The sequence below is a fragment of the Schistocerca nitens genome, chromosome 1, assembly GCF_023898315.1.
Source record: "Schistocerca nitens isolate TAMUIC-IGC-003100 chromosome 1, iqSchNite1.1, whole genome shotgun sequence".
Classification (NCBI taxonomy): domain Eukaryota; kingdom Metazoa; phylum Arthropoda; class Insecta; order Orthoptera; family Acrididae; genus Schistocerca; species Schistocerca nitens.
Genome location: NC_064614.1, coordinates 902,150,207 through 902,438,564, shown reverse-complemented (window position 1 = coordinate 902,438,564; position 288,358 = coordinate 902,150,207). Strand labels below are relative to the sequence as shown.

Below are 288,358 nucleotides of genomic sequence, written 5' to 3'. Positions count from 1 at the left end.
TTTAATACCTACTCCGAATTTTTCTTTTGTTTCCTTTACTGCTTGCTCAATATACAGATTGAATAACATCGGGGAGAGGCTACAACCCTGTCTTACTCCCTTCCCAACCACTGCTTCCCTTTCATGTCCCTCGACTCTTACTAGTTTTTCCATTTGTCTGTAAAGAATTCGTGTTAGTATTTTGCAGCTGTGGCTTATTAAACTGATTGTTCGGTAATTCTCACATCTGTCAACACCTGCATTCTTTTGGATTGGAATTATTATATTCTTCTTGAAGTCTGAGGGTATTTCGCCTGTTTCATACATCTTGCTCACCAGATGGTAGAGTTTTGTCAGGACTGGCTCTCCCAAGGCCGTCAGTAGTTCCAATGGAATGTTGTCTACTCCGGGGGCCTTGTTTCGACTAAGGTCTTTCAGTGCTCTGTCAAACTCTTCACGCAGTATCGTATCTCCCATTTCATCTTCATCTACATTCTCTTCCATTTCCATAATATTGTCCTCAAGTACATCGCCCTTGTATAGACCCTCTATATACTCCTTCCACCTTTCTGCTTTCCCTTCTTTGCTTAGAACTGGGTTTCCATCTGAGCTCTTGATGTTCATACAAGTGGTTCTCTTATCTCCAAAGGTCTCTTTAATTTTCCTGTAGGCAGTATCTATCTTACCCCTAGTGAGATAAGCCTCTACATCCTTACATTTGTCCTCTAGCCATCCCTGCATAGCCATTTTGCACTTCCTGTTGATCTCATTTTTGAGACGTTTGTATTTCTTTTTGCCTGCTTCATTTACTGCATTTTTATATTTTCTCCTTTCATCAATTAAATTCAATATTTCTTCTGTTACCCAAGGATTTCTACTAGCCCTCGTCTTTTTACCTACTTGATCCTCTGCTGCCTTCACTATTTCATCCCTCAAAGCTACCCATTCTTCTTCTACTGTATTTCTTTCCCCCATTCCTGTCAATTGTTCCCTTATGCTCTCCTTGAAACTCTGTACAACCTCTGGTTCTTTCAGTTTATCCAGGTACCTTCTCCTTAAATTCCCACCTTTTTGCAGTTTCTTCAGTTTTAATCTACAGGTCATAACCAACAGATTGTGGTCAGAGTACACATCTGCCCCTGGAAATGTGTTACAATTTAAAACCTGGTTCCTAAATCTCTGTCTTACCATTATATAATCTATCTGATACCTTTTAGTATCTCCAGGGTTCTTCCATGTATACAAACTTCTTTTATGATTCTTGAACCAAGTGTTAGCTGTGATTAAGTTATGCTCTGTGGAAAATTCTACCAGGCTGCTTCCTCTTTCATTTCTTACCCCCAATCCATATTCACCTACTACATTTCTTTCTCTCCCTTTTCCTACTATCGAATTCCAGTCACCCATGACTATTAAATTTCCGTCTCCCTTCACTATCTGAATAATTTCTTTTATCTCATCATACATTTCATAAATTTCTTCGTCATCTGCAGAACTAGTTGGCATATAAACTTGTACTACTGTAGTAGGTGTGGGCTTTGTATCTATCTTGGCCACAATAATGCGTTCACTAAGCTGTTTGTAGTAGCTTACCCGCGTTTCTATTTTCCTATTCATTATTAAACCTACTCCTGCATTACCCCTATTTGACTTTGTGTTTATAGCCCTGTAGTCACCTGACCAGAAGTCTTGTTCCTCCTGCCACTGAACTTCACTAATTCCCACTATATCTAACTTTAAGCTATCCATTTCCCGTTTCAAATTTTCTAACCTACCTGCCCGATTAAGGGACCTGACATTCCACGCTCCGATCCGTAGAACGCCAGTTTTCTTTCTCCTGATAACGACATCCTCTTGAGTAGTCCCCGCCCGGAGATCCGAATGGGGGACTATTTTACCTCCGGAATATTTTACCCAAGAGGACGCCATCATCATTTAATCATACAGTAAAGCTGCATGCCCTCGGGAAAAATTACGGCCGTAGTTTCCCCTTGCTTTCAGCCGTTCGCAGTACCAGCACAGCAAGGCCGTTTTGGTTATTGTTACAAGGCCAGATCAGTCAAGACCTGAGTCAAAACAAGCTCCTGGGAGTAGACAACATTGCATTAGAACTGCTGACAGCCTTGGGAGAGCCATCCCTGACAAAACTCTACCGTCTGGTGATCAAGATGTATGAGACAGGCGAAATACCCTCAGACTTCAAGAAGAATATAATAATTCCAATCCCAAAGAAAGCAGGTGTTGACAGATGTGAAAATTACTGAACTATCAGTTTAATAAGTCACAGCTGCGAAATACTATCACAAATTCTTTACAGATGAATGGAAAAACAGCTAGAAGCCGACCTTGGGGAAGATCAGTTTGGATTCTGCAGAAATATTGGAATATGTGAGGCAATACTGACCCTACGACTTATCTTAGAAGATAGATTAAGGAAAGGAAAACCTATGTTTCTAGCATTTGTAGACTTAGAGCAAGCTTTTGACAATGTTGACTGGAATACTCTCTTTCAAATTCTGAAGGTGGTAGGGGGTAAAATACAGGGATTGAAAGGCTATTTACAATTTATACAGAAACCAGATGGCAGTTATTAGAGTCGAGGGGTATGAAAGGGAAGCAGTGGTTGGGAAGGGAGTGAGACAGGGTTGTAGCCTCTCCCCGATGTTATTCAATCTGTATATTGAGCAAGCAGTAAAGGAAACAAAAGAAATATTCAGAGTAGGTATTAAAATCCATGGAGAAGAAATAAAAACTTTGAGGTTCGCCTATGACATTGTAATTCTGTCAGAGACAGCAAAGGACTTGGAAGAGTAGTTGAATGGAATGGACAGTGTCTTGAAAGGAGAATATAAGATGAACATCAACAAAAGCAAAATGAGGATAATGGAATGTAGTCAAATTAAGTTAGGTGATGCTGAGGGAATTAGATAAGGAAATGAGACACTTAAAGTAGTAAAGGAGTTTTGCTATTTGGGGAGCAAAATAACTGATGATGGTCGAAGGAGAGAGGATATAAAATGTAGACTGGCAATGGCAAGGAAAGCGTTTCTGAAGAAGAGAAATTTGTTAACATCGAGTATAGATTTAAGTGTCAGGAAGTCTTTTCTGAAAGTATTTGTATGGAGTGTAGCCATGTATGGAAGTGAAACATGGACGATAAATAGTTTGGACAAGAAGAGAATAGTAGCTTTCGAAATGTGGTGCTACAGAAGAATGCTGAAGATTAGATGGGTAGAACACATAACTAATGAGGAGGTATTGAATAGAATTGGGGAGAAGAGGAGTTTGTGGCACAACTTGGCTAGAAGAAGGGATCGGTTGGTAGGACATGTTCTGAGGCATCATGGGATCACCAATTTAGTATTGGAGGGCAGTGTGTAGGGTAAAAATCATAGAGGGAGACCAAGAAATGAATACACTAAGCAGATTCTGAAGGACGTAGGTTGCAGTAGGTACTGGGAGATGAAGAAGCTTGCACAGGATAGAGTAGCATGGAGAGCTGCATCAAACCAATCTCAGGACTGAAGACCACAACAACAACAAACAGAGAGAACCAAAATATTGCTTATTGATGTAACTGTGAACATACATTCTGGAAACAGATCCAGCACAAAATGAGGTTTTATTAGAAGGTATTGAAGTGTGAATGATGGTCACATTTATAAAGGGAGTAAGCACACAAATAGGGTGAGAAATCTTTGTATGAAATTATGTGCTTAACATTTGTCTGGGAGAGAGAATTAAAATAGAGACAGATACAATGTCACTGAGCAGAGAGACTGTAAGACAGGGTTAGACTAATACAGGAGACAGACAGCAATATAACAGACAACTTAAGACAGTGCATTACTAAGTACCTGATCCTAGTAGTGACAAACAGAGTTCAAACAGATCCTGATTGTTGCAATTACTGATATGTCAATAGTGTGGTTGGTACACTGGTGCAGTGTAGGTTTACCAGTGTGGCAACAAGTGGTAGTAAGTCTGTTTATAGAACCCATTTTACATCTTATTTATCCAGGGACTTCATATACGTCATTCTACTTCTGCTTGTTGTTTATGAACTGGTACTGAAAATCCTAGGTCTTATAAAATTAGAACATTGTAGATGGTCCTAAGAAAGTATTGATAAAATGTTTACAAGAAATGCTGCAAGAAAAATTTTAGCATCAAAATATGTGAAAGACAAAATTCTCCAAACAGTGTATACAGAAAGTGTATGAAATACCTCTTGCCAACAAGGCAATAGTGTCAATCAGTGGACACATGAGGCATTGGTGGTTGTAGGAGGGGGGGGGGGATGTGGAAAACCAAAACAAGATTGTCTATGTACTAGTAAATAAAATGACATGCCTGTGCAAAATATATGAGGGTGAGTGCACATAAGCAATAACACCGTTATAAACAGGGAACTGAAAAGACCAATTTGAGAATGACTGCTACACCATACATTACTGTGGGTAGTTGTAAGCAACAAAAGGTCTCTGGAGCACATGAGTTCATCCTCCCTGATTGGCATGCTGAGGCTGTGGTGGCATGCTGTATACATCCAGCATATATAAGAGTATAAGGCCAGATATAAAATTGTATATCATGATGCAACTGCATTAGGTGTAATTGTATCATTGTGCATTAAACAACGCCACAAACATTCCCAGTCGGAGCTCCCCTGAGTTTACTCTTCTGCATATAAGCAGACTGTGCACAATCAGGCACATTTTATCTGTAAACTGAAAATGGAAGGGGGAGAAAGGAAAGGGAAGGGATTACTGATGCCAGCTGCATTGGGACATTACGTGGAATCAGTGCTGATGAGTGAAAATGCGTCCCAGACTGGGATGCGAACCCAGGATCTCCTGCTTACTAGGTAGGTGCATTAACGACTGCACCATCCAGGACACGGTGTTATCACAACTGCACGGACTATCTCAGCATGCTTCATGGCTGACTCACATTCCCACCAAGTACCACTTATCTGCAGTCCCTTCCATTTCCCCCATGCTCACTACTCTGAGATTCCTGCAGGAGGTTGGACATACCCATGCATCTGCACTGAAGAATGTGGATCCATTCTCCATCAAGGCGAATCAAATATTTGAATGTGTGGTGTCTCTTCTTTCAGACTTTCAGACATGTGTGAAAGAACAGACACCACACATTCATAAAGGCACATTTTAAGCAGCTAGCACAATTAATATGAATTTGTTGCCAATATAGTCCCAATGTAGATACATCCAAGTTGTTGTTAGAATCCGACTGTGGAAGCCTGATCTGAACTTTTGATTTGTGGCCACATGTGAAGAATATGGGACTAACCCAGCGGCAATGCTACTGTCAAGACAGCAGCCAGCTGTGTGCGATATCAGCACAGCAAGGTGTCGTTAATCACTAATGGGTATTAGAGGCAACAACAATATGGGAAGTTCCACATTGTGGTCAGGTGTGGTGGGAAGGTGAGAGGAGAGCAAACTCCAACTCTTTCTTTGTGGTGACTTTTATTTTGATGACACCTAAGGGTGAAGATGGCATGCAGATCAGTGTGGGACAACATGCCTAATAAGAAGATATTGGTTTCTAGAGAAGAAAGCACATTGAAAAAAACTATACAGAACAAACTGATTGAATACATAAATAAGTCAATTTGTAAAAGGTGCATGCTGGAACTGGTAAGCCTCTCCCATTTATTCCCAATTGGGACCTCATTTTATACCTTCATTGTGGACAAACAAACAAACATTTTGGACAAGTCACAAAGTGCTATTGTTGTGAGGGTGGTGGACTGCAAAGGTGACATTTTTAAGAACATTTTCTTGGTTTTCATGGTATTAGCTAAGATGCTTTGTTCACTGTGCTGAGTGACATGTTTCAGAAATTAAATGGCCTGCAAGCTAAAGTCTGTGAAATTGGCCCCCTCTCCCCAAACTCTTTTTACTCACTGTTTTGCACCTTGTTTAAATTTAGTTTAGCAGCACAGCCCCTCTGGTGTAAAACCCGTAAGAATTTTTTTCTCCATGCTTCAAGGTATTCTTGCTTTCTTCCATTGGTCTTACAAATACACAGCAATTCTTGATAGTACTGTTGGTAAACACATTCGTTCAGACAGTGAAACGCCATGGTTAACTGAGGTTTTAAATGAAATATTTGACATTTCAGACTCTAGTGCAATGACTACAGGAAAAGCTCATGGTTTCAATTATAGCCCCCTGGACTTTGTTTCTTTTTTTCTCTCTGTTTGTCAAAGCCTCTTTTCAACATTCTCAAGAAAAAGCCAATGATGCATAGTTTTGAAACAATACTATCTCATAATAGCTTACAGAAAAAACTTAGGAGTTGTAGATAACATGATTCACTTTTTAAATTCTATGAAATGCTCAATTAATTTTTGTGCCTTCCATGAAATGTTGGTTGAATACATTGATAGAAGAATAAATTTTCAATCCATTGCTGTCAAAAAACAAACAGGTATACTTTGAGGTATTGGATAATATCTCGACACAACTGGAAACAAGATTTCTGTATTGTGATGAAATGCTCTTCCTCAACCTCTTAATGCCTGAATAAATTTCTAGATCACAGATTTTATCAAAAACCGTGCTGCATTAGAGTTGCTCAAAACACATAGGAGAATGCAACACTTATCAGAAGCATTGGAGCTTCTACTGACTCAGCACTTACTGGCATTGGGGCTCAAAAACAGTTAACCTTCCGAATATTACCACAGAATTGGCACAAAGCAAATTTGCAACATTCACCATTAAGTGGTTAAATTAGGTGATACTAATCAGTTTGCCACTTATGTCCAGCATTTCCCTGTAGATGGTGTGTATTCATTATTAACAACTTATGATATTTTCTTCAGCCACTCAGAGTTGCATGTAAAACTGCAGAAGCATTTCACTCTGTCAGTTTAGGAGACATAACAGAAAGTATGACTGGGAATGAAATGGATCAAATTCTTCCAGGAGCTTTCAAACTATTTTGTCTAGTTGCTAACATTACTGCAACAAGTGCTTAAGGTGAAAAGAGTTTTTCTTGTCTTTAATGCATAAAAACATATTTGAGGAACAATATTGTCCACCACTAGTTATCAGCTCTTGCCTACATGTTAACTGAAGAACTAACACTGCAAATACTTGAAAACTAAGACACATGGTATGATGATAACATTGAAAGATTTGGAAAGAAGGATTGTACAATTAACTAGTTTCGCAAATAATGATGCTCAAACACCCAACCTTCTAGTTTGTTTGTAAGTAAAAGTGTCATCATTATTATTATTTGCAATAGTAATAGTAGTGGTGTTCGTCAATGTAGTAGTAGCAGTTGTAGGAGGCGGAGGAGGAGGAGGTGGAGGTGAAGCAATGGTAGCAGTGGTTATGGTGGTGATGGTGCTGGTGGTCATTAGGAACACTAGGTATACATACATTAAAAGCAAAGAAAAGGCAGTTTTCCAATATGTTTCCTGGTCTCCTCAGAATTCAGGCTCATGATACACCATTGTTCAGCATGCTGCTTAATGGTTTGTGAGAACACTATAATAATGCCATCCAAATAGATCAGGCAGCTGGTAGGTTTAATTCCTCACAGTAACAAATCAGCGAACCTCTGGAATGTGATGGGCATGTTCCTTAGCCCAAAAGCATCCATGAAAACTCATATAAACCTGAAGATATGACAAAAGCAGTCTTTGGCTGGTCCTACTGGAATCTGATAGTATCTGGATTTCATATCTAGCATGGTAAAAACTTACAGTTCCCTAGTAAGCCTAGCATTTCATTGATCCTTGGCAGAGGATAATGTCAGGGGCGGTTACCTTGTTTATGACTGTCAGATTCTCACTTAGGTGATAGCTCTTCTCATCATTAACTGATTTTTTTGGAACAACCATGATTGGGGACTACCAGGGACTAGCAAATGGCTGAATAATTCCTGCATCAAATTGTTGCTGGACTGTTTCTTCCACAACAGCATGTAATTGATGCAGAATTTGGTATGGCTTCTGTGCCATGGGCCTAACATTCCTGGTAGGGATTTCTTGCTAAATGAGGTCAGTAGTGGGCAAGTATTGCCTTTCCTCAAACAACTTTGAATATTCTGTCAAAGCCAGATACAACAGATTGCTCTCAAAGTCAGCTGGATGTGACAGCTTGCAACTGCTGATTTATGGGTGGCATGATAGTGAATACTTCTCAGAGAGGCAATGGCTTTTACTGGCTGCATTCCTCACTTTCCTCTTCAGAAAGGAGTTCCCCAGCCTTGGCCACTTCCTCTTTATTGGATAGTATTGTTCCTCAAGGTATTCCTATGTCTCACACACCAAAATTATCTACAAACACTGGGACACACACTTTCATCCCTCCGAGTTCGGCTTTACACAAACTTCTTCTTACATGCACCTGCATTATGTCGAAAATGTCATTCTGAGTGAGCAGTCAACCATGACAGTTCCTTTAGGCTCTTGGATTTTGACAGTCAACCGGAGAACTTTCCTAGTGCCACCACTGCTTGTTACAGGGGTGTTGGCTTTTAACACCATAGTGCGCAGTATTCAAAACTCAAGAAATAGGCTTCTTTTCTCAGGTTTCTTGTGTCTATGTGGTGCACTTATAATCAAAATGATGAGCTGCCTCACTGAGTCAAACAGTATGTGTCCTGTAGTCAATCACACCCTGGTACTAGTGTGGGATGTCATTCCTCAATATGAAGTCAAGATATGGCCTTCTCTGTCTCAAACTCAAAAGTGCTGCTGTTAATCGTAAATTTAACCAAACACATTCTGGCAGGCTTTTTTATTTTGGTACTCAACCCACTAATATGACAGTGTGGCAGTTTTAGTGGCCTCTTGTCTCTGGGAGAAGGAAAAACTAAACCTATATGAGTGATTGTGTCCACCAGAATTTAGGCCGGTCTTCCTTGTATCTCTCCTTTCACAAACACACTTGTTGCCTCCTCTAAACCTTGATAGTTTACGGGGTGCACTGCTCATACTAGGGGTGGGTTAGGTGGTGTGCCTGTCCCCCTGCCATTTCCTCGATTAAATCGTCCATTTTCACAGTTATGGGAAAGACTGTTGTGGCCATGGGTCAATCTGTATTGTGATTGTGGGTGGTGCATTCCTAGGTGCCCACAGACATGGCAGTTAGGACAACAAAGGGGTAACCACTCGTTGGCTGTATGACCAGTTTGTTTACATTGTCAACAAACTGACTCACTAGTAAACATGTGGTGTGGCTCATTGTACTGAACAGTGGCAGCAAAAACACAACCTGCTTCTTCATCCAACAATTGAGGCTGGGGAAGCTACTTTTACCTCTTCTCCAATGTGTGGGTTAATGCCAAGAATGAAAATATCAGTTGTTCAAACTTTGGCTTTTTCTAGAAGCACATCATTGTCCATCATATTTCGACCAAGGATATAGGTTCTACATGAGACAGTCATTAAGCAGGAATCAAATTGTTCAAAATCTTCCCTTGATCTTTACTTATGGGTGGAAATTTGGTCACAGCAATAATTAACACCCAAATTGTCTGAATACCATTCTGCTAGTGCTTTTGTTAGGAACTCAATTCTGTCTGGCACTCTTCAGTGCATCAACTAACTCAACATAAGTGCATGTACTCCATGACAATTTCAAGGGTGCCACATTTGGCAGAACATTGTCTGACCATGCACAGATGCAACTTACATCACGGACATTTTACAGAAATGTATTCTTTTTCCCTGTGGAGTTTCCTGAGTATGAATGGATAAAATCAACAGCTGGGAAACTGTTTCTATTAGTAGATAGTGGCATTGCTGTGCTACCTTCAACTCCTCTAGCTTCATCAAGACTAGCCTGAACATTAACATCTACTTTCAGTGTAGCTGATTGCCTTCACAATCTACTATTCTGGTCTTCCAAATCTATGTTTGTAGCCACAAGTCTGTGCATTTTTAGGGGACTGATGACCTCAGATGTTAAGTCCCATAGTGCTTAGAGCCATTTTGTGTATTTGTTCTTGCAAACGCCCAGAAAGATCTTTGCCTTCGTTCTCAGCAGCTTTCTCTTTTTGAGTGCATGTCTTCTGAGCCATGGTTACAGTAAAAGGGGACCTAACAATTAACAGTTAAATAGTGCTACAGTGCAGCAACAGTGAAGGACACAGCCTACAGGAAACATTCCCTACTTCTTCATGCTGCTATGCAGATGCATACATTTGTTGACAGTGTGATAACATTTCAAAAAGGAGCTAGCGTCACTCACATTGGTAGTGTAAGGTGGAGACAGTGGTGGCGGTGGTGCATCACAACAGATGGACACCAAGACACTCAGTAATGTGGTGGCAGTGTGGCAGTAAGGAAGAGGCAGTGATGACCCTGGTACTGATGCCTGGAGTCTCACAGCAATGACAGGAATAGTTGGCAGCAATGCTGTACACAGCCCAGCATTAGGCAATGCCATGGCAGTGACAGTCGGTGGCTGAGAAAGGACTGCCCAGCAATGGTGCAGGGCCATGGCCAGCAGGAAGGCAGCACAAGATGGAGACAGTCCATACACAGTGTTTGTGTGTCAAGAATGCAGCACTGGTGGAATGTGATGTGTGACAAGGACAGAGATCATGTGCTGTACAGCATTGTCTAATCCAAAGCCAGGTGTCAGTAAGGGCCACACAGAAAGTTGCATTTTCCAGCTGATCATGCTAACACAGGATTCTAGCAGCATTCAGCAGCAAAGGAACAACTGTTTCCATATAAAAAATGTGGGATCTATCCCATTTAAGTGACACCAGTTGTACAGAATGGCAGGAGTGGACTGGGGCATAAGCATCCTGAACAACAAAATTGAGAGCAAAACTCTAGAGTGCTTTTATTTATGATAATGGGGTACAACTGGGACACCCTGGGAACAACCAGCTGCTTGGAAGGTGGCCACTATGGCCAAAGTCCCAAGGATAGCATGGGAATGCAGAAAGGATCACGTTAGCATACCAGAAGACAGTATCCAAGAGAGAGAAGCACTGGTGCCTTGTACCCAAGCTGCCTGTGCCTAGCATACTATGTAATCCTTTCTTGCACAGTTACTGGTCAAGGGCTGCTAGCATATTACATCCAAGGTGGCCCTCAGTCAGCAGTCCGAACTGTGTGAACAGCAACAGGTCAGCATCACGTGTTGGTAAGGTGGATGGCTGTGAGTGTATTCTACACCTCAACTCAAGTCATAGAAACGAAAATTTTCAGTACTATTTTTTAAAACATCCTGGTCCTGCCTCCTCCAAGCATGTGGTCCCCATATGGATGTTTGAATCCTGTTATGGGCACACTACTATTCAGCGACATAAGAGGTCAATGTCAGCCATTATTAGAAACCACAGTGTGTAAGATGTCTTCAAGGGCAAAATATTTTTTCCAAGGACTCAATAGTAGCAGCAGTAGTGGGCTGAGACATGTAGAACACAAAAGGAGGTGAGAAAAAGAATCAAATCACATCCAAGCACATGGAGCTCAAAAACAGGCCAGCAAAATCTAAGTGGATATGCACCGAACACTGTGTGGCACTAGGCCAGGGAGAGAAACACTAGGTAGGTGCAGCTTCATGAGCCTACCAGGGGGAACGTTGGCAGACCAGTTCTGTGATGACAAAGTCAATATTTGACTTGAATACATGTTTTCACTTCAGTCTTTTTATCTAGGACATGCTCCAATGGGCAGTGTGCATGAGGTATAGCACACATAGATGAAGACGAGGACATGACAGTGGTCCTAGTCTGAGACCCACAACAGAACCCCCTTGTCTGAGGTGTAGTTGATGCTGCTGTAGGTAGTAGGGATGAAATTCAGGGCTGGGATGTGTGCCTGGCCTCCCCACATTGCACCAAGTGAGCAAGGCAGTATAACACCAGGCTCTTAAGGGAGATGGTTGCATTGCTATGTGATTTTAAGAGGAAGTCTGAAATGCCCACAGTTCAGATTTGAATCAAGCTGGAAATACATAACTTCATGTTGGTTGAAGGCTTGGTCAGATCCCATTGGGAATCGGGACAGTCTGCCGCCATTTGTGCATGATGTTGCTGCTCGATAGCAGATAGAATAATGAAAATTAGACAAGTATGGCACTCAGCACTGGAGGCAATGGGCAGTCCAGTCTGGTAAGTGATGCTTAGGCCCACCAATAGTGATGAATGGGTGATGATACACAACAAAGAAATAATTTAAACTTCTGAACTGCATAAATGATAGCAAGGGCTTCTCGCTTTATTTGATAATAACTCTGCTCAAAAGCAGATAAAGTCTTAGAAGTGCATGTGATATGGCACTCAGTACCTTTGGGGTATTTATGGAACAGGACTGCACTACTGACATAGGGAACGTGTCAAATGCTACTAACAGAAGCAGACCAGGGGTGTATATATCAAGCATGGTGCGTGCTTAAGGCTTGTTGACAGCAAGGTGACCATTCAGAATGTAAGCCTTGGTGTAAAGCTGATTCAGTTGGTAAGAGAGTTCTACTAGGTGAGCAGTGAATCAGCCATAATAGTTAATCTTACTCACACAATTTTATGTATTTTATATTGGGAACATGTCAGTTCTTACTACCAGAGGCAGACCAGGGGCATATATTGTCAAATACAGTGCCTGCTTGAGGCTTGTTGGTTGCAGGGTGACCATTCAGAATGTGTGCCTTGGTGTAATAGCTGGTTCAGTGGGTAAGATAGTTGTGCAATCAATTGTTTGTAATAGTTCATCTTACGCAGAATCAATTTTAAGTCTTTTATGTTTGTAGGGAGTTGCATTTTATTGATTGTTGTAACGTAATTCCTTTGTTAAATTCATTTGAAATATGTCAAGGAAGGTTGCATAAAAGAATGCTTGTATAGGCTGTATTTAAGTCATTTTGCTGCCAGCCTCTGTAACAAAGGCTTGAGGTTGTGAAGGTGATCCTCCAAAATGCTGTCAAGGTGTGCAACACAGTTGGGAATATCTTGTAGTAAGTGATCCATGTAATGCTGAAATATATCAGGGGTTGAAGAAATTCCAAAAGGTAATCGATTGTAATGGTAAAGATCATACGATGCATTTACCGTTAGGTAAATCTTTGATGCTGCATCCAAGGGATTTTAAAATCAGCCTGTGCAAGGTTGTTTCACTGAATAAAGTGTCATAGCCTAATTTTGCAAAGTGTTCACTGGGGTTCAATACAGGATAGGTCTTGACTTATGCTAGTGTGTTGATTGTTACTTTGAAATCACCACACAGTCTCATTGTGCCATTGGCTTTATTTACAGTTATCAAGGGAGTGGCCTATTGCCAATGGGGAATAGGTGTTAACCCATCTTCACATTATTCCATGTCAGTTCAAAAAAAAAAAAAGAAAAAAAAAAGAAAAAGAAAAAAAAACATTTTCTCACCCACCATCTCACTCAGACTGAATGAAACTTGGATGGATGAAACTTGGCTTATTTGTTCCCACTATGAAGATATAAACCATACCAGATTTTAGTATTTTATACCTCTCTGGTTCCACTTTATGGTGCTTCAAAGATTGGGAGTTTTGTCTTGTTTAACTCTGTGATGACATAAAGTGTCTCTACTAACATTTTGAAAATAAACTACAATTTTTTATTTATCATTGAAACATGGTGAAATTTGGAGATTGTATACTCTGTAGTTGTACAGATCGTAGAAAAAGATATCTCTTACCTTTAAGTAAAACCATCAAGACACGAAAAAATTTGTATTTACGTATTTGTATTTTATATCTAAAAACAAAGACGATGTGATTTACCAAACGAAAGCGCTGGCAGGTCGATAGACACACAAACAAACACAAACATACACACAAAATTCAAGCTTTCGCAACCAACAGTTGCTTCATCAGGAAAGAGGGAAGGAGAGGGAAAGACGAAAGGATTTGGGTTTTAAGGGAGAGGGTAAGGAGTCATTCCAATCCCGGGAGCGGAAAGACTTACCTTAGGGGGAAAAAAGGACAGGTATACACTCGCATTTGTATTTTATTTTGTGAAAACCATAATTCACTATTACATGGGCTATCACTTGAGAAAATAAAATTAATGGTGTTCTGTCTGCATTGTTACTTTTTATTTTGCAAGAGATCATATCTTTTAATGTTTCCTTGAGAACATAATATGACCTAACTGCAATTTTAAGTGATTAAACTTATAAAAGAAACAGGTTCAAGCAACAGTATTTTTAAAAAGCTGAAGTTAATTAATTTTTTTAAATGTCGGGTCTAATGGGACAATGGCAAAGGTCCTGAAGGATGCGTAAATTGTACAGTAACAACATGTTCTGTTGATTACCCCAAAGTATCATAGATCGGAGTATCTACAAGCTGCATATCTTGATGGATCACATTTTCTTCCCTCACAATTGATGCCAGTTTATTCCATACCTTATATTTCAAGGTGGTCTCTATGTCACTACTGATCCTTTTTGCAAACCAATTTGACAGCTTAAAGTTATGTAAACCTCTGATTCTAGCAAATGTTTGAAGTTCTGGAAAACGTTCTGTAAGGCCAGAGTGAGCTCAATCTATACACTCTTCTGAAATAAAAACAAAATTGTAGTGAAGTTAACATTACAAAACTGAAACAATTCTGATGCAGACAGTATCTGATTTCCTAGGCATCTTCATAAAATTTTCTTTTGTGCTAATCTTCTAATTGTCCCTCATACACAGTTGAACTCATTTTTCCACAGCTAGTCACAAAGAATAACCACTCACTACTGATATTAAAATTATTTTGATGAGGAAATAGGTTTATTGAATGACACAGCGATTACCAAAATAGTGGATTTTCACAGTTTATTGTGTTTTGTGGATTATACAGGCATTTTTCATGTCATCAGATATACTGCAACCACATGTACTATTCCCTGCTGATAAAAGAGTAATTTTCACTGAAGTCTATATTGATACTGTGGCAGCATTTACATCAGATGGTTTTTTTTATCTGCCTTATAAAATTTTAATTGAGACTTGGTAATGTAAGTACTTGGCACAAGTTTTTCCAATTTAGATAAATTTTCTTTTGTCAGTTGAAATATATTGGTGAAAATCAATGGTTTCAGCCCTAGTAAAGTTTCTCCCCCCCCTCCCCCCCCCCCCCCCAATAAAAAAAAAATAGGTAGTGTTTCCTTTGGAGGCAATTCATTAAAGAACCGTTTTTAGATCTTTATTAACAGATTTCTTCAAGTGACACTGTCTGTGTACATTTATAAAATTACGTTTTGATGAATAGTGCACAGACATATTGAGAAGGTATCATTAGCACCTGCTGAAACATACCATTTAGAAGAAAGTGAACACCTTTGGTTTCTAGGTATTCACTTTTAAAATTGAAAGCATTTCATGTAAATTGTCGAAAAACTGTTTTCCTTCACACTGGGTTTTTTTTTTTTTTTTTTTTTTTTTTTTTTTTAATCTTCCAGTATATTTTGTGTGTGTCTGGTCAATCTCTGGACTGTTCATCCATTTGGTAGAATATTTTTAAATCAACTACATGCTATGGTTCAGCCCCGTGCAGGGTACTTTGTTCCTGCTGCTTGTACTAGGAAAATATTACTGTTGATGATATGATAGACGGAGATAGCACCTTATTAAGATGATGTCCGCAGCCCGTGGTCTTGCGGTAGCGTTCTCGCTTCCCTCGCACGGGGTCCCGGGTTCGATTCCCGGGGGGGCCAGGGATTTTCTCTGCCTCGTGATGACTGGGTGTTGTGTGTCTTTCATCATCATTTCATCCCCATCAACACGCAAGTTGCCGAAGTGGCGTCAACTCGAAAGACTTGCACCAGGCAAACGGTCTACCCGACGGGAGGCTCTAGCCACACGGTATTAAGATGATATTTTCTCGTAAACTTTTCAGGCTTACTCCTCCTAAGAACTCCTCTACTTTGAAAAGATTCTGGACTTGCCATAATAAGTATACAGAAACTTTGATATTATTTCACATCTTTTGTCGAGGCCTACCTATGCATAAATTATTTGTTATATTATCAACCAGCAAGTCTATATTTCATCAAGATGAGATAGCAGGTGACATTGCTTGGGTGATTTGACATAGAATGACTGCTTCAGTAGTGAATTTGTCCAGCTCTAGGTTGAGAGAATCCTTTGGAGCCAAGTGCACTGGGTGAACCGAAACAAAACAAAATAGCAATTGCTGGCAGTAAGAGTCCCACTCTTCACATTGTTCATTAAATAGTGGAAAAGTTGTAAACATTGGTGGCACTGCAGATATTCCTATTATATTTGCTAATACCTGCCTGCCTGCAATATAGTTGCTGCTAGCTCTTGATAACTCAGTGGGTGCAGTATGTGTTCATAATTCTGGTAACTAATCCACAGTTGAAAAATCTGAGTCCTCACATAATACAAAAAACATTCACAGATCAATTTGCTCATCTTACAGGTCCCGAGATGTTGCCACTTTTTTAAAGACTAGTTACAGTAATGGGGACTTGTCCCAGTTTATTTACTAGAGATATACACAGAATGCTTCTCAAGTAACAGTGCAAGCTAACTTAAACCTGTATTCCAAAGGGGAGTCCAGTTCATACCATATCAGAGTTCACCCTGTGGCAACCAGAGTCCACAATATTAGCAACTGAGCCACATTAATATTACTCTCATTCTCCACTCCACAGATCACATCACAGCTGTTGACTCAGACTGCCGTGGGCCAGCTTATATGCTGGATTTGGGCCTGGTCCTTTAAGAGGGCATTGCTGATGAAGAGTACACTGTGGGTAGTGGTGCCGCAGGGGTGAGCAATGATGTCGTGCTAGGAATTTGGTTTCCAAAGAGATGCTGGGTGGCACCACTGCACTGTAAAACCACTAAACTGGAATATCTGTTGTGCTTCTTTATTAGCTGACAACCACAATGTTTCCTTGTGTACTGTTCCATTTTATTTAAGTAATTGCAAATTTCCTTTACTGACGTGTTCCAGTATTCTATAATTGTACAGTAATGGATCAGTGGATCATGTGTATAAATAAATTAATAAATTTCCCATGAAACCCTAACCATACCAAATGCTTCAACTTGTTCTTTTTGCACAACATTATTATTTATTTGAAATAAATCTGACTGATAACTGTAAGCTGCTAAGGCAGTTACTGCATGTAATCCTCTTCGGTATGCTGCTGGCTCCTCATGTCTTTTCATTGCACTATTCTAACAACATAACTCGCAGACATCATCATGATATTCTGAGTCACCCTAGAGCTGCTATGTCACACATTAACAAGATAAATAGAACACTGGAGATCTGACACTTGGAGAACAAGTGTCATAATCGTGTGGTGCAGCCAAGTAAGTCAGCTATTGCTAAACAGTGTGTAGAGTTTAGGCACACCATAGATTGCAATGTAGCAAAAATTCTGCCACAATATTATCAGAGAGACAGTTGAGATTAGGTTGACAGAAAATTGTATCAGTTGAGACATTGCCTACTCTCAAAAAGCCCGGTGGTCCTTTGCCTCAAAATTATTGAAAGAATGTAAGCAAGTTCACATAATCCCATAGGCAATGAAACCAGCTGCTGGCAATCAACCTGGATGCCAGCATTACCAATAGAATCAGATAACGAACAGTACTGCTTGGAAAGTCCAGAAGCACCTAGGAATGGATGGTGCACAGAATGCTGACTACAGAAATGTGTTAGGAATGGATAAATAGCATATATAAGGGAGAAGACAAGGAAGTACCTGATGGTGATGATGATAATGATGATCATGATGATGATGATGATGATGATGATGAGTTACATTCTTGAAATATTATGCTAAGAAGATACAAGGAACTGGTGGCATATCCAAGAGTATCAAACACCAAAATACGAGATCTTACAAGACAGTTCTTGCCAGTCATTGCATGTATGTTCACTTCTTTCCTTTGTGATGTTCATTGTGTGGATTATAATTCTCCACCTATGATTTGGGTTGTCTTCTTTGTTTTTAACCTCCTCCAGTCTGTCCCTCACTTTTCCCAAAGAAACTATTAATTCTGAAAGCTAAGATAGTATACATCCTTTTATACACGTCTGTTGGCAGTGCTGACACTTCTCCAGAAGATAAGTTATGACCAGCAATTCTATCTCATAATTTTATAGTTTTTAAAATTTCTGGATGGGAAGGTAGATCTTTGATTGATAATGCCAGTCCTATATAAGGAATTCCTGAATGCTACATGAATGAATCAAATATAGTGGGGACTATGAGGACTATTTATAAATGCCTGTAGTTGCAGTTAAAATTAAAGGAGAAACTGGAAGCTATAGTAAACTAGTTAAGAGTCAGGTGTTTTTGACCTTCAAATTTGATACAATGATTTTTACACAAGGTTGTTTAATAATTACAGATGTGAGTGACAATTTCATTTTGGAGATGGTCTGGATGATGATAGTTGGGCTTAATTTTGATTGGAAATTCAAGGTGTTTGTTTACATATCAAACAAGTAATGAAGTGAAGAAAACTAAAATGGCTGTAGTAAGTTGCTTTAACATTAGTAATCAGGTGAACAGGTTATCATACATTAAGGAAAGGGAATTTTCAGATGATAAGAGTTTCAATCATATTGTCATGTCACAATCAAGTCCAAATCTGAAGATGGGGATGGGCGGGGGTGGGGTGGGGGGGTGGGGTGTCAATAAAATACAACAAAGCAATGGAAGAATGTTTATTACTGACACCAATGGACAGAGGATGCAGTTGTTTGCACAAACATAAAATAGTCCAAAATACTAGTAATTAAACAAACATTGAATATTCCAGAATATAAAAACATAAGCTATTTCAAGAACTTTCTAGAAATTATAAACACTGAATACCAAGTAATTGCTATTTCAGAAGTTCTCATTAAAGCCTACAACAGCATCCTCGATCTAAATCTTGTCAATGGTCCTCTGAATTGTGGCACTGGAAGAGCCTTGTATTCTCATGATGTTGTAACATCATCTTCACTATGAAGAGTGTCAAACACAGCCCCTCCCATTGAAGCTTCATGATCATTTTGTGACTCTTTAGTTTCCTTGAAACTATCATTATTGATCTGCACCTTTGTTTGTGATGTCTGACAAGTGACAAAGATACAATATGACCCAAAATAGCACTTTAATAACTTTTCCAAGAGTCCCATTTTCCATACAAGAGCACATATCCCATTCCTGTTATAGTTCTTGTACTTCCTCCTAGGCACCCAGGGTCCATATGTGAGCCAGTTGCCTTGTTTCTTCAGTCCCAGTGATGAGATGTTATATGTAGACATACTGAGTATTACCTGACTGATATGGAAAAATGAATCCATTTTCATTTCAGTCTCATGACCTTGGAGCAGAAAAGACAGTCTGAAGTCTGTAGTGCCTTGATTTGTTGTGTGTTATGTGAATGTCACAATGGGCAGTATACCAGTCTCTGGGATCACCATTAACATACATGGAGGGCATATCTGCCAACATCTTCTTAAAGCATGCAGTGTGGCCATTCACCTGTGGTTGGTAGGCAGGTGTCATCCTGTGCATGACACCACAACATGAAATTATCTCTGATACTAGTTGGAGCTGGAAAATTTTTCCATGATCAGAGATCATCAGACAGGGGGCTCCATGCTTCAAAATGATGTTTTATACAAGAACTTTACAATTTCTGGAGCTTTGGCAGTCAGCACAGCTTTGGAGATAGCATAGTGGGTGAGATACCCTGTGCAGATTACCCATCAATATCTGTTCATCAGCTTCAGGAACCTCCTGAGAAGTTGATTCCAGTCAGGTCACTGCTGCAGACAGGATATGTATCAGACATCCTGAGATCATGGCAGCATGTAATTCCATTGTTGGCATTTCTTAACCTGGCCAGTGATACCTGCTTTTTATTCTATCTAGAGTCTTCATAAATCCCAGGTGACCAAATTTTGGAGTGTCATGGAAATAGAAACCTCCTTTGGTCAGTTCCTCATTCTTGAAGGCTTTTATTGTTTTCAGCAATGCTGGATTATCACCGTGTTCAGCAGCAACATTGTTTAATGCAGCAATGACCAAGATTTTCTTCGTGCTGCTGGGTTCTGGCAAATGATTCCTTGAAAGGCAGTCAATGTACTTGTATTTACACTCCTGAAGCCTTTGTGTCCATCCTGCCAGTTGACTGAAAGGATTTGGTCAGGCTAGTCCGCCAGCACAGAGAATGGTGATCCATCACAACAGTGAATGCTTTGTCAAATAAATACAGTTGGAACTTATAGATGCCCTGGACAACTGCAAGACACTCTTTCTTGAATGTAGAGTAGTTCATCACAGATGTGAAGAGTGCTCTGGAAACATAAGCGATCAACACCTTGCTGAATTTATACTAGAATTGCCCCTATCCCAAAACTGCTAGCACCAGTGTGAAGTTCTGTCCAAGCATTCTCGTAGTACAATGCTAGAACTGCAGAAGCTGTTAGTACCTCTTTGAGGAAGAGGAAAGATCTTTCTTGTGTTTCATTCCACAAAGTGCACTCAGCCTCATGATGCCAACTGAGGAGCTACTCAACCGAATAGTAGCAGCTTCGGTCAAGAATATCATCATAACGATCGGGAGAGTGGTGTGCTGACCCCATGCCCCTCCTATCCGCATCCTCCTTTGAGGACGACACGGTGGTCGGATGGTTCCGATGGGCCACTTGTGGCCTGTAGATGGAGTGGTTTAGAAAAATTTGGCGTCTCCCTGCAGTAGTTCTTGTAAGGGGGTGTGCCTTGTTATACATAGCCTTTATGAACTGCTGGTAGTATGAGCACATTTCAAGAAAACTTCTCACATCATGAATGTAATAAAAGCCAGTGAATCTGTGACTACTCTGATTTTCTCTGGCTCAAGGTCAACTCCACTGTCTTCCAATAGGTGCCCCAATATATATATATTACTTCAGAGACAAAGAGGTACTTTTTTGGATTCAGATTTAGAACTGCAGTCTGAACACACTTGAGAATAGTTGTTAGGTGGGTTAGATGTTCTCCAAATGTCTATGAAAAAAAAGGAAATGTCATTCAGACAACAAAGACATGTTGTCAATTTAAAATGTCAAAGAATGTTGTCCATGATACATTCAAAGGTGTCTAGAGTGACACACAATCAAAAAGGCATAACTCTGAACCCATAGAAACCATTATGAGTAATAAAGATAGTCTTTTCTTGGACAGCTTCATCAGACTTAATTTGCCAGTAGCCTCTGCACATCCATACTTTGCTCCATTCAAGCAGCCTAGGGTGTCATCAACTGTTGGAATGAAGAGACAACTTTCTTGGTGATTTTGTTCAGTCTTTGGTAATTGATGCAGCAGGAATGTCATGTGGTGTTCTTCTTCTTTATAAGGATTACAGGGGTGGATCAAGGGCTCTAAAGCTTCAATGATGTCATTGCAGCATTATCTTCTCCACTTCCTCCCATATTATTCACATTTCAGCTGGCGACATCCTAAATAAGTACTATCTAATTGGTGGAAGATCTCCAGCATTGATGCAGTGTTTTATCATGGGCCTCTTGGCCTGTCTTTTCTCCATTTTGGATTTGAAAGTATTCGAAAACTGATGCAGACTGGGTATCACTCAGTGACATGGTTACTCCATTAGGCCAAATCTTATTGGCACTTCATTAGTAGCTTCCTCCCTTACGTTGTCTGTAGTGGAGCATGATCTTTCTTCAATGACACTAATCTGCCCTTCCTGGACTGGTTCAGCTGGCCCTACACACGTAGCTTTAGGGATGAGTTGTGGCTGATTGTGACAGTAAATAGTGACTGAAAGTTCTCCTTGACCATCTAGAATGTTTATGATCATCACTGGCATTCAGATTCCTTTTTCAGTCACCAAAAGATTCATAGTTTAACTGAGCATCTCTGTTAATGAGTGGCATTCATCTCACTGATGATGGCAGGATAACCACGTCTTCAATAGCAAACAACCACCACCCAAAGCAATCTATGTTATGTGTGCTTGTTGGTATAGCTTTGTCAATATGGAAATCTGATCATCCACAGTCTATGACACCTCTTGATGCCAGCAAGAAGTCCTATCCAAGAATAAAATTATGACTACGTTCTTTTAAATCAACAAATTCAAAAGGCTGTGTTCTGTCATTGGTAGTTATTCTCGCAACATGTGTACAAGTACACGTCAGTTGGACATATTTTCCAGTTGTGATCTTCAGCACAATCACTTTTGTATAATGCAACATAGTCCTCTTAAGCTGGTGATGATAAGCATTTGACATCACAGAAGAAGAAGTCACTGAGTCTATTAGCACACAGATTGCTTGGCTGTCGATGATGAAGTCAGTGAGATTTCCTGTAATCTTGGTAATTGCTGTCCTTAGAGGATTTTCATCTGTGCTGTTCTTACTTCCACAGATGGTCACCTTGTTTAGTTTTCATGAATTTGATGGCTGTGGGAGCAGATAGTATCTTTGCACTGTGATAGGGAATGGATACAGCATGTTGGGGAGCAACTTTGTCCAGGTTACAGTGACGAACTTTGGCCCACAAGTTGACTATTATCATCTGCAGTTGACTAGTGTCAATACGAGTGCTGTGGTGGTGGTGATTAGTGTTTAACGTCCTGTCGACAACGAGGTCATTAGAGACGGAGCGCAAGCTTGGGTTAGGGAAGGATTGGAAAGGAAATCGGCCGTGCCCTTTCAAAGGAACCATCCCGGCATTTGCCTGAAACGATTTAGGGAAATCACGGAAAACCTAAATGAGGATGGCCGGAGACGGATTGAACCGTCGTCCTCCCAAATGCGAGTCCAGTGTGCTAACCACTGCGCCACCTCGCTCGGTAATACGAGTGCTGTAATTGTTGATGTATTGTAGTATAATGATCACCTTCTTTCTCTACAGTACAGCACAGCACGCCCCTCTGCTGTCCTCCACGTGTCTGTTCTTCTGTGTGGCATTTTGCTTCAAGGACGAGTCGGTTGTACCTGTATTAATTGGACTGGGTTGTCATATGATGGTGGTGGCAGAAGTCCAAGTTTTCTGAGTCCAGCTGGTGGTGGAGATTGATGCCAAAATTTGACACACTTCTTCTTCAATGTTCTTTATTATCTCCTGTCATATGGGGCTGACTTTCAAGGCTGCTATCTCTCGTGTACTTGGCCCAACAGTTCTGGCAATGATAAAATGCTGTATCTCTTCTCTTACAGCATGGAGTATGACACAAGTGAGTTTATGATGTCTTCCACAACTGATAAAGGGACCACATTCAAGAGACAATCACACTTTTTTCATCCAGCTCTTTTCTATTACATTTCCACAATGTGCTGGCACCACTAAATGAATTCTTCTGTTGTTGTGACAGCCTTTACCAGAAGAGCTTGGTGCTTGTTTTCTTTGACTCCTTTCTACAAATATGGGATCTTGCCAGCTTCTGTCATATTCAGATCCATGATTTTACAAAGGTCCAAAACATTCAATATGTTTGATTGTTATTTCACCATGATATTGTGCCCTGTTCTTCAGTTGCTTTATTGCTGAGCAGACTTGCTGTTGATTGTCACCAAATGTTTACTACAGTTTGGCCTGGAATTTGTCCTTACTAACGAACTTCTCATCTGCCTTAATAGGTGAGCTGTCAGCACGGCTGACTGCCATGTGGGGGACCAGGTTCATTTCCTAATACTGCTAGGGAATTTTTCCTTAGTGGAAGGACTGGTTTGGGGTGCACTCAGCCTTGTCAGACCACCTGAGAAACTGCTTGACTAATTATTAGCAGTTCCAAGGCAAGAAAATCTGACAACCACCATGAGAGTGGTGTGCTCACCTATTGCCTCTCCATACCATATATGATGGTGCCATTGGAAGAGGAAGTCACAGCAATTAGTCAGGCTCATTTGACCTGTCTGGGGCCAGGATGCAGAACTTTACTTACTACTACTTACTGATCAACTTTTCATTGTCCTCAAATCATTGCTTGGCTGTGCCATCCAGGTAAAAGTATACATTTGCAAAACACATCATGTCACCCCATGTGTTCTATTTGGTGACTCAGTCAAATTCTTTCAGCCATTTAGTCGGATCCTGACCTGCATCTCTGGAAAACACTGCCTGATGTTCAGCTGACTTACTACTGTTTTGGAATCCATCTATCTTCATAATATACAGATCACAGGAACAATGTACTGCTTGTATTTCAGATCCTGTTCATGTATGCAATGGCTTTTACTTCACCTAATGGAAACCACAGTGATGTAAATGTTCTGAAGCACCCAGCATCTCCATCAAACAATGTCATGTCAAAACCATAATCAAGTCCAAATCCAAAGGCAGGGTCATCAATAAAATACAACACGTAGCACCAGAAGAATGTTTATTATGGACACCAACTTACAGCAGAACAGAATCGACTCTTTGGATGTAAAGTGCAGCTGTTTATACAAACTTCAAATATTACAGAATGTTGGTATTTATACAAACACCAAATATTACAGAATGTTGGTATTTATACAAATATTAAGTATTCCAGAATGTTTAAACTTTACAAACATAAGATATTTCATGAACTCTCCAGAAATCATAAATTCTAAATAACAAATCATTGCTGGAGTTAGGGTTTGAACTGGCAGCCTGCAGCACATCAGACAGTGGTGCTAACCACTACATTACACTACATGCATCACATATTGCTGCAATATGATGCGGATTATAAAAAACTTGTTTATGAAAGATAGTGTTGTTTGGGCAAAAAATAGACGGTATGTGGATGTACCACAATAAACAACTACTGAATATGAGTGAGTAAGTGTTGAGCTCAGTATAAGTAGAAATATTTTTCATTAGAAATGTAAAGCAAATCTAAAGTAAAAATCAAATGTGCTGATGTACCCAGCATCTCCACCAAACAATGTCATGTTAAAACCACAATCAATGTCAAATCCAAAAGTCGGGTCATCAGTGAAGTACAACACATAGCATTAGAAGAACGTTTGTCACTGACACCAGCGTACAGCCAGAACAGAATCAATCTCCCGGATGTAAAATGCACCTTTTTACACAAACATCAAATACTATAGAATGCTGGTCTTTATGCAAACATTAAGTATTCCAGATCATGTATTTAGGACAGAAAATGTAACCTTAACAAAGACTGTTGCATTATCAATTACAGGCTAATATACTGCTGCCTCCTGGCGGCCTACAAGAGCTACTACCTGCGCCCTCCCGACAGCAGCCGACCTCGCCTGAGCAGCAGCCCGAGCGTTCTCAAGCTACGCCGCAGCCAGCTGTGTCCCCCGTTCACCCTGCAATGCCTCACCTCCAAGCTTACCCACTTTGTTGGTACCATGCAACCTATGAGGACACCTTGTGCATACCCAAACGACTTTGGCAGGCATGTTTAGGTGCCACATCCTGGCATGATCATCAGCAGCACCTACCTTCCAATCCCGCATCACTTGCACTAAGTGCTTTCTCATTGACACTGGCGCTGATGTCAGCATTATCCCAGCTAAGCACGAGGGCAACACGCTTTCTCCTGCTAATCTTGAACTGGTTGCTGCAAATCACTCTCATATTGCAGTCTTCAGCTTCATCAAGATGTCACTTCATCTGTCCTCAGGAGCAACATTTCCTTGGATCTTCCATGTTGCCAATGTAGACAAACCTGTGATTGAGTTGGACTTTCTACACCATTATAAGCTTTTGCTGGACCTACAGGCTGCTACACCCCGCCATGCGTCTGGTTCTACAGTTCCGTGCTTGAACGGGTGCAGCACGTCCTCGCTCTCCATGTCCTTGGCCACACTTTCCACATGTGCTTCTCTGCTCAAGGTATTACGGCTTGCCTCTCTGATTTATTGGATGTCTGCAAGCAGATCAACCAACTACAGACTCATAACGCGAAGTTACACTCCCACGTTGCTACCACCCCCACTGAATTGGCTCATGCACGGATTACCTTATCCTGCCTCTCTGCAGAGCTGTTCCTGTGAACACAGCCTCCCTCTCCTACAGTGTCTTCACTCTGCCCCGCTACTGTTTTGAGCTGCACCTTTCTTGCTGCCGATTCCGCGCAGAATGCAGTTGGATCTACAGGATGCACACGCCCCCGCTTCGTGGGATCCTTCGCATCGCGTGGTCGTTACGCCATGCATACCATCGCCATCTGCTGCCGAGGCCCCACCCACATCACTCTGGCCCAGCTCGGACGTCCATGACCCCACTTGGTGGGATTGCTCACTTCCTGTGGCTACCGTGCCACGTGCTCAGCCATCGCCTACTGCCGACGCTTTCTATATGCCATCTCTCCAAGGTCAATCAACTGCCGCCGCTTGTGACCCCCCCCCCCCCTTCTTGCCCCACCACGCATGCCTCCCTTCGCGGGTCTCAGCAATCAGCAACAGCACCTGTCACCGAATCCACTCCACAGACGGCCCGCCCGTATGTCACAAAGCTCAAAGTCTTAACACTATGAAATTGTTGCGAGCGAAAGAGAAAATTCAGTATTTACTGGCTTCGGGTGTGCTCCAACCTTCTGACTGCAACTAGTCCTCCCCCATTCACCTGGCACCTAAGAAAGACATTTAGTTCTGCATGTGCGGCGACTACAGGTCTCTTAATGCTAGAACCATTATAGACAACTATCCAATTCCTCATATACAGGATTTCATGCAGTTACTGCATGACTCGAAGTACTTTTCTGTATTGGACTGTTTGAAGACATATCACCAAATTCCGATGCAAGAACTGGACATTCTGAAAACGGCATCATTACGCCTTTCAGCCTCTTCAAATACTGCTTCATTCCATATGGTTTTAAAAATGCTGCACAGATGTGGCAACATTTCATTGTTTTGATTCTGCTACTACTTTCTTTTGCTTTTGCCTACTTGGATTACATACTTATCCTTTCCTCGTCTGCAGAGGAACACAAATTTCATCTTGATGCAGTTTGTGCGGCTCTTGCGGCCAACAGCCCCTTCGCCATACAGTCCCGGCCAACAGCCTCCGCCCTACTGACTCACAAATCACGAACATCCTCGCTCTGCCTCTCCCAAGGATTACGCACAACTGCGCCATTTCCTAGGGATGGTGAACTTTTATCGGTGACATATACCTCGGGCTGCCTCTGTCCAGTCAGCTCTAACTTACACCCTCTCCAGTAAAAATACACGCTCTCCAGTAAAAATACAACCGAAAGCATAAACTGGACTGGACTAGGCCCATGCTGGACGCATTCGACAATTTGAAATTGGCCATTGCGCAGGCTAGCACTCTCATGTACCCCAACCCCAAGGCACAGATTGGTATCACTACCAATGCTAGCAAGTCAGCAGTAGGTGCTGTCCTCCAACAACACACTGCAGACTCAATTCAGCCACTATGTTTCTTCTCAAAAAAGCTTACAAGGAGTCAGTGTAAATGGTCGACCTTTGACTGCAAGCTCCTTGTGGTTTATGATCCAGTAAAACATTTCAGGAGCGATGTCAAAGGATGCGCTTTCACCATCTACTCTGATCATAAACCTCTTGTTGACATGATCCACAGCCCAGCAAAAGATGTCCCAACACACCACTTCTGGCACATGGACTTTATTTGCCACCATACTTTGGACACTAATTACATCCACGGTGCTGAAAATGTAGTTGCCGACTACCTCTCCCACATTTTGATGATCTCTGCACCGTTGAACTTAGAGGAACAGGCATGGCTTCAGGCCGAAGATGCGGACACTCAACGTCTGCTTTCAGATGATGGTTCTTTGCTCATCATCTATTGCCTTGCATAGGTCATAAGTTCCTATCATCTGTGACATTTCTACTGGTTCACCCCTCCCCTTGGTGCCTTCCCCCCTTCAGCGCGGGATTTTCCATGCTTTACATAATCTTGCTCACCCCGGAACACAGGCGACGACATGCCTCGTAACCAAAGGTTTCGTCTGCCCGGGTGTGCAGCACGATTGCCGCTCGTGGTCACGTGCTTGCATTCCTTGTAAATGAAGCAAAGTGAGCAGACATGCACAACCACCTTTAGTACAGTTCAACATCCCCAGGGGCTGCCTGCGCCACATGCACATTGATGTGGTCGGTCCTCTCCCTCCTTCTGAGGGATACGAATACATCCATTCCATGATCGACTGCATCACCCGTTGGGTTGAGGCAGTACCCATGGTGGACATTACAGCTGATACAATAGGTCGCATGTTCATTTCGGCATGGGTGGCTAGATTCAGTTGCTCCCTCTCACTTACCGTGAACCTGTGCTGCCAGTTCAAGTCATCACATTGTGCAGGGTGGCGAAATTTCACACAACTGCATACCATCTGCAGGATAATGGACTAGTTGAGTGATGGCACAGACTGTTAAAAGCTGCACTCATGTGCCACAGAGGGCTTTGGTCTGAGGCTCTGCCATGGGTATTGCTGGGAATCTGCAATGTGCACAAGGAGGACCTGAATGCTTTGTTGGCGGAGATCCTGTATGGTGAACCGCTCATCCTGCCTGCCGAATTCATCGAGGACACTTCTCCAATGGATGCTACCAACCTGCCAGCCCTTGCTGGACGAGTGCATGCTCACATGGCCTGCCTTTGCCCACCTCTACCTTGCGTGCACACCATGCCACAGGTGTTTGTTCATAAGGACTTGAATTCTTGCCATTTTGTCATGTTATGGGATGATTCTGTTCGTGCGGCTCTGAAACCTCCGTACTCTGGCACCCACCGCATATTATGCCGCAGGGTCAATACATTCATGATTCTGCTCAACGGCTACCCGAGTACAGTTTTGGTACAATGTTTAAAGACTGCGTGGTCCTTCCCAGAGCCACTCCTCACCGCTCCCTGCTGACCTTCCTCTGCCACCGCCTCGCCCGCTGCTGCCGCCTCTGTGGCCCCCATTGACTCGCCACCCCCTGCAAAGCTCTCCTCTGTGTGAGACCATGACAATGATGCCCCATAGCTGCACACTTCACATGGCAGATGCTGCCTCCACCATCCACACTGGCATGAAGATTTTTTTGTGGACATGTGCTAGCTTCACCCAGCCATGCTCCACACTACCCAGGGGGAGGAGGGGACCCTGTGGCTACTCTAATGCAAAGTGATACTTCTTTGATTATTCTCTTTGTCTTTGCATTCTGTCTTTGTTCGCATGCGCCATGTTCGACATCCATTTCTGTATTTGCTCTGTTTAGTGCCGAAATAAGTGTTAATTCTGACTAAAAGTGTGTTATTATGGTTCTACGCCACATATTAACCACAAGTATATCATTGTAGTTAGGGTTTACATGAATATTAAGATGGGGTTGCTTCTGGGCTGTATTTATTCGTCTGCAGGTTTGATTCACAACATGACAGGCTTTGGATCTTACTGAGAATATCTGTACAAGGGTTAATCTTAAAGTTTTAATTACCTCCTAAGAAAATTTTAGTTATGTAATTAATTTTTTGTTTGTTTGCAGATAAATGTCTGCACTCCTGGTACACACTGCAGTTCCACACGCAGCATTGTAGTACACAATTAGAGGACCCAAAAGAAAATGGCACAGCCACTTGATAAAGTGGAGTATTATGTAATAATACATTTTTTTGCATTTCAAGGCGAACAATGTTGCAACAATCCATGTTGGAAGTGTATGGCAAGAATGCACCATCATATGGCATAGTAGTTAGTTGGCGCAGACAAAGATTACTGCTTGCTGGATTCCTTGACTGCTCACAACCTGTCAGGAAGTCTGCTGAACCTAGGCAGCAATGGAAATGTTGCAGGTGTGTCCCAGGCTATTCTAGGTGACTTCTTTAACCACCTAATCATCATGGATGAGTAACACATGTATCACATGACTTTGAAGCAGAGTAAACAGTGGAATCATGTGGATTCACCACTACCAAAAACGTCCAGGACACAACCATCATTGGATAAGATGATGTTGAGTGTTTTTTGTGACTGTCTTGGTGTGGTGCCAACAGACTATGCTCATAAGGGGCAAGTCAGGCAGCAGTAGCCGACCGAGAAAGACACAGCAACAGGGAAGTAAACGCTTTTATGTCATTTACGAGTTCCTAACCAGGAGCGAATTTTATTGCATCATCTGTGTGTTTTAATAGTGTAGTTTCTTGAGTTTCTGCATGTAAATTTAACATCTAATAGCCACAGTTCTTGCATTTTCATTTGCGCCAAAAAAATAAACCGATTTTGTGACATATTAAAAGTTACTAATCAGGGGCAAATTATTTAGTTTCACTTGATTGCTTTGGGAGTTAGGTTTTTGAATATCTATGTATTACTAGACACAATTCGTGCATTTTCATCAGGGTCTACAGTAGAGTTGTGCAGCATGTGCCAATAGTCCGTTTATCTGAATAGTTTATTTTTCCATGGTCTTTAGGAGGGACAGGGACTGTGACTGTTGTGTGCGGATGCGAGCCAAGTTGGTGACACTTCGCTTCAGGCTGTGGTGGCTTCAGTTACACAGCTTGAGGCTGCAGTGGTTGGGCGCCACTGTTGTGGGCCGGCTGTGGGGATCCAACAGACATCCAGCATGTCAGAGTTCTCTGATTGGTCCTCACCAGTGGCAAACCCAGTTACTGCTTGCACTGAGGCTGACCCCTCACCTGTGGTCGAGTGGGAGGTCGCCCCGGGGCGAAGCAGGTGGTGAAAGACTTCCCAGGCACCCGCACGTAAGGCCTCTCCGGTTTGTCTGACAAACAGGTTCCAGGTGCTGTCTGTGGCTGACACTGTTGCTGAGCTGGATGCTGTCACCTGTCCTGTTTCAGAGGAAACCACTCAACCTGCAAGATCTGGGCAGTTGCAGAGGGTAGGATTATTGGTAGTTGAGAGTTCCAACGTTAGGCGCATTATGGGGCCCCTTAGGGACTTGACTGACAAGAAGGGTAAGAAAACCAATATGCACTCTGTGTGCATGCCGGGTGGAGTCATTCCAGATGTGGAAAGGGTCCTCCCGGATACCAAAGATGTGTGTCACTTTGGATCAGAAGAGATTCTCTCTGGTTTCGAGTGGCTAACAGAAGTAGTAAAGGCTGCCAGTCTTGCTTGCAGGATGAAAGCAGAACTGACCATTTGCAGCATAGTCGACAGGACCGATTGTGGACCTCTGGTACAGAGCCAAGTGGAGGGTCTGAATCAGAGGCTCAGACGGTTCTGCGACTGTGTAGGCTGCAGATTCCTCAACTTTCGCCAAAGGGTGGTTGGGTTTCAGGTTCTGCTGAATAGGTCAGGTGTCCACTATATGCAGGAGGAGGCTACACGGGTAGCAGGGGCTGTGTGGCATGGACTGGGCATTTTTTTATGTTAGAGGGTCTCGGGAATACACAAGAAGGGCTTCAGTCACAAATGGTGCAGGCTGAACACAGGAAGAATGTAGATACAGGAACCATTGGTATAACAGTTGTAAATTGTCATAGCTGTGTTGGGAAAGTACCAGAGCTCCAAGTGCTAATAGAATGCACTGATGCTCAAATTGTTATAGGCACTGAAAGCTGGCTACAGCCGGATGTAAGCTCAGCCGAAATTTTTGCGAAGAACCTAATGGTGTTCCGAAAAGATAGGCTAAATACGGTTGGCGGTGGCATGTTTGTTGCTGTCAGAAGTAGTTTAACTTGTCGTGAAATTGAAGTAGATACTTCCTGTGAGTTAGTATGGGCAGAAGTCATTGTTGGCAACCAGAATAAAATAATAATTGGATCCTTTTACTGACCTCCCAATTAAGATGATACAGTTACTGAAAGGTTCAAAGAAAACTTGAGTTTGATTTCAAACGCATACCCAACTCATACAATAATAGTTGGTGGTGACTTTAATTTACCATTGATATGTTGGCAAAAATACATGTTTAATTCCAGAGGTACGCATAAAATATCATCCGAAATTGTGCTAAATGCATTCTCTGAAAATTATTTCAAGCAGTTAGTTCATGAGCCCGCAAATAGTAAACAGTTGTGAAATCACACTTGACCTCTTAGCAACAAATAATCCCGAGTTAATAACGAGCATCAAACCTGATATAGGGATTAGTGAGCACAGGGTAGTTGTAGCGAAATTGAATATTGTAATCCCCAAATCCTCGAAAAATAAGCAAAAAATATACTTATTCAAAAATGCAGATAAAAATTCACTTGACACCTTCCTGAGAGACAATCTCCACTCATTCCAAATTAATAATATAAGTGTAGACCAAATGTGGCTTAAATTCAAAGAAATAGTATTAGCAGCAATTGAGAGATTTATACCAAATAAACTAACAGATGATGGAGCTGATCCTCCTTGGTACACAAAATGGGTTAGAACACTGTTGCAGAAACAACGAAACAAATATGCCAAATATAAACAGACACAAAATCCCCAAGATTGGCGATCCTTTACAGAAGCTCGAAACTTAGTGCAGAGTTCAATGAGAGACGCCTATAACAGTTTCCACAATGAAACTTTGTCTCGAAACCTGGCAGAAAAGCCAAAGAGATTCTGGTCGTATGTGAAGTATGTTAGTGGCATGAAACAATCAGTGCCTTCCTTGCGCGATAACAATGGAGATACTATCAAAGACAGTGCTGCCAAAGCAGAGTTACTTAACACAGCCTTCCGAAATGCCTTCACAAAAGAAGATGGAGTAAATATTAAAGAATTCGAATCGAGAACAGCTGCCAACATGAGTAACGTAGAAGCAAATATCCTTGGAGTAGTCAAGCAACTCAAATCACTTAATAAAAGCAAGTCTTCTGGTCCAGACTGAATACCAGTTAGGTTCCTTTCTGAGTATGCTGATGCATTAGCTCCATACTTAACAATCATATACAACCGTTCGCTCGATGAAAGATCTGTACCCAAAGACTGGAAAGTTGCACAGGTCACACCAATATTCAAGAAAGGTAGTAGGAGTAATCCACTAAATTACAGGCCCATATCATTCATGTTGATATGCATCAGGATTTTAGAACATATATTGTGTTCGAACATTATGAATTACCTCAAAGGAAATGGTCTATTGACACACAGTCAACATGGGTTTAGAAAACATTGTTCCTGTGAAACACAACTAGCTCTTTATTCACATGAAGTACTGAGTGCTACTGACAAGGGATTTCAGATCAATTCCATTTTCCTGGATTTCTGGAAGGCTTTTGACACTGCACCACACAAGCGGCTCATAGTGAAATTGTGTGCTTATGGAATATCGTCTCAGTTATGTGACTGGATTTGCGATTTCCTGTCAGAGAGGTCACAGTTCGTAGTAACTGACGGAAAGTCATTGAGTAAAACAGAAGTGATTTCAGGCATTCCCCAATGTAGTGTTATAGGCCCTTTGCTGTTCCTTATCTATATAAATGATTTGGGAGACAACCTGAGCAGCCGTCTTTGGTTGTTTGCAGATGACGTTGTCATTTATCGACTAATAAAGTCATCAGAAGATCAAAACAAACTGCAAAACAATTTAGAAAAAATATCTGAATGGTGTGAAAAGTGGCAGTTGACCCTAAATAATGAAAAGTGTGAGGTCATCCACATGAGTGCTAAAAGGAACTCTTTAAACGTAGGTTACACGATAAATCAGTCTAATCTAAAAGCCATAAATTCAACTAAATACCTAGGTATTACAATTACAAACAACTTAAATTGGAAAGAACACATAGAAAATGTTGTGGGGAAGGCTAACCAAAGGCTGCATTTTATTGGCAAGACACTTAGAAAATGTAACAGACCTACTAAGGAGATTGCCTACACTATGCTTGTCTGTCCTCTTTTAGAATACTGCTGCGCGGTGTGGGATCCTTACCAGATAGGACTGACAGAGTACATCGAAAAAGTTCAAAGAAAGGCAGCATGTTTTGTATTATCGCGAAATATGGGAGAGAGTGTCACGGAAATGATACAGGATTTGGGCTGGACATCATTAAAAGAAAGGCGTTTTTCGTGCGCTGGAATCTTCTCACGAAATTTCAATCACCAACTTTCTCCTCCGAATGCAAAAATATTTTGTTGACACTGACCTACATAGGGAGGAATGATCACCACTATAAAATAAGGGAAATCAGAGCTCGTATGGAAAGATATAGGTGTTCATTCTTTCTGCGCACTATACGAGGTTGGAATAATAAGGAATTGTGAAGGTGGTTCGATGAACCCTCTGCCAGGCACTTAAATGGGATTTGCAGAGTATCTGTGTAGATGTAGAAACTGTCACAGAAGCATACTAATGAAATCTCCTGACAAAGTTAAGGGTAGATGTCCAGATGAAACCTTGCATGAAGCTGTCCAAGGAAGTGTTTTTGCACTATGACAGTGCCCTGGCTTGTTCTGCATAGAATACTGCTTCTTTGGGCTATCAAATTTTGCCTCACTGCCCTGTATCCCCTAATATGACACGTAGTGACTTCTTCCTCTTTCCTTGGATAAGGAAACTGCTGCATAACTTGTATTTACAGAATGACAGCAAGGTGACTTTTAAGGTGGATCAGTTCCTGAACTGTCAAAATGCAGACTTCTACAACGAAGTTCTCCACCAAGTCTTTCACAATTGGGAAAAAAGGTCAAGGTGAAGGATGAATATGTAGAGGTGGACTAACACTGTAACCAAATTTCATAGTCACAGCTTGACTTTTTTAAAGTGATAATTAAAACTTTATGACTACTCCTCATATAAAATTTTTAAAAAATGTTCAAACAACATGTGTGCATAAAGGCCTCTTGTTATACTAAAAATGTTATACTATAATAGGAGTTATGAGCAAATGCAGCCGAGTTTTGGCTTATTCTGCACACCTACGCATTCTCCAATAACCAATGAGCATTCAGTAGGTCCTGAGCACTCTTCTGTGACTGATGTAGTGAATGCAAGCATTAAAGATGATCAAAATTTTATTCCATTTGTTGTGAGCTGCCATTCCTGATGGTGGTGGTAAGTGACAAATTCCATATAAGCAAGTGAGAAACATAATCTTCAGTATAGACACTTTCTTCAAGAACAAAGCACATTTTGTGCATATCACAACATACTGCAATAGTTGCCTGTGACAGGCAACACTGCAGTCCCTGTCCATGCCTCAACCTGTGCGAAGAGTCATCATTCATGAATCAGGTTCTAGACTAACTCGCTTACAATTATTTGTAGACCTATACCACATAAATGGGAACATCCCTAATAATATCCTTTAGGATGGGGTATAATCTATAGGAAGGGTCAAAGAAGAAATGAGCCTGTGACCAACAATGTGGCAGTCGTGAAAGAACCCGAGGAAAGTATAAGAAATTGTAAGTAATTCATGTGGGTCTCCTAGAAAGAGCAGGCTGTGGGGGGGGGAGGGGAGGGGGGGGGGGTGATGTATCCATAAGTCCCTGTGGTTGTGCTGACTCCAGCAGGACTGTGGGCAATGAGGTAACCCCATCTGTGGCCCCATCTCAGGGCTAATGCATGTTGGGTTCTGAAATTGTTTATGGGTGATGTGTGGTTTCCTGGACTTCCAGTTCTAGGGAATTTGCATGCTATCTTTGCAATCTGGGGTTCCACTTGCATAGACATAAGCAAAGTTAACATAAATGATAGTTGTAGTATTTCCACAACAGAAGCTTCTATAATATCACATATTTCTTAACCTAGAATTTTATTAGTGGTAAAAATCATAAATTGCCAGCAAGCTATCTGCTGTGACTGTAGAGTAGATGACTACAGATTATGGATTGGGTGGTTTTTATATTTTGTTCATTTGTAAATTCTGCTAGTTATACTTAATTTTTCCTAGTTATAATAGAATTAATGTCAAATCATTGCTCAACTTTCTGTAGTTATTTGAAAAAACAACCAGAATTAAATTCTAGATTGTGGGCGTCAAGATTGCAACTAAAAATAAATAAATAATGCTTGTCTCTCCAAGGGTCTATCTTTCTATTAACTTACCAAAGACTTAGCTTCATATTTGCATATATAACTGCCACTGCGTCAGCTATTTCATACTTCTGGATTTCTATGTGCCTGGTGTGCAACTAAAAGATATATGTTGCCCTTCCCTTACCAAGATGGAGAGTATTTTGGACGTTATGGGAAGTTTCTTCAATGAGGTACACATGCTGGATAGGACTGAGGCTAAAAGAGCAGACAAGGAACAACACATCACACAGCCAGCTGTCATGCACTCAGGATTGTAGCTCTGCACCAGAACTAATAATTTATCACAGGAGGTGACTCATATCACTAACTTCTATTACAGCAGCTCTGCATCATAAACAATATGCTCATTTGGAAGGTAATTTATATCATCTGCCTGTTTTACAATCATGGAGGGGTAAGGTCAGGAAGTTATTTCCATTGCATTTCACTCGACCTGCATGAAGCCTAGTTATCAAAATAACAAAACTACTAGTAGTTGGTCAGGCCATCAGAGAGCTCTAACACCTAGCCTATTGAGAGAGTGCAAATGGGAATCCCTCCTGATCAAATCCTTAGTGTCAGCATAATAAAAAGATAGCAGGAGACACTTGAGAAACTGCCTCCACTGTGTTTACTGAAAAAACTAGATGGACACAACTCCACAATCTCTAAAGCATTTGCAGAAGAGATGGCTTCTAGTGGGAGCTGCTACTTCAGGGCATGCAAATGATTTAATCAAAAGCATATGCTCAGGACAATTTCTGATTAAAGAAAAGTTGCAACAGCATAGCAAGGATGTTCTTACATGAAAGATCTTATAGACATATCTGAACCATATTTGCAGAAGTAGTGGATGCTTGATGGAGGCACCAATGTAAAAAAAATGTAGTTGAAAAGGATTCAACAGCAATTTAAAAATGGCTGTGAACTCAAAATGCAGCCATTTACACAAAACTTTATATGATGAAATGTGGGCACATCACACTCACCTCTAAGGGACAAGCTACTCGTAGAAAATGCAGCATGAACACACATGAGTACCGTTCATCATGTTTATCTCTACAAGCACACATTATATGGTTGAGAAAGAACTTAATTTCACACACATTATCTGCTGAGGAAAGCATTTAATTTCTAACAAAGAGTGTGTAGTGTTTTGTGGAAAGAAGTTGACAGAAATGGAGCAAATTTATTACAATTATGCTTAGAAAATGTGTAAATTAGTGCATTTCCTAGCATCTACAACATTATTTATACTTTGCCTCAAAAATACCATTAGAAAAGAGGAAAGAAGACATATTTATAGTACAGCATACTGATGCACTCAACAATATACTTGTTGGGAAACGCCTCTGCAAGAATCCTCCTTCTAACATAGAAAGTTTAATAACAAAAGTGCAAGTAAGTGCAATGCTGAGGAGCATTTAGCCCAGAGTACTGTCTCAGAAATCAATAACAGTAAAAAATAACATACTGCTATTTGCATCTCCATCAGCCACTTCACTGGAGGAGAAAGGTGATGGTGTGGTGGTTGTATCCATTTGGTAGGCTGGTTGTCAGGCAACTTGGCTATATGTTGAAGATCATGGGACACTAAGATGACATGGTATTTATCTCCACTAATTTGAATGTTTTGGCAAGATGTGGAACCACCTTAAGATTTAACTGTATGGTTCCTTAATAGTGGCCAAGTTCTAAAGATGTGCTTTGCAATTCAGGAAGAAATCATCATGTTTCTGGAAATATGAGGCACACTCATCACTGACTGATGGCAAATTAAGAGCAGAAGTAACAAGACAGTTAAATAACAAAGAAATTGTTGTAAATATTTCTGATGAGATTAATGAATTCAAGCAGTCTTGCTATTTGTAAGATAGCTTCATGTTGGAAACAACATTTTTCCATTCTCTTTTATTGCTGTAATACCCTTCAGATATATCTATGTGGTTTCGTAATATTGTGCATTGTCGACAGAGTTTCAAAACATGTTTTCAAGGGCTATTTAACATAGACAATGAAATTAAATGGTTTAGTTTTAGATTTTTAGTTGAATCTGATATGGTGTCCTTGGGAATGTAAGTAGATGTAATTGATTTATGACTTATGTGTTTTTAATGAACAACTTGCCTTGGTAGTATTGTGTTTTACACATAAAAAAAAAATTTCCAAACTGTGTGGAAACGTGATAGTGATCATGTTAACATTTGGCTCAACTTTTTACTATAATCAACTGCACTCATATGTAAAACTTAAACATTATGTGTCACTGCCAGATAACATAACTTGATGAGACTTGGCTTAAACATAGAAAGAACTGCTACAACATAGTACACAAGGTAACTGAAAAAAAAAGTATTGAGGACAGAAACACCTTTATTCAAAGACAATTATTTCACTAATGGCTCCTTGATTCATAATGGTCTCTGGGACATTACAAAAGGTGGCACATGGTTCTTCATAGTGTATGCAATCACCACAGAAGGTTACACATGCTCTGCAATGTGCTCCCATGCTGGCCACAAGGTTAGTACAGAGTTCTTGTGGTAGGACATTCCATTCCTCCACCAGCACAGTTGACAACTGCTGGATAGCCATTGTTGCATATGAACATACTGCAATACATCTCTCTAACACATACCAGTCGTGGTCAATGGAATTTAAGTTGGAGGAATGGGCCAGCCAGTCCATTCACTGAATATCCTCTTGTTCCAAGAGCTCCTCTGACTGCACTGTTCAATGCTGTCGCACATTGTCATAAAAATGAAGCCAGGGCTGAATACACCCGTGAAAAGAGGCACAAGGGTATGGAGTATAGTGTCATAATAATGTTCACCAGTGGGTGTGGCGTGTTCAAAGATGTGGATGCCAATACACCCATGCAACATTTTGCCTGTCCACACTGTAACACCTGAATCAGCAATACAATCATGTTCGATAATGTTCTTGGGTGCATTAAGGTTTATCATATGAGGGCACACCCAGCATTTTTGAATATGATGATTTTGATGGCGCAAGCATTATGGTATGAGGAGGCATAATGTTGCATGAGTGTACTGATCTCCAAGCCTTTCAACACAGAACACTCACCAGCCAGCCTTATTGTGACACTGTATTCACTGAGTCATCACTCAAGACAATTCCTTGCCCATGCACAATGAGAGTTTCTACTGCTTATCTTCATGCTTGCCAAAGCCTACCTTGGCCAGCAGTGTCACTGGATCTCTCTCCAGTTGAGAAGGTTAGGAGCATTACAGGCAGGACTCTCCAACCATCTTGGGGTTTTGAGAAGCTAACATGTCAGTTGGACAGAATTTGGCATGATATCCCCCAAGAAGACATCCAACATCTCTATCAATCAATGCCAAGCTGAATAAGTGCTTGCATAATGGCCAGAGATGGACTAACATGTTATTGATTTGCTCAATTTGTTAAGTCTTTCTCTTGACTAAACCATCCGGTTTTTTTTTAATTATCATTAGTTTATTTGTACCTGTGCATCATACCTATCAATTTCTGTCTGTTCAAAAATTCCTTCATGGTGCATTTTTTGTCTTAGAGTGTATTTTGTTATTAGTGGTTAAACAGAATGTCACATTTCATAAAGATATCAATAATTGCAACCCATTAAATCACTTTTGCTTAATAAAATCCTCTTTGCTAGCCAATGTCTGGCAGTATTTCATAATTGTATGTACTGTCTTTATAAGCAATGCACAGTCTCTGTTTGCCAGAAGTCCCTGCCAGTAATTACATATAGACACTCCACATGGAACAGCTTGCAGTGCAGTCTACAACACAATGTTGTGAAACGTCAGAGGGCATGCCAAGGGAATCTGCCACGTCCTTCATATTATCATACCACTAACACGGTAATTTGTCAGTTCTTGGAAGTACACAGTTTTAATTCCATTTCTCAATGTCTATGCCATGCCATTAATTACTGCAGTATTGTGTATAATAGTTGTAGGGGGAAGATACTGGAGCATCGCCAGGCCTGAATGTCATAATTCAGGAAGTTAGTCAGTCACTCCGCATTTGATAATCTAATTCTATCGTGGGCAGTTATATACCAGTTCTTTTTTACGCATAGACATCTTCTGTTAATGATGAGAAGAACTACAATCTAATCAGACTGAACAGAGAAATGGTAATCTCCAAGGTTATATTTTTAAGCATACATAACCATAAATGATATAACATCCATTGCCAGAAGCACTGTGCAGTGTCATTTGTTTGTTGATAGCTTTCCATTCCATGCTTCCTTTCCAATAGTTAACAAGAACTACTTATTTACAGCTGGCAATTAGAAATCTGTAGAAACAGCCACAATGCTGATTTTAATTTTTCACTGACAAATTTTCAGGAACGTTGGATTTGATTTTGTCAGATATTAATTTTACCAGACTTACATACTTGTGACACCATTCTAAGTTTTAAAAATATGAATTTTTTCAGTGATAAGCTGAGATGACTGCAGCATGAGATAAGAGAGAAAGTGTGTGTGTGTGTGTGTGTGTGTGTGTGTGTGTGTGTATGTGAGAGAGAGAGAGAGTAGTCACTTTATATCTTCAAGAAAGGAAGATTAGGGTTTGTCATGCAATTAACGATAAAATCATTAGAGACTAACAAAGTTGGAAAAGAAAACTGGCTGAGTCCCTGAAATTACTGTAATCAGTTTAGGGCAGTCACAGAAAACCTAACTCTATGTGCCCAGGCAGAGGTTTGGACCCATGTCTTCTCAAATGTAAGTCCATTGAATTATTGACTATGCTGCCCATTTGGTTAATATCCTCAAGTCTCTAAACAAAACAGATAGAGTATGCTTTTTGCGGTTCCAAAATCAAATCTTTGATACTGTCATGACTGTAAATCAGTTGAATATGACACAACAAAACCTAATACTCGACATTTCATGAGAGCTGAATTAACTGCATGACTTTACAGAACATGACATTGGTACAAAACATCATGCCCTAAAATGAGATTTTTCTGGGGGGTCATGTTTCAGGTTCTGTTGATCACAGATGTAAGGGGTCAAGTGTTTTGGATAGCTCTTGACCCAGCAATCAGTTGCATACCTATCGGAAGCATTGGCGTACTGTGGCTATCAAACAGTACAGGCCAAAATTTAAACTTTACGCACTTCCTCCAGCTCAGAAAAATTGAGCAGATCAGTTGCTCTCTTTGCATTAAGTATTGCCTAGTGTGAGCCTCAGGCAGCTTATAAAAGCACCATTTTTTCAGGGCTGACTCCTGAGGACGTCCCCCCCCCCCCACCACCACCACCACCACAAAAAAAAAACAAGTTTTTGGTTACCAAAAGTACTAATTATGGGGATGGTCACTTCTATAAATTCTATTCATGGCTAACCATCAAAATTTTAATCGTGTTCTTGAGATGCCGTTCTTAGTGAACCTTGAAACTTTTTCCAATATCTTTATCTGTTACTGAGATCCAGGTGTTCATAGTTAACATACTTATGCATATAAAATATGCAAGTAATATCCAATCTAATATCCAAATGTAATTTTAACTGATGTAGTGAACATGTGGTAAGGGTTCTAGGGTCATTTCAAGGGTTCTGAGGCCACCAAACTGTTTCTAACAAATCTGTATTTGCAATTCGAGTGTTAGCAGACATAGGTGACATAAAAATGAAAAAGCTTGCATACTTTGCCTACTTTCATTCCATAATGTCATATGGTATAATATTTTGGGGTAACTCTTCAAGTCAAACAAAAGTTTTCAGAGTGCAAAAGCGTGTAATACGTATTATTTGTGGAGTAAATTCACGGACGTCCTGTAGAAACCTCTTCAAAGAACTGGGTATACTAACTACTGCCTCTCAGTATATTTACTCATTAATCAAATTTGTCCTAAATAATATATCTCTTTTTCCAACAAACAGCTCAGTTCATACATACAATACCAGGAACAAAAATGATCTGCACAAGGACTTAAAAGCACTTACTTTAGTTCAAAAAGGGGTCCACTACTCAGGAACACTCATCTTCAATAATTTGCCAGTAAACATAAAAAATTTAGTTACAAATAAAGATCAGTTTGAAAGGAGCCTGAAAGACTTACTAGTAGCCAACTCCTTCTACTCCATTGACGAATTTTTTAGTAGAAACAAATGATGTATTGTATATATTCATACTATTAGTATTGCAATTTCAGCTTTTTTTTTAAAAAAAAAAAAGAAAAAAAAATTGACATGTTCCACATCCACGAGGATCTCCTCAACACGGATCTATGGAACGAAAACTAATCTAATCTAATCTAATCAGCATTGTTCACCAATAAAACTTTATGATGAGCTATGTTTGTATAATGGGTATTTCATGCCTATAAAAAATGCTTAAAATGGCACTTAACTGACAAAAAAAGAGCTAAAAAGGATCTTAACATGCCTGAAAATAACTTGAAATAACTAAAAAAAATGTAGAACTAGAAAGGCATTATATTTAGTAAAATATTTCTAATAACATTTTACTTTTTAAAGATACGAATCATAAGCTGGCTATTTTCAATGAACTGTGATGAGTGAGTAAAGTATCCACAAAAAATGTAAAGCAAACACTTTTGTGTTAAACCTTATATTATGTGCACTTATTTGTTGTTGATATGTATCAAAGAATATAAATGTGTCAAAGTATATAAACAACTTGTGACAACTTTACTGACCTATAGAATTCATTGCATACAAGCGGCATTCTTGCTGAAACAGAGAAAAGAAGGGAACCAGTGGAAAAAAGGTGAATATGTTCCTCTTTAAAAGACTTTGACAGCAAAGTGGGGCATCAGCTGTCTCAATCTTCATTCTGCCTTCCTCAATAAAAATTTTGGAATGCAAACATATTCATGCTTTTTTGTGCTGAAGTAGAGTAGCAGAGAGACAGAGATGTTGCAAGAGAGAGGAGACAGTGGTGGTTGGAGAGAGAAAGTGTCAGTGAAAGATAAAGAGAGATCGATGAAGACAATAGCACTAGGAGCCAGAGAGAGAGAAGATATTGACGGTCAGTGAGAAAAAGTGTCATGTGTCAGCAAAAGAGGGAGAGAGGTGGATGGAGACAGAATCAGTGAGAGAAAGAGAGGAGACAGTGGAAATGTAAAATACATCTGAGTGTGAGGAGGGGAGGGGGAGGGGGGGGGGACCTGGACTCTCCAAGACAGGTGAACCTGGACACCTAGGTGTAGGAGAGGATGCATTTTAGATTGAAATTTTGAACAGGTGTGTATAGGGGAGAAAATAACTTGGTCTCCCCCCTCAAATATTTGAGGTATGGTGGACACAATGGTAGTGGGAAAGAAAGACAAAAGGATACCATGGGAAGGAGACATACATAAGCAGTGGCAGCAAGAGACAGATGCTGAGTATGAGGGCTTAACTACAAAGAGAGAGCCTGGGTAAAAGAAATTTTAAGAGTAAGAAAATATTTGTATACCAAAATTTTTGGTGAGGAGTGCAGAATGATGATTTCGCAGCTGGTTCCCCCCTTTTCTGTCAGAGTCTTTTAAAGGGGTTATATATCAGTCTTTTTTGAGTGCCAGCAGGAGCTTTTTTCCACTGTGCAGAGACTGATTGGCCACCATTTTTCATATGGAAGCAGTTCCTTCTGAAGCAATTGTGGGTGCAATCTATTTGTTTCAAATTTATCATCTTTCAACTGCAGCATATGAGTCTTGATAAAAACTAGAAGTTTACCATCTGCTCCAATTTCACATCTGCCCTTCATGTCATTAGTCAGATGCACCCATCACAAAAGGTGTTGGAGGATAGTCTCACTCTGCTGTATGCCAGGCCATAAAATTATCTGGGAAAATGTAAGATCTCATCATCATCATCATCATCATCATCATTTAAGACTGATTATGCCTTTCAGCGTTCAGTCTGGAGCATAGCCCCCTTATAAAATTCCTCCATGATCCCCTATTCAGTGCTAACATTGGTGCCTCTTCTGATGTTAAACCTGTTACTTCAAAATCATTCTTAACTGAATCCAGGTACCTTCTCCTTGGTCTGCCCTGACTCCTCCTACCCTCTACTGCTGAACCCATGAGTCTCTTGGGTAACCTTGCTTCTCCCATGCGTGTAACATGACCCCACCATCTAAGCCTGTTCGCCATGACTGCTACATCTATAGAGTTCATTCCAAGTTTTTCTTTGATTTCCTCATTGTGGACATCCTCCTGCCATTGTTCCCATCTACTAGTACCTGCAATCATCCTAGCTACTTTCATATCCGTAACCTCAACCTTGTTGAAAAGGTAACCTGAATCCACCCAGCTTTCGCTCCCATACAACAAAGTTGGTCGAAAGATTGAACAGTGCACAGATAGCTTAGTCTTGGTACTGACTTCCTTCTTGCAGAAGAGAGTAGATCGTAGCTGAGCGCTCACTGCATTAGCTTTGCTACACCTCGCTTCCAGTTCTTTCACTACGTTGTCATCCTGTGAGAATATGCATCCTAAGTACTTGAAACCGTCCACCTGTTCTAACTTTGTTCCTCCTATTTGGCACTCAATCCATTTATATTTCTTTCCCACTGGCATTACTTTCGTTTTGGAGATGCTAATCTTCATACCATAGTCCTTACATTTCTGATCTAGCTCTGAAATATTACTTTGCAAACTTTCAATCGAATCTGCCATCACAACTAAGCAAGACTGCTTATTTTGTGTTCACATATCTTAATCTCACCCAGCCAGTCTATTGTTTTCAACATATGATCCATAAATAATATGAACAACAGTGGAGACAGGTTTCAGCCTTGTCTTACCCCTGAAATTACTCTGAACCATGAACTCAATTTACCGTCAACTCTAACTGCTGCCTGACTATCCATGTAAAGACCTTTAACTGCTTGCAAAAGTTTGCCTCCTATTCCATAATCTTGTAGAACAGACAATAACTTCCTCCTAGGAACCTGGTCATATGCCTTTTCTAGATCTATAAAGCATAGATACAATTCCCTGTTCCACTTATAACACTTCTCCATTATTTGCCGCAAGCTAAAGATCTGGTCCTGACAACCTCTAAGAGGCCTAAACCCACACTGATTTTCATCCAATTGGTCCTCAACTAATACTCGCACTTCCCTTTCAACACTAGCTGAGAAGATTTTACCCACAACGCTGATTAAAGAGATACCTCTGTAGTTGTTACAATCTTTTCTGTTTCCATGTTTAAAGATTGGTGTGTTTACTGCTTTTGTCCAGTCTGATGGAACCTGTCTCGACTCCCAGGCCATTTCAATTATCCTGTGTAGCCATTTAAGACCTGACATTCCACTGTATTTTATGAGTTCCGACTTAATTTCATCCACCCCAGCTGCTTTATTGCACTGCAATCTATTGACCATTTTCTCCACTTCCTCAAATGTGATCCTATTTCCATCATAATTCCTATCCCATTCTACCTTGAAATCTGAAACATTACTGATCGTATTTTCACCTACATTGAGCAACTCTTCAAAATATTCCCTCCATCTGCCCAAGGTATCCACAGGATTCACCAGCAGTTTTCCTGACCTGTCCAAAATACTTGTCATTTCCTTCTTACCTCCCTTTCGAAGACTGCTAATTACACTCCAGAATGGTTTTCCAGCAGCTTGGCCCATAGTCTCCAACCTGTTTCCAAAGTCTTCCCAAGATTTCTTCTTGGATGCTGCAATTATCTGTTTGGCTTTGTTTCTTTCTTCAACATAACTTTCTCTGTCTACCTGAGTTCTAGTATGTAGCCATTTTTGATACGCCTTCTTTTTCCTTTTACAGGCTGCCTTGACTGTGTCATTCCGCCAAGCTGTTTGCTTCATCCTACTTTTACACACTACTGTTCCAAGACATTCTTTAGCCACTTCTAGTACTGTGTCCCTGTACCTTGTCCATTCCTTTTCCAATGACTGTAATTGACTACATTCAACTAACTGGTACCTTTCTGAGATCGCTGTTATGTACTTGTGCCTGATTTCCTTATCCTGAAGTTTCTCCACTCTTATCCTCATACATATGGACCTGACCTCCTGCACTTTTGGCCTCACAATCCCAATTAAATAATGATCAGTGTCATCAAAGAATCCCCTGAATACATGCGTGTCCCTCACAGCCTTCCTGAATTCCTGATCTGTTATTATATAGTCAATGACAGATCTGGTTCCCCTGCCTTCCCAAGTATACCGGTGAATGTTCTTATGTTTAAAAAAGGAGTTTGTGATTATTAAGCCCATACTGGCACAGAAATCCAAGAGTTGTTTCCCGTTCCTGTTGGCCTCCATATCCTCTCCAAATTTACCCATAACCTTTTCATACCCTTCTGTTCGATTTCCAATCCTGGCTTTAAAATCACCCATGAGCAGAACACTGTCCTTGTCCTTTACTCTAACAACTAAATCACTGAGTGCCTCTTAAAAACTATCCATCTTATCTTGATCTGTCCCTTCACAATGTGAATATACTGACACAATCCTAATTTTCTTGCTAGACACTGTCAAATCTATCCACATCAGTCGTTCGTTTACATACCTTATTGCAACTACGCTGGGTTCCATTTCTTTCCTGATGTAAAGCCCTACACCCCATTGTGCTATTCCTGCTTTGACTCCTGACAGGTAGACCTTGTATTCTCCCTTCCTCTTCTTTCTCACCCCTTACCCGAATGTCACTAACAGCTAAAACGTCCAGCCCCATCTTACTTGCAGCCTCTGCCAGCTCTACCTTCTTCCCAGAGTAGCCCCCATTGATATTAATAGCTCCCCATCTCATTACCATTTGTTTGCCAAGTCGTATCTTAGGAGTCCCTGGTTTGTCAGTTAGAGGTGGGACTCCATCACCTCCAAAGGTCCGAGGCATTTTGCTCTGATTGTTGCCAGCATCATATTTAAAGTATCAGGGAAGCATGTTGCTAGCCTTACTTTCCCCGAGTCCCATTGAATTTTACCCGTAACGGTTGAGGGACTAACCGGTGGATTTGTTAGTCTTTGCCGTATGAGCACAAAGGTGACCACGACTCAGAATATGTCCGAGATGCCCAGCCTTATTCCAAAGTAACTGGTATCCCGACTGTCGGGACCACTTACTTGGCCACAGCTAAAATGCCTGTGTGGATGAACAACACTAAATTTTGAGTAAGTTCCCTTGTAATCAATATCTAAATTGATAAGGGGGATATTCATATATAAGTGGGAAAATGAGTAGATGGAAGTGTGAATAATAATAGTATTATGAAAGACTTGCCACCAACATCTATGTATCAGGCACTGCCCAATGAGAGGACCCATCAGTTTGTGATGTTTATGGCAGTAATACATAAGCACATCAGATTTTCACTAAATTGTTTTTACACTTCAACAAGAGAGCATTTGTAGGTTTGTTCCGGATATACCCTCTGTTTTACGCCATGATGAGTAATAGTGTTCTTAACAGTTGGAGTGTGCCACTTGGAAAACAAAACAACTTCTTTAAAGAGATAGAACATGGAATATTTCAGCCGCAGTTAAGTGAAAGATCATATGCGAAATTGCTCCAAAAAAATTGCCACCAATAAGCTGTTCGCCTGGGACATTATCAACTTATGTTAGCAAGAAAGACAAAATAAATAGTGCCAATAAGACATCACACACACAAAAGATAGGCAAAAAATCGGTATGCTCTGAACAGCAAGTACAGGGTGGCGCAGGGGAACGGGAAATTTTGAACATTACAGTTGGCAGCATTATAGCGCCGGCAGATGTTCGAAAATTTGCACAATTGATGTGAAGGCATTGCCATTTAGTAATCATGGAGAATTGGACTGGTGCGGAACATGCAGTAGCTGTGAGAGCGTTTTACAAAAAAGGTGGTAGTGCGACTGCCGCGCAGAGAACATTTCGACAGAATTACCAGCTTGGACGTCATGGACGTAACCCATCTGCACATGCGATTACAGTGTGGGTGCATAATTCTGAAGAAACAGGATCTGCCTTGAAAAAGAAACCTCCAGGTGGCATTCCAACGGTACGTACCCCAGAAAACATTGCAGCTGCTAGAGCTGCAATCGAGATAAGTCCTCGCCGCTCTGTTCGACAGCATGCATCTTCGCTAGAGATTAAGCGATGAAGCTTACAAAGAATACTGCACAAATTAGACTTCCATCCCTATAAGTTGCAGATTGTGCAACACTTACATGAACGAGACCCAGCGTCACGTATGGAGTTTAGTAGCCAGATATTGGCTAAAATCAACAAGGACGCAAATTTCCTTGGTAACTTGTGGATATCATACGAAGCCCATTTCCACCTGAACGGATTTGTGAACAAACAGAATTTTCATTATTGGGCACAGGACAATCCTTGCGAGTTTCACCAGCGACCACTACATAGCGCCAAGGTCACAATATGGTGTGCTGTATCATATCATGGTGTTATCGGCCCTTATTTTTTTGAACATGAGGATGATAGTGCAGTGACAGTAACATCTGCTCGATATGTTGAAATGCTTCAAACATTCTTCACACTGAGACTGTACGAGCTTAATCTTAACGTCGAAAACATGTGGTTTCAGCAGGACGGAGCCATGTCACACACTGCTCGACAATCGATGGCAGCAGTTCGTCAATTGTTTGGAAGACGCATTATTTCACGTAACAGTGACATTGCATGGCCTGCGAGATCCCCTGATCTTAGTGTGTGTGACTTCTTCCTGTGGGGATATCTTAAAGGCAAGGTATACCGCACACGTCCTGCAACAATTCATGAACTGAAGGAGAACATTGAAAACGAAATCACTGCCATTCCCCAAGATTTGCTGCACCACGCATTCCAGAGTTTTCATAACAGGCTGTTAGAGTGTGAACGCCGAATGGGAGCACATCTTTCCGATGTCATCTTTAAAAAGTAAAGAGACGCTTTTGGACATTTTGATTGTAAAGACATACTGAATAATGGCATACTGAATACATTCACTTTCGTTAATAAATTACTAGTTTTATGAATTTATTCATGCAAATGACGTTATTTTGAAATTTCCTGTTTCCCTGTACATGTAAAATTGGACTTTATGCAGACAGCCAAGGGCAAAATATAGCCACTGACTTTGGGCAGACAAGCAGTCAGAATTTTAATTGCATAATAATGCTACCTCAAAGAGTAAGGAAAAAAATTCCTCACTGAGCAAAAAGGACTTTTCTGTCTTCTGGGCAGGATCTAATGATGTTGCAAGGAATGAAAAAAAGGATCTCTTAATCTCATCAAAAAAGAAAACTATATGAGCTGAGAGGAACAAACGTAATTGTTTTTTCAGTGCCACATCATTACGACTTGAGAGAGTGGCCCTGTGTAAACAAAGAAATTGAAAGTGCAAATATAGAGATGCAAAATATTTGCAGGTGATTTGAAAATGTAACATTTGTGATCATAAGCAATTTGGGGAAAAGATTCCACACAACACACAGTTTTCATCTAAATAAACATGGGAAAAACATTATAGTAAAAAATAATTTAGATGTATTAAATAAAATCTCAAATGTGCAGTCTGATGATACAGGAGTCATGCCGCTCATGGACAAGAAGTGTGTGTTACCTGGAGACTCAAATGGGAAATCTGCTGTCAGCAAGGCTAGAACCCTCGAAGACAAATGTGAGATTTTGTTAACGCAAGTGAACACCCCAAATGCAAGCAGCTCACAGAACAACACATTAGTTGTTGAAGAGCAAACATCACTAATAAGTGAAACACCAGCAACACCATAATCAGAAGCAGGAGCAGCAACAACAACAGTAGAAGTAGCAGGACAAACAACAACTGGAGCAGCAGTACAGCACAGCTTGAGGAGGAGCTGAAGGCAAAATACATCTGTGTCACTCAATGACAATTTTCTATGGTTTCAAGCCAGGAAAAAAATAAAAATGTGAGAAATCAGCCTGCCAACTCACAGTAACATCTTATTTCTAAACTCACAGGTAAAACAGAAAAATAGGAACTTGGTTCTCTTCCATCAAAATGTGCAGTCACTAAGTAGTAAAGTAAGTGAAATCCAATTCCTCTTAGAAAATGAATTAAAAACTACCTCATTATTGTGTCTCACAGAACATTGGCTTCATGAGGATAAGTTACATATTGTGTCCCTACCTAACTTTGTGCTGGGTGGTTATTTCTGTAGAAAAATTCTTAAACATGGGTGGCAGTTGTATATTCGTAAGAAATAATATAAACTTAGTAAATATAAAATAAGGAAAAAGGTGTAGAGATATCAGGAGTTGTGATAGTGAACACTAAACCAGCCATTATTTGTTTGCACAGAGCTCCAAATGGTGACATAAACACTTTCCTAAAAAGTTTGGAATATTCACTTAACAAGCTAACACAAAGAAACAGAATACTTATTCTATGAGATGATTTTAATATTGACTTTGCAAAGCACACCAAAGAAAAGAATCTATTGCAAACATTTAACATGAACTCTTCTGTAGAAACAGCAACTCATATCACAAAGACTTCATCTACCACCATTGATCAGATATTTGTAAACATAGAAATGAACTATAAAATAGAAACACTAAATATAGGCTTTTGGGATCACACAGCTCAAAAACTATCTCTGAGTACAGAAACTGAGCTGCAATTTAAACACTGCCTAACTACCACCAGTAGAAAATACAGTAATGAAAATATAAATCACTTTCTTTGTTACTTGAACAATGAAAACTGGAAAGAGATTTATAACTGCGAACTCACGAATGGAAAATATACCTTTATCACTAATTTTTCCTGCTATTTTGAATTGTGCTTCACTCCAACACAGAGGACAATATACGCAAGGAAAACAAAAAATAAATGGATTGTTTCTGGGATTCTGGTATCCTAAAAAAAAAAAAAAAAAAAAAAAAAAAAAAAAAAAAAAAAAAATTTCTACACAGATTGTCTGAACAGCTCACTTACCAGAATTTGATACTTATTACTAAACCTATAATGCTGCCTAATGGAGAAGTGAGCTGTGATAACTGAAACTACAAAAATTACAAATAAATTTAATTCCTACTTTACACAGATAGATGAACATCTTATAAATCAAAATTTACAGTGTATTTCCAGAAATCAATCCAGATGTGCTATAAATAAATCTATTTTTCTATGCCCAACCAATGAAAAGGAAACATTTGCTATAATCAAAGAAATTAAGTCCAAATTCTCTGTTGGTACTGACAGTATCCCTGAGTACATCTTGAAGAAATGTGCTCCCCTCATGGCCAAGCCACTTGTCGACATCTGTAAATGTCCTCCACCAGGAAAGGTGTTCCCAGAAAAATTGAAGACAGCAAAAGTAAAACCTCTGTTCAAGAAAGGGATAAGAACAGAAGTATCAAGCTACAGACCTGTTTAGTTACTATCTGTTTTTTCCAGAATAATTGAAAAACTCTATTATAAAAGACTAATTAGTTTTGTAGAAAAAAATAATTACTTCTCAAATACACAACATGGATTCCAAAAATCTAAATTCACTGAGACTGCTATCTTTCCATTCCTCTACGAAGCCTTAAATGCAACAGAGAGCAAAGAGCATATTTCAGCCATATTTCTAAGTCTCTCTAAAGCATTCAGTGTTATCAATCACAACATCTTGCTTAAGAAACTTGAATCTGTAGGTATTAGAGGCCCAGCCTATGAATGGATAAAACCATATCTCCAAAATAGCACGCAAGTAGTTGAGCTTGCTATCCAAGAAAGGAACAAAATAAAATGCTACTGCTGAGAAAAGCAGAGCATTAAGTACGGTGTACCACAAGGCCCCATTCTTGGACTAATTCTGTTTCTAATCTTTGTAAACTATTTGGAACTGATAATTCCACACCACAATTACATAAAAATTGCAGATGACACACATGGGATAATAAAAGGAAGGACCAGAGAAGAATTACTGCATGAGATTAAAAAGTGTACCGCCCACATTACAGACAAGTTTTCTGGAAACAATTTAGTAATAAACACAGAAAAAAACAGTTACAATGCACTTATACATAGTGAAACACCAGACACAGAGTTGTTTACCAGAACCATTGAAAATCTAAGTTCTACAAAATTTCTTGGAATATACATCCGAGAAGACCTAAGACGGATCCATGGATCCAATATGCAAAATACATTACAAATAAACTGAATAGCATTTGTTATAGTATCAAAATTCTTTCTGTTTGCACATCAAAAGAAACACTAAAAATGTATACTTCACCCAGGCAGAATCTTTACTGTGATATGGCATAATCTTTTGGGGAAATGCATCTGCCAGCAAAAGTTGTTTTATATGCCAAAAGCGAATTGTAAGAGCCATAGAAAATGCTGTTGCAAGAAGCTCATGCAAGCCCCTCTTCAAGAAACTTCATATCCTTCCACTACCATGTCTATATATCTTTAAGGAAAATCTTTGAAAATAGCAACAGTCTTGTATCGACTAACCAGAGTATCCATCTGTGTAACACAAGGAGAAAGCAGGATGTACATGTTCAACATGCATAAACAACACTAAAACAGAATGGACCACTGCAAACAGGAAACAGACTGCACAATAAGTTACCTAATAACATTAAAACAATAAAAGACACTTCAAAACTTAAAATTGCTTTCCATAAATATTTATTGCAAAAGTGGTGTTACAGTATAAATGAATATCTTGAAACATAAAAATTTGTTCTGTCCATGTTCTGTACTTTGTATGTAAATCCAGACACCATACTACAGAAGTGTGTCACCTTTAATGTTTTACTTTAGTAATGAATTTTTAAATGTATACATTATTTTTGAATTTCCATGTTATTTCCTTATATGTTTCTTTCCCTTAATAATGTGAACTTATTTAGAAATTGTGTGCAATTCTGAATTTTTCACAAGATATCCGCCTATACACTTTTCTGTTCCTTGGCATTACACTTGTATTATATGAACATTTGTATCATTATAAGATCACTGTCATAATCATTTTAACTGTGTATCATCTCATCTCCATTTTAGACTTGTCCTGTATCATAATGTGATTCTTGGCACACAATGTATGATCTACAGGATAAATAAAATTACAATTAAAATTACAACAGTGATTTATTTGTCTCCCACCTTACATTTATTGATTATCTGATTAGGAAACATTATTTTTTCCCCAGGAAACTCATGGTATGGCTCTCTTCGTAAAAGAAACTGGAGGCAAAACTTCATCTCAATCAGACCTCTGGAAAAGGATTTCATTGACATCAAATACAGAAGTGCTGGAGGAGGATGAAGAAGGAAAGAGGAAATTGAGTTGAAAGTGGGAAGGGAAGTTAAGGATTGGAACATGGAATGTGCTCTCATTATTGCAGGTTGCCAATCTGGAAAATACTGAACAGGAAATGATGAAGGATAGACTGGATATATTAGGTCTGTGTGAAGTGAGATGGGGAAGGGAGTGGCAGACAGTGGAGAGTATAAATTGTTTTACTCAAGTAGGGAGGAAAGCAGCAGCCATGGTTCTGTGTCGTCCGAACAAGACACAGCCAGGGCTAAAGCACCACAGGTGCAGAGATGTGAGCTGGTGCCACTGCCACAGAGACTTGCCACTTGCACAAGTTCCACCAGTACCACAGGCATTGCTGAGAATGAAGATATTGACTTTGCCTCAGCCAATTTCCAGCTGAGTACAATCCACCAATGACCGGACAACAACGGACAGAAGCCTACTTGGACAAGTTGCAAAGATAACTCATTTGTGTGACTCCGTTACTAATTTGTTGGATTGTTGTAGAATCTTCATTCTCCTACCCTCTTACCTGACCCTGGGACATGGCTGTGTGATAGTGCCAGGGAGAAATTGTCTTAGTGGTGTACTGCACCAGAAGCCATTTGACGAACTCACAAACTTGACCTACCATGACAACAGTGACAACTCAGCCTCCAGAATAATAGTGACAAGGCCTTTATGAAACATGACATTGCAATTATGATAGGAAAGTAGCTGATGAAAAATGTGTTGAAAGTGGAGTACATAGATGAAAGATGATGAGATCAAGAGATGAGAAGAAGCAAGTCATTTTAATACAAATATACATGCCAACAAGTCAACACACTTATGAAGAAGCAGAGGAATATTACAAAAAGATTTACGAAATGCCTGCATTATCGTAATGGGGGATTTGAAAACAGTGGTAGGAAAGGGAAAAGAAGTGGGAGTTATTGGAACATTTGGATTGGGAAATAGGAATGACAGGGGTGAAAGGTTGGTTAATTTCTGCAGAGAAAATTCTCTTCTGATCAGAAACATTGTTTGAGCACCAAAAAAGATGAAGATATGGATGTTGTTGTTGTTGTTGTGGTCTTCAGTCCTGAGACTGGTTTGATGCAGCTCTCCATGCAGTAAAGCTGCATGTCCTCGGGAAAAATTACGGCTGTAGTTTCCCCTTGCTTTCAGCCGTTCGCAGTACCAGCACAGCAAGGTCGTTTTGGTTAATGTTACAAGGCCAGATCAGTCAATCATCCAGACTGTTGCCCCTGCAACTACTGAAAAGGCTGCTGCCCCTCTTCAGGAACCACATGTTTGTCTGGCCTCTCAACAGATACCACTCCGTTGTGGTTGCACCTACGGTACGGCCATCTGTATCGCTGAGGCATGCAAGCCTCCCCACCAACGGCAAGGTCCATGGTTCATGGGGGAAGAGATATGGATATCTAGGTTGAATAATGACAGATACAAAATTGATTATATCATATACAATCACATACAAAAACTGCCTAAAGAATTCCAGAGCATACCCTGGAGCAGACATATAGTGGGACCACAATTTGGTGGTGACAGACTTGCAAATAAGATTGAAGAGAGTGAGAGGAAGAAAACCAAGAGAGAAATTTGACCTAGAGAGGCTTAAGGAAGATGGTAAGGATGCTGAGTTGGAAAACAATTTTATTTCAAAATGGGATAGAGGACCCGATGAAGAGAGTGCAAATGAGAAATGAAAGAGGAAGAGCCAAAAAATTAAGGAATCTGCAGAAGTTACAAGGGCAAGGAAGATCAAAAGAATAAGGAAAGAATGGGTACCAAAGACAATGCTCAGCAAGACGAAAGAAAGAAGAAAATGAAAGACAGTAGCAACTGAGGAAGGAAAAAGAATATAAAGAAAGCTGAATAATGAAGTAAGGAGAGAAGCAGAACAGGCAAGGGAGACATGGATGAAAGAGATGTGTAAAGAAATAGAGAAACTATAAAAGGAAGGAAAATATGAAATTTACGGATTAGATGGTGATCTTGTTCTTGAAGCAAAGAAAAGCAGGCAGAATAAACAGAAATAAGTGATGGTACTATGGTTCATAAACAAAAGAAAAATGTTGGGAAGGTGACAATAATATGTAGAGTGCCTATATGAAGCTGATCAAAAACTAAAAGCTATTGAATTAGAAGAGGAGATGAGAATTATAGAAGAGGACAAAGGATGTTGCATCTTGGAAGGAGAAGTACAAAGGGCTTTAAGAGAGATGAAGAATCATAAAACAAATGGAATTGATGGCTTACCAGCACAGTTGTTTAAAAGCCTTGGGAGTAGTGGTGTGAGAGAGTTAACATGTATCTATGTAGTACCATATATGAAAAAGGTGAATGGGCAGATGACTTTCTCTTGCAGTAATGATACTGGTTGAGAAAAAAAAAAGAATGCCAAGGAATGTGAGGATTTTAGAACTGTAAGTTAGGTTTCTCAAGCAACAAAAGTTTTATTGACAATTATACACAGAAGACTCCACAGAAGACTGGAAAAAAATTATTGCAGAGAAACAGAATGGATGTAGAAGAGGGAAAGGTAATAGAGATGCAATTGACCTGCTGGGAATTATAGATGAGAGATACGATGAAAGAGGAAGAGAAGTTTATACTGTTCTCATTGACTTGGAGAAAACCTTTGATGAGCAGAGTGGAATAAATTAATGGACATTCTACAGAAGAATGGTGTCCACTAGAGGGATAGGAGGCTGATTAAAAACCTATATCTACAATAGAAAATATGAGTACAAATTGGAAATGAGATGACAGAGGAAAGCACATTTGGAAGGAGAGTGAGGGAAGAAAGAAGAGGAAAGAAGAATTGAAGCACTTACAATTTGAATTTGGAGGAGGATGGAAGGAATAAAATGGTTTGACAAAAAGAGAAATGAGGAGGTGTTGAGAAGAGTGGGGGAGAAAGAGAAATTTTAAAGGTAGTCAGGAAGAGGGGAGAAAATTGGTTTGGACATTGGATGAGAAGAAATTGTTTACTGATGGATGCTATGGAAGGAACAGTGAATGTAAGAAGAAGATGAGGATGCAGAAGTTACCACATGGTGGATCGTATAAGCACAGGAAACAATTATGAGGAAACAAAGAGGGTAGCAAATGACAGAACCACATGGAGAGCTACATGCAAAGACCTGCCCTAGAGCAGAACACTGATGATTATGATGATGATGATAATGATTAAATGTACCTAGATAAAGTTATAGCAAATGATGTGGAGTGGTATTCTAAAGCTAATAACTTATTTCCTAGGAATGAACAGTTATATTTGTATAAAAAAGCTGATAATCAATGACATCCTGCTGAAACTGTCAGTTTGTCCCTTATGAAATGTTCCAATAAATAGTAATATATCTATATAAGAGTATCGTACAGCTCCTTTTTCACTAGACCTAACTTCATTTTCAAAATGTTCTTTTTTTTAGTTTGCTGAAAATTTCCATTCTCATTTATTGGGGAATCTTAGCATATAATTTTAACTTATGAACAGGGGTCATAAAATTATCTTTATTTCTTGTACTATAGGAATTACGAAAAATTTTTACCTTGAAGTATTCTGAGTTGCTATATAGAAAGATGGTTTGTCATAAATGTATAGGGAGGGGACAGTTAAGCTCCACGCCATTAAACAATGGATGGCATGTTGCCCTTGGGTATGCAGCACATGTCTTTGTTTACTTTCTTCTGGGGCTTCAGTATGTATGATATGTTATTACAGCTTCCCCAACAAATAATGCCATACATTATTACTAACTCAGAATAACTGCAGTATATAATTTTTCTAGCATTCATGACAGTGACACAGGTTAATGCTTGCAATGCACATAGAAATGTACAGAGCAGCTCCTGCAACCCTGGCAGTTATACCAAAGCTGTGCCTTCCACTCCCTCTGGTAAACCATATTTCTGCAATTTTTTCTGTGTGTATTTAACAAAGTAAGTAGGGTTCATAAAAAAGTAGCACAACAAAACTGACTGCACAGCGAGATTTGATACAAGAATTACATGGGTTACAAACCATGTAGTGGAGATGCTGAATTGCAGAAAGGCACAACAAAAAGACTGTCGGAACATTAGCTTTTGACCAACGAGACCTTTGTCAAAAACAGACAAATACACAAACATAGACACAAACACAACTCACAATCATGACCACAGTCTGTGGCAGATGGACCCATCCATCCTGGATTTTCCATTGTTTAATTACATGGATTAAGTGTTTACTAAAGTCATTAGTGAAGAATATTAATATTTTCAATGCTGGAGCATGCATCAGTGTTCATTTGCACTAGAATAACAACAAAATACAAAAAAACACAAGTAAATATTACTTTCAGTGGTCTTATGGCATCAGATGCTTGAGCAAAGCAGCCGTGGCCAGTGGCAGAGCATGTTTATTTACATGATGGTTCAACTTAACATGAACAGAGCATAGCCATCTACAAGCATAACAGCTGTCAACTCCTGTAATATTATTAATCAGCTGCAGAAGGCTCATTCATGAATTTTTATTTATTTACACAGCAGATCATATCAACTAAATCTTGGGAGTAGAGTCTGGTGCCACAAGTAAATTACATATCCCCTCCACCTCTTTTGCTTGCTTCCTCCACGGTATCATCTTGCTCCAGCCCTCAGTTGGCAAAAATTGGAAGCTTTGGTCAAATATCATATTTGCTTCAACATTTGCTCACCAACCTTTGAAATCCTTTAGTACCAACATGAAGTATCACAAACAACATTGTTGAACATGAGTAGCTGTGTAGGCAGCAGCTGTGTGAAACAAGAGCACTGTTGTAACACCAACCATGGTAGTGATAAGACATCTGTTAAGAATGGTTGTTTCATGATACTACTTTGACAAAATGACACTGTGACAACAGCATCCATTTATGGTCATAGGTCATGAGAAAAGCTTCTTCTCATAGGTAGAAGGTAGGAACGTGAGGGGTAGGAAGCCACATACCTCTCCAGGTGTTTCATTGCATCCTATCTCACCACATCCTCCATATACATTGATTTCAAATGCAAAACTACATCATTTACCTGATAATATTAGAAAAGGATAGATTGCTACTCACTGTAATGATGACACATTGAGTTTCAGATAAGCTTTTGGCCAAAGCCTTCTTCAGAAAAAAAAAAGAAAACACACGCACATTCACACAAGCAAGCACACCTCACACACACATGGCCGCTACCTCTGACCATTCTGATCAGACTGCAAAAGAAACTTTATCTCCTGGATTCCAAATGATCACCTTTGACACCACTTTCCTAAAATCAACATCCCTCATGTCCATGATCTTAGCACATTGAACACTACCTCTCCCAATGTCCATCAGACTCCGGACCCACTACCTCATTGCTCATACACCTCACTAGCTATATCCAAACACACAACTACTTCTCCTTGAAAGGAAGGTACACAAACAAAACTCAGCATAGCCATGGGTATCCACATGGCACCCTCCTATGCCAACCTGTTTATGGGTCATACAAAGGAAACCTTCTTAGCCTCCCATCCCTAAAACCCCGGTCTGCTTCAGGTTCATTGATAGCATCTTTGTGGTCTCGACCCAGGGTAAGAACACCTTACTGTCATTCCTTCACAACCTCATCACCTTCTCTCCTATCCATTTCACTTGGTCCTCCTCAATTCAGCATGCCACATTCCTGGACATGGATCTCCTTCTCTCTGATGGCTCCATCCACACCTCTGTCCACATTAAACCCACCAAACAACAACAATACCTGCATTTCAAGAGCTGTCATACCTTCAACACCAAAAAATCCCTCCCATACAGCCTGGCCACCCATGGATCGTGTATCTGCAGTGATGAGAGTTCCCTTGCCCAGTATGCTGAAGGTCTTACAAAGGCCTTCCCAGTCAGATGCTGTCCCCCAGAACCTAGTCCGCAAACAGATTTCCTGTGCCATATCTCAACACATCCCCAATCCTCCCACCATCTCCAAGAACCTGCAAAAAGAGCACCCCGTCATCACCCCATACCATCCTGGACTCGAGCAACTGAACCATATCTTTTGTCTGGGCTTTGATTATCTATCATCATGCCCTGAAATTAGGGGTAACCTACACAAAATCCTTCCCATCCCTCCAAAAGTGGTGTTCTGTTGACCAACCAAACTCCAGAACACCTTAGTCTATCCCTTTGCAACTCCTAAACCCAACCCCATGACACAGGGATCATATCCCAGTGGAAGACCCAGGTGCAAGACCTGCTAAATCCACCCACCCAGCATTTCATATTCCAGTCCTGTCATGGGCTTATCCTACCCTATCACAGGCTGGGCTACCTTTGAAAGCAGCCATGTTTTATACCAACTCTGCTTCAATCATTGTTCATCTTTTTTATAGTGGTGTGACTACCAACCCACTGTCCACCAGGATGAATGGCCACCACCAAAGTGCAGCCAAGAGCAAAGTGGACCAGCCTACGGCACAAAATGCAGTTGCCATAGCATACCTGATTTCAATGGCCACTTCACAACTCAGGCCATCCAGATCCTCCCATTCACCATCAGCTTTTGTGAACTGCACAGATAGGATTACCCTTACAACACTGTCTCAGCTCCTGAAATCATCCTGGTCTCAAGCTATGATAATCTACTGTCCAGACATCCTGCAAACCAAATATTACCGCCCTCTCTGTTTATCCTCTCGCTTCCTTACAATTTCTCTCTCCTCATCCTCATTGTGCACTGCTCACTGCCAGTGCATCCACCAGTCTTTTCCTCTTTTCTATTCCACTCTCCATTTCCCACCCCTGCCTCCTCTCCCTTTTGCACAACTTCCCGACACTGTGCATGTCAACCCTGTCTGCCACCTTTAGTCTCTGCATGCTCCAACAGGCAGTGCTGATTCCTCTGCCCAACCTGTAGTCTGCTATTCCTCCCCATTCCCCACCATGCTCCAACCCATTTTTGTTGCAGTCTGGTCGAAGGTAGTGGTCATATGTAAGGTGTGCTTGCTTGTGTGAATGTGCATGCATTTCTTTTCTGAAGAAGGCTTTGGCTGGAAGCTTATATGTAACAGTCTTTTCACTGTGACCATCTGCAACTCAATGTGTCATCTTTATGGCAAGTAGCAATTTATCCATTTCTAATATTGTTAATATTCCAACCTGGACTTTCCATTGTTTAATTTACCTGACCGATACGCAACATGCATATTCTACGAGGGTCACTCCAAAAGAAATGCACACTATTTTTTTAAAATCCATCTTTTACTCTACATGTTTGAAAGTTTTACAGTGTGTAGATACATCCTTTAGGAACAATATTTTCATCTCTCCACATAACTTCCATCCCTCTCAACTGCCTTACGCCATCTTGGAACCAGCGCCTGTATACCAGCACGGCAAAATTTTAGACCAACCTGTTGGAGCCACTGTTTGGCAGCGTGCACAAGGGAGTCATAATGTTCAAACCTTGTTCCACGAAGAGAGTCATTCAGTTTCCCAAAGAGATGATAGTCACATGGAGCCAGGTCAGGACTGTAAGGCGGGTCTTTCAGTGTGGTCCATCCAAGTTTTGTGATCGCTTCCACGGTCTTTTGACTGACATGTGGCCGTGCATTGTCGTGCAACACCAAAACATCCTGCTTTTGCTGATGTGGTCGAAAATGACTCAGTCGAGCTTGAAGTTTCTTCAGTGTCGTCACATATGCATCAGAATTTATGGTGGTTCCACTTGGCATGATGTCCACAAGCAAGAGTCCTTCAGAATCGAAAAACACCGTAGCCATAACTTTTCCAGCAGAAGGTGTGGTTTTGAATTTTTTTTTCTTCGGTGAATTTGCATGATGCCACTCCACTGATTGCCTCTTCGTCTCTGGTGAAAAATTATGGAGCCATGTTTCATCACCTGTCACAATTCTTCCATGAAATTCATCTCCACCATTCTCGTACTGTTCCAAAAGTTTGCTGCACACCATTTTTCTTGTTTCTTTGTGAGCCACTGTCAACATTCTGGGAACCCACCTGGCACAAACCTTTTTTTAATGCCAACACTTTCAGTATTCTGCAAACACTTCCTTCCCCTATCCCAACGTAGCGTGACAATTCGTTCACTGTGATGTGTCTGTCAGTAGTCACCAATTCATTAACGCTCTGCACATTGTCTGGGGTGTGTGCACTACGAGGCCTGCCACTGCGAGGACAATCCTCAATATTGCCGTTCCCGCTTTCATCTCGTAACCTGCTTGCTCACCGACTAACTGTACTGCGATCGACAGCAGTATCTCCATACACCTTTTTCAACCTCTTGTGGATGTTTTCCATTGTCTCGCTTTCACAGCACAGGAATTCTGTGACAGCACGTTGCTTTTGACGAATGTCAAGTGCAGCAGCCATCTTGAAGACATGCTGTGATGGCGCCACTCACGGGAACAGGTTGAACTAAGTTTGAAAACAAGCGTGAAGGATGTATCTACACACTGTAAAACTTTCACACATGCAGAATGAAAACTGTATTTTTACAAAAATAATGTGCATTTCTTTTGGAGTGACCCTTGTAGTTTACTTTCTTTGTTGGATTTAGTCCTACAATTTTGACAGTTTGAGCTTCAGCTATATTCTTATTTTTACAGCTTATTTAAATTTCCTACGAGTTTAACTGTAAGGTCTTGAATTGTAACATGTGTTTTTGAGGTGTTCTGAGTCAAACAGTTGAGTTGGAACCTTGTTTCTATGCTATTTATTATATTAGTATGCAGGCAGTGACATATTTTTTTCTTTTTTGCTTCATAATTTTCAGTTAAAACAGCTGTCTCATCAGGAAACAGAGTTGGTGGAAAGGTGATACTAATGGTCAGATGAATAACGTGGAACAGAAAGAGAACAGAACCTTGAGATGCATCTTGTGAGACTGTTCTTCATTTTGAAGGATAATTTGGTGCATCTGAGGAAATCGTAACTACTTGCCTTTGGTGACATAAGTTTCATGTAAGCAAGAGTAGTGCTCTATCACTAATCCCATACTTACCAACTTTGTAGATTAGGAAGGTGAGGTCTACAAAGCGGCTTTTGTGAGGTCACAGAAGATTCCTGCCATTTTTATTATTCTTGTCTAGTGAAACACTAACCTCGTCAACAAAGTTATTTATGGCATAATTTTTTTTCCGTGCTAGAAAAAAACTGGTTGCTCACTCTAATGTCACATTTTCAGATTCTGTATCTGAATAGCATTTACTTTCTCAAACACTTTTGACAGGACAGGAAGAGGAGGGATAAGTTTATAATTTCCCATGGCTTTCCTTGACTCTTCATTGAAGCTGGTATATATCTTTGCTCAAAAGACTGATTTATGAATGCAGCTAAGTGGATTACCTGTTATTTTATACTCTGATACATGATGACTACATTTGTGGGTAATCCGCCCTAACCTGTGGAATTTTTGTTTGTTGGTGATAATAAAATATCTTCTATATCCATTGTCAAAACATTTCAGAATTTTGTGCAGTTCTCAAATTTTTTTTATCAAACCATAAGGGGCTTACTTATCTTGGGTAATCTCCTGTACAGTTTTCACTACATTTTCAAAAAATTCAAAGAATCAGAGTGATAATTTTTGCTAGATCTACAATGGTGTCATTTTTGAAGCTGAACTTAAGAGATTTAACACCCAATTCAGTTTTAACTATGGACTACCTTATCTTTGATTCACTTTTATGTCTCAATATCACCCACTGTTTCAATATTAGTTTTACTGCCTTAACAGTACTAATTTCATGTATATATTGTGTGGTCTCAGTGGCTATGTTTTCGGAGTAGCAGGATCATCATTTATTTCTTTTAATGATCAGCCAACTACATTATCTGGAAACAGTTACATTTTAGTTATTTTACACACATGCAATGTGTTAAAAATTATGAGTATAGATAATACTCTATTTTTGGCCCTAATATAAATCTAATACTACTGCCCCCTTTACAATACAACATGCCAAAAATTTGTTCTTGCCTTGTGGAAGAACTTTCACTGTTTCAACATTCAAGTCTCCGAGCTATTTATTTTTGAAATTCCCAAATGATATTATTGCTATTGACTGGTTGTGGCAGACACTTGATGGCCATGTACACTACACTGCTACATGCTGGACCCTGTGAAATGGTGAGCATCTTTTAAGTACATTGCAGTATCAAAGAAACCATCAAATGGCAAGAGGAAGTTCACCATATACAATTACATGGCTTGTAGGCTTAATTCTGTGGGTTACAATGATGAACATAATTATCTCATGGTGCACTGCAACCACTGTCTTACAATAAGAGGGTAGGTTAGAATCACTACTCTCATCTTTTCTTACAGGCCATGACATGTGGATAAAGGGAGTTGGCTCTGAAGCATTTAGGCAATGCTGAGTTTGCTTTGTTGGCCTTTTGTACCACCTTGCTACATCCGTTACTGGATTCCTTGATATGGACTTGTTTCCTGTTGGCATGGTCTTAAGTTGTTTACTTGTAACTCTCAGACTGTAACTTGTGTTACTGACTGGTGTTGCTTGTAATATTCCTATATCAGATTTGTTTTTAACCTGTGGCGCCGATGAGGTCAACACCAGAATCGATCTGAGTATCGTCTTTGAACTAAGCTAAACATTATCTTTGTGCAGTGCCGCCATGTTAGTTCTGTGTAAGCCTTGCTTGTGTAAAGAGGTGAATAAATCAACTACTGTAAAATGGGAGTGTTGTTTGGTGAAACCGACCCGAACTTCGTCCTCACTGGTGACCCCGAGTTGTAACGTCTTCCGTGTTCGCGGTTTTACTGTGTCCGCGGCCTCCGCGTCAGTTATTTTTGCGTGTTTTACATCAACACAACATTCGAACAATGACTTCGGCCCAACGCCTAACGCTGGATTTTGTGATCGACATGCATCATGTTGTGGGTGATGTACACCTGTCAGGACTGCAACACGATGCCTCTCACTCGACGATTACGCCGATTACGCCGGACGTTTTCGAGCCTGCAACAATAATTGAGGTTAGGAGTGTGCATGACTCTGGCTATCAAACGCCTTTGTTCCCTCCGTATGTGCCCTCCCTCATCGACTGTGCAGTTACCTCTTACGGATTTCCATGCAGTGCAGGACCAATGCAGATCTCTGCAAATGCTTCATTGGACAACCTACCACCACCAGGACAACGATTTGCTATGCCACAATTCGTGCTGTACCACGCGGATACCTGCCACGTGGCCGGAACTGCTTCGTTCACAGGTCAACCTCCTCAGCATCCGACCACGCCCGCGCCTGCCTCGGTTCAGCATCAGCACATGCCTTCCTACTTCGACACCTTGGACTGCAACACGAACAATAACTTGTTATCTGTGCCTGACCTCCACCTCCATCCCACTGCTATGCCTCAGTGTTTCGTGCCATGACATTCACCTTATCCGCACACCGTTTTGAGTGGAGTGACTATGAACAGTGAACATTTGCACATTCCGTCCTATGTTTGAAATCATTTCCCACACTGTGCTTCTGGACAGCCTGCACCTCCGCAGCCTCCCTGCAACACAGGTGGCCCTGGCACTGATCAAACATCGAGCTTTCCGTAGACTAAAACTTTGAACTTTTTCTCACCTGTTGCCCACGTGCCGGCTCCGAGCGAGCTTCCGCTACCGTTCTCGGCACATCTCAGTGCCTCATCTGCATGTCTTCCGCGACGTGTCAATTCGAGCATACCCACAATGTGCTGAGCTTCCGAAACTGCAATCGACACATTACGGTGTCTCACCCGTGTCAGCCTTCCGCATCGCGACGGTTCGCACTCAACCACAACATGTCACCTTCACGCTGCTACCTGAACAGCTGTCGTCGCCACATCCCCTGGAGGCACACTCTTCTGGAATACTACAGCAACAACAGCTCAATTCAGGCAGTGCCCTGATGAACTCAACTCAACCTGTTCTTCCGAACATTCTACAACACTTACCAACACTGCTGCCGTTTAATCCCGACAGAGCAACAACCTGGTTCAAAATTGTGGATGAAGTGTTTGACCATTACAAACTCGACGAGTCAACCAGGTTTCTGTGTCTCATCACCCACCTGCATGACGAGGAGGACTTGACTGCTGACCTGGTCGACGCCCAGGACTCATCTACCCAATACACTCTAGCCAAAGAGACAGTTCTACGTCGGCTTGCACGCTCAACTGAGGCAGCAATACAGCAAGTGCTCCATATTGAGCAACTAGGCAACGACAAACCTTCCCAGCTCTGGAGACAGCTACGTGCCCTGGTCAGCGCCGATCTATTCTCTGACACAGCTCTCCTTGCCATCTGGTCAGATAAACCTGTCAAGCAAAGAATGACGATTGCTGACAAGCTACATGATGCATCGCTGCTCCATTTCGCCAGCCACTGCCTACCTGACAAGTCTCAGGTTCAGGCTCATCGTCCTGTGGCCGAACACGGTCGGGGCCGGGGCCATACTGTGCCGACTGTTCCGCTCACCCTGGGAAGCAGTAAACAAGCAACTGGGATGTCAACGGCTCTTCCCGTGGTCACGCCCCCTCCTGTAACTGAACCTGCTGAGGCCACTGAACCTTGGTCACCACCACTGGCAACGAACTTTCTGCAAGAAATGCAACCGCACTACCCGTAGTGTTACTTCCACACACGGTTTGGTGAGGCGGCACAGAACTGCAGACCACCCTGCTACTTCCCAAACGCCAATCGCAAGTAGGTTCGGGCGCCGCTTCCTGTGCACAACATGACAACCACCCCCCAGTGCTCCATTCTGTCCAGGAATGACTGGATAATTGTGGACGACTTTACATTAAAGACATTTTTTCAGGATACCTTTTCCTAGTGGACACAGGCACCAATGTTTCACTGCTGCCCACGTCCTTAGCATCATCGAACATCCGCCCTCATCATACTTCACTGCAAGCCATGAATTCCACTAAACTACAATACTCGGGTTCAACCTCACACGTTGTCTCACTCTCTGCAAACTGCAAACTCGAGTGGACTTTTTTAGTGTGTGAAATTGACGAACCTATACTTGGCATTGACTATTTGCGACACCACAAAGTGTCACCGGACCTAGTGTGAAACACTGTGTTTCACCATCCGTCCAAGACTCACTTCCCCTGTGCTCCGTCGAGCAATCCATCATGTGACACATTGGTCTGGGCTCATCTCATCCGTACATGCTTGTCTCTGTCAACGACGTTACAAGAAACCACACATAAGTGCCTTGTCAAGCTTGAACACACCGCTCACCTACGCAAAGAAAACTTCTAGCTCTCCCTCCGGCTCCACGAAACACAGCTCCAGCTCTCCGATGCAGCAAAGGAATTACGGACACTACAGCAAGGACAAAGCAAGGTCAGTAAGTGCGCCGAATCTGCTTGCAATTCCAGCAATCGAGCTTCCGTGTGTTTACCTCACGCTACCCCTCGCAATTGTGCTATCAAGACTGCCATAACGTGTACTGACAGTTACGCAGGGCCACACTGTCCTAACACAGCAGCGTTTGACACTCGGACGGACACAAGTGTGCATGCGCAATGAGTGTCACGTGTCCCCAAACTGACAGCTACTACCCAGCCCCTCGCAAACAGCACCTCAAACAATGCAACTTCGGCTCCTGTGCGCCGCTGTGCGACTGCCACTGACAACACAAACAGTGCACTAGAGCCAAGCGTTTCGCTCACGACCGTGCTGCCACAGGCCGCGCCCTCGGACAATGGACTCACTAACGCTTCATGAGCTCTACCGAGCTCACTTGACCACGGTGCCACTGCTTTGGTCCAGCGGCCATCTTGTCACGTTGAGTCCTGGGACACTTCGCTGCCTCAGCTCCCATTGGATCCGCCGAGTGGCTCTGAACACCACGACCAAGCCTCGCCCGCCCCGCCCACCACCCATTGTAAACAAACCACCTCCCGTGCCGCCGGCAACATTTCCATCGTCGTTCACAAGCTTTGCCTCATGCCAGGCCCCCAATCTCCAGTAAACCACATCGACTTTGTCCCAAGTGCCTCTCCGATCTTAAAAAGCAGATTTCTGAACTTCTAAGCTCCGGCATCATTGAACCCTCTGCCAGTAGCTGGTCTACGCCCATTCATATGACACCCAAGAAAGACGGGTCCTGGGGCATGTGCAGAGACTACCGTTGACTAAATGCACGAACAATTATGGACACCTACCCCATACCCAACATTGCCGATTTTATCAGTTCCCTTGCCGGTGCGACCACGTTCTCTGTCATTGATTGCAAACAGGCCTACCACCGGATCCCCATGGCTCCTGAAGACATCAAGAAGACAGCAATCACCACCCCAATTGGGTTATTTCAGTTTCAATTCATGACCTTCGGTCTGAAAAACGCAACCCCGACCTGGCAATGATTCATCAACGAAGTGCTATTCGAACTAAAATTCTGCTTTGCATATCTTGATGACATTCTTGTGTTCAGCTCCTCCGTCAAGGACAACATTCGACGTGTGCAAACTGTTATGAACACTCTCGCGGCAGCAGGCATCGAGACCAACCAGGACAAATTGCAGCTACATCAACCTGCTGTCACTTTTCTTGGTTTTTGGGTCTCTGCCGAGGGCATTTCACCGCCCCCTGAGAAAGTACAAACAATACTTAACCTACCCAGACCTTCGTCATTCAAAGAGCTCCGGTGCTTTCTGGGGACGGTTAATTTTTATCGCCGACATCTACCTCGGGCTGTGGAGATTCAGGCTCCACTGATGGACGCCTTGGCAGGCACCAAGATTTCTGGATCTCAGTCCGTTCTATGGACCCCCACTATGACTGACTTTTTCACTGCCCTCAAAAATCTTCTTGCCGAAGCCTGCACCATCACGTATCCTCATCCCAACGTGAGGCTTTTCATCACCACAGACGCGAGTGATACTGCCATCAGCACTATCCTTAGCCAGACAGTCGACGGCCAACTTTGCCTCTGCAACTCTTCTCGCGCAAGCTCACCAATGAACAACGGAAATATTCTGCGTTTGACAGGGAGTTGCTCGCGGTCTATGAAGCGATCAAGCATTTTAAGACTAACATTGAGGGTCGCCCTTTCTATGTTTTGACAGACCACAAACCCTTGGCTGCGGCCATTACAAACCAGACAGCTGACACGCCTCCTCGCCGCTTCAGATACATGGACTTCATATCTCAGATCACCACTGATGTCAGACACATAAAGGGTGCTGACAATATAGTTTCTGATTTCCTTTCACGAGTCGACGCCGTTCATTCGCTGTTAGACCTCTCTGAACTGCCTAACCCCCAACCCGCCGACAAGGACACGCAAAACCTGATTTCAGACTCTACCTCTTTACTACACTTTGTCCACACCACCTTCCCTGGCATTTCTGGTGAGATTTGGTGCAACGACAGTACCGGCACATTATGCCCCCTCATCCCAACCACGCTCTGTCGAGCTGTCTTCAACGCACTGCATAATTTAGCCCACCCCAGTGTTCGTGCATCCGCCCACCTTGTAGTGGAGCGCTTTGTGTGGAGAAATGTCAACAAGGACTGCCAGCAATGGGCACGCTCCTGCATCGCGAGCCAATGCTGCGAAGTACACAAGCACACTTCACCCCCCCCTTGGCACCTATTCGATTCCTCCTGGGCGTTTCCAGCATATTCATATTGACATTGTCGGCCCTCTACCCCCCCCCCCCCCCCCTAACAGCTTTCGTTATGTTCTCTCGTCTATTGACCAAAAAACTCACTGGGTCGAGGCTGTCCCCCTCCCCAATGTCACGGCAGAAACTGTTGCTCGAGCTTTCATCGAGTCATGGGTATCGCGTTTCGGATGTCCAGCTATCATCATCACAGACCAGAGCAGACAATTTGAGTCGGCATCCATACCACAGCATATCATCCGCTAAGTAACAGGCTAGTTGAGCGCTGGCACCGCACTTTCAAGGCAGCTCTTCGATGCCACGACTCTCTATGGATGGAATCCCTTCCCCTTGTGCTACTCGGCATTCGTGCGATCTATAAGGAAGACCTCAAAGGCACAATAGCTGAGTTCGTATACGGCCAGAACATTGTTCTCCCTGGCAAACTTGTGAGCTCTTCCGCTTCTCTCCCTCAGTCTGACTTACCTTCCTTCATGGACCGTGTCAGACGCCACTTCATCAACCTCCACATCCCTCCGCCCGCCAGCCATTCCCGCCCTAAGGTTCACATCCCGAAATCTCTGGACAATTGCGAGTACGTCATGCTCCGAGATGACACTGTCTGTGCTCCCCTCCAACCTCCATATACTGGCCCGTACCAAGTTCCCTGGCACTTAGCCAACACCTATGACATCCAGATAAAAGATTCAGCTGTTTCAGTCTCTCTCAACAGACTCAAGCCTGCTCATGTCAAGCCCGCTTCTACCCCTCTTCAGGCCACGACCACACCACTCACTGTCATGGCTCATGACGCTCTGACCACTCCCTCCACGTTGGACTTACACACTCAGTTGAGTGACTTCCAGCTCCAATCGTCGAGCTGTTCTCCGACCTCGCCCTCTACTCCAGTCTCATGCACTCCATCGAGTGACCACATGCTCCCCACGTCGGGCTTACCTATGATTACTCCCCCGCCGCCGGGCACTTCGACGGTCCCTTCGACCTCTCCCCTGTCGCCGGCCTCACCCTGTCGAGGTTTCTCACACCCCCCCCTATCTTGAACGTGCCCTCGCTCGAGGTGTTTGTGCTTGTTCCCCCGGACATAATCCACGACATCTCTATAATACTACGCGATGATGCACTGTTCATCCTACGTTTCCCTTCATCCGTTGCTCATGACACAACCTCCACCATTCCCTGCCACCTGGTGAAATGTGTTCCCCTCTCGCCCGACGTCGACCTGGACATGCTTCATGTGGTCGCCATGCCCTCCGGAGACATCGTCGCCGTCGCTCCGTTCCACCCGCAAACTGCTGGCCCACCTGTCGCCGCATGGTCAGTAAGCCCAGTACGCCTGGCGGGCTTCAACGACTTCCAGGTTTGGTGGCCGAACCTTCCTTCACGACATCTACCGACACAGCTCCCCGCCGTGGTCCGGCTCTCGCGGACCACCCCTGCCAACGCCATAGTCACCCCCCCCCCCCTCCCCGGCCTCTCAAGAGTACTCTGTACTGCGGGGGAGGGGGGGGGTATGTGGGGGGGCTATGTGGCGCTGATGAGGTCGACACCAGAATCAATCTGAGTATCGTCTTTGAACTAAGCTAAACATTATCTTTGTGCAGTGCCACCATGTTAGTTCTGTTTAAGCCTTGCTTGTGTAAAGAGGTGAATAAATGAACTACTGTAAAATGGGAGTGATATTTGGTGAAACATACCCGAACTTCCTCCTCAAACCCATGCTGACTGTGGTGCTCTAGGCTTATGTCTGTCTCCACAGCTTTGAGGTTACTACTGCGTATTACTAATAAACATGTATTATTACTTTCATAAAATATAGTACAGCCATAACCAAGCCCAGAACAAAGAGCAGTTTTAAAAAACTGTAGCAATGGAACCTATCTGTCAGGGACATTTTGCCATTAAGACAGTTCATTAGAAGAAATGTCGTCAATAAAAGGAAGAGAATTATAATTTTTTCCTCAAAAGTACTAACAGAAAAGGCTGTTACCTTATTTTTTGTCATAGTATTAAAATTTCAAAAACATTTGCTCCACCTTCCTTTCATCTTGTAGATGTCGTCCCTAAAACTGTCTGGTAAAACTAGTAACCATCTGTGAACCATTTTTGTGATATTACCATCTGCACACTTATGAATGAACAAATGTTCTTTCACAATTCCATATAAGCAAATTTGGGGCTAGATGTTACAGCATTTCAAAAGTCATCACATAGCACATCCTCAGAATGCATTGTCATGGGACAGCAGTGCTCTTTGTGAGAGAAGGCCCCATTGTTTTGATTCTGTTGCAGCCTTCAACTGTCTGGCTGATATTTCAATGTAGTTAGCAGTGGTCATAGTTTACCATTTGCCTGGAAGTGCACTAATATAGGGTCCTTAACATCTCAAAAGTTCTTCAGTATGATTCTCCAAGTGGATGCCAGTGTCTTGAATTTTTTATTATCTGTGACAATGTGTTTTTCCACTCCACAGAATATCTCTTACTCCTGGTCAACAACTGTACACCTACAACTCATCTCCTGCCAAGTTCAATAAAGAAAACCATCTATTTCACCCTTGAGGTTTGCCAATGACATTGTAATTCTGTCAGAGACAGCAAAGGGCCTGGAAGAGCAGCTCAACAGATAGGACAGTGTCTTGAAAGGAGGATATAAGATGAACATCAACAAAAGCAAAATGAGGATAATGGAATGTAGTCGAATTAAACCAGTTGATGCTGAGTGTATGAGATCAGGAAATGAGACATTTAAAGTAGTAAATGAGTTTTGTTATTTGGGGAGCAAAATAACTGATGATGGTCGGAGAAGAGAGAATGTAAAATGTAGACTGGCTACGGCAAGGAAAGTGTTTCTGACGAAGAGAAATTTGTTAACGTCAAGTATAGATTTAAGTGTCAGGAAGTCGTTTCTGAAAGTATTTATATGGAGCGTAGCCATGTATGGAAGTGAAACATGGACGATAAATAGTTCAGACAAAAAGAGAATAGAAGCTTTCAAAATGTGGTACTACAGAAGAATGCTGAAAATTAGACGGGTAGATCACATAACTAATGAGGAGATATTGAATAGGATTGGGGAGAAGAGGAGTTTGTGGGACAACTTGACTAGAAGAAGGGACTGGTTGATAGGACACATTCGGAGACATCAAGGGATGACCAATTTAGTACTGGAGGAAGCGTGAAGGGTAAAAATCATAGAGGGAGACCAAGAGATGAATAAGCTAAGCAGATTCAGAAGGATTAAGTTGTAGTAGTTATTCGGAGATGAAGAGGCTTACACAGGATAGAGTAGCATGGAGAGCTGCATCAAACCAGTCTCTGGACTGAAGACCACAACAACAATAATAACCCAAGTGCTCTTGATGCTGCACATGTTTATGACCATTGGTCATCTATATACCAGTGTACTGTATAAAATCCATAATTTATGTTTTACTCTACAGCGATGCTTCTTGGCACAGATTCAATGGCTGATCTGCTGTTTCACATTGCAATTCCTTCCAATAGATTCAGGTTGTAGTGTGTACACTGATACCCACAATGAACATGATTAGTAAGCTTTGTGAATTTGGTAATCTGTAGTATACTGTTATCACTTATTAAAGGGTCTTTCCTCCACAAGCAGTATTATGATAATCACTGGGGAAGTTTTTGTAATAAGATCACGGCTTCCTCTCCCCACCCAAGTCAAAGTACTCTCCACCTGATCAAATATTACCAAAAATATGGGCAGGATTGGCATCAACAATATACTTTCAGGTATGTTTCCACAGAAATCATTACTGTTCTTTTCAGTTTTTTCTAACATAAGATGCTTTATCATCACAGTCAAAACACAGGATCCTGCCAGTCATCTGAGGTGACATGAGTCATCATTTGGGCTTTGTCTTTCAGTGCTTCTGTGAAATCACCATTTAGATGAATGTCAAGAGACATAATAAAAGCTACCCTTACCACTTATCCTCCTTACTGACTCCCAAACTGTTGTTTATTTTATAGAGCAATTAATGGTATTCAGAAATTAGTGCCATGTTTTTCTGATAATCCAACTTGCAGCAAATCTTAGAAAAGAATGTTACATTAAAAAAAATATTTATATAATGATGAATAGTACCATCCGACTGTCCCAATCGCAGCCCACACTGCCCATTACATATGTGGCCATACTCTCTCACAAGATCTGGGTAGTTCTGCACCATCAGTTTCATTGAACATGCTGCTAACGTGGTCCATCATCAACTTAATTAAACTATCTCATTGACAAAAGATAGCTAGATGGCTGTGTAGCATTCAGAAAGTAATTTAAGTAATGCATATCCTCTCAGATGAGCACAGAGAAGTTTACTGTGGCTGACATGTGTGTATTGAACACCACCGACTGAGATGCTGCTAGTGACACTTGGCTCTCACCTCTGGCCCCTGTTGTAAGAAAGAGAGGTACATGATATTGGTTCAAAAAGGGTCAATACAATAAGGTAAATGAGACACTGGGCACAAGACCCACATTGAATAAGGGAATAAATGGATGCATTGATAGAGAAAGACAAGGAATTTGGGACATGGCAGAAATGGCAGGTGAACTTAACAGTTTGTAAAGGGACACCCCCTCCTCTAACAATAACTTTTTTTTTTTTAAATAGAAATAATCATTACCATGTATACTGTCGATTCTGTAATAGTGAACATTATTTCAGCTGTTTAATTGAATGAACTTCATTTGATTTTGTATACAATGCACTATATTTCAGGCTAAAATGCATAAAAAGAAATTAATTTGTTGCACTCTGTATGTACGGTTCAAATTGCTCTTCTTTTAAAAATATTTGAAATTACAAAGTTTCTGGCATACTTAAAACTCATATATTAATTGCACAATCTAATGCTAATAATTAAATTTACTTCTGGAGTCATTTACAAAATAATCATATATTTTAGCAAAGATTCTCCTTTGGTCAAGAAAGTTTGTAAATTCTTTGGAATATTGTGAGTACCGCAGAACGTTGGGAGTAGTGGGCATGCCTCTGATGAAATGAGACTTGTTTTTGATTGTGTCTCCAATAATGTAATTTGTGGTGTGATGGAAGTGAAAATTGTAAAGTCAGTACGATTTAGAAGAATGGGATAAAATAAAAGAAAATTATAGCAACAGATAATTCTTCATCAGTTATTTCGTATTCAGGAAATCCACAACGTTAAATCAAAATTTCAGCTGCAAGAATGTATCCCTAGACACAATAATTGGAGCCAACAGCAACAAGGAGAGAAAATGAAAATAAGTAAAAAGTTTTTCTTTTGTATTTGATACGCCTCTTGAAGCTTTCGAAACTATTATAGACAGAGAGTTTTAATAGTGATGTTACGAGGGTAAGGTTACAAGTGTGGGCGTCGTCCAGGATCTATTGACTGATAACAAAGTTTTATCTGTTGCAGAAGAAGAAAGGACAATTATTTGTATTTGCAGTTTTTATCTAAATGAACTTCAATCACTTGATGAAGGAAGACCCAAGAGCTGTCCAACAAAGTTGGATCAACAGTGATGAGATAATATTAACCATGATGGACCAGATGAATTGAAAGAGGACTTTACAACTACAACGAGGGACTTCAATAAGAAAAAAGATAAGTACAGACTATTTGTGAAATTAATATTATTCCTGGACTCATGTGATTGGTAGGAAAATGAATAGAGACAAGGGCAGTGATGTAGATGTGAAAGCTGTAGTATCCGGCCAAGACATGTTTAAACCAAGTGAAAGTGTAGTCAGCAAAGAAACAGTGAAAACCAATATTTTGCTGTTGATTTAGCAAAATTAGAGGAGATGAAAACAGAACAGTCTGAAAACAATAATAAAATGGACAGGGCACAATACCAAATAGAACAACTTAGTAATCAGGTTTCGGAACTAAAAAAATGAGTTCCCAGATGGATTAAAAAGTGTGAATGAAAAAGTTGATGTCTTACAAAGTAAATTTATTGTTTTGGAAAGTTTTCACAACAGGAGAACAATGTTAATGATTGACCCTGTCAACATAAGGTCATAGAGGAAACAATGGAACAGAACTTTAATAGTTTAGATGAAAAAAATTTAAATCTTTGAAACAGTATGCTAACTAATGTCAATGTTTAAGATCAAAAAATTTTAGTTGCTCAGGAAAATTGTATTCACAAAAATCTGTATTCAAATAATGGTATTGTGTGGTCCAACATTCCAGTCAAAAGTTTTCCGTCTGACAGTTTACATCCAGTGGATTTTCTACACCATTGTAGGGATAGTGTCAGGCATGAGTGACGATCAAAAAATTAAATTTGTTAAAAGATGTCTTGAAGCAAAGCTCTATCATTGGTAAATCTAAATTTATAACATATCAAAGTTTCGAAAAAAAGTATTTAAAATAAATTTTGGTCAGAATCCAAACAAGGGAGAATTAAAAGTAAATTTCTGAATGGTCCAAATTATAGGAATATGGACGGTACACAGGAAGAGTTTTGTAAGAATCAACTTAAGAAATTAACACACCTTGACAAACCATTTGACAAAATGACATTGATTGACATACTGAAAAGGAGATTACCAGAAAGGTTGCAGTGGGATTTAGTACAAGGACCTGATGGTTGCCTTCAACAATATTTACATATTTTGACAGGATGGATAGGGCAGTAGAAAGAAGCATGTACCATAACAATCGAAATGATAAGAGATCACAATGGTATCACAGTGTTTTGGAATACTGTTTAATTATGATGATGTAGATACTAATCACAAACCAGAATGTAAGGGTAATTGGAATTTTGGTGTAGTGTGTACTACTGATTTCTTCTCTTGGTCTGATAACAGTGTTATAGATGTAGGCAAAACGGGTGATGACTGTATTGGATCTGAATTAGGTGGTATTTTTTATGTAGATGTGAATGACAGCTGTGAAATGACTGAGGTTGGTAAGTCTGAGACTAGTAGCTTATTGCAAATGAATGTAGGTGAAGTGTGTGACTTTGATGGTAATGAGACTTGTGTTGTTAATGATGTTGTTGTTGAAGTAATTTTGGAAGAATACGATGATGATGATGATGATGAGTGTTAGGCATTTGTGGAGTTTAAGAATAATTAAGTTTCAGAGTTGTTTGTGAATGCAGGTAGGTAAGTGATGTTTGTGATATTGTAAGTGAGAGTCATGGAATACCAGTTCAGTCAAAACAGTTTTTCATTACTGTCATGCAGAGTAATGATCCAAACAGTAAAGGTGAGGTATCTGTAAGCCTAGAGAATAAAGGTGAAAATTTTTGAAGTTTGTTTGGGACCAGATTGATGATAACATAGATAAATGTGCAGTGTGGAATAATTTAGCTGTGGTTAGTCGAAATTTGTATCCAAATGGGTGCAATGAAGTGAAAGATGATCTACGTGTTGTTGTTGTTGTGGTCTTCAGTCCTGAGACTGGTTTGATGCAGCTCTCCATGCTACTCTATCCTGTGCAAGCTTCTTCACCTTCCAGTACCTACTGCAACCTACATCCTTCTGACACTGTTTAGTGTATTCATCTCTCGGTCTCCCTCTACAATTTTTACCTTCCACGCTGCCCTCCAATACTAAATTGGTGATCCCTTGATGCCTCAGAGCATGTCCTACCAACCGATCTCTTCTTCTCATTAAGTTGTGCCACAAACTTCTCTTCTCCCCAATTCTATTCAATACCTCCTCATTAGTTATATGATCTACCCATCTAATCTTCAGCATTCTTCTGTAGCACCACATTTCAAAAGCTTCTATTTTCTTCTTGTCCAAGCTAGTTATCGTCCATGTTTCACTTCCATACATGGCTACGCTCCATATAAATACTTTCAGAAACGGCTTCCTGACACTTAAATCAATACTCGATGTTAACAAATTTCTCTTCTTCAGAAATTCTTTCCTTGCCATTGCCAGTCTACATTTGATATCCTCTCTACTTCGACCATCATCAGTTATTTTGCAAATAGCAAAATTCCTTTACTACTTTAAGTGTCTCATTTCCTAATCTAATACCCTCAGCATCACCCGACTTAATTCGACTACATTCCATTATCCTCATTTTGCTTTTGTTGATGTTCATCTTATATCCTCCTTTCAAGACGCTATCCATTCCATTCAACTGCTCTTCCAAGTCCTTTGCTGTCTCTGACAGAATTACAATGTCATCGGCGAACCTCAAAGTTTTTATTTCTTCTCCATGGATTTTAATACCTACTCCGAATTTTTCTTTTGTTTCCTTTACTGCTTGCTCAATATACAAGTTGAATAACATCAGGGAGAGGCTACAACCCTGTCTCACTCCCTTCCCAACCACTGCTTCCCTTTCGTGTCCCTCGACTCTTATAACTGCCATCTGGTTTCTGTACAAATTGTAAATAGCCTTTTGCTCCCTGTATTTTACCCCTGCCACCTTCAGAATTTGAAAGAGAGTATTCCAGTCAACATTGTCAAAAGCTTTCTGTAAGTCTACAAATTCTAGAAACGTAGGTTTGCCTTTCCTTAATCTTATTTCTAAGATACGTCGTAGGGTCAGTATTGCCTCACGTGTTCCAACATTTCTACAGAATCCAAACTGCTCTTCCCCAAGGTCAGCTTCTACCAGCTTTTCCATTCATCTGTAGAGAATACGCGTTAGTATTTTTCATCCATGACTTATTAAACTGATTGTTCGGTAATTTTCACATCTGTCAGCACCCGCTTTCTTTGGGATTGGAATTATTATATTCTTCTTGAAGTCTGAGGGTACTTCGCCTGTCTCATACATCTTGCTCACCAGACGGTAGAGTTTTGTCAGGACTGGCTCTCCCAAGGCCGTCAGTAGTTCTAATGGAATGTTGTCTACTCCCGGGGCCTTGTTTCGACTCAGGTCCTTGAGTGCTCTGTCAAACTCTTCACGCAGTATCGTATCTCCCATTTCATCTTCATCTACGTCCTCTTCCATTTCCATAATATTGTCCTCAAGTACATTGCCCTTGTATAGGCCCTCTATATACTCTCTCCACCTTTCTGCTTTCCCTTCTTTGCTTAGAACTGTGTTTCCATCTGAGCTCTTGATATTCATACAAGTGGTTCTCTGTTCTCCAAAGGTTTCTTTAATTTTCCTGTAGGCGGTATCTATCTTACCCCAAGTGAGATAACCCTCTACATCCTTACATTTGTCCTCTAGCCATCCCTGCATAGCCATTTTGCACTTCCTGTCGATCTCATTTTTGAGACGTTTGTATTCCTTTTTGCCTGCTTCATTTACTGCATTTTTATATTTTCTCCTTTCATCAATTATATTCAGTATTTCCTCTGTTACCCAAGGATTTCTACTATCCCTCGTCTTTTTACCTACTAGGTTCTCTGCTGCCTTCACTACTTCATCTCTCAAAGCTACCCATTCTTCTTCTACTGTATTTCATTCCCCCATTTCTGTCAATTGTTCCCTTATGCTCTTTGTAAACTCTGTACAACCTCTGGTTCTTTCAGTTTATCCAGATCCCATCTCCTTAAATTCCCACCTTTTTGCAGTTTCTTCAGTTTTAATCTACAGTTCATAAGCAATAGATTGTGATCAGAGTCCACATCTGCCCCTGGAAGTGTCTTACAATTTAAAACCTGGTTCCTAAATCTCTCTCTTACCATTATGTAATCTATCTGAAACCTGTCAGTATCTCCAGGCTTCTTTCATGTATACAACCTTCTTTTATGATTCTTGAACCAAGTGTTAGCTATGGTTAAGTTGTGCTCTGTGCAAAATTCTATCAGGCGGCTTCCCCTTTCATTTCTTAGACCCAATCTCCCTTTTCCTACTACTGAATTCCAGTCACCCATGACTATTAAATTTTCATCTCCCTTCACTATCTGAATGTAGTAGCTTACCCGCACTCCTATTTTTTTATTCATTATTAAACCGACTCCTGCATTACCCCTATATGATTTTGTATTTATAACCCTGTATTCACCTGACCAGAAGTCTTGTTCCTCCTGCCACCGAACTTCACTAATTCCCACTATATCTAACTTTAACCTATCCATTTCCATTTTTAAATTTCCTAACCTACCTGCCCGATTAATGGATCTGACATTCCACGCTCCGATCCATAGAATGCCAGTTTTCTTTCTCCTGATAACGACGTCCTCTTGAGTAGTCCCCGCCCGGAGATCCTAATGGGGGACTATTTTACCTCCGGAATATCTTACCCAAGAGGACACCATCATCATTTAATCATATAGTAAAGCTGCATGCCCTCGGGAAGAATTACGGGCGTAGTTTCCCCTTGCTTTCAGCCGTATGCAGTACCAGCACAGCAAGGCTGTTTTGGTTAGTGTTACAAGGCCAGATCAGTCAATCATCCAGACTGTTGCCCCTGCAACTACTGAAAAGGCTGCTGCCCCTCTTCAGGAACCACATGTTTGTCTGGCCTCTCAACATATACCCCTCCGTTATGGTTGCACATACAGTACGGCTATCTGTATCTCTGAGGCATGCAAGCCTCCCCACCAACGGGAAGCTCCATGGTTCTTGGGGGGATGATCCACATAGGAAGTGTAATTTTGACAGTAATATATTTTGTTTTCCTTCGTAACCAAAGTAATGCTATGATACCAGTAAAGTTGATAAAACCCTGCAAAAACAGTGCGTATATAGCATTTCATGAAATTGAAAATGATCTTTTACATGAAGTGTCTAATAGAAGAGATGATGATTCAGATTTTGGATTGATCGGTGGGAAGGGAACTGTTTGATTAGTACAGATAGCCCAATCTGTGACACAGCTGAACGTTTTAGAGACAAGATTAAATATAGAAAGAATTTTGTGGAAATGCCCATTACACGTGTAAAGATAAGAGGAGCTACTGGTATGTGAAGCAAATATGTAAAATGTCAAGTACTGTTAATGTTTATTATAGAGGACAAGAGATATGAACGTGGATGCTTAGTGATACCTAGTCCAAAAGAATATACTCACTATGTCTGTAGATTTTTAAGACTATGTAATCGTGTTATATTTACCATGAATGTAGTATGTAAGAGCATGTTGGGTAAGAAAGGAGGAGAAAAGACAGAACTGTATTATAAGGTACACAAGGGTATTTTATTCAGGAGACATATGACTGACTCAGAGGACTGGAAACTATGTTGGCCGGAACAACGTATTCATACTTTAATTACTTATACACATGAGAGTTTTGGTCATTGTGGATCAACCAAATGCACACAAAAGATTCAGGAAAACATCTATTTTTATAACATATGAAGAAAAGTCAAGAATAAGACTGCCAGCTGTGACAGATATCAAAGAGTAAAGGTAAGTAACCAAATAAGAAGAGGCCAAATGCAAAACATACTGCCTAATAGTAACCTTGATCTCATGTCTATGGATGTTTATGGACCTCTACCTAAGTATAAGAATGGATTTTGTTATGTTTTTGTGATGTTTGATGTATTTTTGAAGTTCATAAAGTTGTTTCCTCTTAAGAAAACTACCAGTAAGCAAATCATCTCTAAATTGGAAAACACATATTTTCATCAGGTTGGTATTCCTAAAACAATTTTATCTGACAATGGTTCTCAGTTAACATCAAAAGCTTGGAAAGATTTTATTGATCACACAAAAATAAGGCATATTCTAACCTCAGTGTATGTCCTTCGAGTAACCCTGCAGAAAGAGACATGAGAGAGATTGGAAGACTGTTAAAACATATTGTAGAAAGATCAAACATTGGAAAATCCAGGATGGAATGTAACAATATTAGAGAAGGAAAGTTGCTACTCACCATATAGCAGATATGTTGAGTCACGTTAGGCACAACAGAAAGATTCACACAATTACAGCTTTCGGCTATTAAGGCCTTTGTCAGCAATAGACACACATGCACACACACACTCACACAAATGCAACTTGCACACATGTCTGCAGTCTCAGTCAACTGAGGGTTTCAGTCTGCAGACATATGTGCAAGTTGTGTTTGCATGTGTGTGTGTGTGTGTGTGTGTGTGTGTGTGTGTGTGTGTGTGTGTGTGTGTGTGTGTCTGTTGCTGACAAAGGCCTTAATGGCTGAAAGCTATAATTGTGTGAATTTTTTTGTTGTGCCCATTGCGACTCAGCACCTCCACTTTATGGTGAGTAGCAACTTTCCTTCTCTAATATTGTTCCATTGTAGAAAGAATCATACCAGTTGGATACATTATGTCAGTGATTTTGAGGATATTATGAAAAGCTTACAACATTCTTCAACAGATTTTTCACCTTTTGAAATAATATTTAATCACAGACCACCTAACTTTATTTCTGAAAATGTTGAGTTTCCACCATGTAAAATTCTGTCTCCACAAGAGAGGAGATGATGAAAACACAGGGGGACAGGAGAAAGAAGAGGCATGATGGTAAAGTAAGTTGGAAGTAGGAGATCTTGTGTTGGTGAAAGACAAAGAGAAATCTAAAGTGTTGACATCTGAGATAAAGAAATTTTTCGATATTTATATTGGACCACTTGAAATTCATGAAAATCCACATCCTAATGCATACAGACTTGTGTATCCAAAATCTAAGAAGTTGTTTGGATTACGCAGTATCACTGAATTGAAAGCATACCGACATGATCCACAAATATCTAATTTTTGTTTGTTTGTTTATCCATTATCACGAATTTAGTATGGAAGATGATGTGATTCCTAGAGTTCTATCTTATCCATTGACCGAGTTTAAATCCATTTGTAGATTCATAAAATTATATAATTGTGTTTTGTTTGTCAGATGATGTGATTTCTTAAGTTTTGTCTTATCTATTGACTCAGTTAAAATCTATGATACACTATATAGTTGTGTTAGATTTGTACTTCAGAATTTGATATATATATATATATATATATATATATATATATATATATATATATATATATAAAAACAAAGATGATGTGACTTACCAAATGAAAGTCCTGGCAGGTCGACAGACACACAAACAAACACAAACATACACACAAAATTCAAGCTTTCGCAACAAACTGTTGCCTCATCAGGAAAGAGGGAAGGAGAGGGAAAGACGAAAGGATGTGGGTTTTAAGGGAGAGGGTAAGGAGTCATTCCAATCCCGGGAGCAGAAAGACTTACCTTAGGGGGAAAAAAGGACGGGTATACACTCGCACACACACACATATCCATCCACACATATACAGACACAAGCAGACACATTTAAAGACAAAGAGTTTGGGCAGAGATGTCGGTTGAGGCAGAAGTGCAGAGGCAAAGATGTTGTTGAATGACGGGTGAGGTGTGAGTGGCGGCAACTTGAAATTAGCGGAGATTGAGGCCTGGTGGATAACGGGAAGAGAGGATATATTGAAGAGCAAGTTCCCATCTCCGGAGTTCGGATAGGCTGGTGTTAGTGGGAAGTATCCAGATAACCCGGACGGTGTAACACTGTGCCAAGATGTGCTGGCCGTGCACCAAGGCATGTTTAGCCACAGGGTGATCCTCATTACCAACAAACACTGTCTGCCTGTGTCCATTCATGCGAATGGACAGTTTGTTGCTGGTCATTCCCACATAGAATGCGTCACAGTGTAGGCAGGTCAGTTGGTAGATCACGTGGGTGCTTTCACACGTGGCTCTGCCTTTGATCGTGTACACCTTCCGGGTTACAGGACTGGAGTAGGTGGTGGTGGGAGGGTGCATGGGACAGGTTTTACACCGGGGGCGGTTACAAGGGTGGAGCCAGAGGGTAGGGAAGGTGGTTTGGGGATTTCATAGGGATGAACTAAGAGGTTACGAAGGTTAGGTGGACGGCGGAAAGACACTCTTGGTGGAGTGGGGAGGATTTCATGAAGGATGGATCTCATTTCAGGGCAGGATTTGAGGAAGTCATATCCCTGCTGGAGGGCCACATTCAGAATCTGATCCAGTCCCGGAAAGTATCCTGTCACAAGTGGGGCACTTTTGTGGTTCTTCTGTGGGAGGTTCTGGGTTTGAGAGGATGAGGAAGTGGCTCTGGTTATTTGTTTCTCTACCAGGTCGGGAGGGTAGTTGCGGGATGCGAAAGCTGTTGTCAGGTTGTTGGTGTAATGCTTCAGGGATTCCGGACTGGAGCAGATTCATTTGCCACGAAGACCTAGGCTGTAGGAAAGGGACCGTTTGATGTGGAATGGGTGGCAGCTGTCGTAATGGAGGTACTGTTGCTTGTTGGTGGGTTTGATGTGGACGGACGTGTGAAGCTGGCCATTGGACCCTTGTAACCGCCCCCGGTGTAAAACCTGTCCCATGCACCCTCCCACCACCACCTACTCCAGTCCTGTAACCCGGAAGGTGTACACGATCAAAGGCAGAGCCACGTGTGAAAGCACCCACGTGATCTACCAACTGACCTGCCTACACTGTGACGCATTCTATGTGGGAATGACCAGCAACAAACTGTCCATTCGCATGAATGGACACAGGCAGACAGTGTTTGTTGGTAATGAGGATCACCCTGTGGCTAAACATGCCTTGGTGCACGGCCAGCACATCTTGGCACAGTGTTACACCGTCCGGGTTATCTGGATACTTCCCACTAACACCAACCTATCCGAACTCCGGAGATGGGAACTGCTCTTCAATATATCCTCTCTTCCCGTTATCCACCAGGCCTCAATCTCCGCTAATTTCAAGTTGCCGCCACTCACACCTCACCCGTCATTCAACAACATCTTTGCCTCTGCACTTCTGCCTCAACCGACATCTCTGCCCAAACTCTTTGTCTTTAAATGTGTCTGCTTGTGTCTGTATATGTGTGGATGGATATGTGTGTGTGTGCGAGTGTATACCTGTCCTTTTTTCCCCCTAAGGTAAGTCTTTCCGCTCCCGGGATTGGAATGACTCCTTACCCTCTCCCTTAAAACCCACATCCTTTCGTCTTTCCCTCTCCTTCCCTCTTTCCTGATGAGGCAACAGTTTGTTGTGAAAGCTTGAATTTTGTGTGTATGTTTGTGTTTGTTTGTGTGTCTGTCGACCTGCCAGGACTTTCATTTGGTAAGTCACATCATCTTTGTTTTTAGATTTATTTTTCCTACGTGGAATGTTTCCCTCTACTATAACCATATCATATGCCATATATGCCATGAGACTAAATGAGTCCATCCTTTTATAATTTTGAATTGGGACAATGTTCATAATTTGTACTGCAAAAAGTAGGAATAGTATCTGAGCATATCTGTGTGTGATACTGTAGTGATTCGAGAATTCCTGAATAAATTCTAGAACCACTTGGCCTTCTACCATCTCGTACACACGATATTTTAGATATGAGTGCAAGAAAGTGGAATCCTACCTACTGCATGTCACATGTTTGTGTGTGCAGATTGGAAATGAGTCGCGAGCAGAATGTAGACGCGGCGGTCAAACTGCACCAACAAGTACTTGTTGGTCGATCCATGGAAGTTTAGTGAAAATGGACAGAAGAACCTTGGAGTATTTATGCTACTCTGTTCTAATTGTGTTTTGACCATTGTTACAGTAACATGAACAGTTGAAAAAAAACCATTAAAAACTTTTGTCTTAGCCAACGAGCAGAATGTAGACGCGGTGGTCGAACTGCACCGAGAAGTACTTGTACTTTTAAGCCAACTTTCTCTCATATGTTACTCATTTTGTTTCTGATGCTTGGTGACATGAGAGGCTTACGAAACAGTATTTATTTATGTGAAGTGTGGAATTTGTAAAATGTAAGAAGTTAAAATATACATTGTTAATTGAAGCAAATGAAACTTGGCATGTTTACTTATTTTTATAAGTAGAAAGAGTCTTAAGAAATTCCTGTACTTAGCAGCATACTTCAGAGAAGAAGTGAAAGAGAGTTTGCAGCAGCAGGCCAGCCAGCTGGGAAGTTTGGCCAAACATTTCAAATAAGTCATCTCATAAAAGAAGTGGAAGTTTGCATACATACTTCAACACTTTAAGTCATCCAAACCATTAGAGTACCTTAATAGTCCATTTTTTTATTGCATTTAACTCTGTTTATTAATGTTTCTTATGTGAAGACTTTTTAATTTCACCTGACATAAATCCCATACAATTGTCTTTGAAAAGTTACTAAGGTGAACATATCTCATGTAATTTGAAGAATGTACTGAACAGCACGTTTAGTGTACAAAACAATGTTTCATGATTTGATGTGAATGCTAGATAGTAAGTTACCTATCCATTGGAGCGTGTGATGAGAACTCTAAGGAGGAACCTGAAAGACGTAGGCGGATCCACTCCCCACACTGCTATACCCTGCTGAACCAGTCAACTTGCAAGAGATCATGGGTGCTTGGTGACACACTTAAGCATCTGTCAACTAAATCAGTGTTATGACTGATATTTGTGAATTGTTAGCCAAGACTGCTAAAGACAGTGTTATTCAGCATAAATGCATATTTTTTCAAGTACAATACATTATGTAACTTTACGTCAGTATGTATTTTTTTTATCATTTGTAAGTGAATCTTCCAGGTCTTTATACATGTAGGTTAGTTTGTATGGACAATTAGCAAATAGTGTGGAAGACATTTTCTAATCTGCTTTCATAGTCTGATTTTGGTTCTCAAATTAATGGATTATGTCCTCATTCAAAGTTATTTATGACCATGTTTACTTGAATCTATCCTGAGTAATGCAATAATGTATCTGATTGGATCTTTAGTCATGGACAGACTCATGCTTAGCTCTGTTTTGGGTATCCCTGGTTATCGGAACTGCGTGTGTACTCAAGGAGAGCGTATAAGAATTGACTAAGGCTAGCGGCTTCTAACAGTTACTCTTTGCATATAATTGAACTTACTGATATGATTATGAGCTTTATTCATTTAATTGTATCAAAACTCTTTTTTGCTGGTTTGTACCCGGTGTGGTTTGGATTCATGCGCCGATCCTCACATCGTAAGCTTAAGCCCTAATATTTTTTCCATTATTTTGTTCCTTCATGAGTCAACATATCCTTGAATACTCTGGTTTATGTGGCTGATTGATTCCTGCTCATGGTTGAATATACTCTTCTGGTCTGTACCTGTCGTCGTGAGCTATTCGAGTCGATCCACTCGTCGTACACTTACGCTCTGAAATGTTTCTCTTCCATTTTGAAGGTTTGATTGTATGGATGTTAACTTTAAAATTGTAATACTAGTAATTTACACTGTCACTGTATTTATATGCATAGTTTAGTGGTGTAACATTGTAGTTTTGACCTAGTATTATTTATCTTGTGACAATATGTTTCACAGATCTGAAAATCTGAATGGCATATCCTGAGATATATATATATATATATATATATATATATATATATATATATATATATATATATATATATATATTATGATTTGTATAGTAGTTATTTTTCTTACGTTTTCTGTAATATGTTACGTAGCTGGTGCTTCTATACATCTATATGCAATTGTGGGCATCATTTTGTTCACTGTTTGGCAAACCTTACAGTTTGTCACAAAATATTGTAAACACCCTGTTTCCAAATTTTGTGAGGGGGGGATATTGTAATGGGACACCTAATATTACCTCTTTTTATATATATTAGTGAACATTATGTCAGCTGTTTAACTGAATGAATTTCATTTGATTTTGCGTATGATGCACTATATTTCAGTATAAAATGTATAAAAAAAATTAATTTGTTACACTCTGTACGTATGGTTCAAATTACTCTTCTTTTAAAAATAATTGAAATAAGAAATTTCTGGCATACTTAAAATTCATATTATTAATTGCACAATCTAACACTAATTATTAAATTTATTTCTAGATTCATTTACAAAATAATAATATATTTTAGCAAAGATTCTTCTTTGGTCAAGAAAGTTTGTAAATTCTTTTGCTTTGTAAATTCTTTGGAATATTGTGAGTACCGCAGAATGTTGAGAGCAGTGAGCATCCCTCTGATGGAATCATATGTGTTTTTGATTGTGTCACCAATAATGTAATTTGTGGTGTGATAGAAGTGAAAATTGTAAAATTGGTGTGATTTAGAAGAATGGGATAAAATAAAAGAAAGTCATAGCAATAGATAATTCTTCATCAGTTATTTCATCTTCAGGAACCCAAAACGTTAAATCAAAATTTCAGCTGCAAGAATGTCCCCTTAGACACAATAATTGGAGCCAACAACAAGAAGAGAAAATGAAGATAAGTAAAAAGTTTTTCTTTTGTATATCTTATGCCCCTTGAAGCTTTTGAAACTTTTATAGACAGAGAACTTTACTAGTGATGTGTGGGAGGGTAAGATTACAAGTTCCTTCCTAACATAAAGGAAAGATCCAGAATATCATACTTTCTTTCAACCAGGGGAGATATACAATACATGTAGGGTATGGTCCAGACAAACGTGTGGTTCCTAAAGAGGGGCAGTAGCCTTTTCAGTAGTTGCAGGGGCAACAGTCTGGATGATTGACTGATCTGGCCTTGTAACACTAGCCAAACTGGCCTTGCTGTTCTGGTACTGCATACGGCTGAAACCAAGGGGAAACTACAGCCGTAATTTTTCCCGAGGGCATGCAGCTTAACTGTATGACTAAATGATGATGGCGTCCTCTTGGGTAAAATATTCCGGAGGTAAAATAGTCCCCCATTCAGATCTCCGGGCAGGGACTACTCAAAAGGAGGTCGTTATCAGGAGAAAGAAAACTGGTGTTCTACGGATCGGAGCGTGGAATGTCAGATCCCTTAATCGGGCAGGTAGGTTAGAAAATTTAAAAAGGGAAATGGATAGGTTAAAGTTAGATATAGTGGGAATTAGTGAAGTTCGGTGGCAGGAGGAACATGACATCTGGTCAGGTGAATACAGGGTTATAAATACAAAATCAAATACGGGTAATGCAGGAATAGGTTTAATGATGAATAAAAAAATAGGAGTACGGGCAAGCTACTACAAACAGCATAGTGAATGTATTATTGTGGCCAAGATAGACACGAAGCCCACACCTACTACAGTAGTACAAGTTTATATGCCAACTAGCTCTGCAGATGACGAAGAAATTGATGAAATGTATGATGAGCTAAAAGAATGTATGATGAGATAAAAGAAATTATTCAAGTAGTGAAGAGAGACGGAAATTTAATAGCCATGGGTGACTGGAATGCGAGAGTAGGAAAAGGGAGAGAAGGAAACATAGTAGGTGAATATGGATTGGGGTAAGAAGTGAAACAGGAAGCCGTCTGGTAGAATTCTGCACAGAGCATAAATTAATCATAGCTAACACTTGGTTCAAGAGTCATGAAAGAAGGTTGTATACATGGAAGAACCCTGGAGATACTAAAAGGTATCAGATAGATTATATAATGGTAAGACAGAGATTTAGGAACCAAGTTTTAAATTGTAAGACATTTCCAGGGGCAGATGTGTACTCTGACCACAATCTGTTGGTTATGAACTGTAGATTAAAATTGAAGAAACTGCAAAAAGGTGGGAATATAAGGAGTTGGGAACGGGATAAACTGAAAGAACCAGAGGTTGTACAGAGTATTGGGGAGACCATAAGGGAACAAATGACAGGAATGGGGGAAAGAAATAGAGTAGAAGAAGAATGGGTAGCTTTGAGGGATGAAATAGTGAAAGCAGCAGAGGTTCAATTGGTAAAAAGACGAGGGCTAGAAGAAACCCTTGGGTAACAGAAGAAATATTGAATTTAATTGATGAAAGGAGAAAATATAAAAATGCAGTAAATGAAGCAGGCAAAAAGGAATACAAACGTCTCAAAAATGAGATCGACAGGAAGTGCAGGATGGCTAAACAGGGATGGCTAGAGGACAAATGTAAGGATGTAGAGGCTTATCTCACTAGGGGTAAGATAGATACTGCCTACAGGAAAATTAAAGAGACCTTTGGAGAAAGGAGAACCACTTGCATGAATATCAAGAGCTTTGATGGAAACCCAGTTCTAAGCAAAGAAGGGAAAGCAGAAAGGTGGAAGGAGTATATAGAGGGTCTATACAATGGCGATGTACTTGAGGACAATATTATGGAAATGGAAGAGGATGTAGATAAAGATGAAATGGGAGATATGATACTGCGTGAAGAGTTTGACAGAGCACTCAAGGACCTGAGTCGAAACAAGGCCCCCAGAGTAGACAGCATTCCATTAGAACTACTGACGGCCTTGGGAGAGCCTGTCCTGACAAAACTCTACCATCTGGTGAGCAAGATGTATGAAACAGGTGAAATACCCTCAGAGTTCAAGAAGAATATAATAATTCCAATCCCAAAGAAGGCAGGTGTTGACAGATGTGAAAATTACCGAACTATCAGTTTAATAAGTCACAGCTGCAAAATACTAACGCGAATTCTTTACAGACGAATGGAAAAACTGATAGAAGCCGACCTCAGGGAAGATCAGTTTGGATTCCGTAGAAATGTTGGAACACGTGAGGCAATACTGATCCTACGACTTATCTTAGAAGAAAGATTAAGGAAAGGCAAACCTATGTTTCTAGCATTTGTAGACTTAGAGAAAGATTTTGACAATGTTGATTGGAATACTCTCTTTCAGATTCTGAAGGTGGCAGGGATAAAATACAGGGAGCGAAAGGCTATTTACAATTTGTACAGAAAGCAGATGGCAGTTATTAGAGTCAAGGGGTATTAAAGGGAAGCAGTGGTTGGGAAGGGAGTGAGACAGGGTTGTAGCCTGTCCCCGATGTTATTCAATATGTATACTGAGCAAGCAATACAGGAAACAAAAGAAAAGTTCAGAGTAGGTATTAAAATCCATGGAGAAGAAATAAAAACTTTGAGAATCAAAATATCCACGGGTGTGCTAGTGGTCTATAGTGTCCAATGGGCACAATATTTCGGCGATCATACATGTCGCCATCATCAGGTGAACTGACGGACTGAGCTCCCGTGAACGTGCCGGCATGGAGATCCGTACGCTATGGCTGCTCAGTTCCCTCTGAGCAGCCATAGCGTACGGATCTCCGTGCCGGCACGTTCACAGGAGCTCAGTCCATCAGTTCACCTGATGATGGCGACATGTATGATCGCCGAAATATTGTGCCCGTTGGACACTATAGACCGGCAGCACACCAGTGGATATTTTGATTATCAAATACGCCGGGAGAAACTCAAGAATCACAAAAACTTTGAGGTTTGCCAATGACATTGTAATTCTGTCAGAGACAGCAAAGGACTTGGAAGAGCAGTTGAACGGAATGGACAGTGTCTTGAAAGGAGGGTATAAAATGAACATCAACAAAAGCAAAACGAGGATAATGGTATGTAGTCGAATTAAGTCAGGTGATGCTGAGAGAATTAGATTAGGAAATGAGACACTTAAAGTAGTAAAGGAGTTTTGCTATTTGGGGAGCAAAATAACTGATGATGGTCGAAGCAGAGAGGATATAAAATGTAGACTGCCAATGGCAAGGAAAGTGTTTGTGAAGAAAAGAAATTTGTTAGCATCTAGTATAGATTTAAATGTCAGGAAGTCATTTCTGAAAGTATTTGTATGGAGTGTAGCCATGTGTGGAAGTGAAACATGGACGATAAATAGTTTAGACAAAAAGAGAACAGAAGCTTTTGAAATGTGGTGCTACAGAAGAATGCTGAAGATTAGGTGGGTGGATCACATAACTAATGAGGAGGTACTGAATAGAATTGGGGAGAAGAGGAGCTTGTGGCACAACTTGACTAGAAGAAGGGATCGGTTGGTAGGACATGTTCTGAGGCATCAAGGGATCACCAATTTAGTATTGGAGGGCAGCGTGGAGGGTAAAAATCGTAGAGGGAGACCAAGAGATGAATACACTAAGCAGATTCAGAAGGATGTAGGCTGCAGTAGGTACTGGGAGATGAAGAAGCTTGCACAGGATAGAGTAGCATGGAGAGCTGCATCAAACCAGTCTCAGGACTGAAGACCACAACAACAACATGGTCCATATCCCAGCTACTTACTGAAAATAAAACACACCACAGACACTTGTGAATGTGGAGCAAATAGCACCCTGGACCACTTGTCTGGAAGTGTGGCATTAGACAAGACCAGGACACAGACATCTTTGGTAATACAGCAGTCTATAACACAATAAAGAATGAGGAACTGTGGCATAAGCTGAACTCGCTGGCAGCTAAAATATCAGCTTATGAACAGCAAGCCTACATGGCTGAGAAAGAACCAAGAAAAGGCCATACATCACGACAAAGAGAGGCACGACAGCGGAACATCTACCTATAACAACCTTCTGGAAGCAGTGATGAGATGAGTCCTGGGAGATTTCTGGAGACCCTGACAGCCATCTCCAAGTCTCTACACACTGGGTGGCGCAGAAGCCTGGCCTCTATGAATCCTGAGTTGGGCCTCAGCATTCCAGGGGCTAACTATCCGGACAAATGAGAAATCTAGCTCGGTTATGATTTTAAGTACAGTAGTGTAGTGTCATGTTGTATAGTAGTGTATACCAAAATCATAATTACAAAATTTGTGACCCACCAATGCAGTACAATACAGTAGAACAGTAGGATGTTCCTTCTGGATTCCGGATGAATATATACCTGTGCACAAGACGAGCAAAAGGGTAGTACATAGAATTGTATTTTATTTCTTTTGAAAATTATTTTTTAATTAGATATTTTATGTAGATTGTTTTCCCCTTAAACGGCAAAATGCTTTGTTATACTAACACACTTGAAATTATGCTAAAATATTACATGCTATATTCACGCCAATTCATGTGCAACATTTGGTCTCTTCTTACGTCTAGATAACAGACTAAAAAAATAGGAAATAAATAAATAAAAATTCAGTAAGTCTTTGTGAGTAGCTAGTTTTAAAGTTTCCTATTGTGTACCATTCTGGGAGATGAGCATAGAACAGAATGCTATCTCTAGGGAAAGTAATCAATAGTATTAGTAGAACAGAAACTGATCACTACCTAAAGGTGATCAACAGTATCTGTCCCTTTTCACATATATTAACGTTGACATAGAGGGTTGGCTGTTTGACCTTATATTTCTCCCCTCTAAATTTGTTTTATAATATTTTCTTTTTCTTTGGTAATTGTGGAAGAGATTCCTGTGTCTGGCAGTGCTTCTAATACTATTGTTTTCTTTAAAGTCAGTACTGCCATTAGACTGTTGTTTATTTACAGTGGTACATTTACACTTACACAATCAAGATTTCGGCTTCCAAGTGCCATTTTCAAGTGTTTTGAGTATTATAAATTGCCCAAGATGGAATACTGCCGTATTAAAATACACTACGGCAATATGCCATCTTATGCAATTTATAACACTTAAAACACATGATAATAGTGTATTTTAATACAGCAGTATTCCATCTTCACTTAAAACACTTGATAATCGCACTTTGAAGCCGAAATCATGATTGTGTAAGTGTAAATGCAACACTGTAAATAAACAACAGTCTAATGGCGGTACTGACTTTAAAGAAAGATATTATGACTGTGGCCCCGCATTATGAAAAAATTATTAATACTATTGTGTTTGTTGTGAAACACCTGAAATTCTGAAACACTAATTATTTACAAACTGCAGGTTATCTGAGATATGTTCTGCGGGTGCACTTGCACCAAATGTTTTCTTTGCTTTCATAGATGTCTCTACACATATAGGCCCTTGGCAACAGGTCCTTTTTCTTAGTGGCCAAAAAACGTCATTTACTTTATTGGTTGCAGTGCTTTTTACCCTCTTTTGGATTTTGGGTATAGTATGGTGTATGTCTATTTACCTTCATCTTCCCCTTTTCCTTCCAGTGAACACCACACAGACATCATTCTAAAGAGCATGACTTCCTAAATAATTAATACACAACTGTGAGGACAAGCATTAGGTTTCTGGCTTGGGAGCACATTGCTAACATTTTCCAGAGATTAAATTACCTTTACCATCTGTGATGGTATGACCAAATACTTAGCAACTGAAATCTTGGCATCATATTTTGAATTTAAGGTTACATGCTGAAGTAAATATAACCAGTACTAAAGCAACAACTGGCTTATTAAATATTAAAATTAAAGTGACAGACTGAAGTTCATTATCACACTTTTTATAAGATTATGCAGTTCGGTAACCATCAACCTTAAAGTTAGTTTGAAGTTTGGTACAGAAGGACAGATGATGTGGGATCTCTTATCTTGATAGTGGGCCAGTTCCACATGTTATGTCACTGAAGACCTCTTTAAAAAATTATACTGTTACACTAAAAAATCAGTGGAACAATTTACAGCTATAAATATAAAAAATTACTTGCATTTGTCAAAAGATTCAGCACACTGTCCACCAGCAGCGGCCGCTAAGAGATTCCATTGGCAGTTCAAAAATTGTCAATAATTCATATATTTCATAACATATTATTTCAAACAAAACATATAGGGAAACAGAAACAAACTATTTACTACAATAGCACCCTTCTTACGTACAGTAAGAGTTTGATATATTCCTGGAGAACATGATAACAAGTGTTTAATATTTAGAAAGAAAGAAAGAAAGAGAGAGAGAGAGAGGGAGGGAGAAAGTGGTTGCTTTAGCTACCTTTTTCACAAGTCTGCATGAGATATAAATCGTAACACAAACTCTGAAAATCTCTCTCACACATACAAATGTAAGCACGCAAACACATATTGACAGCAGAATTCTTCACTGCTTACAGGATATGTGCGAACACTTTTATGTGGCAGTCGTAAGTAGGGGGTGTTTCGATGTATGGTTGCGTATGACTGGCAAATAAATCTATCACTTTTGAATTGAAAGCTTCAATTTTATATCCAAATGACATTTCATAGGATAGCATCCTTAAGACACTCAGTCGTTCTTCTTTCATGGTGTTTCATAGAAACATTTTAATTCTCTTGAGATCAAAAACCACCGCTCAGCTTCTCATGTCAAGATAAGCCTCGTGATTAGCAATTTCAAAACTTTAACAGACTCTTTGAACGTGCCACGAAGCTCATCCTCTAGAATCAGTGAAAGAAAGAACTGTGCCAGAAATTGTTCACAACTCTGGCCTAGCAGAGAAGACTTGAAACTCATCCTTCAACTTTCTTATTTACAGAAATGTATGTGTGTCTGTAATTTCAAGGTATTTGTCTGGAAAATTTGGGATGTATTTGGCAAATTGATTTATGCCAAATAAGTTGGCTGCAATGTGTCCAGTGACTCATCAATAATCCGTGGCTTCTTGGTGGGCATTGTTTCATTTTCAAAACTAATCTCATTAACGATGGAATTACCACTTCAAAGTTCTGTAGGTCTTGTTTTACTTTGGTCAGTTCAGTTATCTTCTTCTGAAGCTGAGTCAAAAGTACGTCTGCATGAGGCATTATCTTATAGGAAAATGGTAGCCAGAAAATTAATTCATTATTTTGCAGCCTTTGTTTGTATGAACCAGCTTTCTCAATAGTAGAAGATGGTTTTATGCTCTAACATGTTCCAACGACTTCCATAACAGAAATAGGATTTTCCCTGTTTTCTTGAACATCTTTTACTATTCACAAATGGTAATTCCTTCTTGTGACACACACACACACACACACATGGGGCAAGCTTTTTGAATAATGCTGTACACCACTTTTTTTTAATAATGCTGTACACCAGTTCTGATCTCTGTGGTGATTTAGAAAAGAAAGAAGAAATACCTGATAGCTGTGCAAAAAGGATGCGAGCTTTGCTATTAACAGAGGCTGGCATAGACATAGTATGGTTGAACTGATGCACATAACAATGGATGTAGTTTACATTTGGGTGTTTGTCTTTAATTAATTTCTGAACGCCATGCAACTTGCCACTCATAACATTTGCACTGTCGTAAATCTGAGCTATCAGTTTTGCTGCTTGGACATCGCCAATTAATGGTTCAATTTCTTTCAGAATACTCTCACATTTAGTATAAGCATTCTGAATTTCTGGATTGACAAAGTTCCAAAATCTTTCAACGTGTTTTCCATCAACATAATAATGCAAATACAATAACGAATAGAAATTTGCAGGACACATCTGTCGTTTCATCCATGATTATTGCAACTAATTGGCAAATTTTACTTTTTTATGAACTTCATCATGGTACACTTCCAACATGCATTGCGGTACTTCATACTGAACAGTCTTAGAAATGCCTTTGAACACTGATGTTTGACTGAGATGAACTTGAAGATCTTTATCCAGTTCTGCACTGAACTGAGGTAGCTCACGAAAAACTGCCTTATTTTGAGAGGCATTAGTTTCATCGTAGCCCCTGAGAACCAGTTCCAAAGCGCCACAGAACCGAATACAGTTTACAATTAAATTAATTAAATATCTACTCTTTTCTATATGTTTGTTGTGGCTGTCAATTGTTTGTCTATATTGTGAATCTAATTTCTGCTGAATGTTGGCTTTGCCTAGAAATGAAAGATTCGGTACATTATTCATGTGTTGCTTTGACATTTCATGTACCTTCAGTTTAGTCCATATATGCCTAATATCAGTTATTCTGGTCTGACACCAATGAACATCTCCTCCAAATAACACACAAGGAAAACAAAAAAACTGCATTTTTTTCTTCACAGCCACAAATCCATTTGTTCTTTTGATAAATTTTCGGATTGAACCTACAGTATCGACTTTTTGTGTGCTGCTGCACATTTTGATTCATGAATGGCCTACCTAGGGTTTTTATCTTGAACATTTTCACTGAGAGTACTGTCACTAGATGGCATTTTCAATATCTCTCTTATTTTGTTCATGTCTGCTACTTTCACAGTCAACTGAATTTTCACTTACAGGTAACACTGTGCACGCAGCGATATACAGTCAGTTGTCTGACCATACAATTACTACAATGTGTTTGTACAGAACTGTATTACACGACGGTAACGAGGATAAACAGAAATACTACACTGTTGTTTGGAAAACAGATACTCAAGAGGTGGTGAATACGTTAGTTATTTTTGTTCTGTACCAATAGCCCTTCTTTTGTGAAATATGCAAATATTAATATAATGCCTGTTAGTTTCAAAATATAAGGGCATAATTATATTCAAACTACACGTAGCTGTTTATAACTCTATTTAAGCGTATCATTTCTGTATTCAATTTAATTAAGTATTAGCATTAACTTGCAGAAAGGTGTAACACTGGATTACAAAACATTTGAGCCCCAAAGTATTCTAATATATATGATGGCAGATTGTGCTTCGACAGTTTCTGAACTTTACTGCTTCTGGCGGAAGGAACTTACAACTCTGAGTCAGAGCAGCTGTGGCTCCACCTCCATCTTAAGAAGCATGTAGAAACCAATGGCCGAGCCTTTCGCACAGTGCTTGTGAGAGTAGACGGTGCCAGTAAGCAGTTGGCACCAAGCTTCAGAAAACTACCTTGTGCATGGCAAAACATGCCTCTTCAACTCAGAAAATACATACACCAAAACAATATTTTATATGCAATTCGCATAGATTTCTCTTTCTTTCTTCTTCATACAAGTGGTGCCACGGCACAGCAGCACTACCTCAGAAGCCGCCCCTGCTGTCCACTACAAATTTGTGAAGACTGCATCTTGATAGATATATTTGCAATGGCCTGCCTTTGCTGCCTCATTCTGTATGTTTACTTGATTTCTTTGGCCATAATCCAAAAAGATCACCTGGTGATCGAACAGCACGAGCAACCAACTCTAGAACGCATGCTACAATCTCCTCTAAATGCCACTGTATGGTAAAACATTATTGCTATTTTTACTTTGTGCACATATCCATGATACATTATACAGGGTATCCCAGGAGGAATGGTCAGTATTCACGGATAAGACAGGAATGATAATTTGAAGCAAAAAAATGTAGTAGACATGGTCTTTATAATGTATAGCTTAAGAGCCATGAGCACTTGTTCAGATGTGTTTCACAGTAGCTCTTAAGGTACACATTTTAGAGCCAATGTTCACTGTACTTTTTTATTGATTTTGTCCACACTATCACCTCTCAAAATATGGAAACCAAATTGCTTGCAACAGAAGAGATTTGCTTCACAGTATTGAAAGTGGAGAAATGCTCACAGCTCTTAAGGTTAGCCCACGTTTAGTAGACTGTTACTGCTTTGAATGATCATTCCTGTAAAACCCCTGAATATTGACCATTCCTCCTGGGCCACCCTATTTATAATGTGATGGTATGTTTGTTAAGTTTAATCTCAAGTTCTGATTTATGATAAAAATATTGTTTAGTTTAAGGTCAAAGACCACTTAAAATGGAGCTACGGTCATAAATAATAATTTCACTTAAAAAAACATTTTATACACACTAATGAAATTTTGTGCACTATATTTATTTATTTACATTATAATTTGTTTGCTTTTTATGATGAGAGAGAGTAAGATTATATATATATATATATATATATATATATATATATATATATATATATATATATATATATATATTTTCCGTGTTTAGAATATATGCCGGCTCATTTGCCACAAATATATACACAGATTTGGCACAGGTAGAAGTTAAGATGTGTCGTATCGAAACTTGATAACCAGTTCTACTGCAGTTAGCAATGTAAGAACAGTACAAAATGGGGGTCTTTTAAGGCAATGCCCACCGCTTAGCTCAACTGGTAGTAGCTGAGAATTGTAAATGTGGAGGGTGTGGTCATTGCAGTCAGCATTTTGTGTAAGGTGAGGTACAGGTTGGTGAGAATAGCCAGAGCGTTTAGGCCCTGGAATTTCCCAATTGCATTGTGAAAGATAAGTGACTGGCATTGTTTCCTGTAAACCCCTGTTGACAGTAACAACAATCATACTTTTAAGATTTTTTTGATCGGCTCAGGACTTGGAATAGTTTGCTGTTGTTTCACTGACAGAATTTGGCCATGAGCCAATACATAAACTTTCTACATGTGATAAGACTCTGAACAACTGTTGGGACTTATCCACTCTCATCTCTTCTCACTCACTTGCACTCGCTTATCACAGTGGAGCACACAATACATAACTCTCTGTCTACGGCTATTTTGCAAAATCCATTGTTACATATAGCTACAATAGTGTACTAGGGAACTGTGTCTGTCAGATCACTGAGACAAATGTAGATGTAGACACGTTAAAAAGAAATTAATATCTTTTACCCATTGGCCAATGATGGTGGACAGACAATGCACATGACCTTAAAACATGTACCACATGTCTCCTAAAATAGAAAGCAATTCAGTTGGTATGCCAGCTGCATGTAACCTTCATGTCTTGATATAAAATACTTTCTTTTAATATGACAGCGGTCTCTCTGGAGGCAGATTAAGATTACTTCTTAGCACCTCAGCAGGAGGAAGCAGAAATGCCTGGGCTATATTATTTGTTTTTACCAACAGCAGTTTGGTATTATTCAACCCTAGTCACTCCTCCTCCAACTGACACATGACCCCGTATCTCAACTGGGATGTAACTGCATGTATAGGGACATCATCACATAGAGCAACTGCAATAGCTATGCAGTTACCTGTAGCTGTTTCATTGCCTTGATTTCCTATGTGCCCTGGGACGTAGCAGAATACCACCATTCCCTGCCTGTGCAGAAGGAAAAGGGAGCTGTGGATCATCTGAACTTGTCTGCTGGGTACATGCAATGGATGGCCTGAAGGGCAATCAGGGAGTCAAGAGCATATGAGGAATTTGGTAGCACGATCATATATTACTATTAAAAGTAACACATTTCTCCCAACGTGTATCAAGTTTTTTTTTATTCCATCACCGAAAAATTCTTCCAACTTTTCTCCAATCCAGGATGTGACAGGTGCCTTCATCTCATCATCTAAGGTGTAGTGATTACCCTGAGGTCTCTCTACAGTAGAGGAAAAATGAAAATAGGAAGATGCAAGGCTGGGGGAGTAAGGAGGGTGCAGAATGGCTTCAGACTTCAGGTTTTGCAGAAGCTTTTTAGTTGTGCGCAAGATGTATGGACAAGTATTGTCACATTGCAAGATTATTGTTCAATAATGAATTGGGCGCATTCCTTGAATATTTCAATATGATCTGTGATATGCTTCTGAGTGATTCACCTTTCATTTTGAATCAAATTGTCAATGAATTCATGATGTTTATCATCTGTGGCAGCAATCAAATTTTCGCTGTTACGGCTTTTGCAGGCTCGCAACCACAAAATTTTATTACCCCTTGATTTACAGTTGACCTATAAAAGGCATCATCACCACAAACAGGCTTTAAACGACTATGAATCTCACTAGGAGTCACTTTTTCAGCAGTTAAAAAGTCAATCCCAGTATGCTGTTTAACTCATGTTGACATAGCGATAGAATATGTTTCCATTTTACAAGCATGTGTGCATTACTTTTCAGCCTACCCCCACAGTTCAACACAGAACACTGTGAAACCAATAGGTAAGGAATTAGTGCAATTATATTCAGGAGGTATCACTGTGCAGTCGATGGAGTCTCCCTGCTTAAGCCCTTGGGTGTAAACTACAACATAATTGCAGCCCTCGGATAAAATTCTGTATAACATGGACTTAAAAATGTAGTTCAGCCAACAATTCTCAATGTACCCTGTAAAACATGGATTTCAAAATGTAGATCTCAATGTATCCTGATAAATCTAAAGTAATTCTACATCTTCTTATTAACCGAGTGGTGAATTACTTCATCCTCGATTAAGACTTGTAAAATGGTTTAGTTGAGATGCAGCAAGTCCTGCTTAATGTGACTTCCAAATGACCCAACTGCTCATGGTATATTTATGAATATTCATTTTGTTGAATGATGAGCAATGGTATGGAATGCTGCTGATTGGGAGGCCAACAGTAGATTGTAACACTTTTCAGTGACAGTGACTGAACTGAAGCACTCTGCTATTTCCTGTTCAATGTCTTTAGGTGCAGACTGGAAATCCCCTGAAGCACACTAGGTACTGGTGCCTTGACATCTTTGCCAGATATCCTCCATACAGTTTTTCACGTCTCTGAAGAGCTAGTGGTACAGTTTATTGAATTCAGAAATACTTGCCATGAACTTTTCTTGTTCTCTTTGATTATTATCCATGCATTGAAGTAGCATTTGTCTTCCATCATGGGAAATGTTGCCTCTGAAGTTGGTCAGAGGACTCTGGAACACATTCATCAGCAGCAAGGTGGGTCACACTTGTAATGTAATCCACCCAGTCTTGGTGCTCAAAAACAGTCAGTCAGTTGTACAGAATCCAGTTTAGTCTACTGAGAACCTATCATTGAGCTTTCTTCCAGGGATTGCTCTACCTGAGAGGTGGATCCACCTGAATGCAAGTTGCCAGCCACTTCCCACTGAGTAGCACCTGTGAGAGCAGGGGAGCAGAAAGTGAAGTATATGGTGCAGAATGATCCTGTCACAGTCTAAAACACATGTTAGTATCAGTATCTAAAAGAGGTAGGTCTTCTGACACAATGAATTTTCAAGGACTTGATCCCCATGGCACATCATGTGCACTGTGCACTGAAATCTCCAAGTAGGAATGGTTGTGCAATTAGTTAAGAAAAATTACACAGTCTCTTAAAATATTTTAGGGAACCCTCCAAGCCTTTATGAGTCATTTTTGAATATACAAGAGTGACATCTTCTCAAAAGTACCTTCTTAAGATCACAAAAACTTTTTGACATGCTGGGCATGCCCTGTTATGATACACTCCTATTCATTTTTCTGGATGCCTACTAGGAGAACAAACCTCCAGTACTCTATCTGTTGACTGAGTGTTTTTATTGCTTAATGAACCACCTGGACCAATGGGGGTGACTTTTTGAGAATTAAAAGATGTCATGGTGTTTACCTAAGCACCTAGGGATGTAAAAATATATTCAGAGCCCTGCTTCCCTAAGGTACAGCAAATGACCCAATGATTTCCATGTAATAACTGCTGTTTCACTTAAACAGCCACCCAAACCCATGAGCATGTAGCATATCTTGCTTATTTATTTATTTAAATAGAGGTTTATTCCACGTGAAATATTACATGTGCTTAGATAGCACACAGTACTTATGCACTCTTTGAATCACTGAGGGGCCACCATTCCAAGTAGTATTTGAACGAACAAGAATAAGTAATGGATTTTAATTTATCCATAGATTTTTGTGTTGCCAACCATCACTGAGCCTCCTAATTCACAAGCATTTAACTGTTATTTAATATGCAAATGATCCTGAGTTACGACTGGTATAACTGCACAATCATGAATAAAGCCTGTTATTGCAGCTAGAACAGTTGTAGGGTACATATGTAAGCATATGTGACCTACCCCTAACTTGACATAAATGAGCTACCGTATTTTTGGGTTATGCATCTGTCCAATCTGCCTTGATTGACTGCTGTCATTTGCAAAGAGGCATCCAGATACAATATTAAATGTGAGAGCTTATCTCTCTTTGCCCCCTTCTCTACTGGATAGTCCTCTTTGAATTTGATCTTTGCCCAAAAGCTAAACTAGAAATCAACCTTTTCTTTGTGCATGTATGGTACTTAACACATTGCCGTTCGCACGTCTTGTACAAATCCATTCGCTTGGCGCTGGCAGCGCTAAGTCAGATTACTTGGCTTGTCACCAGGCGATCTTGACAGTATCGGGAGATTATAAATCGTAAAGTTTCACTAATCTCATCGTTAGTTCTCATCAGTTCTGAACCTTGTTCCCCTAGTTTCATGAAATTTCATATATACACATACGTAAATAAATACAAAATTTGTTTGTTTCATGTATGTCTTTGCTTATTTGCATTGTCTTTGGTACTTAGCATTTCTCTTTCATATGATATGCAGCAAAGTATTCTCCAAGATGTAACGCAACTCCACAAGACTTGCACATTTGCCTTTTTTTTTTTTTTTTTTTTGAAATAAGTATTAGTTGGAGTTGCCTCATGTGACTGGCAAGTCTGTGATAAGACGTATGTGATGTAGTATTTATTGTATCATTCCACAAACTTGAATTTTCTTTTCAAGTAACTTTTATGCAAGTTCACACTGTTAAATAAGTATCCATGTAGAGGTGATGCAACTTTCCATAAGAAGATGTCAATAGTTCCATCACTGTTTGCTAAAGGCTGTCCAGGGCCGGAATATATCTTGAGTATTCTTGACATGTACCGAGGCCACGAAGTGGTTTACACCAATGGCTCGATGGCTGATGGTCACGTCGGCTTCGCATATGTCGATGGAGGACATATTGAACTGCATTCCTTGCCCAATGGCTGCAATGTTTTCACTGCAGAGCTGGTGGCTATATCTCGCACTCTTGAGCACATCCATTCACGCCCTGGGGAGTCATTTCTTCTGTCTACTGACTATAAGCTATCAACCAGTGCTACCCTCGTCATCCTTTGGTAGCGACCATCCAGGAGTCCATCTATGCCCTGGAATGGTCCAGTGGTTCAGTGATGTTTGTCTGGACCTCAGGTCACGTTGGAATCCCAGGCAACAAACTTGCTGACAGGCTGGCCAAACAGGCTACACAGAAACCAATAATGGAGATCGGCATTCCAATAACTGACCTGCGTTCTTTTTTATGCCGCAAGGTTTTTTGCCTTTGGGAGACGGAATGGCATAGTCTCAGTATGTACAACAATCTGTGTGCCATTAAGGAGACTACGAAAGTGTGAAAGTCCTCCACGCGGACCTCTCGCAGGGGTTCTGTGTTTCTCTGCCGGCTCCGCATTGGCCACACTTGCGCAACCCATGGCTACCTCGTGTGCCGTTAAGACCTGCCTCAATGTCGGTGTGCTTGGTTGACAGTAGCCCATATTCTGGTGCACTGTCCCAGTTTGATTCCCCTGTGACGAAATCTTGGGTTGCCAGACTCGTTGCTGCTAATTTTATCTGACAATGCCTCATTGGCTGATTTACGTTTTATTCGTGAGAGTGGGTTTTATCATTTGATCTAAGTTTCAGAACATGTCCTTTGTCCCTCTGTGTCCTCCACCCTAGTGCTTTTAGGGTGGAGGTTTTAATGTGTTGCAGAGTGGCTGGCTTCTCCATTTTATTCTCATGTTCAGCCAGCCATGGTAATCTGCTTTGTCATTCAATATCTTCTATCTGTATCTTGCATTTCTTTCTCTTGTCCCCTTTTGTCCATTTAAGTGTTTGATGCCCTTCCGTCGTTCTTGTGGTTTTTCCTTTATTCCATTTTGTTTTTTATGTCTCATATGTTTTATTCTCACCCATGTGGCATTGTTTTATTTGGAACAAGGGCCGATGACCTAGCAGTTTGTTCCCTTCCCCCCTCTTTTAAACCAACCAACCTGAATAAAAAGCCAAACATCATTTGCGGAAGCTATTCACCATACTGGTGCAATGCCTCAAAGAAAAAAAGAAACCGTCACAGGCATCTTCTTCCTTTCCTGCAACCACCATCATTCACAACACCTCTCACTTCACTTTCTAGCCATGTAACTACTAGTTAATCCCCCTCTTCCCCCCATACATTACAAACCACATTATCCTACTTAGAGATTTCCTTTCATGGATCCAGTTTCTAAAATGGAGATCTACCTTCATAATGTACTTTAAACCTACAAATGAAAAGTTCCAGCTCAACCACATGAAGAAACTTCTCCTTTCTCCTAAAGACTTTCTTGTTAGATATTCCAAGAACTCTTGCACCTTACAGCATGATCTCCCAAACCTTCCTCTGAGTCATGTCTGAAACCTCAGTCCTTACTCTTGCTGAGTCAAGTATAGCCATGATATGGATACAAACAGCTCTATCATCATCATCATCATCATCATCAGTGTCCTCTTCCTCCTTAGGAAAGGAGTACATGACAGAGGAACTACATCGATCCTTGACCACTGTGATATATTATACAAAACTGATCCTCATAATCCAATTCTTTAAATTAAGAATGAATTGCAAAATACCCTAAGCCCTCTCACGAGGTTTCATTTCTGCTTCAACAGAACTACTTGATCTACAGAACCCTACGCATATGTTCTAGCGGCTGTCTAAAATACAGAAAAGACAATCATCTTGATGGTCCCATTTTGGTAGTCTTTGAAGCACCAACCACATCCATCTCTGTTGTACTATACAAACACCTCCAACTTATCCCCTGGAGCATCCCATCTTACAGCCAAGACAACTGCTTCCTAGAGCATCATAAATCCTTCCCCCATTGCCAGCCCCCCAACTGAAATCTTCCATGTCATCAACTTGCCTATATCAACAAATCATACTGAATTTATTTTCTACAACCACTGAAATGTGTAAAAACGAAATATGAGTGAGCTAAAACAACAACTACTACTATTACTAGATGTGAGTGCTTCAAGGTGGCAAACAGTGTAACTTTCATATGAAAGCAATTGTTAACAGGAGAAAATAAAAATCATTTAAAAATTTTTATTTACATAAATATATTTACAATTCTGACAGCTTACAATACATTTGATTTGTCTTTCAATGTTTCCTCTTTCATATTCTTTTTTGTTGTTCTTGTCTTTACAACAGAAAGCATTTTTTTCAGTTCTAAGGTAAATAATTTTCTTACAATATTTAGTATGCTTCTTGATGAACAGGATAAAACAAATTTGTACTCCAATATTTAACATCAAAAGTGATAAAAACAGATTGCACTTTTTAAGAACTATTCATATAATACAGTATTGAAACACTTGCATCCTTTCAAAGAAAGGATCTGTTTCATATACAGGGTAAATAATGTGCATTAACTAAAATTTACTGAAGCAGCTACTCACAGCCATGTTCTTAACATTACAGGAAATCATACAAAGAGTCTGAACATTACATTGCTAAACTACCCTCCTGAATCACAATAGTGGACATTCTTAGAAATAACAAATCCTCTTCCTACCAGTAATTCTAGGTAAGTAAATTAAAAACTTGGACAAATGAAAATATTATAATCGCATCACATCAGCTCTATCTCATACCAACTCCTCCAATTTTTTAAGGCCTGAATCACTGCCAGTTCCTTTACATATGAATCATGTTATAAAGGAAGCACTACAATGCTAGTCAAGAAATGTCACTGGTTAAAGAAAAGAGCAGATGCAGAATGCACTAATTGCCATAACAAGAAATGGAGAGCACAGTTTCTCTTGAAGACGGAGCAATAAACTGTGGACAGAATCAAGCACTTACCAGTTTTCCATTTATGCCTCAGTAATTCCAGCCCGAAGTGACAGAATGAATACAGGCTCAGTGCTCTGCACTTATGGGTATCTATAGCAAAATTTTCAGGTATTCAAAAATTTCAGGTATGTTAAGGAAGGGAACGGAAGGAAAGAGAAACAAAATGTGATCTGCTCATCCCTTCCAGTGTCTGGAGTTCAAGATAAAAGTCAGTAAAAAGAAAACAAAGGAGTGCAGTTACTGCAGTATATCAGAGATGGTGTACAGAGAAAACTGCAATATGTGCAAAAGCTTCAAAATCATGACAATATGCGAACCAGAAAATTAAAATTAAATATCACATTATGTTACCTTAAAAATTCTAACAATCAATAATTCATAAGTAACGTAAGGCTACTCAGCTGCCAACTGCCATCACACCACACATGCAAATAATGAACACAAGGGGATAATTAAATTATAGTTCAAGCACACAAGCATTACAACAGCAATTGACACACGACTCTAAACAGAAGAACAGTGGAGTTATTTCTCAGTCATACATTTCAAAATGACTTGCAGAATACAGAGCTGGGCATAGTTTAATGATGCAGTTTGCTCACAAAGAGATGAACGAGGACTACCCACTTCTGAATTGGGCACAAATCGGTTGAGTTTGGCACGCTCATGTTTCATGTCCAGCCACAGCAATCTAATACAGAACCTTGCAAAGTGATTGTTGTGCTGTGTTGTATTACATACAAATTAATAGATTTTTTAATGAGTGACGAGTGGTTCCTGGCCCATCATGAGCAGCACCAGATACTCTTTCCACTCCTCTGAAAAGGGGAAGGGACAGAAGAGCAAAAATATAGAGCATGTGTCCAACCGCTTGGAGCATAAACTGACATATGAGCAGAAGTGTAGTGTTAGCACTGTGAGATGTAAGTGCGGCTTGTTCCCGCTACCCAATCCATCTCCCTTGCCAGCCAATTGCTGGGAGTTGGTGGGTGGGGCTTGCTTCCTATGACCCCTCTCTCACCCCCCTCCCCCTCATAATTCATTCATCTCCTTGTGAACATACTATGGCTCCATGTTGCATAATAAAAACACAACATGTGAAAGGTTACAGATAAGAGCAGTATTATAGGTGCTGTACCCCTTGACATCCAGATTTCTTCTGACCTCGAAACTTTAATATTAAATATAATTATGTGCTCAAAAATATTCAGAGGAATATGCAACTGAAAAGATTATTTTTCTCAGATATAGCCCATTATTATGGAATCAACATCAGAAATTCAACACACCTCTGGTGTGTTTGTTGAACCACTTTTATTTAGTTTTTCAACACTGTTTGCAAATGATGACACTACAGATGGCATTACAAATTATGGCAGTCAAGTTTAGGCTTGTTCTGCACATCTCCTTCATGTATTCTCCAACAGCCAATGAACATACATTGTTGTTCTGAGCACTCTGCTGAGAATGTCTAAGCAATGCAAGCATCAAATGTCATCGTAGTGAATTGTTTAGTGAATTTTTATTCCATCTGTTGCGAGCTGTCATTGCAGATGTTGGCGACAAGTGAGAAAGTCTGCATAAGTGAAAAAGTCTGCATAAGTGAGAAAGTCAGCATGAGCAAACGAGAGACATAATTTGCAAGATACATGCTTCCTTCAAGTACAAAGCACGTGTATGCGAGTACTGCAAATGCAGTTTGGAACTGCCAACACCGGAATACTGATTTGTGCCTTGACCTATGTGAACCGCCATCATTCATGAAACAAGGTTATAATTAAGAAGTGGTCACTTATGGAAACTGTTGTGATACTCAGAATTATTTGTGAAAAATTAGTTCTTGATGCACTAACTGGCAGCTCATTCTTAATATTACTGGAAGGTAATAAAATATTTCTTCATTGCTTATGCAGAGCATCAAAGTTGAGCCACAATTCTCCAAATATTTGTGCATGACAATTGAGAAACCCTGGCCATGTAAACCCAGCGGTAGAGAAGTAGTTAAAAGGATTGTTTCATTTGGTGTGTACTAAGGAGAAGAAGCTTTTGTATGTAAGAAGCTTTAAAGAAAATTGAGAAGCCTCTACTTTAGCATCACTTACCAGCTTTAATGAAAAAGATGAGTACAAAAACTAAAAGTTCAATGATAAGCCTGTACAACTGGTGGTCCATTTAATGTAAGGGTACAAAAATATTACAGAAATGTTCAATAAACTCCAAAGGAAGAATAAAAGAAATCATAATACAAAATGCAGTAAAAAGAGAGAAATTGGGGCATATACACACAGGCACTCCCACTGAGAGGGAGAGGTTCGAGGAGGGTATTAATTAATGTTATCAATGCAGTTGACCACTTCAAGTACTTAGGGAGTCTTTTTAGCAGAGACAATAGAGCAGAAATAGAAATAGACGCCCGTCTAGCAGCAGCTAATAGAACTTTTTACAGCTGTATCAAAATTTTAAGGATGAGATCACTTAGTACTGAATTCAAAATCCGTTTTTATCAGTCAACTATTGTACCAGTAGCATTATATGGATGTGAAGCTATTACATTCAGGAAAAAAGATGAAGAAAAACTGTTGATATTTGAAAGAAAAATACTAAGAAAAATATTTGGACCAATCTTCGATGAAAATGTCATGGAGTGGAGGATAAGGAAAAATGAAGAACTACGGGAGCTGTACAAACATAGTACCATTGTGGAAATGTTAAAGAAGAGAAGACTGAACTGGGATGGTCATGTAGCAAGGATGCCGGAGAACAGACTACCCAAAATAGCATCCACTAAGAAATTAGAAGGAAAGAGAAGAAGAGGAATACCTCGAATTAGGTGGATGGAGAATATCCGGGAAGATGCAGCTAGGATGGGCATCAACTCTGATTGGACAACAATTTCCCTGGATAGAAATAATTGGAAGAGGCTCGTAGAGCAGGTGTATGGTCGATAAGGCCTTAGCCACGTGTAAAGTAAAGTAAAGTAAGTAAGTAAGTATCAATAATTGTGACAGATACCTCTTAACATACTCCTTAAGATGTGCTGTGGTAAGTGAATGTAATTGGGGTAATGAAATTTCTGTGATTGTAAGCGTAATGAGACAGCTGAGGAAATTCTGAATTGGAGAGGTTCATAAATGACCAGTATTAGTGTTGATGATGACTAAATTCATGAGAGAGGAACAGTTGATCTCAGAACCACAGCTTATTATCAACACAGCGCTTCTGTTACTACCAGACAGACTGACTGTTATTAGACAGCTGTATCAGACTGCTTGTATAATTAGGTTGGCTTAATCCCATTAATGAAAATTACAAACAACAGATAATGGCATATTTTTATTTTTCATAATTGTTTGTATGTTTGTATGTTGGAACTGCAAACAGCAGAAGGTAATCAATTTCAGTAAAGAACAAGAGCCAAAATTTTCTTCTGGCCACAGCTTGAATCTGCAGGTACATGGGAAATGATGGCACGTAACAGCATACTCTTCCAGAAAACTAAGTTACGAAAGTCTGAGTTCCATATTAGCAATGAATAGTAGCATAATTTACAACAACATTACCCTATAGCTTACCATTACAAAGAAATTAAATCATTTTAATGAATTTAATTCTGCAAACTATAATCCCATAATCAAGACCTCCTTTAGTACTATTAGTGTAGCAGTTAAAAGAACTGTTAAAAATTTACTATTACAGTGGTTTTTATAGTTTTATCACAGTACCACTTAAAAGAAGAAAATATTAAGTAGATAATAATATGATCATTAAAAATGCAAACTTTGCATGGCAATAAGAATAACAACAAACATTTAAAAATAATCTCAATTTTTAATTGTTTCACTTTCATTCTCTTGGCATATCAAACGTGCAATATAATCACACTCTTTTAATCCACACATAAAATTTGCAACCAATTAAATATGACAATAATCATATTCATTTTATCGCTGGACTATTATTTCAGATATAGTTCTTAACAGTTTTGAAATCTGAGATCGTTCGCTGTGAAAGCAAATATCCATATCAGATCAAGAATGACATTTCTTTAAATGTAGAACAAAAAATAAAATGCAACGAGAACATACATTATTTACAAAAAACAGTTATGAAACGTGTGTGATGAAATAAAAGTCAGCCAAGCCACAATCACCATCCACAACAAACATTTCAACAAATTAACTGTATAATTTTGACACTCAGCTGTCAGTCTTTACATATAGGTATGACACCCACACCGACTCCTCCTTCATGGGCACACATTGATGATACAAATGACCAAGAATCTGTATTTGGGTCATAGACTTCAACTGTAGATAAATTTGAAACACCATCGTATCCTCCAATTGCCCACAGTTTACCCATGTTCGCAACCAATGCAACTCGACTACGCATTACATTCATTGGTGCAACAAACTTCCACCTACAAAAAAAAAAAAAAAAAAAAAAAAAAAAAAAAAAAAAAAGCATGTTTCAACATAACACAAGAATGGTTTCTTCGAAGCAAATCAGTTTCCATGACATCAAAATAACATGGCAGACAAGAGATTACTGTATTAAAATGAAATCAATAATGTAATCAATGATGAACACACTTCATGCCTACATACATGTAGTTTTATTATGTGACTTTCTCTCCAGCAACGCAGATCAAATTCAGTAAGTAAATATTTCTTTCAACAACAAAAGCATACCACACTACACTAAAATTGCACCATTAACAGCTGTGCGGGGAAACTGCACGGTTCGCACGCCCCCCCCCCCTCCCCCTCCCCCTCCCTGTTGGAGGTTAGAGTTTCCCCTTGGGCATGGGGGGTGTTTGTTGCCCTTACTGTATGTTAGTTTAAGTAGTGTGTAGGCCTAGGGACCAATGACCTCAGCAGTTTGGTTACATAGGAACTTACCACAAAATTCCATAATTCCATGCACCATTAACAGAAACAATCACATACTACTAGCACACTTCGCAAAGACAGCAAATGAATTATCAGGGGAAGGGTACAAATTCTTTACTATTGTAAATTTTGTTGATTCTTGAAAATATAACAACTTATTATCGATACACAAATAGATACTGCTATGAGAAGATAAGAAACTGCATTAGTTGTTTACACTGCATTAGTTAACACAATGGAAATTACCCTTTCTCAGTTTTTTAAATGATTTTTATAGGAAGAATAGGAAATAACATCTCTGAAAAATATTTCTGTGATTTTGACACTTACTAAGCATTTAAAAGTCTCATGGACAAACAAGTTTCAAGATTTTTAATTGGTATTTCTTTCACCTCTCCTTTCCATCTGATGTTCTGGAATGCTACTACTTTTCGGTAGACTTAATACTTTCTAATGGTAACATTCTGCAGACACTTCTCCAGTAACAGAGTAAATTTAATTGTTGTGACTCGCCGATCTTTCAAAGTGCCGCTGCGCACTTACGTGCATCCTCTACATGCGGCGCTGTCTGCCAGCCATGCAGCAGCAGCGCCACCTAAGCGGCCAGCCAGCCAGCGGCCACTAGACTCGGACTCAGTTATGATTTGACTGTTAAAGTGTACACACGTCTTACTCTGTTTACTTGATCTGTGACTTTCATGTATTGCGTCTTCCTTGAAATATATTTGTTCAACTTGAAGTTATAACAATTGTCGACGAGGTAGTGATTTTTCTTTTCCATTGTTGACCCACATGTTTCCATGGCTACTTTAGAGCAACTATTGCAACGTCTCATAGAACAGCAAACGCTTCTCACAAATGGGATTCGTGATTTCGTCGCAGCATCAAATGCGGGGCGTCTCTCGTTGTTGACTGTACCTCCTTTTCCTCCTTACGACGAGATGGCGGAAGACTGGTCTGATTGCGAAAAATGTCTTCAACAGCACTGCTTGGCATTTCATGTCGCGGACGAACAAACATGTAAGTCTCTGTTCCTTTCATGGATTTCACCTCACATGTATCGGTTGTTGTCGCAATTGGCTCCTTTGAAAGATCCTGCGTCTTTGTCTTTTGCTGAAATGTGCTCACTTCTGTCAGTCTATTTTCAAAAGCAAATGCATGTGGTAGCTTCTCGTGTTGCCTTTTATCGTTGTCAAAAACAACCAAATCAATCCTATCATGCTTGGGCTGCTGAACTTCACAGCCTCAGTAGAAAGTGTCAATTTGTTACTGAAGTTCACAAAGAATCCTACGCCAATTCCATGGTACCAGATGCTATTATCCGATCGGCACCCGACAAAGAAGTTAGGCAACGTGCCCTTCAGTTGGCAAATCCGACTCTAGATGAAGTCCTCTCCATCGCTCAGTCTTTTGAAATTTCTCGCACCGCTGGAGCACTAATAGAGGCATGGGGCGACGTCGGGGAAATACAACCTCTGTGCGATGTTGACAAAGCATGTGGCATGTCCCCGCCGGCCGACCTGGCCGCAGTACGCTCCCAAGCGCAGCCTCGGCCTAACCGTAAACAAACCTCTAAGAAACTGCAGCAAAACTCACGGCAACTTCCTTCATGTCCGCGGTGTTTTACGAAACATTCATGAGAAGACTGTCCACAACGTTGGGCCGTGTGTCTCAAAAAAAAGGGTCATGTGTCATCCGTTTGCAAACCCGACCGCATACATGATTTTCATGAACATGATGCTGATTCTAATTCTGTGTTGTATGTGAATTGTATTTCTTCCCTTTCAGGGAAGTTATTCCTCACTGTCCAAATACATGGTAGAGATGTTCGCATGCAGGTGGATACTGGTTCTGCTGCCACTAGCATCAATTCTCAGACGTATCTTCAGTTGGGTTCTCCAATCTTGTCACCAGTCACTAGGCAATTACGGACTTACAATAAACAGAAGATTTCTCTCTTGGGACAATTTGATGCTGAGGTACATCACAAATCTGTCATTCGCACTGTTCCCATATTTGTGGTTGACCATAGTAACGCGGAGAATCTTTATGGTTTCGATGCCTTTCGCGTTTTTAGGTTCTCCATAGATGACTCTGTCAATATCGTCTCTGATGCTATTCCTTATGCTCAATTGGATTCCTTGTCGACGACATTTTCGTCCCTTTTTTCTCCTGGGTTAGGACGTACAATCAACTTTGAAGCTCATATCACGCTCAAACCCACAGCTCGGCCTAAGTTTTTTTGGGCTCTGCCCATTCCTGTGGCCCTTCGTCATCAGGTCAAATGGGACCCGGATGGTCTCACTGCTTCAGGGGTCTTGCTTCCTGTCACTTCCAGTGAGTGGTCCTCTCCTGTCGCCGTCGTTGCTAAGCCAAATGTTTATATTCGTCTCTGTGGCGATTTCAAAGCCACTGTAATGCTCAATGCCTTATCGACACTTACCCTATGCCTCGACCTGAAGAATTGTTCACTAAATTTGCTGGAGGCCAGTATTTTTCTAAACTTGACCTGTCAGAAGCTTATCATCAACTTCCCCTCGACGCTGCTTCCCGGCAGTTTCTGGTCCTTAACACACCTTTTGACCTCTATTAATACCAATGATTGCCATTCGGGGTTGCCAGTGCCCCTGCTTTCTTTCAGCGATTCTTGGAACAATTATTGCTCACTGTCCCTGGGTGCATAAACTACTAGGACGACATTGTTGTCACTGGCTCCACCACTGATGAACATCTTCAAAATCTCCGCAAACTTTTTCATGTCTTACAGACTGCCGGTCTTAAGTGTAATCTTCAGAAATCAAAATTTTTTTCAGGCATCTATCACGTACTTGGGTTTCAACTCTCTCGGGATGGTATTCGTCCACTTCAGCCAACTGTCGCTGCGATTGATGCCCTTCCTCGCCCTACATCTGTTAAGGAACTGCAGGCCTTCTTGGGGAAAATAGCATACTATCACAAGTTTTTACAGTCTGCTGCTTCGGTGGCTCAGCCATTGCATTGCCTGTTGCATAAAAACTTGCCTTTTCACTGATCCGCGTCATGTGATGCAGCTTTCCAGAAATTGAAGACTATGCTGAAACAGGCCCCGTGCCTGGCTACTTATCGACCTGGCCAACATCTTGTTCTTGCCACGGACGCCTCTCAATACGGGGTCAGTGCAGTCCTTGTGCACCGTTTTTCTGACGGTTCTGAACAACCCATTGCTTATGCCTCCAAAACGCTCACAGATGCCCAACAAAAGAATTCTCAAATTGAAAAAGAAGTTTTGGCCATTATTTATGCTCTTCATAAGCTTGGTGTTTTTCTCTATGGATCCAAATTTCATCTTGTTACGGATCACAAACCACTTGTTTCCTTGTTTCATCCATCAACGTCACTTCCCGACAAAGCTGCACACCGCCTACAGCAATGGGCTCTTTACTTGTCTCGTTGTTTCAATTATGAGATTCATTTCCGGCCGACGGCTCAACATGCGAATGCTGATGCACTGTCGCGCCTTCCCATGGGTCCTGATCTGGCATTCGAAAGGGACGAACTTTTGTGTTTCCACCTGGATGTTGCCGAGCAGCGGGTTGTGGACGGGTTCCCCATCACCGGGGACCGGCAGGCGGCTGCTACGGGTTCTGACCCTACCCTCTCCCGGGTTTTACGCTATATTCAGAAGGGTTGGCCAGATTGTCCGTCTGCTAAGACTTCTGATCTGTTGCGGAACTACTACGCTTTGTGTTACCGCCTCACGGCTAGGGATGGTGTTATCCTCCTTTCCACCGAAAATGCTTCGCCGCGTGTTGTGGTACCTGCACCTTTGCTTGCTTCGGTCTTGCGCCTCCTTCACCAAGGGCACTGGGGCGTCTCTCACACAAAATCTCTGGCGTGCCGTCATGTGTACTGGCCCGGCATCGACTCTGAAATCGCACATATGGTCGCTGCCTGCGGCCCTTGTGCGTCACAGGCCGTCGCCCCGAAGTCATCTTTGTCACCATGGCCTTCACCTGAGAAGCCCTGGGAGCATATTCATGCTGACTTCGCGGGACCTTTTTAAGGTACTTATTGGCTTCTCATTATTGACACCTACTCTAATTTTCCTTTCATTGTCCGTTGCACGTCGCCTACCACCGCGGCCAACCACCAATGCCCTAGCTCGCATTTTCTCTTTGGAAGGCCTTCCATCTACTCTTGTTACTGATAATGGTCCGCAATTTGCCTCTTCAGATTTTGCGGATTTTTGTGCCCGTCACGGCGTCATGCATGACACAGCCCCTCCATTCCATCCACAGTCAAACGGTGAGGCTGAACGACTGGTCCGCACATTTAAGGCTCAGAAGAGGAAACTCCTGACCTCTACTGCTACTGATGATGCGCTTCTCCAATTTCTGGCTTCTTACCGCTTCATCCCCATGGGCGACCACAGCCCAGCTGAGCTCTTACATGGCCGACAGCCCCGCACGATACTTCATCTTCTGCGGCCTTCCACCTAATGGCTGCGGGTGCCTTCGCTTGGCCGGTTTACCGCCGACGACCTTGTATGGGTACGGGGATATGGCAGGCGGCCAAAATGGAGTCCTGGCTGCATCTTACGACACTGTGGCCAATGCCAGTATGAAATCCAGATGGACACGGGTGTTGCAGTGCGTCATTTGGACCAGCTTTGGCCTCGTGTGCCAGCAACGCCTGTTCCGGATGCCGCTGCACCACCTTCGGCTCTACCCGACACTCGGGATACTGGAATCTCTCATTACTCACAACGCAGTCCTCTCACCATCATATCGGTGCCAGGACAAGAACTGACGCCACCAGGAGACGTGCCCATGCAGGAACCAGTTGACCATCATCTGTCGGAGCAACTCTACTCGCCTCCTTCTCCTACGGACGCGGACACATCGCCCATGTCTCCTGTTATAACAACCGGACTTGCCGCAACGGGCAGATTGGTGCACGGGGCCCCAGCAGATTCGACCCCCACATCTCCTGTCATCTCGACCCGTTATCATCAGGGACAATTCCATCCGTACGGGAAGCCTCCTCCTCAAGACTTTACGGCCAGTCAAACAACACCTATGGACGTTAGCAATCTACAGGCCACCTCCATCAAGACCTGTGCAAAAACTTAAAAGGGGGGGGGGGGGGAAGTGTTGTGATTCGCCGATCTTTCAAAGTGCCGCCACGCAGTTACGCGCGTCCTCTACAGGCGGCGCTGTCTGCCAGCCATGCAGCAGCAGCGCCACCTAAGATGCCAGCCAGCCAGCGGCCACTAGACTCAGACTCAGTTATGATTTGACTGTTAAAGTGTACACACATCTTACTCTGTTTACTTGATCTGTGACTTTCATGTATTGCAACTTCCTTGAAATATATTTGTTCAACTTGAAGTTATAACAGTAATCACTTATCATACACACATAAACACGATTGATGTGTGGCATATAGATCATATGAAACGCCATACACTTCACTTGATTTTCAGTTACTGCTCTTTTTCTACTTGAAGTATATCCACTTGACAAAAAGAACACATGCAGCAATGTCATTACATGCTGCTGGTGGGTGCAATGGAAATGGAGTGTAAGTTGTGTGTGTGTGTGTGTGTGTGTGTGTGTGTGTGTGTGTGTGTGTGTGTGTGTGTGTGTATACACAATAGGATAGGTTCATGCTTAAGAAGTCTATGTTATTTCATCTGTCTGAGTTCCACATATCAATCAGCTACAAGTAAGTGTTGCCTTTCCTCATTTTTGTTAGTTTCCATCTTTTATTTTCCAATATTGCAAACTTCTTATTGCTATATATATGAAGACAGTAACTTGTTCTCGAAAGAACAGTTACTGTTGATGACCGTGCAGCTTTTCCCTGAAATAAATGATGACTAACTGACAACCTCAGCTGCCGACAGGTGATGTTCTTATACCTCGATGTGGACAACTGAAAATGTGTGCCCCGACCGGGACTCGAACCCGGGATCTCCGGCTCACATGGCAGACGCTCTATCCATCTGAGCCATCGAGGACACAGATGAATAGCACGACTGCAGGGACTTATCCCTTGCACGCCTCCCGTGAGACTCACATTCCCAACTGTCCACAATTCTACATATGTATTGTACCTTATAGATATTTGCCCACCCACTCATTACTCGCGCACGCGTTGGCGATTCCCGTAAGAGTTTGGGCAACCTGTGCGCATTCGCACAGACGAAGGTCAATGGCTGGGTAGCCTTTAACTATATATATGAAGACAGTAACTGTTCTCGAAAGAACAGAATACTGTTGATGACCGTGCAGCATTTCCCTGGAATAAATGATGACTATCTGAAACCCTCAGCTGCCGACAGGTGTTGTTGATATACCTCGATGTGGACAGCTGAAAATGTGTGCCCCGACCAGGACTCGAACCCGGGATCTCCTGCTTACATGGCAGACACTCTATCCATCTGAGCCATCGAGGACACAGATGAATAGCGCGACTGCAGGGACTTATCCCTTGCACGCTTCCCGTGAGACTCACATTCCCAACTGTCTATAAGGTACATTACATATGTAGAATTGTGGACAGTTGGGAATGTGAGTCTCACGGGAAGCGTGCAAGGGATAAGTCCCTGCAGTCGCACTATTCATCTGTGTCCTCGGTGGCTCAGATGGATAGAGCGTCTGCCATGTAAGCAGGAGATCCCGGGTTCGAGTCCCGGTCGGGGCACACATTTTCAGCTGTCCACATCGAGGTATATCAACAACACCTGTCGGCAGCTGAGGGTTTCAGATAGTCATCATTTATTCTTATTGCTATGCACACAACAGCTAGCGCTACCTAATTTATTCCAAAATGCTGCCCATAAAAAGAGGATTCTTTTGGGGCTCATACCTCCGGTACTGCTTGTGAGAGAAAGTTAGGGTCAAGTGTTTTGGATAGTCCTTGGACTAGGGGCCATTTGTATATCCAACAGAAGGCTCATTTTAGGTCACTATCCCACAGTACAGGATAAAAGTATGGATATTATACACTTCCTTCTGCTTAGGCAAATGAAGGAAATCAGTTGGTTATTTTTGCATTCGATGTGACCTACGGTGGGCCTTAAGTGGCTTATGGAGGCACCAGTAGTTCATGGGCGGTTCCTCAACCCCCCCCCCCCCACCCACCCCCACCGCGGGGGAAAAAAAATCTACCAAAATCAAACTGCGGATTCCTTGATACCTATACACAGCAAATGGCTGAAATTTTTGTGATATATTCCCAAGATCCCACTCTCGAACACCCTTGAAAATTTTCTTGATATCTTTATCCAGTTCCAAGATACAGAAGTTCAAAGCTACCTTACATGTACATCTAAAATACGCACATAAAATCCAGTGAGAGTTGAAATCAAAACAATAAGTAACGAGAGCAAACTGCTCAGATTTGAACAGTATGTTCTCTAGGCATTTATGTAGAAGTTCCATCTTCCCGTTTTCAAAAATCTTTATTAGTTCGTGTGCAATTCCTTAGAAAACCCAAAAAAGCTTTTTTTACCATTTTTTCATACCAACACCAAGTTGTCGAATTCAAGATGGCTATGTGCAGCAAATGGCTGAAACTTTTCCAATACATTCCCAAGATCTCTGATTTCAAACAACCTTTAATATTTTCTTGATATCTTTATCTGTTTCCAAGCTACAAAGGTTCAAAGTTATTCTGCTTGTACATGTAAACTCTGATGTGAGGTGAAAACAAAGTTTATGAGGTGACATAGCATGGAGAAATACGCTGTAAAGTGTCTCCGCTGCCATCCGAAGGATTCTGAGAAGGACTTACTGTAGTACTGAAACCCAAGGAAAAATTTTTGTGCCTGTAAAATCCAGCCTGAGGTGTAAAAGTAGTTTTGCGTTATTTCAATTTTATATAAGTAAACTATCAAAAATTTACTAATCCTTGAAGTTCTATCCATATGAATGACATGTCCTGCTATGGTAGGGAAAAGAAGGGAATTAACAGAAAAATGCTCCTATTGGAGCACAAAAAAGACTAATATGCTCTTGTTTGAAAAGACTGACTGGAAAGTCGGGTACTGCATATTCTACCATTTTTAGCATCTTTAAAAAGATTTCCAAAAATTTAGCATGCAAACATATTCATGCTTTTTTCTGCTCAGAGAGAAGGAGACATTTTTGTGCTCAGAGAGGAGACAGTGGCAGTGGGGAAGAGATGGTTAAGTAATAAGTACTGGAAGATCAACAATGCAAGGGAAAGATAAATTACTGCTTACCATAAAAGTGACACATTAAGTTGCAGAAAGGCACAACTAGAGGACACTTCCATGTCATCTTTTGTCCATAGCCCTCATCAGAAAAAGACACCCACACACATGTACTCACACAAGCAAGCACACTTCACGCACACATGACTGCCATCTCTGGCAGCTTGGATCGTAATGCCAATGGCAGTCATGTGTGCACATGTGGTGTGCTTGCTTGTGAAGAGAAAGAGAGAGAGAGAGAGAGAGAGAGAGAGAGAGAGAAAGAGAGAGTTTTTCTGACGAAGGTTGTGACTGAAAGCTAATGTGTGTGTGTGTCTTTTAGTTGTGCCTGTGTCCCTTTTAACTTATCACCTTTACTGTAAGTGGCAATCTATGTTTTCCTTACACAGCTGATATTCCAGCATGGAAGTTAGTAGAACAGTGGTTATGGTATAGAAAGAGTGAAAGAGACATGGGCAGTATGATAGGAAGAGAGGGACGCAGTGGCAGTGGAACGTAGCTGACAGTGACTGAACAGTGCTAGGAAAAGAGCGAAGAAGACAGTAACAATGAGAGAGAAATAAATAGAAGCAGAAAGTGGAAGTGGGTGAAAACCAGCGATAATGAGAGACTGAGTCTATGACAATGACAATAAGGAAGAGAGAGTTAGTGACAATGAGAAGATAATGCAGCATGGGAAGGAATGAATGAGATAGTAGCAGTAAGAGAAAGCAAGGGGAGACAGGGGTGACAGTTAGAAGAGACAGTAGTAGTAGTAGTAGTAGTAGTAGGTCAGAATGAACAAGATTGCGACTGAGAGACAGAAGACAGTGACAGAGACACACAAAGAGCTAATGATAATGAGCTGGGTTGAATGAGTGAGTGAGGATGGGCAAGTGGGAGTGGCTGGGTAGGTATGAGCAAATCATAGCAATGGACTAATGGATGTGAGTCACAGTTAAGGGAGCTTCTTGGAGTGAGCAGTGAGTTGCATGTTAAAAATATTGTGATTATATTCTGAAAATTTGAGCTCACATTTACATTAGTACTACCTCATCTTTTAGTTTATTTTTTACAGTGCCCTCAGTTTTCCAATAATGATTTTATGTTTGGTATTTAACTTCTTAGGATATTGCTCTCTCTCTCTCTCTCTCTCCCTCTCTCTCTCTCTCGCTCAAGATTGTGTATGTTGGTTTGCTAAAAACTTGCTGTGCTCATTCAGAATATTACCTTTTTTTACTACAACTGTCAGCTGTTTTTTTCCCCCTTTTAGAACAGTTTATTCCATTTGAGCTAAGAATAGTGTGTGATAGATGCAACTGAATTAGATTTAGCTGTTGTGTGAGGGACACTGCTGTAATGTCATCAAGACAAATGTAGCAGTTCAGTGTGTTAGACAACTCTAATGGCATCAGACTTTGTAAGTGGTCACTAGAACAGTAATCAATTATAGGGTGTGCAGAACATGCAATTTTGGTGCATTTCATTCTGCACATTGGGTTGTCAACGTGTAGGACACTCATTCTCGTTGTGTCAGCGGTGTACAATGAGTACCTCAGTTAGAGGATAACTACTGCCATTGGAGCCAGCTGCCAAGGGCCACATATTGATGTCCATAGTACCTGACAACTATTAAACATTGTAACAGTGGGCAGGTGAGCCATAATGAAGTAAATCCTTTGTCAATTTAGACCATGACAACAATATCCAGTGATTAGCCATATCATTAAGAGCCACTTCCTCAATACGCTGTACAGAAGCCAGCAACCTTGTTACTTCTGTCAGTGGCTTTTATAGGACAATGAGATTAGCACTGCTGCTGAAACACCAAATAGTCAAACGACTGAAAATAGATCGACTGCCATATGAATTGTGGTACTTTTGTGCACAAACTGATGATAGGGAACTACGACACTGAAAACCACATAATATCACTGGTTCCTAGCCAATTCTTTGTCACTAAACTTTGAAAAAACACACTACATGTAGTTCAGAACTTGTAAGGGGTATCCCAAGAGTATATGTCTAACATACGATGACAAGAAGATAGAAGAAGTGGACAGTGTTAAATTCTTGGGATTACAGCTTGATAATAAATTCAACTGGGAGGAGCACACCACAGAACTGCTGAAGTGTCTTAACAAATCTCTGTTTGCAATGCGAATTTTGTCAGACATAGGGGATATAAAAATGAAAAAGATGGCATACTATGCTTACTTTCATTCCATAATGTCATATGGGATTATTTTTTGGGGTAATTCATCGAGCCAAGCTAAAGTTTTCCGGGCACAAAAACGTGCAGTGAGAGTTATATGTGGTGTGAACTCAAGAACATCCTGCAGAAGCCTGTTTAGGGAACTAGGGATACTAACTACTGCTTCCCAATATATTTATTCCTTAATGAAATTTGTCATTAAAAATATATCACTTTTTCAAACCAACAGCTCAATTCATGGAATCAATACTAGAAATAAGAATAATCTTCACAAGGATTTAAAGTCACTTAGTCTTGTACAAAAAGGTGTGCATTATTCAGGAACACACATTTTCAATAACTTGCCAGCAGCCATAAAAAGCTTAACAACCAATGAAATTCAGTTTAAGAGAAGCCTAAAGGATTTATTGGTGGCCAACTCCTTCTACTCCATTGATGAATTTCTTAGTAAAACCAACTGATTTGTATATAAGTACAACATAACTTCTGCACAATTTCAGTGCAGTAATGTGTTCATTGAAAATGTGTGTGTGTGTGTGTGTGTGTGTTAGTATAATCTAACTTCTGCACCATTTCAGTGCAGTAATGTGTTCATTGTAAATAAGTATTACAGTAGTTGTATTACCTTATAAATAAATAAAAAACTTTTTTATTTTAAATTCAGTGCATTAGTATTTGTAAAATGACTCTTAGTGTTCATTAAAAAATGACGATCATTCCACTTGGGACCTGTGGAATGGTACATTAGCTTATTTGTTTTAGTTGTAAATATTTGTCATGTATTGTTGTTTTTCTGACATGTTCCACATCCTGGAGGACCTCCTCACTACAGATCAATTGGAATGAAAGTAAATCTAATCTAATCTAATCTATGACTCGTACAGCTTGATAACATGGCATCGAAGACAGACAGTAATGGTATTCCATTCGCAATTTATTAACACCAAATGAAGTGGGGCCCCTGCTACAACTGCCATCAACTCCCATTGGTGAATGATTGGTTGGTTTTGGGGAAGGAGACCAGACAGCGGGGTCATCGGTCTCATCGGATTAGGGAAGGATGGGGAAGGAAGTCGGCCGTGCCCTTTCAGAGGAACCATCCCGGCAATTGCCTGGAGTGATTTAGGGAAATCACAGAAAACCTAAATCAGGATGGCCGGACGCGGGATTGAACCGTCGTCCTCCCGAATGCGAGTCCAGTGTCTTACCACTGCGCCACCTCGCTCGGTTTGGTGAATGAAACAAAGACCTACTGTTCAGTCAAGTACATCTGTTTGCCACCAGTGTCCTGCACACAGTACACCACCATCTCAATTCTAATGTCAGAACGGTTTGACGAACGCATCACGTCACAGACATGAGGGGGTTTTGGTGGAAACATCCTGGTCACCTGATCTCTAGCCTGCTGAGCACATCTGACACTAGACAGAGTGATATATGCACACCTAAGCCCCGGTCTTACCAATGTGCTCGAATTACGAACAACAGTCAGTGGTCATGGATGAAGATTGCTCCACAGTGGTTTTAGTGTCACATCCCAACATACACTGCTGCCATCTTCAGGGCAAAAGTGGGTTGCTGCACACCACTTGGTACATGTCTTTAGTTCAATGGCTCATAAGTGTGTGTGTGTGTGTGTGTGTGTGTGTGTGTATGTGTGTGTGTGTGTGTGTGGCACAACAAGGTGTACAAGCAGACAAGGGAAAAAAAATCCAGGATTTCCTGGTTAAAAATAAACTTGCCCCTGGGTGAAAATACACTTTTTCCATGTCAAGTGACAGTGTACTTTCCCTCGGAACTGTAAAACTTATCAATCCTTTGAATGGTTATGGTTTTATACACCGGCATAGAATTTCCCAGCACTTTATGAAACAATACTCCTGGGGGGGGGGGGGGGTTACACTTTCCGGAAAGATCTGTGACATATGGCAACATGTACGCTGCATATTTTCGTATTATGAAAGTATAAATTTGAATTCTACGAAACACGGCATGTTACTTTCCGAAGTATTGAAATCAAGATTACGCTGCTCTTTTGTAAGCCAGTCATACCTCATGTCATGTGATCTCATCAGACAAGGACAGCAGATATTTAGAGCCTACGACACGTGATGTAGTCAGTCATTAGTAGCATTACTGTTAAGTAGTGCGAACACACAAATACAAAAAGTTAATGGTTTAAATTAATATACATAGTGTTGCTACAAGGAAAGCAAAGCTTTCACATGTAATATTGGTCTCTAAGATTAATAAGCTGCAGGAGAAGCTAAGCTTTCACATATAATGTTGATCTTTTTTGCATATGTTACATTTTAAGATACATCATACGAGTGTGTCGGTAAAATTTTTAATAACGACATAAATGTCTGATCTTCTGGGCTCGAAATTCTTCTGAACGGCCATCCTCAAGGAGTTGATTTTTAAATGAGTCAGACGCTCTGTGATTTAAGAAATTCATCGTACATTCTTGAACATAGTTCATCTTGCACGAAAGGAAATTTACTTCGAAAGTAACACTTTTCAAATCACCATTCGCAATATTTTCCCGCGAACTATTAGAAATAGGTTCATTTCAGTAGTTGCCAGAGAGCGGCAGATAACAGGCATCGTCACGCTTGCACAGATATGATGATGCAGGAAGTCCATATGTTTGTATGTGTTAAACATTAAAAGATATTACATTAAGTCATAAAAGAAATAAGGCATTAGAGGATACCCCAAGAGCATCGGAATTTTGTGAAACATACCAAAATGCATAATTCAGCTTAAAAGTGCACATTCGTATGTCCAGATTCGGATGTAAATTTTCTTGGAGTACCAGTACTGTATTATCTCACGTTTGGTTCTTTATTATGGAATAATGCCACACATGTTAGAAGATGAAAACGTGCACTTGAAATGCAGCGCCCAGTTGAAAGTAGCCAACAGTGTGGAATTAAACACTCCGTTCCAGATAAATTGTCTTCCTCAGTGGAAAAGGTTAATAAAAGCCAAATTTCTTTAGCAAACTGACAAAAATAACTTCATTGTTCTGCAAGGCAATTAATGCTTGACTGTCAGAGAGGTGGAAATAAAATAAAATCTGAAACTAATAACATATTTTAATTCACTTGATAGCTTCCAGGCACAGAAACCTTTTTTGTTTCATTTGATGTGAGAACTGTAAACGAAGAGGAACCGGAAAAATCACTAAACATAAACACATGTCACATGGAGACTACCCACTTACCCACTACAACTGAGACTGCAATGTGCATCAGCCCTGGATCGACGATATTTCTGAACCAGGGTAATACTAGATAGTGGACACACACCCCCCCCCCTCCCACCCACACACACTCCCGTGAGCGTTTGGGGTAAGATGTAAAAAATTAAAAAAAAAATCATATTTTCAAAAATATGTTCATTTTGTAGTGCACATCTTTCTGAAGAGTTTTATACATAACACATATGTGTTCAAGGAAATTTAAGGCCTGTTACTTGGTCTTCAGTGTGCAATGGTGCACTGCCACGACTCCTCACACAACCTTCTTCTATCGCACGTCACTAGTTCGCTCTGTGGAATTCTAGGTGTATATTTTGTAATGGATGCCATCAAACTATATTCAGGACAGTGGAAATTAAAATGTCCTGTGGTAACTCTCCTCCTCCCAGTCGGCAGGACTGCTCCTCTTCAAAAAGATCTCATGATTAATACTGGATGGGATTATTTGTAACCGGAAGAACAAGAACTCTTCAGGAAATTTGGACTCTTTATTGCCTACTAGCTAATAAGTTGCTGTTTTGTGTGACATAAAATTACATACAGGATACATAAAACCAGTAACGACAAGATAGCATATTTCTTCAATACTCAAGTCCTAGCATTGTTTTCTCTCTAATCTTGCAACAACTTTACAGGGCGTGCCTTCCTTTCTGCAAAAGAAACTATTACCTCATTAAAGTTCGTCAAACGTTCTGCTACATTAAAAAATGAAATGTCTTCATCAAATACTGAAAAACCTGTTCATACTAATAGTACCCAAGACTGGTGTGATTTCTCGATCTGATTAGGTTTATTTTGCCACTGTCTGCTAGATAAATGAAATAGGTCTGTCTAATATTGCAGCAATTATAACACACACCAAATTAATGAGACTATTTTGACACAAATGATCCATTTTTATAACATGACAGAATATAATTCATGAAGTACCAATATCAAATGCCTATTAGGCCTATTACAAGCAAAAAGCTTTATGTTAGGAAATAGTTTCACATTTCATTCATACGCTCCAGCTTCTCAAGCAAGAGGTCAAAAAGTAGTAGTACAAAATTATTGTATAAATTTGGAATCATCATGTTCTTACATAATTTGTGTGATGACCCAGTTTATTCTCCTTTCTCATCCTAACAAACAATCTTGTCATCACTAATTCTGTAACTATTCCTGCCAGTGTCAAAACTTATTTTTCGGTTAATTCCAGTAACCCTGCCACAATCACCGGTTTAGTTATCCTGTGTTTATTCTCCGGTTAGGCGTTATTATGTGTTCGTACAACATATTTACCGCACTACTCCCAGAATAGAACTTCAGCGGCTGCTAGTTGGGGAATGTACAACTGATCCTTACTAGTGTAGCGGTCTGGCCAAAAATTATCTGTAAAAATTTCATTTTCTTGGATACACCGAGAAGATAATAAGTAATCTTTCTTACTTTTTTTTTTTTTTATTCCGCTCAGCTTGTATATCCACGTCTCCTTTTGTCTGCAGGAAAGTTTATTTCTAGATTTCTAGAAGGCACGGATTCAACAATCAACTAATGATTCATTTAGAAACCAACTTAGAATGTGATCAAAAATGTTCCAATACCAATATGGATGCATTTCAAAATCATATGAATCATCAATAGAGTAACGCAATAGAGTAACGTGAGCTGCGTGCTTGGCACTTTGTGAAACAAGGCTTTTTTCCTCACGAATTATTCCCCACCCCTGCCTAGACCTAGGCCTGTTGCAAGATTTGAATTTGGCACATGTGCCAGTAAACTAAACTTTTTCCAGGTAGCATCTGGCTGGTTGCTGCTACTGCTTATACAGCGAACAGCCCCACTTCTATAGCCATAAGTGGGAGAAGGTACTACTCATATGCGACTCAACTGCGCATATGGATGAGCTCGCTTGCAACTGGTCATACAAATCTAATGTAAACTGTAGTGACGTCATGCTCATCAGAGTCAATTTTTTGTTATGGAGCATTGCATAGCCTTCCTGAAGCCTTTGACACATTTTGCTGTTGGCAGGCACTTGTATGAGCACTGTGTTTCGTTGTTGTATACAGCGCATTGTAACTTGAGGTTTTTCCCTTCACCCTCTTCTTCATGTTTTATTGCTGCAGTATTACTCTGCAGTAGCGGGATACAGTAATATCCTTTGTTAGAGTATTGGTTCTTATCAGTCAAAATTACAAAAAATTAACTGAAAACTAAAACAATGAAAAATTCCTGTAATTCTAAAAAATTTCCATGTTTTTTCCCGGTTTTCTCCCGGATGAAAAAATTCCTGGGTTTTTCCCAGATCTCCCGGTTGTCCCGGGTCATATACATCCTGCACAACTTTATTGGTATTACTGGTAACTCATAGAATAGCAACAGATCAGATTGCAGTATAGTATGTTAGAACACCTAAATCTTGGTTCTGAGAAAGACATCTTTCCAAATTTGAACGGAATATAGCTTGACGGACAAATTATGACTACTGGAAGGAGATCATCATGATCTTACTCAAATGCAGTGTCTCAAAGAGGTGGTGGGCTATGTTTAATTCGATGTCCAGTCATCCAGATTTAGTTTTTTCATGGTGTCCCACCCAAAATCAAGTAAGGCAAATGTTGAGACATTTTCTTTCAGCAAACAGTGTGATTTCTTTCCCCAATCCAAGCTTGTGCTCAATCTCTAATGACTTCATTACCAGAACATTTAACCCTAATCTTACTCTTTCATAAGTGAACCTCGCCAGATGAATAGGCAAATCCATAGAGATCATGATCCACACTATCTGTAGGGTACCGAGCAAGGTGGTGCAAAGGTTAGCACACTACATTCTAGTCTCCGAAGATGATGGTTCAAATCCAGCTCCAAACACTCTGATTTTTGTTTTTCATAATTTCCCTAAGTTGCTCCAGGCAAATGCTAGGATGGTGCATTTGAAAGGACTCAACCGATTTCCTTCCCCATCCTTGAAACAATCTGAGCTTGTAATCAATCCTTAATGACCTCATTCTCAATGGGATGTTAAACCCTGATCCTCTGTCTGTAGGGTACTCTGGGATCCAGTAAGCTTTTTAGTTACTATCAACATGAATTCAGAAGAGCTCATTTTACACTCTACAACTTCTTGTGCCAATGATGGTTCAGGAGAATTTTTCTAGTCAGCATTTTACAGTAACATTTTTTACATTGTAATCTATTGATGTTGCAACAGCCTCTTACTCTGGAAGTTATATGAGTGAGATTTCCACAATTTTTCCCTCTTTATAATGTATTGTTCTAAGGTGATTGATATCTCAGATTTAGAGATAGCAGTCTCAACTCACACAGATATTCATTAGAGATTGGTATTTTTGAAGGCAATGTTTTGTGTGTTGTCCTTGCTACTGTAGCTATTAAAATGGGTATCACTTACTAACTAGGGAGGCAGCAGAACTAGAAATACACAGATTACAGTGAGACTACAATTTCAGTCAGAAATTCTCACTTAAAATAATGCTAATTTACACATGGACTGTAAAATCCATTACTTCTGTTGTCAGTTTGAGGCAAGACATAACAAGCCATAAGTGGTAGAATAAAACCTTACTGTGACACTTCTCCCTCACCCTTTCCAAACGAACACCCACAGTTTAGGTACCTATTCACACACCTCTTTCACCTGCTGAATGGCTGCCTGTTTCTGGTCACCACTAACTGCACTATTGTGTGCCTAAACTGAAGCAACAAAAATTGTTGTTCATCACTGTTTGTAGTCTATCAATAATTTTCCATCATCATATCGATGCACAGTTAGAAAAATCATGAAAGATTGTCAGAGAACTTAAATAACTCTTTTAAGTGCACAATGGACGCTGTATTTATATCAGTTATTCATTCATTAAGAAGGACCACTACATATTTCTATGACTGTAATTTTTATTATACATGTTTCGAATTTAAGTATTACGTCTTTACTCATCCAAAAATTACAATGGAAAAGTGTTTGCAAAAATAGTACTTTTAGAAAGTATTCTACATATGACTTATCATTATCCTATATGAGTAAATATTTATAACAATAATATGTACTCTCTTCAAGCATCTGAAGAGCGGAAATGGAAAATGATATAAGTGCCATTTTTCTTGCAAAGTGTTTTTTCATTGCTATTGTGTTCTGAGTACTCTGTTACATCTATGGACTTGTTCCAAATGACAAGTCATGGAGAAAATTTTTCAAATGTTCATTACTACCAGTGCATGCTTTTTGTACTAAGCAGTCGTTTCCAATGTAGTTTCAAGTCCCATGCAGCAAGTTTTCCTCTATTTCACCTTGGGTGGTTTTAAGAGATAACATACAAGTTTTTGGTAAGTGCGCACAGCTTTTCGAGTGGCCTTGGAAAATTTTGATATTATAGAGAACTGAAAATAGTAAGCAAGGTCTTTGTTCTGCACAAGACTATTGAGTCCATTAAAGCTATCAACCTCTTTCATGTAATTCCAATGTATACAGCTGGCATATTTGATAATAAAGATTCTGTAAAACACTGTTGTCAAAGCAGGTGTATAAGAGCTCCAAATGCAGTATGACCAAAGTGTCTCATACTCGTCACTTCAAATAGCTATATAAAAATTTTTATTCTGAAAGATAACAACAGAAAAATGTGAACATATTCAAAAGAGGAAACACCCTGGCAGATGTATGTCATGCTGCACTTCATCTGAAAGACCAGCCACACTTATCAGTTGCAAAACAGAAAAACCCACTGACAATGTTGCCATTTCTTCCTCAGAAGCAGGAGCAGTTAAACGGTAAACTTTGCAGCATCTCAGGGATGGAGTTGTGTAAGAAAGGAAAGGTGATACTGAGAGATTTTTTCTTGAATTTAAATAAGTTATTTTCAACAATATTATGAAAAGGATACTTGTTACTCACCAAATAGTGGAGATGCTGAGCCGCAGATAGGCGCAACAAAAAGACTGTCACAAAATAATCTTTCAGCCCACAAGGCCTTTGTCAAAAACACACACACACACACACACACACACACACACGCACGCACGCACGCAATCGCAACTCTCTCACACATGACTACCGACAGATAAGGTGTGGCTTCAGCTGCCACAGACTGTTTTTGTGTGTGTTGTCTATTTTTGACAAAGACCTTGTTGGCCAAAAGCTTATTTTGTGACAGAATTTGTGTTGTGCCTATCTGCGACTCAGAATCTCCACTATATAGTGAGTAGCAATTATCCTTTTCATAATATTGTTACATTCCACCATAGATTTTCCGTTGTTTGAGTAAGTTATTTTCTTGTCACAAATTTAAAAGAAATGTGAAATGGTTTTTGTTGGTTATAGTTCTATTTGTTAAAATATTGTTGCTGTATTTCTGTACTTGTATTATCACAAACAAAACATCTTGCATCTGTGTTAGAGGCACTCAGGGAAAAAGAATACTTTATTTGTTTGCACTTACAACCAGTCAGTTTCCTGATATGGCATTTGCAACATTCTTAATCAATTATTTATTTTATCATTTGCTTCATTATTTCTGCAGCGATGAGGTGGACAGCATAATTCTGTGGTTTCATAACACCTTCTCCATTTATTGGATACAAATATATTATGTACAAAGAGATGCACTGTTTTTTTATTCTCCTGACAAATATGAGATTTGGCACTTAGAATCTTTTCCTTTTCCACTACTCATTTATTGCTGATATATTGGTGTGGGGGTGGGAGTGAAAACTGGGTAACATAGGAAATGGGCAGAGAAATTTGGAGGAGGACATAGACAGAGAGGGGGAAGGAGGTGGATGTGGACAGACACAGTTGAGGAAGAGGAAATGGACAGAGAGAGTGGAGGAGGAGCAGGTGGACAGAGGGGACGGGGAGGAGGCGATGGGTACAGACATGAGGGGAGGTAATGGACAGAGAGAGGGTAAAAGAGGAAATGAATGCACAGAAGGTGAAGGAGGAAATGGATGTAGAGAAGGTGAATGAAGAGATGGATAGAGAGGAGGACGAGAATGAGGAGGAGGATGAGAATATGGAAAGGCAGGGAGGAGGGAGGAAGTGACAGACATTGGCATGGGGAAGGAGGAGAGGGACAGTGCAAAGGGGTAGGAGGAGACAGACAGTGCAAAGGAGTAGGGCAGACAGTGAGAGTATGAGAGGGACAGTGAGAGTATGAGAGGGACAGAGAGACTATGGGAATAGGTGATGGAGAGATAGAGATGGGGAGCAGGAAACAGAGAGGTGGGAGTATGAAATATATAGAGTGGGAGGGGAGGACGAGTGAGCAAACAGACGGAGAGGGAGGGGAGGATGGGTGAATGAATGGACAGAGAGGGAGGGAGGGGAGGAGGGGTGAACGAACAGACAGAGAGGGAGGGAGGGAGGGGAGGACGGGTGAACGAACAGGAGGAGAAGATGATAAGACAAAATGGGCAAGGAGGATGTGTGCAATACATGTGATGTGTTCATATGCTGGCAAAGACACACTAAAAGGCTAGTTTTATACATAACAATGGATATATGTGTGAGTGTGGGTACATTCCACCCCAACTCCTAAACCACTTGATCGTTTTCAATTAAACTTGGTACACATAATGCTTATTATCTAAAAAGAAGCACTGTGAGGGTAATAACCACCTAGCTCCCATGGGGATGGGGGATAGGTGTGAGAAGGGTTGGTAATGCATGGCATCTAGGCTGCCCTGCACAACTTGGGAGGCTACCCTGAACAACTCTGGTGTTATGCAGGTAAAATCAGAATGTATTCTAGTGGGTATAATTGTGGACAAGGATGGATGAGCATAGAGAAGGGTTAGGAGATGGACAGTGAATGATGGAGGATGAGATAGACAGAGTATGGGGAGAGGAGGAGGTGATGGAAGAGAGAGGGCAGAAGGTGGACAAAGAGAAGAGAGGAAGAGATGGACAGAGTGGGAGGGGGAAGAAAACATGGACAGAAAGAGGGGATGAACACAAAGAAAGAGGATGAGATGGGGGATGAACAGAGAGAGGGGAGGGGGAAAACATGGACAGGGAGGAGGAAGGATAGGATAGGATGGACAGAGAGGAGGGAGGACAAGATGGATGGGGAGAGGTTAGACGAGGAGATGTACAGGGAGAGGTGGTGGAAGGGGGAAGGGGGAGGAGATGGTCAGAGAGAGGATGGGGAGAGGCCAGATGAGGAAATGGGCAGGGAGAGGTGGTGGGATGGTAAGAGAGAGCGGGGAGAGGTGGTGGTGTGGTGAGAGAGAGCGGGGAGAGGAAGTGGTTAGTGAGCGGGGGGAGGAGATGGTCAGAGAGTGGGGGGAGGAGATGGGTAGAGGGAGAAAGGGGAGGGGAGAGAGGGAAATGGGAGGAGAAAACAGAAAGGTGAGAAAAACTGCAGGTAAAAAGCTAGTAAATAAATAAATATGAAGTCCAACAGTGAAAGAGACTGATAAGCAACTACTGCTTTTTCAATAGTGACTACAAATAAAGCAAACTACTATTCATTTCACTTCTAAACACTACATATATATCTATAATACCTTGTATTAAATATATTGCAGCCATTTAACATTATGTATGATATATTTAAAGAAATATGTTTAGGTCACTTACTGATTTAAAATGGGATCATACATTTCCACTGACTGCAGAAATGTTGAGCCATCATAGCCACCACACACATAAAGCTTTCCATTTAGTGTTGCTACTCCAAGCCGACAACGCCTTGTAAGCATTGGTAAAACAGAAGTCCACTGGCCAGTTCGTGGATCGTACCTCTCCACCTGTGTTCATATGTAAATGCTCAATAGCAGCCACATGGTAACAGTAATTACTGTTCATGTATGGGGTCACTGAAGTAATAAAAGAATTACCATTTTAAACACCTGAAACTGAGAATTACTTCACTCTCCAGATGTGTCATGTTAAAACAATTCAGACTTCACAGGCTCACATCATGCGCAGATCAATTTTTCATTGTGATCAGTGAATGACATGACACTGCCCAATCAGAAGTGACAGTTTCAAGGAAGAGGAATAAGGATACCTGGAAACTAGAGAACAAAACAAAAGTACATGTGGGAGTCATTAAGGGAAAATGGTTTGATATGCAAAAAGTGAAAATATTTTTATAGGATGTAGAGCTGACACATTTAACTGTATTACAGTTGGTCAGCAGATCTGTTATTCAGTGAGTAAGTTGGACTTCCCACATAGTATGCCCTCTCTGGTTATCACTGCAATTAACTTAGAAAGGGATGAGTTAGAGATTGGCTCAAGCAAATGGAACAGGTGGTCATTTGACCAGAGGAGAGTTGGCCAATTAATGCAAAGTGTGCTTAAATATGTATCATTGAATAAAAGTAGAAATATTCATGTTCATCTGAGAGAAATGGGTGAACAGACTTTACACTGTTTGTTGTGGTGTACTCTATGTTCTACTTAAAGAAGCTCTTTCTCTGAGTATACTACAGCACTTGTGATGACAAAATATGTTCATATAAAAGCAAGAGGTGTGGCTCACAAGTCAATGTGGTCAGATTTACACTTCAAAATTGATAGTCTATGGTTCGAATCCAAGCCAGTCCTGAGATTTTTTTACACTTATTTCCTCTTTCATCTTTGGCTACGAATAGCTAATATGAAAACGAAAATTTCACTGTGGTATGGAATGCATGATAAACTGCTGCAAAGTCAGAAGAAAGCACAAGTATCTCAGAGGCAACAGGACTGTACGTAATAAAGCACTGTCCTGTTCAAATCAAACTTCAGCAAAAGAACAGCTTTACCTTCATTTGTGTAGCAGTTGTTTTTAAAAAGATCCCCTCACACCTCACCCAAAGGAAATGACAATTATTGCACCACCAGTTCAGTAAAATGTTCTCCCATAATATAACAGGTCAGGGTCAAAATTTTCCCCCTTGTTACACAGAAAAGGGTGTATCTGCTGCAGTCACCACAGACACCTACTGCAGCGGCAACACAGCAGACAGACCAGCGATGTGGGTTGCCGACTCCGGAGCGAAGTCTGGCAAATGCAAGAATGTTTACAAGCAAGTACCACAGTTGACAATGAACATGTAGGTGCAGTCAACGTCCTTCAGAGGGCAGCAACCAGCAGCAGAGGAAGGGGGCGTGACAATCAAAAAACTGTTTCCTGGTGATCATGTGTATGCAGGTAGTCCCAGAAATATCTTACCACCCGGGTCTAGATAAGCAGCGCCCAGCCGTTCAACAGGCAGGTCTTGACTCGCCAAGTATGGAGAAGATCGGCTGGTCCAGCAGTGTGTCACCTTGACCAACCTTTCTTCCACAACAATTGTGCTATGTTGCTTCCGACATGGTATGCTATCTACCAGCTGCTAGCAGCTGACTTCGACATGGAACATTTGTACAGGTACAGAGTCGAAGGGCACTCTGATTGTAGAATCAGTAATTATTTGCTTGTTCTGCAGGAGGGTTCCTTATTGTTTTGTTTGTTTTGAAGAGTGTGTTACCGTTGGTGGTTTATTGTAGTTTCCATAATAACTAAGTTGGCAAAACCAGTTGGTTGCTGCTATGTAGATTTAGCAGTATTTATCATTCATAATTTATTTTTCCTGCTTCTCTTGTAAAAGCTAACAATATTCCTGTTACTTTAAATTCAATTGCTATTTTTCACACCTTTCCATACCCTTCTAACAGTTTCAGCAGTCTCCCATAAAATAAAATCTATTTACATCTTGCTAAATATACACTGAGATGACAAAAGTCACGGGATACCTCCTAATATTGTGTTGGACCTCGTTCACCCAGCGTAGTGCAGCAACTCAACATGGCACGGACTCACCGAGTTGCTGGAGGTCCTCTGTAAAAATACTGAGCCATGCTTCCTCTATAGACGTCCATAATTGCAAAAGTGTTGGCAGTGCAGGATTTTGTTCACGGACTGCTCTCAAGAATACATACCATAAATGTTCGATGGGGTTCATTTCAGGCAATCTGGGTATCCAAATCATTTGCTCGAACTGTTCAGAATGTTCTTCAAACTAATAGCAAACAACTGTGGACTGCTAACATGGTGCATTTCCATGAGTGGCTGAAAATGGTCTCCAAGTAGCCAAACATAACCATTTTCAGTCAATAATTGGTTCAGTTGGATCAGAGATCTCAGTCCATTCCATGTGAACACAGCCCACACCATTATGGAGCCACCACCAGCTTGCACAGTGCCTTGTTGATAACTTGGGTCCATGGCTTTGAAGGGTCTGTGCCTCACTTTAACCCTACTATCAGCTCTTACCAACTGAAATTAGGACTCATCTGAACAGGCCACATTTTAGAGTCATTATGTGCCAAACGATATTGTCACAAGCTCAGGAGTGGCACTGCACTCATGTTGGTTACCTGCTGCCATAGCCCATTATTGCAGAATTTTGCCTCACTGTCCTAACAGATACATTCGTTGTTAGTGCCACATTGATTTCTGCAGTTATTTCACAAAGCGTTGCTTATCTGTTAGCACTGACAACTCTACACAAATGCTGCTGCTCTCAGTTGTTAAGTGAAGACCATCAGCCACTGTGTCATCTGTGGTGAGAAGCAATGCCTGAAATTTGGTATTCTTGGCACACTCTTGACACTACGCATCTCAGAATATTGAATTCCTTAACAATTTCCAAAATGGAATATCCCATGCATCTATCTCCAACTACCACTCTGCATTCAAAGTCTGTTAATTTCCATCATGCGGCCATAATAACAATGGAAACCTTTCCACATGAATCACCAAGTATAGCTGACAGCTCCACCAATGCACTGCCCTTTTATACCTTCTGTACACAATATTACCACCATCTGTATATGTGCGTATTGCTATACCATGATTTTTGTCATATCAGTCTAAAGCCAATTTCATACATTCTTCACTATTAAAAATTTATATTCTTTATTCATGTGCAGTCATAACATAGCAGATTTTAAACAATTTTCTTCTTCCCTGAATTTCTTATCCTTCTGACGCACACTAACAATATAACTACTGACTATTTTTGTATCTAATGTATCACAAACTTCTAATGGAAACAGAAGGCTGACCGACCTACCTACTTGAACTTTCCAGTCCAGATACAGTAAGATGGAGTCTTCAAGTGAAAAGGCGCAAAACCTACAGTGTCAAAAAATTTATTCTGTTACTGGCACTTACATAAATGAAGAGTACTAGACTGTATAACAAAACAAACATCTACAAAGATATAAAAATGTGCCAGTATGCATAAAACTAGTTTACTGTGCAGCAATAAACTTGTTTGCAAGCACTGCCTTAAGAACACAGAGAACAGCTCAATTAAAAGTTTTGCTACAAACAAGAAGACCACTACTGCCAACTGATGATAACTGTCATATTTGATTTTTAATGTTGTCTAAATACAATGTTGCCGACTAATTAACCCACCACAAAATATACACACTATGTTAACCATCACACTATGTTAAATTATTAAATAACTAACAAGCAAACCCAAAAATAAAATAGTTACATCCAACTAAACAACCTGTTACTAGAAAATAAAATATGTTGGTTGAGGAATTCCAAACTGCCCAACTCAGTTTTCCATAAATGAGCCAGATCAACCAGAGAAATCAGCTTACATTAAACTTAAATCCAGCCAGCAAGTACATTATCAATTATTAATCTGAGACACAACAATGAAATTTATGTTTAAATACAATATCATGATGATACAGCAACAATGGTTACCACAGTTAATAAATCCATCATGGGGGCTTGGAGAGTTTTTATGTTGCTAAAAGAAGATAAGCCTCCTACTAAGACAATGAATGGACATCATTTAGTTTCAATACAACAGATACAGAGGAATTATGGGATAAGTTTAAACTGATTATAAACCACACTTTGGAGAGGTACTTGTGAAGTAAGGGGACTAAGGATGGGAAACCCCCACCATGGTTTAATAACAAGATTCAGAAAACCCAGAGGGAGCAGAGATTGTTGCACTCTTGGTTAAAAAAAGAAAAAAAAGTGGATATGTTGACAGGCAAAACTCATTAGAGATTCAGGCATCTATAGAACAATGGGTGTGTGAAGCATATAACAACTTCCACCACATCTTAGTGAAAGACCTTGTCAACAGTCTGAGAAAAGTCTGGTTCTATGTAAAATCACTGAGTGGGTCAAAAGCTTCTACTCAGTCACTCATCAATGAGACTGCTACAGCAAAAGAAGAAAACAAGAGGAAAATTGAAAGAAGAGAGCAAGAGGAAAATTAAAGTTTGAAGTATTAAACTTCACATTTAAAAAAAACCATACACACAGGAGAATCATAAGGACATACAACTGTTTGATAGTCACACAGATTCCCTTATGACACAGTAGCAGGCATTCATGGTTTTGAGAAGGAACTGAAAAGATTAGAAACAAATACGATGCCAGGTCTGGATGGAATCTGTTTGGTTTTACAGAGATTACTTGTCAGCACTGGTCCTGTACTTAGCTTGGATTTACTGCCAATCACTTGCCCAGCCCATGGTCCCAAGCAACTACAAAAAAGCACAGGTGACTCCTGTATATAAGAAGGCTTAAAAGAATGGCCCCTCAACATTACAGACCAATACCCTCAACATCAGTCTGCTGCCAATCCTTGTGCATATTCTAATTTTGAATATAATACATTTCCTTGACACAGAAAAGCTTTTGTCTGGAAATCAGCAAGGATTTAGAAAATATTGCTCATGTGAACTCAGTTAATCATTTTATTGCAAATAGATGAAGGGCAATGTGTACATTTGATATTCCTAAATTTCCAGAAAGCATTCGGTAGTGGCGCACTGCAAACTGTTAATGTAGGTCTAAGCATAGAGAACAAGTTCCCAGATATGTCAGTGGCTTGAATACTTCGTAAATAATGAGCCCAGTAAGTTGTCGTCCTGGACTGCGAGAGATCATCAGAGGCAAGGGTATCATCAGGGGCATTCCAGGGAAGCGTGAAGGGACTGATTTTTTTCTCTGTATACATAAACAATCTGATGGATGAGGTGAGCAGCAATCTGCGACTCTCTGTTGATATAGTGTGTGGGAAATTGTTGTCACTGGGTGATTGTAAGAGGGTGCAGGATGACATAGACAGAATATTTATTTGGTGTATGACTGGCAGTTTGTTTTAAATGCATAAAAATGTAAGTTAATGTGGATAATTGGGAAAAACAACCTGTAAAGTTCGAATTTGTTATTAGTGGTGTGTTGTTTGACACAGTCACGTTGATTAAATATCTAGGTGTGGTGTTGCAAAGCAGTATGAAATGGAATGAGTGTGTAAAGTCAGTCACAAGGAAGGTGAATGGTCAACTTCTGTTTATTGGGAGAATTTTAGGAAAATGAAGCTCATCTATGGAGGGGAGTACATACACAACACTGGTATGACCCATTCTTGAGTACTGCTGAAGTGTTTCGGATCCCCCGAGGTTGGATTAAAGGAAGACATGTAAACAGTTCAAGAGGCATGCTGTTAGATTTGTTACCTGTAGGTTCGCCCAGCAATACTGAGAAGATTTACAGAACCAGTATTTGTGGCTGCCATCAGTGTACATTTCACATAAGGACCACAATGACGATATAAGAGAAATTAGGGCTCATACGGCAGCATATAGCCAGTCATTTATCTCCCCCTCCATTTGTGAGTGGAACAGGAAAGGGAATGACTAGTTAAAGGTACAAGATAGGCTAATCTGTCAATACACCATATGGTGGCTTGGGGGTTTGTATGTAGATGTAAATGAAGAAATAAAAATTTGGAGTAATGGCTACATAGCCAAGAAGAGATCTGCTTAAGAGTATCTTCAACAGAAGCATTTATCACCTGATGTCATTATGCTGAAAGGCTATGATGAACACAGTAAGAATTTTAGTTTCACAGCAATTAGATAAGTTTGAAGAACTTTTATGAAACAGCATTGATTCTAATATTCTTGTTGATTGACACCTGGCTACATTTCACAATTTTAGTCTTGTGAGTGTTAGTCGTAATGCTTGAACACTGCTCAAATTTATATTGTTGATACTGGGATGTTACAAAATAATAGTAATAACTAAAAAATTTCTGAGTGGCTTTAACTAACAGATTTTTTCTACTTGATACAACAGATATCTCTTGGTACAGAAGTTTGAGGCTTCTCATGATATTGTACATATGAGGTGTGTTCAAAAAGTGATGAGAATTCTGTAATTTTGAATGTTGTATTAGTGGGAATCGTACATTTTTTATCAAATAATGGAAAATACAGGATGGAATAATAAATATATTATGAAACAGATAGACTCACCATACAGGGGAGAACTTGAGTTGCAGACTGGCAGAACAAAAAGACTGCTAAACAGGTAAGCTTTTGGCCAAAAGACCTTCTGAAAGACAACATACAAACACGTGTGTGTGACATGTCTGCAACTCAACATCTCCATTGTATGATGAGTAACAATCTATCATTTCCATACATTTTTATCATTTTTGAATTGATCAAGATGTCTGAAAAGTATCTGTACAGTGTAAGCCACAATGAATATTTAGTCTGTTGTCAGCTGTCAAAAAGGCTGCATATGTTTTGGCAATATCAGTGATTATTTATTTGGTTTTAAAATAGATCAGAGAATCTGAATTATTTTCTCTATAAGAATGGAATAAAGTGCAGCAAAGTATTACAAATCTTGAATATTGCTTTTAACAACATAAGGAAAAGATTGGTGGCCCCTCACAATAAAGATGACACACTGTGTTGCAGACAGTCACAATGAAAAAACGGTTACACATGTAGCTTTTGGTCAAAGCCTTCTCCAGAAAAGGAAACACACACACACACACACACACACACACAAACACACACACACATTCACTCAAGCGATCACATGCATACATGACCACTGGACAATCACAGGTCTCTGAGGTGTGCTTGCTTCTGTGAATGAATGAATGAATGAGTGTGTGTGTGTGTGTGTGTGTGTGTGTGTGTGTGTGTGTGTGTGTGTGTGCATGTTTTGTGCTTCCTCTTCTGAAAGAAGTCTTTGTCTGAAAGCTAAACGTGTAAATGGTTTTTCGTTGTGCTTGTCAGAAACACAACATATCACCTTTATGATTAGTAGCAATCTATCTTTTTCTTATATTGTTGATACTTGAATCAGGAGTTTGCATTGTTAAATATTGCTTTTAGAGAGTCTACTGTGAGTAATGAATTTCATCAGTTCTTAAAAAATCACAGATGTATAACAGAAAGTAAAAAGTTGTCAAAAAAATTGAGATTGGTATCTGGGTGCAAGGTAATCATGTTTTTCCCCAACATGATACGACCACAAGTTAAATGTCAGAACATGTTTTTGAGAGATCTTTATTTTGCGCTCACCCAGAAAAAAAGCAAAAATTGATGAACATGGTGATTTAAATAAAAATCTATGAAATATAGTGAAAATTGTCAGAATCTAAAGCTGCATAAGCACCAAGCTCGAAACATGTTTCTGGCTATATTATGTGGACACCATTTGGAAAGATCTTTCGAAATATGGTCCGATACATGGAAACATCTATTCACAGCAGTGTCAGTACAGATCAAAGGAAACAATGTTTCAGGCCAGCTACTGCATATCACCACTGCATGGCACAAGTGTATGTTTATATGACACACTGTGACATCTATTGTATAGAGTTGTTGGGTGTTTTGTTTTCCCTGTTGTATTAAGTTTTTCTGTGGGGTTGGGGGGGAGGGAATGTAGTGGAAAAGGCAGCAGACTGCTGAATTGTAATTTTTGTACCAGGCTGAGGGCTGCTTGTGGAATATATGAAGCAAGCAGAACAAGAATAGTAATAAAACACAAAATGCTCTGCAGAAAACTGCTGCTACATTTGGCAGAATACTGACAAGATGTAGAAAAGAAAATAGGGCTATTTGTCATAGCATGCTTCAAAATGTGAAGTAAATACTCAAGGCTCTGGAATAAATCTTCCACCGCAAAAAAAACTACAACTAATAGCAAGTCTGGTTGTAACTGCTTTCCTGAAATTTCTAGTTTTTTTTTAAAGAAATGGTGATACCATATTTGCCAGAAATTCAAAATTGTTAGATGATATCTGAGTGAAATTACAGAAACTAGAGCAGTATCCCATATTCAGTTCCCATATGTAGCAAGTTTCTCTAGAGTTTGTGTTTGCTCATCAAAGATAATGACTATGCAAACCAACAAATCGATTTCATATAACTAATCTGATGTTATCAACCATTACCAACTGCTATACAAACTCTCCGTCAAAATAATGCAGTAGTTTTAAATAAATTCTTTGAAAAATGCAACCTTATTCTGTACAACTACAAAACTCTGAGAGATACTTATGGTCTTCAGGCCACAAGTCACAATAAATAAATAAAAAATGAAAGAACAATGACAACATCTTTCATTTTGTTTGTGTGAACCTTCAAGTATTAATAATGCAGCACATATTACAGTTTCCTCATCTCTAGACATGACGTGGCAGACCATCTGAAAACAATTCAACAAATAGCTTTGCAGATGATGCAAATACACTGAGAAATTTTTGCTGCCCATGTGGACACACAAACAGAGACAAGAAACAAGTTCTGAAACATATGTGAAACCCTGCAGGAAGCAATGTTTCCAACAGAAACAGGGTTTAACGTACGTGTGTGTGTGTGTGTGTGTGTGTGTGTGTGTGTGTGTGTGTGTGGTGGGGCGGGGTTGTCTTTCTGTAGCCAATGGCAGTACACCATACTCTGGTGATGCGAGCACAGTGACCTATAACGTATTGCTTGTCAACTTTTCCTTGTTCATTGTGCTGAGTAGTCAAAGTTGAGCCTTCTGCAGTATTGCCAATGTATGCCATTTGCACTTTGAACTTGTTGCTTGCTGTAATGTAAACACAGCAGGTTTCATGAAAGCGTGTATACATGCGCAAGTTATCCTTCACATGAGGTACTTATTTATACTGATGAATACAAAATAAAGTTGAGCCTCTTGTGACTTCAGTGTTACATTTCTAACACTCTGTCTGCTATCAAAATGCATTAAACACCATTGAGGACTGCAACAAAGATGAACAAGCCATCACACAGCTGCTCACTGAAAACATCCTGTTAATTGTGGTGGAGCACATAGCAAATGCAGCAGCCTACTTTGGCTGCAGTCAGTAGAAGCATGATATGTTCCAAATTCTATCGACAGGCTCTGAGCAGAACTGCTGTAAGTAAAATTAACACACAGTAGTGAAGGGTGTACAAGGTATAAATTAAACCTACGTGGAAGCTGCGGTCACTCAATTTGCTATACACCAATTACATCAGCCGTACTTTGGAACAAGCTACCAAATAAGCTTCTGTTTATCACTCTATATGCTAGAAGCCACTGCATAATTGCATGGTGAAGCTAAATGCTACAAGTTGTGATGGCAATTAAGATTGTGGATTATATCAGTACTTCCTCTCTCAAACTCCTATCTCCACAAAGGCCTAAAATATTCCTTTAACTATGCCTACACCCATTGTGCAAACTGTCTACCCTTTGAGCCACTTATAACTCATTCAGTCACATCAAATATCAATAGAAAGAAAATGGGATGAAGTCAATTGAGACATCAAATAAGAAGTAGAACCAAGGTCAGCCTTACTAGGAAGGAATGTAAAATTGGGAAATTTTAGCATTGATCTTACGAAATTTTCACAGGAGCTACAAATTTATGGTGTAGAATTGTGAAAAATGCAAAATTGGAGAACATAAAATCAAAATTCCACCGTATATGCACTACAAGAAAATTGTGGGTATTGATCAAAAACCTGCACAAACTATCAGAAACATGACATAGTTGATTCCTTTTTATAAAAAATTCAGAAAAATAGCTTAACAAATGTATACAGTAGACCTTAATTATATGTACCCTGGTAATCAGCAATTTAAATACTTCTTGAACACAGTGTGAGTTTTGCAACTGCATAATGTGTTTGGCGAGTTTTGCAAGACAATAGATAGCATCTCTGTTTTTCTGTGAGCTTGTAAAACCTGCTGTTTTTATGAAAAGAATTTGTAAAGGACAGAAGTGAGTTAATAAAGATACTAACCTCTTTCAAAATTATTATTATTATTTTAATGAAATGTTCCCATTGGCTTAACATTCTTATACAGGTAAACTACCAGTAGTTCACAAGTACTAGTTGAAAAATCAAACAATACTATTACATCAAAATATTGCTAACCAAAGTGGAGACATAAAAGTTACCTGATATCCTTCGGTTTTAGTGCCTTCATTTGAACCCCTTTTTTAATTTCTTCAATGTAGCTGCTCTGGCTGAAGTTTTATGCCTTCTTGCACACCTCTTAGGTTCACTTATGTTAACGTTGTAAAATGAATCACCAAGAAGTAAAATCACATTGTTCTTGCTACACCTGGCTGTAATGTTTTTTGACTTCTGGAATATGAAATGCCCTTGGCCTAGCTGTTTAAGGATACCATCAGAATGGGATTTCCAGTTCTCAACTGCAAAGCTTTGTCCCAAGTGGATTACCATAGCGTATCTTCCAATCAGATCTGTGCACTCTTCCGGGCTCTCAATCACATCCCATGTCAGAACTCACTCTCTCTGGTTTACCATAAATGCTGTCAGGTGGAATGAATGAGTGTCCGACAATGGGGAACTACATCTCAACAGTTTTAACATATTGAAGAGCTTCAAAAAGCATCCAGTGAGACAACATTCCCAACAATCCTCTATTCTTCCTCTTACCACCACAAACCATAAACACCAGAAAATAAAAGTACTGTTGAAAGATCCTCTAAAGCCTAGTTGCATAGTCTGTGATATATTCCTGAAGCAATCTGACTGCACCCTTTCGAATACTGGTTTTCTTCTTCTTTTAAGTTCTTCTGCTTCCAGCAAGTCGCTTTCCATTCTATCACTCAACGTATCTTAAGCAAATAAAATCAGATAAATAGCAGAGTAGAATGGTTGTATTGTCAAGTGCATGTATTGGCAGGTTCAGCAGAAAACAAATAAGAAGCAGCAAAGCTGTTTCTTTCACAGTATAAAGAAAAATATCATCTTCAGTCATTGCTTACTTTCCTTCCTGACTGCAACATAAACATAAATTTTTATTTCAAGAGAAAAAAAGTCAACACAGAGGTTGGAAAATTTAGCTAATTTTGCATCTGTAAACTCAATATAATGGCGGCCATAACAGCTGCATTGGATATAACAGCTTTTGCACCACCACAGGACTATAGCTGGCTTTGCAAATGCATGGCTGATGCACAAAGCACACTTTGCAACCCAGGGCATTTTTATTTGCTCTACGTAGAACACTTGTAGTGTGTTGTGAAACTCAAATTAAAATGAACTCTGTGTTCATAAAGTAAAGGAGGATGCGGGATGAAAATCCTGAAATCAAATTTTCTGTCAAATAGCAGGTTTTGCAAGTGGCTTACTCATACGTGAAACTCATTGTAATGCATCTAACGAGAAAGTAGTTAAAACATCACTATAATATTCTTAACCTTAAGACTCTGCTGAAAATATAGAACAGGTTAAAAAGCTCTGTCAAAAAAGTAGTACAACTTTTTTCAAACCATTATAGTTTCAAAGTAATCTACTAAATGAAGACTAAAATGGAGAAAATTATACTAGCAGGGAATGTAATTAAACAGAGCAATACTACAAAAACTGATACAATGGTGACATGATTTTTACATGGATAGGAGAGAACTGAATATGGCTGCTTATACTGATGGCATATTGCAATTAAATTTATTGACAAATAACGAAAGTCAGTAAGTGAGTACATCTAATTACTGCTCTTTTTAGTCTATTATGTAGTTCAGGAGTGTCTGCATAGGTGATCTGTTTAGCAGCTCACTTTCTTCAATGAGAATAAAGCCTCAAGTTTTCTTTTTATGAATGTCAATTTTGAAGTATCTGGGCAGTTTCATCTCCCTGACTGCCCTTCCTCCCCTCATTTGAGCACTGAAAAATTCAGACGACTCCTCAATGTTGGGCAGTCTCCTACAAATCAAGAAATCTCAAAACTGTGGTTGGCTCAGTGACTTTCTGAGTGTTAAATCATAGAATGTTGTTCTAGACTGTAAATGTTCATAAGACACAAATGTAAAGTCAGAAGCGCCTTTAAGTAAGTGTGATATGGTTGCTCCTGTTCTCCATATACATAAATGATCTCTTGGACAAGATGGGCAACTGTCTCAGACTGTTTACTATCAGCACTGTTGTGAACAGGAAAGCATTGTTGTTGAGTGGCTCTAAAGGATTTCAAGATGACTTCAACATTATTTCTATTTGGTGCAATGAATGGCAGTTTGCTTTAACTGACAATAAATGTAAGTTCATGTAGACGTGCAAAGAAAACATTCCTGCATTGTTCAAATACACCATAAAAGTTATGCTGTTTGACTCATCACTTTAATTAATAACCTACATGAAATATTGGCAAATAACAAAAAGAAACACACACATCAGGTCAGTTCTGGGAGGATCAATGGCTAGTTACGGCTTATTAGGGGTGCTCTTGTAAAGTAAGTGCACTTGTAAAGGACACTACTTACATAATGCTTGTGCGGCCAACTCCTGAATATCAAATGTGGGGTCCCCATCAAGTAGGACTGAAGGAAAGCATCAAATCAATTCACAGACCCACTTGGTTGGGTCTATCACTAAGAGAGTGTTACTGAACTGACCCATGAGCTTATATGGGAATCCTTGGAGGAAAGACCTTTTCACGAAACACTGCTGAATTAGTGTAAACCCCCCCCCCTCCCCCCATGAACTGTGGACCTTGCCGTTGGTGGGGAGGCTTGCGTCCCTCAGCGATACAGATGGCCGTACCGTAGGTGCAACCACAACGGAGGGGTATCTGCTGAGAGGCCAGATAAACGTGTGGTTCCTGAAGAGGGGCAGTAGCCTTTTCAGTAGTTGCAGGGGCAACAGTCTGGATGATTGACTGATCTGGCCCTGTAACACTAACCAAAACGGCCTTGCTGTGCTGGTACTGCGAACGGCTGAAAGCAAGGGGAAACTACAGGCGTAATTTTTCCCGAGGGCATGCAGCTTCACTGTATCGTTAAATGATGATGGCGTCCTCTTGGGTAAAATATTCCGAGGGTAAATTAGTCCCCCATTCGGATCTCCGGGCAGGGACTACTCTGAAGGACGTCGTTATCAGGAGAAAGAAAACTGGTGTTCTACGGATCGGAGTGTGGAATGTCAGATCCCTTAATCGGGCAGGTAGGTTAGAAAATTTAAAAATGGAAATGGATAGGTTAAAGTTAGATATAGTGGGAATTAGTGAAGTTCGGCGGCAGGAGGAACAAGACTTTTGGTCAGGTGATTACAGTGTTATAAATACAAAATCAAATAGGGGTAATGCAGGAGTAGGTTTAATAATGAATAAAAAAATAGGAGTGTGGGTTAGCTACTACAAACAGCATAGTGAACGCATTATTGTGGCCAAGATAGACACAAAGCCCATGCCTACTACAGTAGTACAAGTTTATATGCCAACTAGCTCTGCAGATGATGAAGAAATTGATGAAATGTATGACGAGATAAAAGAAATTATTCAGGTAGTGAAGGGAGACGAAAATTTAATAGTCATGGGTGACTGGAATTCATCAGTAGGAAAAGGGAGAGAAGGAAACATAGTAGGTGAATATGGATTGGGGGGAAGAAATGAATGAGGAAGCCGCCTTGTAGAATTTTGCACAGAGCATAACTTAATCATAGCTAACACTTGGTTCAAGAATCATAAAAGAAGGTTGTATACCTGGAAGAATCCTGGAGATACTAAAAGGTATCAGATAGATTATATAATGGCAAGACAGAGATTTAGGAACCAGGTTTTAAATTGTAAGACATTTCCAGGGGCAGATGTGGACTCTGACCACAATCTATTGGTTTTGAACTGTAGATTAAAATTGAAGAAACTGCAAAAAGGTGGGAATATAAGGAGATGGGAGCTTGATAAACTGACTAAACCAGAGGTTGTACAGAGTTTCAGGGAGAGCATAAGGGAACAAATGGCAGGAATGCGGAAAAGAAATACAGTAGAAGAAGATTGGGTAGCTTTGAGGGATAAAGTAGTGAAGGCAGCAGAGGATCAAGTAGGTAAAAAGACGAGGGCTGGTAGAAATCCTTGGGTAACAGAAGAAATATTGAATTTAATTGATGAAAGGATAAAATATAAAAATGCAGTAAATGAAGCAGGCAAAAAGGAATACAAATGTCTCAAAAATGAGATCGACAGGAAGTGCAAAATGGCTAAACAGGGATGGCTAGAGGACAAATGTAAGTATGTAGAGGCTTATCTCACTATGGGTAAGATAGATACTGCCTACAGGAAAATTAAAGAGACCTTTGGAGAAAAGAGAACCACTTGCATGAATATCAAAAGCTCAGATGGAAAACCAGTTCTAAGCAAAGAAGGGAAAGCAGCAAGGCGGAAGGAGTATATATAGGGTCTATACAAGGGCGATGTACTTGAGGACAATATTATGGAAATGGAAGAGGATGTAGATGAAGATGAAATGGGAGATACGATACTGTGTGAAGAGTTTGACAGAGCGCTGAAAGACCTGAGTTGAAAAAAGGACCCGGGAGTAGACAACATTCCATTAGAACTACTGATGGCCTTGGGAGAACATGACAAAACTCTACCATCTGGTGAGCAAGATGTATGAGACAGGTGAAATACTCTCAGACTTCAAGAAGAATATAATAATTCCAATCCCAAAGAAAGCAGGTGTTGACAGATGTGAAAATTACTGAACTATCAGTTTAATAAGTCACAGCTGCAAAATACTAACGCGAATTCTTTATAGATGAATGGAAAAACTGATAGAAGTTGACCTCGGGGAAGATCAGTTTGGATTCCGTAGAAATGTTGGAACACATGAGGCAATACTGATCTTACGCCTTATCTTAGAAGAAAGATTAAGGAAAGGCAAACCTATGTTTCTAGCATTTGTAGACTTAGAGAAAGTTTTTGACACTGTTGACTGGAATACTCTCTTTCAAATTCTAAAGGTGGCAGGGGTAAAATACAGGGAGCGAAAGGCTATTTACAATTTGTACAGAAACCAGATGGCAGTTATTAGAGTCGAGGGGCATGCAAGGGAAGCAGTGGTTGGGAAGGGAGTGAGAGGGTTGTAGCCTATCCCCGATGTTATTCAATCTGTATATTGAGCAAGCAGTAAAGGAAACAAAAGAAAAATTTGCAGTAGGTATTAAAATCAATGGAGAAGAAATAAAAACTTTGAGGTTCCCTGATGACATTGTAATTCTGTCAGAGACAGCAAAGGACTTGGAAGAGCAGTTGAACGGAATGGACAGTATCTTGAAAGGAGGATATAAGATGAACATCAACAAAAGCAAAACGAGGATCATGGAATGTAGTTGAATTAAGTCGGGTGATGCTGAGGGAATTAGATAAGGAAATGAGACGCTTAAAGTAGTAAATGAGTTTTGCTATTTGGGGAGCAAAATAACTGGTGATGGTCGAAGCAGAGAGGATATAAAATGTAGACTGGCAATGGCAAGGAAAACGTTTCTGAAGAAGAGGAATTTGTTAACATCGAGTATAGATTTAAGTGTCAGGAAGTCGTTTCTGAAAGTATTTGTATGGAGTGTAGCCATGTATGGAAGTGAAACATGGACGATAAATAGTTTGGACAGCAAGAGAATAGAAGCTTTCGAAATGTGGTGCTACAGAAGAATGCTGAAGATTAGATGGATAGATCATGTAACTAATGAGGAGATACTGAATAGAATAGGGGAGAAGTGGAGTTTGTGGCACAACTTGACAAGAAGAAGAGACCGGTTGGTAGGGCATGTTCTGAGGCATCAAGGGATCACCAATTTAGTATTGGAGGGCAGCGTGGAGGGTAAAAATCGTATAGGGAGACCAAGAGATGAATACATTAAGCAGATTCAGAAGGATGTAGATTGCAGTAAGTACTGGGAGATGAAGAAGCTTTTACAGGATAGAGTAGCATGGAGAGCTGCATCAAACCAGTCTTAGGACTGAAGACCACAACAACAACAACAACAACAACAACAACCTGCATTTGCAAAAGACTACAGAACAATTCTACTGCCTCCAACATTCACCTCACATAAGAATTGCAAGGACAAAATAAGGGAGATTAAGGCTCACACAGAGGTACACATGCTATAAAATTTCCCTTGCACCATTTACAAGACGTTCAGGTAATGGAATGCCTGGAAATGGTACAAGGTACCTTCCACTAAGTGCTGCACAGTGGATTAAGAAGTATGTACATAGATGTACAATTCTCTTTCTCTCTCTCTCTCTCTCTCTCTCTCTCTCTCTCTCTCTCTCTCTCTCTCTCTCTCTCACTCTGTCTGGCACAAATGGGTCATCAAAAGGAATCCAGTGCCTTTTTCTCAATTTTAGAGCATAACAGTACTCTCTAGAACAAGACGAAGAATTCTTGGTGCCTTCTAGTAAGCTGAAAAATAACAAATTGTACGAGGCAGTTTTCAAACTCTGGATTTCCGTAGAAGAGGATAGCTATAATTGTGTTACAGACAAAATTATGACATAGATTGTTACCGAAAAAATGTGTTTTACACACCAGAACAAGTCTGGTATTTTGCATCTATTGCCAAAGTATGGAGTATTAGTTCATCTGCAATTATATGAAACTGAATTTTGCATCTGTGCAGTGCTACTGCTATAGCTAAAATTTACATGTACAAACAATGCCAAGGAAATTCTGTCTGTCACATATCTCTAAATGTGTTACTGTCTGAAGCCTATAACTCAGTTGTTTCATGTGTTTCATGAAAAATCCACAGAGGACAGATGAATTCAGCAGATATGAGTCTTCGACTTCGCCATTTCCTCTTTACGTATTTGTCTGAGGACCTTCCAGATGATTATGGCATCTACAGCCTGTACTATTTCTCAGACCCAATATATAGACCAATCTACATCTACATCCCTGTTCTGCAAACCACTGTGAACTGCATGGAAGAGCGTACATCCAGTTGTACCAATGGTCAGGGTTTCTTCCCATTCCACTCAAGTAACGAGCACAGGAAGAACGATAAGTGCACTCCATCTGTGTGAGCTGTAATTAGTCTAATCCTGTCTTCAAGATCTCTATGCGAGCATTACATAGGAGACTGTAATATATTCCTAGATTCATCACTTAAAGTTGGTTCTGCAAACTTTCTAAACAGGTTTTCATGGGATAGTTTGCATCTTTCTTCATGTGTCCGCAAGTTCTTCAGCTCTTTCAGAATCTTTGTGAAGCTCTCCCATATGTTAAACAAACCTGGGACCGTTTGAGATACCAATCCTTTGTATCCATTCAATATCCCCTGTTAGTCATATTTGGTATGGCACCCACAAACTTGCGCAATATTCTCAAATGGGTCACCCAAGTGTCTTTTATGTGGTCTTCTTTGTAGACTGATTGTGTTTCCCTAATATTCTACCAACAAACCACAGTCTGCCACCTGATTTACCTCCAACTGAGATCATGTGACCATTCAATTTCATATTGATATTGATTGTTACTACTAGATATTTGTATGAATTGACCGATTCCAACTGTGACTCACTGACACTGCAATCATGGGATATTACATTTTCTCATTTAGTGAAGTGCATTTCTGAACACTTGAAGCAAGTTATCAATCTTTGCACCACTTTGAAATCTTATCAAGATCTGATTAAATATCTGTGCAGAATTTTTCAGACAGTACTTCAGTATATATAACTCCATCTGTGAGAAGTCTTTGGTTACCATAAATATTGCCTGCAAGATCATTAGTATACAAAATGAATAGCAGGTCCCAACACACTTCCCTGTAGCATACCCAAAGTTGCTTCCACATTGTTGATGACTCTGCCTCCACAGTAAATTGCAGAATCCTCCCTACCAAAACAATCCTTAATTTAGTCACAAATTTTGCGTGGAATATGTGATTTCCAGATGGTCGGGTGTCACTGAAAGACAGTAGTTGGCCATGACATGCTCATCTTGTCATTACCCCTTCTGTAATTGTTGTAGGGGATGCTGCGATCAGAACTGGTCGATAGTGGAAGACATTCAGCTCATATTAGACACCAGTCTCAAGCTGCTCATGTCATCATGACAGAGTATCTGAAGTTTCAGAAAATCTGTGCGTAGTAGGTTCCCCACAAATTGATGGAGGAGCAGACATTGAACAGAATGTCGACATCACTGCAGCACCTGGAAAGGTATCATGATGAAGAATATCATTTTCTGTCCTGTATTGTCATTGGAGATGAAACATGTTGTCATCATTGTGATCTAAAAAGGAAGCATCAGCACCAAAAATGGAAGCACAAAGATTCACCCCTAGCAAAAAAAATCCAAAGCTGCTTTTGACAGCTCTGGGAAATTTGTGATGACCTTTTCCTTTGACTGCAAGAGCCCACTGCTACTTAATCTTCTGGCACACAGTGCCACAATTAATGCACAGCGGTATGTGGACACTTTTCAAAAACTGAAGCACGCCATCAAGTCCAAACACTCAGGAATGTTGATAGACGACATCGTTCTGTTGCAGGATAATGCCCACGCACATGTTGCCGAGGTTGTTTGGATGATGATGATGATGATTTCAGGTGAGGGACACTCGACATCATGATCATCAGCACTCTGACGAAAAGTCAGCATGCTAATTCATAGCTGGGGATGAAGGACATCCCCACATGCACCGCAGTTTATAATGCATTAATGTCAGCCTCCCTGCCCCACCAAGTTAGGGATGAGGCCTTACAGTTCACAATGTTTCACCAGTCTTGTAACACTGGAATCAGCATGTGCAGGGATGGTGGGCAGATTGAGGGCTGCCCTAATATCAGTATATAGGACACACGTAGTCACAATATGCTGAACTGAAAGTGGCACACCACAAATTTCACAGTCATAGATCCTCCCACTGGAGGAGGAAGCCATGTGTTAAAGGGCTATGCCCGATGTACAGTCTGGTAAGCGGAACTTCCTTCCAGCGGTGAGGCTTTCATGAAGTTCGCCAAGCCTCAGTGGTCAATTTGAGCGACTGCAGTTTCTTTTCTGTCACCTGCAACCATTCATTCTCACACTGACCCATAATGTGTATGTCAGAAAATGAGATGATGGTGTGCAACAGGATGGGACACTGATGGACAGCACCATCCCAACATGCTTCCTTGCCGGCTTTGTCGGCCGTATTGTTGCCCTGTGTCCCAATGTGGCCGGGTACCCAGCAAAAGACCACCTCTTGCCAATGTTGGAGCTGTTGTAGGGAGTTGTGTATGAGCTGGATGCATTTGGTGAAGTGCTTGCAGTGCACTAAGCGTGTCGGGACAAGACACGAAACCTTGTACAATGATGTCTGTGAACCCTCTCCAGTGCCATCAGAATGCCATATAATTCCGCATCATAATTTGTAAATTGTTGCAGAAGACACACTTAAAAATCCTATCAGGGAAAACAGCAGAACAACCGAGGACATTTTCTTGCTGGGAGCCAGTTGTATAAACAAAGATAAAACTGTGGTACATACTTAAAATGGACGAAAATGAAGTCGTAAAAACAAAATCTGGAGTACGAGTTTTTTGGAGTACAAGCTTGAAAGCGCTTTGGGCCTCTGAAGATACCATGGCAGCAACGCATTCCATCCCAGGTTGTGTATTTTGATGCCTGATTGATCCAGAAGCTTGAGACAGTCTGTAGCATGTATTCCAAATGGCTTGGCTGCAAGGGGCCGATTCCTGAACTGCCATTCAACGGTGGGTTGGGCTATTGAACTAAATGTCAATGACTGAGCCGACAGAGAGACTTTCAGCACCTATCAAGCCAACAGGATGTATCGCCGAATCCAGAGTGGTGGTTCACCAGCCTCTGCCCGCAGGCTCTGAAATAGGCTGGTCCGAAGGTTCCAGTCAATATCCGAATGCCCTCATGGTGGACAGCATCTATCACCTTGAAGTAGGAAGGACGGGCTGATCCATGAACCATGCTGCCATAATCTAAACATGACTGAACAAATGCCCTATAAAACTGCAAGAGGCGGGACCTGTCAGCTCCTCATGTGTTTTCATGAAGGCATTTCAAAATATTCAATGATTGGAAGCCCTTTGTTCGTAGGTCTTTCATGTGGGAGCCAATTTAATTTTGAGTCAAATAATAAACCCAAAAAGCACACAGTATCTTGAAAATGTAAAATATTGTCCCACATTGTGAGTGCTGGTCGGTTAAAACTTCAACAAGCATGGTTAGAATGGGCACACGTAGTCTTCTCGGTTGAGAACTGAAAACCAGTTGTCCTGGCCCAGGTTTCCAGCCTCCTAATGGTCAGCTGTAGCTGCCTTGCCATCATCATAAAATCAGAGGAAGAGTAGAAAATTGCGAAGTCATCCACAAACAAAGAGAATTTGACAGGGCTCCTGACTGCAGAGGAAATGCCACTGATAGCTATGGCAAACAATGTGACACTGAGGACACCGCCTTGAGGGACCCCATTCTCTTGAAAATAGGTCACACATGGCACTGCCAATGCGATATCGAAAAAACTGGTCCTCAAGAAAGGATTGGATAAGAAATGGTAAGCATCCATGTAGTCCTCATTCATGAAGTTGAAGAAGGATGTTGTATCTCCAAGAAGTCACATGCTTTTTTGAAGTCCAAAAACACACAATCCAAATGGTTTCGGCATAAAAAGGACTCCCGTATTGCTATCTCCAGTACAGTTAAGTTGTCAAGGGTGGAACCGTAGCACCTAAAACCGCACTGGGAGCGGCTCAGGTGAACTTGGGATTCGAGCAGGCAGATGAGGTGGTGGTTGACTATGTTTTTAAGGGTCTTATTCATACAACTGGTAACGGCCACACTCTGGTAACTGTTAGGGGTGTCCTTGTCTGCTCTCCAGAATGGAATTCATATTGTCTCCTTCCAAATCAAGGGGTACTGTCCATCAAACAAGATTTGATTGAAACACGAGAGGAACTGTCCCTTCGCTGCGGGGCAAAGATGGTGAAGCATGGCATAATGGATCTCACTCATCAGGTCCTGGAGCAGCGTCTCTGGCTTCAGACAAAGCTGACATGGTGAACAGAAGGTTGGAGACTTCCTCATTATGCAAGAGGAAATTGAGCTTCCTCATTTCTGTAGTCCTACGGAACACCTTAAAAGCAGGAGTTTGTCTCAATGACGTAGTAAAAGTAAAGAAGTGTTCCACTAGAAGCTGAGCCATGTCTCCTGGTGTGTCCACTAAGACCCCATTACTTGGTAAGGCTGTAAGGGGACATGTACTACCCTTGCCAGAAATCCATCTTATCGATTCCCAAACTTGCGCAGTGGAGTGTGTGTGTTATTTAGATCTGATGGGCACCCCACGGCGGGTCATCAGCACCCTTACACTTATGAAAGCAAACAAATGTGGAGATGAACTAAAGGTGTTGTATATGCATGACCTCGAAATGACCACACAGTCACTCTGTATCACATGCACTAAAACCAATTACCAGGGAAGAGAGCTAATCAAAAAATTAAAACAAAGAGAAAACAAAACACAGGATAACTAAAAGAAAAGCACAGGGAAATGTGCTGGCTGACCTCTTACAAAAAACTAGGGTGAGCCAACCACTCTTTGACACATTAAGACCATCTCCCTAAAATCTTGTTAAAAATTGTTGGACAATTCACAAAACTTTAAAATCCTAAACACATTTGTTTGATCATTACATAAAATAGACGGCAGATCTGCTGGCAAATCTGTCACAGTCTGCTGGTCGGCAAATAAAATGCAGTCCAATAAAATATGGCGCACCGGATCTGTACACCATAAGCACCACACGTTGGAGGGTCCTCTTGCTGGTGGTGGTGGTGGTGGTTAGTGTTTAACGTCCCGTCGACAACGAGGTCATTAGAGACGGAGCGCAAGCTCGGGTTAGGGAAGGATTGGGAAGGAAATCGGCCGTGCCCTTTCAAAGGAACCATCCCGGCATTTGCCTGAAACGATTTAGGGAAATCACGGAAAACCTAAATCAGGATGGCCGGAGACGGGATTGAACCGTCGTCCTCCCGAATGCGAGTCCAGTGTGCTAACCACTGCGCCACCTCGCTCGGTGGTCTCTTGCTGGTGTAAGAATCCCTGGGTCACAGGGCTGTGACATATGCGAAGATGAGTAAGAAGGACCGCATCCAGCCGATGTGGCTGGAAGAAAGTACTCCACGGTCGAGTTGTGGGCCTGATGACGCAGAGTTTGTTATTGGTCACTGCCAGCCACTTGTCTTCCCATTGACACATGACTTTGTACCTCGACAGCAAGGTGATAGCATGAAGGAGGATATCACACCGAAATACCAGAGGATCATAGCACGCCTCCTTCGCTGCTCGATCCGTCCTCTCATTCCCGCAATTCCAATGTGTCCAGGTACCCAGCAGTTGTCGTAGTTGTAGGAGGGCATCCTGCATATTCTGGGTTACTATATCTGCTGGGTACAAACACTGGAGAGAGTAAAGGGCACTCAGGGAATCTCAGCAGGCGAGAAATCTAACACCTGAAGAATGTCTCATCTGCTCCAGTGCTTGCAAGATCATATGTAATTCTGTGTTGAAGACGGTAAATTCTGGAGGTAGTCTGACCTTGAGGACACGATCTGGGAATATGACAGAGCAAGCAACAGAGAGACCCTGCTTAGACCTATCCATAAAAACAGCTACATTGTCATGGTACTCAGACAAAATATCAGAGCACATCGCATTAAAAACAGAAGCAGGAGTGCTCTCTCTCCTGTGCCGCACCAAATCTAAAATCATTCTGGGCCTTTCCAGGAACCAGGGTGGCAGACGGTTAAAACAACAGATTTGGGGTCGTAAAGGCTTCACACCGAGTGGCTCCAGCACACACTGCACATGGATCCCAAATGGCATTGTGGCTCGTGGACAGTTGGGAAAAAAAGTTCCAGAGGTGGGCGAACAACAGTATGGTGTGCGGGTGAAGTTGGAGCTGCAAGAAATTTCCACACATGACCAATGAGGAGCTCGGGCTGGATGGTAAGTGGCAGTTCTCCTGCCTCAGCACGGATGCTAGGTATGGGACTGGTCCAATAAGCACCTGTGGCCAGCCGAATCCCCTCATGATGGACAGCATCAATGATCCGCAAGTATGAGAGCCTAGTTGAGCCATACATCATACAACCCCATGAATGCATAAAGCCTGATAAAACTGAAGAAGATGTATCATGTCTACTCCCAAAAACCTGTGGCTAAGGCACCTGACAAAGACCTGTGGCAAAGGCACTTGATGATGTACAGTGCCTTCAGGGTTCTGGCTTACAGGTCTCGCAGGTGTGGTAACCACGACAATCGGGAGTCAAAAATGAGGCCCAGAAAGTGCACTGTGTCTCTAAAATGTAGGATAGTGTAACCCATATTCAAGGCAGGTAAATTAAAAAGATGACGAGAATGATTAAAATGAACACTTACCCACTTATCTACACACAACTTGAAACCCATCTTCACAGCCCACACTGGAAGTTGCAACTGACAACTTGCTATTGCAACAGTGGAGGAGAAACAGAAAACAGCAAAAGAATCTACAAATAAGGAACACTGTACAGGACTCCTTATTGTAGACGTGATATTACTGATGGCTATGGTAAAGAGGGTAACACTTAAAACACTGCCCTGAGGAACACCATTCTCATGCTCAAATTGATCAGACAGCATGTCACCAATTAGGGACCTAAAAACCACTGAGACAGGAAAGACTGTATGAAGAAGGGGAGGCAGCCACGAAAGCCAAATTGATGCAGTTGTGCCAGAATATAGTGTCTCCAAGTAGTATTGTATGCCATACTTTTATCAAAGAATATGCTGATACAGTGATGCCTGTGAAGGAAAGCCTCTAGGAGGGTCAGATTGTTGATAGTGGACCGAAATCTTCGGAATCCACAGTGACAGTGGCTAAGGAGTTGCCTGGTCTCTAACAACCAGACCAAACGATGGTTAACCATTCGCTCCAGGGTCTTTCCTACACAGCTCGTAAGGCAATACTCTGATAACTACTGGGACAGGTGCAGTTCTTCCCTGATTTGAGGAGAGGGATCAGAACTGCCTCCTTCTACGAGTTGGGGAAGTTGCCTGTCTGCCATATTAGATTAATAAAACATTCGAGGAGGATTTCCTTTGATGCTGCTGGCAAATGTCGAAGCATGCACTACCGGATTTAGTCATGACTGGATGCAGTGTCACGAATCTCATTCAGTGCTGATTCGAGCTCCCACATGGAGAAAGGGGGAGTTGTAGGCCTCAGAACTGTTTGACCTGAAGTCCAACTTTTCCCTCTCTACAGTCGTACAATAGCGACGAAACACTGGAGCCTGTCTTCCATTGGCAGTAATTTGTGCAAAATATTTGGCCAATGTCTGAGCAATGTCCCTGGGTATTGTTTCGTGGCACCTGCGTTTCAGCACTGCTACTATCAGTAAACGGCTGCATTTAATGCAAATCCTCCGGATGGCTTCCCATACTTTTATAGAAGAAGAGGAACAATTGACAGAGTCCAGGAACGCTTGCCATGACCTTTCTTACTCTCCCTAATGATGCGTCAAGCCTTGGCCCTCATGACTTGAAAGGCCCTAAGGTTGACTGCTGTCAGTTGATATTTAAAACCTTGAAGAGCTGCACACCTCTCCCCGGGTCGTGGAACGGCACTCATCTGTCCACCAAGGTACTGGTCGCCTCCTAAGATGATCTGAGGACTGTGGGATGGAGAGGTCAGCGGCACCATGGATCACTCATGTTAAGTGGTTCAGCCACCCTTGGATGCTGTCGCAGTGTTTGAACACAGCCAGCTGGCTGAAACGCATCCAGTTAGCCCTGCTGACCATCCATCCATTTTGGTGGCTTAACTTCCGGTGGTGAGCCATTTAGTAGATGAGGGCAGATTGGGAAGTGATCACTGGAATGAAAGTCGTCAATGACCTCCCACTGAACAGTCAGTGAAGGCGGGAGAACAAAAAGAGAGGTCAATGGCTGAGAATGACCCAGTAGCAGTGGAGAAATGTGTGTGAGTACCCGTGTTGAGGATGTACAGCTCGTGAGACGTCACGAGGCCCTCCAAAACCTAACCCCAAGGGCAAGTGTTGGTCGAGCCAAGCCCCACAGGACATGATGGGCATTGAAGTCTCCCTGGAGGAGGAATGGTCACGGGAGCTGTGTGATAAGATCCATGAGAGCCTCAGAGTCTACTGCATCTTGCGGAGGTAAATACAGTGAGCAAACAGTGATTCTTTGACACTTATGAATTTGAACTGCAACTGCTTGCAGGTCAATAGTCAAGAGGACAACAGAGAATTGGTGTGCATTAGTGACAAACACTGTGACACCTCCTTTGGCTCTTTCCCCTGATAGGTCATCCTTGCAGTATAGCATATATCCCTGCAGCACAGGGACATCTGTATCTTTAAAATGTGTTTCTTGCAAGCAAAAGCACAAGGGGTATGCTTGTGCTCGGAGTTTCAGTTCCCCCACGAGCCCTGAACCTATTTATGTTCCACTGTAGTATGGAAGCCATGTCATTGGCGCAGTTTTAATTTACTCCTACCTTTGCACTGGGGAGGTGAAGCACTTGATGAGCAAGGGGGATGGGAGGGGCTGCCTGTATCCAAGGCATCTAACTCCATGATTTCCTCCTCATCAGTCACACGGTAAAGAATGATGCCTGACGGCACTCGGTAGAGCTTTGACCCGAATGTCGTGAGCCTTTTCCTGCACCCAGTCCCTTCGAGGATGGAAGGAAAAGGGGGCACTGAGAGGCACTCTGATTTTCTTGTACCTTCCGAATGCTCACTACGGAACTGTTGTTAGTCTTTCCCGGTGCAGCTGCCTGGATTGCTTTGTCCTTACTCTTTTTCCCTTATATGTACACGTGCAAGTACAGGTGCTTGTGGTGGATACAAGCACACTAGGCACTGTCTGTGTCTCAGTGTCTGCCTTGGGAATAGGTTTTAGCACCACAGAAGAATATGAGGTGGCAAAGACAGGGTTTTGTCTCCTTAGATTCTTTTTTGGCTTTCGAATAGGGGATCTGCTTGGTCACTTTTATCTTATGTATTTTGCGTTCTTCAGCAAAGCCAAGGCAGTCTCGGTTCCAGATTGGATGGTTCTCAGAGCAGTTGTTGCAGATCGCCGGAGACAGGCAGTCAGTCCCAGTGTCATGAGTGGCTTTTCTGCAGTTCCCGCAGATGGCTTCACCTCCACAACTCATGGTTGTATGGCCGAAACGCTGCCATTTATAGCACCATATAGAGTTTGGAATGTAAGGCCGAAAATTAAATCGAAGGGATCTCGCAATAAGATCTTCAGGCAGTGTCAGAGAATTGAATGTGACAATGAAAGTGACAGTCTTTCAGTTGCTCCATTATTTCTGAACGTTCGTTGCTCCACATTGGCTATTCCCTGGGATGCCCATTCTTGCTTCAGTTCTGCTATGTCCATGTCCATGTCCATGATATCTCAGCATGTGACAACACCCTTACTGAAATTGAGAGAGGTGAGCATCTCAACGAAGATATCATTGTCACCCAGTTTCTCCTCTCTGGGGGACACCACGTTGACGAAGCACTGTCTGTGCGGGTGGAGAGGCTTGCGTATCTGCGTGAAGCTGAGGGCTATACCGAAGGTAGAGGACCTACTGCCGGAAAGGCCTCAACTGATGGATCAGACTAAGAGTGTCCCACAACATGCCATCTTCCCTACCAACTCCGACCTTACCCAATACTGTTTCCCAACCCAAGGTGCGGTGCGATCCGTGCCGAGTGGTGCGTGGCACATGGGAAGATGTCTCTCAAACTGAACCTCATGGATACCGGGCTACCTCCCTGAGTAAGTAGCCTTACAACGCGCGCAGTATTTGTGGTGTGGACCGTGTAGATCCCCAAATCTTGTGGGACCAATATGGACACAACTAAAGAAAATAAATTAAAACAAACTGAGGGGCAAACTGAGACCTCAAACACCTAAACATTGGGGTCAGGGCCGATGGAAAGCATTCACACTACTGAATCAGGGTCTGCACCTCAGCTAGAAGTGGGAACTGTAACTGAGAAGTTGGACCAGATCAAGGTTAAAGCCTTGTCTGGGGCCCAGAGGAGGAAACTACTCAGGGAACAGAGAAAAATGGAAGGCAAAGAATGGCTTCCTAAAGACAAGTGGAGGGAATTAAAGGGGGCTTGAACCTAAGACCCCCAAGAAAAAACTGTCTCAGGTTGAAGGCGATATGCAGACCCCCACAACGTGTCGAAGACAGGCAGCAAGAGGATAAGGGAAGAATCTAAGACTCCCTCCTCCCTGAATAAGCGAGCCCAGGAAAAACCAAGGCAAGAAATAGGGAAACTGACCTATAGTACTGCAGTCTCAGTTTTTAAGATGGCAGTTATCCAGGAAGGCTGTCCACTAGTAGCCATCACCTCGCAGCAGGAGGAGCATGTACAGATGGCCCCCTGGAAAGATTGAGGAGGGACACTGGTCCAGGACCCAACTTCAGGAGGGTCTATCCAGATTGTGGTGCCCTCATTTTTGTCTGTGACGGGAGGGGGGGGGGGGGAGGCACACAGTGGAATGGCTTAAGGACAAGGTGCCGATGATATCCTCGTGGAAAGATGTGAAGCTGCTGGTCAAGACGGCAGCGGAGCTTCTTAAGACACAAAGGTACCAATATGGATCCTTAATTATGTCTCCCCTCAGACTCTGTTCGAGAAAATACGGGCCCAGAACTCAAACATCTCAACAGAAGACTGGAGAGTGATCAACCAGAAGGTTGTACCAGTAGGACAAACCCTGGTAGTGGAGGTCAGAGAGAAGTCACTGAAGGCGATGCAAGAGCAAGACCTGATACTGTTTCTAGGGTTCTCGCAGGTCACTGTCAGGGTTATCAAAGATCTCAAAGGCAATGATGGCAGAAAGACGGAGACTGGAGCTGCTGCAGATTAATCTGCTGCCCTGAGACGCTGCCTGGGGAGGCAGGAAGTGGACATGGCCCTGATACAAGAACCCTAATTATATAAAGGGGAGTATCGGGCCTCTACGGCACTGGAGGTAAGCTGATTCATGTTAGAAATCTAGAAACTCCAGAACACGCATCTATGTAAGAAATGGAATTTCTTTTATGCCAATGATGGACTTCTGCTCCAGGGACCTAGTGAACATTAGAATTCAGCAATGTGAGGAAGGTATCGTGAGGGGAAATTGATTTGACCTCAGCATAACTTCCTTACGAAGACAGCTTTCCTCCTCCTTGGAGGTAAGGAGACTGGTAGAAGGTGACCAACTGTTGATGGGATGTGACGCCAATGCACACAACCCAGTGTGGAGCTGCAAGGACACCAACAGTAGAGGTGAGTATGTTCTTGAATTTCTCTTAGCTAACAACTTGGAAGTCCTGAATTGGGGCAATGAACTTACATTCAGGAATAGCAGAAGGGAAGTTGTAACTGACATAACCTTTGGTTCAATGACGATGGGCATCTATGTCAAACAATGGCACGTGGCATTAGAGCCATTCTCATTGGACCACATGTACATCAAATTCAAGGTTGAAATAGGAATCAGACAGACCATAACCTATAGGAATCCCAGGAAAACAAACTGGGAGACATATAGGAGGGGCCTTGACTTGGGCTTATCGGAAATTAAAACCTCGATAAGGAATCCAGTAGAGTTTGAGAAAGCAGCAGAGGCTGTTATCTCTGCCATAGAGACCTTATATCAGGACAATTGTACAATCACCAAGAAGTGCACAAACAGGAGGAATAATAAATGATGACTAACTGAAACCCTCAGCTGCCGACAGGTATTGTTGATATACCTCGACGTGGACAGCTGAAAATGTGTGTCCCGACCGGGACTCGAACCCGGGATCTCCTGCTTACATGGCAGACGCTCTATCCATCTGAGCCACCGAGGACACAGATGAATAGCGCGACTGCAGGGACTTATCCCTTGCACGCTTCCCGTGAGACCCACATTCCCAACTGTCCACAATTCTACATACATAATGTACCTTACAGACATTTGCCCATCCACTCATTACTCGCGCACACTTTGGCGATTCCCGTAAGAGTTTGGGCAATCTGTGCGCATTCGCACAGACGAAGGTCAATGGCTGGGTAGCCTTTAACTATATATATGAAGACAGGTGTTGTTGATATACCTCGATGTGGACAGCTGAAAATGTGTGCCCCGACCGGGACTCGAACCCGAGATCTCCTGCTTACATGGCAGACGCTCTATCCATCTGAGCCACCGAGGACACAGATGAATAGCGCGACTGCAGGGACTTATCCCTTGCACGCTTCCCGTGAGACCCACATTCCCAACTGTCCACTGTCGAGGTATATCAGCAACACCTGTCGGCAGCTGAGGGTTTCAGTTAGTCATCATTTATTCCAGAGAAAAGCTGCACAGTCATCAACAGTATTCTGTTCTTTCGAGAACAGTTACTGTCTTCATATATATAGTTAAAGGCTACCCAGCCATTGACCTTCGTCTGTGCGAATGCGCACAGGTTGCCCAAACTCTTACGGGAATCGCCAAAGCGTGCGCGAGTAATGAGTGGATGGGCAAATGTCAATAAGTTACATTACATATGTAGAATTGTGGACAGTTGGGAATGTGGGTCTCACGGGAAGCGTGCAAGGGATAAGTCCCTGCAGTCGCGCTATTCATCTGTGTCCTCGGTGGCTCAGATGGATAGAGCGTCTGCCATGTAAGCAGGAGATCCCGGGTTCGAGTCCCGGTCGGGGCACACATTTTCAGCTGTCCACGTCGAGGTATATCAACGACACCTGTCGGCAGCTGAGGGTTTCAGTTAGTCATCATTTATTCCAGAGAAAAGCTGTACGGTCATCAACATTATTCTGTTCTTTCGAGAACAGTTACTGTCTTCATATATATATAGGAGGAATAATATAACTTGAAAATGCAAAGAAAACAGGTATGAAGACTGTTTTACCTTGCGAGACATAAAGGACAATGGGCAAAATATTGTGAGGCCCTTGTCAACTACAACCTTGCAATCACACACGCAAAAGAGGCATCCTGGAATGCATTCTGTGAGGAAGTGGAGAGCACGGCTGCTCAAGCCAGATTTCACAGAATCTTCGCTGGAGTATCAACCAATCTAGGAGGCACATTGAGGAAGGAGGATGGGATAAATACAAAGGCAGCACATGAGATGCTGGAACTGCTCCTCAAAACTCACTTTTACCAATACTCTCTACCAGATAACACAGACCAGAATGTGATCCCGGAGACAGAATGGTTCTCAGGCACTTGAAGAGAGAATTGGGAGTCGGCCAAGGAGTGTGTGGACTTCAATAAAAGCCAATGGATGGTGGGAACATTCCAACCGTTCAAATCACCTGGCCCAGATGGACTCTATCCAGCTCTCCTGCAACAGACAGGAGAAAATCTCATAAGAGTCTTATGCAGGTTATTCAGGGTTATCCTAGCAGTAGGAATCATTCCCAATGCTTGGAGGACAGTGAAGGTTGCCTTCATTTCAAAGCCAGGGAGAACTGATCATACCAAGGCCAAGGATATGAGACCAATCAGTCTGTCCTCCTCCATTCTAAAAACATTGGAAAAACTGGTTAATGTATATGTTGGGGAGAGGAGGCTAATTAGGGCCCCTCTACATTCAAACCAACATGCATATCAACCAGGTAAATCATGTGAGACAGCTCTCCATCAACTCATTGGGAGGGTGGAGAAAGCACTTCACTTCCAAGAAATAGCCCTCTGCATCTTCCTGAATACCGAGCGGGCCTTCAGTAACACGACTTTCAATTCCTTGGTAAGGGCAGCAGAGGTACATGATAGGGACCACTATATGTAGGTGGACCAGGGCATACTTAATGGAAGGAAGGTAGAGGCTACCATTAACACCACTAAAGGTTGCCCACAAGGAGTAGTTCTGTCGCCTTTATTGTGAATCTAGTGGTGAACGAACTTATTGAGGAACTAAATTCCACACAATGCTTCTGAGAAGGATACACACATGACCTTGTTGGACACAGTTAGAAATATGGCACAAGGAGGATTGGACATTGTGCAAGACTGGTGCAGTAAACAGGATCTAAGGGTTAATCCTAAGAAGACTGCTGTGGAGCCATTTACAAAGAGGCATATCCAACACTCAAGTTGGAATCTAAAGCTCTTCAATGGAACTCTACCTGTGAAGGGGATCGTGAAATATCTAGGGGTAACCTTAGATGAGAAACTAACATTGACCCCTCACATTAAGAGAGTCTGCTCCAAGGTGAAAAGTACTCTAGTGAGTACCAGAAGGGCTTGTGGTAAAAACTGGGGCCTAAACCCCACAGGTACGCACTGGATATACACCACAGTGGTTACACGTAGGGTTTCCTATGGGGCCGTAGAGTGTTGGACGAAGGTAGAACAGCGGGTTGCAGCTAAGGAGCTTGCTAAGGTGCAGAGACTGGCCTGCTTAGCCGTAACAGGTGGAATTAGGAGCACACCAAACGCTGAGATGGATGCTATGCTGGACATGCCTCCACTACACCTCTGGGTCAAGATGGAGGCAGCAGCTGGGTCATACAGAATTAAAACTGGATATCTTCGGGATATCCAGAATCACACACTAAGACAGTGAGTGAGGTAAATATAGGAATGGCTGGGGAAATGCCGGCCAACTATATAATAACTCCCAACTGCTTCAACAAGCCTTACAATATAATAATTGGAAGCAGGAAGCAGTGGGAAAAACAGTTCGACACCGTACGGGGGACACTGTTTGGTTAACCAATGGCTCGAAATCAGACCAAGGCTCGGTATTCCAAACTGAAATTACCGCAAACAGAGCATGTGTGGAGGAGAATATGTGTAGGTGCTACAAGGACCATAGCATCAACACCTATTGAGACAGCCAGGCAGCCCTGAAATCACTGGCAGCTCCTGCAAAGAGATCTAAGAATGTTGCAGAATGCCACAGGGCTCTGGTGGAGCTAGGGGGAAGCACTAGGGCAAACCTAGTGTGGGTCCCTGGCCACTCGGGGATCTGTGACAATGAACAAGCTGACAGATTTGCCACGATGGGGGCAACGACTCCATTTACTGGACCGGAACCTGTCCTGACAATCACCAAGGCTATTATCAAACCAGAAGTACGGAACTGGCTCAGGAAACAGCATGCAGAATATTGGACCAAGGTCCATAACAAAAACATGGTAAGGTAATGATGCCAAGCCATGCTTGAAAAGAAGCTCTGTAATCCTGGGATTGAACAGGAAAGAGATCAAACTCATGACTCGTCTGATGACCAGCCATGGGACTTTCAAAAAACACCTACACACAATGAGTATAATGGAATATGACCCTCAATGTGGGAATTGTGATGAGGGTGAAGAAAGTGCATCACACCAAATATTCGGTCACATGGCACTGGAGAGCAAAAGATACAGAATCTTCGAGACAAGGACCTGAAGAAATTGTGTCTAACAAAAAACTGGTAAAGGGACTCCTTGCACTATTTATGGACATTGGTTGATTTTACTAGATATATAGGGAGTGATGCTGCACAATAAACTCGGTTTTGGTGCGGGCAGTGGCGGATTAGACCTAAGATGTTTAAGCTTCCCTGTCAAAATCAAATCAAATCACCCATGCAACTCAGACTTGACTGGATAGTCGAGTAAGGCCTTACATCCCAAGACCTTAGCTATTTTGACTGAATTAGCAGTTTAAATTAGATATGGCCCATTATGAAGTCATTTGACACTTTTTATTCAGAGGCCCAGAAATATCTTCCAATGCCTTGTGAATAAGAAAGGAGTATCTTCTCAAATGTTCCCTCTGTTTGCTTGATTACAATGAAAGTGTCATGGCACACTAATGCTATTACTATTATTATAAGATTTCTTTTCAGCAGGACTGGCCAACCAAGCTCTCTGATGAGTGGGTGTAGTTACGACCTGACGGTACACCCGTCCCATCAGTAGTAGTTCAATGAAACCATTACAGAGGGATCCCACGAGATGCTAGGGAAACAACCATTGACCCAGGCAGAGCCCTGCATGCCTGAGCAAACCTGAGAGACGACAGGTGCCCCAGAGGTTGCCCACTAGAGACTGTTTTACCTCAACAGCCGTTCACCCCATCAGCACATAGCACATCTTGAGGTTGTGGGTTTTTTTTTAATTTTTTTTTTTTTTTTTTATAGAGGTTTGCACCTTCCTCACGGTCCAGGCAGTGAAGCCAAGACCCCCATTCTCTAAAACACACAGCATTCCACCGCTGCGCTGCATGGTGATCACTAAATCATGCCCAGAGGTTATGGAAAGAGCGAGCTGACGGCGCTTACCAGTCCCCAGCTCAGGAACCCTAGGATCACCAAGTCTGTCATCAGCATATGAATTATGAGTCCCTGAGGGGAAGGTTGTTTGGTCTACAGATTAGATTAGATTAGATTAGATTAATACTAGTTCCATGGATCATGAATACGATATTTCGTAATGATGTGGAACGAGTCGATTTTTCCAATACATAACATAATTAGGTTAATTTAACAACATACTTAAGTTAATATAACAACTTTATTTTATTGTGTTTTTTTGTTTTTCTTTATTTTTTATTTTTTTTTATTTTTTATTTTTTATTTTTTTTATTTTTTTAATATTTTTTGTTTTTTTTTCTTAATTTATATCTAAAAATTCCTCTGTGGAGTAGGAGTTGTCATCCAGAAATTCTTTTAATTTCTTCTTAAATACTTGTTGGTTATCTGTCAGACTTTTGATACTATTTGGTAAGTGACCAAAGACTTTAGTGCCAGTATAATTCACCCCTTTCTGTGCCAAAGTTAGATTTAATCTTGAATAGTGAAGATCATCCTTTCTCCTAGTATTGTAATTATGCACACTGCTATTACTTTTGAATTGGGTTTGGTTGTTAATAACAAATTTCATAAGAGAGTATATATACTGAGAAGCTACTGTGAATATCCCTAGATCCTTAAATAAATGTCTGCAGGATGATCTTGGGTGGACTCCAGCTATTATTCTGATTACACACTTTTGTGCAATAAATACTTTATTCCTCAGTGATGAATTACCCCAAAATATGATGCCATATGAAAGCAATGAGTGAAAATGGGCGTAGTAAGCTAATTTACTAAGATGTTTATCACCAAAATTTGCAATGACCCTTATTGCATAAGTAGCTGAACTCAAATGTTTCAGCAGATCATCAATGTGTTTCTTCCAATTTAATCTCTCATCAATGGACACACCTAAAAATTTGCAATATTCTACCTTAGCTATATGCTTCTGATTAAGGTCTATATTTATTAATGGCATCATACCATTCACTGTACGGAACTGTATGTACTGTGTCTTATCAAAATTCAGTGAGAGTCCGTTTACAAGGAACCACTTAGTAATTTTCTGAAAGACAGTATTGACAATTTCATCAGTTAATTCTTGTTTGTCAGGTGTGATTACTATACTTGTATCATCAGCAAAGAGAACTAACTTTGCCTCTTCATGAATATAGAATGGCAAGTCATTAATATATAATAAGAACAACAAAGGACCGAAGACTGACCCTTGTGGAACCCCATTCTTGATAGTTCCCCAGTTTGAGGAATGTGCTGATCTTTGCATGTTTCGAGAACTACTTATTTCAACTTTCTGCACTCTTCCAGTTAGGTACGAATTAAACCATTTGTGCACTGTCCCACTCATGCCACAATACTTGAGCTTGTCTAGCAGAATTTCATGATTTACACAATCAAAAGCCTTTGAGAGATCACACTGCAGAAGTTTCATTGGGAAGCCCTTACACATATTCCATAAAACTCAAATCTCTCCCCATGTGACTTCCATGTTTCTGGAGCCCTGAAGAAAGTCATTAGTGGCCATCAATCTGCTTCGGATGAAGAGGTACACACCTGGATACAATCATTGTTGCGCAGGTAAGCACAAGCAGTTTTCCCCGAAGGCACTGACTTGTCTCAAGTGGGATATATGTATTGACAGTTACGGTGATTACTTTTGAAATAATAAACAATATACTTATTTATTTACTTTTCCTGTCTGTCTCATTTTCATTTGACTGCCCCTTATAGTTAAAAGAGGGGTTAATTAAGCTACAAATTCAGTATAGAATCTGATAGGGATTCCATCGGGCCCTGAAGCTGTGTTCAATTTTAATGATCTCAGCTGTCTCTCAATGGTACTGACATTAATATCTATTCAACAAATTTTTTCCGTGGTACAAGATTCAAATTGTCATAACACTTCTGCATTTTCCTTTGTAAAGGGATATTTGAAAAAGGAGTTAAGCACTTATGTTTTTGTTTTCCTACCCTAAATTCCAGTTCATGTCTCATCCAAGAGTCACTGAAAACTAACTTTTTAACTGGCAGTCTTTACACACAATAAGAACTGGGTTTTGTGAAAGATCTTTCAACAATATTCTGCTACAGTAGTCACTGAAGGCTTCACGCATTGGAACTGGGTTTTGTGAAAGATCCTTCACCAATATTCTGCTACAGTAGTCACTGAAGTCTTCACACATTGCTCTTTTGACTGTCAAGTGCATTTCATTCAACATTTCTTTATCTGTACCCCTTTGCTGTGTTTTACACTTATTATGTAGTAGTCTGTTTCTTTGTTCCTCGCTGAAATGTAACATTACTGCTTCTTTTATCTTGTTTACTGAACATATAAATCTCTCTACTTGTTTTAGATGCCACTTGCCCTCTGGTACATATTGTTGCTACAATTGCCTAATTGTCACTAAAACCAGTTTTGATGTCAACATCCTCATAGAGGTCACACCAATTTGCTGCAATTAGATCTAATATATTCCCATCGTGAGTGGAGTTCTGAACTAACTATTACACGTAGTTTTCAGAGAAGGCATTTGGTAATGTTTCATAAGGTTGCCTTGTCGTGTCTACCATCAACAAAACTGGTAACTATCCTGATTGACTGCTGGACTATTAAAGTCTCCTCTTATGAATATAGTATGACTGGGAAACTTACGTACTAGTGAACTGGAGGTTTCTATAAAGCTTGTCTGAACAATCTTCTACGCAGTTTCAATTTCTATCCCAGTGAATCTATATGTCTTGTTTACTGTGACAAATATACCACCTCCATTTCCCACTTGTTTATCCTTTCAATACACAGATAAATTTTCCCAAACAACTCACTGCTCTTAACTTTGGTTTTTAACCAGCTTTCTGTATGTAATATTATGTGAGTTTCACTGCTTTTTAGGAGCACTTCAAACTCTGGCACTTTGTTGTGAATGTTTCAACAGTTAACCACTAGGATTTTAATACCCTCGCCCATAGGGGGCTTTTCTATGGGACTTACACTGATACTTCCAGTCTCCTACAGCTATCATTATCTGGACAGCATGGAGAGTCACCTAATCTAAAAAATCCTTGTAGGCACCCCATTTATAGTCAGCTACCTGTGTAGCAGCCTCTGATGTTTAGTGCACATCTGACCCATTTACTGAGGCACTACAATTCACAACCCTATGGTGCAAGTCCAGTAAGTCGCTGCCTAGCTTGTCAGAGAACCTTCGCAGTTTCTGATTCAGGCCTCCACTCAATTCTCTACCAGGGGACTACGATCTTCTCTGGGGACTATAAAGCAGTTTGTGAGCCTTGATGAAACTCCATGAACAAGGCTGGTATTCTCATCGTTCTCTGCCAGTTGCTGGAATGATCCAAGTATGACCTCGGAGCCCAGATGATAGACCAAGGTGTCAGGTCCCATTGCTGTGCCATGCATAAACTTGTCAACTGACAAAATAATTGGGGGTTCTGATAGCAGATGGTCAGGATGGTTGGACCTCTTGACAAAGTCTATTGGCCCAACTTCTCGCCACTTCTCTCTGTTGGTCTTTGCACACATAGTGCCAGTGCCTCAAAAGAATGCCTATGTGCAGTGAGGCAAGGGCAGGTAAACAGCTTTGCCTTTTGCTTCCTCCTACCCACTACTGCATGAGCCACTAGTTGACACGTTCTTGTCACGTGAATATTTTGCAAACTTTTATAGTTCCTCTCATTTTGCTTAAACAAGTCAATGAACAGGAATAGCCTTTGGGAACAGGTCAATCCTCTGTATCATAACAGGCACAAAATGAAGCTAAAAACTCTGTAGAATATTGACTGAAAAATGGATCTTACAGCAAGTTTAGAGACACTGGAGGGAAGAAAGGGGAGGAAACATTGCAACTTCACATGAAAAGAATCATAAAAAAGTGAGAACTTACTTCCCAATCTACCTAAAACTCACTTCAAGGCATAAATGCAAGAAAAATTTGTATGTGAAATAACACAGGTATCATATGAAATTAGTTCACACTGGTGCAATGAAAGAATTTAACACTTTTAATAAATTTTTGACATGTTCAGCCTAATGACAAAGATGATATATCTCATCATCAATGTAGCTAACAAAAACTAAAGCATATTATCGTAGCCTGTTTTAATTCAAGCATGTAAGACTAAGAAACAATATTATGAGAAGGAAAGTTGCTACTCACCTTACAGTGGAGATGCTGAGTCGCAGATAGGCACAACAAAACAGCTTTCAGAATTAAAGCTTTTGGCCACTGGCCTTCATCAACAATATACACACACACACACACACACACACACACACACACACAAGGTGTCAGTTACCTGAGACTGCAGTCGTGTGTGCGAGTTGCATATGCGGGAGAGAGAGAGAGAGAGAGAGAGAGAGAGAGAGAGAGAGAGAGTGTGTTGTTTACCAAGGCCAATGGCTGAAAGCTTTAATTGTGAAATCTTTTTGTTGTGCCTATCTGCAACTCAGCATCTCCGCTATACGGTGAGTAGCAACCTTCCTTCTCATTATATTGTAACAGTCCAGCCCAGATTTTCCATTGTTTGATTTGAGGCTAAGAAACAATACACTAATGATGAAAAAAAACTTCTGGGCAATCAATCTGATGTCAGCACAATAATATCAGTTTTCATAAACTGTGCTCTCTGTAGGGGCCTTTAGACAAACCACCTTGACATGAATGAAAGGTTCTCAGCCAAAATATTGGATGAAGATATAGTGATGCCCCAGGTCCATATCCACAAAAATGATGGAACACAGTTGTTTCTGAATAGTTATTAACTGAAGTTTCCAAATTTACACATTCAATGTCTACAGTTAGTTTGCAAAGATTTCTTGTTTTCAGCTGATTCAGAATTTGGGATAACTTATTTTGAATTGACCAATACTAATGTATGAATAGGCCCAATATTTCTATTTATTTTCATGATGATATAAAATAAACAGGAGAGTAAAAATAACCTGGAGTGCTTTTGAGAAACTAAATAGAGTTTTCAAAAGAGTAAATATTGCCACTTTTGACATACCGCCATAACACACTAATTTTCAATGCCAAAACCATTGCAAGACTGAGGGTTTTTCAGTGAGGAACAGAGAGAAGGTGATCAAGAATTAGTAGCAGAGACAAGAAAACAGACAAACAAATCAAAGGATAGACTGGAGAAGAAGATGTAATTCAGAATCATAATGGAGGTGGCAGGTCATCCAGCCATACAAACAGGTGGTAGACAGACGAAGAGGGATCTTCACTGCATTCCCATGGATAAGAGAGAACTGAGATAATCACCAAATGATAGATGGGTAGATCATATTAAGAGGAAAATGTAGGAGTAATGTGGATACAGATGAAAACCACGAGGCATCAAAAGGATTGCAGGAGGAATGTCAAATGGCTTATGATGATGAAATGTGTCCATACTGACAATGATGAACCAATTTCACTCAATTTCATATTCCAAAGCACATAATTAAGCATTTAAACTAGTAATTAAGAAACAGATGTATGCAAAATACACAAGGAAAAATGAAACTTCACAAATGCTTCTTTTAGTTTACATACTTAGAATATTCTAAAAGGCAATGAATATACTTTCAAAACAGGATAATAAACTATTTCATTATTAGTGTTCAAGCCAGAATTTAATTGAAGTGGAAGTTCGTAACATACAATAAAGTGATATTACAACAAAAACAATCACTTATTGACATAATAATTTAAATGGATAGATAAAATTCTACTCACCAAGCAGTGGCAGAACACATACGTAAAAGACAGTTGCAATTGGCAAGCTTTCAGAGCCAGTGGCTCCTCCTCCCAGCAGAAAGGTTGAAGGGGAAGGAAGAGGGGTGAAGGAAAAGGACTGGAGAGGTATAGGAAAAGGGGTAGATTTCAGGAAAGTCACCCAGAACTACATATCAGAGGGAGACTTACCACACAGGATGAGAACGAATAACTGATTGTTGGGGACTACATCGGACGAGATTTCAAAACCTGAGAGCTTAAAGGTGGAAGACAAGGTAATATGCACACAGAGATTACTGCTTAAACATGGTAGTCATGCCGATACAGAAGGCCTAACGTGACTACCACCAGATTATCAATTAGGATTAATGGGCATAGGCAGACAGTGTATACTGTCAACTCGCAATATCTTGTTGCAGAGCATGCTTTACAACATGATAATTGTGGCCTCGGTGCCTGTTTTGTCATATGTGCCATCTGGATTCTTCCCCCCAGACACCAGTTTCTCACAACTCCACAGGTAAAAACTAGCACTATAACATGTCTTTGGTTCTTGCCACACACCTGGCCTTAATTTATGTAAATTTCTCCATCTCAGCATTTCTTCACAGTAACTACTCTTTGCTTCACTCCATTTTAGTTTTCTATATCTTTCGTTGTCGTACCTGTCTATTTTTCACCACCCCCGTCCCACCTCTGTTACGTACAATGCGGTTAGCTTTTCACTCTTATTAACTCATGCATGATGTTTAAGCAGTACTCTATGTCTGCATATTACCCTGTCTTCCTTCTTTAAGCTCTCAGGTTTTCAAATCTGTCTGATGCAGTCCCCGACAATCAGTCTTTCCTTCTCCTCCCATGCGATAAGTCTTCCCTGACCTGCGGTTCTGGGTAACTTTCCCAAAATCTACCCCTTTTTCTAGACCACTCCAATCCTTTTCCTTCAGCCCTCTTTCTTCCCCCTTCCACCCTTCTGAATGGAGGAGGAGCCACTGGCTCAGAAAGCTTGCCAATTTTGTGTGTGTTCTGCTGCCACTTGGTGAGTAAATGAAGTGATATTGTAATACTCATACTTCTTTTAACAACAATATACTACTCACCATGTAGATGAGGCACTTAGTCACAAGCAGGCACAATGAAAAGAAAAATAAAGAGAAAGAGAGAGAGAGAGAGATTGACTAGAAATATTTTCAGCTTTTGGACAACATTTTTCTTTATTCATTGCCACTGTCACAGTATGCTGAGGCCTAACTACGACTGGGCCTGACTGCGAGGTGACAATGGCCATTTGCGTGCAAGTTTTTGTTGTATGGATTTGTGAGAGTTCTGCTTCTGGAGAAGAACTTAGTCCAGAAGCTGAAAATATTTCTAATGATTTTGTTGTTTTTTTTGTGATTCAGAGCCTCCTCTATATGGTGAGTAGCAATCTATATATTCCAGAATGAGATTTTTACTCTGATATGAAACTTCCTGGCAAATTGAAACTGTGTGCCGGACTGAGACTCGAACTCGGGACCTTTGCCTTTCGCGGGCAAGTGCTCTACCAACTGAGCTACCCAAGCACGAGTCACGACCCGTCCTCATAGTTCTACTTCTGCCAGTACATCATCTCCTACCTTCCAAACTTTCATATCAGCGCACACTCCGCTGCAGAGTGAAAATCTCATTCTGGAAACATCCCCCAGGCTGTGGCTAAGCCATGTCTCCACTATATCCTTTCTTTCAGGAGTGCTACTTCTGCAAGGTTCGCAGGAGAGCTTCTGTAAAGTTTGGAAGGTAGGAGATGATGTACTGGCAGAAGTAAAGCTGTGAGGACGGGGCGTGAGTAGTGCTTGGGTAGCTCAGTTGGTAGAGCACTTGCCCGCGAAAGGCAAAGGTCCCGAGTTCGAGTCTCGGTCCGGCACACAGTTTTAATCTGCCAGGAAGTTTCAATCTATATATTCCATATTATTGTTATTCCATCTTAAAGTTTCCACTGTTTCATATTTCTTTTAATTATATAAATAAATTTCAGTTGTATTCAGTAAGAAATGTATTGTTCTGAAAGACAGGATTATTACTTTTTACTTTCAGTTCTTCTCTTTGCTGTACTATGAACTGCATTTTCTGAAGATAAAAACTGGCCATTGTTCCATACATATTTTATATAGGGACAACTGAAAATGCGAGATAAACAGAAATACCTCAACAGAAGCCTGCAGGAATGATGAGGGAGACACCAAATTTGAAACTGAAAAGGGTAAGATACAGATTCATAATAGCTTACCGAATCAAATATTGAGAGACCATCATGACCACCAAGGGCATATATATAGCCCTCAAATGCAACTACACCACCAGCGCTGCGATGTCTGATCATATTTGGCACCATCGTCCACTCATCTTTGTCTGGGGAATAACACTCCACAGTATTCAGTGAAGTAACACCATCATAGCCTCCACAAACATATAAGCAGTCATTCAATGCAGCTGCACCAACAGCACTGTATGTAAAACAAGGAGTAGTAATTTTTAAATTTCTATTCACACATTATAAAATATATTGTTTACAAAAATCTAAAAGAAAGATACGCTTAAATATAAAAGATGAATTTAAATATATGGTTCTTCAAGGGCAATAGAACTAACATGAGAATTAGGATGTCTACATGATGTGGATGCTGTTAGACATGATACAAATTATATGTCCCAAATGCCAAAATATGAAAGAATTCTTCAATCAACTACATGTGAAATGAGTGACAAATAACAGTTTATGATGGTCCAGAACTGGACATGGGTATCACAAAAACGATAATGGTCATATTCATCATCTGTTTGTTTGCTGCCACCATCAGCATCTAACAAAAGTGGATGAATATAATTTAACCACACGTAGATACATGGTACAGAATGTTCAACGAAGTGAGGTGGCACAATCGTTAAGCCACTGGTACTCTTATTTCGGACAGTTACCAAACGATCCATTATGGTCACCCAGGATCAGATTTTTATGGTTTCCATAGAGCAGTTAAGATGAATGTCAGGGTGATTTCTCTGTAAAGGACGTAGCCAATTTCTTACCCACTATACTCCACTCCTCACTTGTGTTCTGTCTCAAATGATCCTAATCTTCTTTTTGTGTACCAGGGTGTCATCCAAGAACACGGACTATGAAGAATTGGCTATACTGTTAAGTACAATTGACATTAGTCTTTGAAGCAAATGACATCACAGAAAACATCTGGGTATTAATGAGTTAAACCATTTTAACCAAGTGTTTATTTTTATTTCAGTTTTGTGATATAAAAACAGCGCAGCAGTAAAAAAAAGGAGGGGGGGTTCAAAATCACAGTTTGCAATGACTCTAAGCATAAACCTACATGAGAAGCATTAAACTAAATCGTTTGTAAAATCTATTAAAAATACAGACCTGCAAGATCTAATCAATGAAGACAATGCTAAAACTACTTCTCCTCCATGATACCAACAATAATTTTCAAATTACTTTTCGGGGGCTATAGAAATGAATAAAAGAAAATCTTTTCCATTTCTATTTTTCTGCTAACCGCATGAAATTTTATGTTATAATAGCTGTTTGTTCTTTTCTTTTTAATTTTTTTCTGCATGGGACTTCTTGAAGCAATTTCCAAAATGAAGTGCTGGCTTAATCTTATACACCCACATTTCTTCTGCAACAAATCACACAATCCTTCAATGATTTCTTTTGATTTGGAAATACAAAATGTATCTTCCCATTCAGAATTTCCTTAGGATCAGAAGATGACAATCTTCCACTCATTCTTGAACTTCTGTTCCTAACATTATCCACAAGTAGAGTGATGAGATTTCTCTTATAAAAAAGACGTGTCCATTATTTTTCACCACTATCCTCACCAAACAAGTAAAGGAGGCAGTTGTTCACAACTGCAACAGTTATAAGCTACAGGCATAGCTTTTCCAACAATTTTTATGACCACCTTGCGAATCCATAACAGCAACAGTACTGATCAGCTCTGGCCACTCCTCCTATAAACCATGTGTACTTTGAGAACAACTGTTCATTTTTTCACACTGAACAGGCTGTTTGTTTCTATAACCAGAAATCAGCTGTGATTGAGAACCAAAGAATGTACTCGGCATTTTCACTGAGCTCTTGTAATGGAGAAATAAACAAATTATTTGCAAATCTTGACAGCCACTCAATTTATGCTGCTGAAGTTTCTTCTCTTTCAAATCAGTTAGAAAACCCTTTTGATGTGACATAACTGTCCCTGGTGTAAGAATTTCCATTTTACACAATTTCTGAGAAAGTTCATACAGAGTCAGTCATGGTACATGTGACAGCCTGAATCAACAGTGTGTGCTTGCAGGGCTTATGCTAAATGAAACAGTATTTTAGAAGTAAATGGCAAATTAGGAAATATAAAACTTTCCATTGTCCTTTTGTCATAATACGGAAATGTCAGATAAAAAGTAACCGTTTTGTGAATCAGAGAGAAATTTTTTTTATATATTTCACTTCATAGATACTTTTGGGTTGTTGCACATAAGGTGAATTCCACTTTGAAACCCACTGTACTCTCGTTTACATTAACACTTCTACATAGTGTGTGGAGTTCTTCCCATTTGTTAGCAATACATTTACTAACAAACTCCACTTTAGTGCTTTTGGTACTCATATTACTTTGATAGGCAACAGGTGAAAGCATCAAGTGATTATAATTGATGTGCAACCACCCACAGAGGTCCAGTGAGGGCTGTAATTACTGTGTGACAGCAAAACTTGGTAGATATTCTAATGCATTAATGTGGAACCGATTTATGCTGGAAAAAAATTAATTCCAATTTCGGTCACCAGGTGCAAATTTGGCAATGCAAATGCAAGACAGACATATAAAAATCTTTCCATATGTACTGGATTAGAAATGGGACAGGGGCAGAAAAGGTCAAACAAGTGAGAAAGGCATAATGTTGTTTTTATTATTAACCACCACTTACACACAGTTGGTTTCATACGAGCACCTGAGGCATTGATAAGATGCTGTACAGTGTCAGGTTTGTATCTGGTCGTAAAAATTGGAACTAATTTTTTTCACCATAAAGGTATTCCGCATTAATGCATTAACATATCTAAAACGTTTTGCTACCATATGATAATTACATCCCATGCTGGAATTCTGTGAGTAGCTACACTTTAGTTATAATCACCAACCCAGCATCCAAAAACATCTGGGAAATTCAAAGAAAAAGAAAACATTTTTGAAGAACTGAGTTTGGTCTAGCCAGTCTTTGGTGCAAATTCATCTTTAAATCCAGGGCCATATACAGCATTACACCAAGAAATGGCTTCATTTCTTTAGTGAAACATCTTTCCATGACTGTTTTGTCATTTCAGTCATCATCTCTGCTATGTACACATTTGATGCAGTCATAGTTTTATGAACAAAGTCATCCATAGACAAAAGATCAAAATATTCAAGTTACATGGTTGGCTGAGAACTATGAAGAAATATGAATCCCTGTAGTCATAGAAAGAGTATAGGACCTTAATTAAGATCACCATCTCCATCTTGATAAACTTTTCAGCTGCATGTAACTGCTTAAAGAAGAGATACTTTCTCACTCTCACTATTAATTTCAGATTCCTTGAGAGATATATCATTGCATAAAGGAAGAGATGCTTTCTAATCTCTCACCATTATGCTCTACAGGGTGGTCAGTATGTGTGACACCATCTTTCTAAAACAGTAAAAGGTAGATAAACAAATTTAAAGTCAAGCAGTATAAGATGGGAGAGGCAGCAAAGCATCTGAGGTTCTATTATAAAAGTAGCAGCAATTTCGGAAGCTGCGATTTTAGATGGGTCACTTGGTACACCAGATAGAGAATTACAACAGGAAAACAACAGTCTTTTGTTTGAGCATAGCTTTATTCTTTTTCAAGTTGTGACTGATGTTTCTTTCTTACATGTGATGTAAGGCTGACAGCATTAACACAAGCTGAACACACTGAGATCATCCTGATATTTGGAGAGAGGAACACTCATTTTATCATAAGGATTTCAGTCAATGCTACAGACAGACAACAGTGTGGTGGTGAATCTTCTCTCAAAAGTTTCTGAAGCTGGCTCTGTTTCAGGCAAAGTGAAAGCTGGGCGATCAGAAACAGCCATGGATGAACCAACATCATCAAGTGTTATAGCATCATTCAGTACGATCCAGAGTCCAGTACTCACTGCATCTTGCAGAAAATTGTTGTCAGCTGTACATCGACACCTACAGATTGTTGATGCTTATGGTCCCATTCCACTACATGTGTTTGTGAAAATCTATTAGGAGTGGGTGAATCAATTATAAATAGCCTTACAACATACTGGACAACACATAGAGTACATACTGTAGCCTTTATGTGCAATTACTAGCATTTGCCTTGTTCGGTACAAAATGTGTCATTATCTGAAAATGAAAGAAGAGACGCCAATGTTTACCTCAAGTATTTATCTATTTCTTTGATACATAATGTGGCTCCCTTTCCATATGAAATTATGAGTTCCATCCGAGAAGGCAACTTCCAAAATGACTGCCAGTAATATAACTATCTGCAATAATATAGACACCTCATACTATCTGACTTTAAATTTGTTTAGTCACCTGTGTGTTTGTTTTAGGAATGTGGTTTTACATCCACTGAAGGACCACTCTGTACTTCCACTTTGCTATATGACTGTCACTTATATTCCTTATGCTTACCATCTTCACTCAAGCAGAAACCATAAGAGGAGGACACATGATCACTCACATATGTCTAAGCACGTAGCCTGTTGTTATACATAATGAACAACTTGGGCTGTCTATTGGTTAGAGTTTGTGCTACATGACAAAAAGTGTTGGATTTTATGCAACATCAGGGCACGTGAAACGTAGTAACACAAACAGCATCTTGGACATCTTGCAGTATAGGAGCCACAGTAACCTGTGCGAGAGTGAAAAACCTGGATTTTATTGCATTTCAAGAACATGTATGTTATCTATAGTCATCACTCCGACATTATTGAACTCGACAGCATCCAGCAATAAATTGTTATGTTGCTTAAATTGTGTTTCCAGAGAAACAAATTTCAACCAATTTTCATACTGTGAAGGTTCATAAAATAATAGTTTATGGTCTCTTACCTTCGTCTGCAGTGCATTGGTGAAACTTTATTCCAGACACGTTTCTGCGGATCAAATACTTCAACAGTGGATAATCGTTCACTGCCATTGTACCCACCAAACGCATAAAGCCTGTTGCGCATCACAGCAACACCCACTCTACTACGCAACATACTCATAGCTTCAGCCAGCTGCCAACGGCCAACAATTGGATCAAATACTTCAACAGTGCTTAAAGAATCCCCTACAACAGAATGCATTTGTTACTTAATTCTAGATTGTACAGCTACACATAAAATACTGTAAACACACAGGTCCTCCTCTCAAATCTGTGAGCTGCCAATACTTTGAGCTAGTGCATTCAAAGTCAGTTTAGTAAGCTTTTCAACTGCACAGGTTTCACATCAATGATATGATGACTTTTCAAAAATCCTATACATTCCTGTCAACCTACCTGTTTTTGTTAAACCACCAACAGCAAATATGTGGCCCATAACATAGTTGCAGCAACGTGGCTTTATTCTAAAACTTTGCAGAAGAGATCTCCTCTCAGGCATAAGATGATAATCTCTTGCTTCATCCAGAAGATCACTGTAAGAGTGAGAATAGACACAGACATAAAAAACGTTATAAATTTTCTTGACTCTAATTAGTACACTTAAATTATGCATATAATTATCAATAATGAAATTAGATCAATTGACCCAGGTCATTTTGAGAAGTATCTATCAAATGAAGTAGTAATTAATTACATATATAAAGAAAATTATCATGATAAAAGTACAGTTTCACAAAGAAAGAAAAAAATAAATATTTTCCACAAAGTACCAGCTGTACTAAAAAATGAAAAGTGACAAAAATTCAAGATTTCCCAATCAAAGGTTCCTTTATCTTACAAATGAAAGAAAGAAGGGGAGGGAGACAGGGAAGTCAGTCAGTCTCCTCCCAAGGTTTGCTAGTTCCTGGTAAGTAGATCTCTATAATAAGTAATTCTCATTGTTGAAGACAGTACACAATAAGGCCAACTTCCTGAAACATTTTCCTTGATGCAAAAAATCTTTGGCACCAGCAATGATATAATTAAGAAAGTACAGGAGGCAGCAAAAGTCTCTTCATCCTTAAAGAATGTTAATATTTTATCATGCTTGTCATAACAGTCCATATGATATATGGACAATCAATAAGAATGCAAAGAGACCATATTACGTGATAGCATTTTTACACCTTTTCCGACTTTAAATACTCCTTGCTGAATTGAAATGGAGTTTATGTTCTCAACAATGAAGAAATTATGGAAAGATGCTCAAATCTCTATAATGTGTATACAAGTCAGTGACCTGACTGACTGACTGATCACTGCCCAGCCCAAACCGCTAAGTATAGAAACTTGATATCTGGGGAGGGTGTTGATCTTATAATGTAAGCGTTACTTCATAAGGGAGTTTTCGAAATTCCACCCCTAAGAGGTGAAATTGGGGATGAAAAGGTTTTTTTTTTTTTTTTTTTTTTTTTTTTTTTTTTTTTTTTTTTTTTTTTTTTTAAAATGTCATCATTAAAGCAATTTTGTAGCTGGACCTATGAAAATTGGTAATTGTCTTCTCGGTCATAAATAAAGAAATGTGTGTTTCAGCATTTTTGTGAATTCAACGCCTAAAAGGTCAAAGAGAGGTGAAAGTTTTTATTGAAAATAAATTATTATGGAAGAAGTAATAATATATTTTAAAAACTGCATCTAGAAAAATTGGTATTTGACTTCTCTGTTACAAATAGAAAAAAAAAAAAAATACATGTTTCAGTATTTTTGGAAATTCAACCTTTAAGAGGGTGAAGTAGGGGATGAAATGTTTTATAAAAATATTTCATTATGAAAGCATGTCTAAATCTAAATCTATGAAAATTGGAAGTTGGCTTCTCAGTTGGAAACAATAAAAAAAACTTATTTCACTCTTTTTGGAAATTCAACCCTTAACATGGTGAAATAGAGAGTTAAATGTTTTATGAAAATATTTCTTTATGAAAGCATTTTCAAAGCTAAATCTTTGAAAGTTGGTGTTTGGTTTCTCGGTTAGAAATGAAAAAAACGCACGTTTCACAGTTTTTGGAAATTCAAGGCCTAAAGTGGGGTGGAATATCGTCAAAGTGATTCAATGACTCATCATCAGCCTGGTCAAACCTCAATGGGCAGAAACATGAATTTCAGAAAGGGCGTCGATCTTCTCATTTACGAAGGGACTGTTCATAATCCCACTCCTAAGGGGGTGAAATAGGGAATGAAAGACTTTTCGAAAATATGTCGCTATTAAAGCAATTTTGGAGCCAGAACTACAAAAACTGGTACTTGGCCTTCCAGTGACAAATAAAAAACGCGAGTTTCAAGAATTTATGGAAATTCAGCCATTAAGGGGGTAAATTAATGGGTCAAAGTTTTTTTGGAAAATAAATAATTATTAAAGAACTACTAACGCATTTTATAGCTATATATTTGGAAATTGGTATTAAACATCTCTAAAGGGGACGAAACAGAGGATGAAAAGTTTTATGAAATTATTTCATTATAAAAGCACCTTCAACGCTCCACCCACAAAAATCTGTATTTCGCTTCTCTGTTAGAAATAAAATGTGTTCCACTACTTTTGGAAATTCAACCCCTAATGTGGTGAAATGGGGGATGAAAAATTTTACAAAAATATTTTGTTACACTAAAAAATTTTAAATCTAAATCTATGAAAATAGGTATTTCACTCCTCAGTTAGATATAAAGAAATGAGTGTTAGGACATGAAATTTACTATAGAAATGTCTCCATACGAACCCAAAAGACATGATTAAAAGAAACATTGGGCTCCAGCTACCAGAAGTGCTTTATGGTCAGAAGTACATTAAGGAAAGACGATGGTTCTATGGCATTAATAACGTGAAACGTTTAGAGGGTTTTGCAATTTGTGAACAATCCGTGCAAACCATACAGTCTATGCAAGTGAAGCAGCGAGTGTTAAGCTAACTTTACATAAAACATATCTGCACGGATAAAGTAGTAATGAAGCATATATCCACATTAAGAATTCAAGTTTCCAGCACAATAACTAAATTTATTATAAATCACTGCAGCTCTTTCCTCAGGAATCATTCTAAAATACTAGACATGCTTTACAAGTAATTCAAAGATTCTGCTAAAACAATTATTTGATACAATGTTGGCCAACAACTGCAAACACCATGTGTGTATACATCAGTGAACACTTGTTCAACACCCAGTCTGTATATTTTTGGTCATCATTAAGTTTAATAGTAACACAGAACAATCAGATCGTAAGACCACCACATAAAATCTGTAATAGCAAAAACTACTCCTAAAATACACAATGGCATAAAAATTGAGTAGGCAGCATATCACACTGATTTCATATGAACATAATCAAACAATGGAAAATCTAGGACAGAATTGTTATATGAAGGTAATGATGATTAACTAGAAGCCTGATCCAAGTAATAGTATAAGCAGTAGACCAAGGAGAGAGACATGTACAGCTACATTATCATACTAATCGTATCGTAATTGTGTACATATATGTGCTCTGAAGAAGAAGAATCCAATTTCACAAGCTGAGCAACCACATCACATTTATTGTTTAGTTAACTATCTGCTGCTTAAAACCCCACAACAGTTAGTGGTTACATTTCCGGACTCCATTCTCTTTATTTCACTCACAATACTGCACTATAATATCAAAGGTAGGCCTACAAAAACTTTCACCATTTGAGTGTCCTAATTTTAAGTATTAAGGGACATTGTACGTGAAATTTGTTGAAATTTGACATTTTCTGTTTTCTACTCCACAATGTACTTTGGACTTTCCTGAAGATTTTGGTATATAATACATTAAAATCAGTCAATTGTGAGACCTTCAAATAATATTTCGAATGTTGATGTGTGACTGTCAAATTTCGTGGCTATACATATACTGCTGCAGTTGAGCAGTCATATCTTGGGAACTACACACTCCAGAAAGCTGTGAACTGCTTTGTTTTGTGCCTACTGCTACGTCTCAGAAGTTGGCATTACAAATAAACAAATCAGTCATTTGTTTCTGATACTGGTTTTCGCTGAAAGCAGTATGCTTATCAGCTATTTTTGTGTAAGTTAACTTCTATTGCTTTTTACATGTAAATAAAATGACTAAGCATAAAAATAACTGAGAATTTAGAGAAGATGAAAAGAGCTGTGTGGAGCACTTTCTTTCATCGAATACCAACTGATGAAAAGCCATGTCATGTTTTGTGTCCACCTCCAACAAACACTTGGTGTAAATATAGGCAAGCTGGATTTTGTGGCACCCTGCATCAATTTACTCATAAACATTCTCTTCCTTTGGCAGTAATGGAAGCAATCAAACCTATTTACAGAAATTTGGCAGTTCCTGAGCTATTAAAGAAGTGTTTACATAGGAATACTCAGAATGTGAATGAGTCCTTCAATAATGTTGTGGTGCCTTGTGCCTAAAAATGTATTTGTTCACCTTATGACTCTAAAGTTAGCAGTGTCTGATGTTGTAATAACTTTTAATGGTGGGAACTATGAAAGACTTAAGGTTCTGGAGAAGTTAGGGGTAAGATTTGGACAGAACACAGTTAAAGGACTGCGGGAACTGAATTAGCTTTGTGTACGTGAAGCAAAGTTAGCTGCTCAGCAAGTGATAAAAGAAGCAAGAAGGAAAAGGAGGGGGCAAGCACTGGCCTGTTGTGACACTGAAGGAGACAGACTATGGGCCAGGGCAATTCTAGTGCATAAAAGACACAGAAATGTAGGTCTGTACAAGAATTTGTAATAAAAAAGTTTTGAACCTCAATATCTCTGAACTACATTTTTTGCAATAAATGACCTGTTTTCTAAACAAGTACTGATGGTAGAGACATGAAATTTTCACCGCATGCCAAGTGTGAGATTCAATGCATATGGAACTAGAATAATTAAAATATCCTGAGTTTTTTTGTTTTTATGTTCAATTATTTACAAAATTCTGTCAAAAAATTGAATGTTTGAAAAAAAAAAAGCTAACATGCCCCACAATACAATGTTAGTAATAATTCTAGTTCAGTGTATCTAGAAAGGTGCATTCAATAATTATGGAAAATTGTAAGTTGGTGTCGTAGAAAGTTTCCAAGATAATGGGTCACAAAATTCGATAATTTAACATTGGCGGCGTAGGATATACAATGTCCCCATTAATGAGTAGTCTAAAAAAACTGTCACATACCGACATTCATGAGACGATCTGATTAATTCTTCTGTGGCCACCCGGTCAGCCAAGTAGTGTGGAGGCAAAAGAGGTAAACGAACTTTGGCAAGAAGTTGTGGCAAATTTTTCTTGCGGCCTTCAGGATCTCTCTTAACCCACCTCATAACAGCCTCAAAGACCTGTGGAAACAGGTTGGTGCAAACTTACATTTTAATCTGGGATTCTGCTTTATACATACACACAATATTGAGTGAAACAACAAACAAAATAATAAGTTTTGCATGAACAGCACAAATTCAGAAACATGAATTACAACAAAGATTGAAGCATAACTACAAGGAGACGTGGCAAAAATGTTTTACCTGTTCCTCTGAAATAACATGTAGTTCATCTCTTCTAACAATATCAAGCAGTTCATTCTGTGATAACGATAGAAATTCATCACACAAAGAAACATCATTGAAATACTGTTGCACATATTTGTCTGCAGCTTCAACAAGTGGTGAGCAGCATAATGTGTCTGCAAACGATCTTATACCCAGAACATTATTTGGATGAAACCTGTCGAAATACAAATCAATAATCACATTACTGATAAATATAAATTATAGTTATTTGAGAAAATAGCTCTTAACTCTTCATTTCTATCATTTGTACAATCATTGTTCAGTGAATACTATTTTACAATCTTGTAGCCTCATCCCTATCATCAAAAAAACTCCTCTAAAATTGTATGGTTTCCCAATATTATATTTGGGACCAATAGGCATTAACTTCTCATGATCAGACTAATGCATTATTTTGATTTTACACGTAACAGAAAGTTTGCCCATTATAAACTGTGCATTTATTTTTTTAGCATATAAATTCTGAGGATCTGACAAGACAGGCTACATCAAAATTAACACAATGTGATTTATTGTTGCTGTTATAACTAAACAAATTCAGTATGGAAAAGTAAACTTTCTCATCAAAAGTATTCAATCAACCCTGGGAAAAGTGGAATTGAGGCGTACATGTCACACAAGATAGAACGCCAGTATAAAGGGTGGTGGTGCATAATGTGTACTATTCATTGGATGTCACCTGAGTAACAAATCCAACAGGAACAGTTCAACCCTTCCAATGCTGCCCTATTCGAGTCTCGGCAACGTGATTGTGAAGTGGAAATGTGAAGGAACAATTACAGCTAAACCAAGTCCAGAGAGACCTTATGTTCTAATGGACAAGATACAATTGAGCACTGCAGAGAGTAGTTGCAAAAAATTGCGAGAAATCTGTGGAAGGAATAACATGCAAGTTCCAAAGAGATAGCCTCAGTCCAGTTGGTAATATGACTGTGGGGCGAAGGAGGGGGGGGGGGGGGGGGATACAATGGTCAAGCGGCTCCTCAAAAGCCACACATTTTTATAGTCAGTGCAAAGCAACACTTGGGATAGCATAAAGAGTAACGCCACTAGACTCTGGGTGACTGGAAACAAGTGATTTACAGTGATGAATCATGCTATAACCTGTGGCAATCCAATCGAAGGATTCGACAAGAGTCTGGAGAACATTACCTGCCATCATGTGTAGTGCAATTAATGATGTATGGAGGATGCTGTGTTGCGATATGGGGGTGTTTTTTGTTATCAGGTTGTGTTCCCCTTATTTTGCTTACAAATACACTTTTCAATGCGGAAGGATGTGAATACATTTTACAACCTTGTGCAATGAATACAGCAAAGGAACAGTTCAGAGATGATAATTGTTCATATCAGCATGACTACATCCAGGAATAAAGAAGCATCTGTGAGGCAATGGTTGTGGACAATGACATTCCTGAAATGGACTGGCCAGCCCAGACTCCTGACCTGAACCCAATGGAACACCTTTGGGATGAGTTAGAATGATGATTTTGCTCCAGACCCTGGCATCCAACATCAGTACTTTCTCTGGTTTCGGCTCTTAAGAAAGAGTAGGCTGTAATTATTCCAGACATCCACACGCTTTACTGAAAGAGACCCCAGCAGAGTTAAAGCCATCATAAAGGCAAAATGTGGGTACAACTAGCATTAACACCTTTTTGGAAACTTTCAATCAGACAATGCATGTATCTTATACAAAGTAAAAAACTTGGTATTATTAAGTCTTAAATTTATTACTGCACTGAGTAGCATTTGTAATGTCACATATAAGGGGCAAACAAAAATTTTCTGTTTGAGAGTGTTGCTGAAGTGTATATGCAACTTAATCCAAGTCCAATTCAGGTATATAAGCCCCGACATGTAAACAAGGGATTAGTGTGCCATTTGTGCCTTTCCAAAATGTCTGCGATAAATGCAGAAAAGTGAACTATGGCGACATAATTACCAAACACATCCAAACAAGACCAATGTGCTGTCATTCTTTTGTTCGCTAACAGAAGACAGACACAGGTAGACCTCCATCAGAGAATGAAGAATCTGCATCATGCAACATGCCTGTTGAAAACCACCATGGTGTAATGGTGCACCAAGTTCTGTGTGCTGCAGCTTCACGATAACGCATGACCCAATATCGCTAATGTCTCAACACAGAAGTTACGTCATCTCAAGTGGGAGACACTCGAACAACCGCCCTATAGTCCTGATCTCTCCCCATGTTGTTATCACACCTTTGGTCCCTTAAAATGGGCCTTGAAGGGTTGACAATTCTTGGCGGATGAGAATGTGCAGCAGGCAGTTACGAACTTCTTCACGCCACAGGACACGGTGTTTTACCAAACGGGTATCTTCAACCTAGGGTGTCAGCTTAATGATTGCCTCAACACTCACAGCAATTTTGCCTGATTGGCGTACCAATTCTGGACTGTACGGCCCTGGAACAGAAACATTTTGATTGCCCCTTATAACTACCAGAACACAAACATGCACTTACCACCAATGAGAAGAGAAACACCAGTAATATTATAAAAAGAAAATGATAATACTGATTTATTCAGGATCAGAAAGAAAAATCAGCACACAACAAAAATCAAATACTCTTTTTATGGGAGAACAATTCCAGGCAACTTTTATCTTGTGTAAATTCTAAAGTAGTAGAGATGGAGACGAAGAAAAGTGGATTTTGACATGAGAGCCTTTTAACTGATTATCTTAGTCAAAAATTGCTTTGATATTGTTAATGGAATTGTTTTTATAACTTTTGATTGCCAAACAATGGAAAATCCAGGATGGAATGTAACAATGTTATGAAAAGGATAGTTGCTACTCACCATAAAGCAAAAAGTGAGATTCAGCCAATGAGGCCTGCTGCAGAAATAGCTGCGTGTCCGGGTTGTTGTTGTTGTTGTTGTTTTTATTACAAGAGGCCTTGTTGGCCGAAGGCTCACTTTCTGACAGTCTTTTTGCTGTGTCTATATGCGACTCAGCATTTCCGCTATATGGTGAGTAGCAACTACCCATTTGTTTGCCAAAAATATTGGAAAGAACATGATATATGATATTTTGAACATGTTGCTGGCCTTGAATATAGTACTGAAACCACAAAATATATTGATTCTATACCCTTCTAAAAAAAAGCACAAGCCAGGATCCACCGTTGTGTAATATTGTGCATCATGTGAAAGAAACAACATATTTCACTAACTCAATAATTTGAAAACATTCCTACATCAGAATTGTGTTCATTTTCAGCATCATTAATTTTTTCCATGGTTTTGAAACGTAAACATGTAACTGGAGAACCCAAAATATCACTCTCATTTGATTTTTATCTATAAGTGACTAAAATTCTACAATGGTCAATTGTAAGCTGTCGGTAAGCCTTTACTCTCCACCCACAAATGACTGTCAATGTCTTCATCGAGACTGTTCCTGAAAACTGGTATACCATGTTCTTTCATGAGATGGAGCCATATAATAGTTTATCAATTAAAACTACACCCATTGTACTCTCTTCTGTAGCTATTATGTGTCTTTAATGTGTCTTTAATAATTTTTCTCTGCTGTGCAATATGTACTAGCTGAAATTCTGTTGCGATGATTCCCTTGCACTTCATCTCTGTTTCCTGTCTTTTATTCATGCCTTGATCAACATGACTAGTAATCAAATATATGTTCAGCAGTGTTTACATTTTCATTTTCCTCTATTTTTTCAGTAGTGATCATTGGATCATTGTTTTTCGGTTGCTGGAATCATGTATTCTACTGTAAACTGAAGGTAGTTTTAATTAATAAGAGGAACTGTAATTTTTTACTCCTTCACCTAATAACTAAGAATTAATTCTTATTTGTTCAAAAACATTCAAATTTTCCATTCTTTTTCTATGTGAAGCATGACTCAAATATTTGTATGTTATGGTGTGGTAGAAGTTTCTTTATCTTTAAGCCTAAAGTTCTAGTTTGACTGATGGAGTATTTACAACACTACCTGCAGTTTACCAAGTACATGTTGTTATGGTCAGTTACAAGTGTGCAATTGAAACGTGCATTCTTCAAGATAATTTTTCAATGGTATGTTTCTGAATTTTCAGCTAAGGTGGCAGTTACCTTTTTTTCGCCCCCATCAGATTATGCTGACTCTCTTATATCATCTTCTACAGATGCTCCAAGCAGTAGTAAAACTTAAGTCGAACATTTAAATAATGTGCACAAGAATGAAACTGTTGACAAAACTGGAAACCCAGAAACATACTATAAGGTCAGCCATGCAAAGAAAACTTCAAAAATCATATGTGGTCGACTGCTGATGGAGGAAAAAAATGCACTTTTCATATTCAGAGAAAATTATAAACTTTTTGAGGAATAACATCTGAAAATGGTGTGAATGCGGATTACTAGGCTGTATCTCACATAGTTATTATTTCTGACATTTTTCTGAGTTAATTTCAATAGATTAGCAATTTATGTTGTGTAACAATTAGTCTTTGACAACATTTACTTCTTATTGACAAGTGGTCTGTTAATGGTAATGCATGCACTCTCTACAGCATGGTCCAAAATGTAACATGTTTTTATGTGTTAGGTCAGTGTAGCATACTGTAAACAATGTAGCCACAGTAAGTTCTTCATGTTCCATAGTAAACTTAAGTTCTTTGAGGAGAGAGTGAAATGTTTTGAATAGTTTCTCCAATTTACAGCATTTCTGTTAAGAACAATAACAACAAAACATAGTCACATATTTTCTAAATGTGGATCTTTTCAGCAAGTCCACTTTTATATCAAAAAAGAATAACCCCTTAATATCTAGGTCTACTGTATTGGCCCAAATATGAGCTGCACCCTTAATTTTGAGGATGAGGTAGGAAGAAACTCAGTGGAGAATAATTTGTCCCATCACTCATTTACAAAAATTGCACACAATATGGTCACTCTTAATCAGTTTTTTTTATGTGGTAATGCAGATAAATTACAAAGAGATACTTGCACTGTAGTCACCGTTTTAGAAGATGTTACTGAATTTCTTTCATCACTGCCACTCTCCTGGCAAACTAAATTGTCACCATTACCAACCCTGGTGATATTGTGCACCTGGTAAGAATCCACTCACACATGAGGCTAACTTATGGCTTTTAGCCCCTTAACATACTGAAATGTATTTGCAACTGTATAATGGAATGATGAAAATGAGAATTTGTGCCAGACCAGGATTCCAACCCAGATTTCCTACTTACTGCAAGTGGTCACTTTACCATTTGGCTCGCCAAGCACAACTCATTAGCCAGACCCAAACTTCCAAATGTCATCAACTATGTGTATACAACCTGTACTCATACATCCATTATGTATATTCTGGTACAAGGAAGACATTTTACTTGAAAGTTGCTCACCCGGTGTTGGCAGATAAGTACAACATTGTAGTGCCTGTGTTATTCGGAATTACGATGCAATGTATCTTCGGATATGCATGTCCAAAGGAACAGGCACTGCGGCGGCTGCAGCCGCTGTGAAACTTATTTGCAGTTGTGAATATGGACAACCATCAGCTGTACAACTGAATGATGAGAACGAAAATTTGTGCCAGACCACATGTCTGTCCGAAGGTACACTGCATCTAATTCCAAATAACACAGGAACTGCAGTATCATATTTATGCGCTGACACCGTCCAAGTGACTTTCAAGTAAAATGCCACCCCCATACAGGAATATACATAACTGATGCACAAGTACAGGATGTATACACATGATTGACGACATATGGAAATTTGAGTCCATGAGTCATGCTTGGATAGCCAAACTCTTGATAAGTGGGAAATCTGGGTTCAAGTCCTTACCCAGCACAAAATTTCATTGTCATCATTCCATTATACAGCTGACGGTTGTCCATATTTGCAACTGCAAATATATTATGAAATCATAATGGTCGTAGTCACCACAGTCCAAACAACACAGGCACTTACATATCTCCTTTGTGTGTGTGTGTGTGTGTGTGTGTGTGTGTGTGTGTGTGTGTGTGTGTGTGTATGCGCGCGCGCATCTATATTTATTAATGACACATACCTTCTAAAGCCTAAGTATATTCATGCCTGGACTTTGACTTAAGTACTCCAAAAATTATTTTTTTAGTTTCTGTGTAGATTTGAAGTTGAACCATGTATTTCACAATGGTTTCTTGTGAATGGAAAACTTGTAGAAGCTGGCTGGAGCACAGCACTTGTCAGTCACATGATGAGTTGTCGTCACTTTCCAGTCTATGATGAAGTAACATCACATTCTTCTTCACTTTCTCAGCCACTAAATTCAATGTCAAAATTAGGATCAGGACAGTCATCCATTCCCAGAAACATTACCTAGACCGTAATGTAGGACAGAGGCAGAAAGTGCACATTTTACTACTGAGTATCTGCAGCTGAACACAGTAAAGGCAAAAACTACAGGCAACCGCCTCAACCAAAATGCGACAGCCCGGCAGCAAATGTACAACTGGATGCTCTCTAGTGATTGAAAATTTAACTATCCATGCTGAAACAAATTTAAAAAAGGTTTTACTTTTGCAACGTCTGATCTTCAGTTTCCCGAGTATACTTAGGATTTTAAGTTTCCGTCAAAATAATAAGAACATGTTAACTCAAAACTTTATGTTAAGATGCTAATCTTGCCAGATGGAGTGATTGCATGCCCTTTCTAAAAACCCATCAGAATAGTGTTTTCGAAGATGGTCTTTAAATGGCTTGTTTACCACAACAAAAAGCCCCTGAAGCCATGCCTTCAGGCATAACGACTAGGATAACTTCAATGTAGCAACTGTACTCTTCACTTCAGATGGACTAGAACTGCTCTCTTAATGAGGGGGGCACCAGGTCTGATTCTAAGCAACACTTAGTAACTGTTCTCATCTAACCTTTTGCTTTGTAACAATCACGAACCACTCAGTGAAATTTTATTTGAGAAAAGTTTCACATTCCAGAAAAATATGGGTGAGGGGAGAAGGGAGAGGAAACTTTTCTCCCTCAATTGTAACTGCTAAGAGCAGAGTAATTCTTTATTTTTTTGTTTCCAATTGTTCTTAATGTTACTTTTTGCCCCTTTATGGCCTACTGTTTTATTACTCGGCATGTCCCGAAAGGCAGGCATTTCATCAGCATTACCAAATTGGTATAGAGGGTAAGAGTGTCACTGCCGCATATGGACTGTGTGCCTCTGGAGCTTCTCAGTAAAACCTCCGGGTAGTCTCTGTGGTAGTGAAGTACATATTCAGATAGAGGTGGCACTTCTGCATATAAACCTGCAGCAAAAACCAATATTTCCATGTAATTCTGTCTCTAGTATGTTTAACAATGGAATCTCCAAGTTGGAATATCAACAATATAAGGATAAGGTAGATTGCTACACTGTTAAGGTGACACATGAAGTTGCAAACAGGCACAATGAAAAGACACACATAAGCTTTTGGCAAAAGCCTTCGTCAGAAAAGGAAACACACACACATTCATATTTATTCATACAAGCAAGTACACTTCCTGCACACATGACCACCATATCCAGCAGTTCGGACCGGAATGCCCATTCTGATCCGAGCTGCCAGAAATGGCTGTTGCATGAGAGTGTGTGTGTGTGTGTGTGTGTGTGTGTGTTTTGCTTTTCTGATTAAGGCTTTAGGTGGAAGCTAATGTGTAAATGTCTTTATATTGTGCTTGACTGCAACTTGACGTGTCATCTTTAAAGTAAGTAGCACACTATCTTTTCCTTATATAGTTGTTGTATGTTAATGCATTCACAATTCCAATGACCAAAATTATTATTGGCACTAGTATTCAAAATTTGAACAAAGGAAAGAACCTTAGTTTCCAGTTCAGGATACTTCCCAGGTTTTGGCCATCTGCAGGATTTTCTTGATAAAACAACAGTTTGCAGCTTATTCTGCAAAGCAATCCAGTGCCACACAGACACATTAGACAATCCAATTCATAGTTTTTGCCAGCTCCTGTATTGCATGTGCTCATCACATAATGAATAGCTGAGGGGTTTGAAATCTGCATTATAACTGTGCTGAATTCTGAAGTTTGTTGTAGTTTCCTTTCATCATTATCACTCATTGGTAAAGACTAATTTTACTCTTTAGTTGGAGGAATACTGTACCCATCTTGTTTTGTAAAATATTGGAGCTGTAAGCATGATAATGGTCACTACCTAAATTAAACAACAACTTAAGACAGTTACTCTGTTCCTCAATACATAGCAATTTTCAAACTCTAATCACACTGTAGCTCTAGTCTGAATTAATGAATGAGCACTAAAACTGAAGTTTCTACTATGCAGAAAAAAAAATTCGGTATTTTTTGGGTCAGGCAAATAAGTTACATCCTATTTGTCCATGGCAAAATATAGGGAAAAGTGTGAATTATATTCAGACCAACGCAGTTCATTTATCAGTACGCTGAAACAGTGTTACAAAAACATAGGTTCTCTCTCTCAGTTACTAAATTTTCTTGTTAAATGTTAGATTATTATGGGCGAGAATTAATTTTCACATTTTTTTTCCCCTCACTTTCGCCATTTTGGATGATGTCTCCTGTCTCATCAACAGGTATATTTATAAACAACGGCTTTTCCTCCTCCTGTGTCAGCGACATTTGCCATGACTGTTTCAATGCAGGATCGCGCTTTGCATGTAAATCTGTATTAAAAGAAAGAAGACTCTGCACACATCGCTCTGCAGAAGTTCCGGGCACCAAAGGGCTTGAAAAAAGGCGTTGGTTGGTCCAATGACTGCCGTGTGTCTGGAGAAAATGATTCAGAAATTTGAAAAGATGGGTTCTTTTGGTGTGCAACCCGGTAGAGGGAGGAAATGAATTGATTCGACATCAGTGGAGGCAGTGGCCACAGCAATGCAGGAGGAGACAAGTAGTGGTGTGCAAGAGTGTAGTGCATGGAGAATTTCCTGAACATTGGACATACCCATGAGCATGGTCTGTAAAATCCTACGAAACATCCTTCTTTGCTATCCATTCAAAATTACCCATGTGCACGAGTTCCTTCCTGTTGACCTGTCAGCAAGAGAGACCTTTGCTTTAGAATTTCAATCTCGCATGGAAGTGGACAACAATTGGCCGTGGATGATTTTGTGGACAGATGAAGCCCACTTCCATGTGACAGGATAGGTCAATACACAGAACTGTCAAGTATGGGCAACAAAATATCCACATGCAAATCAACCAGCACCACTTCATCCTGAAAAGGTCACTGTGTATTGCGGGTTAACAGCATCATTTACCATAGGGCCATACTTTTTTGAAGAGAAAGGTGCTTCTGGTCCTGTTACCTGTACCTTCACCGGTTGAGTGCTGTGAGTGTCTCTTGCGCAACTAAGTCATTCCAGCTCTCCAACAGTGTGGATGGGATCATTCTTCCACAAGATGGCGCACCTCCACACACTGCAAATCCAGCTATGCAGCTGATGAAGCGGCATTCTGGAAACGCTAGAATTATCAGCAGCCATTTCTCTACAGCTTGGCCATCCCGATCACCTGATCTTAATCCGTGTGACTTCTGGCTGTGGGATTATCTGAAAGGTTCTGATTGCAAACTTAGCTGCATTGAAGGCACATATTGCACAACCCATTCTGAACATGACCCCGGAAACACTTCAATCAGTTGTGGAAGATGCTGTTTCTTGATTTCAACTTGTTGCAGAAAACAATGGACAGCATACTGAAGATGTTTTGTGCCAGTCACATGGAAATTAATCATCCGATTTGATTTTGATTTATGATTTTTATGCAGTTTCTGGCCTCAGGACAATTAAAAACTGATGATTGATGCTTTTTATGAGGTTTTTGGCCTCAGGACAATTAAAAACCGATTTTGCCCATCCAATGTGATATGACCTTGCCATGGTTGATGGGCTTATGTAACTACCAGTATCACACCTGTTCACCCATGCATACTGAGTAGTACATATTGTTTAACATCAAATTTACACCTTAGGCACTGTTGTATGATTCATTTGTCATTTGTATTTGAACACTATTAAATTATGATGCTTACAGTGCCATCTATTGCTACATTTTGTAACTATTTATTTTTCTTCTGCCGCAAATTTTCCCCCTTCTCTGATAATATTCTGTTGCAATTTGACATCATTATGACCAGTGGTGTTATTTCTACAGTGGTTTGAAAGTTTAACTTTAATTATAATCACTTCGTATATTGTTGTAAAATAAGGGATTTTTCTGAGAGATTACAAACCATGTGCCAGACTAGGACACAGCCACTCATTATGGAATGGTCCTAGGCAGTTGTTAAGACAGTCTCTTTCATATCTCTTTAGTCAGGATTGATTGTACAGTGAGAAGAACCTTAGGTGAGTTTAGAAAGAGAATTAGAGGAAGAGATTCCTTATACGTCTGATTAGCTACTATAGAAAGTTCAAGTCTCGGTCCGGCACACAGTTTTAATCTATCACGAAGTTTCATATCAGAGCACACTCCGCTGCACAGTGAAAATCTCGTTCTGGAAACAAACCCTAGGCTGTGGCTAAGCCACGTCTATGCAATATCCTTTCTTCCAGGAATGCTAGTTCTGCAAGGTTTGCAGAAGAGCTTCTGTGAAGTTTGGAAGGTAGGAGATGAGGTACTGGCAGAATTGAGGCTGTGAGGATGGGTCGTGAGTCGTGCTTGGGTAGCTCAGTTAGTAGAGCACTTGCCAGTGAAAGGCAAAGGTCCCGAGTTCGAGTCTCGGTCCGGGACACAGTTTTAATCTTTCAGGAAGTTTGATAGAAAGTTACTTGAAAGTAAATATTTTGGTTCATGCATATATTTACTGCGGCTTAGCAAATGAAAATATACCCTACTCAATTTAATTTTTTGTTTTATTTGCTAAAGTAGGTGTATTACTTTTAATTTTCCTCTTAATTGTCAATACAGACAGGAATGTGGAAATTGGAGGAAGTAAACTAGACAAACAGCACAGTAATGGGGAGAGGGATGTTGCAAAGAGAGAATGCTTTTTCTCATGCATAGTAGCAGCAATATGCAGGTCATCTGTAGCTATTACGAAGTGGAGTAACCAACGGTTCAGATTCCAGAGTTGCTGTCACTCATTAACAGTAACAGCATGCATTTCCGATAATTGTTTTCGGCAGTTAGTGAAGCAGTCTGCAAAAAGGAAAGCATGTTGGTTCTGTTGACAACAAGCAGGCAGAAATGTTTTGATTCAATTAATTTAGAGACTGAAATCAGCAACTACATGGATATTACAGTATAACTGATCAATGCTGATAAACCACAGGTTTAAAAAGTGAGAACAAGCAAACAATGGAAAAGCCAGGTTGGTATAACAACATGAAAAGGATGGAGCACTACTCAGCACATGGATGAGGTACTGTACAGCAGATGGGCACACTGACTATTGAGTGTTAAACATCATTTAACTATCGAACTAAATCCTTCATCAGATATAGACAAAACACACACATTTCATATTGGCACTGTTGTCTCAGGCACTAAGACCTTAGCAAATTCAGACGACCAATGCCATCTCTGGATGCTAAAGCTTTAGTGCCCAAAGATGACAGAACCCATATGAGTGTTTAATGCTTGGTTACATTACTGCCAAACAGTCATTATAGAATGAAATTTTCACTCTGCGGTTGAGTGTGTGCTGATATGAAACTTTCTGGCTGATTAAAACTGTGTGCCAGACCGATACTTGAAATCAGGACCTTTGCCTTTTGCGGGCAAGTGCTCTACTGACTAAGCTACCCAAGCACGATTCATGACCCATTCTTGACGCTTTGCTTCCACCAGTACCCCAGAAGCTCTGCTGTGAACCTTGCAAGTCTAGAACTCCTGGAAGAAAGGATATTGCAGAAACATGGCTTAGCGACATCCTGGGGGATGTTTCCAGAATATTTCCACTCTGCAGTTGAGTGTGTGCTGAATGAAACTTTCTGGCAGATTAAAACTGTGTGCTGGACTGAGAATTGAACTAGGGACTTTTGCCTTTCGCAGGCAAGTGTTCTACTGACTCATGACCCATACTTAGTTCTCCTCCACTGTAGAGTAAAATTTCATTCTGGAAACATCCCCAGGCTGTGGCTAAGCCATGTCTCCACAATACACTTTTTTCCAGGAGTGCTAGTCTTCCAAAGTTCACATGAGAGTTTCTGTGAAGTTTGGAAGGTAGGTGAAGAGGCACTGGCAGAAGTGAAGCTGTGAGTATGGGTCATGAGTCATGCTTGGGTAGCTCAGTCACGAAAGGCAAAGGTCCCGAGTTCGAGTCTCAATCCAACAGACAGTTTTAATCTGCCAGGAAGTTTCAGTCACTGAAATTAATCATAACCTTCAAGTATCTGGGAGTTTCTGTCTGGAGCTGTTTAAGGCGGAACAACCACATTAATCTATGTAAGGGAGGACGATCACAGGCTCACGTTTACTGGAAGACTCCAACTTCCGCATTAGATAATATGCTTATAGAACCCTCACTTATGCAATTCTTGAGTACAGCATACCAATCTTGGATACTTATCACACTGGATTAACAGAACAGATGAAAAAGATTGAAAGAGAAGCTACAAAATTAATCAGAAATCCATTCAGTCAGTGTGAGAGCAACACAGAAATGCTCAAAAAATTGCGGTAGGAGACGTTACAAGTTACCCAGCATTCAATAAGTAATACGACACTTTTTTTCTGAGAACAGGTTGGTTTTATTCAGGATCCCAACACACCATACTACTATCCTATTTTACAACAGTCTCTATTCACTGTGACAGCCTTATGCTACTGGTCGACATCAGAGCCAATGTCCTGCTGTATCAGTAACCTCCCCATCATCCACGTCCTGCTTCACATGGAGAGCATCCTTCATTGGGCAAAACAGATGGAAGTCAGAATATTTGAGACTGTGATCTGTTGATCACCTCGAATAAGAGTGTCTGAATGTTCCAACATTTCAGGAATCATAGCTGTGTGCAGCCAGTCAGCATGCAGGTGCAATGATGCAGATGCCTCCCCAACGGCTCACGTTTTTTTTTTTTTTTTTTTTTTTTTTTTTTTTTTTACCAATTGCCAGGTCTCCCCAGACATTCTGCAAGCAGCTAAGAGTATCTGCGTTGCTCTGGTTTTCTGCCAAAAGAAGTTGAATGATAGCACTCTGCATGGAATGTACCTCCATTACAGATACCATTTTTGGGGCTACATTTAGCATTCCCACCTATCAGAACTTCATGAAACTACTGGGGCTGAAGAGAGAATATTCCACAATGTCCCACAACAAGTTCCACATTTTTCCAAGTGGAACCGTCTGAGAAAAACGTGTGTTCCATTAATTACTGAACACTCCTTGTGCTTGCCTCAATCAACATTGTGCATAATGAATATTGCACTAACATTTAGAGACATTCAGCACATACAGAGGGGTAAACACAGTGTTCCTCCTATGAACCATCTGCAATCAGAATAGTACAGTGGGAGAATTTATATCAGTACACCATGTTTCCTCTACAACACATCTGTGTGGTGTGCTTTATAGTAACTATCTGTGAAGCAGAAGCTATAGGATTAGGAAGAAAAGCTTAACTCACTCAGAAAAAATCCTCAGCCCTACTTGTTGAAGATGCACTAATCTTCCTACGGAAGCATGTAAATAGAAATCACTGCAGTGGTTGGTTTATGGAGGAAATCTATATGAATGGTTCGTGAAAGATCAACAAAACTACAGACGCAAGGTTTAGTTTACCATAATAATGCTTATGAGGGTACAATGGCAGAAATAATTCTGTAAGAAATAGAATCATTTTTCCACAACCACCACTTGGATATTTTTTCACATGAGCAGTTTCTAGAGTCTAAAACTCATTCTCGAACTTATCATGGATCATTTTGTCATATAGACAAATACTGAACATCTGTTTAGCACAATAAAGTATTACCAAAGGACTGCATGTTCTTTATCCTTACGGTTGATAAATGTGTAACAACGAAAATAACCAATTTTTGACAATGTAATGTAATTGGATAGATAGAAAATCTACTCACCATGGCAGCAAGGAAACACACATATAAAAACAGGTTTTACTTATGCAAGCTTTCAGAGCCAGTGGTTCCACCTACCAGCAGAAAGGTTGAAGGGGAAGGAAGAGGTGTGAAGAGAAAGGAACTGGAGAGGTTTAGGAAAAGGGGTAGAGTTCGGAAAACAGAAAACTCAAAAAGAACCCTGGGCCAGGGGAGACTTACCGGACAGGATGAGAAGGAAAGACTGATTGCTGGGGATTGCACCACATGACATAAAAACCTGAGAGCTTAAATGTGGAAGTCAGGGTAATATTTAAGCCAGAGATTACTACTAAAACATTGTGGATGAGTTAATAAGAGTGAAAGCACTGTATGTAACACTTTCACCACACACCTTGCTTGCCACTATTGATGCCCTCTCCCTTTATACCAGTGATTTCCAACCTGGGTGTATTTACCCCGAGGGGTAAAATGAAATTTTCTGCTGAGGGGTAAAATGAAATTTTCTGAGCGGTAATAATCAAACTAAATGATTTGATTCTGTTTCAGTCACAAAACAAAATTATTTTCAAAAGATCCATTACTATTATCACAATTTTTCAAGACTCTAATATTGATAATGTAAGTTATCAATAATTACTTTTTCTCAATTGCTACAATTAATGTGACGGAGGTTAAAGGTCCCTCACATAGTCCACCCACTACACACAAGTTGTACTTTGTCCTGTACTTTGCTGATGATAAACATGAGACATAATACATGTAACAAATGCTAAATATCTCAAGAAAATTTCTTCTACAAGTTGTAGATGGTACTTGTAGTAGTCCAGAAATTGTTTCATTACTTGCTTTGAGGCAGATAAATGAATTAATTGACAGCACACTACAGCAGTAACTACATAAGACTGTTCACAGTATTACCACTACTACTACTATTAGTGGCTGTGGTCAGATACAAAGCATTAACACCCTGAAGTCTTCCAATTTCTGCCAATTCAGAAGTACAGAGTGCAGCAATCAAGTAATTTATGAATAGTACACATTTTAACCTGGTTGATTTTAAATGAAGTTGCAAGTGCCGCAATGGAGGAGAGTAATGCAGGGGAAGTATGTTTTGTAACAAGTGCCTACAATCAATGTTGATAGTTATCTTTCTTATCTGAGATAGAGTCATAGGTATTATGTGCGATGCACCACGAATTCCTTCGTCATTCAACACCCCCCTTCTCCCCACACACAACATACAAACTAAATACCATGCCTCTTTCATCATTTCAAAAATAAAAGTGTTCCAAGAAAAGTCTTCCATTCTACAGTTTAAGAGCTAAAGTTGGTGATAACGTTGGGGAGGGGGTAACAGACAGTGGGAGGGGGGGGGGGGGGTGCGGAGTACTCAGTAATGTCTGATTGCACTCAGCGGTCATGGTTTAAGAAAGATTGGGAACCAGTGCTCCATACCAACAACCCGCCATATACATGCTCTTTCTGCTGCTGAATATTTCCTCCTCAGCAAGTACCCATGTGATTCCAAACCTATGACATCCTTCCTGCTCACCTTAATCACCTTTAATCCAACCAACAACTACTTCACCTTCGAGGGGCAGACGTACAAACAGATCAGGGGTACAGCCATGGGAACCAGGATGCCTCCTTCCTATGATAATCTTTTCAGGGATCACTTGGAGGGGGCTTTCTGGCGATCCGTAAGCTTTCAGACCCTAGTCTAGTTTTGATACATTGATGACATCTTTGCCATATGGACTCATGGGGAGGCTGACCTATTAAAATTCCTGGGATTTCTAAGTACCTTGTCCTAATTAAATTTCACATGGTCCTATTCCTAATCCTGGTTTTCTATGAGGATGAGATCAACATCAAGGAAAGTGTTCCTCGATGTCTATCTCATCCTCACAGAAAACCAGTTACACATTTCTGTGCACATTACATCTACTTGCAAAGAACAGGACCTACATTTTAACAGTTGTCATTCTTTCCACGTCTAACATTCCCTCCCATGCAGCCTTGTCATTCAAGGCAAAAATATTTGTTCAGATGAAGACTCTTTACAGCAACACACCACCATTCTCACCACAGCTTTCACTGGACGTAATTACCTCACCAGCCTAGTTCAAAAGCAGATATCCTGGGCCATCACATACAATACTGGTACTGCCAATCTCTTCAAAAAACAACTTCAGAGCACACCACTTGTCATTCAATATTATCCTGGTCTTGAATGTATTAATCAGCTACTTCGACAAGGCCATGATTTCCTAAAATCACATCCAAATCTCCGCAACATTCTTGTCAAGATGCTATTTTCCTTCTGTATCTATATCGCTAACCTATGACGCCTACCCGTTATTGTCTGCGCTGCAAAACGTACCTTATGCATCCTCCTACCACCACCTACACCAGCCCTGTAACTAGCAACACATATACTATCAAAGGGAGCCACATGGGCAATGACAAGTAATATACCAGCTATTATGTAAACACTGTTGAGCCTTTTGCATTGGCATGACCCACACTAAATTATCAGTTAGGATGAATAGGTGTAAAAAGTGAGTGTATACACAACACACAATATCCTATTGTAGAGCATGCTCTACAACATGATAGTCGGGAGCCCAGTTCCTGTTTTACCATCCGCACCATCTGAGTTCTTCCCATTGACACCAGTCTCTCATAACTCACTCAATTTTAGTTTTCTACATCTTTCATTTTCTGACATGTCTATTTTTCGCCGTCCCCCTCCAACATCCGTGCTATACCATGCACTTAGCTTCTCATTCTTATTAACTCGTGCACAATGTTTTAGCAGTAATCTCTGTCTTGCATATCACCCTGTCTTTAATCTTTAAACTCCCAACAGTCAGTCTTTCCATCTCATCCTTTCGGGTAAGTCTTCCATGATCCAAGGTTCAGGATGACTTTTCCAAACTCTACTCCTTTTCCTAAACCTCTCCAGTTCCTTTCTCTTCACCCCTCTTCATTCCCCTTCAACCCTTCTACCAGAAGATGGAGCCACTGGCTCCAAAAGCCTGTATAAGCGAAACCCTTCTTTATATGTGTGTTTTGGTTGGTTGGTTGGTTTGGGGAAGGAGACCAGACAGCGTGGTCATCGGTCTCATCGGATTAGGGAAGGATGGGGAAGGAAGACGGCCGTGCCCTTTCAGAGGAACCATCCCGGCATTTACCTGGAGTGATTTAGGGAAATCACGGAAAACCTAAATCTGGATGGCCGGACGCGGGATTGAACCGTCGTCCTCCCAAATGCGAGTCCAGTGTCTAACCACTGCGCCACCTCGCTCGGTATATGTGTGTTTTGCTGTTGTCGCTTGGTGAGTAATTTTTTTTTTATCTAATCAATTACATCTGTTTGATAAATGTGGTATTTTTGCATCTACAAATGGATTACTGTTCCACTTTAATGCATACTGTTACAAAAACTAATCTAGCAGTCCTTTGTGAGAGATGGTCTTAAGAACACTCATACCGGGAGTCCACCCTGATAAAGTTCTGATACTGTTTATTAGAATTTTCATATATTCCATACATCAATTTGTTGTACAACGAGAAACTAGGCTCTGTTCACTTGTTCTCACTCCATGCTGATTGTTGGGGAGACAAATAGGGCAGCTGAGGTGACGAACAAGGAGCTCCAGCAACACAACTGAACTGTGGGAGAACATGCTATATTTACTCCAGCCACTGTTTATATTACACAGATTTTATGACTAAAAACAGTGAGTGAAATAGATATAGCAAGGATTCTTGCAGAAAGGTGTATCCACCTTGACTATTCAAATTGTCTTCTCAATTTAATTGAAAGAAATAGCTACAGTAACAGGATTTGGGGCACACATTTCCAAACACAAAGTTTCAATTCAAAAAATGTGACAACTTCAGCAAAAGGATTTGGGGCACATATTTCCAAATGATATTATTTATAAGAAAATTACCATCTTTGAAATTATATAAAAGCAACTATTACAGAGTTGTACAAAGTTTTCAAATAAAAAATGTTAACCAAGGTGCCACTTTGGTACTCTTGTTTCTCAGGCCAGGAATATTTTTGGACAATACTTTGGATTGAATATTAACATGTTAAATTCAAGAACACCCAAGACTGCTTCAATTGATGCAGACTTATACATTTCACATTCTCTATATTTGCTTGTTTGGTGGATGCTGATGAAGTTCATGTGGCAGAGGAGTTACAGGTGGAACTTATTGAGCTTCAGATGCATTTAATGAAACAATTATAAATCAACAACATAGTAGGAAAGTTCTGGTGGAATACAAATAATTTAGGGGTAAAGGAGACCACTCACCATGTAGCAGATGTGTGGAGTCATTGACAAACACACACAGAAGAGGAAGAAAACCTGCTAGCTTTTGAAATAAATCCTTCGCCGAGTTGGACTACGCACATGTACATAAACCTGCACATACGCATGCACAAACACACACACACACACACACACACACACACACACACACACACACAGATCTAGCAAGTTTTCTTTCTTTTTAGTGTGTGTCCTTGCTGACAACTCAACACTTCTGCTATTTGTGAGTGGTCAACTTTATTCCAAAATTATTTAGAACAACAACACTGATAAATTTTAAAAAAGTTATTTCATGCAAGCAAAGTACACACATTTACGTGTGTCTTCAAAAAATATTATTTGTCTCTTTGGGTGTGGTTTCTCTGTGAAGAAATAAAATAAACTGTAATTTAAAATAAGAACAACAAAATAAATACTGTTGCTCTCACAACACGGGAAGTACAGGTCAATGTTCCCATTACTTTATTACCCAGCCAATATAGTACAAAATTTGAGCTGTATTCAAAATTCATGAAATATGTTAGTATAAATTTGTTTTTCTTTATAATTTTAACCAAAGACAGGATGATAATTTTGTCACCTAACTGGGATAGGTTGCTCTGGCTTGGCTTCTTAATGACTATTAGAATTCTATTAGACAACTACAGTCTGCATAAGTTGGCAATAGCTGGAAACTAAATAATGACAGAAAGTTTTCAGACTTCCACTGATACAGAACCAAGTAGTTGAATGTTTAATAAAAAAAGTTTAGAGATAGTACATTCAATCCTAACTTAGAGGCACATCTTTAAAACAAAATCTGAAGTTTTGTGAATGGAGTCACATAAAGCACAAATTAACAACAGTGAAACAGGCAGTTAAATACTGGCAAGTATTCTGTTGGATTCTGTATACCACCGTCCAATGTTACAGCCACTGCACACAGTTGCTGCAACTCTAACATTAAAGGGATTTTATTTTCTGGATCCAACAGAGAAGATTCTTTAAGATGTGAAAAGGAGTCCAAATCTGTAAATTTTTATTTAACGTGGAATACAATACAATGATTTAAAATCAAGAAACACAATACAATAATATGAATCTGCTACAGCCTGGAAAATTAAAAAACTGCCTGTGAAGGTACACTTCAATGGAGTAAAGTAATTATAGCTATAATCAAAAAATGTTAACTCCAGTTAGGAATATCAACAATGCAGAAAATATCAGATTGTTACTTACTGTCTAGAAGACACATTAAGTTGCATACAGGCACAACAAAAAGACACTTACACATAAGTTTTCAGGCACAGCCTTCATCATAAAAAGAGAAGCCAGACCATTCATTCACACAAGTAAGTACACTTCATGCACACTTGAATGCCAATTCTGGCAGCTCAGGCCAGAATGCTACCATCACGTGGGTTGAAGCAGCAATTGGAGAGGGGGGTGGGATGAGGGGGAGGGGCGAAGAAGGGATAGCAGATAACAGTGTATGGTGTATGGATGGGGAGAGAGAGGAGTGCTGTCTGTCTGGCGGAGCGGGTAGGGCTTATAATACCAACTGGCTCAGCATCAGGAGGTTGTGGGGTAGGAAGATAACTTTTTTTTTTGTCTTGTTTTAGGGCACAAAAACAATGAGGGTCATACGCACCCTTGTCAAAACTGTAGAAACATGAAGACAAAGAGAGGAGTTAAAAATGACTAAACCTTAATCCCAACTGACAGAAGATAAGACAGCTAAAAACAGGGACGTGGAGAAAGGTCTGTAAAATAGGTCATAGAGAAACGGAGATCCTGAACTAAAAATTAAATGGCCTTCACCATTTTGCTACGACGGATAAAAAGTAAAACGCGGTCGTCAACCTGCAAAAACTGATAACTGAGACAGCAACCACAAACAGGTAAAAAAAAAAGGGCATTCTGTCGGATAATGGTGGACAGTTAAAAGTTGGGTGCAATGTGCACAAAGTGATGGGGAAACACCACTTAACAAATGGTAATGGCTAAAAAGGCAATGCCCAATACACAACCTAGTTAAAATGACCTCCTTGCCGCAAGAGGGCCGAGTGGAGGTTGTCCAAGCTGCTGGGAGAGGCTTAATAAACTGGAGCTTGTTCCCATAAAGGGAGGACCAGTGGTGATGCCAAAGTGACACCATCTGCTGACAAACGGCAACATTGAGATCATCAGAGGGAATGTAAGAACTAGCAGGCTGAGGTACAATGACTGCAGCCTTGGCAGCAGTGTCATCAGCCTCATTTCCTGTCAGACTGATGTGACCAGGAACCCACATAAACATCATATTGGTTCCATCAAGAGTGAGCAAGTGACAGCTTCCCAGGACCCATTGCACTAGGGGATGGATTGTGATAGAACACAGATACTTTGAAGCACGCTGAGAGAGTCGGAGCAGATGATGCAATTGAAAAGCTTGTGTTGCCAGATGTACTGCATGGTCTGATACAGGATGAAGAGCTCTACTGTAAATACTGAGCAGTGTTCCAAAGCCAATATCGAAAAACATTGGTGCCAATGACGAAGGCACACGTGACACCACGGTCAGTCCGAGAACCATCAGTGTATACAAAGATACTACTGCGAAGCCCCATGTGAAGGGCCTGAAACTGAAGAGAACGAGGCTGGAGTAGTGTCCTTAGGAAGCGAATGAAGGCCAAGGTGGACAAAGACTGCTGCATGAAGCTAAGGTTTTGAAGGGTTCACACCCGGGATGCGCCCCATATGTCAATCAAAGGAGTCATCGAAGAAGGAGGCACAGGATGGGTGGCCACCTGCTGAGGAGAAAGTCACAGCGGTAGTTCAGCAGCTTCTGCACACAGACTCTCAACCGGGGTAGTGTAAAAGGCACCAGAGGCCAAACGGATGCCATGATGGTGGACAGTACTGAGACAGCATAAGAGAGACAGATTTGCAGATGCATAAACGAAACACCTATAGTCTAATTTCAAACAGGTAAGGGACTGGTACAAACGGAGGAAGGTGGTTCGATCTGCACCCCAGGAAGTACCATTGAGGACATATGGAACACTGACACAAACGGTAAGCCACGTAAGATATGTGGGAGGACCAAGAAAGTTTCCTATTGAGCATGAGCCCCAGGAAATTCGTAGTTTCGACAAATGGAAGAGCAACGGCCCAAGATGTAAAGACGGTGGAAGAAACAAATTGTGCCAGCAGAAATTCATACAAAAACTTTTGCCAGTAGAAAGATGAAAGCCATCGTTGATGCTCTATGAGTAAAGACACTGCTGAAGATGCTACTCAAAGAGACAAGTCTGTGGAGACTTACAACAGATGGCAAAATCGTCAACAGAAAGGGAGTTGGAGATGCATGGCGGAAGACGGGCCATTATAGGATTAATGGTGATAGAAAAGAGAACGACACTCAGAAAAGAACCCTGAGGCACACCATTTTCCTGGATAAAGGTGTCCGACAAAGCAGAACGCACTCGCACCCCGAAAACTCAGTCTTTTAAAAATTCCTGAAGGAAAAGGGGCAGGTAACCATGGAAGCCCCACGTGTAGAGAGTATGGAGGATACCAGTCCTCCAGCAGGTGTCATAGGCTTTCTCCAAATTGAGAAACCTGGAAACAGTCTGAGATTTCCACAGGAAACCACTCGTGACATGGGTGGACAAAGTGATGAGATGGTCAACTGCAGAATGGTGTGCTTGAAATCCGCATTATGCTGTGGTTAGTAAATGGTGAGACTTGAGCCACCATACCATCTGGGCATGAATCATACGTTCCATAACCTTGCAAACACAGCTGGTGAGGGAAATGGGGCGTTAGCTACAAGGAAGATGTTTATCCTTACCGGGCTTAGGTATGGGTATGACAATGGCTTCAAGTCAGCATTTGCGAAATGTGCCCTCTGCCCAGATGCAGTTGTATGTATTAAGCAGAAAGTACTTGCCCACAAGAGAAAGGTGCTGCAACATCCGAACGAACAGCGTCTGGCCCTGGGGTGGAGGATTGGGATGAAGTGAGAGCATGATCTAGTTCCCTCATGGTAAAGGCAGCATCATAGCACTCACGATTCTGAAAAGAGAAGGGTATCGCGCAAACATCCTCCGCTCATTTCCGATAGAGGAAGGCAGGGTGACAGTGGGAGGAGCTTGAAATCTCCGCAAAATGGCAGCCCAAGATGTTGGAGATAGCAATAAGGTCCATGATGAAACTGTCAGCTACTGTCCAGCTGGAAAATGGGGGAACGGATCTCGGTCCCAGAGAGCCATCAGAGGTTGGCCCGAACGACGAAAGAGGGAATGGAACTCTTAAAAGAACTAGTAAATGCAATCCAGCTAGCATTTCTGCTATTACAAAGAATGTGACGACACTGTGCACGCACCTGCTTATAATGAATGCAGTTTGCCATTGTAGCATGATGGTTAAAAATGCAGCGAGCACGTCTCCACACGTGAACTGCATCGCGGTACGCCTCAATCCACCAAGGGACCGGGACACGGATTGGTAAAGAGGAAGTGCAAGGAATGGAACATTCAGCAGTGGTAAAGATAACATTTGTAAGATATTCCACCTGGTCATCACAACTGCAGAAATCTTGTTTGTCGAAGGTCGCCAGGGAGGAGTAAGGCCTCCAGTCGGCCTTAGTAAGGGCCACTTGGATGTGCAAGTAGGTGGGGTAGGAGTCAGCAAATGGACAGCACACGGGAAATGGTCACTTGAGTATGTGTCACGAGAGAACGAACCACTTGAGACGATGGGAAAGCTGGGCAGTGCAGAAGGACAGGTCCAAATGGCAATACGTGTGTTAGGAATCTGAAAGGAACATGGGTGCTCCAGTGTTATGGCGGAAGAGGTTAAGGTGATTAAGAAGGTCAGCCAAGAGGGCACCTCTCAGACAGATTCTGGGAGAACCCCAGAGAGTGAGAGGATAAGACATGCTACACAGATCTACAAATAATCAAAGGATCACTTTTTTGAAACCCGACAATTGTCTCCCATTCCGAAGCATAAGTTTAAAATTTGGCTCAAAGGTGCCTACAACTGTCCTCTGTAATGGTGCAAAAGCATGGAACCCTGTGAAATCACCGTCGGGCTCGATGATGCTTCAAACAGCAAGGTGTTGACACATGCAGAAAAAAGGCTAGATTTCAGAAGTTTGGTGTGTAAAGCAGGTTCATGACGTCACATTGGGACCAAATGTCACCACAATTCTGCCCAATGCAACTGTGGACTTGTCACACATTAGGAAGATCTTTACAGACCCTCTTACCCATCTTTCATTCCTTCTTTTAATGCCTGTCTGATGGAGATGAGAATTGTGATGCAAAGAATTAAAAGAATGTGGTTTTCTTATGGGTGGCCATGGAAATCATGTCAGGTACACTGCCACTCAGAATCAAAATGAAAACGCCTCGGGGAGTGGTATAAATGGTGTCAATGAAACCATCTCATTACCTTGGGACGTTGATTCCCACATATTCCACAGCCGAAAACAACAGTTCGCAATGTGATGAGCAAAAGGACAATGTCCTTGACAACTTTTGCCACTGTTGACACCTCCTGGGCAATTCATACCTTCTTGATGGACATCATGCGGTTGCAACCACACTGAATGCTATCGAGACCCTTTGGAGTGCAGTGTAACCAAAATTTTTGCTCTGGTGTACAGGGTGGGACCACTAGGGACCATCCAAAACCATTTCATGAAATTCAAACATGATCTGAAGCAGCAAAGGGTCCTTATGCTGTTTCAGTGCTTCTGTTTCATTCTCTCTTGTGGCATGATCATGGAGGGGTGCGACATCAACACATCCTTGAATGAAACACCAAAGGTTCTCTCTAAGATCCACGGTGGCACCCGTTTACATTTAATGAGTCTCTTAAAAATGTGACTTTCATGTGAAATCCTGTGAAATATCCTAGGCGCTTGCAAGCAGGCAGATGGCCTCAGAGGTGTGTCAAGTGGTTGCCCACTGGGAGGCATTTAGGGCAACTTAACAGGTTCTCTCTGTAAAGACATATTTTTAAAATTCTAAAGAAATGTAGGCAGGTGCCACCAAGGGTTTTGCTGAAGCTTGGAATCTTAGAGGTATCCTTTGCTATTTTATTTTTGCATGTGTCAATGTCGCACCCCTCCATTACCACGCCACATGAGAGCATAGAGCGGAGCACTGAAAAACCATAAGGACCCTCTGCTGCCTTGGATCACATTCAAATTTCATCAAATGGTTTTGAATGACACTAGTGATTCCAACCAGTACATGACAGCACTCCAATGAGGTGTGATAATTTTTAATGGGAATGCAGTCCCACAATGTCACAGTTTTGACCTCCATCACACATGCACCAAACGAAGTGGTGAAATATGGGAAAGGTGGATCTGTGATGACCTTCCCATCATGTGACACGTCCACAGTGGCACTGGGCAGAAGTGTGGTGAAATTTAGTGACAATGTGACATCATCAACCCGCTTTACACATTACACGAACTTCTGAGCTCTGGCCTTTTTTCACATGTAACAATACTTTGCTGTTTGAAGAATTGTCAAGTCCGAGGGTGATGCAGAGCACCGTGCTTTTGCACCATTACAGTGCAAGATTGTAGGCATCTTTGAGGCAAATTTTAAACTTATGCTTTGGAATTGGAGGCATTCATAGGGCTTTGAAAAAGTAATCCTGTAATTGTTACACACTGTAGTTCGTAGATTTTGAATCAAGATAGCACATAATTTGTTTGTTCATGTGAGAATACAAGTGTTATTGAATACAATCTGATGATCATTATCTAAAGCACATTTTCTTAAAGTTGTACTTCCAGGTCAGCAGTTGCACATATACCCCTCACGCCCCCTTCAAATTTATTCCATAATGTTCACTGCTTGCCCATTGTGATATTGCTGCACTTAAATCTTTAATTTTCTGAAAGGAAGCTTCCTGTGCTGATCATCATCATTCCCAAGAGTTCACAGACTTTAAGGCAGAATTAATACAGCAAAATCTGCCAAGATAGAATCACAAGAGTGTGTAACATATCTACAGATCATAAAGGTTTTCAGCCTGATCAGATACAGCATAAACCAGTTTGTTCACACTGTAAAACTATTTAAAAATAGGTGGATTCAATCAGAAGGAAAATATGTATTACAAAAAATGAAGAGTAAAAATTTATTTTATTTTTTCTAAAAACCACAATGGTGAATTTAGGAACTCAAGAAAAATCACCATATACATACACAAGCCAAATGATAGAAATTAAAAAGTCGTACAGAAAATAAAATCAGCCTTTTCTTCGATGTCTTGCAAGAGGAGGTCAGTATATCACTGGCAAAAATCATGCCTCCTGCATTTTGATAGTGTTTTCTCGTGTGTATTATTACAACTGGCAATATTCAGCTGCGAAGCAACACAAATACTGTTTAGTGAAAATTTAAAGAGTCCAACTTTCAAATTCATGTGAAAGGCAAAATAAAAATAAAATTCTGCTTTCAATTCAGAAGTTTTGAAGAAATTTTTGAAACTTATCTGCCATGAAAGTTTCAGGGCAATATTAAACATAACCACCTTGCACCATGAAGTTTATCTAAGACACTGGGAATAATTTTGAGTGGCAAATGGTTCCAAAGTCATTACTGTAGCTGAACACCACAGAACATTTTTAGTTTTACCTTTAGGTTATTTCCAGGATATTAAGTGTTATCATAATTTTTAAAACAATACCATGTACATTCTTTGACATAAAACTTAGTAAGCAGTCGGCTACCTCGGAGTCCAAAACCACATTGACTGTGACATGGGACAAATAATATGGCCATGCTGACAATACTGTAAGTCCAGCTATCTGCACAAACTGGCAATATTCTAGGTCACAGCAGTTCCTAGTAGAAGCCTAGTCTTACTTTTGAACTGTCATGCTACCTCTATGCCCATGCTCTTGCAGTAAACAGCATGTTACCTGAATGCAATGTCTCGCTGTCGAAATCGCCCATTACTCATTTTTTACAATGCCTTTCCTCTGAATGCTGAAGCCCTGACTGTAAAGGTTGCGCATCTACAATATATTTCACTTTCTAGCACACCGATAATAATAGTTCGCTCCTACAACATTTTTGCGACAAATTTCTAGGTAGACTGCCTGTCTTTGAATACCACATGCATCACCTACCACTCATTGCTTTGGAGACTATAAAATGGTTAACTGTTGTTTAGTGACCCTACACAAAGAATACCTATGATTTGCATTTCACACTCAACCGCATGGAGGCAGACAACCCGTTTTTATATGTCGAGCGTTCTATTGCACTAATATGCAAGACACAAGTATGGCTCAAAATTAAAGTTTGTGTTACAATCCAAATATCTCATTACACAATTTAGTGTTGTTATTAATGCTTTACACCTTCCTTCTCTTCATTTTAAAACTATTCTTCATGCAATCTTTCTTCGGGAATTCATATGTTTTTGTCAAGTAACTGTAAGTAACTGCGATGCAATGAGTTTTACTGTCGCTCCACATTTTGAGGTCCACATATGGATTCATAAAGAACTTAACTTTGACTGAAAGTGAAATTAAAGGTACTGAATTAAAATTAAACCAACAAAATTGCCCATTTCTGAAGACACACAGAATGGAAGGAAGCTGCTAACACTGGTATCAGCAAATGTCTATGAAAAGGAAGGAAGGAAGATTGCGTTTAATGTTCCATCGACATAAAAGTCATTAAAGACGGAGCACAAGTTCGAACAGTGTCAAGGATGGGGAAGGAAAGTGGTCATGCTTTTCAAAGGAATCATCCTAGAATTTGCCTGCAGCAATTTAGGCTTGAAGTTCTTGTCAGGTCTTCAGCTGGATCAAACTGTCATCTGCACACAATATTTCCAAGGTGCACCTGGCTGCCGCTCTCGCCGATAACTGAATCAGTAAGATAGAAGTAATCCATTTGATTATATCAGACAATTTGCAATAGAAGTTGTAGTGCACTGTTGTTACTATACTCAATTGTGCTTTTCATATTTAATTTCTGTGGTTTTCACTGTGATACATCCCAATGTCCAAACACTTAGGTTTCAGAAAAATGCTAGCTAAGCAATTTTCTCAATTCTTAAAAATTCTAAAACATATTAGCTTCTCACTCTTTTTATGGGGTGTGTTACAGCACCTCAAAATCAACTGTGTCTCAGTAATGTCTTGTGCACATACAAAGAATTTCATGACCAGCACGAGAATGCATAAGTATGGTGGTGGGGATGAAAGCAGGAAGTACCACAGTTCACTACTTATTTGATACCACACAGCAGTGAATTCATTTGAGGATTCAGAAGAGAAGAAACTGAGAATTATCTTCATTAACACTGAAACTAAACTGTAAATGCTGGCCATGTGCAATTCTGTGCCTTCATATGTTTTTCACTATGAGATCTATAAATATAATGCATATTAATTAGCCTGTTCATTGCTTTTGTAATGTTCCCTTTTTGTTTTGTCCCTAAATGATTAAAAGAATTCAGATAAATGTCACTGAATGTCCCTTTTAATCTTTCCAGTGACTTTTCTTGTATGTCGTCGTTTGGTCTTCGCAAAACAGACCACTATGTCTGCTCCCATGAGCAGACAAATTGTATTCGAAATTGATTGTCACAAGTGGAACATAGACTTGTAGACCTGGAGTTTCCATGTCAGTTTCCGTAGCCTTGTGAATAACAGCAAGAAGAAACTCTAATTTATCTGTTGGTATAACTCGTTCAAACAGCAGCAGAACAAAATTGTCAGACATAATCTTCCATTTAAAGTTATAATACTGTACCGGCAGGTGAGAAAATGGTAAACCATGGTTGTAGTCAGAAATTCAAATTGTTCTGTAGCAGTGACAAGGTCCATACTACATATTTGATTGTTGTCTAATATACTGTGACACAAATTTATCAGTCCTTCTGGTGATAAATCAACAGAAACTGTTCCATAGTTCTGCCTGCATCACCGGCCTCCCATTGTCTTCTTTTGTAATTGGGCTTTTCCTGCTGCCCTGGAAACGAGATACCAAGGTAAATGTGCGTATCCTGCTTGGCAAAATATCCAACATTACATTCTTCCAGATGGACTGGTCACGTGCACCGGAACCAAATAGAGAAAGGAAAGTTTATGTGAGTGAATCGGTAACAATAATAATATTAACAATAAGAAACTAATAATTAATGTAATTTATTGCATTACAGGAGGAGGCTGAAGATTAAAAATAAATAAAAATAGGCTGATCGTTCAGTTGGCACAATGCAAAAGTTTTCTTAGCATTTTGTTACTGAATTCCATTCTGATTACTTGAAGAGAGAGAGAAAGAGAGAGAAACTGAAGCGATACACATCAATAGCCCAATGAGATCTGAACCAGCAACTACCCTTGCCTTAGATCACGAGATGAGTGTGGCACCAAGGAGCAAATATTGTTTCGTTTAGCCCTATAACATTGCTCTGATGTTAGTTAATGCAGACAGTTCACAATATGGAACACAAAACAAGTTGAAATTTAAGATCACAATTACCTTCCCAGGATTAAAAAGAAAAACTTAAAATCTCATTGTCATATAAACTCTACGACTACTCAGATTCATACATCAACATGAAAACAGAACATTATGAGAATGTAGCATGATCACTCAGCACCAACCATAAAAGTAAGTGAATATTCAAGAGATGTAAAACATTGTTAGAAGTACTGTAAAGTCTCAACTGCACTAGCAATGTGAAGAATTTCATGGACAACTCAAAGAATTTTCTCACTGTTATCCACTGCCTGCTCCACAACCAGCCATCGGTAGATGTAGTCCATGCACAAAAGACCTTTTTTGAAAGAAGAAAATATACTTTACTAACACAGTGTGATACCTACAGTGAGAATTTTTCAGAGCATTTCACTGAACGTACAAGCAGAGGTCAGTACCACATGCCAGTCTTAGGGACGGCTTCGATCCCATGATACAAGTGAGTAGACATTTATGCTGTCTGATTTGCATCAGATGATTATTTTAACAAAAGTAAAAATCTGTGCAAAATGACACTGTCCAACATGACAAGAATCACTAAGATACTATGCATCGTTGACCTCAACCAGATTGTATCTATGTCCTGTATTGTGTCATACACAACCAGAATGCCACCAAAATGTGGAGATCTTACAGATAATAGACTAATGTATCAACGACACAGAGTAATAAATCAAACACAGGGAAAAATTAAATGTGTCACTACTGAATCAGAAACAAAACAGAAGAAATGAAATGATTGTATGGCATTGTTGGCCGGGAGGCCCCATGCGGGGAAGTTCGGCCGCCGTATTGCAAGTCCTTTTTAGTTGACGCCACTTCGGCGACTTGCGAGTCAATGATGATGAAATGATGATGAACACACAACACCCAGTCATCACGAGACAGAGAAAAATCCCTGACTCCGCCGGGAATCGAACCCGGGACCCCGTGCGCGGGAAGCGAGAACGCTACCGCAAGACCACGAGCTGCGGACAAAACAGAAGAAATAGGCAAACATGCACTTGTTCACTTCCATACATTCTTCACTTCCAGATCTACCATACTAGGGCATGTCAAATATTTTTACTTCGTTTTTCAAAAAATGAGAGGGGTCATAAGGTTGTGTTTTGTTTAGCAATTCCCAATTATATTTAAAGGAAATGTGAGTTACTTGTTTTGCTTGGTAAATAATTACTTCAATTTTGTGATATTTTGACATTTCATGTAAAATTCAGTCAAACTGTCTTCTTTCCAAAGTGCATTTTTAGCATTATTTCTGTCTGTAATTCTGCTCTAAGGATAAGAATTCACTAAAAAAATCTGTAATATCCTCATTTGCAGCAGAGCACCTTTTTCTTAATATCACACAAATTATGATATTTCTTGTTTTTTTCTTTACAAGCACAAATAGTTTCTTCCACTTTCAAATCTGAAAATTCGTAGCCATGGTTAGTAGAAAGAAGACAAGGCTGGCAACTACCATCCATATGAGTAGCTTCATTGGAACTGGTCAAGAAATGTTGCTTTCTGAGCTCCCAACTCTGCATGATGCTCTAAAATATGCACTTCCGCTAAGAGCAGAGTGGACCAAATGTCAGAAATCACCCAGCAGCCACTCTTGTAAAGTATATTTATCCACACATGTTTGAAAAGTGGCAGCTGGCAGATTGTTTTTTGTGGTGCCCAGTTTAAATTCTAGAGTCACAGTCCTGAAGAGGGTAGAAGAAAACTTGGAAAAGGCCAAAACAAATCACTTGGGCAGAGGAAATGTGTAAGTGAAAGAGACTTTCACAGCAATTTACACAAGCACCTTGACATCCTTCTTTGCAAGTGTGAGATTAAGCTATGTTCAGAACTTGAGGGTCAATGTCCAGGTAATGCTAACTTTAAACATGGGGTGCACTTCTCTTGCTATTGTTCTAAGGACATGACGATCCCTGTCAAAGAACTGGTGTTTATTATAGGTCAAAGACAGAAAGTTGGGTCTGTTGGACGGCATTGCATGGGGTTACCAGATCTACCCCAGCACAGAAGACAAATTAAAAAGCAGAAGAGGCAACAAAATGAATTAAGAAGAATTTTTGAATATAAGCAGAAAATGAAGGTATGCTTAACATTACAGTTAGATGAAATTCTTTTCTCCAAAAAAAAAAAAAAAAAAAAAAAAAAAAAAAAAAAAAAATATGGTGAAGAGGCAGCTGATGTTAGAAATTCTGAAGACCCTTGCCAGATATCGTGATGATTCTAATGTACCCTGTGTTTGAAGTATAAGTTAGTATAACACATTATAATTGTGCAACAATGCGTTGCGAAGTATTAGGTATGATTTCATTGTATATGCTACAGCTGCCATTACAACAGCTACATACTGGATGCTGGATTAATTACTGAAGGTGACAGGAGGCTTGTAGTTGGTCACAATAAAGTAAAATGGGCCCAAGAGAGTATCATAATTACTTGATGAATAATTTCATGACCAATGCAGGATAGCTAAGATTGAATGTATCTTCTTTGATGGACACCAAGATTCCACTGAAGTTCTGTTACAAGCTATCAGTTTCCAAGTACTGTGAAACAAGAACATTACACAGTTTACAGTCAGCCAGGTGGAAGGTATCTTCACTACTTTACTCGAGGGGTGTCTTTGGAAATTTACCAAGCTAAATGTTTATCAATTAAGAAAAACCTTTTAAGTTAGGATATTACACATCAAAATGCACATTTTTTGGACCACCTCACTCACAAAAATCATCAAATTTTATTTTTGTCTTCTAAAATGACGCGCCTTCTACCGTATGCAATACACAGTAACTTGCTCATTCATTGCTTCCACGATTCATCATGTCTTGTTTGATACTGAGATGATAAGCAAAAAATAGAAAAGAGAGATTCCTCTCACTGACAGCTGCTTTGAGTCTGATCAGAGACTTTCTCTTGTTTTGCTGATGATGTAGTTTGGTATTTGGTGAAGCAGGTGACTATGGCTATTTCTGCAAGGTTGGCAGGAGACATATGACAAGGAGGTTTAAGATTCACTGCTTACTTTGACATCTACCAGCTCACTTAAAGTACTAGCGAAAGGAAGTGACAAGATACAGCTTTTGTAACATAGTTGGAACTGGTTTAGATATCTGCTACCATTTTAGAAAGTAAGCACTATACAACTATCCGGACAAGGCAATTCTGCAGCAAATACTCTCCGATTGCCATAAAAATTGTAGCTGCGGTACGAGGTGCATTCAGGTTCTAAGGCCTCTGATTTTTTTTTCTCCGGACTGGAAAGAGATAGAAACATTCGCATTGTTATAAAATGAGGCCGCGTTCATTGTCAATACATCCCAGAGATGGCAGCACCGTATGGCAGATGGAATTTTACCGCCAGCGGCGAGAATGAGAACTGTTTTAAATACTTAAAATGGCAACGTTTTCCTTACTTCAACAGTGTGCAAACATTCGTTTTCTGAATTTGCGTGGTGTGAAACCAATTGAAATTCATCGACAGTTGAAGGAGACGTGTGGTGATGGAGTTATGGATGTGTCGAAAGTGTGTTCGTGGGTGCGATAGTTTAATGAAGGCAGAACATCGTGTGACAACAAACCGAAACAACCTCGGGCTCGCACAAGCCAGTCTGACGACACGATCGAGAAAGTGGAGAGAATTGTTTTGGGGGATCGCCGAATGACTGTTGAACAGATCGCCTCCAGAGTTGGCATTTCTGTGGTTTCTGTGCACACAATCCTGCATGACGACCTGAAAATGCGAAAAGTGTCATCCAGGTGGGTGCCACGAATGCTGACGGATGACCACACGGCTGCCCGTGTGGCATGTTGCCGAGCAATGTTGACGCGCAACGACAGCACGAATGGGACTTTCTTTTCATCGGTTGTGACAATGGATGAGACGTGGATGCCATTTTTCAATCGAGAAACAAAGCGCCAGTCAGCTCAATGGAAGCACACAGATTCACCGCCACCAAAAAAATTTCGGGTAACCGCCAGTGCTGAAAAAATGATGGTGTCCATGTTCTGGGACAGCGAGGGCGTAATCCTTACCCACTGCATTCCAAAGGGCACTACGGTAACAGGTGCATCCTACAAAAATGCTTTGAAGAACAAATTCCTTATGCTCCCTACTCACCTGACCTGGCTCCTAGTGACTTTTGGCTTTTCCCAACAATGAAAGACACTCTCCATGGCCGCACATTCACCAGCCGTGCTGCTATTGCCTCAGCGATTTTCCAGTGGTCAAAACAGACTCCCAAAGAAGCCTTCGCCGCTGCCATGGAATCGTGGCATCAGAGTTGTGAAAAATGTGTACGTCTGCAGGGTGATTACGTCGAGAAGTAACACCAGTTTCATCGATTTTGGGTGAGTAGTTAATTAGAAAAAAAATCGGAGGCCTTAGAACTTGAATACACCTCGTAAATAGCTTGCAATGTGAAAGGTGAGCGTAGGTGTAGTTTATGCACGATATGAACTTTTCAGAATTATAAAAGTTTACTTTACTAACACAGTGTGATAGCTTTGGTGGGAATTATTCAGCATATTTTACTGAGCTTACAAGGAGAAGCCAAGCGAATTTAGTAGGATCAATCACTCCCACACCCTCAAATCATTGTTGTGACAACGGAGTTGGCAAACAATGCCTATGACACGGCAAAGTCTTGGCTACTTCAGTGCTAGAAGAATTGATTTGCATAGATGCAATCGAGCATGATTGGATTCGAACATCCAATATAGTGCAAGACATTGTGCTACAGTGGATGTCCAGTGTAGTCTTTCGGGATATTTGTAAACATCCCAACACACCATTGGAAAGCTGTCAACAAGAGACGCTCGTGAGTGAATTGAATAAGGATAAATGTAGTGGGAAAGGAAAACTGTGTGTTTTCCTTTCTTGTATGCAGTGTATGTGGAGCAGTGGTGGAGCCGGGGAGAAGAGGACCAGTAAACATGGTATTGCAACCACTGATTGTGGGAGTCATTTGCGTCATGGAGCAGCATGTGCCTGAATACAAGAGCCATGGAGTAAACAACGCACCAGTAGGGCGTAATGAACATTTGAACAGCAATAGTTTTTTTACCTGTCCTCTCAGGTCCTAAAGTACGCATGTACGGATGTTTTTGAATGTACTCAAGAGAGTAGTATTACCGTAGCAATTGTTTGTTGTGTTGTTAAAAGAAATATACCCCTGTATGTGAGAAGTGTGGCTATTTACTTAGTAGCACAGTAGAGCGAACTTGCAGAAGCATTCCAGGAATCTTCACCGCAGTTGGATTGTAAGAGAGGTGGCAAGGAAAGATCTGGACCACCAAAAAACTCCTCTGAGAAGAGAAGATAAAGGTAATACTACTTTTATCTGGCAGTGTATTAGGGTTGGCAAAATACTGCCAAGTTATATCGGCCAGGGATGCAACTTCTCGCTAGTGCTGGTATAAGACCCACCACAAACCCTACAAAATATACATCAGCAGGAGAAGAGGGAAAAATACACCCCATGTGGCGACCTTGGAAAACGCGAACAGAGACTGCAGCAGAAAATTGATTTGAGTCAGAATTACAACTCCAAAGAATAGAAGACAAAGAAGTTGCCCCTAGCAACCAGCGATCAACAACAGTGCCTTATAATACACGTAACAACAAATCAAAAATAATTCAGAGCTTCTTTTGAATGAATTGTCTGAGAAAGATTAGTAAACACACAATGAATGGAAACTATAATTTACTGTTGGATATCTGAAACAGAAAAAGAAGACAGTGGCAACAGAAAGTGCGCCCATACTACAAGCAGTGAGTGCACAGAATTAGTTCAAAACTTGAAAAAATTGTTTCGATGGGATGACACATATGGCAGACGTCGATCCGGCGAGAGTTATCAACGCAGAGTGGCAAGCAGTTGCGCGAGTACAGAGTGCTGTATTGTCCAGTCAGCGGCAGCGCACAGCACGAGAGCAGACGTATGCTTCAACTTCAGCGCCGGATTTGGCTGTTCTACAACCACCACACAGTTCTGGTTATGGACATTTTGGTATAAGGAAGTGTATGAAACATATGATAAAAGTTTTACCATTTTAAACACCTAGGTAAGAAAGTTGTCAGATTACTATGGACATGTCAAGTCTGTCAAAAGGTGAAGGAAAATAATAAAGGAACACATTACACAATGTATCCTACAATACCTAGAGCTTTACATGATTTAACAGCTTCGGATTTTTATTGACCATTACCATCAAGTCACGGAGGTGTCAGATATATTTACATTCTATTAGAGTGTTGGTCTAAATATATTACATTATATCCAATTAAACAAGCTAACACAGAGATAGTTATAAACTGTATGCATAAATATTTTGTAAAGGTACTGAAACCTAAGAGATTATTAACAGATAATTGTTCACAGTTTGTGAGTCAATCATTTAAAGAGTTTCTGGCTTAGGAGAATGTAAGGCATGTCACAATATCAAAATATAATCCAAAATCAAATCTGTGTGAAAGAGTTATGAAGGAGATAGAACGTTTATGCAGAACTTACTGTTCACTGAGACATAGAACTTGGACAAAACTAGTGCCAGAATTTCAAATGGTTTTGAATTAACTACCCCATTTGTCTATGGGATTGTCTACCATAAAAATACTATGAAGAAAATTTATAGGGGAACCACTATTAAAATTCTTCAAATGGCCAGAGGTAGAACAGGAAGAATGTGCTAACTTAGACAAAGTAGCACAAAATCAATTGCGTAGATAAGATAATAAAAGATTACAAAATTATAATATGTCAACAATAAACCCAACATTTGAAATAAACGATCTTGTGTTGGTAAAAGAAGAACATCATAGTCCAAATCTAAAATGGAAAAGCAAAAAATTTTTCCGAAATATGCAGGACCATTTAAGATCGTGGATAGTCCACACATGAATGCATACTATTTAAGTGACCCACATACTGGTCACGAGAAAGGTTTTATATATCTATCTATTTAGTCACGTCATAAATTAGGAGAGGAGAGAGGACAAGCAACCAAGTACTAAATAGTATTTGACATGACTATAATAATAGGATGACAAATAGACAGATAGGGTACAGGTACAGAAAATGGATTAATAGAAGATGGCAGTAGAAACAGTAAGTTTTTGAATTGGTAATCTAGCTGGAGCTCGAGTTTTAAGAAAAGAGGGAACAAAAGAAAGAATACAGTGCAATTAAGAATACTTAGACATGCAGTGTTGTCAATAAATGAGTTAAGATATGGAGAAGGTAGTGATCAAAAGACCTAACAACTGAAATAGAGTGCAGACATGGAAATCAAAAGAGAACCTCAAAGTATTATGGGAGAAAGTAGAAGAAACTGTAATGGAAGATATAAGTATATCTGAAACGTGGATCGTACTCTCTAATTAGGAATGATAAATAAAAGGCAGATAGTCGGACCTAAGAAAGACTAACCTATACTGTGCGGGCAGGGGCACCAAGAAGGGGATTAACCTGTACCATAGTAGAATAGGAATTAATATGGGGCACTACCACACTGAATGAAACACACATATTTTACTGTACTGAGACGCAGAAGTGGTCTTTGGTGGAAGGGGGAATAAGTTTTGTTCAAAGGATAATTCATAGATTATTCTTAAAATTTGTAGTAAATAACAAGAGGTTTTTCCGAATGGTTTATAGTAGAGAGGTGAAAGGATTTCAGTGCAGTGGTGGAGACAATTTATACCTCCACATTATTGCACGCAAAGGCTTTGCAAAACGAGTCCGTACTCTTAGAAGGTGGGATATTAGAGGAGTTAAGTTATCTAAAAAGAGAAGAGTTAGATATTAATATAATGGAAACTCAGAAAGTTTATAATTAGTATAATAATGAAAGATGAGCTATCTGCTATGATGTCTAAGTATCAGAATAAATGCCTCACAAGTCTTAAGTAGATAGATCGTAAAATTGTCTTAAATCAAAAACAAAAATGGTTAATTGATTATGAGGTCAAGAGGATCACAAATTAAAAGGAACTTAAGAACAATAGTGACAAGTAATATGTTTGTATTGCCATGCACGTTCCTCAGATACTTCGGGTGATCTGGAAAAGCTAGCCATAGTATTAAAGAAAATAATAAGATATGAGAAATAATATTACAAGTGTGAAAAAACTGAATGAATCTTCCAAACAGGTACACAGTAGTTAAGTAATTAAGTGGACATAGTCACGAGTGATCATTATCGATTATAAAAAGTTATGTTGGAGAGATTATGTAAAGGCAGCTTTAAGATGCAAGAATAGGATAATAATAAAAATAATAATAGAATTGTTAACAAAAAATGTTTGTGTAGCTAGAGACTTTAACACAAGATCTCTTGTCTGAGTGGCAGGATATGTAGTGTTTCGAGATATTTGTTAACATTCCAACACACCATTGGAAAGCCGTCGACAAGAGATGCTCGTGAGTAAGTTGAATAAGGATAAACATAGTGGGAAAGGAAAACTGTGTGTTTTCCTTTCTTGTATGCAGTTAATGTGGAGCAGTGGTGGAGCCGGTGAGAAGGGGACCAGTAAAAAAGGTATTGTAACCACTGGTCATCCGGGAGTCATTTGGGCCATGGTGCAGCATGTGCCTGAATACGAGAGCCATGGAGTAAACAACGCACCAGCAAGGGCGTAATGAACATTTGAACAGCAGTAGTTTTTTTATCTGTGTTTTGTTTGCTCTCTCAGGTCCTAAAGTACGCATGTATGGATGTTTTTGAACGTACTCAAGAGAGTGGTATTACTGTAGCAATTGTTTGTTGTGTTGTTAAAAGAAATAGTGAAAATGTTGGGCAAAATATATCCCTGTTTGTGAGAAGTGTGGCAATTTATTTAGTAGCACAGTAAAGACAATTTGCGGAAGCATTCCAGGAATCTTCACCGCAGATGGATTGACAGAGAGGTGGTACGGAAGGATCCAGACCACCAAAAAACTAATCTGAGAAGAGAGGATAAAGTTAATACTAATTTCATCTGGTGGTGTATTACAGTCGGCAAAATATTGCCCAGTTATATCGGTCAAGGATGTAACTTCCCGCTAGTGCTGGTATAAGACCCACCACAAACCCTACAAAATATACATCAGCAGGAGAAGAGGGAAAAATACACCCCACCAGATCTGATCATGTACAATTCCATCTACGAAAATGCATTCTTCTTGCCTCCAGCATAGTCAAGACTTTGCAACATCATACACATTGCTTGCTGATTCTGTTTTCATAAGAGTGATTTGTGAGTGTGGGACTGATTGATACTGCTCATTCTCTTGACTTTTTCTCATCAACTCGATAGAATATTCTCAGCAATTCCCAGTTAAGGAATCACGTTGGGTTAGTATAATAAACTTTCTTGTTTCATATATGAGATACCTCCACCCTCACCTTTCATGTAGCGAGCTACCTACCTCAACTACGTTGGTAATGACAGAGTATTTACTGCAGCAGTGCCTTGTCTACATAGTTGTAAAGTGCACACTTTCTAGAACAGTTGCTGATTTCGAAATCAGTTTCATTTTTGCTACAAAAGCTGTATCTTATCACCTTCTTTCACTACTACTTAAACGGAGCCTGCTAACTGCCATAAGTAAGTGACGAATCTTGACCCTCCATGTTGTATATCTAATGGCAACCTCACAGGATCAGCCGTAGTCATTTGCTTCACGAATACAAACTTACATCACCAACAAAACATGAGCAAGTCTCTTAACAAATTCGAAGCAACTGACAATGACAAGAATCCATTTTTTTCATTATATCAATATGAAACAATACAGGATAAATCACAGAAGCAATGAACAGGCCTGTGACTATGCACTGCATAAAGCAGATCCAGAAATGAAAAGTGTATGAATGTGCACCACTGCAGATTTGCCTGTTTCTTCTGTTTTGTTTCTGCTTCAATAATCATACATTTAATTATTTCCTCGTGAACCCACAATTTGATTTATTACTCTGTGTAACTGATGTATTAGTCTATTATCCATAGTATCTCCTCATTTTGGGTGTATTCCTGGTATTTCAGTTGTGCATGACACAAGACTGTACATAGAGATAGTTAGTTTGAGGTCAATAGTGCGCAGTATCTTACAGCTTCCTGAAAATATCATTTTGCAGATTATTTTGTTTTGTTCAAAAAAGCTTTCATCACAAGCCAAACAGGATAACTGTGCAACTCCTTTGTATTTTTTCAGTGGCATAATGTACTGTCTGTCTGAAGCCATCCCTTAGATCAGCCCACACAGGGCTGTTTGGAGTAGGTTGTGGATTGCAGTGAGGGCACTGTGAGCTGTCCATGAAGTTTTTCATATTGCTAGCGTAGCTGACACTTGGCAGTTTTGCCGACAATGTTTGGCACCTTGTGATCATTCACTCACTTTTGGACTAGTGCTGAGTGATCCTGCAAAATTTTTGTAATGTTCTCTTTTCATACTGATGAAATAATCTGAATAGTCATTCAGTTCATAAATTTAATTTTTCAGCCTTACAGAGATAATTCTACACTTAAATTTCAGCTGGTTTGTATTTCATGTTGTGAACTGTCTGTGTTAACTACCACCTGTGCAATGGTGAGAGCTTAATAGCCCATGCTTGTCCGTAATGTAAGGCAAGGGAAGTTGTCGGTTCATATATCACTGGGCTGCTAATGTTCATCACTTCAGATTTTTTCTATTTTCTCTGCAAATAGCCAGATTGGAATTAAGTGACAAAAAGCTAAGAAAACATTTGCAATGTGCCAGCTGGACAATCAGCCGATTTTCATTTATTTTTATTTGTCTACCTTCTTTTGTAATGCAATAAGCATCCTTAATTTATTAGTCTAAATAATGGAAATCCAGGATGGAATATAAACAATATTATGAATAAGATTACTACTCACCGTAAACATGACACATTGAGTTGCAGACGGGCACAATGAAAAGACTGTTACAAATTGAGCTTTCAGCCAAAGACTTTTCCAGAAAAACACATATTTCTAAAAGCAAACACACCACGGGAACACTTGACTGCTATCTCTGGCCACTCTGCAAGAAAGCAACTGTGTCACGTTGTATGGAAGCAGGAATCTGGAAGGGGATGGCAAAGGGAGAAGGGCACCTAGGGCATAGGGGAGGGCGGGGGGGGGGGGGGGGGGGGGGGCAGTTAGTGCAGTCTGGCTGAGTGTGCAGGACTAGATAGTGACAGAACATGGCTGGCAGTTGCAGAGTCGTGAGACTGTGGGGGAGGGAGTGGGGAGGGAGGAACAGGGAGCAGAAAGGAGATGAGCATGGAAGGGGAACAGACTGGTGGAGGCAATGGCAGAGAGCAGCACACAATGAGGGAGATGACAGGACACAGAGGGTGAACCTATTGGGTGAGGGTGTACCATAAGTTGAGGCCAGGATGATTTCAGGAGCGGTGAATGTGTTATAAGAATAACTCCTGGCTGTGCAATTAGAAAAGCTGATGATGGAGAGGAGGTTGCAGATAGCCCAGGTTGTTTAACAGCCACTGAAATCAAACATATTATATCCAGCTGCATGTTGAGCCACAGGTTGGTCCACCTTGCTCTTAGCCACCGTTTGGCAGTGACCATTCATCATGGTGGAGAGCTGGTTGGTGGTGATAACAACACAAAACCCTGTGCAATAACTGCAGTAGAGTGGGTAAATGACATGACTGTTTATGATCTGTATAGAGGAAATCTTCCTGGCCTTCCAAAACCCCAAACCCCTGGTCTGATACATGTTCACTGAAGATACACCATGTGATCAAAAGTATCCGGACACCTGGCTGAAAATGACTTACTAGTTCATGGCGTCCTCCATGAATAATGATGGAATTCAATAAGGTGTTGGCCCACCCTTAGCCTTGATGACAGCTTCCACTCTCGCAGGCATACGTTCAAATCAGGTGCTGGAAAGTTTCTTGGGGAATGGTAGCACATTCTTCACCGAGTGCTGCACTGAGGAGAGGTACTGACGTCGGTCGGTAAGGCCAGGCATGAAGTCGGCATTCCAAAACATCCCACAGGTGTTCTACAGGATTCAGGTCAGAAATCTGTGCGGGCCAGGCCATTACAAGGATGTTATTGTCATGTAACCACTCCGCTACAGGCCGTGCATTACAAACAGGAGCTTAATTGTGTTGAAAGATGCAATTGCCATCCCCGAATTGCTCTTCAACAGTGGGGAAACAAGAAGTTGCTTAAAACATCAATGTAGGGCCGTGCTGTGATAGTGTCATGCGAAAGAACAAGGGCTGCAAGCCCCCTCCATGAAAAACACAACCACACCATACCACCATTGCCTCTGAATTTTACTGTTGGCACTGCACACACTGGCAGATGACGTTCACCGGGCATTCGCCACACCCACATCCTGTCATCGGATAGCCCCATTGGGTACCGTGTTTCATCACTCCACACAATGTTTTTCCACTGTTCAATCGTCCAATGTTTACACTGCTTACACCAAGCAAGGAGTCATTTGGCATTTGCCGGCGTGATGTGTAGCTTATGAGTAGCCGCTCGACCATGAAATCCAGGTTTTCTTACCTCCCGCCTAATTGTCATAGGACTTGGATACTGGTGCAGTTTGGAATTCCTGTGTAACGGTCTGGATAGCTGTGTGCCTATTACACATTACGACCCTCTTCAACTGTCGGCTGTCTCGTGTCAATCAACAGATGAGGTCGGCCTGTAAGCTTTTGCGCTGTACGGGTCCCTTCACATTCCCACTTCACTATCACATCGGAAACAGTGGACCTAGGGATGTTAGGAGTGTGGAAATCTCATGTACAGACGTATGACACAAGTGACACCTGATCACCTGACCACATGACCACATTCAAAGTCTGTGAGTTCCGCGGAGTTTAGTTTAGTTTAGTCCCATTCTGCTCTCTCACAATGTCTAATGACTACTGAGGTCGCTGATATAGAATACCTGGCAGTAGGTGGCAGCACAACGCACCTAATATGAAAAACGTATGTTTTTGGGAGTGTTCGGATACTTTTGATCACACAGTGTACATTCGTAACCTGGACTCAGAACCAAGATGCCCTATCCTCTTTCCTTCACAACCTCAATGCCTTCTCTCCCCTCTGGTTCAGCTGGTCCTCCTCAATCCAACCTCCTGTCTGAATGCTCTATCCACACCTCTGTCCCCATTAAGAGCACCAACCAACAACAGTACCTGCATTTTGACAGTTTCCATCACTTCCACACCAAAAACCCCTCCCATACAGCCTTTACACCCAGGGATGGCATATCTGCAGTGACAGACACATCCTCGCCCAGAATGCTGAAGGTCTCACAAGGCCTTCGCAGACAAACACTATCCTCCAGATATAGTCTGCCAATAGATTTCCTGGGCCATATCCCCCACACACCCCCAATCCTCCCACCATCCCCAAGAACCAGCTACAAATGAGCATCCTTTCATCACCTGATATCAACCTGGACTGGAATAACTGAACTACATCTTTTGTCAGGGTTTTGATTATCTATGAAACTTCCTGACAGACTAAAACTGTGTGCCGGACCGAGACTCGAACTCGGGACCTTTGATTATCTATCATCAACTCTGGAATTAGGGACATCCTACCCAAGATCCATCGCACCCCTCCAAAAGTGGTGTTCTGTCGCCCACCTGACTACACAATATCCTGGTCGATCCCCACACCACTACCAATCTCAGCCCCTTGCCACAGGGATCGTTTCGCTATTGAAGACCCAGGTGCAAGACCTGCCCAATCCACCCATGCAGCACTTCCTTTCCCAGTCTTGTCACAGGCTCATCCTTCCCTATAAGAGATTGAGTGAACTGAGAAAGGAGCCATGTCACATACCAGTTCTGCTAAAGTCATTTCACAGGCTTTTATACTGGTATGGCCACCAACCAGTAATGCACCAGGACGAGTGGCCACTGGCGAACAGTGGCCAAGAGCACAGTGGATCATTCTGTGACACGACATGCAGCTGCCCTCTGTCAAACAGTTACCGCCCCCTCTGTCCTATCACATCCTCTTACTTTGTGTCCCCTAACGATCATTGTGCGTCACACTCTGCCAACACACCAACTGGTCTTTTCCCCTTCATTGCTCCCCTCATTTTCCATTCCCTGCTTTCCCCTCCATGGTGTCATGCTGATCTCATGACCTAAGAGAAGGGTAGTTTGCTGATTCAGATCTTGTTGGGCTACCAATGTGTATCGCTTCAATTTTTTTTCTTTTTTCTCTGCAAATAACCAGAATGGAATTCAGTAATAAAATGCGAGGAAAATCCTTTGCATTGTGCCAACTGGACAATCAGCCTATTTTTATTTACTTTTAATCTCCAGCCTCCTCCTGTAATGCAATAAATTTCATTCATTATTAGACTGTTATTGTTAATATTATTACTGTTATTTATTCATTCACAAAAGCATTCCTATCCCTACTTGGTACCAATGCACATGACCAGTCAGTCAAGAGGAATGGAATGCTGGATGTTTCATCATGCAGAAGAAGCTCATTTACAATGGCGTATTTCCAGGGCAGCAGGAAAAGCCCAATTATGACAATGGGAGGCCGGTGATGCAGGCAGAACCCTGCAACAATTTCTGTTGATTTAACACCGTGAAGACAGATAAATTTATGTCACAGTATATTACTCAACAATTGAATATGTAGTATGGACCCTGCCACTGGTACAGATAGCTACAAATTTGTGACCACAATCATGGTTTAACATTTGCTCAGCTGCTGGTTATAGTGTTACAACTGTAAATGGAAGATTATGTCCCACAATACTGTTCTGCTACTGTTTTAATGAATTGTACCAATGGATAAATTAGAGTTTCTTCTTGCTTTTTTCTACGCAGCTATGTAAACTAACATGGAAATTCTGGGTTTACAAGTCTGTGTCCCACTTGTGACATTCAATTTCGAATACAATTTGTAAACCTTCTGGTACCCTCAATCCAATACTCGTGGGAACAGCCATAGTGATCTGTTTTGCGGATACCACACAACAACACACAAAAAAATGTCACTAGAAAGATACAAAGGAACCTTCAGTGACATGGGTCTGAATTCTTTTAGTCATTTAGGGACCAGACAAGAAAGGAAAAGGAATGTTACATAACAGTGAACAGACTAGTTAAATGCATTATATTTATAGATCTCAAGGTGAAAAACATAGGAAAGCACAGAATTTCACATTGCCCACATCTACAGTTTAGTTTCAGTATTAATAAACATAATTCTCAGTTTCTTATCTTCTGAATTCTCAAATGAATTCATTACTGCATGGCATTGAATAATTAGTTAACTTCATTTCTTCTTTCTTCCATATCCACCAACAAGCTTCTGCCTTCTTGTGCTAGTTGTGAAATTCTATTTGTATGTGGCATAAGACTGTACGTAGACACAATCAATTTTGAGGTGCAAAGTGTTTTAGATCTTACTGTTTCATGGCATGTGGGGGAAGGTAGCACGAAAACTCAAAAAGGGGAAAGGGATTTCTCCAGGAACTACCACAGTATACAATGTTGCCACTTTGTGCAGATAGCCAGACAGAGTAGTGGCCATGTTATTTGCTCCATGTTACAATCAGTGCTGACTTACCCTCTGAGGCAGCCAGCTGCTGACCAGGTTTAATGTCACTTAATGTGATTTCTTTTTCACAGCCCAGAGATCCCTTTCCTCAGGATCGATGGAAGAAGACTAATGCAAGGTAACATTTATCTCTCTCTTTTAACATCTCCCACACCCTTTGGCTTTTCCTCTCCTTGAAGTTAAAAATTCTTGTCACCTTACCTGCTTAGCAGGCTTCAATAATCCAAACAAAATGCATTGCTAATGTTTAGTTTAATGTTTAGTATTTGAGTAGTTAGAGTTTGGATGTTAGTTACTGATGTCTGTTCCAATGTTTAAAAGTCTATCTTATTGAAACATCTGTCTGAAGGGTGAAATTATCTGCAACCAGTAGTCTATTAGATTTAAACAGACAACAGCTTTTCTTACAGACTACAACTGACAATAACAACACTTATCTCCTGTAATTTGGAAATGAAATCATGATTTGGTAACTAGGTAAAACTTTACTGCCAAAGCAAAGCAAACAATTTCACAACAACAGCATTTCCAGGAGACAGTAACAGCCCATTCTTTGATGCTTACTGATTAAACTTGTCCACATACTCTTCTCTAGATGTAACAGCCATTGAAATTGTTTCATGGAATGTGCAGTAAAAAAGTTACACACACTCAAAAGAGATTTTTGTACTGCATGCAATACATCGGTTTCTTTACAATAAAAGATTTTTCCATTTCCCTTACACAACAGCACAAATGGAGTAGTTTCCCTTCATATATTTTTCCTACAACACGCATTTCTCAAAAAGGGGTTTTGTAGCTAATGTTCCTTTTTTAAATGCTCGTCAACAATTTCCTTTTCATTCTTTTACAAATAAAAAGTGATACTGTGCACAACCCAAAATAAAAGTCAGGCAAGGAATTTATGAAGTACGTTTGAGAAACTCACAAGGTATAATCATTGTACTTCTAGAATGGCTAGAGCTTGTATGCAAAACATCAGCTGTCGCTGACAATTATACCTAGAGGCATTCCCCTGAACTTCTCAAGAAGTAAATATATTACCTAAAGTTTCAGTTCAAAGTTATGAAATATATTCCCTTTTATTTCTGTACCTGTTCGAACACTTCTTGTAGCTAAAGAATCAGCAGTTCCTCATCTACATTCATTAATATCTAAATTTACAGATGCTCTTCGAACTGTTTTGTTTCCTAGTACTCCTTGAAAGAATTCAGTCTTGATTTCTTCTTTATTAATCACGTTATCACAAATTTGAACTTCCCAGCTACTTATCACAAACAACATATTGAGTAATTTGCTGGCAAAGTCAGGTTTGTACCTTTTGATCTTTGATGCACCTTTTGATGGTCAATGGTGCGTACTTTCTATAGGTCATTCAGAGATTTCTTGACACATCTGTGGAGGGTTGAAGCCATTTCTATATTATGTTTCAATATTCAGTGCAAAATTTCACACTGAATTTTTAAGTTTTCAGGAAGTGTGTGCCAGACCAAAGAACAGTGGTGGACAGCTTCCCAGTATAGATCTGTATGAATGGATTTTCTATAAAAGTTATGAAACAGGAATTAGATTCGCAAGAACACAGAGAAATGGTCAGGTGCCATCTTATTTACCCAGTATTCTACATGTTGCTTTATAGGTGCTCTAATGGAATACAATACAAATTTACTTGAAGAAAGAAAAAAATGAGTTGTAAAGCAACTTTCAGAATTGACAATATCTGTATTGCCATTTTCTTATTTCTACAGGTACGCCACATGAACACACATTCACATAAATACTTACCGCCGTTTTAAGAAGTCAGCACATGCATCTCTGACTTTGTGTAGGGCAAGGAAAGATGCACCAACCATTAAAGACTGCACATTGTTGCTGTCAATGACAACTCTTCCACTATATGCAAAATTAACCAGTGCCTCAAGTGCCCTGAAAGAGGGAACTATCATTAATAGTTAAATACTGTCAATTCTTTTATAAGCAATCACGCTGATAGAAGAACACATTTCAAGCATAAGAAAAAATCGATAACACATGTATGCACAGGGAGGTAGGAGGAGGAGAGGCAGAGGGCGAGGGCGAGGCTGAGGGAGAGGGGGATAGGGAGAGGATAGACAGGGAGGGGGAAGGGGAGGGGGAGAGGGAGCGGGAGGGAGAAGCAGAGGAAGAGGGCCAGGCAGAGGGCCAAGGGGAGGGGCAGGGAGAAGGGCAAGGGAGGGAGGGAGGGAGGAGTGGGCAGGGGGAGGGAGAGGGGTGGGGGGAGGAAGAGGGGTGGGGGGAGGAAGAGGGGTGGGGGGAGGAAGAGGGGGTGGGGGGAGGAAGAGGGGGTGGGGGGAGGAAGAGGGGGTGGGGGAGGAAGAGGGGGTGGGGGAGGAAGGGGGCGTGTGACCCTGAAATACTGCAGCCATCCCCTGGCGAAGAGAGACATACAGAGTGACATGAAATCTGATCCACTTGTTATTTCTAGTGAATCTTCGCATAGCTGCAAGGGGAAGGCTAGGTTAAGGGCTGGATGAAAAAAATCTGTGGTGCGTGGTTTCCAGGAACCTTCTATACCAACGGATCACCAGGCCTGATGCCACAGCAGTTAAGTCATACTTAAGAGCAGTATCACCCTATCATTTTTCATAAATCATTGCACGTAAGTTCGCTGATACTTCCTTTCATTAAAACAAAAGAAACAACATCTCAGCAGACTTTGAAGGCCTAATGGTACTGATCATATGCCATGTCATCCTCAGACCTTAGGCATCATCTGATAAGGATATGGAGTGGCATATGGTCAGCACCCACTCTCCCAGCTGTTGTTAGTTTTTGTGATGAGTGACACTACTTCTCAATCAAGTAGCTCCTCAATTGGCCTCGCAAGAGCCAAGTGCACCCCACTTGCCAACAGCACTTGGCACACCCAAATGGTGACCCATCCAAGTACCAGCCAAGCCTTACAGCGTTTATCTTTGGTGATCTGAAAGGAACCAGTGTTACTTCTGTGGCAAGGCCTTTGGGAGTTCCTTCGCTGAGGTCACAACCAATCCACTGCCTCATTCTTGTCCAAGCCATGTTAATATTCCACCTACGATGACTTCCAAGCTGATGGGGTGTAACACTTGTAACCAACTTTCCTTTTTTTCAAATATATGCCATAGTAAACAGAAAAGTTGTTATGTCATGCCATCAAATGAGACCTGTTAATTGCTTTGAACATATCTTGATAGTCAAATGGAAGTACTGTCATCCACAGCAGATTATAACACTTTCATTCCAACACTTCTGCTATGTAAAAGAAGCCATGGAATCGTGAATTCTGACTATTCAGACAGTAATACAATCAGACCCTCTGCAAACTTATATTTATTTTCTTGCCATAGAAAGGCTAGTCCACATTAAGAGGATACCAACAACAGAGATTCATTTGTTATTTGTACATATACAAGTAGCATTTAAAGGTGTCACTTCACTTCAAGTATTTCACAACCTTAGTGTACAACATTCAGTACATGTAAATGTAAATTTAATATGCCTTTTGACACCATAAGGTTTCCAGTTAATAAATACTTCTATGAGCTGAGTGTATGGTAATGTATGACATAAAAACATTGTTGATAAATTGCAGACCAATGTTTGGGGTTATGCATAAAATGTATCCACCAGATCGTAGTCTTTAACCAAATTAAAAATGCTACTACAGTCCTTGGCCAAATTATTAGACGCACTGCACATTTTTAATGTTGTTGTTGTGGTCTTCAGTCCAGAGACTGGTTTAATGCAGCTCTCCATGTTACTCTAACCTGTGCAAGCTTCATCATCTCCCAGTACCTTTGGGAACCTACATCCTTCTGAATCTGTTTAGTGTATTCATCTCTTGGTCTCCCTCTACGATTTTTACACTCCGCGCTGCCCTCCAATACTAAACTGGTGATCCCTTGATGCCTCAGAATATGTCCTAGCAACCGATCCCTTCTTCTAGCCAAGTTTCTCTTCTCCCCAATTCTATTCAATACCTCCTCATTAGTTACGTGATCTACCCATCTAATCTTCAGCATTCTTCCCTATTTATCGTCCACATTTCACTTTCATACATGGCTATATTCCATACAAATACTTTCAGAACAGACTTCCTGACACTTAAATCTATACTCGATGTTAACAAATTTCTCGTCTTCAGAAACGCTTTCCTTGCCATTGCCAGTCTACATTTTATATCCTTTCTACTTCGACCGTCATCAGTTATTTTGCTCCCCAAATAGCAAAATTCCTTTACTACTTTAAGTGTCTCATTTCCTAATCTAATACCCTCAGCATCACCCGATTTAATTCAACTACATTCCATTATCCTTGTTTTGCTGTTGTTGATGTTCATCTTATATCCTCCTTTCAAGACACTGTCCATTCCGTTCAGCTTCCCTTCCAGGTCCTTTGCTGTATCCGACTGAATTACAATGTCATCGGCAAACCTCAAGGTTTCTATTTCTTCTCCATGGATTTTAATTCCTACTACGAATTTTTCTTTTGTTTCCTTTCCTGCTAGCTCAATATACAGACTGAATAACATCGGGGAGAGGCTACAACCCTGTCTTACTCCCTTCCCAACCACTGCTTCCCTTTCATGTCCCTCGACTCTTATAACGGCCATCTGGTTTCTGTACAAATTGTAAATAGCCTTTTGCTCCCTGTATTTTACCCCTCCCATCTTCAGAATTTGAAAGAGAGTATTCCAGTCAACATTGTCAAAAGTTTTCTCTAAGTCTATAAATGCTGGAAACGTAGGTTCGTCTTTCCTTAATCTATTTTCTAAGATAAGTTGTAGGGTCAGTATTGCATCACATGTTCCAACATTTCTACGAAATCCAAACTGATCTTCCCCGAGGTTGGCTTCTACCAGTTTTTCCATTCGTCTGTAAAGAATTCGTGTTAGTATTTTGCAGCCGTGGCTTATTAAACTGATAATTCGGTAATTTTCACATCTGTCAACACCTGCTTTCTTTGGGATTGGAATTATTATATTCTTCTTGAAGTCAGAGGGTATTTCGCCTGTCTCATACATCTTGCTCACCAAATGGTAGAGTTTTGTCAGGGATGGCTCTCCCAAGGCTGTCAGCAGTTCTAATGCAATGTTGTCTACTCCCAGGGCCTTGTTTCGACTCAGGTCTTTCAGTGCTCTGTCAAACTCTTCATGAAGTATCATATCTCCCATTTCATCTTCATCTACATCCTCTTCCATTTCCATAATATTGTCCCCAAGAACATCGCTCTTGTATAGACCCTCTATATACACCCTCCACCTTTCTGCTTTCCCTTCTTTGCTTAGAACTGGGTTTCCATCTGAGCTCTTGATATTCATGCAAGTGGTTCTTTTCTCCAAAGGTCTCTTTAATTTTCCTGTAGTATCTGTCTTACCCCTAGTGCTATACGCCTCTACATCCTTACATTTGACCTCTAGCCATCCCTGCTTAGCTATTTTGCACTTCCTGTTGATCTCATTTTTTGAGACATTTGTATTCCTTTTTGCCAGCTTCCTTTACTGCATTTTTGTATTCTCTGCTTTCATCAATTAAATTCAGTATCTCTTCTGTTACCCAAGGATTTCTATTAGCCGTCATCTCTTTACCTACTTGATCACTCTGCTGCCTTCACTACTTCATCTCTCAAAGCTACCCAATCTTCTTCTACTGTATTTCTTTCCCCCATTCTTGTCAATCGTTCCCTAATGCTCTCCCTGAAACACTCTACAACCTCTGGTTCTGTCAGTTTATCCAGATCCCATCTCCTTAAATTCCCACCTTTTTGCAGTTTCTTTAGTTTTAATCTACAGTTCATAACCAATAGATTGTCGTCAGAGTCCACATCTGCCCCTGGAAATGTCTTACAATTTAAAACCTGGTTCCTAAATCTCTGTCTTACCACTATATGATCTATCTGAAGCCTTTCAGTACCTCCAGGCTTCTTCCATGTATACAACCTTCTTTTATGATTCTTGAGCTAAGTGTTAGCTATGATTAAGCTATGCTCTGTATAAAATTCTACCAGGCGGCTTCCTCTTTCATTCCTTACCCCCATTGCATATTCACCTACTACGTTTCCTTCTCTTTCTTTTCCTACTATCGAATTCCAGTCACCCATGACTATTAAATTTTTGTCTCCCTTCACTATCTGAATCATTTCTTTTATCTCATTATACATTTCAGAAGCTTGCACAGGATAGAGTAGCATGGAGAGCTGCATCAAACCAGTCTCAGGACTGAAGACCACAACAACAACAACATTTCATCAATCTTTTCATCATCTGGGGAGCTAGTCAGCATATAAACTTGTACTACTGTGGTAGGCGTGGGCTTCGTATCTATCTTGGCCACAATAATGCGTTCACTATGCTGTTTGTAGTAGCTTACCCACATTCCCTTTTTATTATTATTATTATTATTATTTCTTTACTTTCTCAGACCTTAGGTCTGGTTCGAAATGAAAGTGACGCGGACCTCGATCAAGCGTGACTTCCTTTTAACTGTACGGTATATGTTACATTGCGTTTAGGAACTTTCGGGTAATTGAACATGTATCAATAATTACGGATTTCTGTAGTTGTATATATATGTTTGGATGTAGCTGTATTGCATTGATGTACTGGTGGATATTGTGTGGTATGACTCCTGTAGTTGATAGTATAATTGGTATAATGTCAACTTTATCCTGATACCACGTCCTTGACTTCCTCAGCCAGTTGGATGTATTTTTCAATTTTTTCTCCTGTTTTCTTTTGTATATTTGTTGTATTGGGTATGGATATTTCGATTAGTTGTGTTAATTTCTTCTTTTTATTGGTGAGTATGATGTCAGGTTTGTTATGTGGCGTTGTTTTATCTGTTATAATGGTTCTGTTCCAGTATAATTTGTATTCATCATTCTCCTGTACATTTTGTGGTGCATACTTGTATGCAGGAACGTGTTGTTTTATAAGTTTATGTTGTAAGGCAAGCTGTTGATGAATTATTTTTGCAACATTGTCGTGTCTTCTGGGGTATTCTGTATTTGCTAGTATTGTACATCCGCTTGTGATGTGATCTACTGTTTCTATTTGTTGTTTGCAAAGTCTGCATTTATCTGCTGTGGTAGTGAGATCTTTAATAATATGCTTGCTGTAATACCTGGTGTTTATTGTTTGATCCTGTATTGCAATCATGAATCCTTCCGTCTCACTGTATATATTGCCTTTTCTTAGCCATGTGTTGGATGCGTCTTGATCGATGTGTGGCTGTGTTAGATGATACGGGTGCTTGCCATATAGTGTTTTCTTTTTCCAATTTACTTTCTTCGTATCTGTTGATGTTATGTGATCTAAAGGGTTGTAGAAGTGGTTATGAAATTGCAGTGGTGTAGCAGATGTATTTATATGAGTGATTGCTTTGTGTATTTTGCTGATTTCTGCTCGTTCTATAAAGAATTTTCTTAAAATTGTCTACCTGTCCATAATGTAGGTTTTTTATGTCGATAAATCCCCTTCCTCCTTCCTTTCTGCTTAATGTGAATCTTTCTGTTGCTGAATGTATGTGATGTATTCTATATTTGTGGCATTGTGATCGTGTAAGTGTATTGAGTGCTTCTAGGTCTGTGTTACTCCATTTCACTACTCCAAATGAGTAGGTCAATATTGGTATAGCATAGGTATTTATAGCTTTTGTCTTGTTTCTTGCTGTCAATTCTGTTTTCAGTATTTTTGTTAGTCTTTGTCTATATTTTTCTTTTAGTTCTTCTTTAATATTTGTATTATCTATTCCTATTTTTTGTCTGTATCCTAGATATTTATAGGCATCTGTTTTTTCCACCACTTCTATGCAGTCACTGTGGTTATCGAATATGTAATCTTCTTGTTTAGTGTGTTTTCCCTTGACTATGCTATTTTTCTTACATTGGTCTGTTCCAAAAGCCATATTTATATCATTGCTGAATACTTCTGTTATCTTTAGTAATTGGTTGAGTTGTTGATTTGTTGCTGCCAGTAGTTTTAGATCATCCATGTATAGCAAATGTGTGATTTTGTGTGGGTATGTTTCAGTGATATTGTATCCATAATTTGTATTATTTAGCATGTTGGATAGTGGGTTCAAAGCAAGGCAGAACCAGAAAGAACTTAATGAATCTCCTTGGTATATTCCACACTTAATCTGTATTGGCTGTGATGTGATATTATTTGAATTTGTTTGGATATTAAGTGTGGTTTTCCAATTTTTCATTACTATGTTTAGGAACTGTATCAATTTAGGATCTACTTTGTATATTTCCAATATTTGTAGTAACCATGAGTGGGGTACACTATCAAAAGCTTTTTGGTAATCAATGTATGCGTAGTGTAGCGACCTTTGTTTAGTTTTAGCTTGATATGTCACCTCTGCATCTATTATCAGTTGCTCTTTACATCCTCGTGCTCCTTTGCAACAGCCCTTTTGTTCTTCATTTATAATTTTGTTCTGTGTTGTATGCGTCATTAATTTCTGTGTAATGACTGAAGTTAATATTTTGTATATTGTTGGTAGGCATGTTATGGGGCGATATTTAGCTGGGTTCGCTGTGTCTGCTTGATCTTTAGGTTTCAGATAAGTTATTCCATGTGTAAGTGTATCAGGGAATGTGTATGGGTCTGCAATGTAACTGTTAAATAATTTAGTTAGATGTGAATGTGTTGAGGTGAACTTCTTTAGCCAGAAATTTGCTATTTTATCTTTTCCAGGGGCTTTCCAATTGTGAGTAGAATTAATAGCTTGGGTGACTTCATGTTGCAAAATTATCACTTCAGGCATTTGTGGTATCATCTTGTATGGGTCTGTTTCTGCTTGTATCCACCATGCATGCCTGTTATGTTGTACCGGGTTTGACCATATGTTGCTCCAGAAGTGTTCCATGTCTGTTATGTTTGGTGGATTGTTTATTTTAATGTGTGTGTTATCTATTGTCTGGTAAAATTTCTTTTGGTTTGTGTTGAATGTCTGGTTTTGTTTCCTTCTATTTTCACCTTTTTTGTATCTCCTAAGTCGTTTGGCCAATGCTTGCAATTTCTGCTTCTTCTCATCTAATTGCTCTATCGCTTCTTGTTGTGAGATTTTACCTAACCTTTTTCGTTTTTTTTTTTTTTTCCTGACATTTCATTTCTTATAAATTGTGTTAGCTGTCCGATGTCCTTTCTCAGTTTTTCTATTCTAATCTGTAGCCTGTGTTGCCATGCTGGTTTTGTGGGTTTCTTCTGTGTGTTGGTTGGTTCTGATCTCTGCCTAGTGTGTATATTTAGTGTAGTGAGTGCTCCTATATAAACCAGTAGTTGTAACTCTTCCATAGTTGTGTTTTCATTTATTTTGTTGTGTATGATTGTGTTGATAGTTTTTATTGTTGTTTCGACTTGTGGGTTACTTGGCAGTCTATGCAAGAATGGTCTAAAGTCTGTATTTGTGTCTTTGTATTCTATATATGTCAGCTGAAATTTTTCTTCTATATCTAACATGTGTGTCACTTCGTGTTCTATTTGTGCTTGTTCTGGTGGCTGTCTTAAGATTTCGTTTTCCTCTGATTGTTTAATTGATGCATGTTGTTCTTTGTTTGTTTGCTCTGCGATGTTTGAGACCATTACTGTATTTTCTTCTTCTTCTTCTGATTGCACATTATTTTGTTCCAGTATTTGTTGTACTTGTTGTTTGATGTTTTCTAATTCTGACTGGGGTATCCTGTTATTTTTGATTATTACATGGATCTGATCGGCTAGTCGTTGTTCTGTTGAAAATTTTAATTCTGGGTATCTGGTAATAAATGTTGTGTATACTTGTGATCTGTATCCAGTTGTGTTGGTTCCTAGGTTTGTTGCTTGGTAATAACAGAACATTAGGTGTCGATTAACTTCATCTGACCATCTCATCCTCTGCCTTTGTTTTCCTTCTAGGGTGGTTGCAGGAAGCATATCCTGCAAAACACCTCTATTTGGATTTAAATCATTTTCCAGTTGGCTAGCAGTGTCATTACCATTGTGGGCGGGCATAGGGTTCAAGCGACGTCCCCGACCACGACGGCGCTTGTCCGAGGCTTCTTTAGTTCTGTCCTGAACCAACTCATCACACTAAAAGGGGGGTTAGCCCTATTAGTGGTTTGTTCTTTTCGTCGCCTTTTACGACTGGCAGAACATACCTGAGGCCTATTCTTTTCCCGGGCCTCCACGGGGATTATTATTATTATTTCTTTACTTTCTCAGACGTTAAGTCTGGTTGAGAATGGAAAGTGACGCGGACCTTGATCAAGCGTCACTTCCTATTAACTGTACGGTATGTGTTATATTGCATTTAGGAACTTTCGGGTAATTGAACATGCATCAATAATTACGGATTTCTGTAGTTGTATATATGTGTTTGCATGTAGCTGTATTGCATTGATGTACTGGTGGATATTGTGTGGTATGACTCCTGTAGTTGATACTATAATTGGTATGATGTCAACTTTATCCTGATGCCACATGTCTTTGACTTCCTCAGCCAGTTGGATGTATTTTTCAATTTTTTCTCCTGTTTTCTTTTGTATATTTGTTGTATTGGGTATGGATATTTCGATTAGTTGTGTTAATTTCTTCTTTTTATTGGTGAGTATGATGTCAGGTTTGTTATGTGGCGTTGTTTTATCTGTTATAATGGTTCTGTTCCAGTATAATTTGTATTCATCATTCTCCAGTACATTTTGTGGTGCATACTTGTATGTAGGAACTTGTTGTTTTAAAAGTTTATGTTGTAAGGCAAGCTGTTGATGTATTATTTTTGCGACATTGTCATGTCTTCTGGGGTATTCTGTATTTGCTAGTATTGTACATCCGCTTGTGATGTGATCTACTGTTTCTATTTGTTGTTTACAAAGTCTGCATTTATCTGTAGTGGTATTGGGATCTTTAATAATATGCTTGCTGTAATACCTGGTGTTTATTGTTTGATCCTGTATTGCAATCATGAATCCTTCTGTCTCACTGTATATATTGCCTTTTCTTAGCCATGTGTTGGATGCGTCTTGATCGATGTGTGGCTGTGTTAGATGATACGGGTGCTTGCCATATAGTGTTTTCTTTTTCCAATTTACTTTCTTCGTATCTGTTGATGTTATGTGGTCTAAAGGGTTGTAGAGGTGGTTATGAAATTGTAGTGGTGTAGCCGATGTATTTATATGAGTGATTGCTTTGTGTATTTTGCTAGTTTCTGCTCGTTCTATAAAGAATTTTCTTAAATTGTCTACCTGTCCATAATGTAGGTTTTTCATATCGATAAATCCCCTTCCTCCTTCCTTTCTGCTTAATGTGAATCTTTCTGTTGCTGAATGTATGTGATGTATTCTATATTTATGGCATTGTGATCGTGTAAGTGTATTGAGTGCTTCTAGGTCTGTGTTACTCCATTTCACTACTCCAAATGAGTAGGTCAATATTGGTATGGCATAAGTATTTATAGCTTTGGTCTTGTTTCTTGCTGTCAATTCTGTTTTCAGTATTTTTGTTAGTCTTTGTCTATATTTTTCTTTTAGTTCTTCTTTAATATTTGTATTATCTATTCCTATTTTTTGTCTGTATCCTAGATATTTATAGGCATCCGTTTTTTCCATCGCTTCTATGCAGTCGCTGTGGTTATCGAATATGTAATCTTCTTGTTTAGTGTGTTTTCCCTTGACTATGCTATTTTTCTTACATTTGTCTGTTCCAAAAGCCATACTTATATCACTGCTGAATACTTCTGTTATCTTTAGTAATTGGTTGAGTTGTTGATTTGTTGCTGCCAGTAGTTTTAGATCATCCATGTATAGCAAATGTGTGATTTTGTGTGGGTATGTTCCAGTAATATTGTATCCATAATTTGTATTATTTAGCATGTTGGATAGTGGGTTCAGAGCAAGGCAGAACCAGAAAGGACTTAATGAGTCTCCTTGGTATATTCCACACTTAATCTGTATTGGCTGTGATGTGATATTACTTGAATTTGTTTGGATATTAAGTGTGGTTTTCCAATTTTTCATTACTATGTTTAGGAACTGTATCAATTTAGGATCTACTTTGTATATTTCCAATATTTGTAGTAACCATGAGTGGGGTACACTATCAAAAGCTTTTTGGTAATCAATGTATGCGTAGTGTAGCGACCTTTGTTTAGTTTTAGCTTGATATGTCACCTCTGCATCTATTATCAGTTGCTCTTTACATCCTCATGCTCCTTTGCAACAGCCTTTTTGTTCTTCATTTATAATTTTGTTCTGTGTTGTATGTGTCATTAATTTCTGTTTAATGATTGAAGTTAATATTTTGTATATTGTTGGTAGGCATGTTATGGGGCGATATTTAGCTGGGTTCGCTGTGTCTGCTTGATCTTTAGGTTTCAGATAAGTTATTCCATGTGTAAGTGTATCAGGGAATGTGTATGGGTCTGCAATGTAACTGTTAAATAATTTAGTTAGATGTGAATGTGTTGAGGTGAACTTCTTTAACCAGAAATTTGCTATTTTATCATTTCCAGCGGCTTTCCAATTGTGAGTAGAATTAATTGCTTGGGTGACTTCATGTTGCAAAATTATCACTTCAGGCATTTGTGGTATCATCTTGTATGTGTCTGTTTCTGCTTGTATCCACCGTGCATGCCTGTTATGTTGTACCGGGTTAGACCATATGTTGCTCCAGAAGTGTTCCATGTCTGTTATGTTTGGTGGATTGTTTATTTTAATGTGTGTGTTATCTATTGTCTGGTAAAATTTCTTTTGGTTTGTGTTGAATGTTTGGTTTTGTTTCCTTCTATTTTCACTTTTTTTGTATCTTCTGAGTCGTTTGGCTAATGCTTGTAATTTCTGCTTCTTTTCGTCTAATTGCTCTGTCGCTTCTTGTTGTGAGATTTTACCTAACCTTTTTCGTTTTTTTTCCGAGATTTCATTTCTTATAAATTGTGTTAGCTGTCCGATGTCTTTTCTCAGTTTTTCTATTCTGATCTGTAGCCTGTGTTGCCATGCTGGTTTTGTGGGTTTCTTCTGTGTGTTGGTTGGTTCTGATCTCTGTCTAGTGTGTATATTTAGTGTAGTGAGTGCTCCTATATAAACCAGTAGTTGTAACTCTTCCATAGTTGTGTTTTCATTTGTTTTGTTGTGTATGATTGTGTTGATAGTTTTTATTGTTGTTTCGACTTGTGGGTTATTTGGTGGTCTATGCAAGAATGGTCTTGTGTCTTTGTATTCTATATATGTCAGCTGAAATTTTTCTTCTATATCTAACATGTGTGTCACTTCGTGTTCTATTTGTGCTTGTTCTGGTGGCTGTCTTAAGATTTCGTTTTCCTCTGATTGTTTAATTGGTGCGTGTTGTTCTTTGTTTGTTTGCTCTGGGATGTTTGAGTCCATTACTGTATTTTCTTCTTCTTCTGATTGCACATTATTTTGTTCCAGTATTTGTTGTACTTGTTGTTTGATGTTTTCTAATTCTGACTGGGGTATCCTGTTATTTTTTATTATTACACGGATCTGATCAGCTAGTTCTTGTTCTGTTAAAAATTTTAATTCTGGGTATCTGGTAATAAATGTTGTGTATACTTGTGATCTGTATCCAGTTGTGTTGGTTCCTAGGTTTGTTGCTTGGTAATAACAGAACATTAGGTGTCGATTAACTTCATCTGACCATCTCATCCTCTGTCTTTGTTTTCCTTCTAGGGTAGTTGCAGGAAGCATATCCTGCAAAACACCTCTATTTGGATTTAAATCATTTTCCAGTTGGCTAGCAGTGTCATTACCATTGTGGGCGGGCATAGGGTTCAAGCGTCGTCCCCGACCATGATGGCGCTTGTCCGAGGCTTCTTTAGTTCTGTCCTGAACCAACTAATCACACTAAAGGGGGGTTAGCCCTATTAGTGGTTTGTTCTTTTCGTCGCCTTTTACGACTGGCAGAACATACCGGAGGCCTATTCTTTTCCCGGGCCTCCACGGGGATTATTATTATTATTATTATTATTATTATTATTATTATTATTATTACTAAATCTACTTCTGCATTACCCCTATTTGATTTTGTATTTGTAACCCTGTATTTGCCTTTTTAAATTTTCTAACCTACCTGCCCAATTAAGGGATCTGATATTCCACGCTCCGACCCCTAGAATGGCAGTTTTCTTTCTCCTGATAACAACGTCCTCTTGAGTAGTCCCCACCCAGAGATCCAAATGGGGGACTATTTTACCTCCGGAATATTTTAACCAAGAGGATGTCATCATCATTTAACCATACAGTGAAGTTGCATACCCTTGGGAAAAATTATGGCTGTAGTTTCCCCTTGCTTTCAGCCTTCAAAGTACCAGCACAGCAAGGCCGTTTTGGTTAGTGTTACAAGGCCAGATCAGTCAATCATCCAGACTGTTGCCCCTGCAACTACTGAAAAGGCTGCTGCCTCTCTTCAGGAACCACCCATTTTTCTGGCCTCTCAACAGATACCCCTCCATTGTGGTTGCACAGTACAGCTATCTCTATCATTGAGGCACGCAAGCCTCCCCACCAACGTCCATGGTTCATGGTAACAACTACATGTTGAGTACTATATTTAATGGGATTAATCTGAACATTTTTGACAGTTATTCAGGTCACTTATTAAGTTGTTGAATTTTGTATCTATTGTTGCTACGTGACACTGGATTGTTGACTTATTGTAGGTATCAATGTGCAGAGTACAGCATACAGGAAAGGACCTGTTCAGTGGCGTTCTCGCGTGTAAGCTTTGATTATCAATTTCGTAATATCAACTTCACAACGGATTGTTTAACAGACAGATTTTACTAATTGTAACCTTCAAAAATGGGTACAAGAGGGGACATTTCCCCACGTAAATAATCAGAGGTCAAAGCCCTCTTTAATGTGAAAAAATACAGTAAGCAGGTTGAAATGTATGTAGGGGTGGAGAGCTGCACCAAACCCATCTGAGACTAATATCTGCGACAACAACAGATTGAAACACTGCATGTGTGTTAGGAAGTAATTACAAATTACACTATAATCAAAATGGGAACTGACAATTAAGGATGTATATTGGTCAAAATAAAGGATCAGTGGTAATGTCATCACACATACGCCAAAGATTTTGAACACTAACTTAACATACTGTATCATTACATTGTAAGAAGCTCATATAAATTATCAGACAGGAACAACACAATACCATTTACAATGAAAAGAACTGTCTGTTCAGTTTCTTTGCTAAAAACACTTGAATGTTTTAAACATGCAGTGTTCTGTAGCCCACATGAATCTCAGCATCTTCATCATGACTAAAAGTCAACACTGGCTGTGTAAGTACTATGCAGCCAATGATGACTTTTAGTCACCAAGATATTTCTATAATCTGTGAGTCTTCACAAGTGGCTTATCTAGATAAGCAACAGGTAGTAATAGTAGTTAATGGAAGAAATCATCATGCAGGACCTCATGTCAATAAATCACTTTCTATCAGATTAGGAACACTCTCATTTAAGGTACTATTTTGTTGCAACTCCCTGTAGTGACAGCTGGTAGTCAATGTTAGCTCTGACTGTTAGCCCTTACAACCTGTGTCTTTCATTGAAACTACTCCACACAGCAGGCACATCGTAGATTGTAATAACATTCTAGCTGCTGGAAAAGGAAGAGAAGGAATAGAGATTTACAGTTCTGCAAACAACATGAATGCTTAATGTCCAACACACACAGAAATGGCCTGGTGGAGACACTGGGAGTGGCATGTCAGGGACGTGGCACACATGGGACATGAGAAATTCACATACTGAAATGGCACTGTCAGAGAGACGTGGGACAGTCATGCTATGAATGGGTCAGAATATGTCATTTTCATCAGACAAAGATGCAATTGATCTTTTATAACTCTTAGATGTTGAGCAGCAAAGAAGATACTGGATACATTTGTTATGTTTCAAAAAGAAATATGTCACATTCGACATAATGAAAGAACATGTATCCCGAACATTTCCAGCATTTTTACAGAATGTCTCAGAAGAGTTTCAGTATTGCGTTACACAAAGTGAAGGATAGTTTGCAGAAAAAAGCAATGAAATTGAATGTTTTGACCATCATTCCCATTTTTACATATATGTGGTGTCTGTTCTTTTCGAGATGTCCGAAAGAACTAACACCACATACACACTGATGAGCCAAAACATTATGACCACCTGCTTCACAACTTGTTTGTCCATCTTCGGAATTAAATACATCACAGAGTCTGCAGATCAGAGAGACGACAGTTTGTTGGTAGGTTTGTGGAGGTATGTGGCATTAGATGTCTTTGCAGAAGTTGTGTAAAGGTCCAGAGTTCGAGTCTCGGTCCGGTGCACAGTTTTAATCTGTCAGGAAGTTTCATATCAGCGCACACTCCGCTGCAGAGGGAAAATCTAATTCTGGCACGAGTTGTGTAGTTCGCATAAATAACAGGCCGATGATGTGTGTATGTGGTGATAGTGTCCGATAGCGCTCCAGATGGGTTACATACGATTTACATCAGGCTAATCTAGTTGCCGAGACATAAACATGAGTTCACTGCAATGCTGCTCAAAACACTGTAGCATGATTCTGGCTCCGAGAGATGGACAATTATACTGGTAAAAGATAACATCATCGTTGGGGAAGACAACATCCATGAGTTCACAGCTGTCACCGTGTCTTCGATTACCACCACAAGTCCCACACAAGCAGAGCAGAATGTCTCCCATAGCGTAATCCTGCTCCCACCAGCTAGCATCCTTGGCACGCTGCACGTTTCAAGCCACCGTTCATCTTGATGACGGCATTTGTGGAGACAACCAGGGACCTAATGTAGCAAAACTGTGATCACCTGAAAAGCCGACACATTTCCAATGATCGACAGTCGAATCCCAATTATCCTGTGCCCATTGCAATCATAATTGTGATGTCATTAGGTCAATATGTGAACACGTAGGGATGGTCTATTGTGGAGCACTACATTCAACAATGTACAATGAATGGTGTGCTCTGAAACACTTGCGTGTGTACCGGCATTGTTCTCTTTCAGCTTACTTGCCAAAGATCACCATCCATCCTACTTTACGGAGCAGACAAACCTCCCAACCCCACATTCTATGAAGAGTTGAGGACGTCCAACCATTTAGTACCCAGTGGTAGTTTCACTGTCCTTCTACCTCTTTCCATACATGCTCAAGATGTTAGCACATGAACATTTGACCAACTTCGCCATTTTCAAGATACTCATTCACAAGCTCTGCATAATAATAATCTGTCCTTTCTCAAAGTTGCTTATCTCAATGGATTTCCCCATCTGCAGCACATATCTTCATTAGGGTGATTCCCGTCTGTGTCTGCTCCCGTCATATACTTTTGTTGACGCATCACATACCCACAACACTACCAGGTGGCATCCAACATCATGTTGGGCAGGACTTATCAGTGTATATAATTAAAGTGAGAACAGCCAATGATCTCTTCAATGCAGATGCACACCAGGCTTGAACTCATGGAAACTGGCGAAATGCCGTGAGTAATGAGTATAACGGGCAAGGGACACTAGATTTGTAGTGGGTGGTCTGTGGAGTTGTGATAATCACTGTGTCTGGATGACTTGATGATCAGAGCATCTGCCTAGAGAGCAGGAGACCGGGTTTTAATCCAGGTCTGGCGCAAATTTTCAACTTTCCTCACTGAGTTAAATCATACTCCCAGCCAATGTCTGTAATTCCTTTGTGTCTTGTTTCCATTTTTCATATGATTTTCGTTTGAATGTAAGTCTAAACATTGCTGATTTTGTGAGAGATGTTCAAAATATTATGACTCTTCTCCAAAATCTAACTATCCATAAATATTTCGCTGCTGTAAAGCAGAAATTGCTCAATATAGGGCATTGTTTCCTACTGTAATAGAGATTTTGCCCTTACAGAGAAGAACAAAATACCTTTTCACCCAGTAAACTGGATTCGAATCATTGCCAATGCCAAGGACAACAGACTCCCCTTCAGTGCAAGATGGAACCAAAGGATTTCAGGGATCTTAGCACACAAGACCATGAGTTGCACAGAGGTTCAGTCGAAATGACTGAGCATGCCTGGCTACATATTCCATCTGACAACACTTCTACACTAATATCAAGGAAAAGTCGTAACATCCAGCAACTGGGGATTTGTCAAAGCATTGCAAAGAAGCTGAGAGGTGCTGGAAAAAGAAATCTTTTGCTAGATAACATTAAAGTTTTCCCTAACTTGTGTGATAAAATTCTGTCAATTAAAAGTACCAAGCAGAAAGCTTTACTTCACATGTGACAGTATATCCCAGCTGAAAAACAGAGTTTATATGAGTAAGTACTTAGTGAACACTGAATATGCACGTCTGTCTGACAAAACCCATTGATGAGGACAGAAAATGTAATGCTGAGTGTACATGTTTAACATAATGGCGAGAGGAATGGTGTCAAAAGTTTTCCATATCTTCTGCTGCTTGTGCAGATTTGTATTGCAGTAAACATTGTATGTGGTGATTTGTGTTGTTGTATTTTTGCAATATAAGGTTTCTATTTCTGCACATAAAAACCAGTGGGTTTCAGCAGCACACAATTGTAACCGCACAGTTTCAACATTGCTTGTCCAGGAAAATAAAAAAAAGATACGTTTTTTCCAAAGATAACACAAGCAGTTATGTAATAATTATTACAAAAATATGTGAAATGGAGTTTTACTTCATATAACCTGACAGCATTAAGAGGGGAAGGGGAAGTAAAAAACAGGTAGATAAACAGGTAAGCATAAAGCATCCAGAACACAATGTTTTACTTATATCAACAGCAAAATCCCATTTCTCATTCATTGCTTGCTGGGACACACAACATTTGTTCAACAATATCCAAAAGAAAATAGTTATTGAATGTTTCATGAATGAAGCTGTTAGTGTAGACAAGATAAATTTACATATACAGTATATAGTAACTCTGCCACTTGACCTGTGATTGTCTACCTCTAGTTTTAAAATGAAAATAACTCATAATGCAATATTAACTTAGGTAACTGACTTCATAAACCATGCTCAAAAGAGAAACACGAACCACAAATCTGCTTAGCATGCAGCTCTAACAAGGATTGTTGCAGGTCATAGTTCACTGTGGCCAAATGTCAAAACGGTGTGTACCACTTATTTACTCAGGACTGAGAAGAGATATTGCTCTCCTTCCACCACTAAAAACAATTTCAATATGTTCGCTGTATTTCGTATGCAGCAACCATGTCTTAATACCCACCACAAGTACATACAAATAACTGCATTCTTCACTGCAAACTTTTCATAATATTACAATAACTGTGGACAATTATGAAAATAAAACCAGTTTACTACCAAGCTGTGATGTCAGACTACAAAATGTTGAAAAATCAATTTCTTTTCTCAAATAGGTTCCTCAAAATTGAAGGAGAAAGACTGTATAGGGGAGAACACAAGCAAATTCCAAAATAGTGGCTTGAGATGGATGTAGCTTTGCTTCATCTATATAAAACAACTTTTTAAGAGGCACATCAAATGTCTTCAAATTAATGAAAACAGCAGTGTGCCACTTGACATCTCAGTCACGTGTCCCTTTGGAGCGCCACTTGTGGTGACAAATGGACATGGTGCAGATCACAAAGCGACGTGTCTCTGCTAGAGATGGGTCGTTCACAAACTAACAGGTCCAAAGGAACAGTTCACCAAGATGAATGGAAGGAGTGAGGAAAGAATTCTAAGAAACATCTTTCATAGTTCACTCTGGTCACGGGTTTCTACTTATAGTACCCGGGAACAGGAAACGGTCGGTCTTGTTCCCGCAATGGCATGTTGGTCGGCCTCGTTCCAGCCTCGGTCCCGTTCCCATCTGTCTCAGTCTCAGTCTCCCTCGGCCGGACTTGTCCTTCTTTGTGTGGCCACTTGTCGCAGTTCCACTGCCGACTGCTCCTAGTTAGTTCAGTATCGAGTCGTTTGTTTCATTCACTGTGCACACCCATTCTAGATCTGTTTCAAAACTTTCTTGAACTCTGGACTTTTGGTTCCTTCTGTATTGTATACAGCATCCACGACCGGTTATTAAAATGTATTTTATAATTATGTAAATTATGTAAACTTATGGTCTATGTAATACATGCATCTTTTTAGGTAACAAAATGGCATGTCAGCTCACTTCATTACTTCGATAAACAGCAGAAGACATAGTTATAAAAAGCCAAGTTTTTTTGTTATTACACTTGGAAAGGAAGTAGACACGCCACACATGAATGGCCATTGTCCATCCCTTTTGATCCAAGGTAAAACAGCATGTTCATTGTTATAGAAGGCAGACCGACTTAAAACCAAATGAAGCCCCCACTCCATAATCGAGTGTCTGATCTCAAATTTTGTAAAGAGAATATGATAACTTCTACAGTATTATTTCAGTGGTACAGGGTGGCACACGAAAAACCGGCATGAGTACTAGACTACACACTGTCACCCACCAATCGTCATCTATTGTTTCGAAGTAGTTGTCTGCATTAGCTTACTTTTTTATTTCTTCACTGCCTAATTATTACATGTTTATCTGTTCTGCTCGTAGCGGTTAAAAAATCCCGCATAATTGGCAAGCAGTCTGTACTCTGGGCCAGTTTTTCGTGCGCCACCTTATATTATTTCACTACAATCAGTCACATAACACTACAGTTGGCTAAATGAGAGGTTTTGCAGAATCACTGAAATTGCTTCTACAAGTGTGTGAGAATTCTGTAATGAATAAAAACTCTGTACTCCAGGTGGGAGGCAAGTCCCCCCCTCTTGGCATCTTCCATCCTTGTTACTAATTTTCAATTTTTCATAACAACCATATACCATGCACAAATGAACGGTGAACAAGTAAAAATGAACGGTTCCCAAAAAAGGGCGATCACCAGTGAACTAGTTCCCAAGGATGAACGAGTTTGCCCGTCTCTAGTCTCCACCACACCATCCATAAAGCAAATTTGGTTTTTCATTTTCCCATAATGTATAACCTTGTTGCCTACACTACTTTATGCCATGAAAATGTGGACTGAATGAACAATGAAAGGCATCAGCCAATGTTCCTGCCTAAGTTCATTCAAAAATATTAAGCCCATCCTCTTTTCCTCTGACCATGTTCGACAAGTTGCACTGCAAGCTTTTTCTAAAGATGCGTCCTTGCGTTTAGCTGGAAAATGTCTGATATGAGGTGTGACACACAAGAAGAGGACTTGATGATGCAGATCGATGCATTTACCTACTGACTGCATCCAAATTGGACAAAGTTGAGTTTACAATGATTCTGCATTAGTTAATTGCATTTCTTATAACATTTGTTCCTCTTGTTTTTTATGAGATTCCACTGGAGCTCTGCCATTTCTGCCTCCTAGTATAACACAGGGACAGGCATGTAGAAAACTGCTCATCTACTGCCTCTGAGCTGATCAGTTTAATATATTACTGTTTGTCAAGACAAAGTTTCAAGAAACTACATGACTTACCATGACAGAACATTGAGAAGATGACCACAAACAGACGAAGACCTACTGAAACTGGGAAAAGATTAGCCGTTTCTTTGAGGTAAGTTAATCAAAAATATACTTTCACCAATGCTGTATGAACAGTAATCTATTTCAATATGTCAAGAAACATTACAAACTTAATAATAAATAATATACATTACAAAGTGTAGTTATTTATCGACAAACACTATTACCTAATGTGACTGAGAATGGAACCTGTAATTGTCATAGAAGTGATGTGCATTTTCAAACAAATCATTGGTTGATGAGGCAATGGGATTCATACTGTGATTAACTGGTGAGGTATCTACTGAGCCAAATGTCATGTTACTGTCCGTTGACGAACAGGAAGAATTATCAAACTGCAAGGGAGAGTGGTGTGTGGATACTCCAGGTGAGTGAACTGGTGTGTCAAGCTCTCTCCTTCCTGTCCTTGGGAAGAGTGTAGCTAGCACCATCTTCAGCATTGCTTGTGCTGTTGGCTGGAATTTTCTGAACATGTCAGCACAACTAAGAAACAAGTGATCTATGCCATCAAACTCATGACTTTGTCAACTGCAGACTTTTGGGATGGATCATCTGGGGCTGTAGATCCAGCTTTCATTTTTGTCCCCAGGAGTCAGGGGTGGCATTTGGGGGGGGGGGGGGGGGAGGCTGGAGCTACTTGCATTTTACATAGCTCACTTTCACTTTCAGATTCAGGAATTTCATTATCAAGTGATCGAGAATCGTCAATTTCGACATTTGGTATATTGCTGATTGTAGAATGGGATCAAAGCGTATCTTTCAAAAATTGCATATGTTCACTCCTTGGCCACTTGTGATACTTTCTGACCTGTCCTGTTACACCTTTTAAGCTTTTCTTGTGTCCAAATAACTGTCTCATAAATTTTTCCACTTCAATTTGCCTTCATCATCTAAAACAAATTTGAATGTAAATTATATGATTATTATTATTATTATTATTAAGCCATTGCATGGGTCCGAAACAAGTGATATGTACGATTACAATAATAAAAATTTAAAAAAAAAAGAAAGGATAGAAATTAATACACAGATTTTACAATCCATTGAGGTTTTTGTTAACCCTGACTGTGAGGTTAAGTGGTGATATTTCCATAGAAACTTTCATCCCCTAACACATGTTTCTTTATTCCTAAACATGAAGTCAAAAACCAATTTTCATAGATTTAACATTAAAACTGTTTTAATATAACAAAATATTTTCATGTTGAATGTTAAAAAAATGTATACAGTATATACCAACATATGTAGCCACCTTTTTCCACTTCTTCCTTTTTCTTCATTTGTCTAATAGATTGTAAATTTCAGTATCTTTGCAGGTATTTGGTTACAGGCAACAGTTTCCAGACCATCACTTTTTCTTTCCGCTTGGGGCGTTCCAACTGTTTCCAAGATAGTGAGTGAAATTTGTAGAGAAATATGGAATATTTTGTCTCCTCACATGTCACAGATGCGGAATCAGCATGATGGGCTTTTCCAAACTCTTTTGAAAGCACAGATGGCAAACACGTCAAATTAAAATGTCCCAAGGATAATGGATCTGAGAAATATTATTATAAAAACCATTTTTCATTCATTTAGCGTTGGTGGACCCAATCTACAAGTTTACGGTCGTTGACATGTGAAGTTATGGATGAAATATCGACAGTACTATTTTTGAAAATTCAGCATTCTACCAACAATATATTGCTGGAAGAACAGTTCTACCTCCAATCTCTCTGCCTGGCACATACATCCCCATTCCTCATATTATCGTTGGTGATGAAGGCTTTGCGCTTCAAACACACCTAACGAGACCATATCCAAAAGCCAGAATGATCTCTGATCCCAGAAAAAAAAATAATGTTTCAATACACAGCTCTATTAAGCACGTTGTGTCGTTGAAAACGCTTTCAGTATATTATCTATGAAATGGCATGTATTTCTGAGAACCATAGATACAGATAAATCAGTTGCAGACTACGTAGTTAAAGCAGCTTGCTGTTTGCATAACTTCAGTACAATGAAGAATGACAGTGAACTTTCAGCTAATGATCAAAGTGAAGACGTCATACAGCCTATGCAAGTGCTGTTGCCAACATAAGCTACCAATCCGAGGTCAACCCATGCTGCAATTCACGTCTGCGGAACTTTTACTGGTTATTTTGTCAGTCGGACATAACTTCAACAGACATTATTTGTAATACTTGTATGGGGTACCTAATAATAAATAATAACTACATAATAATATAATTTTGTGAAATAAAAACATATTCGTACTTACTAGTAACATTCAGCTCCTCTGCAATCACGGCCCATGTTTCTGCTGTTTTCACTACATTTTTGTAGAACTGGTGTGAAGTGTTGTACAAGTATGTGTACTTTCTCACATTTTCTATGAACCATTCCGTTTCATCTCCCACTTGAAAAAAACCCCTTGTCGAGCTGATGTAAATTGCCTGGACCGCATGATACTTTGTGATTTTGTACAAACATGTCGTCTATCGCCGCAATCAAAACCATTTCACTGTGACATACCGCCCCACGTGTGACAGGGGTAATGCAGTGATGCATTGTACAAACGTATCACTGGATCACAGCGAGCAGAGACACACCGTGTCCTGTGTGGCAAAGCCTTAAGTCACAAAACTAACTGCAATGTGACTATAGCACTGGCCTAATATATGCCTTGATATAAAACAAACTAGCATGTTTGCATTACAACAAGACTATTTCTTATTGCAGAACAATACATGATTGTTTCTTGACTTTCAATTGTGTCCTTACATTATGAAAAGTTTCATCAAAACTGATCAGCTCAGAGGCAGTAGATGAGCAATTTTCTACATGCCTGTCCCTGTGTTATACTAGGAGGCAGAAATGGCAGAGCTCCAGTGGAACATCGTAAAAAACAAGAGGAACAAATGTTGTAAGAAATGCAATTAACTAATGCAGAATCATTGTAAACTCAACTTTGTCCAATTTGGATGCAGTCAGTAGGTAAATGCATTGATCTGCATCATCAAGTCCTCTTCCTGTGTCTCACACCTCATATCAGACATTTTCCAGCTAAACGCAAGGATGCATCTTTAGAAAAACTTGTCGAACATGGTCAGAGGAAAAGCGGATGGGCTTGATATTTTTGAGTGAACTTAGGCAGGAACATTGGCTGATGCTTTTCATTGGTCATTCAGTCCACATTTTCATGGCATTAAGTAGTGTGGGCAACAAGGTGATATATTATGGGAAAATGAAAAACCAACTTCGCTTTATGGACTGAACATTATAAAATAGCAAAAGAAAAGAATAATTTGCAAAGCTACAATAACCTGTATGTAAATATTAGAGATGTACAGACACACTGTCAGCTTCTGAGTGTTTTCAAAAGCAGGATAAGCACCCTGTCCACAACACAATCGACTGAAGGGGAAACTATAGTCAAAAATGTTACTTTTACAGTCTCTGGATAAAAAGATGTCGGATATGAAATACTGATTATTGTTCAATTCGATTAATACATATAATATTACACATATTTGTATATTGCTTTTTATGCCACTCTATAAATTCATCATGTAACATCAGCATTAAAAGCGTCAATGTTTGGTGGTTGATTATTACTGGCCGTCGGTGTTTAAGTGCTGATAATGAAATCTACACTGAAGAGCCAAAGAAACTGGTACAACTGCTTACTATCATATAGGGACCTCGCAAGCATGCACAAGTGCTGCAAACACAGACAAGACTAATGTCTGAAGTAATATTGGAGGGAACTGACGGCATGAATCCTACAGGGCTGCCCATAAATCTGCAAGAGTACGAGGAGGTGGAGATCTCTTCTGAACAGCACATTGCAAGGCATTCCAGATATGCTCAATAATGTTCATGTCTGAGGTGTCTAGTGGACAGCGGAGGTGTTTAAACTCAGAAGTGTGTTCCTGGAGCCACTCTGTAGCAGTTCAGGACTTGTGGGGTGTCGCACTGTCCTCCTGGAATTGCCCAAGTCCATCGGAATGCACAATGGACATGAATGGATGCAGATGATCAGACAGAATGCTTATGTACTTGTCACCCATCAGAGTCGTATCTAGACTTGTCAGGGGTCCCATAACACTCCAACTGCACACGCCCCACACCATTACAGAGCTTCCACCAGCTCGAACAGTTGACACACAGGGTCCATATCCATACATGTCCATCCTCTTGATACAATTTGAAATGAGACTTGTCCGACCAAGCAACACGTTTCCAGTCATTAACAGTCCAATGTTGGTGTTGACAGGCCTTTGTGTCGTGCAGTCATCAAGGGTACACGAGTGGGCCTTTGGCTACAAAAGCCCATATTGATGATGGTTTGTTGAATGGCTCACATGCTGACACTTGCTGATGGTCAAACATTGAAGTCTGCAGCAATTTGTGGAAGAGTTGCATTTCCGTTACATTGAAATATTCTCTTCCATCATCATTGGTCCCGTTCTTGCAGGATCTTTTTCCAGCCGCAGCGATGTCAGAGATTTTGTTTTACTGGATTCTTGATTTTCACAGTATACTTGTTAAGTGGTCATAAGGGAAAATTCCCACTTTATCGCTACCTCAGAGATAATGTGTCCCACCACTTGTGCACCGAGTATAACACCATGTTCAAACTCGCTCAAATATTGATAATCTACCATTGTAGTAGCAGTAACCAATCTAATAACTGTGCCAGACACTTGTTGCCTTATATAGGCATTGCCAACCACTGCATCATATTCTGCCTGTTTACATGTTTCTGTATTTGAATACGCGTTCCCATACCAGTTTCTTTGGCACTTCAGTGTAAATCAGCATTTACGAATTGTCATCATTGCTTATCCTTAGTTCTGAGTATCTACTCACATTACATCAAATCAATTTACATGATAGGCTGCCACAACGATAGTGAGATGTTTAATTCACAAAACTGTAGATGATTCAAATTCCACATTCCCCTCAGATACAGAGGCATTGTTGTCAGTCACAGCATTAGGATAGGACGTATCACAGAATACCCCATTGTTCCATTTGATGCACCCTTAGCCATGATGTTTCTCCCTGCAATTTCTTGGATGAGTAAGAGGAATGCTCTTTTTCATTTACATGTAATAGCTCTTAGTGCTTGTAATTCAAAGAGTCACAGATACAACATTCTCTCATGTATCATATAACACTGATTCTCTGATTTGACCACTATAAGCCCTAATTGTCAGTTTTCATTTTGATTATAACGTAATTTGTAATTATTTCATAAAGACACTACACAAGGTAGTGCTTCAGTTTGTTACTGTTGCAGTCATTAGTCTGAACAAGGCTTTGGTGCAGCTCTCCAGCCTACATCCATTTGAACATGCTTACTGTATTCAACACTTTGCCTCCCTTTACAATTTTCCCCCTGTCTTCAACTATCAAATCAACTATTCCTTTGTACCTCGGTGATGTGTCTTTTCAACCTGTCTTCTTTTTCTAGTAACAATATGATACATCACAGAATACCCCACAGTTTCATTTTGTGCCCCTAGTCATTACATTTCTCCCAGATTTTCCATTGTTTATTTTATCCCTCATTTCTTTTGGCCTAGTTGTGCCATAAAGCTCTTTTATCCCCCAAGTGATTAAAGAAAGTAGGAAGGAAGATTCAAGTTTAACAATCTGTCAACATTGAGGTCATTAGAGACAGAGCAAAACCTTGGATCATTTCAAGGATTGGAAAGAAATCATGGTGCCCTTTCAAAGGAACCTTCCTGGTATTTGCCTGGAGCAATTTTGGGAAATCAAATCACGGAAACCCTACATATGGGTACCACCTTGCTTGGTTCAATGCAATTAAATACCTCTTCAGTTACTCTACCCACCCATCTAATCTTCAGCATTGTTCAGTGGCACTTCAAAAATATGTATTATTGGCTTGTCTGTATTGTTTATTGCCCGTGTTTCACTTCTGAACAAGACCTCATTCCTGACAAATACTTTCAGAAAAGACTTCCTAAAACTTAAATTTTTATTCGACATTAACATATTTAGCTTTTTTATGGAAAAATTTATTGTTATTCTGAGTCTACAATTACGTACTTTTTTACTTCTGCTGTAATCAATTTCTTCTTCTGCTCTTCTTAACTTCATGGAACAGGTCTACAGCATTCTGTTTCTCAGTCTCTCTACATCTCTCTTTCTTACTGGTTTATAACTGATTACTTGCTTAGCTTAACTGTCATCAGTTATTTTGCTACTCAAGTGGTCTAAGTTTTCTACTACTCTCAACATGTCATTTTCTATTCTTATTCTCTCATCATCATCTGATTTAATTTGACTGCACTCAATTACATTTACTTGAATGCAACAGCTTCAATGAGCCTTAAAAGGCTAGTGGAATATTAAGATAGGGAAGAGAGGTCAGGCAAGAGATCCCACAGCACCAAAATTATTTTCAGCAGCACTACAGGAATTTCCAAAATGGGGAACAAGAATAAATATGAGGTGACTGAACACAGCAGAATCACTTTCACATTGCTTATGACGTTCAACTGTACATAAACTTGAATGACTAATGGAGGAAGAAGTTAACCGAGGAAATGGATGTGGGAAACTTCAAATGCGATACCAGAAATGGCGGAAGCCATGCATTAGCAAAATCTGGAGTGATTTTAGGTGACTAGAGAGAAACATAAATATGAATGGCGGACAGGGATTTGAACTCTCTCTTCCAAGTTTTTGTGCAGTAGCAATGCATTCAGTAAAAAATGTAAATGTACAGCAGAGAAGGAAAGTTGCTACTCACCATATAGCGGAGAAGCTGAGCCGCAACTGTTTATAAAAATACAGTTCGCTTTTGTAGGATGACGGCTAAAACTGCAGAGAGCACGCCTCCACTCATGAATTACGTCACAGCATGCCTCAGCCCACCAAGGGACTGAGACACGGTGCAGTAAAAATGAAGTGCAAGGAACGGAATGTTCTGCAGCGGTAAGAATAATGTTTGGAAGGTATTCTACCTGTTCATCACAACTGGGCAAATGTTGTTCAGCAAAGGTCACCCAGGAACACTAAAGCCTCCAGTCAGCCTTAGAAAGCTGCCAGTTGGGTTTTACATGAAGGTGGGACAGGAGTCAACAAATGGACAGTACATGCAGTACATGGGAAATTGTCACTCAAGTACGCGTCAGAGACAACAGACCACTCGAGACGATAAGCAAGCTGGGGAGTGCTGAACGGGAGGTCTAAATGGTAACAGGTGTGCGTGGAGTCTGAAAGGAACATGGGTGCTCCAGTGTTAAGGTAGATGAGGTTGAGTTGATTGAGAAGGTCAACCAAGACGGCATGTCTAAGTCAGGTTCTAAGAGAGCCCCAGAGAGGATGGTGTTTGTTTGTTTGTTTTGTTTTGGGGCGCAAAAACAACTGCAATCATATGTGCCCAAGTCAAAACCATAGAACTCTAAGAAAGAGAGGAATTAAAAAATGACTATACATCAATCCTAACTGACATAACAGAAGACAGCTTAACACAGGCATGTGGAAAAGGGCTAAAAAAGACACCATAAATTAACGGAGGTCCAAAAATAAAACTTATATGGCCTTCATCATATTGCTTTGGCAGATAAAAAGTAAAACGCAGTCAACAGCCCACGTGTCATTCGCTTAAAATGGTCAATAACTCAGACGGCAAACCCAAACAGGAACGTAAAAGGTCAAAAATGGACATTCCATAAGGAAGTGGCACACAGTTAATTCTTGGGTGCAATGTGTACAAAGTGATGCGGTAGCACCACATAGCAAATGACGATGGCTAAATAGGTAGTACCCAATACGCAGCCGAGTTAAAATAACCTCCTCCCGGTGGGAGGGCCAAGAGGAACTCTTCCACGCCGCTGGGGGAGGCTTGATAAGCCAGAGCTTATTCCCATAAAGGGAGGACCAGTGGCGATGCCAAAGGAACACCGCCTCTTGGCAGATGGCCACAGAGAGATCATCAGAAGGAATACAGGTACTCGGGGGCTGAGGTACTAGACCGCAGCTTCGGCAGCAGTGTCAGCAGCCTCGTTTCTTGGCAGACTGACATGACCAGGAACCCACAGAAACATCACAATGGCTCCACCAAGAGTGAGCAGTTGACAGTTTTCCTGGACCCACTGCACTAAGGGATGGGCAGTGTATAGTGTACATAGACTGTGTAAGGCACTGAGTCTGAGCAGAGGACACAACTGAAAAGGCTGCGTCGCCGGATGTACTCTGTGGCCTGATACAGGGCGAAGAACTCAGCTGTAAATACTGAGGAGTGTGCCGGAAGCCTATATCTAAAGACATGGGTGCCAATGATGAAAGAACCCGACCCCAAGGTCAGTACGAGAGCCATCAATGTATATAAAGGTGCTATTGTGAAGTTCCATACGAAGGTTGTGAAACTGAAGTGATAGACCAAGGCTGGAGTAGTGTCCTTAAGAAGCGAATGAAGGCCAAGGTTAGCATGGGCCACTTCACAAAGCCAAGGTGGCACACAGTTCACACCCACAGGAAAAGATGCAGGTAGTGCGAAGTTAAGCCACTGTAGCAAGTGCCGAAAGCAGACTCCAGGAGGTAACAGATAAGAAGGATGAGCCCCATACTGACAATCAAAGGACTCTTCAAAGAATAAGGCATACAATGGGTGGCCGCGCATGGCAGACAAACGGCGTGCATACATGCTGAGGAGAAAGTCACAGTAATAGGACAGTGGTAGTTCTGTAGCTTCAGCATACAGACTCTCAATCAGGCTGGTGCCCATGGGCAAACGAATGCCATGATGGTGGATTAGTGTTGAGACGGCGTTAGAGGGATGGGCGTGCAGATACATAAACAAAGCACCCATAGTTTAGTTTCAAACAGACAATGGACCAATACAAATGGAGGGGGGTGGTTTGATCAGCAATCTGGGAAGTACCATTGAGGATACATAGGACACTGAGGAACCATGTACAACAGGCTGCCAGGTAAGACACATGGGAGGAGCAAGAGTGCTTCCTATCAAGCATGAGCCCCAGGAATTTCATAGGTAAATGAACGGAAGGGCAACAAGCCCAAGATGTAAAGATGGTGGAAGAAACCACTTGCGTCACCAGAAATTCACACAGACGGTTTTGTCAGTGGAAAAGCAAAACCATTGTCAACGCTCCAAGAGTAAAGACGATCAAGACACTGCTGAAGATGCCATGCAGTGAGACAGGTCCGTGGAGAACTGTAATAGATGGCAAAATCATCAACAAAAATGAAGCCGGAGATGCCCAGTGGGAGACAGGCCATGATAGGGTTAATGGTGATAGCAAAGAGGACGACCCTCAGGACGGAACCCTGAGGCACCCCGTTTTCCTGGATAAAGGTGTCCGACAAGGTGGAACCCCAAATACCCTGAAAACTCGATCTTGTAAAAATGCCTGAAGGAAACAGGGCAAGCGGCCACGGAAGACCCACGTGTAAAGAGTACGGAGGGTACCAGTTCTCCAGTGGGTGTCGTAGACCTTACCCAAATCGAAAAACACGGCCGCAAAAAACCATTCATGACATGGGTCAACAAAGAAATGAGATGGTCAACTGCAGAATGCTGCGCTTGAAATCCTCGCTGTGCATTCGTCATTAAATTGTGAAACTAGAGCCACCATACCAGCCGGGCACGAATCATGTGCGCCATCAGTTTGCAAATGTATCTGGTAAGACAAATGGAGCAGTAGCTAGAGGGAAGATTTTTGTCCTTACCAGGCCTATGTATAGGTATGAAGGTGGCTTCACGCCAGCATCCGGGGAAATGTGCCCTATGCCCAGATGCGGTTGTATGTGTCAAGCAGGAAGTGCTTGCCCAAAAGAGAAAGGTGCTGGAACACCTGAATGTGGATGGCGTCAAGCCCTGGGGTGGAGGATCGGGATGAACTGAGAGCATGATCGAGCTCCCTCATAGTAAAGGCGGCATTGTAGTACTCACGATTCTGAGAAGAGAGGGGTATCGCCTGACCCTCCTCCACTCATTTCTGATGGAGGAAAGCAGGGTGATAGTGGGAATAGCTCGAAACTTCCGCAAAATGGTGTTGGAGATAGCAATAGGGTCCACGATAACATCGTCAGCTACTGAGGCCAGAAACGGGGGAATGAATCTTGGTCCCAGACAGCCATCGGAGGTTGGCCCAAACGTCAGAGGAAGGGGTAGAACTGTTAAAAGAACTAGTGAATGAAATCCAGCAAGCTCGTTTGCTATCCCAAAGAACACAGCAATGCTTTGCTCGCGTATGTTTATAATTAACCACCATAGGATGTAGGTTAAAAATGCGGAGAGCACGTCTCTTTGCGCGAATGGCATTGCGGCATGCCTCAGTCCACCAAGGGACCGGGACACGACGTGGTAAAGTGGAAGTGCGAGGAATGGAATATTCTGCAGCAGTAAGGATAACATTGGTGAGATAGTCCACATGGTCATCACAACTGAGGAAATCTTGTTCTTCGAAGGTCTCCAGGGAGGAGTAAAGCTGCCAATCAGCCTTAGTAAGCTGCCATTTGGGCGCCAACAGGGATGGGGTAGGAGCCAGCAAATGGACAGAACACAGAAAATGGCCGCACGAATAGGTGTCAGAAAGAACGGACCACTCAAGATGATGGGCAAGCTGGACGGTGCAAAAGAATGGGTCCACATGGGAATAGGTGTGCGAGGAATCGTAAAGGAAAGTGGGTGCTCCAGTCTTAAGAGGTTAGATTGGTTAAGAAGGTCAGCCAAGAGGGCACCTCTCTGACAGGTCCTGTGAGAACCCCAAAGGGGATTATGTGCTTTAAAGTCACCTAGTAGCAAAAATGGGGGAGGCAGCTGCCCTATAAGCTGAAAGAAGTCTGCCCGGGTGACATCGAATGATGGAAAGACATAAATGGTACAGAGGGAAAAAGTCAGACGGGGAAGGAAAAGGTGAACTGCAACCGCTTGAAGATTGGTAGTCAGGGAGATGGGCTGACTTATGTCATCCTGTATGAGCAGCATGACGTCCCCATGAGATGGAATGCCGACCTCAGGGGGAAGGTCAAAATGAATTGGGAAGCAATGTGAAAGCTCAAAAGCTCAAAGCAGTCATGAGGGTGCAATTTTGTTTCCTGAAGGCAGAGTACAAAGAGACGCTGTGATGCTAAAAGGAGCTGTAAATCCTCTTTGTGGGACTGAAAGCCGTCAATGTTCCATTGGAGGACAGTAATGATGAGTAAGAGATGTAGAGGTGTCAACTCGGCGGCCGCCGAGTGACAGCCATTGTAGAGTTGCTACTACAGGGCACAGGAGCAGGAGGATCCTGCTCCATGGGGTCCACAGAAGCATCGGCATGCTTGTATGGTCAGTCTGTGGACTCCAACGCTGAAAAACGGTTGGTGGTGTGCACCGACGATACAGAGGCCGGCCGAGTTAGGGTACCATGTGGTGGTGACACTGTCGATGAGGATCTTTGAGTTGGCAAAGGACAAGACCGTTTGCCTTTGGTGGACTTTTTCGAGCCTTACCAGTTAGAGGAAGACTCGGGTGGTGTTTGGCTTGAGGAATGGAGGAAATCTTCACAGGAGTACTGCTTCTGTGATTTCCGGCCTACCAGTTGTGTAGCTGGTGGCTGCGCCCCTTGAGGTGGGAGTTTGATTGCTTGTTGCACAGCTGGATGGGAGAATGGTGATGCTACCTCAACACTGGGCAATTTGACAGCCTCAGAAGTGAATTTTAGGTTGCGTGTCTGCGTAGCCATGTCCTTCATGGAGTGAGGGATAACAAGACCAGAACTATAGGTACCAGAAGGGAGAACACATGGTTTGTGAATAGCCAGTAACTTGCGAGCTACTGGGTAAGGCACTTTTTTCCTTTACCCGAATCTCTTGGACAGCCCGCTCTTCTAGATACACAGGACAATCCCAAGAGGAGGTAGTATGGCTGCCATTGCAGTTGATACAGTGGGGAGAAGGAGGCAGACAAGCAGACAATCACCCAAATGTGTATCCCTGCCACAGGTTACACATTTGGCTGGGTGTCGACAAGATGTTCTACTGTGGTTAAAACGATGACACTGATAGCAGCTCATCGGGGTTCGGACTGTGACAATTTCATAGCCTGCTTTGAGCTTGGACGGTAACATCACCCTATGAAAGGTGAGGACAAGAGTGTGGTTGGGCACTAATGAGGAATCTATTTTTTTTTCATTACATGATGGACGACAATGACACCTTGATCAGAGAGGTAAGACTGGATTTCGGCCTCAGTTAGACCGTCGAGCAGCCTGGTGTAAGTTACACCACGGGCCTCAACACGAACAGGATAACCGTGAAGAAGCGAGGCAGCAAGCAGTTGTTGTGCTTGAACCAAAACCAAAGTGCCATTGCATCAACACCTTTCTGAATAATAAATGGATTTACCGTTGCAGAGGACTGACCGTCTTCAGTATGTGAGGAACCATGGTGTAGCAGTAAGGGTCTTCGAATCATTAGCCTCATTACGTTTGCATTTTGTAGAAGTTGAGTGGGAAGATGATTGACTCATCGCGAGGAAATCCCCCATGATTGCCAGCGTGTCCGATGGCGCGCTTCTTCCAACTGGGGGGCCCCTTCACAAGGGGGCACACCCTCTTAGGTGATTGTTCACACCTCAGCTCACACTTCCTGAACACAAAGGCTGGGGCCCTGTGGTAGCCAAGCACGAACCCGCCAAAGTGTGGCGAGGCTCCTGGGAGGAGAGGAGGAGGAGGAGGGAGGGGGGCATTAAAGTCACTGAGCAGCAAAAAGGTGAGGGAGCAGACCAATAAGCTGGAGGAAGTCTTCCCTGGTGACACCGAATGACGGAGGGATGTGGACGTTACAAAGAGAAAAGATGAAGCGAGGAAGAAAAATGCAGAATGCAGCAGCTTGCAGCCAGTGTTCAGTGAGATGGTTTGACTATGAACATCATCCTGGATGAGCAGCATGACTCCGCCTTAAGGTGGAATGCCATTCTTGAGGGGAAGGTCGAAGTAGACCAGAAAGAAATTCAAGAAATCAAAGCAGTTGCGAGGACACAATTTTGTTTCCTGGAGGCAGGAAACAAGTGGACACTGCAATTCCAAGAGCAGTCATAATTTCTCCTTGTTGAATCTAACCATGAACATTTCATGATGGGGAAAGGAAGAAGGGAAAAAAATGAAGGATTGTGACCCCAGCAGCTGCCGAGTGCCCCAGTCTTTGAAGACTCCTTGCTACAGGGTGCAGAGGCTGGAGGATCCTGTTGCATGAGAGCAGCAAAGGCATCAGCATTCTCACTGGGTCGGCCTGCAGATTCCAGGGCAGAAAAACAGTTGGTGGCACACACTGGCAAAACAGAGGGCAGCCGGGTGACAATATCATGCAGCGACACCTTTGAAGAGGATCTCCTAGTTGGTGAAGCAGAAGACCGTTTGACTTTGTTTGATTTCTTGGAGCCTTTGCAGTTCACAGGTGAAGAACCCGGTGTTTGTTGGCTGGAGGGTTGTAAAATGTCTTCACAGGGGTATACCTTCTGTCCTCTCTAGTCTGCCAGTTGTGCAGCAAATGATTTCGCTGCCGGAGGCAAAGATGTGGTGGCTTGTTGCACAACTGGAGGAGGTGACGGGGATGCTCCCGTGATACTGGATGATTTTACAACTATGGTGCTGAATTTGAGGTCACAAGTCTGCACAGCTGTGTGCTTCGTGGAGCGAGGAGTAGCAAGAACAGTACTGTAAGTGCCAGGTGGTAAAATGCAGAGCTTTTGAGTAGCCAACAACTTGCGAGCAACAGAGAAAGGCACTTTTTCTTTCACCCAGATCTCCTGGACAGCCCCCTCATCAAGATAGACAGGACATTCTTGGAATGAGGCTGCACGGTCGCCACTGTAACTGACACAGTAGGGACAACGAGGCAGGCAATCTTCCTCGTGAGCATCCCTACCACAAGTAACACATTTGGCCGTGTTTCAACAGGATATTCGAGTGTGGCTGTAATGAAACTTCCTGGCAGATTAAAACTGTGTGCCGGACCGAGACTCGAACTCGGGAACTTTTCCTTTCACAGGCAAAGAATAGCAGGAGGACAGACAGAGCAGCACTGAAGGGAAAAGGTGCTGCAAAGGCCAGGCCCCGTGGCAGCGAACCACAAACTCACCAATAAGTGGTGGGCCACCTAGAGAAGACAACACAGCAGTAGTATGAATTGCCACACATTCTGGGATTCATATATTTTGTAAGAGCTTTTGTCTTAGTGTTGAACTAAATCTGTCCCAACAGCCCTTGTCAAACAGGCATTGATGAACCATATGTTACAGCACTAAAGAATATTCCTATCAACACATCAGCTTCCATTACATTTCATCACAACAATGGTAAATTCTAAACTGATTGGTTGGTTGGTTTGGATTGAAAGGGACTAAACTACACAGTCATCAGTCCCTTCACTCAGTATGTGGCAAACCAGTAGTAGTAGTCAAAGGAAAAAAGCGAAAGGCAAATCCTGGAAACCCTATTTCTGAACTGAGACAAGAATCAAGCAGTGGAACTTTTCAGATCCTTGAACTGGTAAAAGAAGAACTCATGTTAACAGAAGATATCTGAACCACCCTCATTTTACTAGTAACATGGCACTGCTTACTTACAGTACACAACTGAAAAACTGGCTAAAGTGCACTTACAGTGTACCAGGCTCTTCTGCAGAGTGCTGCTGTTGGTCATTTGTTTTTAACGTGGAGGCTGCGAAGAGAACTAGATTTGCTTACAGACTGAAGTCTAGGGAAGCCACACGACTAGGTTAGGTTGGAGTGTGGCAATTTAGGTGAGAGTTGGCAAAGCCATCTGATCTCAATAAAGTATACAATTTCCCCCATAGATCGATGTATAGCAGAGCCCAAGATACACACCCATCACCCATCATTGCAGTAACTTACATCTCTTGCTTCTGATTTCGCTGTAAATTACGAATGTGGTTAAGTTCTAACCTAAAACAACAAAATAACAGATAATTTTATTTATGAACAATAGAAAATTACGAATGAGCATTCTGACCGGCTACTAAAAATTGATCATGATTAACTGAGTTCACATCTCATCATTCACCATGCCAACAGTTAACAACAGCACCACATGGATAAGCTGTGGTAAATTGTAAGTGCATTTTTACCAAAGAACTTAATGGACCAAGTTTGAAACTAGGTCTGAAAATGAATTCAGATAAGATAAAAATATAGTACAAATTAAAAATAAATTATAGATACAGTTGATGAGTTTTTGTACTCAGAGCAGTCAAACAAATGAATGGTTGGGACACAAAACAAATAAATCTAAGTATAAAAATGCCTAGAATTATCTCACCAGATCTGACTTACAGCAGTGAAACAAGAATTTGGGGATGCAAAGACTACTCTAAATCTGAAGGCTGCTCAACAAATAATGGAGAGATATAAGTTGGGAATTACTAGAAGAGACAGAAAAATGAACAAATGGATCAGGAAACAGAATGGAATACATGTAATTATATTGGAATGAAAGTAAAGCTGAGGTGAGCGAGAGATGTAACCCAAGAAAATGGAAGGTAGGAGCCCTCTGCTGGATTCCACGAGATAAGAAATATAAGCCCTTACCGATTTTTAGTTAGCACGTATTGTTCTTGTCTGTCTCTGTAGCTGAGTGGTCAGCGGGCAGACCCTAATGCAGGGGACCAGAGTTCAATTCCCAGTACTGCCAGGGATTTTTTCCTTGGTGGGAGGAATGAACAGAGGTAAACTCAGCCTCATGATGCCAACTGAGGAGCTACTTCATTGAGAGGCAGCAACTCTTAAGGTTGAAACATATAACGACCAGGAGGGCGTGTGCTGAATCCATGCCTCTACATACTGCATCCAATGATGAATGATAGACGATGACATAGTGGTCAGATGACTATCGCATGGTCTTCAAGGGAATGAGGTTTCCTTTTTCCTTTCCTTTCCTTTCCCTACAGATGTTGGTAAGTGTCAGTCCAAATATTTCACTTCCAACTCTCCTCTTTGGTTTCACATCCTGTATCTTTCTCCTCCTAACATGACTAAAGTTTGTGTGAGTTAAGTGTCTCCTGTTGGTGAAGTAGTTTGTACTGTAATTTATTCTTGTAAGGCAGCTACAATTTCAGACATACTAAGCAGACAAATACACAGAAACGTAGCAACAATAGCTCTTCCTACGCACACACTGTGAATGGAACTGGAAGATGGGGGGTAAGGTAGAATGAGCCTGGTACACAATGTATATCTCTATCAGACACTCTTCAGGAGCTTCCAAATTACAAACATAGATTTAAATGAACTGTTACTGGCTCATGTTTGTACGTTGGCTTATCTTCCTTAAACATACCTGTACTGGGCTTATTTCAGCTGAGTCCATTGATGTTGAAGCAGGTGTTTTTGAAATCTGCTTTTTAACGTCTGAAAGAAAAATTTCTCTAACACGGGCCACTGTCGAGCATTGTACATCAGCTTAGCCTTATAGTATGGCAAACATTCTATATCCCCAATCTCTGTAACTTTTTCCAGTGGCAGGAGCACGATATGGTTTCACGCACATTCTGTGCAGGTCTGTGTAGAACATTGGAATATGTAAATCAGGATCTGTCTGGTTGGATTTGGTGCAGAATGTCCTTTATGTACCATGCCACTCTCACAATTATTTTTTACACTTAAAAGTTTAATTTCATCAGACTGAAGCAGACTCGAATTTAAATACAATGAAAATCAAGCAGTGGTAATGTTCTGAAGTCTACTAGAAACTCTCCTAATATTATCTTCTACTCTGGAAACTTCCTTGGCCTGGAGTCTAAGTGAAATTTCTGGTGATCCAAACATGTTCTAAAATCCTAGCTGGAATACCAGGTGGTAAATTCACCAATTTCGCCATATCACTACAAAGGCTACTGATTTTGAGTTGCCTGACTAACTGATGTGTTGTAGTTGTTTTTGATATGGATTCCATTTTCAGTGTTTTCGCAATGTATGGCATTTGCAATAACTTCAAGCCCTTCATAAACATATACACCTCCTCATAAAAGTAAGCATTCTTTTACTCTTGAATTGAGTTGTTGGTCCTCTTAAGTTTTGTAAACACTTGCTAGTGATGGTTAGCTCAGTTTTACCCCAGGCTTGACAAGGGTGGTGTGAGGAACTGGTGATAGTCTTGAATGATAAGGAGAAATGGTTGAAAATCTAAGTCACACTTAATGGAAAATTTCGTGTTTAATGACTGGCTGCTTGATTAACATGTGCTTGCATGCACAACAATGACACTGAACATAGTACACCTCAAAACAACAAGGGAGGGAGGGAGAGAGGGAGGGATTAAGAAATTATGAGACAAGAAAAGATGAGAGCTACAGAGCAACAAAGAGAGAAATAAATGGGAGTGAAGAATTGGGGCTATCTAAGATTTCGCTGTAGCACGAACAAATAATGTGCTGGATAAATGATTCCCACATGAGTAATTCTGAGCAGACGGTACAAGAGAGAAGGGTCCAAGCGGCAAGTGCTGAAGTACTATTTAGGTGTTTCTGTCTCATGCCGGCTCTTATAGGCTTCTGTTTCATGGAATGGGAAAAAATTCTCACCTTCTTCCTCCATAAAGAGCAGAAGTAGTTCTAAAGTTGATAAGCTTACATGACCTTTAAGAATGTTTACAAGGTGCATTCCATAGGTACTGCAACCAAATTCATAAAAAATCATTTATTGAATATATTCGTACAAATAACCAAAAATTTTCAAAATAGCACCCTCTTGCATCGATACACTACTGGAGGCGGTGTTTCCATGCCTGGAAGGCATCCTGGAATGCCTTTCCCAGAATGTCCTTTAAAGCTGATGTAACATGCGCCTGGATGCTGTCAATCATGTCCCAATGTTTTCCTTTCATGACTCCTTTTAACCAAGGAAACAAAAAAAAAAAAGAAGTCAGCGGGAGCCAGGTCAGGACTGTAGGGACGCTGGGGAACGAATGGGGTCTTGGTCCTGGCCAGGAAGTCGTTGACAATGACGGCACTGTGACTCCGCACGTTTTCGTGGTGAACTTTTCATGTGTCCTTGATGTCGTTTTGGCAGCATGAGACCCTCCTTTTCAGTCTTTTGAGCACTTCCAAGTAGAAAGCTGAGTTTACTGTAGTCCTGGTAGGTACGAATTCGTGGTGGACAATGCCTCTGACGTCAAAGAAGACAATGAGCATGGTTTTGATCCTGGACTCGCTCATGCATGCATGCCTTCTTGGGACGAGGCGACGATGGGGTGTGCCACTGTGAACTCTGTCTTTTTGTCTCAGGGTCGTACTCAAAAATCCATGACTAATCACCAGTGATAACTGAGTTTAAAAAAATGAGGATCATTTTCACACATTTCCAACATTTCTCGACACTGAAGCACTCACATGTGCTTGTGTTCGTTGGTCAACACTTTTGGGATGATTTTGGCACACACTTTTCTCATGTTCAAATCTTCGGTCACAATGCGGAAAACGGTTGTTTTTGACATGTTTAGAGTTTGTGCTTTCAATTGAAGGATCAGCCGTCTGTCAGAGTTCAAACAATCGCACATATGCGTCACATTTTCGTCGACTTGTGCGGTTGATGGGCAAGGTTCGTCGGTGTTCTCCTCTCGGCCCTCCATGAACGACTTGTGCCATCGGAAAACTTGTGATTTGGACAAGCAATCATTCCCAAAGGCATGCTGAAGTAATGGAAATGTTTCAGTGGCGGACTTCCCAAGTTTAACGCAAAATTCGATAGCGTACCATTGCTCTACAGAATGATTCATTGTGCCGTGTTACATAAACTCAAAACGGGGTTGATGGAAACGTACGTCCTGACTCTCCAGAGGCTCACAGCCGAATAAGCCAAAGAGCGTTTTGAAGCTAACACCCCCTCCACTTAACCCAGCTGGTTACAACACGCTGTGGTGGACCATTGTGTCAGAAAAAAACTGGTCGCATTACTTATGGAACGCACTCTGTACATACCATTCATCACCCAACTTTTGAATAATGGCCCATCTTTATTTTTGTGCTTAAGTTAATGGAACTTCTGCAGCTAAAGAAGGGCACTTGAAATCAGTATGAAATCAGACCAACACAAAAAGCTTGTACATGGTTATAAGCTAAGCGAGATATTGCATATGCTGAATCAGTAATCTTACAACAACATTACAAAAATACATAACATATGCTGTAAAAAACTTCAAAAATTTTGTAGTTTAATGTTGCCTTACGATGAGTCAATGCCTTGAATAGTTATTTCTCTTTGCTTGCTTTCCACCATATCATGTGTAAACATCGCATTGAAATAGGGAATAGTAGCCGCAAGAACAATTCGGTGGGCACTGTAGGACTGTGAATCAACCTGAAATTCAAGCAGACAACACACCATTTCAGCACATGCATATGTTTAAGAAGGATTTAATAGTAACAGTAATAGTAACAATTATAATAATAATAACAAATCAATAAAAAAAGTGAGATGCTTACTAAGTCACCAAGAGTCGGAAAACTGGTCTATCAGCTATATTGAATTAAAACACTGTAAAAGGGTTTCCTTTGACACTGGTTGCAGGTGCTGCACCATGTTGTACTGGATTTGACTGAGATTGGATGCTGTACCATGAACATCAGACGGTGCCGATACAGGTCCACATGGAGAAGGGGTAGTTATACGGCTCAAAACTCATGGACTGGAAGTCCAACTTGATCCCCTCCATGGTGGTACAGTAATGACCAACCACTAGATACCCGGCTGGCAGTGGTGGCAGTCAATGCAAAATGCTCTGCCATTGTCCTTGCAATGTCTCCAGGTGTTGTTTGTAGACACACCTGTTTCAACGATGCCACCATAGGTAATCGACTGACTTTACCAGAAATCCTCTTGACATCTTCCCATACTGTTGTTGAACAAGCGGAACGACTGACAGAGGTCAGGAATGCTTGTCACGACCTTTTCTGATCTTCTTGATGATGTGTTGCAGCCTTGGTCTTGCCAACGGAAAAGCTGCAAGGTTTCCTATCATTGGACAGCACTTAAACAGGATTGCCTTTAGTTTCCCCAAGTGAAATTCCCTTATATTTTCCTGATTTCCAGATATGTTTTAGCATTTTTCCCTGACAAATTTTGAGGTCTCCAGGGTAAGGTAAGACATAAGTTGACAATCCATCTTTGCAGCTATTGTAAAAAAAAAAAAAAACAATAGTGCAAACAAAGAAATACCTAAAAAACCTTGCACACAGACGGCATTTCCTGATGTGCGCAAAAATCTGAAGTATTAACATCAATACCTTTTGTAATGAACTGTTTTCAGATGGAGAAAGCAAGCCAAATGGTATATGTGTTTCATTAAGACCACTGATGTTATTTTATTTCAATGTAACAAAACACATTTGGTGACAAAAATATGCGTTACCCCGGAGTCGCAGGACAGATTTAAAGTACCTTCACTGATTTCAGAAATAAACCTCAGAAAAAAGTAGGCCTCTTGAAAGAAGTGTATAAGGCATGAAAGAATTGTGTAACCAGACACCGTAGGTGACCACCAATAAAATGTTGGTTCTACTATGTTTGTTATTGTCGGTTATTACCCACTGTGTTATACCTATTACTTCACACATATTGTGACGAAATCCATTGTTCATGGCCTCTGTCCTGTTGAGGAGCAACGTGTTCTGGGTCCATGGATAAACCACAAGAATCTGCTGAATTACACCACACACAAACAGATCCAAACTGTGGGCAGATCGGTGAAACTAAACCTAATGGGCAGGACTTGCACATTAGTGGGAACAGAAGGGCTTCAGACCGGCAGGCCCGATTCATTAGAGGTACCTGCAGAAACTGCCTGCGGTTTTGGCCCATCGCAGAAATCCACTTGCATGGCCAGCTATTCATGAGTCCTCATGAATGACTCCTCACACCTCACAAATGACTCCTCACACCTCCCTGCCTCTCGTTGGCAGCTGCTAGGCTAGAGGCAAGACATGATGGCAGCACTGAAAGCAAGCTGACGGGAGTGGTAGGAAGGGGAGAAGTAGTAGTAATGAAGGAGTATGTTGGTTGGATGGTTGGTTGTTTTGGGGAAGGAGACCAGACAGCGAGGTCATCGGTCTCATCGGATTAATGAAGGACGGGGAAGGAAGTCGGCCGTGCCCTTTCACAGGAACCATCCCGGCATTTGCCTGGAGCGATTTAGGGAAATCACGAAAAACCTAAATCAAGATGGCCGGACGCGGGATTGAACCGTCATCCTCCCAAATGCAAGTCCAGTGTGCTAGCCACTGCGCCACCTCGCTCGGTGAAGGAGTAGGGAAGCTGTGCATGTACACAGCTTCACCCAGCCAGTGACCATGCATGACACATCAGCAAACAAATCATTTCATCTACTGAGACAAGAAATCGAGATTTTTCCAGTGTTTGTTTTTCAAATTTCCCTGACATGTTTGAAATTTCCTGATTTCTAGAACCTGTGGCAATGCTTTAAACCTTTGCAGAGCCGCACATTCAATCTGGATTAGTCAACACCACTCAATCAGTCCATCAAGGGACAGAATGCCTCTGAAGATGACCTCATGACTTTGGGGTGGAGTAGTTAGTGTGATGGTGGGTAACTCGTGTGATGTGGTCCACCCTCTCCTGGATGCTGTCAAAAACAGCCAGCTAGCTGAACAGCATCCAGCTTTCTCTGCTGATCATCCATTGTGGCTGTGTCCTTTCTGGGAGAGTTCCATCCAGTAGGTGAATCCAGGGTGGGATGTAGGTCACCAGAATGAAGGTCATAGTGAAATACATAGTTTCTACAATTCCTCAGTTTCCACTTCATTGTTATACAAAGACAGCTCAATCTGCATTATAAAAAGGAAATGGTTCCGAGCCAAGGTTCTAAGGGCTTTGCACTGCTACACATTGATTTTGCTGAAAATTACACCTGTATTTTATCAAGATGAGGTGCAAAGTGCACATTGGGCAGAAGTTAGTATTTTCACTGTGCCAATGTGACATTCATGTTCTCACCACCCAACTGTTTTCTTTCAGACAATTAACCCACTCCAAGGATATTGCTATTGCATTCATTAGCCAAGTACTGTCAGCTATACCTGAAAATGTGAAGGTAGTTTCACAATCTGATCAGATAGACCTTCCTCATAATTTTAAAACAAATATATTACTGCTGCTGTATCTCAGTTTCAATCATTGCATAATGTGGAAATCTACTGGAACTTATTTGCTACATTCCATGGTAATGGAGCCGTAGATGGAATTCATGCAGTTGCAGAATGGCAAGTGTGGAATGCAGTAAATAAACGAAAAAAATCAAGGAACCAATGCGAAACTTAATCTGGTACAAATATTTTCTTCAGCATATTCAGTAGCAAATATAAAAAGCACTCAACGCTTTCACTACAAGGAAGGAGTACATATCTCCAAAGAATTTCTCTGCTGCAGATCATCATACTCAAGAAACTATAGAAAGTGTGAAAATTGGAGACTGGTACAAAGTAGAATATGACTCTAAATTCAATGCTGGAGATGTACATGCACTTTTTGAAAATTCTTACCTAGCTTGCTGGTCACTACTGGAAATGACCTGTAAAATGTGATGAAGTACTGTACACAGAGGACAAAATTATACAGAAAATTAATCCACCTAATGTTGTCAACGCAAGAGGGTATTTTCAGTTCTCTGACTTTTAGCTGAATTTACAGTTTATTTTCCAGATGTCATTCCTATAATTTTTTGTAGTGTTTAAAAAGTGAAATGCTGATTTTAAGTGCCTCTTACTTGGTACATAATGTCGTATTTTCTTTTCTCTGCTGACAGGAAAAAAGTTTTTCCAAAAATGAGTAGCAATTAACATGACTCATGTAACATTGAATCGCATGCTTTTTTTTCAGTGTATTACAATATTTCAAAGTGATATAAATATTTTTAGAAATCTGTAACTGTGTCATTTGAATGCCAACCCAATATGCATTTTCTGTGATAAAACCAGATACATACTCCTAAAGTTCGAGGGCACCTTCGACCTAAAATTTAAATTAGGAATAGATTTTATCAAATTTGTAACGTAAGTCACAACATAAATTACATTCTTGTTCTTTAATTTTAATGCTCTCCCCTGCTTAAGACCTTTGCCTCAATAGCACAATATATGATGATGATGATGATGATTTACAAAAGAAAATATGGGTTTATAAATTCATAAAAAGTCAACATAATAAAACACAGATTTCAAAATGTAACAAGAGTCACCATGGCATCTCCCTGCTAGAAAACATTGTCACTCAGCTGATATCCGGGGGTAGATTTTAACAAATTTCAAACTATAATAATTTATTCCTATGAAACATGTTACAGTTGGCGCATGCTTTTGTTGAGGCACACCCTTAGTGTGGGGAGCTTTTCAAGAGAATATCCACTACTAAAAAAAGTCAGTAAGCATATAAAATTGTTATAATATGCCTATACAATGTGTGTGTGGATATATGTAGAAAAATTAGTGATGTAAAATTCAAAACATTAATCAATTTAGCCTGTATACCAAAAGCCAAAGAATACTGTCTTAGAAGTAATGATCTATGTTCAGGTTTAAATTTTACATTTTCCCCCCCTGTAACTGAATGAAATTTTATATATTGGCCTACGGCTGTAGTTGTGAATATGGCTAGAGAAGTTCCAACAGATGTGTTGGCTCTGGAATTCCACCCTAATGTGACACCTGTCAATATAGCAAACATTATATTACAGCAAAAAAAAATTCCCATAACATTTCTTCTCACAATCAGACTCGTCATCTAAAATAACTTCAGCCAGAAGATTCATCAAATATAACTTTTCTTCCAGCCTCACATTTCATTCACATAAGTTTTCTCGGACTGCAGTTTCCGTAAAATTACCCACTTTGCTCCAACATTTCAAAGTTTCTTGTTCAACTCAGTTTCTTTCTTTTTCTTATCCCAGTTTTGTAAGGTCAGACATCTTCAAGTGTGAAACTTCCTTCACTTGTGCTTGCTTTTCTGGTGCAGACGTCTGATGACTGTTGAAAATAGTTTGATTTCTTTCTGGGTTTCTTGGTTCACGTTCAGCTGTGCCATTCACTTCAGCAAGTAAAGAACTCAAAAATATGGAGGTTGTATATTGTCTTACTAAGCTAATTCATAATTGTCAAGAAATTCTGCGACATTTTCCTTATTAAAGGCTATTCTTCTTTTGTGATTTATCAAATAGCATTAAAAGTCAGACAGACAGCAAACCAGCAATTGAAAACAAAAGAATATTTGAGTGACACATAATTCTAATCAATAGATGCAATTTATGATTTGACACAGTAAGAAAAAAAATGCGTGTCATTCCATAGTAGGTATTTTAAACATTTGATAAAGCAGTCATAAAGCTTACACTGTGACCTGCAGTGAAAATTTGTTGATTTGTATACTATGAATGGTAGTGGTGGTGTCAGATTACTATTAGCTTAATATAAGACACATTATTTTCTATTAATACCAAAACAAGGTAGAATAATAGAAACCACACGGATCAGCAGCTTCTGAGGCTTCATGAATAGTAAAGCAGTTGTCATGAAAATCTGTGCTAAATTTTGACAGGTTGCAGAACACAGAAAATTGAGAACAGAAAAGGTGACAAATAACCACGCCATCAGTTAGCAGGTTTTTGTGCAGTGTGCGTGCAGAGGCTACAATTATGAAACTCTCACTGCAAGAAAAGTTTATGATTTTGCTGTCATTTCCTCAACAGAAAAAAATCAAGTATAGAAATTGGGAAATGCATGGCATAAAAACAGTGTACTGATGCATACATATGTAAAGTCAGTTGTAATGACTCATTAACGACTGATTTGTTGACATATTTTCCCTTTAACCATTGAAGTCATCAAACCCAATGTAGTTTCTTTTATGCGAAAGCAGCAAGCGTGAAGTGCGCCTGTATTTGTAGAATATAACTACTAGGATCTGTCCACTTCCATGGCTTTTCGGCAGCAATTTATCCCATAGTTGTCATTCGTTTACTCATCAAAACAATTACGCTACCTTTAACGTCACGTCGCATAATTTACCCTGCCGCCGAATTTCTTCCATAATAGGAAACCCTTGAGAAAATAGGTCCAATTGCTGAAATATAACACATTCTTCGTTTTCAATTTCGGGCTGCATCACTAATATCAATACCCTCACTTTTCAAACAAAATACACAATTTAATTTACATTTACAACATTGCTCATACGATTCGAATTTACGAACCGGAATCGATAGATTGATCGATTGAGGTCGTAGTATCGATTATTCGTTATATAATTATATAGCGCTTTCACCCAAATCATGGGCACAATTTTTGTAACCATGAAGCTTATGTTATAGAGCTGTAAGACGGTCATTAAATTGCGTGTTATATGTGGGCGTACAGCTCTCGTCAAATGTGAACATTATTCTTTCTTCCGTATTTAAAAAAAAACTCTCCACTCTCAACTACGAAAGGGAATGTCATGTACGTTGAAAACAGGAGCATTTATCGGTAAAGTAGCGAGATTGCGAACTTCGTTGACGTAACTTGGCAACCGCGCTGCGGGACTCGCAATCTCCGCTGTCTCCACACAGCTCCCCGTGGAGAAGCGGAGCGTCGTCTGTTTTCCTGACGCCGTTGAGAAATCGTGACGGAAAATGGACGTTCAGGCCCGACCGCGTTTGGCGCGACAGCTGAGGCACCGGCGGTTCATCAGACGGCGGTTAAATCGAAGAAGGCAGTAAATGCGGTTGGTTGGTCGGAGAAAGCGGGGTTGCTTCAAACGAGTCATCAAAAACAAACGCAAGCTTGACATGATCGATGGAGACAGTGCTGCGTTTGCTCTTAGCAGAATGTCCTTTGTTTTATCCATGCAGATGAGGACACTATGAGGTCCGGTATAAGACAGTGTGAGAGGTGCTTTAACTCCATCTCGTCGAAGCATGACATGAGTGCTGTTTGTTAATTCTTTATTCACTAATGAAGGACGTGAACCATGTAGTGACGCTGGTTGAGGTCACATTTGAGCGATGTATTCTCTAAGTCGAGTTATTAATTGTGGTTGAGGTGAAAGGTCTCCCAAAGACGCCCTTGACTGCACAATTTCCTCTGGTAGACGAAGTGTCTCTCCATAAAAGAGCTCCGCTGGCGACGCATCACATGGGAGGAGTAAGGCCATGTTACAATTCATATCGTGGCACATGAGTGCTGCTTTCAAGGAGTGGTGCCAGTGCTCCATTATCCCACTGCAAGCTGGGTGGTATCTTGTGGTCAGATGGTGTGTTGCGCCACATAATTTTCCTATCTGCGCGAAAATTTCAGTTTCAAACTGGCGGCTTCCATCAGTGTTAAATGTAAAGGACAACCGAATCGCGCGACCCAATGTGTCATAAATGCTGCTGCCAGTGTCTTAGCAGAGGTACTGACCACCATGATTTCTTCAGGCCAAAGCGTGAATCTGTCGATAACTGTTAACAGGTATTGCTGTGCTTCTAATGGTGGCAAGGGTCTCACTATGTCCATGCAGATGTGGGTGAATCTCTCAGTGACCTTCAGGACGTTGTCAGTGGGCACATACATGTGCCGTATAATCTTGTTTCATTTTCTTGCTATGGAAGAGCAGACCCACTGTCGGTCGAGAATTCCAGCTGGCTAAATTCCTGGTATCATCAGAGATTCGGGGATCAAGCCCTTATGTCTAATGCGCCATGTAAACACGGAAATGTTAAACCCTAAGCAGAAGTCGACAGGCCTCTCTGTCCCTCTACCCGCATGTATCTCACCGACAAAAAGTTGGACGCAGATTCTTGATAGATACAGTCTGAGATTTAATTTTCTGCCACAGGACAAGGCACATATGTATCGCCTGATCACCACCTTCACGCTGACAGTGGCCAACAATTCCGATATTTGAACATACGGCACACAGTATGCGGAGACCTGGGACTGTGTCGTGCAACAACATGAAAATTTTCGTCGTCATCGACGTGTGGAACCGATCATCGAGGCGGATCTTCTAGCTCACTACCACCTGCTGCCTGACATTGCCAATGCCTGGCCACAGAATGTAGTCACCAGCTTATCAGCGACCGTATATCGACGTCGCGTGGACAACGGCGATGTCAAGTCGTCCAGGCGGCGGCAGGCGAGTTCGCCAACCCACTTGACCAGTTCCCGATATTTACCAGGCCTCCTGGGGCACTGCAGCAGGAATGCCATTTTGTGTAAGCCCAGGCGGTTGGTCCCAGACAGATATGCCAGAGTGAAGGCTGAGTATGGCACTATGCTGGTAGAAGGGATGATATGTTCACCCAGTGGTCCAAGGTCAAGTTCACTGCACCCGGTCCCCAAAAAGAACGATGCATGGTGGCCATGCGCGGACAACCATGCTTTGAACGCTAGGACTATACCACATCATTACCCAGTGTCACACTTAAAAGATTACAACCGTGCATTGAGTAGGAAACAAGTGCTCAGTGTCCTTGACTGCACCAAAGCATATACACAGATTTCTGTGCCCAAGAAAGACATTCCCATGATGGCAATAACTACACCTATTGGTTTATGTTTATGACCTTTGGCCTCAGGAATGCGACACAAAGCTGGTAATGGTTCATTGGTTCTGTACTCTGAGGATTGTCACATTGTTTTGCTACCTCAAAGATGTCCTCATCTTCTCAGAAATGCCAGAATTACCCCAGCAGCACCTTACTCAGGTTTTCAGACATCTCGCTATTTACGGTATCGTTCTAAAGGAGTCATAGTGTGTGTTTGGTAAACCAGAAGTGACTTTCTTGGGACATCATATTTCATCAGAAGGACCTTGCCCATTACCAGATAAAGTCGAGGCCTTAGTAAATATCCATTACTGGCTACGGCAAACCAGTTGTTCAGATTCCTTGCCGTGCTCAATTTTTACTGGTGCCAACTACCACATGCAGCTGAAGTGCAGGAACCACTCACGACTGCACTGTTCGATCCCAAGGCGAAGGGCAAAGCATTACTACAATTGGACACCAACAGTGAGCTATGTATTCGAGGCAGCCAATAAGACTCTTGCCGATGCTGCGCACCTGGCACACCCTACCACAGACGTGCCCATGGCATTGGCTGTAGACATCAGTTAAACAACAGTCAGAGCAGCACTTCAACAATTTGTCGGCGAAACATGGCAGCCTCTTGCATTCCTTACACGTAAAATGACGGCAGCGCAACAAAGATGGAGTACGTATGATCGCAAGTTATTAGCCATGTATGCTGCAGTAAAGTACTTCCGCACCTGACTGGATGCAAGAAACTTTATCATATATGCCCATCACCCACCTTTGCCACAACCCTATCAATTACAAATCCTGAAGCTGAAAGAAAAAGACAAGTTTTGCTCACTATTTATTAAAAATTTGTGTGGGAGATGAATTCTCACTTACTTAGAGGTGATAAGACTAAACCTTTTATATGTACGTTTTCTAATCAAAATTGGCCACTGACCGTTATTTCCCACAAAATTAACTTTCTCAGTCGATGTTAGTTAGCAAGTTACACGTTCTATGGATCATTTTTCACGATAGATCGTAATTATGAGGAACAAGTAATTTTGCATTCACATCGCAAATTAATTTGCACATTTATTCACATTCTGAAAATTTCTAAGTTTGTATCTTTTGTACAAAAATAAGAAAAAGTATACAGATATGAGTTAGTAATTCCTAACCACCATCTTTTATGCATTACAGTAACAGATATTCTTCTGCAGAATAGAAAGGCGAAACTTTAAGAGCTATTTTTAAATTTTAGTTTGCAGTCTAAAACGTAATACCTGTGACAAACGATATCTTTAGGAGTATGTACTTATTTTTGATTGTATGTCAATTAGGAAGCAGCTTATGGAACAATTACAAGAAAGTATATGCAGACTATGTTGATTTGGGCAACATTGTGAATATAGATGCTGTAGTTTTTCAGATGATGCTATATACTGAAACGTTTAAATGTCCAGTTGCATATTGCTTTGTGAATAAAACTGTCATCACATCTAATTACTGAAATTGTGAGATTTTGTACACTGAAACCGTTTCCTGTAGGTCCTCTTGTGAGGTCAGTGACATGCGATGGTGTTGCTGTCAACATTCAGTCACTGAAAAATCTTAGGTGCTCACTGAATCTGGAAAATTTTGCTCCTTACTTCAAGCATCCTACCAATGACAGTAATGTTCAGGGAATTTTTGGTCCATGCCATATGCTGAAATAAGTTCATAATATTTTATCTGAAGAAAATATTGTTAACTGTGGAGATGTGAAATGGGACTTTATATTGAAGTTACATTATCTGCAAGAATGTGAATCTTTAAAATTTGTCAATTCACTCTCTGGTTCACATGTGAATTTCTATAATGAGAAAATGAATACTTCTTCAGCAGCCCAGGCAATGAGCTCCAGTGTGGCTGACGCCATTGAATTTCTAGGGCATTCCCAGAAACCAGAATTTCAGGATACCTCTGCCACTGTAGAATTCATCAGAGTTATTGATTAACTGTTTGATATGTACAACTATTTATTGTCCATGTTTCACTTCCATACATGGCTATACTCAAACAAATACTTTCAGAAACGACTTCCTGACACTTAAATCAATACTCGATGTTAACAAATTTCTCTTCTTCAGAAACGCTTTCCTTGCCATTGCCAGTCTACATTTTATATCCTCTCTACTTCGACCATCATCAGTTATTTTGCTCCCCAAATAGCAAAACTCCTTTACTACTTTAAGTGTCTCATTTCCTAATCTAATTCCCTCAGCATCACCCGATTTAATTCGACTACATTCCATTATCCTGGTTTTGCTTTTGTTGATGTTCATCTTATACCCTCCTTTCAAGACACCGTCCATTCCAGTGAACTGCTTTTCCAAGTCCTTTGCTGTCTCTGACAGAATTACAATGTCATCAGCAAACCTCAAAGTTTTTATTTCTTCTCCATGGATTTTAATACCTACTCCAAACTTTTCTTTTGTTTGATTGAGGGGAGAGGCTACAACCCTGTCTCATTCCCTTCCCAACCGCTGCTTCCCTTTCACGTCCATCGACTCTTATAACTGCCATCTGATTTCTGTACAAACTGTAAACAATTTGAAAGAGAGTATTCCAGTCAACATTGTCAAAAGCTTTCTCTAAGTCTACAAATGCAAGAAACGTAGGTTTGCCTTTCCTTAATCTTTCTTCTAAGATAAGTCGTAGGGTCAGTATTGCCTCACGTGTTCCAACATTTCTATGGAATCCAAACTGATCTTCACTGAGGTCAGCTTCTACCAGTTTTTCCATTCGTCTGTAAAGAATTCGCGTTAGTATTGTGACTTATTAAACTGATAGTTCGGTAATTTTCACATCTGTCAACACCTGCTTTCTTTGGGATTGGAATTATTATATTCTTCTTGAAGTCTGAGGGTATTTCGCCTGTCTCATACATCTTGCTCACCAGATGGTTGAGTTTTGTCAGGACTGGCTTTCCCAAGGCTGTCAGTAGTTCTAATGGAATGTTGTCTACTCCGGGAGCCTTGTTTCGACTCAGGTCTTTGAGTGCTCTTTAAAAGTCTTCAAGCAGTATCAATCTCCCATTTCATCTTCATATACATCCGCTTCCATTTCCATAATATCGTCCTCAAGTACATCGCCCTTGTATAGATCCTCTATATACGCCTTCCACCTTCCTGCTTTCCCTTCTTTGCTTAGAACTGGGTTTCCATCAAAGCTCTTGATATTCATGCAAGTGGTTCTCTTCTCTCCAAAGGTCTCTTTAATTTTACTGTAGGCAGTATCTATCTTACTGCTAGTGAGATAAGTCTCTACATCCTCACATTTGTCCTCTAGCCATCCCTGGTTAGCTATTTTGCACTTCCTGTCGATATCATTTTTGAGACGTTTGTATTCCTTTTTGCCTGCTTCATTTACTGCATTTTTATATTTTCTCCTTCATCAATTAAATTCAGTTTCTCTTCTGTTACCCAAGGATTTCTACTAGCCCTCGTCTTTTTACCTACTTGATCCTCTGCTGCCTTCACTACTTCATCCCTCAAAGCTACCCATTCTTCTTCTACTGTATTTCTTTCCCCCATTCCTGTCAATTGTTCCCTTATGCTCTCCCTGAAACTCTGTACAACGTCTGGTTTAGTCAGTTTATCCAGGTCCCATCTCCTTAAATTCCCACCTTTTTGCAGTTTCTCCAGTTTTAATCTGCAGTTCATAACCAATAGACTGTAGTCAGAGTCCGCATATGCCCCTGGAAATGTCTTACAATTTAAAACCTGGTTCCTCAATCTCTGTTTCACCATTATATAATCTATCTGAGATCTTCCAATATCTCCAGGCTTCTTCCATGCATACAGCCTTCTTTTATGATTCTTGAACCAAGTGTTAGCTATGATTAAGTTATGCTCTGTGCAAAATTCTACCAGGCAGCTTCCTCTTTCATTTCTTAGCCGCAATCCATATTCACCTACTACGTTTCCTTCTCTTCCTTTCCCTACTGTCGAATTCCAGTCACCCATGACTATTAAATTTTCGTCTCCCTACACTACCTGAATAATTTCTTTTATCTCATCATACATTTCATCAATTTCCTCATCATCTGCAGAGCTAGTTGGCATATAAACTTGTACTACTGTGGTAGGCGTGGGCTTCGTGTCTATCATGGCCACAATAATGCGTTCACTACACTGTTTGTAGTAGCTTACCCGCACTCCTATTTTTTTATTCATTATTAAACCTTCTCCTGCATAACCCCTATTTGATTTTGTATTTATAACCCTGTATTCACCTGACCAAAAGTCTTGTCCCTCCCACCACCGAACTTCACTAATTCCCACTACATCTAACTTTAACCTATCTGTTTCACTTTGTAAATTTTCTAACCTACCTGCCCGATTAAGGGATCTGACATTCCATGCTCTGACCCATAGAACGCCAGTTTTCTTTCTCTTGATAACGATGTCCTCTTGTAAATGTAAATGTTAATGTTAATGTAAATTATTTTACTGAATTTACTTGTCGCACAGAAAACATCCTTCAAATATTAAGAATTGATGATGTGTGTGCATTAGTACATCCACGAAAAACATCTGTGCTGGGACTTTTAATGTGCATACATTGTGTTAGAAGCCTCTCCCAGGAGTTTCTGTTTTGGGATACTGAAACTGTTAAGTATTTTTAACATACAAACTCTCACAAGATTGTCTAGAACTCCTTTTTGTTGCATCAGATCTAGGTTTGGTTGGAACAATAATCCCATCACATTACAGTTCCTGTCTGCTCGGAGAACAATGTTGCTCAAGAACAATGTTACTGCGAGTGACAAGAGTAATGTAGAGGACAGTGAGAAAATGAACTCTCTTAGAGTTCATGAATTCATATGCCATAAGAAGCAAAGCAGAAATCCACTGATGATAGTGGAGATAGTAGTTACTTTATTAAATTACTCAGTGAATACCAGGAGAATATTATTTATTATATATCAGGGCATGTAGTGTCGAAAGATTATGAAAGTGTTAAGACGTGCTGAGTGTAAAGAAATTATTACCATTCCTTACATGTGCTCAAATATCACACTTACTGCAAGACTCCTGTGGCAAACCCAGTGCCCTTTACTATGAAGGTTTATAGAGGTGCTTCACCCACATTTAGCAGTGTCTAAAAGAATGTAGCATACAGAAAAATACTTTCGTTTTGCTGTAGTTGGATCTACTTTAAACTCAAACCATTTTTATGAACAGCTTAGTAATTCTGTTTGTTGTTTCTTTGATAAACCATCCAATGTATTTGGAAAAGCGCATACGCTAGAGCTGTGCCATTGACTCTGAAGACATGCACGAGTCACAGTTAATATGACATGTTGTTACTGTGTACTTTCAGATTAGATTAAAGAGACATACAGCAAAAGCAACAGCCACAGCACAATGTAACTGTTCTAGCATGAGGCAGAGAATGAGGGAGCTGATTACATTTGCCAATGTATGACATTTGAATATACAGGGTGAGTCGCCTACTATTGCCACCGAGAATAGCTCCGAAAGTGTGATAGTAGCTGAAAAGTTTGTTCAACAAATGTTGCATGGGACAACAGGGGCCGTAATATGACGTTGATATTTTCTTGCTAAGTGGGGTCGCATCAGAGATACGAATATTTACTATTTGCACGATATGCGAGAGAGAATTGCCAGAGCATGTGCTTCGATGAGTGCCGAAGTGATGAGGGATACCACTCAATCTATGATAACAAGATTGCAGCACTACATTGATACCAATGGTCATCACTTCGAACACCTTCTGTAAATGGACGTTCATGCCACCTTTGTGACCTTCGTTGACCTTCAAAGACCTTACTGTTGCACACCATTGGATTCGTCTCGATAGCCGCTATCAGAAAATAAGAACCAAACTACAGCATCTCATTTAAAAAACAAATAAACAAAGTTGACCTTCATATTTTTGACATGACCCCCACCTAGCAACAAAAAACCAACGTCGTATTATGGCTCCCATTGTCCCATGCAACTTTTGTCCCACAAAATTTTCAGCTTCTGTCATACTTTAGAGTTATTCTTGGTGGCAACAGTTAGTGACTCTCCCTGTTTACTGAATGATGGAAGACGAAACCGAGATGTTGGATCTGAAAATAATTTCGCACAGGGATAAATCAGGGGACACAAACACAATGATGAAAGAAATCAACACTCAGAGACGAAACTACGTGTCTTCAGTGCCAACTAACCAGCCGTTGGCATGTAAATATCACCTACAGACATGCCATCCGTTCTAGATATTAGAATTTTATTGTATTCGTTGATATAGCCATTTCGAATAACTAATTTTTAGTATAACAGTTATCACATCACACTCGGGAGCTATTTCTGGGGTATAAATCCGCAACTTGTTCAATGCTTCACCCCACAAGGCACAAAGGTTATACAACTCGCTTTCTTGGTTACATGTATTAAATTAAATCTTTTAATATTATGGGATACGTCATTGATTTGAAAATATTGCACACACACACACACACTCAGTCACTCACTCATTCACTTAATGACTGATGCACAAAATAAATCGTAGGTTGTTGTTCTTGCAGTTCCAGAAGCTGCGCAAGTGAATGTGGTGACCACTGTTTTCATTTTTTTAATAATAAAATGATAACACACTGAAACTGAATGCAGTGCAGCAGCAACAACCCCACAATAACTGCTCGTGTTTCGAAATACTATCACGAGGGAGCAGTGGTGGAAGGAAAGTGGCGCAACAAAGTACAACCAAATTGAACTTTTTGTGGTATGACGAAAGTTTCGTCTCTTGAGTTGCGCCACCGAAAACTCGGAGTTCACACAAGGAACTGCAGTATGCCACTAGCTGTGGCGATACTTTTGTCGCTTGTGTGAACCCAGCTAAAGACACTTTGACAGCTTATTAAACGACTTAAAACATTTGGGCGAAAATTCGGACACCATTCTCCCTGAATCCAAAGTTGTTGCCAGTGTAATTAATATTAGCCCTGAATTTATAAAGGTGCACTCTAAGGAGAGGAAACCATTTCATGATGAAACCAGAAATGAAGTGACAAATGTGAAAATATAAGAATAACTCAAGATTAATTTTTGTTACATCATTATTGTCAATCTAATGTCTAACCTGAAAACGCGATATGGAACACTGAAGATTTTAGGCAAAATATTTGGGGTTTTATGGAAATAATCAAAGATGATGACTAGGTCGCTGAAGCATGCAGGTTATTTACGAGGAAATTTCATAATCGTGTCATAATAGATTTAGATGAAGTTAAATATTAGAAAACAGTTCTAACTTCAGACTCGAATACATCACTTTGGAACCATAGAACTCTTGAATAAGATGTACAAGCTTAAAATTTCAAGCTTATTTCCAGATGTACACGTAGCTATGCACATCTTTTACAATCTTCCAGTGACCTAGAGACAGCAGAGAGTTCATTCAGCGCTGTGGCTCAAGTCAAAAATTGTCTCAGATTAACTTTTCATCAACAGTGTCTCACAGTTTTGGCAGTTGAATCCAGTTGACGAAACAATTCAACCTTGATGCTGTGATTCAAACATTTGCTGAACTAAAGGCTCCCAAAGTGCCATTGACAGTCATATAGGCAATTAGGCTATAATATGCTATTCATTATGTGACTCACTACGATTTATATGTGAGCATGTTAATATCTGGTTATTGAAACGTGTGGGTGCATGAGAGAATGAGCACTGACAGAACACACTATACTACAGTGCTACAGGCATAAGACATTTTGTTGGTGTCCATATCAGTATAAAACTTTTATTTTACAATAAAATGAAAGGAAATTAAACCATTTTAAAAAATCAAAGTGAATGCAATGTATAAACATTTCACCCACAAATTGTAGCTGAGTAGCAGCTGAAGTAGAACTTGTAAATTCTTCAGTTGTGTCACTTTTCTCTCTTCCTGCATAGAACTTGGTCAGGCTATCATCCAGTCCCTACCGGTGACGATGCTCAGTTCCTGATAACGCTTCATAATTACTTTTCAAACCAATATTTATTACTATTCTTTAAGTCTCCTTGTCAATGAAAGCATCATGGCACTGGCATTCTTCCTCAATGTATTTAACTTTTGCACTCTCATCCATGATTCATCCAATTGGTATGTTAGCTGTAACAATAACACAGTGAGAAACTGGAGACATGCTTTACTAATATTTTCTGTTTTACTACATTCCAAGTGTTTTTGATCGTAGCACTTTGTAGGGATATGAAATGGAACGATAACATAGGATCACCAATATGTAAAACAGGGGGCAGACTTCTGTTTATTGGCATAATACTAGGGAAATACAATCGGTCTACAAAGGAGACTATTCACAATCTTTTTCGAACATCTTAGAATATTGCTCAGATGTGTGGGACATACAAAATAAGACTAATAGGGTGTAATTGGGAAACCTTTGTGTGACATATAGAGAATGACGAGAAATTCCAGTATGTGTCCAGTCCAGTCACCTTACGAGTTCATTGGCAATGGGCATGGGCCTATAAATCAATTAATGAAATTAAAGAAATTAGTATCTCTATTTGTGAATCATAATAAATTTTCCCCAGCCAACTGAAACCACCCATAGCTTCTGTGGGTAGAGGACTGTTGAATGGTGGGAGTTGGTCAATTTTCAAGATAGCCAATCACTTAATTCCTAAAATAAACAAGGCAGAGAAAATCGACAGAAGTTCCAGGGCCACTACTTTCAAATTCAAGCCACAACACTGACCCTGCCCACAGTGAGAAAACTGGCGCCACCTCAAGGTCACCAACCTGAGAGTCAGATAGCTGAGTGGCACCCTTGGCAAACGCAGTGGGAACGGTATGCATGGCGTCCCCCAGTCAAATTGGCTAAAGAGACCTTTTTCTATCAGAGGAGACGGAAATTGCAAAACTATTGAGATACGCTGTGTATGCCACATTTCATTGCAGCTCTTAGTCAGCCCATTTCGTGACTAGCATTAGTGCTGTAGTTTCCGCCATTTTTGATATATTTTGGCTTCCATCATCTTGGAAGCAACTGTGTGTAAATTCAGTTAGCTTTAGTCAAGATGTCGTGTGGTAGGATATCCATGGCAATTTGGTCCACAATTACTGTGGGCAACCAACATCACTGTCCCACTGATGTTGGAGTGGCAAGCTTTATCATGCTGCACCTGTCTGTGTGTTCATATTATGTGACTCCTCATGGCTAACTGCTCTCGTTCTCAGTTCACAGAATTCATCTGTTTTTCCATTTACCACTCTCTCTAGGAACTGGACGAGTTACTGTTGTCTGCTTGTTACTGGTCCATAGTTTCCCATTGTTCCCATCATTAATCAAGCCATTTACCTAGACAAAAGAATTCGATACTTTAAGTAACGTAGTCTGATGTCTCCACAGTCGAGGAAACAGAAGATCAGCATATAAGGTCGTTACTGTCTGCTGGTAACGCAAATAGTGTCAGACAGAATCTGTCATTTACATCCCACCAAGCAGCTACAGACATCGTAATCAAATCTACAAGGAGTATTGAACACATAAAAAGAAGGGGAATGGTCACTATTTTTTGACCTATAGGAGAATGTCACAGAGATGTTGCAAAAACCGAACTGGGAGACACTTGAATATAGATGCACACTATCAAAAGATAGCCTCCTTTCAGAGTTTCAAAAACAGGCTTTCAGTAAATACTCTAGGACTATAGCAGGCTTTCAGTAAATACTCAAGGAATATAGAACAATCCCTGACATATCAGTCCCACAGAGATCGTGAAAACAATGGTAGATAAATTGCCCGAGCGAGGTGGCGCAGTGGTTAGACACTGGACTCGCATTCGGGAGGACGACGGTTCAATTCCGCGTCCGGCCATCCTGATTTAGGTTTTCCGTGATTTCCCTAAATCGCTCCAGGCAAATGCCGGGATGGTTCCTTTCAAAGGGCACGGCCGACTTCCTTCCCCGTCCTTCCTTAATCCGATGAGACCGATGACCTCGCTGTCTGGTCTCCTTCCCCGAAACAACCAACCAGATAAATTGCAGTGTGAACAGGGACATTTAGAAAGACATTCTTCCTGCACTCCACATGTGAATGGAACAGGATAAGGCACTAATAACTAGGACAATGGGAAGTAGCCTCTGACATGCACTTCATAGTGGTTTGCAGAGTATGGACGTAGATGTAGACAAATGCATTTGCAATGACAATAGCAAAGAGAAAAAAGTTCCAAGCCACTATTTCGGAGCTCACCATTCAAATGCAACTTTTTTCTCTTTTAAAAGTCCATATACACACTCCAATTTATTCGCGGAACGACCAAAAAATTATGTGTGTTGGCTTAGTGGGCGACTGACAAATCGATTTGATTGTAGGGTGGTTGGATGAGTCTGACCACATAACAGCTGACCCTCCAGGTGGCTGTATTCGGGCTTCCCTTTGGAAACTTGTTCTGTCAAGGCTGGCTGCTGTGACGTCACTGAGGGATATGGCAACAGCTTAGACATTGTCGCTAGATAAATCTCTAAGCAGTAATGGGCTCATGTACATCGCTACTGCTGTGGTTTAGGTTGTTGTTGCTACTTTTCTAGTGAAAACTGGATTGCCAGTGAAAGACAGAAGAGCAAGTGTAACTCTGTTGTCATTCATTGCAACAACATGACGCACAAGCATGACACAGAAAAAGAGGATATTATGGTCCATCATTTTCCAAAAATACTTAAACTATTCCGAATTCACCATATCAGTAACAAAAAATGAAATGAGGACCTTAGGGGGAAAAAAGTAGTAACGATAAAGTTAAGGCTAATGGTCATGTCACATCTTACAGAAGTTACCTGGCAATGGCCTAAGAAACCAAAAGTCGATACATGACGAAACAAATATAATTTTTTAGAATCCGTAATGGCTTCATTTGGCTCCCAGAGACAGTGAAAGATATATATTTTGTGAATAAAAGTCCATCGACTGTCTGTATTTTGGTTTTTTAAGCTTTTATTTATGGTAAATATAAAAATGAAATATAAAAACCGAAATACAAACGGTCGACAGCCCTTCACTCATAAAATATACTGGCTTCATTGGTAAGAGCGTTAAAAAATCCAGCCATAGACCCCACCATCTACTATGAAGAGCAAAGCGTAAGACTGAAATTTTTTACACTTCTAAAGACGGCATATGCTTTATTTCTTGCGCATCTATATCTGTATTTATTACATGATTTGTGCCAAAAGCATTGTAATCTTTGTACCCCTAATTTTATGTGAGTTTCTAAAATCTATGAGGAACATCTTTTATGCATAAAGTTTACATGAACATTATATCTTTTGATGCGATCTTCCTGGTCAAAGGAGTCGTAGTACCACACTGTCGCAAAGTTTCGACGAGTTTCCTACTCGTCATCTTCACGTGAAGTGTTGTGTTCATGTCTGTTTCCTTGTAGCTGCTGGACTGCAGAATCCTGTGCCCACATCCCAATGGCTGGACCAATTGCGTGCCAATGGAAGGGATGTCACGGCCTGTGGTAGGTTGCCCTA

At 40.3% G+C, this 288,358-nt stretch overlaps 1 protein-coding gene and 1 non-coding gene across 3 annotated transcripts; both read right to left on the bottom strand.

Moving 5' to 3' along the window:
• Positions 1–108,617: 108,617 nt before the first annotated feature.
• LOC126192247 (kelch-like protein 18) lies at positions 108,618–274,509 on the bottom strand. 2 transcript variants are annotated; one of them, XM_049932588.1, is made up of 11 exons: positions 274,309–274,509; positions 268,490–268,620; positions 229,519–229,659; positions 183,245–183,443; positions 182,901–183,061; positions 178,101–178,237; positions 177,668–177,890; positions 172,780–172,996; positions 131,204–131,221; positions 130,944–131,113; positions 108,618–109,209 (listed from the first exon to the last, which is right to left on the bottom strand). In XM_049932588.1, the coding sequence occupies exons 1-11, from the start codon at positions 274,429–274,431 to the stop codon at positions 108,993–108,995; spliced, it is 1,737 nt and encodes a 578-aa protein (XP_049788545.1). In that variant the 5' UTR covers positions 274,432–274,509; the 3' UTR covers positions 108,618–108,992. The 2 variants fall into 2 exon arrangements, with proteins under 2 accessions (XP_049788545.1, XP_049788546.1); XM_049932589.1 differs by lacking the exon at positions 131,204–131,221.
• On the bottom strand, positions 160,256–160,330 carry Trnat-ugu (transfer RNA threonine (anticodon UGU)). Its single transcript has one exon. It is a non-coding gene; the product is annotated as a tRNA-Thr (tRNA).
• Positions 274,510–288,358: the final 13,849 nt, after the last annotated feature.

What these genes read in the sequence shown, in the direction of transcription:
- LOC126192247 (XM_049932588.1), bottom strand. Translation starts at nt 274,431, where the DNA reads ATGCAGCCCGAAATTGAAAACGAAGAATGTGTTATATTTCAGCAATTG. An exon ending in TATGCGACGTGACGTTAAAG is followed by an intron (nt 268,621 to 274,308) that starts GTAGCGTAATTG and finishes CTTGAATTTCAG; the next exon opens with GTTGATTCACAGTCCTACAG. An exon ending in TGGTGGTTTAACAAAAACAG is followed by an intron (nt 177,891 to 178,100) that starts GTAGGTTGACAG and finishes ATTCTGTTGTAG; the next exon opens with GGGATTCTTTAAGCACTGTT.